Here is a 243,793-nt window from a genome sequence, read left to right as displayed (position 1 = left end):
GTATTGACCTAAAGCCTTCTATGTATTGGACCTTATCCAGCTGGATTAGTTTTACTTTCTACTCTCTCCCTTCACACACTCAGGGCCCCAGTGACATTAAGTTTTTTCCGTGCCTATTAGGTACTCTGTACATTCACTGCTCTGTGCTTCGGTTCCCTTGGATGGAGGCTGGAGTGGAGCTCAGGGAGACTGTTGTTTCTCCAAGCACATTTTCCGTAAGAGGTGACTTAACATTAACTTTACGGTATCATGTAGTCATACTACTTGTTAAGAGTATGACGACAATACTCTAGAGAAAGCATAATAAAATACATGATTAAAACACAATACTAATCCTATGAAACAGGTAAAGAATGTAATCACAGGGTTGTGCCCTTAAAAAACATATGCTTGCTCTTCTACACATCTTAATTGATGATGCCATCTTTTCACCATCCCCCATCTTCAGACAGAAGCTGTTTATGCCTTTTCTTTCTGCAGACTTTTCTTCCCTTCATCTGGGCTAATCTTAAAAGCACTACCCATCTTTCAAAATGCAGACTAAACGCTCTGCCCTCCATTGATCCGGATCTTTCCAGCTATGAGTAATTTCTCACTCTTCGGAATTCCTGTTATACTCCATCACATCATTTTAATCTTGGTATTATAGTTATTTAATTATCTTAGTTCAATAACTAGAATATCTCACTAGAGTATCTCTTAATAGACTGTCTTCCAAAGAGCACAGATCAGTGTTTTGCAAAGAGTGGGCATTACCTATTTGTTTGATTAATAAATTTAAAAAATTTGTAAAAATGAATTTCTTCAAACTGAGACTCCCTTTATCTGATGAACAAGTGTTAACTCTGTAAAAAGATCAGGGTCAAAAGCAAACCTCTGGTTTACTAAACTTTTAAAAATATCCTCAGGCACTTGTGGTCCAGTGTTGGTGAACTTAAGCTGGTATTTTTGCTAGCCAGATTTGCTACATATGAAACCCATTGGCCATTTGGGGATTGACAACTTTCCTACTGCTCCTTTCAAAGAACCTCCCAAGAAAACTGGGATAGATAATCTAGGTGCCATATGTGCTGTTAAAATAAAGTTGGATATGCACTAATCAAGCGGTTTCCATGAGAAACGCAAGGACTCCAAAATATGAAAAATCTTTTAAATTGTAGTACTTATGGTAGGCACTCCAAATAGAAAAATTACATTTCAAACTTTTTTTTATCTTAAAAAATAGTTTATACCACAGCTTAAATATCTTGGAGCAGAAACAATGTGGCTGTTTAAAATGTTATATAAACAAGTTTGGAAGAAGCAAAAAAAAAAAAAAAAGTTTCTTTTTCATGTTGCCTACAAAGTCTTTAAATATAGTGCTTAGCTTAAAAGAGAGATTTTTTTTTTTTCACTTTTTGAAAATGGTGGAGACATAGGTATGGGGAGCCCTTCTCACACAACGGATTGCAGGCAAGGGAACAAGGATAGCCAAAATTGAATTGCCTCAGCTGAATGGATGGGCTAAGAACATCTTCATTTAGGTATCATCCCCAGGATAATTGTCTTTTTTATTTGTTTGTTTCTTTTGAGGAAGGTGTCATTCTTAGCTAAAACTTGTTTTGTCTCCCTTCCGAGTTGTCTGTTTCTATCTATAGCCACTTCCATTCTTTGAACTTTGTTATTTAAAATTCTTACTTCTGTGTTCTTAGGAAAACTAAAAAGATTTGTGTTTGTCTTACAATATCCTCCAAGAAGTCGATTGGATCTTCTTATTTTTTTAAAAAAAATTCCGTTATGTAAAAATCTATTGATTTGCTTACTGTGAAGGTCACTTTTTTAGTTGAATGATTCTTTAAATTCTGTTGTGCTTTACAATTTTCAATTTTATGCTAAGTGAAATAAGTCAGACAGAGAAAGACAAACACTGTATGATATCGTTTATATGTGGAATCTAAAAAATACAACAAGCTAGTGAATAAAACAGAAAAGAAGCAGACTCACAGATATAGAGAACAAACTAGTGGCTACCATTGGGGAGAAGGAAGGTGGGAGGGGCAATATAGGGGTAGGGGATTTTAAAAAAAGGATTATTGTGGGATTATATGAAATCATGTGTGTGAAACTTTTGAAAACTGTAAAGCACTTTTGAAAACTTTTTTTTTCAAGTCTAATTTCCCTTTTTCCTTCAGAATATCTGAGTTTACCAAGGAGAAGAATAATATCAAATGAGTGCAATGGATAATTTAAAGATTCACAATTTCTTCTCTTTTTTTCCATTTATAACCTTTTATCATAATTATAAATGTCAGCAAAATGACTAATGTAAAGTTCACAGGGATTATAGAATATTAGGACTTAAAGTACTTGAAAACAGAATTTGGTCTAGCTAATCTAAATGAAAGGGATTTATTAAGAAGTATAAATAGCTCACAGAGTCATCCGGGTTGTTGAAGAAGGAGAGGGAAGCCTGGGCATTCATGAACAATTCCCCAAATACACTCCAGCACTGGGCTGGAAAGGAGCTGCTCACCCTGCTGAGATTAGGGAGGTGAACCCTGAAGCCACTGAATGAGCCTCACATGCTCCCTTCTGCACACAGCCTCTGTCATGACCTGCATGCGCTGCCTGTCTCCTCAGGGAACTTGGTTCTGACCCAAAGTCTGGCATGAGCATATATGGGTGGATTCTAAACCATGAGGAAAACCTGTAAGGGAGTTTAGGAAATGTCCATTTTTTAAACTCTTTCTAACAGGCAGAAAGACATGCTAGAGGGAGCTGGATCAGTGTTGAGTGAGCTTATTCAGTGTCCGTTATTTCAGGCAACTTTTCTCTTTTCTTTGATTCCCACCACTTCCCCAGCTGGGATGCTGATAAACGGCAAAATGACTAGAATTTGAAAACTGGCTTATGACTCAAGTTGTGTCAAGATGCATCATAGACCTACGAGAAGAATAACTATTTTCTCATTTCCTTATGTGTAACTTCCTTTTCTAGTGGTGAAAAGTGTGTTATTTATGTTTACTTAATTTATCTATCCCTCTGTATGTAACCACCTTCTCATCACCACTGTTACCCTCCCCCAATACTGATACCCTCATGCTTTAGGAGTTCTGACACTGTCACCACCTGTCACCCCCACTCAGACACTGACACTCTGTACTGGTTGCCACCCTGCCCTGGGGTGGCACTTTCTATAACCCATCTGGTCTCTGATACCCTATGCAGGTGACCCCTGATAAAAAGCCCTCCATGTGTTACATGGGTTTCAATATCCCCTGCCACGTGTTCCCCATTCTGAAACTTTCCTTGCCCTGCTTGGGTCCAGTCCCATCCCAGGCTGGTTCCCTTGTGCAAAATGTCTTTTCACACTGCTCAGGCTCTTATACCCGGCACTGTGCTGCCCCACCCTCGACTCATCCCCTTCATGCTCCAATATTCTGGACAGCTTGTCTTCCAGTGTAGACTCTCTTCTTGCTCTGTTCATGCTCTGACACCCTGCACTGGGGTGACCTCCCTACGTGGAAGTCTGTGCTCAGGCTCCAGCTACTCCACAGTGGACTTCCTCCCCTGTACAGAAGTCTTCCTCCCCTCATTTAGGCTCAGAAACCTCACACTGGGCAACACCTGCTCTACACACACACATGCACAGGTAACCTCCTCACCTGGCTGGTTCTTTGACTCTTCATGCTGGGCCACTGCCCTCCCACGTGGATATCCCCCTCACCCTTTTTTGGCGCAATATTCCATGGCAGGCTGCCCTTCCCCGCAACAGGGGAACACTCCTCACTCCGGTTGGCCTCTGACACCCTGCCCTCAACTACTATAGCTTCTCTCCACTAGAAGGCCATTTGCTTGGCATTTCAATGGCTTTTGACCTGAACTGTTCAGTAACAGAATGCAAGGGAAGAGAAAGAGGAGATAGAATCTGGCACCTGGAACATGGTGTCAGGGAAATGTGGTACAAAATGAGGCAAGTCCGAAAGGTATAATTGTGTATATGGGGGGCCCAGTGACTATCATGGTTTCTCTGGAGCATAGAGTACATTAGGGGGCTTAACTTGTTATAGGGGAAGATACAGAGCTAATTTGTAATGCTATCGTGGAGGGCCTTAAATGGTTAGGAGATGGTATCTCATTGGCGGCTATTAGTTAGGCGATGAGTATGATTGGTTTTGCACTTCAGAAAAATAAATCACAGCAAAGTGTGTAGGAGGCGTGGGACGACAGAATATTATTAGAATAATTTCACTAAGAATTGAGAAACTGACCTGGACCAGGTCTGCTCTAGAGGGCATGAGAGGAAGAGATGCCCTCACAGGACTTTATCATTCCAGGATGCCAGTCTGAGCCTGCACTGGTTTGTGAAGGTCTGAGGTTGCACGTGAGATAAGACGTTCAGCAAACAAGCTGCCAGGTGTTTGGCTTTTTGTGGATGTTCTGGTTGCTGGAATTTGACTGCTGGCAGCTCACTGCTGAGTCCCTCCTTATAATTGTCCTAAGCCAGAGGAAGCTGCCTTGCCCAACGTTATACTTTCTCTAAAGGGCAGCCCCATTTAATGACTGGTCCACGAGGAGATACAAAACTCTGGCCCCATTGCCTCATTCGATTCAGGACAACTGTGAAAGGCCATTACGGGGGTTGGCTGAGGCTTCCTTTGCAACTGTTTCATGTTTCAACTTTCTCTCTGACCATTTCTGCTTCCCTCACCCCTCACGGGTTTTCTCCTGAGAGCATGACCCGATATACCTCCTGCAGGCAAATCCCGGAGTCTCAGGTCTGTTTCTGGGAAACTGGATTTAAAATACACCCAATCTGGGCTTCCCTGTTGGAGCAGTGGTTGAGAGTCCGCCTGCCGATGCAGGGGACACGGGTTCGTGCCCCGGTCCGGGAGGATCCCGCATGCCGCGGAGTGGCTGGGCCCGTGAGCCATGGCCGCTGAGCCTGCGCGTCCGGAGCCTGTGCTCTGCAAAGGGAGAGGCCACAACAGTGAGAGGACCACATACTGCAAAAAAAAAAAAAAAAAAAAATACACCCAATCCCAAATGCAGATGTTAGTAACCATTCTCTGTCGTTGGCTACATTCCCTGTTGGTCATACATAGAGATATTAACTTAGAAGTAATTGCCCCTTCCTAGAGCATTTTGTTGACTCTCAGGAACTAGTTCAGACATTGGGGAAATCTAATTCTTTAATGACTATACTGACAGAGTTTAAAGAAGCTTTGTCATCTATAGGTAGATTTATTATCTTCCTGTGAATCACGGTAGTTATCATATAATGAATCACTCTACACATAACGTGAATATGAATCACTTCCAGTGTGGTACTGTACTTCCAGGAGAGTCATGGATGGAGAGCCATGGAGTCACTGTGGGTGTCATACAAAGTTATCTACTTGTAAATAATATAGATTATATGATTTTTTACACATAAAGAATACGTTTATTTTTATTTTCCTATGTCTATTATTGTTGCTTATTTGTCTCTTTTGTTTGTTCATTGTTGGGGTCAGGGGAGATAGAAATAAATTAATGACAGGTTATTGGAAAGATGAACCCCTGAAAACAGGGGTATAAATTTTATTCTTAGAATATTACCAGATACATAGTAGATATCAATAAATACTTGTTAAATAAAAATCAGTAAATAAATAACTAAATAAAATTTAACATGAAATCCATAGGAGCTTTGTGGGTGCAAGAGATGGGCAATGATAGAGGGCCTAGTGGACACTTTTAATCATCAGGTTAATGATGATTAATGATTAATCAATGTCAAGCTATTTTAACTGCATTAAACTGAGTTTAAAGTGTTTTTGAATTTATTAGCATATTTTATGTAGTAAGGTGATAAATTCTAATGTTGAACTAGAAGTTTGGTTTGATACAAAGAATAACTTTCAAAGAGTAGGGGCTTGCACAGATTATGAAGCAAAATACTTCAGCAGAAGTGCAGATAATTTGATAAAATACAAATATTTTAGGTTTATTTATCTAAATAATTCAGTGTAACCATCCTCTTCTGTTTAAAAATCGGCATTCCCTATCCCATCCTATCTTGATTTAAAATAGAAAGTTAAACAGTGTTCCAGCATGTCTGTAATGGTACAAAAGTCAGTTGGAAGGCTTACCTGGCCGGTGCCCAGCTGACACAATGCCCGAGTCCTCTCACCTGAGAGAGGGGAAGAGAAAGTGTTGTTGTTGTGACTGCTCCTTCTTCATGGCTTGTGGAGATTCCTAAGTCTGCCCTTGCTTTCACCTTCCCTCATTATTGCTTAGAAATAGTGTGGCCAAAAGCGTCCTTCAGGACAGGGGTCCCCAACTCCGGGGCCATGGACTGGTACCGGTCTGTGGCCTGTTAGGAACCGGGTCGGACAGCAGGAGGTGAGCGGCGGGCATATGAGGGAAGCTTCATCTGCCGCTCCCTGTCACTCTCCATCACTTGCATTACCTCCTGAACCTCTCCCCCTGTCCCCCCAACCCCATCCCGCCACCCGTGGAAAAATCGTCTTCCAGGAAACTGGTCCCTGGTGCCAAAAAAGGTTGAGGACCGCTGCTTTAGGGACCATCCCAGGGACTGCCCCAGTTTTAGCGCTGAAAGTCCCATGTCACTGGACACCCCTCAGTCTGGAACAAATTGGGACAGTTTGTTGCCCAAGTAATTAATGACCTTCCCACTAATTTATATTAGATGAAAGTGATTTGATTAATTATTGGTCCATGCTAGGTGAGGCCACATCCCTGCTTTGCTGTAGATCTTATATGAGCAAATGAGTGAAATGATAGAAGTTCCAGAACTGGGCAGAATTAATTACCCAAACAAACAAACAAAAGAAAGGTAATACACTTTGGTATGCCAATCACCTCTGCTGGCCTGGGTCAGGAAAGAAGAACTGAATAAGAGGAGTCTAGGAGGGCCTAGGGATTATGAGAAAGAACAAGTTTTAAGTCCAAAGTATTTTGTTTTAGTTTGGGCCTAGCACAAGATAGATCCTTAGACTAGTGTGTGGAGTCCCAGAAGCTGAGCAGAAAATGAGTCAGGAAGCTGGGGGAAGAGGAAGCCAACGTGAGTTTAAAATACTTCCTCCTGAGGATAGAGTACATGGTTAGCATTGTGTCTCATATTTCTTTACCTTCTATCCCCTCTTAACTTGAAACCATTTGTCATTACTCTTTGGCAGATTTTTCCCCCTAGATTTTATTCAGTCAGGTACTGATATGATATTAATTGGTAAAAGTATATGCTATCTTGGATTCTGTCTTCATTAAAACTAAAGCTGAAAATGAAGACCAGTTTTAACCAACAGTAAATAATAAAAACCTTGGAAAAAAAAACTTTAACAGCTGTTAACACAAGTTTCCTGAAAATGTCAGCCTGTTCCAGTTTTGCTGTGGGAAGTCAAAGAAATTAATGTATCTACAGTTGGCCCTAAATTTGAAATGAGAGGTGGCACCATATCCCTGGAGGCCTGATGGCTGCAGAAGAATCAGAGTTTCAGAACCTTAAGAAGATATGAGACCAAGGAGCACAGAATTAGGATGCTTATAATACAGCCATCCCTCTCATTGGACTTTATTTCTGGAGCTCAGTTACTTGAAAACAATGGAGGATTTGCATTTCTTTTTAACAAAAGTGTAAGTTATCTTCCACTCAATCAGCCACTTGCCCCATCAGAACCCTCCCTACCCCCCTATCAGGTAAAAAGTGGTGGATCCAGTAGATGATAGTGGAGTTTCCATCCCTAAGTGGCAGACATTTCCAAACTGGGGATCTACCTGTATTTATTGAAGCTCTCATCCATTCATATCTCTCAGTTCAGCCACTATAGGGGTGATGGTCCAAGGTACCATTTTATTGTGTCCTGATCCTGCAGTAGCCTCCTGACCGGTTTTCCTGCTTTCATTCTTGCTGTCTCCAAATTCAGTGTGTCATATCAGCTAGAATGATCTTTGAAAAACATAGATCATATCACTTTATCCTATTCTCCACCCCTGGAACGCCTTTAATGGGCTCCAGTCTCACAATATAAAATATCTGAATTCTTTACAACAGTTTACAAAGCACATATACTAGTCCCTGCCTAGTTCTCTTACTTCCTCTTTCACACAGAACTCTAGCCATACTGTTTTTCTTTCTGTTTCTTGAATGTTCTAAGCTAATACTTATGGAAAGTTGGAGCAGCTGGGAATGTTTCCCCCTCTAGTTCTTGGAATGGCTACCTTCTTTGTGTTAGTCATCTAGCTGGTCATTCTCTATCATATTACCATATATTAAATCTCTGCAAACTACCTTCTAATACAGACATTTACTTACGTATTTTTGTCTGTTTTTCCTCCTCAACCAGACTGCAAGTTTCATGGAAACTGGGGCTTGTCATCTTTTTTGGAGCCTTAACTCTAGGTCCTAGAACAGTGCCTAGCACATAGTAGGTACTTAATAAATCTTTGTTAAAGTGGCAGGTTTCTATCCTCAGAGAGCTTGCAAATCTGGTTGTATGTCAAAGATTATGTAAATGAAAAGTTAAATACTCAAGACAACCAATAGAATTGCTAAGACAGTATGTGATTAGGTAGTATATGAACTTTTGATCGTAAAGCCTTGATTTAATTCAAATGAAAAGGAGGAGGTGACACTTCACATTACTGTCAGTTATTGGTGTTTATACCAGTGAGCTTGGTAGCTTCTAAAAGCCAGTTTCTGTCAGGGGAAGGCAGGTGTCACAGGTGTGGTGGGGGAGGAGGGAGGGAATGCAAAATGAGTAAGCAGAGAATCCGAACGCCTGCAAACTTTTGCTCTTGCACAGTTTGGCAAGGGTGGCCTAGCTTGCTGCAAGATGCAACGCTTAGTATCTGGAGCTTGAGATAAATGACAGTGGGATGAAATATTTTGAGGTACAACTGTCCACTGCTGAAGAGTTCAGTTCCCACCCCCGACCCCACCCCCATTCCCACCACCATGCTGGTTTCTAGGCTTGGTGAGATGAAACAACCAAGTAGGTTTATAGAAAAAGAGGAAATTGCCTTTCTTAGGTAGCGGTGCAGCAAGTGTGCTTGTGGTCATAGGGGTGGGGCAGAGTGCAGGTGGGGGGGCATCGCCTCTCTTGGGATGGCTGGACTTCAGTTTCCCAAACCATGGCGAGGGCTGCTCTGCACAGCTGCTGAAATAGGCCGAGGCTGCAGGATACATGGAGATGTTTAGTTTCTAGAGGACATCTGTTTTTCTAAACTACTTATCCCCTTTCCAAAAACTGACAAGCGTTAGTCATCTTCAGCTCGGCACGAACCCACAAGCGTGCGTGTGTGTGGCTCGGCGGCCTTCGGATCAGGCCCCGCCCTCGGGCGCACACTGACACTGCGGGCACCCGGCCAGATCGCGCTTTTGGCCTGCTGTGAGTGGCTTCTCCGGAGCCACCAGTCCCGGGGCCAGTTCAGCCTCCTCCCCTAAAGGGGACCGCCCGGCTGCGCTGTGCCGGAGTGGAGTACGAGGAAGAAAGTTTGGAGTGCAGAGCGGAGTTGGGCCGCCGGAGGAAGGGAACCAGAAGAGGGGTTTCCAGTCCAAGTTTGCGCGGCGGCGGCCGCGTCCCGGGGGTGCCTGTCCCGCTTCGCGCTGCAGCAGCCGGAATCGAGCCCTCCCGGCGGACTGGAACTCTCGGTCCGGGTTCCAGACGGGCGCTAGAGGCTCGACCAGAGGCCGGGGAGGAACTTCTCTTGCAAGCTGTCGCCGAGGGCCCTTATTGTCTGCAGGAACTCTCCGGAATCGGGAGGGGGAGGACTGGATCGCTCTTCCACTGGGATTCGTCAAGAGTTCCGGCGGCAGCTGCGGCGGTTGCGGAGTCTCCCTTTGTCCTCCTAGGACCTCCCTCCTTCCCGGTCTCCCTCCTTCTGTCAGTTAGTAGGTCCTGCTGACCCAGGCGCCGGCGCCCTAGCTGCTCGCAACCCCCCACCCCAGGGTGCGTCCCTGGTAACTCCTACCACCCTAGCGTCGCCACCGAGTCGAGCAGAGGGGCCTGTGAGCAGGAGGGAGTCGCAGACCCCTGGCCGCAGGATGGTGGCGGGGCTCTCCCCGGCGCGCAGTCCCGGGAGCTGGCTGGTCCCCGGGCTGTGGCTGTTAGCTCTCAGCGGTCCTGGGGGGCTGGTGAGCGCCCAGGAGCAGCCCTCCTGCCGTGGAGCCTTTGATCTCTACTTCGTCCTGGACAAGTGAGTGCGGGAGGGAGATGCAGGGTCTTCTGGTGAGAGTGGCACTGGGTAGTGAGCTGTGGCTGGGGAGGCTGAGATGTATGTGCGACCTGGGGAGGGGTGTGGGTAACCCGGTGATGGGTGCCCTGTTGCTATCTCTGTCCGAAAAGCTAGCGCTTTCGGATCTTTGCGGGCTGCGGGGTGATAGGAGGATCCCTGAGCTGCTAGGCTCGCTGGGAGATGGGTAGTCACTGCTGGCCAGTTGTGGAGTTTCTTGGGAAATGGGAGTGCGGCCACTTGGGATAGCCTTCTGCGACCCTGTAACCCAGACAAGACTCTTTCTCGGCCCCTCTGTCCTCAGCGCCTCACGCTGGCTAGAGTTTGCCTGGTTTTATCCTGATCGCAGCGCTTTCATTGTAGCTAGGCAAAGTCTAAGGTTAACATACCCAGTGTGGTTTACGTTTCCTTCTAAGGAAAGCTGTGTTTATTTTGAAGAGCTGGGATCCTACTCCAAACAATTAGCAGGCAGGTGGTCCCTGAAGATGGGTTGACTTCCTAGATTCTCGTAGCACCTAAGTTTCAGATGCTGACGCTGTTACTTTGCTTGAAGAAGAGATCAGATTAGGCCCCAGTAAATGTGTTGCTTTTATGATCAGTTCAATTTCCTTTTTCAGGTCTGGGAGTGTGGCAAATAACTGGATTGAAATTTACAATTTTGTCCAGCAACTCACAGAGAGATTTGTGAGGTATTTCTCCCACTTTCCATTTCTAAGCAGGGGAGTTTAATGTGGAGGGAAGTTGGAAACCATTTGCAGGGAAAGCCTTTACTGAAATGTTGATTTTTAAGTGCCTCAAGGTCTTATCACACACATGCTGTTATTAGGACAGCCCTTCAGTTGTTGAGGGCTTTTTTCATCTGGATCCCAGAAACTTGGCTCAGGCTCTGGGGAAGTATCTTCAGATACAATTACAAATGTCTTTTCCTTTCTGAATTTTCATCTGTTCTGAATTTCAGTTATGCTTTCTCATAATTTACCACATTAAAAATTTTATGCTAATAGTATCCATAACATAGTTTCCTTTCCATACAATTCTTAGCATTGTTGAGGTCCTCATTAAAAAAATAATAAGTGTTGGTAAACTTCAAATGAACACGTTAATAACCCACTACCAGGAAAGACACTTGTGTGTGTTTAAAGAAACGACTTGTGTTTACGCAATATGTGGGCGTGTGGCTGGTTTAAAATTTAACTGTTCTATATATGCAATAAGCCTTACTAGGAAAGATTGGTTTCTCTCCTATAAAAAGCATAACTGCTATGAAATCCAGCTTACTCTCTTATTTAGAGGTAACCAGGAATTAGTGGCATCCCTATTTAAAAATAACCTTAGGACACTAGTCTTTTGAGGCTTTTTTTTTTCTCCTTTTTTTTTTTTTTTCAGAAGAAAAAATGCAATGAGCAAATGCAAGTTTATCAAGATAATGGAAAGGACATGAAAAGGAGCTGTATCATTAAATATTGCTTCTTTCAGTCTTGTTAGCCCAAATGTTTTCTGTAAAACAGGCTTGGATGATCAAAACATTTTGAAAGTCATGTTGCAAGTAACTTCAAACAATCTGTAGAGGCCTAGGCAATCCTTGCTTTTAGTTATTGGCAGCAGTAAGTTTATCCCTATAAAAATGTATGCTTGTCCATGTTTAATCATCAGTCTCCTGCTTAAGAAGCCAAGTATAACACTCATTTCTGGACAAGGTCTGAGGTAAACTTGTCTAGGAGAGAAAAATAAACAAGGCCCTATATCCTTAAATGTCAAAGGCAGAAGAAAGAGTTGTTTATAAATTTTCTGATTTAATCCAAGAGTGTGCAGAGTCCCATAAATTTTGATCAAAAGCAGTGGGTCATTTCAGTATATTTCCAAGAAGTGGGGCTCTTATTTGGTCTGGTTTACAAATTGGAATTCTATAATACACAGTTCTCTGGTTCAAGTTTAGTTGCTCAGTTACTAACCAACAGTGCATTGTAGAAAGTAAATAAAGGGTGACTGCTGAAGAGAATGACTTTTCAAATATGTATAACCTTTTGATACCATTCTGCTCTTCAGTTTGTAGGTCTTACTTTCACATCTTCAGTTTCAGATCTTAGTAAGAGTTGCACAGAGTGTCTTCGAAACTAGAACCATTCTGTGAGCTCAAGGCTTAAAGCTTAGAAGGTGTAGCTAACCAGGGCAGTTGTTGCCAACTGGAGTGTGATATTTGAGACTTGGAAAATTGAAAATGTGATTTGTTCTTCTGTTCCACATTGCCCATGACACTCTTTAAGTAATCTTACTTCAGGATAACTTCTGTATGAACTCCTTTTCATAGCTGTGGTAATTAAATCAAACGGATTGCTCTCCAGCCCTAAAATTGCTAATGATAATCACTCTGAAGGGATTGGCCTCCTAGAAGGAGATGAGATAGAACATCAAAGGAAGAAGCACTTTCTACCAAAAAATTTTCCATTGGCCTACAATTCATCTTTCTAGTTAGCCTCTACCTAAACAGTCCTATGGGTCAGGGAGGAGTGCTTGAGTGCTGAGAAGCACTGACTAAATCCAAAATGACCTATGCAGTAATGTTGAGCAGAGTTAAGTGTATCTGCTTAGGGAGTTCCATTTAAAAGAAGCCTGAACCATTCAGTGAGACTGATTTTAAATGAGACTCCCTAGCTATACATCTGTATTATATCAATATTTCTTTTAAAAATGTTTTAACTGCCTCTTTTCTTATTTTGCAGCCCTCAAATGAGATTATCTTTCATTGTGTTTTCTTCTCAAGCAACCATTATTTTGCCATTAACTGGAGACAGGTTAGTGCATTATCGTTTCACTGCAGGCTTTTAGTAGAGACTAATCTTAAAGGAATGATTGATATTTCCAAGTGGTGATTCAGGCCTCTCAGTGGAATCAAGCAAGTGCACAGACAATTTCGTTCTCTTCACTAATAGAGGGAAAAGGAAGTATGAATAATATAAAAGAGCAGGTAATCTGAAAATCGATATCATTCATATTGGCTGTGGAATGTACAATGAAACCCATATCTCTGCCTTAGTTGTGTATTTACTACCTCCCACTTTCCCCCTCTCTGTTCCCCTCTCTGTTCTACATCTTTCATGTTTAGATGTAATATATTAATCAACCAGGAATTGGAAGAATTTTAGAGAGGAGAAAGATATGGATCCATTTGGATAATCTACTAGATTGAGCAGACGTCCTGAATCTCCAGTCTTACTCTGAGGTCCACTGATGCTGAATATGTTTACCTTTATAAAGGAACTTGCTTTCATTTTTGTGTGTGTGTGTGTGTGTGTGTATGTATTTTTTTTTCCCAAACCAATATCATAGTATTTTATATGACCATTTCTGTGTCATTTGGACCCATCACTGTGGCAAGTTAGAAATAGTCTTTGACATATTTTAAAGAGTGGTTCTTTCCATAGTGGGAAGGGAGATTTTCTACTTCATTTTTATGTCTACTTCATTTAACACAAAGTATGCAAGATAGTTCTTGCTCAATTCTTGTTGAATAAATGAATGGGTTAGTGTTATTTTGAAATCAAATTTCTCCAAACTGTAGTTTTAGCAAGGGAGGCTGTTGTATCTTTTTTCACATATGTGGATTTCTGAAAAGTTTTGTCTTTAAAGTTTTTTTTTTTTTTTTTTTTTTCCTTTAAAAATGTCAAGAGGGCTTCCCTGGTGGTGCAGTGGTTGAGAGTCTGCCTACCGATGCAGGGGACACGGGTTCGTGACCCGGTCCGGGAAGATCCCACATGCCGCGGAGCGGCTGGGCCCGTGAGCCATGGCCGCTGAGCCTGCGCGTCCGGAGCCTGTGCTCTGCAACGGGAGAGGCCACAACAGTGAGAGGCCTGCATACCGCAAAAAAAAAGAAGTGTCGAGAAAGCATAATATTTAAAGGAACTCAGGGAGATAACATTTAAAATTCACATAATTGATTTGGAAAATCAATCAAACTTCTAATTTCTTTGTGCTTTAAGTTTTACTTTTCCTGGAGAGGAAATCTCTCTGTAGGTGGGGAGTCCATCTTATGACCTCAGTCTCCTCATTTATATTTCCTCTCATACATTTTTATGTGCATCTGGGTCTCATCAAGGGCCAGAGCAACAGTAGTCCCTAACAACCCATATACAACAGCTTTTTATACCATTGATATAACAGTCCTTGCCTTCATGAAAAGAAGTTTTCTCTATTGCCCAGCTTAATTTCCAAAGAAACAACTTTTGATTCAGCCTATCCATTAGGACAAAAAAAGAAACAAGTTAACATTTATGGAGTATGTATAGAGAAAAGGATTTAGAATAATGCCAGACACACAGTAGACTCTCAGTAATTGTCAGCTGCATACATTGTGCCAGGTTCTCTGTTAGGTGCTTTACATGTGAATCCTTCAGCACTTTGATAAAGTACAGTCACAGGTCGGCAAGATTGGTGTTGCATAAACATGCATGGAAAGGGCTTAAATCATGTTCATCTCAACTAGAGATTCTTCCCTTATCATTGGTTGAATCTGATAGGGAAGAGGTTAGAATGGGATAAAGAAGCTTCTATTTCAAAAGGCAGCGTAATGTTGCACCTAAAATTTGCTGAACCCATTTACTTGCCAAATGGTCATGGACAAGTTACTTAACCTCTTTATGCCTCAGTTTTTTCCATTTATATAATGATGATGATGGTGGTGGTGATAATAATAATACCTACTTCATAAGATTGCTGTAAGAATTAAAGTCAATGAATGTGGAGAATGTAGGACAGAGTCTGGCATATGTGTATTCAAGAGATGAGGGCTTTTATGTTGCTATTATTATTATCTGCAGCTAGGGAGTATGTAGTATTTTAATGATCAGGAGGAATTATGCTTATATTAAGGGATTATTATCCTGCTTGAAAGGATTTATAATAAAATTCCAGGAGGAATTTTAATAATGCTACTTGCACTTTTTTTTTTTCCCCAATATAGTTGGCTCCTCTGGTTCTTTTTAAATAGAAATAAGTTCAGTTTTAACAAATTGCACGATTTGGCACGTTGCATTACTTTGGGGTGGCAGGATGTACACTGAGAAGGCCTGGGTTAGAGCTCCAGTTTTGCTACTTACTGATTAGAGACTTGGGGTAAATCATCTACTCAATGTGTCAGTTTTTATGTTTATAAACTGCAGACATAATCTACCATGTTTTCTTAAGAGATTTGTGAGGATCAAAAATAAGACAATGCATAGAAAAGTTTTTTGTATACCACAGAACAGTCTGCCCTAAAGGATTATTTTCTAAACCTAGTTTTTCTTTTACTAATTTTATTTAATTAAATCAATGACTTTTCAAATTTCTATGGTCCTCTATATTTGGATATAATGTCACTTTTCGTCCATTATACAATTTTAAGTGTGTAGAAACCATTCACATATTTAGATGCAAGATCACTGAACAGATGTTTCCACAACTATTGGGGATCCTTGTTTCAAGAGCCTAGAAAGGGGAATTCTATGTATAAACTTTCTCGATGTCACACTAAGAGATCTGAGTGCATGGAAAATGCAAAGGTCAAATATAGCAGGTTTCACAATTTTGGTTCTATTACTTATAATTCGTCAGTACCTTGGTAAATATGAGAAGTACCTCTTTCATGTTTCTCAGAGTGTTGCTAAATATTTTCAGTAGAGATGAAGCAAGATTGGAAGACAGTAAGTCCTTACAGTAGGGCTGTGTCTTCTGTTAGGGTTTCAGCATGAATTCGGTACTATGTAAATGCATGAATAGAATAATACACATGGCAGGAAATGATCAGTTATGCATTTTATATACTCATGATTTAAAAATATTATTATTTTGAATAATTCAATTTGAAGCACTCTCTTTTTTTCTTTTGCCCCCATGATTTTTATCTTCCATATATCTGTTAGTCCATCCATCTACCTACCTACCTACCTGCTTTGCCTGCCCTATCTGTATATGATGTATTGAGCATTGTAGACTCTGGAGGTAACACAAGGATGAATAATCTATGTGACAGTAGGGGGCTGTTTGTGTACACAAACACATACACAAACACATATAGCTCAGGGCTGTATTATAGGATCAGGTAAGAGGAAAGTGCTGACTGTTGATTCAATATGGAAATATCCAACCTCTCAATATTAGAGAATTTGAATCAGGACTAATTTTAAAGGATATTCTTAGCTATTGTGTTGGGGGTAGTGAATTATGCTTAGTTCTGCTTAATGTAATCTTAATGATGTAAAAGTGAGTTAATCAAAAACATTTAGTGAACAATTATTATGTGCTAGATATTGTGCAAAATGCTTTCCATTAACCCTTATATCAACTCCATGTAACAGATACTGTTATCTCAACTTTATAAATGAGGAAACTGAAGCTGAGAAAGGTAATGTAACTTGTCCAAAACACACAATTAATCAGTGGTGGGCAGTATATTAGCCAGAATGGTCCCTTAAAGCGTAAAGTAGATCATGCCCCTCTTGTGCTTAAGACAATCTAACGGCTTAGAATAGAAAGCACACATTTCCCAATGGCCTAAAAGCCCTACCTGCTTGCTCACCCAAACCTTTCCTACAACATTGTATGCCATAGCTTTGTATACTGGCCCTCTTTCCATTCCCTGAACAGACCAACCTTCTCTCTGCACTAGCAGCTTTGCTCTTTGTCTGCCCCAGATCATCCCCTGACCAGCTCATGTTTGTTATTGAGGCCTCATCCCACGCATCACCTCCTTTGAGAAGCCTTGCCTCACCATCAGGTGTAAAGAAATCCTGCCTCACCTCCCTGGTAACGTCTCACAATACTCTATTTAGTTATCACTTTTTGAAATTGTTCTGTTAATCAAATTATTTTATCTCCATAACCCTAATGTAAACTGCATGAGAGCAGAGGGGTCCTCTTTGTCTTGTTTACCTTCACCCATATATCTAACACCTAGAACAGGGCTTGGCCCATAGTAGATGCTTGTAAGTATTTGTTGAATGAATGATTGAGTTGGTCTGACTCTAGAACCTGAGTTATTAACTGCTATCATATATTTTCTCTCCTTGAGGGGTGATAAATGATGACTTATATTTGCTAATTTTCTCATTTTTATTGTTATAGATCAGTTACAAACATTTCCAACTCTCTTTTTGATATAATTGTCCCCAAATTGAAAAAGTCATATAATTGTTTGACCTGAGAATAATAATCAATTACTTAGGAAAAAATATTCCTTAGGTAAACTTGTGGGAAATTAAAGAGAAGTCGTTTGATTAAATTTATATGAAAATTTAAATAATATACACATTTCTATTATTTGAAAGGATTTCTTCTAATTCCTTTAAATCTGAATTAAAAATTTACTTGTGATAAAATAGTCTTTTATAAGAGTTGGTAATTTATAAATTGGTTCATTCATTTTGCAGTGAAATTTGTCAGTATCTGTAAAAGTTTAGAAGTCTGTTATCAGCAATTCTACTTTTTAGGACTATACCCTACTGAAATACTAGCACCAGTGTGCAAAGATAGGTATGTGCAAAATTAAATACTGCAGCATTGTTCATTATAGTGAAAATTGTAGTAAATCTAAATGCTCGTCAATTGATGATACTATAATAAATTTAGACATAGAATGGGATACGATACAGTCATTCAAAGAATTGGAAAATCCATATATATCACCATGAAAATATATCTAAGATATACTAATTGAGAAAAGCAAGGTGCAGAATACTCTGTTAAAGATGATAAATCAAAACAAACCAAAAATTTACCTGTTTTTATGGTGTGTGTGTGTGTATAATAATGAATGCATGGAAAAAAGTCTGGAAGTTGAGCAACAAGTTGCTAACAACAATATTGTCTTAGCAGTGAGATTCAGGGTGGGGAGAGCCTTCATGTTTTTAATTTCCATACATCTAGGTTATTCAATTTTATTTCAATGACAATGTAATACTATTATTAAACAAATATTTAAATTAAAAATAAATGTTATTGACTTCTGTAGCCAGAGACAGCTATTTTGGAATCAAAATGGAACTCAAGGGTTGGAAAGAGTAAGCATTAGGAATAGAGCATATTCAGCTGTTAACTTGGAGGATCCTGAAGGCTCCTTGTTAAAATGAAAACACCAGCATTGGACTTTGGGTCAGAAAGACATAGGAGCTGTATACTAGCTGTGTGACTTTGGACAAGTTATTTCACCTCTTGCTGCCCAATTCGCTTGTCTGCTAAAAGGAGCTAATCATTCCTACCATATAGAAATGTTGGGGTGATAAAATGCATGCAATGCATGAGAAGGCCTAATTGATGACTGGTTGGAAAGGAGACTGAGGTTGAAATGGGATTTGGAGGTTATCATCGTACCGCACCATCACCATCATGTGCCAGGATTCTGGCAGAAGTTTGGAGAAGTCAAGTGACTTTGCTCAAAGTGACACAGCTAGGGAGTCAGAGCCAGAATTCACACCTGGGTGTGGCTCGTGAGCGTGACTACCTAACCACTGCACTGCCTCAGACTCTCTCTGTTCCCCCCTTCTCCAGTTTTCACAATTAGTCAGAATTGTCATAATTCAAAGACATATTCATCCTCTAAGTGTATTCTGTTCTCTTACAAACCAGTGACTCAGTGAGAGGAAGTGACTCTATTGTTTTTGTTTTGATTCTATTGGGGAACTAATTATTCCTGTTTAGATAAGTCAGTTTGGGCCACACGTTTGGTAATCCTGAGAGGTCTGGGCATGGCAGCATCTTGGATTCTGGTTGTGCATATGTGAACAGTTACTTTCAGTGAAGTCCCATATCTGCTTAATGAGTGTGTTCTAGAAAATTAAATACATTGTTGCTTGTGCCTGGAAGACAGACCTGGCACACTGAGGTGGTAAAATGCAGAGGTTGGTTTCTCATGGCCCAGCAAGGCATTGAATGGGGACATGGAGTGTAAGCATTCAAGATACAGCAGATGTGAACTTTAGATGTGATCTGTGTACCACACTTTGGTAAGCGTAGACTAAATTGGAGAAAAAATTTTCACGAACCCAGATTGTGTGGGGCATTTTTTAAGCAGATATTTTTGAATCTAGGACTTTACCTTGGATTCATCGGTCTGGAATCTGGACCACAGAGACCTTGGCATATATTGGCTTTAGAGTGACATGTTAAATAAAGAATAAGCAAGTTTTTATATAAAGTACAAGTTACTAAGATGTAACTTGGGATGTATTAGAAATGTTTGTGTCTGGAAAAATCATCTTTTACTCTTTTGAAAACTTTAAAAAATTTTTAAGTTGAGGAGCTAGTAGGGAATAATTTTTTTTTTTTTTGGCAATTTGTCCTTCCTACATACGTTGTATAGCAGTATATAATGACGCAGTTAAATAGATAGCTAGGATGGGTATAGTATTTGAATGAATGAACAAATTTTCCCACATGTAATTTTTCTAATTTTGTCAGACTGATTAATATTGTGGTTTATTAATGGAAGGAGACAAAAGTAGTAGATAAATTTCATTGAGCACTTACTATGTATCAGACATTTTGCTAAATGCTTTATACGTAATAGCTCAGGTAAAGTACAATGCTAAGCAGATTCTAAATCATTTCTATAGACATGAATAACATCTTGAGAACATTGTTATGTTTCATATTTTACTCAATCAACTAAGTTTTGCCTTCCAAGAGAAATTTAATTATGTTATGTAACTGACTAATTATAAAATTCTTGTGTATGCCTACATTTTGTTTGCAGTTTTGTTCATTTCAAGGACTAATATCTCTGGCTAATATTCTCTTGAGGATAAAGAACAGAATTGACCTATGATATAAATACCTATAGCATTTATGATTATGCAGTTATCTAAATTGGCATTTGATAGCGTAGCCGCATGAAGCTTTTAGCTTTTGTGATAGATTGCTCTTCTGTGACCTCCAATGAAACACAGAATACATACAACATATATGCATACATGTGTATACATGATTATATATGTAATATGTATAATATATATAATATATGTGTATGTATTTTTTATTTAAATATTTAATTTAAAAAATCTGGGTTGGGCCTATGGCTTACTAAATTTAACCAATGGAATGCAGCAGACATGAACATGAAACTGAGCCTCCAATAACAATTTGCTCACTGCTCTTCCAGTCTTTACTGTCAGTCTTCTCAAGGTCATTTATCTTTTACCTCAGTCACAATTTCTATTTTGGTTATCTATTACTGCATAATAAACTACCCTAAAATTAGTGGTATAAATACAATTTATTGTTTCTCATGATATTGTGCATTGAATGCGCAGTTCTCATGCTTCACATGTTGTCAGCTGGGAAGCTGGAATGGCTAGAAGAGTTGAAATGACCTCACCCAGGTGGCTCGCAAGTTGGTGCTGGTGCTGGCTGTTGTCTAGGAGCTCAGCTAGGACTGTGGACTGGAGTCTTCATTCTCCTCCATGTGGCTTCTGCACATGGCTAGGTTGGGTTTCCTCCTCTGCATGGTGGTCTCAGGATAGTTAAAGTTTTTATATGGCAGCTAACTACCAAGGGTACAAAAAGGAAACTCCCATGCCTTATTAAGGCTTAGGCCTGGAGTTGGCACAGTAATCATAGAAAAGCACCCCAAAACTTAGTGGCTTAAACAACAATTTTGTTATCTCTCACAATTCTGTGAGTTGATGGCTCAAATGGAAGGTTTCTCTGTCCCATATGATGTTATCTGGTGTGCTATAGTCATAGAGGGTGGTTGTTGATTCTGAAGCACACCTAGAGCTGGAATAACTTGGTTCTCCTCCATGTGACCTCTGCATGTGGCATGGACTTCTCACAGCATGATAACTGGGTTCTGAAAGAGCATTCCAAGAGCAAGTATTATAAGATGAAGGAAGCAAAGTCTCTAGTTCTCTTAAGGGTTGGACTCAGCTGTCTAAGAATATCATTGTTCTATTGCCAAGCAGTAACAGGGCTGGGCCAGATTCAAAGGGATGGAGTATAAATTCCATCTCTTGATGGGAGAGTGGGCACATATAGAATGGGAAGGAATTGATGGAGGTCATATTTGGAGATTATCTACCATAGTTTATCAGGAAAGTAATAATGAAATTCCAAAGATGAATCTCTTTCAGAAATAAACAAGCCAGCTTGGAGAAAAATAAAATAAACCTTGTGTGTAACCAAAATAACAAAGTAGATTGGTAATTTTGGCACTGGTCTTTAGATTTTGGTGTAACCCATAACCTATGTCAGCAAATTTTGACTGACAGATTTTATTTACTTTTATTATTTATTATTAGCCTCTCACTCTCATTTCTCTTATTCTTTTATATAAATTAAAACTGTTTATTAGTAACATTAATACTTTCTCTTTTGTTTTTATTATCTTAATATTAACATTATTTCCTTCTTGAGTTAGTTTAGAATAGATGGGCACATTTCCTTTTACCTTTGTGATTTTGAATAGTATTATTAAATTCAAACTCTCAAAGTCTTAAGAATTAATATGTAAAAATGTGAGAATTGAAGTTTTATTCATTAGAAATGACAATTTTCCTAAAATATTTTAAAATTATGCTATAAAAGGAATACATTTTAGGATTGTTGGTACTCAACTGTTCAAGAGCAATACTGAATACTTATGCATATGATTTGGAGTTTGTATAACTTAATATGAAGTAAAAATTCTATGTGTTTTATGAGGGACTAGTGAAGGGAAGTTCTCAAATGAGGCTCCCAACTGTGACAAGCAAAGCCGATAATTCCTACTTACATTCCCTTCTATGGGTAAGAGACAGGGGTACCGTGAATTGATATAGACAGTTGGTATTGATTATTGAACACCTAGGTGCCATTCAGTGTACCAACTATTTACATGTAATAGTCTCTTTAATTTTTATAACAACTCCACTACATAAGTACTATCAATATCCCCATTTTCAGATGGGAGAAATGCACGCCCAGAGAAGGTACTTAACTTACCAAAGTCACAAAGTTACTAAGGCTAGTAAGTGTTAGAGCTGGGAATTAAGGTGGCCAAGGCCCCATGCTTGACCTGTGGGTTGTGTTCATGGTTTGATATGTAATGAAAGAACTGAGGGTGAGCTGGCAGATGACCTTGCTCAGTCCCTGACACGTTATGTGTTAAAAGAACAATAACTAATATCTATGTGACACTCACTTTGTACCAGACACTTTATGTGCATTAACTCCTTTGATTTTCACAGTAGCCCTGTGGAGTTAGTGTTGGTGTTACCTTTGCTTAACATGAAACAACTGAAGGATGCAAAGGTTAGATAATTGGCTGGAGCTCTCTGGCTCCAGAGCCTGGAGTCTTATCTATTGTGCCATCTGTTACCTCAAATCCAGCCTGCCACCATTTATAGGTTTTCTAGAAGAGCAACATAGCAGTGCAGAGGACAAACTGTAATGAAGAGGGTTTGTTTTGGGTACTATTCACTTCCTTTCTCCTGTCTATCTCCTCTAACAGCCCTTCTGTACAGGTGCCCACTACCTTCTGAATGCTCAAAGCTGCCAAATAACATTATATTATAAACATGATAGTAGGCATCTAATAAATCTCTATGGAATGAGTGAATGAAAACTCCATTGGGACAGCCATTCTTATTTACATTTTATGGCTATGGAAAGTGAACTCCAGGAAGTTAAATAAGTGCAGATGGTTACACGGTTTGTTTGTTGCAGAACCAAAGTTTCAGTTCATCTCTGATTTACTCCAATCCCTGAGTCTTCCCATCTCATTCTGTAGCTTTCCATGTAATTCCTTTCTAAGACCTTCTCCTTATTAAAACTTCAGTATAACACTTTCTTCCCTCTTTTCTCTTTTCCTTTCCCCTCCTCCTTTCTGGATCTATATCAAATATTTTCAACCCTCAGTTTGCTGAGCTTGCTCACCTTGGAATCAAGAAGAAAGTAAACTGAGTGAACAAAATCCTACTAACAGGGGAGTGATGAATATCAACGATAACCACCATAGTAGCTGCAGCTAACTCAGTATTTATTATGTGCTGTTTAATCATCACAATGACCCCATGGCGTGGGTATTTTCATCCTTATCTTATAGATGAGGAAATGAGATTAGGCTTGGAAATAATCCATGTTCTCTTTGGCTATAAACCATATCATTCCAGAAACTGTATTTTACAGTTTAAAAGATTATCCTAGTTACCCCAAAACTCCTTTGATTGAAGAACTGACTGGAAAAATAGGTAAGGAAAAGAGCATTCCAACAAAATGGAAAGGTTTTAAAATTAGATTAGATCAGAGGTTCCTAATTCTGGCTGCACATTAGAATACTATGGGGAATTTCCAAAAAATACCCTGACCCCAGCACACACCAAGTGGATTAGAATTTCTTCCATTAGAGTCCAGAAGAGATTTTTTTTAAAAGCCCTTCAGATGATCCCAGCATCCAGCTCGAGGGAGAACGACACTACATCTGTAGAGATGGGTGTAAAGGTAGCTGTGGACTAAGCATGAGTCATTCTCATATCACCGTGTAGGATCACAGCATTCACATGTGGTAGGTGCTCAGCAAATGTGTGTAGACTGATTGACTGAAACCTGGAAAGAGCTTTAAAATCTGGAAAGTTAAGATGATGCTCACTGAAAAGTTCAGGTTAAATATACAGATATATTTATAAATGTATATCTTTAGTCACAAGTAGAAGGTACTTAAAATTATGCCTTAATTGTGCTAGTTGGGCAAGTCATTGGGCAAGTCAGAATTTTCTGCCAACCATTTTATTATGCCACTATTTATAAAATACACCTTTATTTTAGTTATGACATCATGCACACCTTCCGCAGTCCCAAGGGTTCTATGGATGGAGAAAAGCCCTTGATGTGGCACAGTGCATGGCAGTTGTGGTTTCCTTCCCTTCCCTTCTCTTGTCTACTTGTCCTGCCTCTTCCCTTTTATCTCTTCTTTTCCCTACTCAGCAGAGAAACTTGAGAGACACTAACAGAGCTGAAAGTGTTAATTTTATAGATTAAAAAAATGAGTCACTGTGTTTTTGTCTCCACCTCCCACCCCCTGCCTCATTCTCTCTTTTCAATCAACATAGTTATAAAGTCAAGAAGAGAGTTGATTAGTCCCCTGATGTTCAGCAACAACAAACAACAACTGCAAAACAGTAGTTTCATATCCTATTTTATTTGTTTAAATTCTGCCTCTTTCCAAAAAGTATTTGAAGCTACACAGAATATAATAACATTGCAGAAAATTAATAACATATAAAAAGAAAATTTAAGATCTTGGAAAAGAGGGTGTAGCAATATGATAACCATATGAACTTAGCAGAATTTTCTGAATGAGTAAGAAATTTATCATGGGGTTCCTGATAGGGCAAGAAACAGTTTACATAGCTGTAGTTAGCAGAAAGGAGGAAGTATATAGTGATCACTCAGGGGTGGCAAAGAAACTTCTGCTGTGTGACCTCATAGGGGACTTTGTGTGTCTTGAGCAGCACCCTTAACGACAGCTTCACAACAAACACCAAAGTAGTTTCGATATTGCTCTTCCTCGTAGCTGAAGACATAACCCTGAAGCCATAAGACTCAGTGAAGCTGATCTTCTAAGATGATGTTGGATTGGAGCTGATCTCCTTAACATACCCATTTTTTTTCTTCTTTTATTTTTTATCATTTTCTCCCTTGCTTTCCCTTAGAGTTTTCTTTAAGTCACAGTATAGATGGATGAGTTGTGTTTTTCACCTGCTACATAATTTTGTTTCCCCCTTAGTTTACCATTTACTAATAGAGAAATTTAGAACTTATTTTTAGTTTCTTGGGATCCTTCAAAGACCCTATCTTGTTTTGGTTTCCATTTCCCATTTGGTGACACTTGTTGATGGAGGAGAGGCTGACAGATTATGTAGTTACTCTGGAAAGTGACAGACCAGGACTCAATGTATGTTGATGTTATTGGCTATGGGCAAGGAACACTTTTCCTCTTATGACTCTGCAGCTGTAAAAGTAATGATGCAATTCAGAGCAGCTTAGAATATTATGGTGGCAGGTATGGGTACACATAGAAAAGCAAGAGGTGCTCTGCTTCCTCCGGTGAAATGAGCCAGCAGAGACCTACCTTCCCAAACACTCTGAATCCCACATTTGTCAAGTTCTTTCAGCTTAGAGTCTTCTGCTGGTGTTGTCTGGTCCTCAGAAGTAATGATGAGCTGAATCTGAACTGAATGGAGAAGGTGATTTTCACCATGCAAAATTTGTTTGCGTAAACTTGGATTTCAGTTGTCTTTTTCATTTCTCTTTTGGCAGCAAACGTTAATGCTTGAGGACATGCTGCCACTCAGTTTTGTGAAGTACCAAATATTTGGTTTTTATCTGCATTCAGACAGAATCAGTTTCAAGTTGTTTCTGTAGATATTAAAACATAAATATTTAGATAAAACAAGTTTATAAATTATGTAATTTACTCCATCATCTGTGGAATTATGAATTTTTTTCCTATGGTAGATTGAAAAATTTATTGAACACTTACTTTGTAAAAGGCATCATAATAAGTAGTTAGCGCAGAGTTAGGGGATACATTAAAAATAATAGACATGGTGATAGTCCACTGTAAACTTCCAGTCTAGTTAAGAAGTAAAAAAATTAAATTAAATTCATTAAATTATTTTTAAGTAGAATGTTTTTAAGAAACAGAATTATTCAATGTAGTAAAAGTTGAACATGAATATGTTTGCGGCACCTTAGAAAAAAGAGTACATTGAAGTTAGAGATAGGTTCAGAGTAGGTAGATTTTAAACCAAGGATTAAGAGACAATCAACATGGGTTGGTAGAGACGACTGAATTAGGAAGGAGGAAGATTAGGATTATACTTTGAAAGTTGTCTTGTGTTATCTGGAAACTTCTTGAGATGGAGAACTTGTCTGATAATAATTTTCATTACAATATTAAAATAGAATCAATAAGTTACTTTAAAAATGTGAATGTGGCTCTGGTGAATGACTCATTTATTTCAAGTATTGGAAACACAACATTGCAGATGACAGAATAATTTTTTTTTACTATTTTTGACATTTGTTTTAATAGTGTATGATGTATACATATCATACACATATGTGTATGATATACTTATGTATGTATATACACACACAAATATATATATGTATATAAAATTTTGTATGTGACCCCAGTAAGTTCCTTGATGTTCAGATAATATACTTTTTACAGTTAATTTTTTAATCTATCATCCTCAGGAGTGTGGATGCTCTTCATGTTTTATTTAAAGCATTATACTTCAGTTTACCATATCATGACTTTTTTATTTAGAAAGATATGTTTTTTGCTTCTATTTAAAGGCTAAAATTCTGAAAATAATATTTTTCAGATCTCTCCAGATCTTTTAATTTTAAAAAGAAAATTTGACTTTGTTTTGGATTGTTTTTGCAACACTTGTATTTGTGTCTTAAGATTCTTGTGATTTATTTTCAAAGGGGTGTCTGGAATCTATATTTAAAAAACCTGAAAAATGAGTCTTTTACTTATACACACAAAATAGCTGTTAATATTGTAGTCATACTTTGTTTATACATACTCCATTGAGACAGCTAATTAGTCATGATGAGAAAGATTATTCTGTGATTTTTCCTCTTTTTCATTTATATTGTCTCTGTCAAGAACCATTATCATCCATCCATTCATCCATCCAATCATTTATTCTTTCATTTGTTCATCGAATATGTATTAAGTACCTACAATATTCAAGAGAATGAGCTGGTGTCTGGATGGGTGAGAAGAAGCCACAGAAGTGACTAGATCATGAGACTTTGGGAGACAAATATAGGAAATGTTAATTTCCATAAGTAAGGGTTAAGTAACGTGCGTTAGGAATTTGCAGATAACACAAGAAGATTTCTGACTTGTAGGGGGGTGGGGTGAGTGCTGCAGAAATACTTTTTCACTTAAGTTGACCTACTCCATCCTTGTTTTTTTTGAATGCAGGAAAATGTGTACTCCTCAGCATTTAGTAAAACAAATGTGATAGAAGATATCTGTTCTCAGCTCAAAATGCCTAGAATATGCCTGGCTTTTTCAAGACATTTCCCATTGTTAGTACTTTTATTTTTTATGGTTACAATACAGATATTGTTAGATACTCATTAAAATGACAAAAAGTATGAGGAGCTATCTGCCCTCAAAGCCCATGTTCTTTCCTTTCCTTCTTACTAAAGAAACTTTAGTTGCAAAACTGCCGTGCTTTTTGAGAGGTGCTTATGATGGTCTTTCTTCATTGTTCTTTTGTTTAATTTGATATTATATTATTTTCAGAGGCAAAATCAGTGAAGGCTTGGACAATTTAAAACGTGTTAGTCCCGTAGGAGAGACATACATCCATGAAGGACTAAAGCTAGTAAGTTCTTTTACATTTATGAGTATGGGAGAGAATGTTTTCTTACTCTGTAATGAAATAAATTATAACTCTCTAGTAAAATTCAAAGACCCCATTACATGTTTATCTTAAAATTAAAAAAAAAATGCTTTTAGTTGTTCTAGGGATAAGACAGATGGAAAACATTTACCATGGTGATAAGAAAAGTTTGGTTGGCATTTTGCCTTTTATGGAATTTTCCATTTTCTCTATGGCTATATTCAGAGAACCACATTTTCTTTGTGGTTATAGTCAGCCAAGGCTAAAATCTTTATCATTTAAACCCTATACTAACTACTCTATAATGTGAATATATGTATATTTCAAATTAAAATAGTTAACACAAAATACCCTGTTTTAAAAGCCAGTTCATAATATTTTGATTTTGTCAGACTTAAAATTCAGCTTGATGGAACATGCTGGTTAAAAGTTAAGATTAACTTATGAGTTGGACAATTATTCTTCATTTTCAGGCAAATGAACAAATTGAGAAAGCAGGAGGCTTAAAAACCTCCAGTATCATAATTGCTCTGACAGATGGGAAGTTGGATGGTCTGGTGCCATCATATGCAGAGAAAGAGGTGAGTATTGAACTGAAACTGTTCTTTACACCCCAGTGTACTTTGCTGTATGTCTCTGCATGTATTAGCCTGACATTTGAATAATTCACCTCTCTGTCTTCCTCTCTCTGTCCCTCTCTCATTCTCTCAACAGGCAAAAATATCCAGGTCCCTTGGGGCTAGAGTTTATTGTGTTGGTGTCCTTGACTTTGAACAAGCTCAAGTAAGTCCAGCAGATCTGCAGCCTTTAATCTAAATCACATAACTGTCTTAAGGAGAGTTTATCAGATTTTTCTCACTGATGACTTATTATGACTCAAATCAGTCATTAAAGATTTTCTATAAAAATGGCCCCATGTCTTGAGCTCTGGGTTAATAATGTCTGAATTTGACAGGCTTCATTACCTAAGCAAGCTGAAGACAAAGCTCTAATTTTCTTGAACATTTATTCCATTTGAAGGAACTAATATTGGAAAAGCTGTCGGGTTAAAACAATATGCATACTCCTCTTCTTTAACTCAACTGACAAGATTATCATGACAAGTCTTGTTCAAATGTTTTAGTTTGAAAACTCAACTCAGGAGTTCAGGGATTTGGGAAGTCTGTGTAGGAGAAATCTTTAATAATTTTCCCTAAAGAACCAATTTTTTTTCATGAATCTTTGAGGGTTTATGCATTAAATTTATTTCCCACTCACAAAATGATTTTACATTTAAATATTTGGTTGAGTGTGACTGAGGCTCCTGTGTCTCATGACATTTACAGCTAGTAGAACTCTGAGCTGTTTGGAAATTGAAACTTGATGCCAGTGTAAAGGGGCTGTGCCTGATCTCAGTTTATTTTTTTGTGATGCATTTAGAGTAACACTAGTCCCATCACCTTCAGTTCCTGACAGTGAATTAATCCTCTGGTGTAATTTTTCAGGTGAATGTAATTGACATGTAATGAAGTGTATAAAATGTTGTATGTCTCAACCACCTCTCAATTAAAATGTCCTCCTTTTTCTAAAGCTCGAAAGAATTGCTGATTCTAAGGAACAAGTTTTCCCTGTCAAAGGTGGATTTCAAGCTCTTAAAGGAATAATTAATTCTGTGAGTATTTCTCTGGGGTCAGGAAAGGCTCGTAATTTTAGATATATTTTAAACTATAGGAAGTAATCTTGATATACAGTTCAGTGGGTCATTATCTTGAAGAAAGAAGTTAAGAAGGAAGTTTGTTGGGTATTGCAAATGCAGGGAAATTGTAAAAGATCTGGATTTTGTTTGTTAAGTGAGATTTGGTATTAATTCTTGCAAATTGAGCTCTGTGAGCCTGGGTTTGTGATTTCAAGTTTAAGATTTTCATAAGCAGTCTCAGAGCACGCTTTGAGCATGGAGTTCCTCACTGTCTTGATATCTTGAAAGTTTTATGGGCTTTATAGAAGAGTAAAATAAAAATTTGGATTGGAATGTGTGATTGCTTCCTCCTCCAAATATGGTATTTCTTAGCTATCAGTCAGGCAACTCGAACGGGTGGCAGAGTATTTGACTGCGATTGTTGTTCTTTCCATTTTAATGATTAATAGTTTCACTGGAGCTCATAATATTTCTGTTTGGAATTCAGTTGAGCTGCCTCTGGTGATCATTAGAATCCGGGCCATCCTGAACAGGGTATGGGGAAGTGGAGTGATGAAATGCAAAGCAAAACTCTTGGGCTTTCACAGCTGAGGTTTATGTTTCGTTTTACTGCCTTTTGCTAGAAGCACCAGGAGCAGTTGCTATTAAATATTTATGATATTTTGGTAAACAACATCCTAAAATAGAAGTATTAGAATTATTAGAATTAAAAACCTAGAATTAGGATATATTCTCTAAGCCAAAGCTTTTTCTTTAATCTTTGGGTATTTCTTGAAGGAAAAAAAATCTCAGGTTTTTTCTGACATTTGGTTCTGGAATTTAAAATTTGTTTTTAAAAATCATGTTTTTCAGAAACTGAGATTTATTGAATTTGCTTTTGGTAGTATGTAGGCTTTTTTCCTCTTAATAAGTGGATCTTTTCAGGAAAAATATACAATTTGATTCTAAAACATATCAGTACGACTAGTGGACAGGCCAAATATAAGTGCAGAATGGAACAGAGATTCAATTATTTTAGGAGTTTACGTATGTGTTTAGTTTCAGGAAAAAAATTCAATGTAAAAAAGTAATAAATACTTTTGTAGGTGGATTCAAGGTACATACTCTACAACTGTGATTTGTTTTACAATATAGGAAAATGTATTGACAATGCAAAAGGGAGGATAATTTGACCCTGTAAAAAACAAATCAGTGTATTGTATTTTAAATAGAATTTTATTGTACTTGGGAATTTGTAATTATTTTTATATTTATACTGGGAAGGAGAAAAGACCTCTGTAGGTTTTCCCCTTTGCAATTTTTTTTCCTCTATATAAAAGGATTAATTCAAAATTCTCCAGGTGACTAACTGGCTTTTGAAAACTCTCTTTTTGTGGGTTATGACTACAAATATCTCCTTCAAAGAATTAGTAGTTGACTACTGGAGGAGATAAAGTTGTTATTGTTTTATTATATTTATTTGTTCAATTTCACTTTTTAAATTTGTATAAGAAAAATTTAGAATGGAATTTTGAACTACAGTGTTTCTCACCTGAAGTTCTTGATGGACTTTAGCTCAAGTATGTTATGTCGAAAGATTTAGCATGAACTTAGACAAATTTGCGTTATTTTAGCTACACGTTACGAACAAAGCCTCTTGAATTTCATCTGGAGGGGGCTGATGGGTATAGCTATCATCTCATTATAGTTAAACTGCAGCTATTTTGTCACAAAAGGAGTTGTAAGTGATCCTGAGCGAAGCCAGACTCTGGGGAAACCCTAGCAGTAACTTGGGAGAGTAGGCAGGTAGACAAATGGAGCATTACAATCAAAGTTGATCTCACTAATGGTTGAGATTTCTATCAACATGATAATAGCTTGGGATTTCTGCCCACTTTGTAGAAATTTAAGGTACTAAATCAAGCACTTTATCTCTCTTCAAGGCAGAGATTGTACCACCTCTGGTAATAGACAAAAGCTGTACTTCTGCCTCAAATTTGAATTACCCTTTATATTTACAAAGTACCATCATATCTTTAAAAATTATATATGGTATTTAAACACATATAGTGTATTTCAGGGTAAGAGCTGAGAGAAGAGAATCTCTCTCTGTTCTTTATGGTTTACCAAACTAATGGGTAACATGGTACTGTGGAATGTATTTACACAAAGCTAAGCAAATGGAAGAAATCAGAAAATTTAAATCTTTCAGATGTTTGGTACTCTGAAGGCAAAATATTTGCTAAATTGATTGATAATTTATTTTTCCTGCTAGAAGTTATTTAAATACATCTGGCCTTATTGTCAGTGCATTAATTTCCCTGAAGTTAATCTTTAATTGAGAAAAAGTGATAAATGGTTTTCTTGTTTTCTTTGTCCTCCCTTCCCCTGCCCACTAAAATCCAGTGACCTAGATGGTCTGGTCCCCTTATTGTAAAAGACATCATATTTTGTTAAGGCATAGTTTGTTTAGAATCAACTTTTTAATCAGCAAGGATAAGAGTTTAATTTTGGAGCCTTTCTTCATTATAGTTTTTTGGAAAAAGAAGAAACACTATAGTAGTTCTAACTTTTATAACTTCAAAACAAGGGACTGTAAAAGGCCTTTGTTATGAACATATTAACAACTTAATACCTTTTCTAAAATTTATTTGATTCGGAAAATCATTTTAATGCTCTATTTTAATTTGGAGGGAAATGTATCATTTCAAAATTTTTAGATTTCTATCCCAGCAAACATGATACGTACATAACATTTTTTGTACTGTTGGTTTAACCTCTACTCTTAATTAGCATATATGAGGGTTTAGAATTCATTATCTCAAGGAGGTACTGGTGAAAACCTTTTCCTCTTTTTTACCCTCCTTTTCCTGTTGTATAATGTATTCTTTCATTTCCTCATTTATTGAGCTCTTACTATGTTAGGGCATGGTATTAAGCTTGGAAGAGGGGACACAAACTTATATAAGACAAATTCTTTATTCTAAAGAGGCTGGAAAATGACGATTCGAGGTTTGGAATATGGTGGCGCCCTGCGAGAATTACAAAGTGTGGGAATTTGGAAAAGGGAAATTTCAGTGAGTCACCCTATGTGATAAAAAGGAATCCTGTCATGCAGTTTGTGTTAAAATACCAATATGGCTAGAGTAACGTTGGCAGAGAGGTGGAATGAGTTTGGTTATATGAAGTCATGGGAGGCTTTTTGTGGTGGGATCTGAACTGTGCTCTGACAATTGGAGTAGATTTAATTAGAAACAAGGAACACAGAACTTCAGAAACAGCCTGGGCTGAATGGCTAAGGCACAGGAGGGTTTGGCTTGGATGGTGGAATGATGTGGGGGATAAACATTGGTAGGTAGGTTGGATCCAGATTATGGAGACCCTCAAATGTTTGAGTGGTGAAATGGCTCTTTTTGCATAAGTAGTCGAGGAACCATGGAAGATTAATTTAGAGCATGAAATTTATAACAGTGAAAGTTTAGGTGGAATATGCTTATGGTAATGTATGGGATGATTTGAAAGATGAAAAGCTGTGTTATGTCTCTTTCAATAGTGCTTGTGAAACATGGTGAAAGGAAACCTAACATAGTGAAGACGATATGAGATGGGAAAATACGAAGACCTGAGTGTGGGTTCCAACTCTGCCACTGCCTAGCCATGTGACCTTGTGTACCTCCTATAGTGTAATCTCTCTGAGTTTTACAATTCTCATCAGTCAAATGAGGATAATGATATCTATATCAGTGAATCGTTTTGTGAATTAAATTAGATAATGATTAAGAATGATCTAACTCAGAGGGGCTGACTTTAAAACATGTGGTAGGAAACTAGGAATGGCTGGAAGCTAGGACCATGTAGGATGGGATTATTGATCCTTCTGTAGGGTAGTCCACTGAGAGAGATGGCCAACATTCTACATGATCAATGACTTAGATCTAAAGAGGGGTGGTATTGATATGTGCAAGGATCAGATCTAGCAAATGGGTCGTAACAACAAGGATTTCTAGATGGTGTAGCTGCGCAAAGTCAAGTATCTGGCTGTGCCCTAGTTCCGAATTCTCAGGGCATAGGTCTAGGACCCAGCCAACAACTGGAAAAGAAGATTCAGAATTCCCATGGCAAAAGCTATGTAGAATTTCAGAATCCTCCATACAGAAAAAAGAGCCACAATTCTTGTGGGGGAACTTGTGGTGCTAATTAGTGATTCAAAGTAGAAATGTTACTTTGTTAAGGGGAAACCACAGGCCCAATGGACTATAGTTCCTTAGGGCTAATTTCAGGCACTGGGATTCTGGGTCTTTCACAATAAAACTAGGTCAAGGACTGCAAGGGAAGCAATTAATAAATTCTCTGCTCTGGTCAGAATTATGTCAGGAACAAGGTGGGGCTGAACCTCTAGGTATGAAACTGTTTGATCTTTCTGAGCCAGGCTCTGAAGCGTCTGGCAAATATTAGCTGGCAAATGCTGGTTGTTGTTGTTAAAATTGTGATGGCTGTGAAAACTGGAAATAAAAAGGTAAATGTGGGAAGCTTTAAAAAATTAATAGAACCTGGGAGCTCACTGGATATAGGATGAAAAGGACAGAGAGGGCAGTCAAGTGTAACCTGGGCCTTCCAACCCTGATAATATGAGTATCTAGAAGCATTGAAAGTGAACGCTGTTTTCACAGAGGGGTCAGAGTGTTAGAGGACAAAGTGGAATTGGGCAGGAGGGCAGGGAGAGAAGGTGAATTGGGCCTGGGAAGAAATCCCGGTGGGGGATGTCACTGAGGGAAGTGGAGATCCAGGGAAATGTTCAAATCAGAAAACTGCAGAATTGAGTCATTCTTCCTCCTCTTGTTCTTTCTCCTCTCCCTTGCCCACCAACACAAGGATATAATTCTGTTTTCCACAGATCTTAGAATTGTTAAACAATTATATTTGGTTTCTTGGAAAGGTGATTGTAGAACTTTTATTAGAAAATAAAATTGTATTCAAACTAGGATAGGTCAGACTAACCTGTGAGTACCATGTGGTTTGTAGTGCAGTGTTTCATAAGGCAGTGCTGTGTAAGAGAACATTAAAAATAAAACAAAACCACGATTAGTGAGTAACAGGGAAAGAATAAAAATCAAAGTGATGTGGAAAAGCCCCTCCTTTTTTTCTAAAAACAAGACCATGAGATGTTTTACTCTTTCCAATTATTTCCATAATTTGTTTTTGATAGCACACCTCAAAAATATTAAGCATAAGAGATAAATCAGTTGTGAAGCTGTTTTTATAAATAACCCTGATCCAAAAGAATTAAGAACACTGCATCCTAGGGGATGGCAGCAAAGTTCCTAAGTGCCTAATGGGGAAGTAAAGGAGCCTAAATAGGAAAGGAATGACTCACACGTGTAGGAAATTTAAATAAAACTGTAATAGATTGTTTACTTTTTTACTGAAAAAAGTAAAATATACATTTAAAAAAGTAACTTCATTCATAGTGCTGGAAATATAAGCTTCATTTGATCTTTGGAGCCAAGTTGTTTTTCTCAGTAATACCTATTGTCGTTATTATTATTTTTAAAAAGTATCTAAGAAAGGTGTCTATGTTTTAATGGAATGAGAAGACATTGCAAAATTATTTTCTCTACAGGAAAATCATTTTCATAGAAGAGGGTACCTAATAAACATTCTGACAAGACTTTAGCTTAAATGCTTTTAGCAGGTTCTGCTATGAATGTCGACTGCTTAGTTGTGGAAATGTCTATTTATAAAATTATGGTTTAATGGAAAACCTAAAGTCTGAGCTAACTATAAAGATATATTCACAGGAAAAAAAAAGTCAAACTGGTACAACTTACTCAAAATTGGAAATCAGTTTCTAGGACTCCTTTTAAAAAGGACTGGCTGTAGCATGAGGCTCACTGTGCATCAGATTCTTCCGGGCTTCCATTTATCCAAGGATCTTTAGTACTGAATATAGATAAGGTGTCTCCTTATAACATCTTTCACATTAATGGTTAGGAAGGTTGGGACCATATTTCCCACCTCCTCCTTTTTTTGCCTAATACAGTGTTGGGTTAGTAGTTATTGCCTAATTCATGTTTATCAATGAATGAATAAATAAAATCCATGCTTCTTGAAAATATTTTTATATTTTTAAAATATAATTATGGTGTGTTTAAGCATTAAAAAAATCAACTCCTTTTTTCTGCCAGAAAATACTTTATTTTGAATTGACTTCTGATTCCATATTATTTTGACTTTATCCTCTTATTTATATTCCACTGTATTAAGACTTCTGGTTACAAGTGACAAAAAGCAAGTTCATACTAGCTTAAGGGAAAAAAAAAAAAAAAAGAGAGAGGTATGGGCTTATCTAACTAACTGGGTGGTCCAGAGGAGGAAATTGCCTCAGGTACAGTTAGATCCAGGGAACCAATCCATGTTCTTAAGGTCTCCCTTTGTAAGTTTTGCCTGTGATTCTATTTGCCTCATTCTCTCCTTGTTCCCATGAGTGGCTGTTGAAAGTAATTGCCAAGTGTTTCAGCTTACATGGGCCTCAATTAGCAAGCCCATTGGAAAGAGAGAGCTGTTGTCTCTGGGCATCAGTATATTCGGTCCCAGTTAAGGACTCTGATTGACTCAGTTGAGTCAAGTGCTTATTCCTGTAACAATTACATAGTCAACAAACATATTTGGACCAGCCTGAGTAACATGCCCACCCCTGTTATGAAAGATTGGGAGCAAGGTGGAGAGGGCTAATGATTGACAGCCTCACCAGGACCACATGGAGTAGAGACCAGTTTTCCCAATAGAAAGGGAACACTTCATAGATGTGTAAGGATGAAAAAATGTTCTGGATAGGGAAGAAAAATCAATAGTATTACAGTCCACTGTATTAAAATACATTTAAAATATTTTTGACATATTCTAATAAGGCACTCCATTCCTTCTAAATTCCAATTAACTAAAAAATACAAATAGAAAATTTGCTTTAAAATAGTCATTTAATTTACTGAAATTTTATAATCTTGACATCCTTTGTCCAATGGTCTATTTGCATTTGCATGATAATTTTACTTAATGATAACATTATTCTTTCCTTCTTTCTTTAGTTGGGATTGTAGTATAAGGAAATCAAATCCATTCTGGAAAAATAATTACAGTTTTTTGTGATATTTTGTGAGAAAACTAAAGTGGTGGCATTAGGTTACATAGCGAAAATTAAGTGCCAAATGTTTGCTTCTTAACATTAATCTGTTGGGCTACAAAAGAAGATGACCTTTAGAGCCTCACTTGTTTTTGAAAGCAAATTCAGTTGAGCCGAAGGACATTAAAAAGGGGGATAAAATGGTTAAGATTTATGATTAAATGTACCATCAGTGTAAATTATGATGCATAAATGCGTAATTTCTCAGTTATATCTCATTTTCCCTCCTGAAATAATTATTCCTAATTTATTTGGAAGCATATTTTTGAACTTACTGTGTTCAAGACACTTTTCTGATGTTGGGTTACAGAGATGGATGTGGTACCCTTGACTTTTCTGAGCTTACAAGTTTTAGGGATATGTGTTTGTAAAGTCAATAGAACTGATAAAGCTTTTTTTTTTTTTTTTCTATGCTTGTTGCATAGGGAAATAGTTTATTTGCCACTCTGGATTTCTGAAAAATCAAATAGAACAAGTATAGATTTATCATGCTTGTCAGGTCTATTTCATGTTTTATTTAATGAAACAAGGGAGTGGGTAAAGAGGACTAATATGAAATAATATATGCATCAAAATGAAAAACATGTTGGGACTCAATTTCTTTAGATTCTGAACAAATAGTACATTTATTATTACTTTACCCCATAATTTCAGTGCACTTTTTATGGAAAGTCTATTTATCCTTTAGGAAAGCATTAAATGATTATTCTGAGTTTGTGCTGAACAAAAGAAAGGAAAAAAATCAGAGACATATAAACTTTTGTTTCATATCACAATCCACTTTGGGGCGTATTTCTATGGTATAGTGAGAAAGGAAGACCTGCTATTATGATTTGTTATGAAAACGCAACTTAAGAACTTAAGAACTTAAATGTCGTTTCGCTATTTTCTTTCACAATTTGTGATATGGGCGTAATTTCACCAACAGTATAATCAGAACTACTCATCTGTTATGTTTGGAACAGAGAGGAGTAAAAGGCAATGATTATAACTTACATTCTTCCCTAGATTTATTAGAGTAAAAGTTTGTTTAGAATTTGTCACTTGTGCTTATACTACTCACTTACTTGCAAAGGGAGAGAAAATCCATATTTAGAAATGGGTCAGTGCAGAACATGCTGTATTGAGCAACTGGCATTTTGGAGCTCCAAGCATTTAAAAAAAACAAACACAACCAAAACACATAACTACAAATTGCAATTGTTTTTCATTGACGTATTACCTCTTAGAGAAAAATATATTTGGTAGGAATGTTTCACACCTAGAGAGAAAATAAAATCATATCTGAATGTTGAAAGGTAAAAAAGCAAACAAGAAAAGATTGTGAGAAACATCTTTCCAGTTGTTTTAGCTGCTTATTTTATGCACATGTGTGGCTAATTACTAAAGCTTCATTTTAGGGAGATCTTTTTTGGGGAACTAATGCTGTGCAGTGATTTTTCCTTATGAGATTTAAACTTGGAATGCTTCATATTTGGGATGAACTCCTGTAGTGCTTAAGCTTCTCAGTGAGTCAGAAAAAAAGTAGCTTGTGTTTTTAGACCTTATTATTATTATTACTGATATTTTCTGACATGCTGTATGTCATGGAAATTAGCAGTTTCTATTTGTTAGGATACACTGAAGGTATTTGTAAATTATCTGTAACGTTCTGTTGTACATTATGTTGTATACTCAAAGTCAGTGTTAGAAAATTATTGCCAGAATGAATATTTTGAATTTTGAATAAGGTTAAAAATGTTGGAGATGTTTGGGTAGCATATTGAATTTAAGTGTGAAGAAATAATCTGTTTTTTGGGGAAAATTTTTTTTTATTTAGAATTGACCTTAAAAAAGAAGGTCACATTCATTCAATGGGACTTAATATCCTTTTGCTCTTTCACATATACTATCCAGAATCAGCCCTCTTTTTAAAAGAAGATGCATATCTTAAATTTGTTTCTTTTCAAGTTGTTTTTATTGTTTCTTTTTCTGTTTGTTAAAAAAAATTTATTTTTGCATTTGGCTCAATGCCTTATGAGCGCCGTTGATTACCAAAATTTGAACTATACAAATAAGTTTTCCTTTCATTGTGTGTGACCAAAGATGTGATTTGATTGACTCAAGTAGCCCCTCATTAAGCTCTGTAATTTTAAATATACTTAACTGTTCATTGTTACATACCCCATTTATTTGTCTTATAGCCAAAATGCTTGTGCTTTTTATTAGAAAGTTTTGCATTTACTCTTCTATTAATTCAATAAATATTAATTGAGAAGCTGCTGTTTATAACATTGTGTTATATACCTTTTATATTAGATTGGTTTTAAATATGAAGTATTATTATTCATTATAAAAGTTTTTACATAGTTTCTTCTGGAATGGGCTCTATTTTCCAAATACAGTATCTTTACCATCACCATTTAGAAATTGCAAAAAATATAGATTTTTAAAATCTGTCTTTGTTTATACTAGTTGTAGGAAGTGGGTTTTCGTTTGTTTGTTTCATTTAAACTGGATGCTTGATCTTCAAATCATAAGACCTAGATATTGCTCCCAAATTCAACATGAACTTCCAAGACACTGTAGGTCCTAAGTAATATTTTACTTCATCCCCCCCATCTTAACTAATTCCATGCTAAATTTTATCTTGGATATAGCCCAACTATAATTCTCCACTAATTAATCCCATTTTATCTTCAATGCCAGAAGAAAAAGGCCACAGCTATATTCATTGTATGCATTTTTTAGGGCCATGATATGGCTTTTACTACTCCCTACATGTTCCATATTTGTCATTATAGCATGTCCCTTATGTAAACATGTTCAGGAACTTACAAGATCTCAATATGGTTTCATATGTATCTTACAAGATACTCAAAATATCGTTGTTTCATATGTATCTTAAAATATCTAAGAAAGAAGAAATCAAGTCTGATGCTATATGGTTGTTTCTGCTATAGATGTTTCTGTGATTAACACTGTCACTTCACCTGGTTATTATTCAGTCCTTATAAAGATCTGATCCTAACCCTATAGTCAAGCAGGATAAGAAATTGCTTCGTGGCCACTGGGATTCTTGGAAGAGTTGTGTCTCTGACTTAGCAGCGGTTCTCACACGGCCACAAATCTTGCCAGATCTGGCTCCAAAGTGCATATCTGCCCCTTGTTGCTCTGTATGCAAATTGGGCCTTTAGTGAAATCCTGCAGCCTGACCACATGTACTAGACGCAGACTCAATCCAAATTAATTTGGAATATGCCTGGAATATCCAGGGTGAAACACCGTTCTGATACTCCAAGTCGAACTTCTGGAAAGGGACAGCACAATGGAATCTACTTTCATCTCCTGCCAAACATCTGTATCTCAGAGAGGCCAGCAGGCAGAGCTGACTCCTAAGGCTGCATCTAGTCTTTCCACTAACCAAAATTAACCCGGAGGGGGCCATTACCAACCTTATCTTATCCTACCCCACTCCCTTGACAAGTAGAGAAATTCATGTTTACGGAGTTCACCAAACTATTGAGAGTATTCTGATGATCTAAATTATACAGAGAACGTTTCGAAATTGTATACAAGTTAGAAACAACAGAAAATAAATAGCTATAATTTGTAAGGATGAATGCTATTGTTCCGCCTGCAGTTTTATCCCAAACAACTCAGAAGAGGGGAAATACTTGGATTTTCACTTTCTTATGACATGTATTCAAGACAAATACATTTTAAATAGGATAGAAAGTTTTGATAATGAGAAACGACAGTGACTGTTATAGGGATTAAATATATAAAACCATCTTTAGGCATTTAATTCACAGTTTGGGACAACAAGCTGGAATGTAGACATTTTACACAAAGTAACAGAATTTAGAATTCTATATATTTCAGCCCCTTTTCTATTATAGATTTTTATTGGTTTATGAACACAGGTCTTGCAGATGGTCTTGTGTATACCATCAGCTGCTCTGCCTAGACCTCTCCCTCCTGGAAGTTCACACTTTTATCTCCTACCCAACCTGTGCCCTGTGGGTGTAACTGTAGGCTGAAAACGTTTAAAGACCCTGTGGTTCACAAATACTGGAGGGAAAGAGACTAAGAAAAAGAGTAACAGAGGGACAGACATGTAGGCAGACCTTGTTTTCCAATGTTGGCATCCCATTTTAGAAAATGTTTTCCCTCATGCTGCTTGCGTTTCTTGCTTTTCTAATGTTTATGTTGCCTGCATTTCCATGTATAGGGATTTTCATGGCTTAACAAAATATCCTCCTGAGGCTATAATCCTGTGCAGGTTGTTCGAAGGGTCATGCATTCACATGTTGACATTCATATATTAGTATGAATGCGTTCATGACATGAGAACAGCTATGTTGAAGTAGAATATTTGGGGAGATAGGGCAAACGTGGATAATGATTGTGATTAGAAAAAGAGTGCCTCTGTGTGTCTAGCAACCCGGGTGAGACAATGAGAGGGGAGGGACAAAGACTCATTTAGTCTGTATCAAAAATTTGCTGTTCCACATCAAGAAAAAATAGAGAAAAACCAAACCAAACCAAACAAAATCACCAAACTTCTGCCTTCTGGCTCTGAATGTGCCTTTCTGTTTCCAGGACTCAGGCAAATTCTAGAGTTTTAGAACTATAAAACCTAAATACCACTGACATCATTACTTTTATGGAAAAAAAAAATCTGTCCTGGGCTTTCCTGGTGGCGCAGTGGTTGAGAGTCCACCTGCCGATGCAGGGGACACGGGTACGCGCCCCGGTCAGGGAGGATCCCACATGCCGCGGAGCGGCTGGGCCTGTGAGCCATGGCCGCTGAGCCTGCGCTTCCGGAGCCTGTGCTCCGCAACGGGAGAGGCCACGACAGTGAGATGACACATATAAAAAGTAATTTCAAACGGATTATACAGATTTGTATATAAGAGCTAAAATCAGAAATGTCTAAAAGAAAACTTAGGGAAAAATCTGTCCTAAGATCAAATAACAAATTAATTTTTCTAAGCACTGTTTGATTTTAGTTTCCAAGTGCTTGTTGTGTTCTTATACCAGTATTAGGACCTCTGGTATAGCTTGTTGTTCTGGTAGCCTGGCTTGTCTTTTAGCTTCTGGATGATGCTGAGAAGTAAAAAGTACAAGTGTTTTATCTGTACAAAACCAAATTTGAGAAAGAAAGCAGTAATAAAGTAAGACAATAGAGAAAAATAAATACATAAAAACAGAGAGGCCCCTAACCATTTGGGTATCCCATATATTACTAACTCATAGGATGATCTACAATTTGAATTTATTCACAGTCAGTGGTGTTGGGAACTTTAAAACAAACCTGTAAAACCCCCATAAGTAAAGGTGAAAGCTTAGTGACATAATTTTGAAGATAAGAAATAAGTCCGATTTTAGATTGTTTTTGATAGTATAAAAGGTGTCCAGGCAAAACAAGCAGGTGAATTTCACTAGTTTGTTGGATATTAGGTTTTGTAATGGGTAGACCATTTATCACAAGTCTGGAGGGTGGCAGAGGGCACTGGTTAGAGGAATGGGCTTTGGACTCAATCAAACCTGGGGAGATTTGGCTCTGCTATTTAAAAGCTAATTGTTCTAGGACAATTTTTAAAAATCTCTGTTAAGTTCCAATTTTCTCATCTGTAAAATGGGGATAAAAATAGTATGCATTCTTAAGACTTGGAAGGATTAATTGAAGAAATTTATATAAAGTGCTTAGCACAGTTCCTAGAACATAATAAGCACCCAATAAATGGTAATTATTATTATTGTTAGAAATTCTTTTGAATTTTTGACTGCTGCTAGTTGTACTGAATTTACAAAGTTTGACTTTTTTCATCCGTATTAACATTTGAGGATTTAAAAGTAGGAATTAGGTAATAATGTACATATTTTTTTCATTTATAAATATTCCTTAATACTAATATTATTTTTTAAGTGAACAGATGCTTCAGTAGTATACTTTTTTCATGGTGATCATCAAGTTCTTTGCCAATTTATATATATATATATAATATATAAATGGACTCCAAAGTCTCAAATGATGCAATTTTGCATCTAGTATGTTGATGACTTAGAGAACCCTGGTTTTATTCATAGCATTTGGTTTGCCTTTAAATTCGTTCTATGGTGCTATTAGCGCTCTTGATGTCAACTAAGGCCGAACTTTATTGGAAACTATTTTCTGTTTCTGTTGAGACTTAATGAAGGCAGATGGCAACACATATTTGAAGAAACATCCTTACAAGGTCCTCTGTTGTACAGGTGATGAAAGTGCAGAGTATGAAAAATAATGCATCAATTATCATAGATGGGACACCTGATCTAATGTTCAACCTATCAATAACAGTATTTAAGTTGGTAAAAATTAACTAGTGTTTAAAAATAGTTGTCCCATCTGTCAGTTGTCATTTAGTGATGACAATTTTAATATAATAGGTCCAGTTTGAGCTCTTGAGCATTTGAACTTGTGCAATTACTTGGCGAGACTAGATTATGAAGTGCTTTGTATTTATGGAAGTGCTTGTTTAAAAATTTAATGTAAACTATTTGCATATGAATATTAAATCACAGCAACTTCTAGTTGTTCTTTTCTTAAAATAGCAACATGGTAAACTCTAGATAGAAAAACCAAATTTAGAGCAAATTTTATTTTCTAAAATGCATACAATTTCTTCTTTCATTTCTTTCCCCACCACATTTTCTTGCTCTCTATTTATCATGTGAAGATGGTTTTCGTGAACTTAGTTTCAAATTACGGGTCTTTGGATTTCCAACCTTTACAATTTTTTGAAAGGCTAGATGATTTTCACATAAATTAACTTTATTTTGCTTTATCTTGGTCTTTTTATGATTGTTGATTTGCTTTCTAGATAGACATATTTAATATTCTCATTAATTCGTGCATTCAATCTGTATTCTCTAAGCATTTTTGTTGTTGTACTGTGTGTACAAAGCAATGTGCTAGTCTTGGAAGGTTAGCACAGTATAATATGATCCCATTTCTATGCTCAGAGTTTGTCTTCTAATAGAGGAGGTGATTCAACACTCAATAAAAAAAATCAAAATAAACTTTAGAGAAAGGTAGTAGTGTTCTGAGGGGGATTCATCTAGATTTTGTCAGATGGTGATGCCAGTTTAATGACTCATGGTCTAAACTGCTTGTCTTTCAATGAATATGTTACCTGAATCACTTTTTCATTCAATAATATCATTTCTATAGAACTCATTTTGTTAAAATGATTAAGTATGGATATTAAACTAATGTAAGTGTATTCTTATATATAAATGTATATTATACAAGTTACTGCAAGATGTAACCAACCTTTAGTTATTCTTAATCTCTGCTTAATGTAATTTAATTTAATTAATCTCAGACTTGAATAGAACATAAATTTCTAAATTATCCTGAACTTATTCTTGAAAATCAAAATACTTTACAGGGGATAAACAGGGTCTGACTTCAGAACAGTAGACCATCAATGGACCTTGAAGGTGTTTATTCTCCAGCCTTAAGGAGAGATCCATTAGAATTGATCATTTGATCTTGCTATTAGAACTACCATTTTAGAAATGTTATGATGAAATACATCAAATCGAAAGAGGAAGTCAACACAAACATTTTCTTAACAGTTTGAGATCTGATTTAATTATGGCCAATATTTTTAGGAGAAAGAAAACCAACATAATTTCAGAAATTCACACAGGTCATTCTGGGTTGCATAGTCTTTGACACAGCTTTTGGAAAATCTCTTTATAATTTCTTGATTTACCTTATTCTAAGGAATTTTTTAAAAAAATGATTTCTAATTCCAATAGATGCAATCTTTAAGCCTCTCTCATAATTTTCTTGATGTCCAAAACATTTTTCTGTAATGCTGATAGAGGTGTGCCTAAAATAACTAGTAAAAATATTGTAAGCTGTAAGATCAGTCCATTTCCTTAACAGGATTTATTTTAAAATAAATTCTTTCAAGAATTGTCACCAGATAAAATAGATTTGGGGGGCTTTATGTTTTCTTTTGACCGTCCATTTTCGAGGCTCAGTTCTCATTTTTATTTCAAATTGGTCAAAACTAAAGCAATGATACCCCAATTTTGCTAGTTAGGGTATTATTAGCTTCATATTCCTTTGGCAAAACCTTTTTAGCTTCATATTCCTTTGGCAAATCTTTTGTATTCTGTTCCTTTCAGAGTCTTGTTATCTGAATTATGTCAAAATATTTAAAGATGATAGTGATTTGAGATACTTCCCTTCCAAGAGGATACATTAACCTTTGACAATGGTCCTCAATTCTTAAATGAAAAAAGGTACTCACTCGTCAAAGGAGTGTTGATTATCGAAGATAAAATAGCAGACCACAAGGTGTTTGGGCCCTGACAGTCTTTGGGTGACTCTGGAATCTCTTTGGTTATTTATGAGTTTAAATAGACCTCACTTGGAATTTCTCAGATATAATATTTTATTCTATTTGTTTCCTAATTACTAAAGCCTCAATCACTCAGTGAAAAGTGGATTCCCTGGGAAATGACCTTAAAAAGTGCAAATGTTTCCTCTTTCAGAGAGGCATATTCAGCAACAAAAATTCCGTGATTTGACCCAGCTGTATTTTAGAGTCTGACAATTTATATTTCCATTGTTATTAAAGAAAGCACAGAAAGCATTTCTATATCCTGCTACAGTCCTTCCTTCCTGTTTTAGTTATGAACAGGAGATGCTAGAAACTACTGTACATCATCTGTCTTTAATGTCTGTCAAGAAAAAAATGTTGTTCAAAGATCATCTGGAACTTGTCTGCCTTTGCTAATGTAGTGCAGAGCAGTTCTAAAAATAAAGGCAGGATTGTTGAGTCCATTAGGAGCAGCTTATTTCATCATTGTTGTTTTTCGCTTGTAGCCTTGTGCCTTGTATGGTGGTTTCTGTTTCTCAGAACAAGCTAAGAAGAGCCATTCTGTTCCTGTGCTCTGGGAATGCTGGAGTAGAGAGTCTGTCTTTTTGAGAATAATATTTGGCTCATACAAGGGGCCTGTGTTCTGCAAGTGTAATGTTTGATGCATGTAAGGAGGATTAGCGTCCATGGGAATTGAGGCAGAGAAATTGAATAGAAATGCCAGAGTCAAATAAAGAAGTGTTTATTTATTGATATTATGTTGACCCTTTTAATAGAAAACATTAAATTAGCATAATTAAATAGGAGGTCTGATTTTGCTATCTTGTTTTTGCCTGATGGGAAATTCAGCATTGATTTTATGGCTATCAGGAAATTTTAGTTATCTTTTCATGTCTAAGGTTCCCAGACTTTGAGGCAACAACCCACTTTATCTGTGCTTATCTGTATTTATTCTAATCAAATAAGGGTTCCTACAGAATACAATCTTAGAATATATGCTGAAAGACGACACAGAAATTTCCTAAGAGCTTGGTAGCTATATACAAGATGGTTAATAAAATTTTCTCTGCCATCTATTGAAGTTAAAGGGAGGACCACAGATTATTAGTAACCTTATAATTCACTTTACATGTTATGATTTAGTGCTATACCTTGGTCTTCTTTTTTTCCTTTTTAGATACTAGCTCAGTCGTGCACTGAAATCCTGGAATTACGGCCCTCAAGCGTCTGTGTGGGGGGTAAGTGGTTAGAATTTAAAAATACCTTGTAAGAAGTTGTACTTTTTTCCTAGTTAAAATATACAATTTGAAACTCATGTTGGAAAGAGAATAGCAAAATTAATTTTTTGGCATCTTTTTCTGTAAGAATTTTTAAATAATTCCTTGAAATATTTCTATTTTAAATTCAAATTTTTAAGATTGGAGTGTTATTTTAAATAATGAACATATTGTGCGACAGGCTTTTAAAATCTTCTGTATATTTAGTTCATGTTTGAGACCTTTCCTATGACAAGTAAAATAGAAAATTTTCTCTTTTATCTGATTATACAGTCAGGTATCTGTAGACTTTGAGCTCCGTGCCTTGATGACCTGGCCAAAGTACAGTACATGCCAGCTCAGGGCCCCTAAAGAAGTGATTTATGGGTGGAGGGCAAGAAATAAGCAGGTGGCTTCATCAGCTGTTCTAAGAACAGACTAGGATTTTAGCACTTTCAAGCCATCCACCCCAAAAAGAGTGCGGTTCTCTCTGGCCTATACTATTTCTACTTCAGGTCTTACCTGGAGTTCATTTTAACCTGACTTTTCTTTCAAAAGGAAAAACATTGGGTCTGGTGGGGAAGGAAATGTGCTGTGCAATTTACTGCAGAACCTCCCAACTGCTGGACATGGGATGAAGTTCTACATCTTTTAGACTCCTCCATTAATGATTACTGAGACATTCAAGAGGAACAGTGCATTTGAACATTCCAGAGCAAGATGGCGTTCTATGCATTTAGCATTTTACCTAATCCTCATAACAACACTATTCGACAGTTTTAGAATCCCGCGTTCACGGATGGGGAAACTGAGACAGAGACATGTTCAGTACTTGCTATTAGTAAATATCCTATTAGACTCTTGTCTGTCTCACTCCTAAAGCTCATGTTCTTTTTCTGAGTCACATTTTAAGTTTCACTTGCACTTTATTTTAACTTATAAGAAAATTCCTTTCATAATACACTGAATGGAGAGTGGCATGGCAGTATTTTCTTCCACAGTTAATTACTCTGTATGTGTTAGATTATTTCAGATAGGAGGTCTCCGAGAGGATTGAAAGTTGATCACTATTAAAATAGTTGACATACCACCTTGCAACTAAGCAGCAAACATTTAGTTGCCAATCAAAACATTGATTGGCAGCTAAAGTTTTCTTCTAGCATATTATTTCACTTTCTAACATTTAGTGACTGTTCCTCTTACACAGAATATGAGTTCAATCAACCTCTTTTACCTATTGGCCATAGACTTTTATTAGTCCAAAATGCATGACCCTTGATGAGTTATAAGTTTGTATGCAACAGAAAATAAAACTGGAATTAAGGATGTGAAGAAGCTGTTAAAGAAGAACTATGTACAGTGTCATAGATTAAAGAAAATATAATGCATGACTGTTCTAAGAACCAGATAATATGAGGCATTAACTTCTTTACATTCTCATACCTCAGTTCCTAGACAAGAGGAAAACAAAATTTCTTTCCTGTGGATATTTTCTTCAGGATAGAATTTGGGCAAGTTTGTATCGTATTTGTCTGGGATGACTGTCATGCTTCAATTCTAAAATCTTGGTCACTATTGGAAAACACTTTGTTCAAAAAATAAAATAACGCATCTCTACGTGGCAGCGAAGAGTATCTTCACTGTACATACCTGTAGGGTCTAAGAAAGCAAGTAGGACTATGTCTTTGTTGTTATTACTTGGCTGAATAGTACTAAAAAATTCATTCTTTGTATCTTGATACTTTTGTTTCAAGTTACGCTTTTTGTTGTTGTTTTTTGTAAAGTAATGATTAAATTTTTTATTTTTCCTTTTACTTCTAGAGGAATTTCAAATAGTTTTGAATGGAAGAGGATTCAACTTGGGCAGTCGGGATGGCCGTGTTCTCTGTACTTACACTGTTAATGAAACATACACAAAGAGTAGGTCTCCATAATTTCAATATTGCTTTAATATCTCCATAGTATATCAGCATCAAGTGTTTTCCTCTTTTCCCCAACTGAAACCAACTATGCTATATTTTTTTTTATCAGAGGGGAAAGAAAGGAAGTCCAATGATAATACAAGTAGTAATAATAATTACTTAATAGTTATTTAATAATGGCAACATTTGTTCATAAGTTAATAAATGCTGGACCCCATCCTAAGTAGCCTCATTATACAAATGATGCCCTTGTGGCTGAAAGAGTCAAATAACTTGCCTGTGGTGACACAAGTAATAATGGGCAGAGCTGAGAGTCGAACCCAGTTTTCCTGATTGTACTCCGTACGGACTTTATCCACCGCCTGATTTAATTGCCTCTTTCTCCAGATTTGTTTCTTGTCACTCTTGCCTGAAAATCTAACTGTCTTGGACTACTCTACTACTTATTGCCTTATTTTATTGCCACTTGTTATCTTTATCTAATTTCCCAATAATTTGTCAGCCAGTATCCTGAAGATGGGCTTTTTGCCTTATAGATATATCTCCAATGCCCACCTGGCACAGTGTTTGTTGATAATTATCATATTTAGGGAATTAGGTTTTATTTTCCCTCACTTGGCTTTCAAAAAAGGAGAAGATGAGTGTAACATTTTTATCTTCATTTTGAGAAAAACTTCTGCTCTTTAAATAGATCTTAGTATGCTGAGCGTTTTGGGTCTCTATTAAGACATTTTCTCCTCATTGATGATTATATTGTCTTCTAAAATTTTATACAGTAAGACAGATGCTGCAACTCTGTGAACTCTGGTGGAACTATTTTTTGAGAGGTTCATCTACAATTTTGTTGTCTATCTGATGGTTCTAAACCCTCCAATTAGCACAGCTTTGGCTACATACACAGTCACTGCTCCATACTTTGTTGAATTAAAGTGGTGAGGATCTCAGCATGGTAAATGCCATCAGTAATTCCTCTCTTTCTTATTAAGATCATCATTTTGGTAAGGAAAGACAATAATATTAGTTAAAAACTTTCTTCCTAGTAGGTTCTACAACTGAAGAGGACAAAATAATTTTACCGTTTTTATTCAGTAGTCATCTGTATCTAAGCATTAGCTTTACCTTACTCCTTTTGATTACATATTTGAGTTGATTATAATATAAACATATTTTACACATAACTACATAGGATTGAATTTATTAAAGTAAATTTCAAATAAATTGAGTCAGATTGTATTTTCATCATTTGTATTCTAATATTATCCATCTAATTATGTAACTTTTCTGAGTATTTATAGTCTAGATCATTTTTCTCATATGCTATTAAAATTGCAAGGCAATTTAAGCATTCTATAAAATGTGTTTATATATTATAAACCCAATTATTTTGGGCTTCCCTGGTGGCGCAGTGGTTGAGAGCCCGCCTGCCGATGCAGGGGACACGGGCTCGTGCCCCGGTCCGGGAAGATCCCACATGCCGCGGAGCTGCTGCGCCCGTGAGCCATGGCCGCTAAGCCTGCGCGTCCGGAGCCTGGGCTCCGCAACGGGAGAGGCCACAACTGTGAGAAGCCCACATACCGCAAAAAAACCCCCCAAAAACCAATTACTTCATTAAACTCTTGAAAGAAATGTATTAGCCTTTGGACATTTGTCTTCTCTATCATTTTTAAATTCTGCTTTTAAAATATATATAATTTTTCCTTGAAAATCTAATATATTGGCAAAATTGAGGGAGAAAAGGTGATAATTTTATAGTATCTACAAGCTGTATGTGAACTTTATCTATATCAAAAAAACATAATTTATGATTTACCAGTACTATATGTCAATGCGGCATATAATCTCTTCCTGTTTTTCATTCTGTGTTCCTTCTCCTCTTTCTTTAGATGAGTATCTTTTTGTTTTTTTCATGCTAATGTATCTAATGTCCCACACTTGAACTCTGATTGCTGCGTCTCTTCATATTTTTAATAAAACTGTGTGAGATACATAAAACCCTTTATTGATTAAATGACATTTTATTTTATAGGTGTAATGCCAGTGAGTGTGGAAAGTAATTCTATGCTTTGTCCTGCACCTACCCTGAATGAAGTTGGACAGTAAGTACTTTATGAAAAACATTTAAAAACTTTTTAGCTACAAATTATAAGGAAATGGTCACAAAATATACATTGGTTGTTTTATTTTATCTTTTCTTGATATACAGATTAAACAGGAAATAATAAATCCTAGACAAATCACTCTGGTTAGTACTTTAACTATACATATTCTTAGTAGGTTGAAAAGGGTAAAGTCTGTTTTATTTTGTTTCTTAAATATTGATTAAAAGGCTCTATAAATATTTATCTGGATAGATTTGAGAAATATTGTTAGAGCCTTTAAATAATAAAGCCATAGCCATTATTTTGAACTTTAGAGTATTGAATTTACACACACACACATACACACAAGAGTTTCAAAGTGGGATTTTGACTAATGACTGTAGTGTTTAAATATTAAGATTGAAGAGCAAAAGGAACATGGCTCAATAAGGCACAACTTAGACTAGGAAATATTTGTGCATTAATTTGTGTCCCAGTCCTGTTAAGGAGTATATTTTCATGTTCTTTGGTGTGGCAATAAACCATGATAGCTGGATAAAATAAGGGATATTTAGTTTGGAAGAAGGGCTTTTATTTTAATCACCTATATACAGATAACTTCACCATCAACTTAATATTTCCGTGTGTGATTTTTTCCCCCTGCCCTCTCTATTATGCAGGAAATGATTGCAAATAGTTCAACTGTTCTCTTGTCCAACAGTAGTAGATGCAATATGCTTAGGATAATGGATAGGATACAGTTTTCAAGAATCACTATATACTGATCTCAAACCTTCCTCTGGATCAGAGGAAACTAAAATACATAAGGCCCCAATCCAAAGTCTGGATAAGTGTTCAGAGAGTGAAGATTATATTTTCCTTTGTGGAACCTAAGAAAATCATTTTAGTAGTTTGAAGTTCACTTGAGCACTTAACTTTTGTGGTTGCTTAAGTATTCAAGATATCTGTTGGACATCACTTCTGGTCATCCAAGTAAATTGGGGCAGTATCAGTTTTCTATTTGAAATTGATTGAAAAGAGCTGCATGATATAACTTATAAAAGCAAGACTATCAGAATCTATTTTCTTTCTATAAAAAAGTATTCATTTTCTGAGTCATATAATAATCTGGTATTGGTAACATGCTTATGGCCAAATTAGACTGGCCTTGGAATTTAAGGCCCATCCATTTTGTGTGGAGCCATCTGTACCACAAGGGCACAGTGGGACTCGATAGCTTTCTGAGTAATAGTCTTGCATTAGCAAAGACAGATCTGTTGACTTAGAAGTTTGGTCTTATTTTATTGAATCTATAAGTCCATATTGATTCTCCTGATTGTTCTCCCCAGTCTGCTTTCAGAGCTCTCTCCTCTCTCTTAGTCACTGGCAGCTCCATCCTTTTTGTTGTTCAGGTAAAAAACCTTTGACTCATTATTGATCTCTTTTATGCAGCCCATAAGCAAATCTCAGCTCTGATTTCAAAACATGTTCAGAATCCAGTCCTTCCCCACCACCTCCACTGATACCACCCTAGACCAAGCTACTGTCATTTCTTGCTTAGGTTATTAGCCTCTCAACCCATCTTTCTTCTTCTGTTCTTGGCAAAAGTGATCCTGTTAAAACAGATCAGTTTATGTCAGCCCTCCACTTAAAATCCTTGATATGTGTTCCTCATTACATTCAGAGTGCAAGTCTAATCACTGCAATGTTCTATAAGGTTCTACAAGATCTGGCCCTCACTGCATCTCCAACTTCATCCTCTTTTTGCCCCTTCTGTTATGGTCACACTGGCCTCTTTGTTGTTCTTTAACCACCTGAGCTTATTCCAGTGGCTTGAAAGGCTCCTTCCTTCTTGTCTCACTCTCTCAACTTCAAGTTTTGTTCAATATATCACCTTCTCAGTAAGCCCTTGCCAGTCACCCTATTTAATCATACAATCTTCCCCCTCCCATGAGTTTAACAGTCTCTATTCTCTTTTCACGGTTCACTTTTTCTCCAAAGCATTTAGTTGTTTGTTATTGTGTCTCCCTCCTGCTGGGATGAATTTGGTTTATTTTGTTTCTTTCTATATCTCTAGCACTGACACAATGCCTGACAGATAGTAGATTCACTAAATGTTTGTTGCATGAAAGAATGAATACATTTTTCTCAAACGTTTTGATTTACTATTTATATAAATAGCTAAAAGAGTGCATTTGATTACTGGGTATATCAGGTAGGAGAAAGATGATCAGAATTCTGTTTGGGGGATCATACCATTTAAGAGAGCAGGAAATTATCTTGACCTTTTCATAGTAATGACTAGTTAAGGAAGACAGCTTACTTTCTTCTCCAAAGTAGTTATAAAATGCAATATACCTGTTCTATCCAACACTGAATTTGTTTTCTCTAGAATTTGCCTTGGGGCACAGTCTCCTTTTTAAGAGACTGCCATAGATACTGCTGGTAATCTTTAGTGATTTGTAGATTGGCTAAATACTCAGAAGATGTGATTTCTAAAAATCGTATAAGACATAATAAATATCAAGCACGAGAAAAAATCATTTGTTTGCTTTTTGACATTAATATTTCACCTCCAAGCAAGCTGAGAATGTTTTGGAAAGCGATCTGTCTAAAATAATTACTTTTGCTTCTTTTTTGTCTATCAAGTACATGACACCACTGAGGCAAAATATGTGAAGATTTTATTTATTAATGTATCGGACATTTGGCGACATCATTATTTGTTCTACTAAGTATGTTGCAAGTAATTTGGACCTTTCCTTTGCCTTGAATTTCCTTCAGATACTTTTGTAGGCGATGAGCTCTCTTATGAGATTGGATTAAAATCAACACAACTGAAACAGTTTAGCCTGGTAAGGTGACTGTGCTTAATATGTTTGTCTAATTAGCTTTTGGCTAAGGATTCAAAACCATTAAGTAGCTAGTTAGCCTATGTTTCAAATAAACACATCTTGCCCAACAATGAATGAAAGTTTTTCCTGTGTGAGGGTGACAGATGTGGTGATGGTTCCCCCTGTCCTCTCACTTAAATAATTAACAGCATTCTGGTGAAGTAACCCTAGACAGACAGCCTCAAAGCCAGATGCACAGTCTCAGAGCTGGAGCCATGGACATGTGTCTCGTCTCATTAGTGTGCTCTATCAGTTCCTTTCTCATCTTTATGTTACTTCCTGAATTACATTTTCTTTGAGGATTATTCCTTTAAAAATCCAGGGCTCGTGAATTTTGGTTTGAAAGAGGCTTAACATGAAGATGTTTTACTTGGAGATGGGAACTAAGAATGTAGCAGAGTAGCTAGGACATAGGTTTGCATTTGGAAATTGATGTCGTGGAGTAAACAAAAGTTAAAGCTACCTGGGCAAATCTTATCCAGGTTTATCATTGCTTAGCATTGTTGGAATGGGTCTTTGGAGTCCTTTCTTTGAGAGACATCTCTATGTATTAAATTTCTTTATCTGGTATAGAATTTTAGACTAAAATGAACATATTTTTAGTTTTTAAACAGAAAGAATGTAAAGGTGAGATTGTTCTTTCTGACATTGTTCTTTCCTATTTTTTTTATTGGACACAATTTAATTTAAAAATGTCATATGGTTAAACAAATTGTCTTACCTAGAAAAATCTGTAGATTGTTTGGGAGTTAATTTCTGCCAGTGGTTCATTTGATCCAAAATGTCTTAAGTTTGAGTAGGAAGGACTCTGTGAAGCTCTGCAGATCCTACCCTTTTGAGGGCAGTGGCCTCCTGGTGTAATGTGCAGGTGTCACCCGTTCTTGCAAAATGGGCTTATTCTCTGACCCTTGTTTAGGAAGACATCAACAATAGCACAGCTGCTCTGCAATAGTTGAGATCTCAGACCTGTAATTTGGCAAGAAGAACAGAGCAAATTGGGTAAATATACATAAACACATTGTGAAGAAAGAAAAACAGAACAGAATGAACCAGAGCCTGATCCTACAGCTTGTTTGATAGATTTAAGGAGGCATATGGTATAGTTAAATGTGCTTTCAAAAACATTGGCCAGAATCTTCTGGCAAATATGAAATAAATATCTAAATCAGATGAAACTGATAGTATTAGTTCCCTTAAAAGGCAGTGTGGAAAGACAGTTGACAGAGGGTTTAAGTAAGAAGTGGTGGGACATCAGTGTATGTGGAAATTTTTAAGCATCTGATACTGAAGGATCACTGAGATGCATGTGTGGCAGACTTGGGGTTAGAGCCTGACTTGGTAATGGAATCTTATTTTCCTCAATGTTGTGATTTTTTAAAATATAATTCATCTTGCCTGGAATAAATTAATTCCATTTCCCTTTCTTGGTTTGACAAATTCTGCCTTTAGCACAGCTTCTCACATGAACAGTTAAAAGAAATATACATATATATATATATACCTATATATGTATGGTTATGTGAATTTATTTTATCAATTTGTTTTTTTTGAGAGGGAGACATGACAAAATTTTTTTTTATTAGAAAAATTCTTTAAAAAACCAGAAAACTGAGGTGATGAATTGGTCGTCAGCAGATGACTTGGTGGATGAGGCTGCTTTGGCTGCACTGATCTCCCACTTCCTCCCTTGTTCAGGGTCCATGTCAAAGCAGCGCCATAGCTGCAGGGCCCCCATCTGGGCTCATGGTTGGACTGAGGACCTGAACTGTGTGACCTTTGAGCTCAGCCACCTTGGTTCGGTACTTACAAATAACAAGCTGGTTCTGGGCAAAGCCATGGCCTGAGATGAGCTTCTTGTAGTGAGGGGACCAGAGGATGGAGCACACTTGGAAGCATCCACAGCACTCAGGCCCCATAGTAGACATTCTAGATGTGAATGTGTCAATCACTGGGTCTCCTTCTAGTTGCCAGGACCTTGGTCTGTCAGGGACACCAAGCTACAGCCTTGATAGCCCCTTGACACTGGGTGAATGTCTTCAGGGGAACCCAGCCACCCATTCCAGGAGCACTAGGCCACATGATGGCCAAATATTGTCCATCTGTACACCTACACAATCCCCAATTCCATTATCTTAGTAGCAGGTAATGCAACCATAACTTTATTCTTTCTTCTCTTCCTTATGAGGAATGAGACTGGATTGATTTATTTTTTAAATCATGGATACCAGGACGTTTGTTATATCTTTATTTTGAATATAAACATTAGAATCTTGGTGAGATTGGCTAAGGCTGAGGAGCCTCTCAGTTTTTATATTTCTCTGTACCCCTCCCCCAATGGTGGAACATTTATGTATTCATTCACACAGTGTATTGCTTTCTGATTATACCTATAAATGTGATAAGTTCACCTAATCTGCATTGCATCTCCATCCTAAATATTATATTCAGTTCTAGAAATTGTCTCTTAAGAGGAACAATAGTTAATTCGAGTACGTCTAGGGTTGCCAACAAAATCTTGCCAAGTGTGAAAATACTGAATTAAAATACTGAAAAAGACACGATTCAGGTGTGACACATCGGCTCTCCAAATGTCAGGTCTGTCATGTGAAAAGATAGATTTGACTTATTCTTTATTGCTCCAAGAACAAGAGAAAGAAAGAGTGGAAGGTAAAAGGAGGCACATTTCAGCTCAACATAAGAAAGATTTTTGTAAAAATTGGAATCATTTAGTGAGTGTTTTGGTAACTAAAGGTGTTCAAAGAGGGACAGCTATGTGATGATATGGAAGATATTCCTTAAATATGTATTTAAATCCTATTATATATCTGCTTTTAAATTTTATATTATTAAAGTTTTTACTATTACTAAAATATTTGACTTTTTTGGATGAAAGACATTAAAAATTGAGTGATCATTTTGAAGCATCTTTTTAGTATTTAAAAAGATACACAATGCAGTTAAAATGGGGTTATTTTCAGTATAATACTGAAAATATTTACAATAAAGGTGTAGGTGTGATGTCCAGTACAATTCTGATATAGCTTTTTTTTCTTCTGAAATCTAGCAATCTTCCTGACTGCAGTGCTTGTTTTAGTTATATACATATATTGAGTATCTCAAAAAGAAATTATTTTATTCAATTATTTTATCCTTTTACCCCTTTGAAGAAAATATCCTTAAACAAAACATTAATTTTTATATATATATTCATAACTAGAAGTAGAGTCTTTATTCACAAATATGAAACCTTATTTTCACCTCATAATTTATTATGCATAAAGCTAACTTTTAAAAAGCTCTGCAGAGTATTAAATAGTAGCACTTGATTTCAAAATATCTTAAGTCACCATAATTTTAATAGCTTTTTGAGTAGTTGCCAGTTTAATTTTCAGTATGTGCAAATTGGAGGTAAATTATTTATTACTTCCAGCAAATGTCTTTCACAATTTTATTTAATTTTTTCATCTTTTTAAATGGATCATAAAATGGCAGTCTTTTATTGGACATCCATAAAGTCAGCAGCAAATAAATACTTTGCAAATAGGTTGCTATGATTGAAATGTCAACCATATTTTATGCAATATGAAATTTCCTCAGATCAGAGTAGCCCTAACATATGGCAATGAGCTGTTCTCCTGTTCTGGAATTGTCTTACATCTTTAAACATTAAATTAAAGCACTGTGACCGTTAGGACTTTGAATTTTATTTACTTATATATCAGAATACTATTTAATAATTTCTCATGTGGAATGAATTTAGTACCCTTGAATTTAGTTTTATCACTATTTTTTTTTTTTTTTTTTTTTTTTGCCGTACGCGGGCCTCTCACTGTTGTGGCCTCTCCCGTTGCGGAGCAACAGGCTCTGGACGCGCAGGCTCAGCGGCCACGGCTCACGGGCCCAGCCACTCCGCGGCATGTGGGATCTTCCCGGACCGGGGCATGAACCCGTGTCCCCTGCATCGACAGGTGGACTCTCAACCACTGCGCCACCAGGGAAGCTCTAGTTTTATCACTATTAATTGAAGACCAATTGACATAAAAATGCACTTCAAGCAGTCTTTTTGTTAAGTTGTTCAGGTTTCTTCTATCCTTCTACTTTAATGGTCTGAGGATGGAGCAAAGAGCCGTTGAACATATTTGTAAGCAATTCTAAACAATGTAGAACCAACTTATAGAAAAGGAAGTTGAAGGAGTCCTCAGTTCTGAGCCTCGCCTTCCCTGACCACCCAGAATTATCTGTACTGTGGGCCGATCTTGTCTCAGAAGAAGGTCTTTCCTTGTCTTTCACGACTTCATAGTCTCACCTCCGGGACTGTTTCTTCTCCAGTGTTACCTCCGGCTCCTCTTCTTGCAGTTCCTAGTCAGTTTTCACCATGGCTGGATTCCTGACCCATAAACTCACCTTCTCTAAGCCTTCGTTTTCTTGCTATGAGTTCCAAATCTCCAGACAAGATCTTTCCCTTAGCTTGAAACCAACCAAGTGTCCACTATCCAAATGTCAGCTCATTAACTTGGATTTCCCTTAGGCAAATTAAACCTGAAGTTCCCAAATTAAACTCATGTACTTCTGTTCAAACCTGTTCCTTTCATGTTTCCTGTGCAAGATTACCCACCTTCCTGTGCAAAACACAAACTTTGAAGCCATCTTTAACTACTCTTTCTTCCTCACCTCCTACATCCTATAAATGTCCAAGTCCTTTTTTTTTTTTTTTTTAACATCTTTATTGGGGTATAATTGCTTTACAATGGTGTGTTAGTTTCTGCTTTATAACAAAGTGAATCAGTCATACATAAACATATGTTCCCATATGTCTTCCCTGTTGCGTCTCCCTCCCTCCCACCCTCCCCATCCCACCCCTCCAGGCTGTCACAAAGCACCGAGCCAATATCCCTGTGCCATGCGGCTGCTTCCCACTAGCTATCTACCTTACTGCGTTTGTTACTATGTATATGCCCATGACTCTCTCTCGCCCTGTCACAGCTCACCCTTCCCCCTCCCCATAACCTCAAGTCCGCTCTCTAAGAGGTCTGCGTCTTTATTCCTGCTTTACCCCTAGGTTCTTCATGACATTTTTTTCTTAAATTCCATATATATGTGTTAGCATACGGTATTTGTCTTTTTCTTTCTGACTTACTTCACTCTGTATGACAGACTCTAGGTCTATCCACCTCATTACAAATAGGTCAATTTCGTTTCTTTTTATGGCTGAGTAATATTCCATTGTATATATGTGCCACATCTTCTTTATCCATTCATCCGATGACGGGCACTTAGGTTGTTTCCATCTCCGGGCTATTGTAAATAGAGCTGCAATGAACATTTTGGTACATGACTCTTTTTGAATTTTGGTTTTCTCAGGGTATATGCCCAGTAGTGGGATTGCTGGGTCATATGGTAGTTCTATTTGTAGTTTTTTAAGGAACCTCCATACTGTTCTCCATAGTGGCTGAACCAATTCACATTCCCACCAGCAGTGCAAGAGTGTTCCCTTTTCTCCACACCCTCTCCAGCATTTATTGTTTCTAGATTTTTTGATGATGGCCATTCTGACTGGTGTGAGATGATATCTCATTGTAGTTTTGATTTGCATTTCTCTAATGATTAATGATGTTGAGCATTCTTTCATGTGTTTGTTGGCAGTCTGTATATCTTCTTTGGAGAAATGTCTATTTAGGTCTTCTGCCCATTTTTGGATTGGGTTGTTTGTTTTTTTGATATTGAGCTGCATGAGCTGCTTGTAAATTTTGGAGATTAATCCTTTGTCGGTTGCTTCATTTGCAAATATTTTCTCCCATTCTGAGGGTTGTCTTTTGGTCTTGTTTATGGTTTCCTTTGCTGTGCAAAAGCTTTGAAGTTTCATTAGGTCCCATTTGTTTATTTTTGTTTTTATTTCCATTACTCTAGGAGGTGGGTCAGAAAGGATCTTGCTTTGATTTATGTCATAGAGTGTTCTGCCTATGTTTTCCTCTAAGAGTTTGATAGTTTCTGGCCTTACATTTAGGTCTTTAATCCATTTTGAGCTTATTTTTGTGTATGGTGTTAGGGAGTGATCTAATCTCATACTTTTACATGTACCTGTCCAGTTTTCCCAGCACCACTTATTGAAGAGGCTGTCCTTTCTCCATTGTACATTACTGCCACCTTTATCAAAGATAAGGTGTCCATATGTGCATGGGTTTATCTCTGGGCTTTCTATCCTGTTCCATTGATCTATCTTTCTGTTTTTGTGCCAGTACCATACCGTCTTGATGACTGTAGCTTTGTAGTATAGTCTGAAGTCAGGGAGCCTGATTCCTCCAGTTCCTTCTTTCGTTCTCAAGATTGCTTTGGCTATTCGGGGTCTTTTGTGTTTCCATACAAATTGTGAAATTTTTTGTTCTAGTTCTGTGAAAAATGCCAGTGGTAGTTTGATAGGGATTGCATTGAATCTATAGATTGCTTTGGGTAGTAGAGTCATTTTCACAATGTTGATTCTTCCAATCCAAGAACATGGTATATCTCTCCATCGATTTATATCATCTTTAATTTCTTTCATCAGTGTCTTATAATTTTCTGCATACAGGTCTTTTGTCTCCTTAGGTAGGTTTATTCCTAGATATTTTATTCTTTTTGTTGCAATGGTAAATGGGAGTGTTTTCTTGATTTCACTTTCAGATTTTTCATCTTTAGTATATAGGAATGCCAGAGATTTCTGTGCATTAATTTTGTATCCTGCCACTTTACCAAATTCATTGATTAGCTCTAGTAGTTTTCTGGTAGCATCTTTAGAGTTCTCTATGTATAGGATCATGTCATCTGCAAACAGTGACAGCTTTACTTCTTCTTTTCCAATTTGGATTCCTTTTATTTCCTTTTCTTCTCTGATTGCTGTGGCTAAAACTTCCAAAACAATGTTGAATAATAGTGGTGAGAGTGGGCAACCTTGTCTTGTTCCTGATCTTAGTGGAAATGCTTTCAGTTTTTCACCATTGAGGATGATGTTTGCTGTGGGCTTGTCATATATGGCCTTTATTATGTTGAGGAAAGTTCCCTCTATGCCTACTTTCTGCAGGGTTTTTATCATAAATGGGTGTTGAATTTTGTCAAAAGCTTTCTCTGCATCTATTGAGATGATCATATGGTTTTTCTCCTTCAATTTGTTAATATGGTTTATCACATTGATAGATTTGCGTATATTGAAGAATCCTTGCATTCCTGGAATAAACCCCACTTGATCATGGTGTATGATCCTTTTAATGTGCTGTTGGATTCTGTTTGCTAGTATTTTGTTGAGGATTTTTGCATCTATGTTCATCAGTGATATTGGCCTGTAGTTTTCTTTCTTTGTGACATCCTTGTCTGGTTTTGGTATCAAGGTGATGGTGGCCTCGTAGAAGGAGTTAGGGAGTGGTCCTCCCTCTGCTATATTTTGGAAGAGTTTGAGAAGGATAGGTGTTAGCTCTTCTCTAAATGTTTGATAGAATTCGCCTGTGAAGCCATCTGGTCCTGGGCTTTTCTTTGTTGGAAGATTTTTAATCACAGTTTCAATTTCAGTGCTTGTGATTGGTCTGTTCATATTTTCTATTTCTTCCTGATTCAGTCTTGGCAGGTTGTGCATTTCTAAGAATTTGTCCATTTCTTCCAGATTGTCCATTTTATTGGCATAGAGTTGTTTGTAGTAATCTCTCATGATCTCTTTTATCTCTGCAGTGTCAGTTGTTACCTCTCCTTTTTCATTTCTAATTCTATTGATTTGAGTCTTCTCCCTTTTTTTCTTGATGAGTCTGGCTAGTGGTTTATCTATTTTGTTTATCTTCTCAAAGAACCAGCTTTTAGTTTTATTGATCTTTGCTATTGTTTCCTTCATTTCTTTTTCATTTATTTCTGATCTGATTTTTATGATTTCTTTCCTTCTGCTAGCTTTGGGGTTTTTTTGTTCTTCTTTCTCTAATTGCTTGAGGTGCAAGGTTAGGTTGTTTATTCGAGATGTTTCCTGCTTCTTAAGGTGGGCTTGTATTGCTATAAACTTCCCCCTTAGAACTGCTTTTGCTGCATCCCACAGGTTTTGGGTCGTTGTGTCTCCATTGTCATTTGTTTCTAGGTATTTTTTGATTTCCTCTTTGATTTCTTCAGTGATCTCTTCATTATTAAGTAGTGTATTGTTTAGCCTCCATGTGTTTGTATTTTTTACAGATCTTTTCCTGTAATTGATATCTAGTCTCATGGCGTTGTGGTCAGAAAAGATACTTGATACAATTTCAATTTTCTTTAATTTACCAAGGCTTGATTTGTGACCTAAGATATGATCTATCCTGGAGAATGTTCCATGAGCACTTGAGAAAAATGTGTATTCTGTTGTTTTTGGATGGAGTGTCCTATAAATATCAATTAAGTCCATCTTGTTTAATGTATCATTTAAAGCTTGTGTTTCCTTATTTATTTTCATTTTGGATGATCTGTCCATGGGTGAAAGTGGGGTGTTTAAGTCCCCTACTATGAATGTGTTACTGTCGATTTCCCCTTTTATGGCTGTTAGTATTTGCCTTATGTATTGAGGTGCTCCTATGTTGGGTGCATAAATATTTACAATTGTTATATCTTCTTCTTGGATCGATCCCTTGATCATTATGTAGTGTCCTTCTTTGTCTCTTTTAATAGTCCTTATTTTAAAGTCTATTTTGTCTGATATGAGAATTGCTACTCCAGCTTTCTTTTGGCTTCCATTTGCATGGAATATCTTTTTCCATCCCCTTACTTTCAGTCTGTATGTGTCTCTAGGTCTGAAGTGGGTCTCTTGTAGACAGCATATATAAGGGTCTTGTTTTTGTATCCATTCAGCTAATCTGTGTCTTTTGGTGGGAGCATTTAGTCCATTTACATTTAAGGTAATTATCGATATGTATGTTCCTATTCCCATTTTCTAAATTGTTTTGGGTTCGTTATTATAGGTCTTTTCCTTCTCTTGTGTTTCTTGCCTAGAGAAGATCCTTTAGCATTTGTTGTAAAGCTGGTTTGGTGGTGCTGAACTCTCTCAGCTTTTGCTTGTCTGTAAAGGTTTTAATTTCTCCATCAAATCTGAATGAGATCCTTGCTGGGTAGAGTAGTCTTGGCTGCAGGTTTTTCTCCTTCATCACTTTCAGTATGTCCTGCCACTCCCTTCTGGCTTGTAGGGTTTCTGCTGAGAGATCAGCTGTTAACCTTATGGGGATTCCCTTATGTGTTATTTGTTGTTTTTCCCTTGCTGCTTTTAATATGCTTTCTTTGTATTTAATTTTTGACAGTTTGATTAATATGTGTCTTGGCGTATTTCTCCTTGTATTTATCTTGTATGGGACTCTCTGTGCTTCCTGGACTTGATTAACTATTTCCTTTCCCATATTAGGGAAGTTTTCAACTATAATCTCTTCAAATATTTTCTCAGTCCCTTTCTTTTTCTCTTCTTCTTCTGGAACCCCTATAATTCGAATGTTGGTGCGTTTAATGTTGTCCCAGAGGTCTCTGAGACTGTCCTCAGTTCTTTTCATTCTTTTTTCTTTATTCTGCTCTGCAGTAGTTATTTCCACTATTTTATCTTCCAGGTCACTTATCCGTTCTTCTGCCTCAGTTATTCTGCTATTGATCCCATCTAGAGTACTTTTAATTTCATTTATTGTGTTGTTCATCGTTGCTTGTTTCATCTTTAGTTCTTCTAGGTCCTTGTTAACTGATTCTTGCATTTTGTCCAATCTATTGTCCATTCTATCTCCAAGATTTCGGATCAACCTTACTATCATTATTCTGAATTCTCTTTCAGGTAGACTGCCTATTTCCTCTTCATTTGTTAGGTCTGGTGGGTTTTTATCTTGCTCCTTCATCTGCTGTGTGTTTTTCTGTCTTCTCATTTTGCTTATCTTACTGTGTTTGGGGTCTCGTTTTTGCAGGCTGCAGGTTTGTAGTTCCTCCTGTTTTTGATGTCTGTGTCCAGTGGCTAAGGTTGGTTCAGTGGGTTGTGTAGGCTTCCTGGTGGAGGGGGCTAGTGCCTGTGTTGTGGTGGATGAGGCTGGATCTTGTCTCTCTAGTAGGCAGGTTCACGTCTGGTGGTGTGTTTGGGGGTGTCTGTGGCCTTATTATGATTTTAGGCAGCCTCTCTGCTAATGGGTGGGGTTGTGTTCCTGTTTTGCTAGTTGTTTGGCATAGGTTTTCCAGCACTGTGGCTTGCTGGTCGTTGAGTGAAGCTGGGTGCTGGTGTTAAGATGGAGGTCTCTGGGAGATTTTCGCCGTTTGATATTATGTGGAGCTGGGAGGTCTCTTGTTGATCAGTGTCCTGAAGTTGGCTGTCCTACCTCAGAGGCAGAGCCCTGCCTCCTGGCTGGAGCACCAAAAGCTTTTCATCCACAGGCTCAGGATAAAAGGGAGAAAAAGTAGAGGGAATTAGTAGAAGTATGAGGAAAGAAAGAAGGAAAGGAGGGTAGGAAGGAAGGAAGAAAGAAAGAAAGAAGCAAAGAAGGAAAGAAGGCAAGAAGGAAAGAAAGGAGGGAGGGAGGGAGGGAGGAAGGAAGGAAGGAGGGAAAGAAGGAAAAAAGACAGAAAGAAAGAAGATACAGTAAAAATAAAATAAAGTATAATAAAGTTATTGAATTAAAAACTTCTTATTTAGAAAAAAAAAAAAAAGGGACGGAAAGAACCTTAGGACAAATGTTGGAAGCAAAGCTATACAGACAAAATCTTACACAGAAGCATACACATACACCCTCACTAAAAGAGGTAAATGGGGAAAAATCCTAAATCTTGCTGTCAGAGACCACCTCCTCAATTTGGGATGATTCGTTGTCTAAAGGAGGGAAGGAAGGACGGAAAGAAAGAAAGAAAGAACGAAGGTAAAGTGTAATAAGGTTATTAAAATTAATTATTAAGAAAAAAAATTAAAAAAAAAAAAAAAAAAAAACATGGACGGATAGAACCCTAGGACAAATGGTGGAAGCAAGACTATACAGACAAGATCTCACACAGAAGCATACACATACACATTCACAAAAAGAGGAAAGGGGGAAAAATCATAGATCTTGCTCCTAAAGTCCACTTCCTTAATTTGGGATGATTGGTTGTCTATTCAGGTATTCCACAGATGCAGGGTACATCAAGTTGATTGTGGAGCTTTAATCCGCTGCTTCTGAGGCTGCTGGGAGAGATTTCCCTTTCTCTTCTTTGTTCTCACAGCTCCCAGGGCTAAGCTTTGGATTTGGCCCTGCCACTGCGTGTAGATAGCTGGAGGGCGTCTGTTTTTTGCTCAGACAGGATGGGGTTAAAAGAGCCGCTGATTGGGGGCTCTGGCGCACTCAGGCCGGCGGGGACGAAGGGGCACAGAGTGCGGGGCGGGCCTGCGGTGGCAAAGGCCGGCGTGACTTTGCACCAGCCTGAGGCGCGCTGTGCGCTCTCCCGGGGATGTTGTCCCTGGATCCCGGGAACCCGGCAGTGGCGGGCTGCACAGGCTCCGCGGAGGAGGGGTGTGGAGAGTGACCTGTGCTCGCACACAGGCCCCTCGGTGGCGGCAGCAGCAGCCTTAACGTCTCCCGCCCGCCTCTGGGGTCCGCGCTTTTAGCCGCGGCTTGCGCCCGTCTCTGGATTCCGCGCTTTCAGCCGCGGCTCGCGCCCGTCTCTGGATTCCGCGCTTTCAGCCGCGGCTCGCGCCTGCCTCTGGATTCCGCGCTTTCAGCCGCGGCTCGCGCCCGTCTCTGGGGTCCGCGCTTTCAGCCGCGGCTCGCGCCCGTCTCTGGGGTTCGCGCTTTTAGCCGCGGCTCGCGCCCGTCTCTGGAGTTCCTTTAAGCAGCGTTCTTAAACCCCTCTCCTCACGCCCCAGAAAACAAAGAGGGAAGGAAAAGTCTCCTGCCTCTTCTGCAGGTGCAGGCTTTTCCCCGGACTCCCTCCCGGCTAGCTGTGGTGCACTAACCCCTTCAGGCTATGTTCAAGCCGCCAACCCCAGTCCTCTCCCTGCGCTCCGGCTTCAGCTCGCAGCCCCGCCCGCCCCGGCGGGTGAGCAGACAAGCCTCTTGGGCTGGTGAGTGCCGGTCGGCACCGATCCTCTGTGCGGGAATCTCCCCGCTTTGCCCTCCGCACCCGTTGCTGTGCACTCCTCCGCAGCTTCGAAGCTCCCCCCTCCGCCTCCCGCAGTCTCCGCCCGCGAAGGGGCTTCCTAGAGTGTGGAAACTTTTCCTCCTTCACAGCTCCCTCCCACTGGTGCAGGTGCCGTCCCTATTCTTTTGTCTCTGTTTTTTCTTTTGCCCTACCCAGGTACGTGGGGAGTTTCTTGCCTTTTGGGAGGTCTGAGGTCTTCTGCCAGCCTTCAGTAGTTGTTCTGTAGGAGTTGTTCCACGTGTAGTTGTATTTCTGGTGTATCTGTGGGGAGGAAGGTGATCTCCGCGTCTTACTCTTCCGCCATCTTCCGCCTTCCCCCCTGTCCAAGTCCTTTTTAATCTAACTGCTTAATACCTCTCAATTTTCATTTCAGATTACCCTCATTGACACTATTTGGTTCAGTTCTACTTTGGTCCTTATTTGAAATTCACTGAGAAATTCTTTAAAAAAATTTTTTTTTAATTGAGGTAACATTGGTTTATAACATTATATAAGTTTCATGTATACAAATATTAAGTTTTGACTTCTGTATACACTACAGTATGCTCACCACCAAAAGTCTAGTTTCCATCTGTCAGCATACAGTTAACCCCCTTTACCCATTTTGCCCTCCGGCTCTTCCCCTCTGGTAGCCATCAATTTGTTCTCTGTATCTAGGCGCTTGTTTTTGTTTTGTTTTGCTTCTTTGTTTTTATATTCCACATATGAATGAAATCGTACATATTTGTCTTTCTCCATCTGACTTATTTCACTTAGTACCCTCAAGGTCCATCCATGTTGTCACAAATGTCAAGATTCCATTTTTTTATGGTTGAGTAGTATTCCATTGTACATAGATACTACGTCTTCTTTAGCCGTTCATCCATCAGTGGGCACTTACGTTGCTGCTTCTATATCTTGGCAATTGTAAATAATGCTGCAGTGAACATCAGGGTGCATATATCTTTTTGAATTGGTGTTTTTGTATTCTTCAGATAACTACCCAGAAGTGGAATAACTGGATCATATGGTAGTTCCATTCTTAATTTTTGGGGGAACCTCCATCCTGTTTTTCATAGTAGGTGCACCAATTTCCATTCCTACCAACAGTGAAATACACTATGACATTGTTAACTGGTCCTCTACTGTAGAAATTTACTCTTCCAATCCATGCTCTACGATGCAACAAGTGATATTTGTAAAACACAATTCTGACCATATTTCTGCCTGGCTTAAAAACTCATAAGACTAATTCTAAATATCTAAATATGGCATCCTGGATTCTTCATTATCCTTCTCCTACTCTCCTTTTCAGCCTCAAGCCATATATTCTCACTCTCACATTCTGTGTTGATGCTATATTGAATGGCTTTTATTCCTTGACTGTTCTGTGCCTTTCTTATCTTCCAGCTTGTCAAATAGTGCTCCATCTTCTTGGGTCCCTTTTTAATCTCTTTTCCTAACTAATTCTTGATCATCCTTTAGGATTCATCATAGAGGTGACTTCCTGCAGGAAATCTTTGTTGATGCCCCCGTGCAAGGCTCAGTCGGTTGTAACTCCCACATGATCCTCTAGCACCTTTGTGCTTACACCTATTTTAGTTAATATCACATTTTATTGTAATTGTTCATGTGGCTTCCTTTCAATTACATTGTAATGCTGTGTTTCATTTGTTATTGCAGCCCTATTACCAAGCACAGCCTAGGTTGGCCTATTGTAGGCAATTTATAAATATTGGAGTAATAGACTGAGTGATTGATTGAACTTACTGGCCAACATTCAGAAACCAATTTGGAGCACAGTTTTAAGTGTTAGGTTCAAGCACACAGCTCAACATAGTTGCAGTGCTGGGTTTTATCAAGATAACATTTTGTAACAGGAAGGAAATAGCTTTGAGAATTTTCTTTACATGAACTTGCGTGCCATTATATGTTATACTAGGCATTTTTGGGACAATTTAGCTCTCTCTATTTTTATATGGAAGTAAGTAGAAGAGAAATTCTTCAAAGTAAACAAAAAAGTATTAGGCAATTATTTCTTTGCTGCAATACATTCTTCTATATTATCTGTGCTGTTTTTTAACTTGGATCTAAAATGTTTATATAAAAGTACCTTGATAACTGAATAATTTTTTAGACAAATAGTCAGATGTTACAGTAATTTATAGAGTACCCACTGTGTTCCAGGCACTGTGTTGGACATTTTATGTACGTTATTTTATCGAGCTCTCCTCCCCAAAGCAACTCTGAAATAGGTACAGTTATCCCCCTTTTACACATTGAAGAATGCAAGATTGAGAGGGTAGTGACTAGGGTTCAAACCTATAACTCCTGATTCCCCAACACGTGGGCTGAATCTATAATCCCCTTTTTCAATTTTATTTTATTCTTGGGACAGATAAAGATAAACTCTTTACTCACCTCTCCTTTATGGAATTATGTGGAAACAATATGGCTTTAATACATTTTTGCCCATAATAAAGTTTCTGTAACTGAGAGTATGAGTTCTACTGTCCTAAATATACTAACCAGCAATAAAAGTTATATAGCAATCAGAATGAGAAATCCATAGATACTAGCGCAAGTTACATAAAATATGACAAAACATGATATACGTATATTGGAGTCTTGGGGCAAAGAAAGGTCAAGGTATTGAGTCTGGGTTAGAGGGTGAGATGGGTTTTATCAATCTGTTTGCCAGCAATGGAGTAGCAGAGCTTTGGACAAAAGTATCAGCTCATAGCAGTGCCAGTAGCATACCAATAATTTCAAAATTTTTTCTAAGGAAACAACAAAATTTAAAAGCAGAAATAACTTTTAAAGTGTGTTTTCATGTTTGCAACACTTCTGAAAAAATTTCCCAGCAAATATATATACATATAAAAATATACACATATGTTCACAAATAAATATCATATAGTAAATGCCATTATAACTATGAGAAATATGTGAATATAGTAAGAAATTGGAAGAGTGACACTGGAGAAGTGAGACAAAGCTCTCGCCAGTGAGTGAAATTTAGATGTAAGACCCTAAAGCACTTACTGAGGATTAAGGTGGTATGCAGTAGAAGTGAAAGCACTTTGACTACAGAGCCAGAGAAGTCCAATATTTGGGTAAGTTACCTTTTTAAGCTTCAGGTCCTTTATTTGGAAAATGGAGATAATGCTATAGCCTCCCTCAGTGGGTTGTTGTGAGAATTAAGTGAGAAGATGTGTTAATGTGTTTAGCTCATAGTAAGGAATCGGGGCTTCCCTGGTGGCACAGTGGTTGGGAATCCGCCTGCCGATGCAAGGAACACGGGTTCGTGCCCCGGTCCGGGAGGATCCCACATGCCGCGGAGCGGCTGGGCCCGTGAGCCATGGCCGCTGGGCCTGCGCGTCCGGAGCCTGTAACTCCGCTGTGGGAGAGGCCACAGCAGTGAGAGGCCCACGTACCGCAAAAAAAAAACAAAAACAAAACATAGTAAGGAATCGATAAACACTGTTATTATGAGTACTGTTGTTTCTGGTAGTGGTTTGATCGTGCTGCTACTGCTCTTAGGAAGGTGAATATTATATTGTTTCAGCTGAATCCATGTGTCAGAAGAATCATCCGGTGGCTTTCCATGTCTGTGGAGACTAACTCAGTTTGATCAGACACCAGCTACATTATACTAGACTGAGATTTTAAGAATAATGTGCAAATTGGTTTGGTTGCCTACAAGACCTCATCAGCATGCTATGGGAAACTATAGAAAAGAGTGAATTTTGTTATAAAATACATCTTCTGTTCTTATTCCATTTGGATAAGCATTAAATGTTTCCTTCATTAATTAGAGAACTGGTTCATTTCTGGTGAGTTCTACGTGCCAGATTATAAACAACTTTGGTCAATGTCTACTGATCCCTTTAAAGTTGAATCAATAAGATTACCTGCAACAATCATACATTATTATGAATCCAGTAAACTTCCCCCACAAACCAAAACCATGCTTTCTGTGTCATATGCTTTCTGGTACATGCTTTAAAGTGGAGGAATTAGGATCTAGGAAACATTATTTTTGGATTGAACTATGCTTAATCTTCCAAAAAAAACAAAGCAAAACAAGGCACTGAGTTCTGCAGAAAAAGCAAGTAGGTTTAAGTTTTCTTTCTTAAATAAGCCACTTGGCATTCTGTGTTGGAATAGTTCAGAAGTTTAGTTAATTTGATATAAGTACCCCAAGTTCTTGTTCTTTTCTGGATTTAGCTAAACTTTTTTTTTTTTAACAAAATGTTTTAAAGGGAATATTTTACAAGGAATATTTTTAATAGGAGTAATCCTGAATTTTGAAGAAGAGTTCAGCTAGAAGTTTGCTAGTCCTGTCTTTCCTGGGGGTTCTAGCCCTGTAAGAATCCAAACTAAATATCACACTGAGGGAAAAATATACATTAAGAACTTTCATTTCTTCAAGCCTGTGTGGTATGATGGAAAGAATTCAGAATTTGTGAGAATCCTAGCTTTATCACTTTGGGCAAGGTAATTAACATTTTGGGGCCTATGTACCCCAGCTGTAAAACTGTGAAACTACTTACTTTAAGAGTTCTTTTAAGAATTAGATGAGATAATATCCATAAAGTGTCCAGGATAGCATCTGGCCCATGGTAGGGACTGAATAATATTTCTCATCTCCTCTCCCTAGCATCATTACTGAAAATCTTAACCAGTGGCTTGAGATTGCTTCCGTTTTATCCTAACTCTCAATAGCTAATAGTATTTGGCACACAACTCAAGGCATAGAGAAGAAATCGTCTAAATTTAGAGTAATTAAGGCAAAGTTTCTGGCTTTTAATTCTTGGAATTTAGAATATTTTGTGAGCATTGGAGCATGGTGTTCTATAGAAGCTAGATTAACAAAATGCTGCCTACTGCTTCCACATTAATAAATGGATAGCTTTGTTTTGTTGGTATACTGATTATTCTGTGGTAATATACTTCATAAACTCTTTTGGAAAACAGCTATTTCCTCAATACTTTAAAAACTCCTTGTCATCTTTTTCTCTTTGATATCTTCTTAGAGCTATGAAAAAAAAATTACCTACTGATCCCAAATGATAAATTATTAGAATCTGAATCAATGAAATTGTAATTATTTTTAATTGTATTATTAGTTGAAATCATATTTTCAGAATGAGAGCTATATTTCTTAGCAATGGACAAAAATTATTCTCCTTTTGTTCTACCTTGTCAGGATATTTTAAAATCCTGAACATTTACAACAAATGCCTACAAATATGTAAATTGCATTCCTTTTTTTTTTTCATTTAATTTACTCTGTCTTTCATGATCACTTTCTCTATATTTTATCTTTCAATGGTTTGTTATTTCCATTTTTAAAAAAATTTTATTTTATTGAAGTATAGTTGATTTACAATATTGTGTTAGTTTCTGGTGTATAGAAAAGTGATTCAGTTATACATATATACATTATTTTCCATATTCTTTTCCATTATGGTTTATCACAGGATATTGAATATAGTTCCCTGTGCTATACATTAAGACCTTATTGTTTATCCATTTTATATATAATAGTTTGCATCTTGTAATAACTATTTTTTAATATCTTTATTGGAGTATAATTGCTTTACAATGTTGTGTTAGTTTCTGCTGTACAACAGAGTGAATCAGCTATATGTATACACATATCCCCATACCCCCTCCCTCTTGAGCCTCCCTCCCACCATCCCTATCCCACCCCTTTAGGTCATCACAAAACATTGAGATGATCTCCCTGTGTTGTGTAGCAGCTTCCCACTAACCATGCATTTTACATTTGGTAGTGTATATATGTCAATGCTACTCTCTCGCTTTGTCCGAGCTTCCCCTTCCCCTCTCTGTATCCTCAACTCCTTTCTCTACATCTGTGTTTTTATTCCTGCCCTGCCACCAGGTTCATCAGTACCGTTTTTTTTAGATTCCATATATATGTGTTAGCATACTATATTTGTTTTTCTCTTTCTGACTTACTTCACTCTGTATGACAGACCCTAGGTCCATCCACCTCACTACAAATAACTCAATTTTGTTTCTTTTTATGGCTGAGTAATATTCCATTGTACATATGTGCCACATCTTCTTTCTCCATTCATCTGTTAATGGACACTTAGGTTGCTTCCATGTCCTGGCTATTGTAAATAGAGCTGCAATGAACATTGTGGTACCTGACTCTTTTTGAGTTATGGTTTTCTCAGGGTATATGCCTAGTAGTGGGATGCTGGGTCGTATGGTAGTTCTATTTTTAGTTTTTTAAGGAACCTCCATACTGTTCTCCATAGTGGCTGTATCAATTTACATTCCCACCAACAGTGCAAGAGCTTCCCTTTTCTCCATGCCTTCTCCAGCATTCACTGTTTGTAGATTTTTTGATGATGGCCATTCTGACTGGTGTGAGGTGATACCTCATTGTGGTTTTGATTTTCATTTCTCTAATGATTAGTGATGTTGAGCATCCTTTCATATGTTTGTGGGCAATTTGTATATCTTCTTTGGAGAAATCTCTGTTTAGGTCTTCTGCCCATTTTTGGATTGGGTTGTTTGTTTTTTTGGTATTGATCTGCATGAGCTGCTTGTATATTTTGGATATTAATTCTTTGTCAGTTGCTTCATTTGCAAATATTTTCCCCCATTCTGAAAGTTGTCCTTTCATCTTGTTTATGGTTTCCTTTGCTGTGCTAAAGATTTTAAGTTTCATTATTTCCCATTTGTTTATTTTTGATTTTATTTCCATTTCTCTAAGAGGTGGATCAAAAAGGATCCTGCTTTGATTTGTCTCATAGAGTGTTCTGCCTATGTTTTCCTCTAAGAGTTTTATAGTTTCTGGCCTTACATTTAGGTCTTTAATTCCATTTTGAGCTTATTTTTGTGTATGGTGTTAGGGAGTGTTCTAATTTCATTCTTTTATATGTAGCTGTCCAGTTTTCCCAGCACCACTTATTGAAGAGGCTGTCTTTTCTCCAATGTATATTCTTGCCTCCTTTGTCAAAGATAAGGTGACCATATGTGCATGGGTTTATCTCTGGGTTTTCTATCCTGTTCCATTGATCTGTATTTCCCTTTTTGTGCCAGTACCATACTGTCTTGATTACCATAGCTTTGTAGTATAGTCTGAAGTCTGGAGCTTTGTAGTATAGTCTGAAGTCTGGGAACCTGATTCCTCCAGCTCCGTTTTTCTTTCTCAAGGTTGCTTTGGCTATTCAGGGTATCTTGTGTTTCCATACACATTGGAAAATTTTTTGCTCTAGTTCTGTGAAAAATGCCATTGGTAATTTGATAGGGATTGCACTGAATCTGTAGATTGCTTTGGGTAGTATAGTCATTTTCACAATGTTGATTCTTCTCATCCAAGAACATGGTATATCTGTCCATCTGTTTGTATCATCTTTGATTTCTTTCATCAGTGTCTTATAATTTTCTGTATACAGGTCTTTTGCCTTCTTAGGTAGATTTATTCCTAGGTATTTTATCCTTTTTGTTGCAGTGGCAAATCTGTTTCCTTAATTTGTCTTTCTGATTTTTCATCATTAGTGTATAGGAATCCAAGAGATTTCTGTGCATTAACTTTGTATTCTCCTACTTTACCAAATTCATTTATTAGTTCTAGTAGCTTTCTGGTGGCCTCTTTAGGATTCTCTATGTATAGTATCATGTCATCTGCAAACAGTGACTGTTTTAATCCTTTTCCAATTTGTATTCCTTTTATTTCTTTTTCTTCTCTGATTGCCATGGCTAAAACTTCCAAAACTATGTTGAATGATACTGGTAAGAGTGGGCACCCTTGTCTTGTTCCTGATCTTAGAGGAAATGCTTTCAGTTTTTCACCATTGAGAATGATGTTGGCTGTGGGTTTGTCATATATGCCTTTTATTATGTTGAGGTAACTTCCCTCTATGACCAGTTTCTGTCTATTTCCATTTTTATATTCTTAAACAATGATCTTGTGATCATGGTAATGTCTAGAGACAGGGAAAAGCTGAGTCGGATGGAAGTATTTTCCCCATTTTAGGTTTTTGTGAACCTGAAACAATCTCAGCATTTTTCTGGATTAAGGAATTTTTTAATTTAATTCTTTTCCTAAAAATGTATTACTTTAAACTAGAACAATGACAGCAACAGGAATTTCTTCATGTTTCTATTGACATTAATGCTTCTTTTAGGAACAATTAGATCACTTAAGGAATTTGTCTCTGGCTACTAGAACTAAGAAAGAAAAACGCTAAGATAACCGATCAAATGCTTTGACTTTTAAAGTAGACTCTCTGGCTAATTCTGAATTATTTAAGGGAAAAAAATTTTCCACAAAACTCCAGTTTTTAATTACTCTTAATTATTGTTTCTGCATTTTCTTTCAGAACTCTTGATGTTTCAGTGAGCTTTAATGGAGGAAATTCTGTCATCTCAGGCTCACTAACAGTCACAGCCACAGAATGTGTAAGTCACTGTTCACATAAAGTTACTTTTTTAAAAATAACTCTCTCCAGAAATAATTTATGGACCTTCAATATTGTTGCTTCCTACAGTAAAGAAAGTACAAATAGTAACACTGGAGACCATTACAAGAAAATGGTTGTATAGAAGTTATTGTAGGTTGTTTTGTTTTTTCCTTTAGTCTCCTTTAAAGGGATTTTAAAGAGTATACATTATATTTTGATATTTATAAAACTGAAGTCATATATAAATATTAGAATAAGGTAGGAAAATGATTTCCAAATGAAACATTTTTTCTTAAAACATTAACTATGTAAAGGAAATAATGTCTTTCTGTTAATGAAGGTTGCATTATAGTATCTAAGACATTTATCATGTTTTTTTAATTATTAGTGCATCTTAATGAGTGAGCTTATTATTTTGTCCCTTTTAATGTTGGTGCTTTCTCAAGAGTAAGGAACTTGATTCTGAGAACTTTATAATATCTTGGTTTGAAACTACACTGAAACTATAATTTAGTTAATATGGTTGATTTGCATTACCTAAGATGCAATATTTGGATATATAAATTCCATTGATAAGAGAGTTATTTTCCTTATAGTTAATTTTTTTGGTTTATCTTGACATTAGATTGTTGAACATGAAAACACAAAGCACTAAAAGGAACTGATCACATGGCTGATATTCTTATGAGTGCATTTTCTGTGTTAAAAATATATAAATCAATGCAAAAAAAAAAAAAACCTCCCCTTCAAAAGACCAAAATCCCAAACCTAAACATTTTCTCACATCTCATGATTTTTTTTAACATATTTATTGGAGTATAAAGGCTTTACAATGGTATGTTAGTTTCTGCTATATAACAAAGTGAACCAGCTATACATATACATATATCCCCATATCTCCTCCCTTTTGCATCTCCCTCCCACCTTCCATATCCCACCTCTCTAGGTGGACACAAAGTACAGAGCTGATCTCCCTGTGCTATGCAGCTGCTACCCTCTAGCTATCTATTTTACATTTGGTAGTGTATATATGACCATGCCACTCTCTCACTTCATCCCAGCTTACCCTTTCCCACCCCGTGTCCTCAAGTCCATTCTCTACCTCTGAGTCTTTATTCCTGTCCTGCCCCTAGGTTTGTCAGAACTTTTTTTTTTTTTAGATCCCATATATATGTGTTAGCATACAGTACTTATTTTTCTCTTTCTGACTTACTTCACTCTGTATGACAGTCTCTAAATCCATCCACCTCACTACAAATAACTCAAATTCGTTTCTTTTTATGGATGAGTAATATTCCATTGTATATATGTGCCATGTCTTCTTTATCCATTCATCTGTCAATGGACACTTAGGTTGCTTCCATGTCCTGGCTATTATAAATAGTGCTGCAATGAACATTGTGGTACATGACTCTTTTTGAATTATGGTTTCCTCAGGATATATGCCCAGTAGTGGGATTGCTGGATCATATGGTAGTTCTATTTTTAGTTTTTTAAGGAACCTCCATATTGTTCTCCATAATGACTGTATCAATTTACATTCCCACCAACAATGCAAGCGGGTTCCCATTTCTCCACACCCTCTCCAGCATTTATTGTTTGTATAGTTTTTGATGTTGGCCATTCTGACCAGTGTGAGGTAAAACCTCATTGTAGATTTGATTTGCATTTCTCTAATGATTAGTGATGTTGAGCACCATTTCATGGGTTTGTTGGCAATCTTTGGAGAAATGTTGATTTAGATCTTCCACCCATTGTTGGATTGGGTTGTTTGCTTTTTTGATATTGAGCTGCTTGTATATTTTGGAGATTAATCCTTTGTCAGTTGCTTCATTTGCAAATATTTTCTCCCATTCTGAAGGTTGTCTTTTCGTCTTGTTTATGGTTTCCTTTGCTGTGCTAAAGATTTTAAGTTTCATTAGTTCCCATTTGTTTATTTTTGTTTTTATTTCCGTTTCTCTAGGAGGTGGGTCATAAAGGACCTTGCTGTGATTTATCTCATAGAATGTTCTGCCTAGGTTTCCCTCTAAGAGTTTTATAGTGCCTGGCCTTACATTTAGGTCTTTAATTGGTTTGGAGTTTATTTTTGTGTATGGTGTTAGAGAGTGTTCTAATTTCATTCTTTTACATGTAGCTGTCCAGTTTTCCCAGCACCACTTATTGAAGAGGCTGTCTTCTCTCCATTGTATATTCTTGCCTCCTTTGTCAAAGATAAGGTGACCATATGTGCGTGGGTTTATCTCTGGGCTTTCTATCCTGTTCCATTGATCTATATTTCTGTTTTTGTGCCAGTACCATACTGTCTTGATGATTGTAGCTTTATAGTATAGTCTGAAGTCAGGGAGCCTGAATCCTCCAGTTCCATTTTTCGTTCTCAAGAATGCTTTGGCTATTTGGGGTCTTTTATGTTTCCATACAAATTGTGAAAATTTTTATTGTAGTCCTATGAAAAACACCAGTGGTAGTTTGATAGGGATTGCATTGAATCTGTAGATTGCTTTGGGTAGTAGAGTCATTTTCACAATGTTGATTCTTCCAATCCAAGAACATGGTATATCACTCCATCTGTTTGTATCATCTTTAATTTCTTTCATCAGTGTCTTATAGTTTTCTGCATACAGGTCGTTTGTCTTCTTAGGTAGATATATTCCTAGGTATTTTATTCTTTTTGTTGCAGTGGTAAATGGGAGTGTTTCTTTAATTTCTCTTTCAGATTTTTCATCATTAGTGTATATGAATGCAGGAGATTTCTGTGCATCAATTTTGTATCCTGCTTCTTTACCAAATTCATTGATTAGCTCTAGTAGTTTTCTGGTAGCATCTTTAGGATTCTCTATGTATAGTGTCATGTCATCTGCAAACAATGACAGTTTTACTTCTTCTTTTATGATTTGGATTCCTTTTATTTCTTTTCTTCTCTGATTGCTGTGGCTAAAGCTTCCAAAACTATGTTGAATAATAGTTGTGAGAGTGGGCAACCTTCTCTACTTCCTGGTCTTAGTGGAAAAGGTTTCAGTTTTTAACCATTGAGAATGATGTTGTCTGTGGGCTTGTCATATATGACCTTTATTATGTTGAGGTAAGTTCCCTCTATGTCTACTTTCTGGAGGGTTTTAAATCATAAATGGATGTTGAATTTTGTTGAAGGTTTTTGTGAATCTCTTGAGATGATCATATGGTTTTTATCCTTCAATTTGTTAATATGGTGTATCACATTGATTGATTTGCATATATTGAAGAATCCTTGCATTCCTGGGATAAACCCCACTTGATCATGGTGTATGATCCTTTTAATGTGCTGTTGGATTCTGTTTGCTAGTATTTTGTTGAGGAGTTTTGCATCTGTGTTCATCAGTGATACTGGTCTGTAGTTTTCTTTCTTTGTGTCAACTTTGGTTTTGGTATCAGGGTGATGGTGGCCTCATAGAATGAGTTTGGGAGTGTTCTGCTGTCTGCTATATTTTGGAAGAGTTTGAGAAGGATAGGTGTTAGCTCTTCTCTAAATGTTTAATAGAATTCGCTGTGAACTCATCTGGTCCTGAGCTTTTGTTTGTTGGAAGATTTTCAATAACAGTCTCAATTTCAGTGCTTGTGATTGGTCTGTTTATATTTTCTATTTCTTCCTGGTTCAGTCTTGGAAGGTTGTGCTTTTCTAAGAATTTGTCCATTTCTTCCAGTTTGTCCATGTTATTGGCATGTAGTTGGTTGTAGTAATCTCTTATGATCCTTTGTATTTCTGCAGTATCAGTTGTTACTTCTCCTTCATTTCTAATTCTATTGATTTGAGTCTTCTCCGTTTTTTTCTTGATGAGTCTGGCTAATGGTTTATCAATTTTGTTTATCTTCTTAAAAAAACAGCTTTTAGTTTTATTGATCTTTACTATCTTTTCTGTCATTTCATTTTCATTTATTTCTGCTCTGATCTTTATGATGTCTTTCCTTCTGCTATAGTTGGGGCTTTTTTGTTCTTCTTTCTCTAATTGCTTTAGGTGTAAGGTTAGTTTGCTTATTTGAGTTGTTTCTTGAGGTAAGATTGTATTGGTATAAACTTACCCTTTAGAACTGCTTTTGCTGCATCCCATAGGTTTTGGGTCATCTTGTTTTCATTGTCTTTTGTTTCTAGGTATTTTTTGATCCCCTCTTTGACTTCTTCAGTGATCTCTTGGATATTTGGTAGTGTATTGTTTAGGCTCCATGTGTTTGTATTTTTTATAGTTTTTTACCTGTAATTGATATCTTGTCTCATAGTGTTGTGGTCGGAAAACATACTTGATATGATTTCAACTTTCTTAAATTTACAAAGCCTTGATTTGTGACCCAAGATATGATCTATACTGGAGAATATTCCATGAGCACTTGAGAAGAAAGTGTAATTTGCTATTTTCAAATGAAATGTCATATAAATATCAATTAAATCTATCTGTTCTACTGTGTCATTTAAAGCTTGTGTTTTCGTATTAATTTTCAGTATGGATGATCTGTCCATCAGTGTAAGTGAGGTGATAAAGTCCCCCACTATTACTGTGTTACTGTTGATTTCCTCTTTTATATGTGTTAGCATTTCCCTTATGTATTGAGGTGCTCCTATGTTGGGTGCATATAGATTTATAATTGTTATATCTTCTTCTTGGATTGATCCCTTGATCATTATGTAGTGTCCTTCTTTGTCTCTTATAATACTCTTTATTTTAAAGTCTATTCTTTCTGATATGAGAATTGCTTCTCCAGCTTTCTTTTGATTTCGATTTGCATGGAATATCTTTTTCCATCCCCTCACTTTCAGTCTGTATGTGTCCCTAGGCCTGAAATGGGTCTCTTTTAAACAGCATATATACGGGTCTTGTTTTTGTATCCATTCAGCCAGTCTTTGTCTTTTGATTGTAGCAGTTAATCCATTTACATTTAAGGTAGTTATTGATATATATGTTCCTATTATCATTTTCTTAACTGTTTTGGGTTTGTTTTTGCAGGTCTTTTCCTTCTCTTGTGTTTCCTGCCTAGAGAAGTTCCTTTAGCATTTGTTGTAAAGCCGGTTTTGTGGTGCTGAATTCTCTTAGCTTTTGCTTGTCTGTAAAGCTTTTAATTTCTCCATCAAATCTGAATGAGATCCTTGCTGGGTAGAGTAATCTTGATTGTAGGTTTTCCCTTTCATCACTTTAAATATGTCCTGCCACTCCCTTCTGGCTTGAAGAGTTTCTGCTGAAAGATCAGCTGTTAACATTATGGGGATTCCCTTATATGTTATTTGTTGCTTTTCCCTTGCTGCTTTTAATATTTTTTCTTTGTATTTAATGTCTAATAGTTTTATTAATACGTGTCTTGGTGTGTTTCTCCTTGGATTTATCCTGTATGGGACTCTCTGCACTTCCTGGACTTGATTGAATATTTCCTTTCCCATCTTAGGGAAGTTTTCAACTATAATCTTCAACTATTTTCTCAGTCCCTCTTTTTTCTCTTCTTCTTCTGGGACCCCTGTAATTTGAATGCTGGTGAGTTAAATGTTGTCCCAGAGGTCTCTGAGACTGTCCTCAATTCTTTTCATTCTTTTTCTTTATTTTGCTCTACTGTAATTATTTTCACTATTTTATCTTCCAGGTCACTTATCTGTTCTTCTGCCTCAGTTATTCTGCTAATGGTTCCTTCTAGAGAATTTTAAATTTCATTTTTTGTGTTGTTCATCCTTGTTTGTTTGCTCTTTAGTTCTTCTAGTTCCTTGGGAAATGTTTCTTGTATTTTCTCCATTCTATTTCCAAGATTTTGGATCATCTTTACTATCATTGCTCTGAATTCTTTTTCAGGTAGACAGCCTATTTCCTCTTCATTTGTTTGGTCTGGTGGGTTTTTACCTGCTTCTTCATTTGCTGTGTATTTATATGTCTTCTCGTTTTGCTTAACTTACTGTGTTTGGGGTCTCCTTTTTGCAGGCTGCAGGTTCGTAGTTCCTGTTGTTTATGTTGTCTGCTTCCCGTGGCTATGGCTGGTTCAGTGGGTTGTGTAGGCTTCCTGGTGGAGGGGACTGGTGCCTGTGTTCTGGTGGATGAGGCTGGATCTTGTCTTTCTGGTGGGCAGGACCACGTCCGGTGGTGTGTTTTGGGGTGTCTGTGACCTTAGTATGATTTTAAGCAGCCTCTCTGCTAATGGGTGTGGTTGTGTTCCTGTCTTTCTAACTGTTTGTCATGCGGTGTCCAGCATTGTAGCTTGCTGGTTGTTGAGTGGAGCTGGGTCTTAGCGTGGACATGGAGATCTCTGGGAGAGCTTTCGCTGTTTGGTATTATGTGGGGCCAGGAGGTCTCTAGTGGACCAATGTTCTGAACTTGGCTCTGTCACCTCAGAGGCTCAGGCCTGTCACCTGGCCAGAGCACCAAGATCCTGTTAGCCACACGGTTCAGAAGAAAAGGTAGAAAAACAAAGAAAGAGGGCTTCCCTGGTGGCACAGTGGTTGGGAGTCCGCCTGCCGACGCAGGGGACATGGGTTTGTGCCCCGGTCCAGGAAGATCCCACATGCCGTGGAGTGGCTGGCCCCGTGAGCCATGGCCACTGAGCCTGTGCGTCCGGAGCCTGTTTTCCGCAGCGGGAGAGGTCACAGCAGTGAGAGGCCCATGTACTGCAAAAAAAAAGAAAAAAAAAGAAAAAAAAGAAAGAAAAAATATAAAATAAAGTTATTGAAATAAAAAATTATTAAAAGTAAAAATAAAAAAATAATTAAAAAAAGAAAGAAGAGAGCAACTAAACGAAAAAACAATTCCACCAATGATAACAAGCACTAAAAGCTATTCTAAAAAGTAAACAAAAAAACCCCTCAAAAAACGGACAGACAGAACCCTAAGATAAATGACAAAAGCAAATCTATACAGACAAAGAAGCATACATATACATACTCACAAAAATATAAAAAGGAAAAAATATATATAGATATTTAAAAAAAGAGAGCAATAAACAAATCTTCCAGTGATAATAATGTCTAAATAAAAAACTAAGATAAAGATAACACCAGAAACAAATTAGATGCAGAAAGCAAACCCCAAGTCTACAGTTGCTCCCAAAGTCCACCTTCTCAATTTGGGATGATTCGTTGTCTATTCAGGTATTCCACAGATGCAGGCTACATCTCGTTGATTGTGGAGATTTAATCCGCTGCTCCTGAGGCTGCTGGGAGAGATTTCCCTTTCTCTTCTTTGTTCTCACAGCTCCTGGGGTTCAGCTCGGGATTTGGACCCGCCTCTGCGTGTAGGTCACCTGAGGTCATCTGTTCTTCGCTCAGACAGGACGGGGTTAAAGTAGCAACTGATTCTGGGGCTCTGGCTCACTGAGGCTGGGGAGAGGGAGGGGTTCGGTTGCAGGGCGAGCTTTCGGTGGCAGAAGCCGGCGTGACGTTGCACCAGCCTGAGGCTCGTCGTGCGTTCTCCCGGGGAAGTTGTCCCTGGATCCCGGGACCCTGGCAGTGGCGGGCTGCACAGGCTCCTGGGAGGGGAGGTGTGGATAGTGACCTGTGCTTGCACACAGGCTTCTTGGTGGCTGCAGCAGCAGTCTTAGCGTTTCATGCCCATCTCTGGCATCCACGCTGATAGCTGTGGCTCGTGCTCTTCTCTGGAGCTCGTTTAGCTGGTGCTCTGAAGCCCCTCTCCTCGCGCACCCGAAAACAATGGTCTCTTGCCTCTTAGGCAGGCCCAGATTTTTTTCTGGACTCCGTCCTGTCTAGCTGTGGTGCACTAGCCCCCTTCAGGCAGTGTTCACGCAGCCAACCCCAGTCCTCTCCCTGCGATCTGACCTCTGAAGCCGAAGCCTCAGCTCCCAGCCCCCACCCATCCCGGCGGCTGAGCAGACAAGCCTCTCGGGCTGGTGAGTGCTGGTCAGCACCTATCCTCTGTGCAGGAATCTCTCTGCTTTGCCCTCTGCACCCCTTTTGCTGCGCTCTCCTCCGTGGCTCCGAAGCTTCCCCCTTGCCACCCCCCGTCTCTGCCAGTGAAGGGGTTTCCTAGTGTGTGGAAACGTTTCCTCCTTCACAGCTCCCTCCCAGAGTTACGGGTCCCATCCCTATTTTTTTTGTCTCTGTTTATTCTTTTTTCTTTTGCCCTACCCAGGTACATGGGGATTTTCATGCCTTTTGGGGAATCTGAGGTCTTCTGCCAGCATTCAGTAGGTGTTCTGTAGGAGTTGTTCCACATGTAGATGTATTTCTAATGTATTTGTGGGGAGGAAGGTGATCTCCGCGTCTTACTCTTCCGCCATCTTGAAGGCTCCACCTCCATCTCATGATTTTATGGTTTTATATTTTAATTTGAGAGACATCCTTCCTCCAGCAAACAAAACAAGGCAACTCAATATTATCCGTAGAGAGATAGTTTGTTTCTTGTTGTAAGAAAACATTGCAGGGAAAACACGCATCGATATGGACTCTTGGGTCACTATTGAATTCCCTGGATAACTCTTTAACAATGCCTGTTCTTATTTTGAAAATAGCTAGTTGTTTTTTCCCCCTTTTTATCTTCAATTCATGTTGCAATTTGTAGGTTTTATGGATGTTGTAATGTGTAGGTTTCCTGGTCCTTCAGGATGTGGTTGAGATTACAGACATTTGTGGTATACGGTATCTCAGTGTTTTGCTCACTGAAATAGCGTTCTTTCTCCATCCCCCTTCCTATTCTATACCTCCAGCTGTCTTTTTTCACCTCTCTTTCACAGAAGCAGAAAACAAATCTTTGTCTGCATCCTATAACCATGCACAGTTTCTGTGTGCAGGGATGCTGAAGCTTAATGACTCATTTGGAATGTACAGGTTGTTTGCTTCCTGGAAAGAGGAAGTCTTTCTAGGTCTTGCTAGTTCTAAGGGGAGCGTAACGTGACTCGAGGTGGTTTTAAGAGTAAGGTGATTTCAGAAAAAGGAACATCAGTTGTGTCAGAGATGGAGAGAAAGTTTGGCGGCACGTTGTTATATTAAATAAGGCATCTGAATATTTTCCCTTGAGAAGAGATTTAAGCAAAGCCTTGAGGAAGGTGAGGGAGTGAACCCTGAAGACCATGCAAGGGAAGAGTGTTCTTGCGGAGGGAGCAGCTCGAACAGAGCCTAAGATGGGAGTGTATGTGGCTGGTTTAAAGAGGAGCAAGGCAGCCAGTGTGCAGAGTGGAGGTAGCTGGGGGAGGAGGCCTGAGATGAGTAGGAGAGCGTGGAGGGAGGGGAGAGATCATGGAGAGTTTTGTAAGTCATTGTAAGATTCTGAGTGTTTTTCTAAGTGAAACAGGAGCCACTGAAGGTGACACGGTGTGACTGTGTTTTAAAAGGATCATTCTGACTGCTGTGCAAAAATAGACTTTGCAGGCAGGGGCCAAAGTGGAGACCTGGAGACCAATTCTGTGGCTAGTTCAGTAATCTAGGAGAGGGGATGGTGGCTCCACTGGGCAGATAGCAAGGGAGATGGTGGGAAGTGGTTAGATTTGAATATATTTTAAAGGTGGAGTCTACCGGATACCTAGACAGATTAGATACGGGTGTGAGAGAAAGACAATAAGGACAGTTCCAGGCTTTTTCACCTGAGCAACTAGAAAGATGAGTTGTCATCAGGTAGAGACCTTTTTTGAAAAAGATGAGGAGGTCTGTTTTGGAAATGTTGAGTGAAAGATGTCCATTTTTCATCTCAGTGGGAGTGTCAGAAAGGCTGTTGAATACACAAGTCTGAAGTTCTAGAAAGAGGTCTGGATTGGAGGTGCACATTTGGGAGCTGTTGTATGGAATGAAAAAGTCAACCAAATTCCACAGGATTTTTAATGAAAAAAAAAAAGGAGCTTTTAGTAGGTAGAGCAAGAAGGGAAGGAAAGCTAGAGAAATGTTTTGTATTTATGGAGGAACCGAGATAAACTGGGTCTTGAAATGAGAGCAGGTCTTAGGCAAAGAGAGAGGAGGGGGGACCATTTTACAGATAAATAGCAAACAGAAATTGAAGGGAGGAGGGACAAATTAGGGATACAGGATTAACAGATATAAACCACTGTATACTGAATAGATAAGCAACAAGTATTTACTGTATGGCACAGGGAGCTATACCCATTATCTTATAAAACCTTTAAAGGAATATAATCTGCAAAAATACTGAATCACTATAGTGTACACTTGAACAGAATATTGTAAAGCAATTATACTTTAATAAAAACTGAATTAAAAAAATTGAAAGTAGATATATTTGGTTGGGGTAAAAATAGTGGAAGGAAAGCTTAGAAAGAGAAAATTTAGATCAGATTATCCATGGCCAAAAAAAAAAGAGCTTAGAGTTCATCCTACAGGTCTGTGGTTCCTAAACTTCAGTACACAGTGTTAAAATGAATGAAGGGAAGAAAATCTTCCACTTTCATGAGAGACTGAACTCAACTCTGCTGAGACAAAGGGCTAGAGTTTTATTTTTCCTTCCAGTTTTATTGAGATATAATTGACATACAGCACTGTATAAGTTTAAGGTGTACAGTATAATTATTTGACTTACATAACAACGGGATAATTCTTTTTTTCTAATTGGATTTAGCCATTATATTGATTTAAATGCAAATATGTCTGGTGTGTGGTAGTAATATCACCGTTTTATAGAAGTAGAAAGTGAGAATGGAGCTGATGAGAAAGTACCTGCAGATGTGTGCATTACACCTCTATTCAGAATAGAAGAAGACCGTGGATAATATTATGATAAATACCGCCCTTGTATTTATGTGATACCTAGCCTTTCAGGCATATTTGGATGTGATAATTAGGAGAGATGAAGTTAGTAATCTTACTCATTCTTGGATGATACTTTTGGCTCTTCACAGGCATTCGAAAAGCCAAACAAAATGAAACACCATTATTTAGCAATTGATTAATCCTTGTGGAAATCTCACAAATAAGGAACCTCCTCTGTTCTCCAAGAGCATCCGGGCTCGTTCTTACTAAGGCACTTATGTCACTGGGTTGTCATTTCCTGTTTACTTCTCGGCCTCTCTCTGCAGTCTGTGCCTTGCTCATCGCCTCCCTCTCAGTGCCTGGTCCTTACACGAGGCAGGTGCTCCAAAATTATTTGTTAAAGGAATGAATGACAGTACCGGCATATTCAGTTTAAAAGTAGGGAAACTAAGGTTTGGACTTAAAAGATTTAAGACTAACTAGAATCTGAGGAGGGTTTAGACTTAGGCCGTCCATTCTTTTCGTCTGTCTCAGAAGATCTAAATGTGTCTCCGCTTTAAAACATTCAGTGAAAGATGTCTTTTTTCCCCCCTTGGAGCCACTGCTCTTCTGATTCTTTTAGAATAATAATACTAAGAACAAATTTTATAAGCACTAATTAAGTGCCAGACACTGTGCTAAGCCCTACACATGTGCTCAGCACTTCATGATTTCATTTAATTCTCACCACTCAAGAGGAGGCTATTACTATTACCTGAATTTTACAGATGAGAAAACTGAGGAACAGAGAGCCACCTCCAATCTTTAGTGCACATTGATGCAAACACATTAGAAGATGCTTCTGCTAGTAGGTGGATCCAACCCTCAGCATGCTACACAGCTTGATGAGCAGAATATTGGCTGATTTCAGCTTTTGCTGCCCCCGAGAAAGGGGAGACTTGGAGCCTGGAGGCCCTGGGGTTAAATTGCTTGCTCAGTTTCATAGTCGAGTAAATGCTGGAATTGGGAATTGAACCCAAGTTTGTCTTCCCCTGGCCTGAATACTTGCACAATCTTCCATTCGTTACCAGGTCCTAATTTGATTTATATAAGACAGAGGTTGGCAATTTTTTTCTGTAAAGGGTCAGATAGTAATTATTTTAGGCTTTAGGGGTTATACAGTTACACTACTCAACTCTGCCATTGTAACCCAAAGGCGGCCATAGACATATAAACAAACGGGCATGGCTGTGTTCAACATACCATATACACTAGAATTTGAATTTCATGTGTTGATAATATATTTTTCTTTAAATTTTTTTCAGCTATGTAACAATGTAAAAAATTTGTTTTAGCTTGCCAGGCATCTTATGAAACAGATGATCTGATCTGGCCTTTCGGCCATAGTTTGCTAGTTCCTGTTATGGAATATTTCAAAAGAATCTAGTAAATGAAATCATCATCTATTTTATGACTATTTTTTCTTCCCCTAGCTCTAAATTCATGGAAGCAAAATTGTGGAGGTTTAGTTCCCCATTTCTGTGTCTGTTTTATTCTAATGTGGTTGCTGTGATTAATTATTTTCTAGATAGATTGCAACAGGCTATTCACACACGTTTGAAATTTTTGAGTGATTCCTCTTTTCCCATAGTTGTTTTGCAAGTACAGTAGTGACTCTGATTTGTTTCCATACATCTGTTATTCTGTTAGCTAGAATTTCAGTTCTATTTGGCGGAGTGAAGTTTTTCGTTGTACATTATAACTTCCTTTTAATGAAGAAAAGGAAATTAGATGCAGATGAAGTTCAAAGACTGAATGTGTCCAGGATGACTAGAAAATATATTCCTTTTACCCTAAAATCAAGCTCAAGGTTCTGGTATGTCCCCAACTTAACCCTTAAAAGAGTTTTGGCTTCAAAGCCTTGGCCAACATCTGGGTACTAAATCTCCAACTGGACTCCTCAGCTAACTGTCTTTGTAGACATCTGAAAATGCTACTTGTTCAGAACTATAGCTAGGAAGAATTGATCCAACAAATGGCTGATTGGAAGGTCATCTAACAAATGGATATTAACCCAACAATTGGCCAATTCTCTCTGTTATAAAGAGGATTACTGCTTTCCAGAAATTTGTGTTTCATTGTTTTCTTCAGCTGCATCAGGTGCTACCAAGCCCTCTCAAATTCTATTTTTCAGACAAAGTTGTCTTTTCTTGTTCTTGCAATGAGCCACTCATTCGACCTCCTCTCCCTTCCTGGGCTTTCTTATACTTTCTCAGGAGGTCCTTTCAGAACCCCAGACCAGGCTAGTTCCTGCTTTGCCCTGTTTCTGTTGTACTCTCCTTCCATACTTCTCACATGTATGATTGTGTGTTCAAGGGTTGTCCCACCAACTAACCTGTGGGCTTCACGAAGACTTGTGCAACATTATAGCTTTGGCAGCTTTTTAACTGCCTAGTGTTTAAAGAGCAGCACACCTAAACAGAGGTGAGAGGCTTTTAGTTTCCACCTATGATACATAACTCTGCGTAACCAGATCTAGTTTCATCTGACTCTGCAGCATAGTATCTGCTCATAGGACTGAAATCTGTGTGTTTGACCTTTTCTTAATTTGTTTATAAAGTTATGTGAGCAATGAAATTATTTCCCTTTCATGGCTGAAGTCTTTCATGCTCTGATAACGGCTCTGGCAAATCAAAACAAAGGAACTGGGAAAGCCTAGATTTGTATGCAGTGAACTGTGCTAATGTCTGGGACCGGGGCATCCAGGGCTGTGTTTATGGCAAGTTCGGGTTGCATTAAATTCTTTGCTTACTGTGACCTGTTTTCCATCATGCTTCTCTTAAATGTGATAAAGATTAAGTCTGTAGGTCTTCAGAAAGTGTGTATTTTCATAGTCAGTTTTCTTGTAGACTAATTTTCAGAATCAGTTGAGATAATAATATTATTATACTAAATGTATGTTTGCATCTGGACGTGCATAATGTTTTGTCAGTGTTCCTAACTGGGGCATTTTTGAAAGAAAATCCAAGAATTTTGACTGCCTATCATGGCCAGCCCATCTACTTTATATTCTGTCAGTATGATTTTCCGAATTTCCTGCTCATGACACATTTGTAAAAAGAAAAAACTAACCACTAAACTTTTAGCATATTCACACCCTCCAGTTTCACGTCCTTATTTCTGAACATAGGATTTGAATTCTAAGAAAAGGGAAAAACAAATGTTCATACAACCCTTTTGGAAGTGGTGTGCACAGCCACATGGTGAGCATTTCCATGGATGTCATGGCTCGATCCTCATGTGGGAAAGGTCTGGTGGGGAAGGCTGCATTCATTCCGTACATGAATGGTCACAGGTCGGGGTTAGCTTATGTAAGACTTCATATTTGAAGGTGGAATCATGAATTTATACATTTGACAACACTTCTCCCATAGGATATCATAGTTTTCTATGTATTTCTTTGACATTCTTTTCCCATTATATTCTTGTCTAGATTTCAGAGCTTAGTATAATCAAGCCTATGGAGAATTGTATGATTTGTTCGTGAACGTTTAGAATTCTGTGTAGAAAGTTGCACTTAGAGTGTTTTCATAAGTATCCTGATGTGCGCTCTGAATTACTTTCTTTGGTTTTGAGGCCAGAGAACTTAGATATTTGCCAGGAAATTTCCTATAAAGTATTTATCTCCTCTCTCTCTCTCTCTCTCTCTCTGACACACACACACACACACATGCACACACACACACACATGCGTGCGCACACACACACACACACACACAGAACTTTCTGTGTGCAAGACACTGATTTAGATGTTTAGGTTACATCAGTGATCACATGTTGAGCTTACACTTTCATTCTACCAAATCGTACATCAAGAAGTTGCAAGATGACTGCATGTCTTCTCATTTCTTAAATTTTAAATTAATTTTTTTTTTTTTTTTGGCGGTACGTGGGCCTCTCACTGTTGTGGCCTGTCCCGTTGCGGAGCACAGGCTCCGGACACGCAGGCTCAGCAGCCATGGCTCACGGGCCCAGCCGCTCCACGGCATGTGGGATCTTCCCGGACCGGGACACGAACCTGTGTCCCCTGCATTGGCAGGCGGACTCTCAACCACTGAGCCACCAGGGAAGCCCTTAAATTAATTTTTTATGGTAAATATGTGGTAACATCTTGACGTGCCTTAAGAATGGTCTAATAGTAAATATTAGAGCTTCATGAAGATTGTATGTGTATGTGTCTGTGTGTGAAGTTTCTGTAGTTATTTTTGTTGTCTTCTGAAAAATAAATTAAATGACATACTCAAGGATTCTAGGTGATATTTTGGTGGTGTCTGTTTTGGTTCATTTGCAACCTAACATTAGTTACATAAATAGCTTGTATGGTTATTCCCTCTTGCATCCAGATGCAAAATTAGAAATCAAAGGATAGCTTTAATTGTTCATGTATACTTGATTCTTAATCTTTTTCTAAAAATAATTTCTGAAATTAATACATGTTTTATGGTCTATGCTGCTTTGAGAATTATTTTTAAAGTTATTTTTTTAATGGATTTACTAAAACGGAAGTGCTGTTAGTAATCAACATCTTTGAAAATTGATCTGTTTGGAGATAGTTTCCAAGTCAATATATGGTAATCGCTTTTTCTTTTTTTTCCATTGTGATACTAACAAATGATATAGGGAAACTGTGACACACATTTCAAGATTTTTGTGATTAGCTCTACCAAGTATATTTTGCTAGCACTCCCTAAAGTAATACTTTTGAAAAGTACCTTCTCTTCTCTTTTCAGTTATTTACAAATAACTGTTTACATAAAAATCATTATCTCTTTATGCATAGATTATTATGTATTACAATTCAAATTCCATTATAAAATGTTCTAATTAAATGCTACCACCATTGTTGCTTCAACATCTGAAAGTCTCTTAGCTTTGATCAATCCTAACATTTCCCAAAATGGATTCTAGGAAATCCGAGTTCTATAGGATATTGATAATGTTATGAGAAAAAAAAATTGACCTGTGTTGATATAAGTTGGACTGTTCTTTTTTACTACAGAGCCATTCAGGGCTTTAAAAATATGCTAATGTGTGCAGTGCTTTTATAAGAGAGATAGCCTCGTTATAGCTTTGCCACAAAGAGTTTATGCTTTGGGAACAACTGACTTTCTTATTTTGTAGATTAGAAAATGGAGTCCCTGAGAAATTAAACAACTTGCTTAAAATTAGACCTCCAGACTAATATTTTTAAGACAATGCTATTCTAAGATGGAAACTGATAGGTTCTTCCCACTCAGCCTTTCTCTCTGTCAGCTCTTGGGCTAAATGTGGCTGTTGCCTTGACTTCTGGGCTTGTACTACCTATTTGTTTGGAATGATAGGAAATGTATCCCTGAAAAGCTGCCTTATAAAGGCCCAAATTTCCAACCAGACAGTGTATTGATTTATTTACAGTTTTTTTTTTTTTCTTCCTTGAAATCTTCCCCTCCCCCCGCAAAAAAATCCCCCCACAAACCAAACATGATTACTGGGGATCCTGGAGAGCAGTGGTTTGGAAGAGACAGCTCGTTCTCTTGGAAACTTTATCTCTGCACTAAAAATTCAGCAAACACTCTTCTTTGTTTTTGTGGCTTTTTCAGTCTTATTTATTTGGAGTTCATTCTCTTAGTAAATAGTTTTAAGTGCCAGACATGGAGTACACATTATTAAGTAGGTTGGGCATAGGTGCTGCCTTCCTAGAGCTCACAGTGAATATAGAAAAGACAAATTAAATAAAAAATTGTAGTTCATCATAAATAAATAAGCAAATAAATCAGTAAATATATTGTGATAAATGCTAAGATTAAAGTACAGAGAACTATGCCTTGTACAGTAAGGAGGGGCATTTTCTAGCCAGAAGGTACAAGGAAGTCTTCCTGAGGAAGTGGCTTAAGCTAAGCCTTATAGGATGTGGAGGTATTTGGTAGAAGAAGGGGGTCAGAGGCAGAGCCCAGAGCAGGGGTGTTAGACCTGGAGGAGATCGTCATTAGAAAGTGAAAAAGCACCAGTGTGGTTCTTGTGTGGGTAGTGCTTGAGCTGCCCTGAGGCGTCTTCTGATATATGAACGCATGAGGTTGCATTCTTTTCTGATGCATACAAGAACGATTGTTGTTGGTTTGCCACCTGATTGGTGATTTTTGATAATCATCTTGTCCTACCATTTAAATATATAAAGTAAATAATTTTCCATTATCAAAAAGTCTGGGAAAATTCTGCATAAATTCTGCCTAGAGGTAATCATGCTTGTAACCAGAATAATCCTTTCCCAGAGACAAAAGGTAGGGACCATACAGACCATTCGCACAAACCCAAATTGTGATTTTTCCTTTTTTTTTTTTAAGGCATAATTTCAAACAGTTTGGAAGATGTTTATACTAATTACTGCCTATCTTAATATACATGAAATATAATATAAGGAAATTTAATACAAATAGATTATAATATACTTAATATATTATATAAATGTAATAAAGTAAAATATAATATAAATAGGGTATAAGGTAATTTATAGAATTTAAAGGAATATGAGAGAAATCTGGTTTAAGATTATGATGTTTTCTGTAACTTTTCCTGATGTTTCCTTAAAAAATATGTGTTTGGGATTTGACCCTAAACTTTGCTGACATCCTTGTTTTTGTTTTGTGCTTCCTCTAGTCTAGTGGGATTGCAGCCATCATTGCTATTTTGGTGTTACTGCTACTCTTGGGCATCGGTTTGATGTGGTGGTTTTGGCCCCTTTGCTGCAAAGTGGTGAGTGAGCATTTGAAATCCTACTCTTTTTTTTTTTAAACATCAAGGTGTAAAGTAAGGCTGAAATATGAATCAATATTCAACAACAGCAAAGTTTCAATTAGCAAATTGAATTTTAATAGTTTTTGTCATTATAATAAATTGTATTCATGCATGCCAATAAATGTTTATTATAAAACTTCATCAAAAAAAGGCTTCAAAATCAGATTTGGGGGAAGAAGGGGAAAAGAAGATAGGACAGGTTGTAGGAATAAAGGGTTTTCCATGCAAGTACAAAAGAATTTCAAGAAAATTGAATGATATGTTCTGCTGGATTCATTGAGAGAGGTTGATAATCTGTCAGTTTGTTTGGTTTTTTTTCAGTGCTTATTGAATGTTTCATTACTTCTTTGAAAGATCTACTATTTCAGGACCTTCTCTGTTTACCTCTTAGAAAAACATTTTAGAAATAAGTCATGTGCAAATGTTAGGGTATCTGTTAAACAGTCACTTTTGAAGTTACAACAGCTGATTTCAGGTTGTGTCATCTTTCATGTTTGAGTCAAACTGCTGAAAGAATATGGGTAATAAGCTTTCTAGCGCTACTGTAACAAATTGCCACACATTTGGTATCAAATTTATTATCTAAGTTATGTAATCACAGATCCAACATGGGTCTCACTGAGCTAAACTGGGTTAAAAGGTATCCGCAGTGATACATTCCTCTCTTAATGCTCTAGAACAGAATCTGTTCCCTTGCGTTTTGCAGCCTCTAGAAGTCACCTCCATTCCTTGCCTTGTGAGCCCCTTCCTCCACCTTTAGAGCCAGCCACGTTGCATCTTTGTCACCATTATTCTGTAGTCACATGTTCCTCTGACTCTGAGCCCAGCTGGGAAAGGACCTCCAGTGTTAAGGAACCATGTGATTAGGTTTGACCCACCTGGATAATCCAGGATGATCTCCTATCTCAAGGTCCTTAACCTTAATCACATCTGCAAAGTCTCTTTGGCCCTGGAAGGCAATTTATTCACAATTCCAGGGAATTAGGATGGGGACATCTTTATAGAGCCATTATTTTTCCTGCCACAGGGCGGAACGTTGAGTAAAAAACATCAGCACGTTTCAAGCAATACAACTTGGACTGTTCAGGCTTCGTAGAAAAGGTTATTCTGAAGAAGCGCTCCTTCAAAGCATGCTACTACCTATTTTGATAATATTCCTTTCCTTATCAGCACTTTATATTCTGTAGGTCAGAGTAGTGTTTTACATAATATTACTAGACTGCCTTTTTCTCCCTCCCTGCTGCTGACTGATTTCCGCTTCCTTGCAACTTCAGGCAGTGCTTTGTATTACTCCTGCGTTTATTATTCATTGTACTTCAGTCTGCTTTCATGAGACAACTTTACAATCCTTTATCTCAGAGCAGTTGGCCCATGGAGGAGGCACAGAATTAACTTAGACAACAGTAGAGACAAGAAACATCCTGTCTCTTTGCTGAACTAATCAGTTTCCTGCTATAGCAATTTATGCTCAAACGGTTTCCTGTAGTAATCTTGATTGTCTTAGATATGGTGATTTTAGGCTAGCTAGCACTCTTGAGTCTCAAATTAAAAAGCAAAAAGGTGCCTTAATGTGATGTGTGCTCCTTGTTTTTCTAATTTAAACTTCACAATGGTGGATTTCCTTATTTCATTACTTTGCAATTTCATATAATACTGACCAGAGGGCTCAAAAGTGTCAAAGTGGTATCTTATTTTATATTATTATTATTATTTTTTTTGCGGTATGCGGGCCTCTCACTGCTGTGGCCTCTCCCGTTGCGGAGCACAGGCTCCGGACGCGCAGGCTCAGCGGCCATGGCTCACGGGCCCAGCCACTCCGCGGCATGTGGGATCTTCCCGGACCAGGGCACGAACCCGTGTCCTCTGCATCGGCAGGTGGACTCTCAACCACTGTGCCATCAGGGAAGCCCCAAAGTGGTATTTTAAAAGGACGCTTGTGAAGACTGAAATGGGCTTCTTTGGGAGGTTGCTAGATGTACTCAAATGAAGTCTCCACCATCAAATGGGGTATGATAGAGAAGATTCAATCATCAGGTGGTGAGAATAGATCCATTCCATCCCTGGGTCTCTGCAGACTGGGAATCATGCAGTATATTTCTTTATGCAAGGCACAGAGGGACACCATTAAGGCATGTTTTTACAATGTCAGGAGGGCTTCCTATTCTCAGAAGCATCATGAATGCTTACTAATTTCTGCAACTTACTTAATAGAGAGAAACATCTTTATTTTACATTTAGAAATACAGACTGTAGAGCAGCTAGCCCTGAATATGAGCTTGCATTTAGACCTAGGAATAAATGAATCAGAGCATAAAACTTAAACTAGGTTTAAACTAGGTTTAAAAGCAGGGAGAGAGAGAGATTGGTTCAAGATAGTGGAGTAGAAGGACATGCGCTCACTCCCTCTTGCAAGACCACTGGGATCACAGCTAACTGCTGAACAGTCATTAACAGGAAGATACTGGAACTCACCAAAAAAGATACCCCACATCCAAAGACAAAGGAGAAGCCACAATGAGACAGTAGGAGAGGCACAATCACAATAAAATCAAATCCTATAACCGCTGGGTGGGTGACTGACAAACTGGAGAACACTTATACCACAGAAGTCCACCCACTGGAGTGAAGGTTCTGAGCCCCATGTCAGGCTTCCCAACCTGGGTGTCAGGCAATGGGAGGAGGAGTTCCTAGGGAATCAGACTTTGAAGACTAGCAAGATTTGATTGCAGGACTTCGACAGGACTGGGGGAAACAGAGACTGTACTCTTAGAGGGCACACACAAAGTAGTGTGTGCGTCAGGACCCAGGGGGAGGAGCAGTGACCCCATAGGAGACTGAACCAGACCTATCTACTAGTATTGGAGGGCTCCTGCAGAGATGGGGATGGCTGTGTCTCACAACGGGTACAAGGACACTGGCAACAGAAGTTCTGAGAAATAATTCTTGGTGTGAGCCCTCCCAGAGTCCACCATTAGCCCCACCAAAGGGCCTGTAGGCTCCACTGCTGGCTCAACTAAGGCCAAACAACCAACAGGGAGGGAACTCAGCCCCACCCATCAGCAGACAAGTGGATTGAAGTTTTACTGAGCTCTGCCCACCAGAACAACACCCAGCTCTACCCACCACCAGTCCTTCCCATCAGGAAGCTTGCACAAGCCTCTTGGATAGCCTCATCCACCAGAGGGCAGACAGCAGAAGCAAGAACTACAATCCTGCAACCTGTGGAATGAAAACCACATTCACAGAAAGATAGACAAGATGAAAAGGCAGAGGACTATGTACCAGATGAAGGAACAAGATAAAACCCCAGAAAAACAACTAAATGAAATGGAGATAGGCAACCTTCCAGAAAAAGAATTCAGAATAATGATAGTGAAGATGATCCAGGACCTCGGAAAAATAATGGAGGCAAAGATCGAGAAGATGCAAGAAATGTTTAACAAAGACCTAGAAGAATTAAAGAACAAACAAACAGAGATGAATAATACAATAACTGAAATGAAAAATACACTAGAAGGAACCAATAGCAGAATAACTGAGGCAGAAAAACGGGTAAGTGACCTGGAAGACAGAAGGGTGGAATTCACTGCTGTGGAACAGAATGAAGAAAAAATAATGAAAAGAAATGAAGACAGCCTAAAATACTTCTGGGACAACATTAAACACACCAACATTCACATTACAGGGATCCCAGAAGGAAAAGAGAGAAAGAAAGCACCCGAGAACATATTTGAATAGATTATAGTCGAAAACTTCCCTAACATGGGAAAGGAAATAGCCACCCAAGTCCAGGAAGCGCAAAGAGTCCCAGGCAGGATAAACCCAAGGAGAAACATGCTGAGACACATAGTAATCAAGTTGACAAAAATTAAAGACAAAGAAAAATTATTAAAAGCAACAAGGAAAAAACAACAAATAACATACAAGGGAACTCCCATAAGGTTAACAGCTGATTTCTCAGCAGAAACTCTACAAGCCAGAAGGGAGTGGCATGATATATTTAAAGTGATGAAAGGGAAGACTTACAACCAAGATTGCTCTACCCAGCAAGGATCTCATTCAGATTCAAAGGGGAAATCAAAAGCTTTAAAGACAAGCAAAAGCTAAGAGAATTCAGCACCACCAAACCAGCTCTACAACAAATGCTAAAGGAACATCTCTAAGTGGGAAACACAAGAGAAGAAAAGGACCTACAAAAACAAACCCAAAACAATTAAGAAAATGTTGAAAGGAACATACATATCAATAATTTCCTTAAATGTGAATGGATTAAATGTTCCAACCAAAGGACACAGGCTCACTGAATGGAAACAAGAACAAGACCCATATATATGCTGTCTACTAGAGAGCAACTTCAGACCTAGGGGCACATACAGCCTGAAAGTGAGGAGATGGAAAAAGATATTCCATGTGAATAGAAATCCAAAGAAAGCTGGAGTAGCAATACTCATATCAGAAAAAATAGACTAAAAAAAAGTAAGAGACAAGGAAGGTTAATACATAATGATCAATGGATCAATCCAAGAAGAAGATATAACAATTATAAATCTATATGCACCCAACATAGGAGCACCTCAATACATAAGGCAAATGCTAACACATATAAAAGAGGAAATCGACAGTAACACAGTAATAGTGGGGGACTTTATCACCTCACTTACACTGATGGACAGATCATACAGATTGAAAATTAATACGGAAACACAAGCTTTAAATGACACAATAGAACAGATAGATTTAATTGATATTTATAGGACATTCCATCTGAAAACAGCAAATTACACTTTCTTCTCAAGTGCTCATGGAACATTCTCCAGGATAGATCAAATCTTGAGTCACAAATCAAGCCTCAGTAAATTTAAGAAAATTAAAATCATATCAAGCATCTTTTTTGACCACAATGCTATGAGATGAGAAATCAATTACAGGAAACACAAACACATGGAGGCTAAACAATACATTACTAAGTAACCAAGAGATCACCGAAGAAATCAAAGAGGAAATCAAAAAATACCTAGAAACAAATGACAACAAAAACACAATGATCCAAAACCTATGGGATGCAGCAAAAGCAGTTCTATGAGGGAAGTTTATAGCAATACAATCCTACCTCAAGAAACAAGAAACATCTCAAAAAAAATATAACCTTCCACCAAAAGGAACTAGAGAAAGAAGAACAAACGAAACCCAAAGTTAGTAGAAGGAAAGAAATCATAAAGATCAGAGCAGAAATAAATGAAATAGAAACAAAGAAAACAATAGAAAAGATCAATAAAACTAAAAGCTGGTTCTTTGAGAAGTTAAATAAAATTGATAAACCTTTAGCCAGACTCATCAAGAAAAAGAGGGAGAGGACGCGAATCAATAAAATTAGAAAGGAAAAAGGAGAAGTTACAACAGACACCGCAGACATACAAAGCATCCTAAGAGACTACGACAAGCAACTCTATGCCAATAAAATGGACAACCTGGAAGAAATGGACAAATTCTTAGAAAGGTGTAACCTTCCAAAACTGAACCAGGAAGAAATAGAAAATATGAACAGACCAATCAAAAGTTATGAAATTGAAACTGTGATTAAAAATTTTCCAACAAACAGAAGTCCAGGACCAGATGGCTTCACAGGTGAATTCTATCAAACATTTACAGAAGAGATAATACCCATCCTTCTCAAACTCTTCCAAAAAATTGCAGAGGAAGGAACACTCCCAAACTCATTCTACAAGGCCACCATCACCCTGGTACCAAAACCAGACAAAGACACTACAAAAAAAGAAAATTACAGAACAATATCACTGATGAATATAGATGCAAAAATCCTCAACAAACTACTAGCAAACAGAATCCAACAGCACATTAAAAGGGTCATACACCATGATCAAGTGGGATTTATCCTAGGGATGCAAGGATTCTTCAATATACACAAATCAATCAATGTGATATACCATATTAACAAATTGAAGAATGAAAAACATATGATCATCTCAGTAGATGCAGAAAAAGCTTTTGACAAAATTCAGAACCGATTTATGATAAAAACTCTCCAGAAAGTGGGCATAGAGGGAACCTAGCTCAACATAATAAAGGTCATATATGACAAACCCAGAGCAAACTTCATTCTCAATGGTTTGAGAGCATTTCCTCTAAGATTACTGAAAGTGTTTCCTCTAAGATCAGGATGAAGATGAGGGTGTCCACTCTCACCACTATTATTCAACATAGTTTTGGAAGTCCTGGTGATGGCAATCAGAGAAGAAAAAGAAATAAAAGGAATACAAATTGGAAAAGAAGTAAAACTGTCACTGTTTGCAGATGACATAATACTATACATAGATAATCCTAAAAATGCCACCAGAAAGCTACTAGAGCTAATCAGTGAATTTGGTAAAGTTGCAGGAGACAAAATTAATGCACAGAAATCTCTTGCATTCCTATACATTAACAATGAAAGATCAGAAAGAGAAATTAAGGAAACAATCCCAGTCACCGTTGCAACAAAAAGAATAAAATACCTAGGAATAAACCTACCTAGGGAGACAAAAGACCTGTATGCAGAAAACTGTAAGACACTGATGAAAGAAATTAAAGATGATACAAACAGATGGAGAGATATACCATGTTCTTGGATTGGAAGAATCAATATTGTGAAAATGGCTATACTACCCAAAGCAATCTACAGATTCAATGCAATCCCTATCAAATTACCAATAGCATTTTTTTGCAGAACTAGAACAAAAAATCTTAAAATTTTTATGGAGACACAAAAGACCCCGAATAGCCAAGCAGTCTTGCGGGAAAAAAATGGAGCTGGTGGAATCTGACGCCCTGACTTCAGAATATATTACAAAGATACAGTAATCAAGACAGTATGGTACTGGCACAAAAACAGAAATATAGATCAATGGAACAGGATAGAAAGCCCAGAGATAAACCCATGCATCTATGGTCAGCTAATCTATGACAAGGGAGGTAAGGATATACATTGGAGAAAAGACAGTCTCTTCAATAAGTTGTGCTGGGAAAACTGGAAAGCCTCATGTAAAAGAATGAAATTAAAACACTCCTTATCACTGTACACAAAAATAAACTCAAAATGGATTAAAGACCTAAATGTAAGACCAGATACTATAAAACTCTTAGAGGAAAACACAGGAAGAACACTCTTTAACATAAATCACAGCAAGATCTTTTTTGACCCACCTCCTAGAGAAATGGAAATAAAATCAAAAATAAACAAATGGGGCCTAATGAAACTTAAAATCTTCAGCACAGCAAAGTAAACTATAACCAGGACGAACCCTCAGAAGGGGAGGAAATATTTGCAAATGACTCAATTTACAAAGGATTAATCTCTAAAATATACAAACAGCTCATACAGCTCAATATTAAAAAAACCAAACAAACCAATAAAAAAATGGGTAGAAGACCTAAATAGACATTTCTCCAAAGAATACATACAGATGACCAAGAGGCACATGAAAAGCTGCTGAACATCACTAATTATTAGAGAAGTGAAAATCAAAACTACAATGAGGTATCACCTCGCACCAGTTAGAATTGTCATCATCAGAAAGTCTACAAACAACAAATGCTGGAGAGGGTGTGGAGAAAAGGCAACCCTCTTGCACTGTTGGTGGGAATGTAAATTGATACAGCCACTATGGAGAACAGTATGGATGTTCCTTAAAAAACAAAAAATAGAATTACCATATGATCCAGCAGTCCCATTACTGGGCATATACCCAGAGAAAACCATAATTCAAAAAGACACATGCACCCCAATGTTCATTGCAGCACTATTTACAATAGCCAGGTCATGGAAGCAGCCTAAATGCCCATCAACAGATAAATGGATAGGAAGAAGATGTGGTACATATATACAATGGAATATTACTCCGCCATAAAAAGGAACAAAATTGGGTCATTTGTAGAGACTGTCATACAGAGTGAAGTAAGTCAGAAAGAGGAAAACAGATATTGTATATTAATGCATATGTGTGGAATCTAGAACAATAGTACAGATGAACCAGTTTGCAAGCGGAAATAGAGACACAGATGTAGAGAACAAACGTATGGACACCAAGGGTGGAAAGGTGGGGAGAGGTGCGGTGGTGGTGGTGTGATGAATTGGGAGATTGAGACTGACATATATACACTAATATTTATAAGATACATAACTAATAAGAACCTGTGGTATAAAAAATAATTAAAATAAAATTCAAAAAAAAAAAAAAGCAAGGAGAAGGTAGAGGTAAATTCTGCATTCAGCCCTTTGCAATCTAGTATGTGCCAGTACTGGCTTGGAACTGGGGTCCAGAAATGACTATCATATGATATGGAAACTCACATTTTAATATGAAACACAGAAGAGTGGGCAAAGTGTGAATGGAGGGTTATGGGCACCCCAATAGCAACATGTGTAAAGAACACAAAAGAGGAGGGATTTGCCAGAGTTGAGGGATTGTTTCACGGAAACCGGATGGAGCTACTGACTCCAAACTGAGTTTTAAATGATGAATAAGATGTTGGCAGTTGATGAGGGACTTTTCCCATGAAGTGTGTGTGGAATTACAAGTTATTTCGGCATGCTTTGGGAAGTCCTAGGCTGAGGCCAAGTGAGCCAGGGAAAGGGAGTGGTGAAAGATGGTTTAGGATCCAGGCGTGAATGCCATTAAGGAGGGCCTCCTATGTCTTTGAGGGAATTTGAACTCACCCTAGGGATGAGGAGAAGCCACTGGAAAGATTTGATCACTGTAATCCTCTGAAAGAAGCTTTGCTTCCTGTATGTGTTGCTGAGGTCTGGTCCTGGTGGGGATAAAGTCTTATCCATCTGAGTTCCATCAGCAATTGAAATGCAAAGCCCGTTACAGGTAGTGCACCTTAGATATGGCAGTGGGGAGGGGAGAGGAGCAATATAGGGGCTGGGGAGAGGCAGGTACAAACTACTGGGTGTAAGATAGGATACAAGGATGTATTATACAACACAAGGATTATAACCATTATTTTGTAATAACTTTAAATGGAGTGTAGCCTTTAAAATTTGTATGAAAAAAGAAATATGGCCTGAGCAAGTATCTCTAACAAAATGTAGAATGTTGGAGTATAAAAAGGAAGCTAAGTGAACTAGAGAAAAATGAGGAGGTGATGTGAAAAGAAGGGGAAAAGGAGACTATAACCTTGTGAAAACAAATCTCTTGAGTGTACCAGAAGGTGTTATGGTACAGTTGCAGGTTATTTATCTGATTATGTTAGAGAATATATTTCTGCAGTGTCGGTATTAGCATGTGGTTAGTTAAAAAATTTTGTTTTTAGTTGGGGTATAGTTGTTTTACAATGTTGTGTTAGTTTCTACTGTACAGCAAAGTGGAGGTCCCTGTGCTATACAGCAGGTTCTCATTAGTTATCTATTTTATACATATTAGTTAGTGTATATCTGTTAATCCCAATCTCCCAATTCATCCCACCCCACCTTTCCCACTTTGGTGTCCATATGTTTGTTCTCTATGTCTGTGTCTCTATTTATGCCTTGCAAACAGGTTCATCTGTACCATTTTTCTAGATTTCACATAAACACATTAATATATGATATTTGTTTTTCTTTTTCTGACTTACTTCACTCTGTATGACAGTCTCTAAGTCCATCCACGTCTTTACAAACAACCCAGTTTTGTTCCTTTTTATGCTTGAGTAATATTCCATTGTATATATGTACCACATCTTCTTCATCCATTCGTCTGTCTATGGACATCCAGATTGCTTCCGTGACCTGACTATTGTAAATAGTGCTGCAAAGAACATTGGGGTGCATGTGTCTTTTTGAATTATGGTTTTCTCTGGATATATGCCCAATAGTGGGATTGCTGGGTCATATGGTAATTCTATTTTTAGTTTTCTAAGGAACCTCCATACTGTTCTCCATAGCGACTGTATCAATTTACATTCCCACCAGCAGTGCAAGAGGGTTCCCTTTTCTCCACACCCGCTCCAGCATTTGTTGTTGTAGATTTTTTTTTTTTCATATCAGCCTATTCAGATCACCTACTTCTTCCTGTGTGAGTTTTGGCACATTGCATCTGTCAAAGAATTGATCCATTTAATCTGTTATCAAATTTGTAGGCATAAAATTGTTTATAATATTCTTTTATTATAATGTTAATATCTGTGGAATCTGTATTGATGTCTCCTCTTTCATTTCTTTTTTTTTTTTCTTTTTTTTGGTAGATTTTTTTATGATGGCCATACTGACCAATGTGAGGTGATACCTCATTGTAGTTTTGATTTGCATTTCTCTAACAATAGTGATGTCAAGCAGCTTTTCATGTGCCACTTGGCCATCTGTATGTCTTCTTTGGAGAAATGTCTATTTAGGTCTTCCACCCATTTTTGGATTGGGTTGTTTGCTTTTTTTAATATTGAGCTGTATGAGCTGTTTCTATATTTCGGAGATTAATCCTTTGTAAATTGAGTCATTTGCCATTATTTTCTCCCATTTTGAGGAGAAAGTGTTGAGGGTTGTCTTTCATCTTGTGTACAGTTTCCTTTGCTGTGCAGAAGCTTTTTTCATTAGGTCCCATTTGTTTATTTTTGTTTTTATTTCCATTACTCTAGGAGGTGGGTCAAAAAAGATCTTGCTGTGATTTTTGCCCAAGAGTGTTCTTCCTATGTTTTCCTCTAAGAGTTTTATAGTGTCTGGCCTTACATTTAGGTCTTTAATCCATTTTGAGTTTATTTTTGTGTATGGTGTTAGGGAGTGTTCTAATTATATTCTTTTACATGTAGCTGTCCAGTTTTCCCAGCACCACTTATTGAAGAGACTGTCTTTTCTTCATTGTATATTCTTTCCTCCTTTGTCATAGATTAGTTGACCATAGGTGCTTGGGTTTATCTCTGGGCTTTCTATCCTGTTCCATTGATCTATATTTCTGTAGCTTAACAATCTTTAAGCAGCATTAAATTATTAGGGATCATTTTGCACTTTATCATTATCAGTCATATTACTTTTTCATGGGAAATGAAATGTATTTATTTCAGCTTGGTGTTTTACAAATTTCTTTGGTTTGATTGTCTTTTAAGTACTAGGGCCAAATATTTAACCTTTCAACTAAAACATGATTAAACAGCTTATAATGTCTGTTTTCAGGTACATTTAGATTATGTCAGCAATCACCTCTTTGGGAATCATATGCTCAGGAGCTCTTATCAAGATAGAAATACTGGAAAAAAAAACCCTGAACGGAGGCACCAATATCTGTCACACATTCTTCATTCAATCATTTCATATTTTTAAAAAATATCTTATGAAATAATTTAACCATTCATTGTTCAGCGATTAAAAGTTCACAGATATTTAATTAACGACTCAGAGATGACAGTGTTACTTATAGCTTAAGCAGTGGTTCTCAGGTGTTTTTCTGTTCCTAATAACTGGAAGGCTCTCAGAGTAGTAGCTGTCAGATTTCCATTGGTAGTGCCTCTCTCTGAGGGGAAAGGGTGGTTGGGTGAGACATCTCCAGGGATCAGTATGGTTTAGGAAAGCCCCTCCATTAGGCTCAATAATGATCCCTAAATATATCCAGGTCTTAATTCCTGGAAACCGTGAATGTTATCTTACATGGCAAAAGGGACTTTGCAGTTATGATTAAATTAAGGATCTTGAAATAGGGAGATTATCTAGGATGACCTAGATGGCTCTAAATGCCATCACAAGTGCCGTTATAAGAGGGAGGCAGAGGAGATAAGACCACAGAAGGGGAACAGGCAGTGTGACCATGGAGGCAGAGATTCAAGTGATGCAGCTTCTAGGCAGGGAATGCTGAAAGTCACCAGAAGCTGGGAGGGGCAAGGAGCAGATACTCCCCTGTCTCTTGAAGAAACAATCAGCTCTTCTAACACCTGATTTTAGCTTTGTAAGACTCTGTTTGGACTCCTGGCATCCAGAACTGTAAGAAAATAAATTTCTGTTGTTTTAAACCACAAAGTTGGTGGTAATTTGTTGTAGCTGCTTTAAGAAACTAATAGATTTCCTAAATGATTCTGATAATTGCCAGAGTTGAGAATCACTGCTCAGGGCTCTTGATTTGGGGAATTCACATGTAATATGTTTCTAGTTCAACTCATTACAAAAACTGTTTATGAAGTACAAGAGGTTTTAAGATGGTAGATGTTTCCACGACAATTAAAACCAATATGCATTCTTTAAAATTAGAATTACCATTCTGTTTTGTTTTCAGTAACTGTAAAGTAAATATGCAATGCTTTACATACTGAGTAGAATTTACTCACTGTTTCAGAGTGACCAGGGATTTGTCGAAGAAACAGGTTTCTAATTTTCAGAAGTATCCAACTTATATATGTTATTAGAACCTATTGACAGCAAAGCTCCATGGTCAGCTTTCTCAGGGTGCTTGTTATTTGATGTAAGAGGCCAGAACAATCCCATTCATATTCAGATACATATCACTACTTCAAGATTATGACAGACGAAGACAAATACCATATGTTTTCACTTATATGTGCAACCTAAAAACAAAGGAACAAATATAGCAAAACAGAAACGGACACAGATACAGAGAACAAACTAGTGGTTGCCAGAGGAGAGAGCAGGGGTGATGGGTGAAATAGGAGAAGGGGATTAAGAGGTTCAAACTACAAGTTATAAAATAAATTAGTCATGGGGATGTAATATACAGCACAGATAAAATAGTCTATAATATTGTTATAAGTGTGTATGGTATAAAAATATTGAATCACTGTGCTGTACACCTGAAACTAATATACTATTTTAAGTCAATTATACTTCAAAAAATTATGATAGTTCCTAGACCTACTATTATATTTCATAATTTAATGAATTAATAAAGAAGCACATAGTATTTCTGTATCACAGATTTGGTTTCTTGCTTTTAAAAATAGATTTTTACAGTTATATTTCAATACAGTTGGATTCCTTTTAATCCTGTGTATTTTAATTTAGCTTATTTATTCTGGGAAGGGGTTCATAGGTTCACCAGATTGCCAAAGAGGGACATAGAATAAAAAAGGTTAGAGAAACCCCCCTGCAATAGAATATCTGGCCACCAACGATGCTTTTAATATGAGACTATTTTAAATTTTTCAATCTTTCAGTTCATTTTAATGAGTAATTTCAAGGATAAAGGAGAGAGATGATATCATTTTAAATGTTGCAGAATTGTGTCCTCTGTGTACCTAGGTTTTCCATGACAAATAGGATCTAAACCAGTGATATTTGGAGAACTTTATCTGATGATAATAATAATAGAACCCTTATGCAAAGCTGGAATTTTAGGTGCTACCATTAGTGAATTACAGAGTATGTTGAGTTTGCAAACTATTCCATAAGGGGGAAAGTTTTCATTTTTGTGTGAAGTTATTTCTCACCGTCTGTTTACGAGTCTGTGTCCTGCTCATTGAGTATCCTCACATCCATCCTTTAACCGCTTCTCTATAACAAACATCAGCAGCATCCTTCCTTTTCTCTTAAATTAAAAAAGGGGGTAAGAACGGTTAAAAAAATCATGTACTGAATCATGAGTGAGATATCAGAAAATACAGCTCTTTTCATCATTGTTAGCTTAAAATGTATGTTGAGTTTATGGCAGATCTGTTTTACTATCAGGATGGCAGAACTGACAGTCCTATAGTTGCATCATTTGGAGTAACCAGACATTCTCCAGAATTACAGATGTAAGGCTAATGACGTGGGAAACAAAGGCTTTCTGGAGTGTTGTCAGTTAGAGTATGTTATCCAGCTGCAAATAAATGTCTAAATATGCTGGAAATGATAAATGTTCACTTTGAGCTAGTGTCCTTGGCCAAAGTTCTCCATCTGCAAGGGAAAATTGCAAGCTCATTTTTCCTTAGTGCATTTAAGACATTACAGAAAGATCTCATAAATCTTAATTTTAAAAAAACATTTAAAAAGTTATCTTTTTAAAGCCCAATTTTCTTATAAGTAAGTTGAGCTTTCGTGATGAGGATATATCTGACTGGAGCTCTATGGAATCATTTTCTTAGCCAGCAACAGCTGTGCTGTTCCTTCCAAATAGTAATAATGCTTCTACATTGCACTTGTTTTTTATTGTTGAGGAGGGCTGTTGGTGCCTTTATTGAGTTACTTTGAGAGCAGCCTGATTTTTTTTTAGAATGCACAATAATACAGAAGTAATTTAAATTTTTAATATGCCTTCCTTACACCATTAATTAAAATGATTTATGTTTGGTTGCCTCCTTGAAATAGAGTGTGTTGTTAGTACTTATTGCTTCCATGGTGATGTTTTCCAACAGAGCATCATTTACAAAACAAGGTATCAAACCCTTGCTGGTCTTAGTTTATTTGCTTTGACAGCAGCACTTTACTTAACTCACACTGTTCTCCCTAGTCCTCATTTGACCTTTAAAATTATATTTATTGTCCAGACTTCCAAGTAGCTATTTATTTGTTCAAAGCAGACTCTTTGAACATTGATGAGTCTGTCAAGGAGGAAAGGAAAGGGAGGTGAGATAACCTCGACTATATCTTGGTCTGGATGTTGAAAGCACCTAACTTTGTGGGATTCAGAAAAGGGCTTCCCAAATATTTATGTCAGAGAATTTTGTATTCATGAGAGGAAAAGCACTACACTTGCTCTCTGATTTTATCAAAAAGAAAGGGAAGGATGAAAGGAAATCCTACATATATTTTAAACAAGTTTTTGTAAACACTAAGAATGATTTGTCTAAGTCTGTGGGCTCTTAGGCGCTTAGATGACATTGCTGATAAATTGGGCATTTGTTTCTGTCACTGGCAAGAACTGGTTCTGAAATACTACTTGATCTACAGTCGTTATACAGTATCTTTTTTTTTTTTTAATCCAAGGCAGTTCACTGTTGACAGTTCTTTTCACTCTTTTCTGAATATTGGAACATATGATTGCATCAAGCTGGCTGCAGGCTCCTGTACTGACATTTTCTAGCTCAAAGAATGCCCACATCACTCGAACATTTGAAAAGTGTTAATGAGCAGATCAAAAGGACTGTTGCCTGAAGCAGCTAACTTTTTTTTTTATTTAAGAAATCGGCTCTCCTCCAAACTGAAATCTTCATTCTAACAGCTAAGTAGATGAGATGTAATCCTCCCTGATGATGATAATAACAAACGAAAAAAAAACTTGGAGAAGAATCAAAGTCTGCATATGGTTCACAAAGTGGTGAAAGTGTTTTCCAGAATCTTCAATACCGAGCTGAAGGATGCTAAGTGGAAAAAATCCTGGCAACTAGGCAATATTATGCCTTTTAAAATCTGCAAATTCTCATAAAATATGGTGCTTATGAATACATCCTTTTCAAAGATGAATGTGTTCTTGCACTATTTAATACAAGAATGGGATTCTCATGACTGTTATTTTTAATGTATTTGGACCAACAGTCAGGTTTCCTTTTCTCCTGCACTAATTTTACTGAAATGTAGAAATATCAGTGGACACAGACTTTTGCCATTTTTGGCTTTGGGGCTGAATTGTTTCAAATTATTTTCACTCTCCTTTGTTACTTATGAAGCTGTGTGGTAGAATGGAGAGAGGGAGCATTTTGAAACATCACACACACACACAAAACTTATTTCCTTTTCCAACATTTCTAGGGCAATGATGGTGGGCATATGAATGAATATGTTATGTTCCTATAAAATGGAGATGATAACATCTATCTCACACAGTTACCATAAATATTGATCTATATCTGTCTATCTGTATCCATCTATCCATCTATCTATCTGTCTATCCATCCATCTATTTAACCATCCATCCATGCATGCATCCCAGCAAGTAATAAACTCTCAACACATCTTAAGCCTTTTCTCCTGCACCCTTTCCCTTTGCAATCCAAACCTTATTTTAAAAGGATGTCATGTGGCAGAGGAAGTTGAACCCAGAGTTTCGAGGAAGATGGACCAGTTTAAATACTAATTCTAATGTTTTCCCTCTGTGTATCCTTGGACAAGTTACTGAATTCAGGCCTCCCTCTCCTTGTATTTAAAATAAGCATAGTAACTGCATAGGATTATTATGAAAATGAGAGAAATATAGAGTGCGTGGCATATGGCAGCACTAATAAATGTCGTTATTGTTGATAGTATTAACGGCACACAGATGAGCCTTTGCTCTGCTTCAGTTTCTGAAAGTGCTATTATTTGTTGTGGTGGTGGTGGTATCTCTTAATTTACTAGGTCAAAATTTGATTTATGTAGAGTATTAAGGGTTTTGTTTTCATTGTTAACAATGTAGAAAATATACTTGCCAGGATTTCAAAATCAATTTAAATTTATAATAAGCAATGCATTTAGTCATACATAAGATTAATTACACATTATTGGAAAAACAAACCCTAAAGTTCTTTTCTGGAATAAGGTGAATACAAATGTATGTAGACATATGGCCTACTTAATTATGTAAAGGCATAGAAAAAAAGACTTGGTGGAAATATTGTGATATGTATTTTGTTTTATCATTCTATTAGAGTTTTCATTTTGGAAAGGACCTACAGTGAATCAAATTTATTTCCCAGATGAAGAAACTTAGCATGGTCTTACATTTTCCCATCTGTCTTTGAGTTCATTAGCTCTCTGACTTTACTGGTTGAAAGAGAAATTTGATACTTCATTTTCTTTGGAACTAGCAATATTTTAGTTTCATGGAAATCTTTCTCTATTGGTTATCATTTATATCTTTTTTTTCCCTCTGTATTTTTCTTATAAATTTAGAGGTTGGCTATGAGCCTTTGCGAACATTCTCAGCTAGTTTCTTCAGCTCACTTTCAATCATATTTTTAGTATCTGTTGTTTGCAGAGCACTTTATTAGGTGCTGTGATATTTTCAAAGAGGGAGAAATGATATTGCCCCTAAGAAATCTACAGTTTTGAGGGGTAATTGAAAAATTCCAAAATAAACATACAAACCCAAACTGATGAAGCATGAATTGTTCAACTGTGCAGCATGTGTCTTGTTTGAAGTTTTAAAGCTTCTAGATAAAGCGATAGAAAGTTGATAGACTACTCTGTAACGGCTGGATGGGACTTAATATGGAAATGGTCATTTTTTTGGGGGTAGCAAAGGGATCTTCACTCAGCCTGGAGTTAGAGGTACACATGCAGGGATGTTTGTACATAGGGTGTTAGGGTCGAACTATACCGTGCTGAGGCATTTGACCAATGACAATTCAAGAGGTGGCTCATGTAGATGTACTGAAAAAGGAGTTTGCATTTTCCAGGTTGTGGCTTATGATAACAGATAAAGAGTCTCTGATAAAGAAGGCAAAGATGCCTCTCATTATCCTGCTGTGAGTTTGTCACCAGTGGTCATATGAGGATTTTAAATTGAGACTCAGTTTACCCATATTAATGCTAAAAATTGATGCTGTGCAGGATAATCAGCATGATAAATATGACATGAAAAAGGAAGTGTTATGGAGGGGGATTTCTGTAATTCTTAGGAGATATAACATAGAACAGGGTTAGGAATACTATTTAAGTCCTCAGAAATTTATATATCAGTACAAGATGTACACGTAATAAGTAGAGTAAATTTGAAATCCTCACAAGGAAATCAAAATGAGTTCGAGTACATTATACTCAGACTTAGTGGAATGAAGGATGTACCTTGGGCTTTTTCTAGTGAGAGAACTCTGGAGAGCACTTTATGTTAGTTTGTAAAACTGAGTGGTAAGCTTCTTCCCAAAATTCAGTAATTCCTCAAGTTCAGTTGTGGCCACTGGAACCTTTGATCCATTTTGACTAGAGAAACCATCAATTGAGCTTCTATTAGAAAAATAGTGACCTGGCTACATAGGTTAGAATGAAGGATGAGTTAGAGATAGAGGAACAAGCTAGAGGTCTAATTTAGCTACAAATAAAGCATGTAGACATTGATGTCAAAATAAAGCTATGGCAATTATAGACTATCAATCAATGTTATCAATATGTTATTAGTTAAAATGCATAGAATCAAAGTGAGGATTGCTCGGGTGCATCTGTTTTGCCTGAGCACCATGCATTTAATTATAATGGATCGGCCACACTTAAAATGTTATTTATCGGTTCTGGAAACCACATTTTGAGATATTGTTCAAGTGAATATATACTAAAGAAACTGACCAAAATGACCCAATAACTCAGACCGTTACGCAAAAAACGGTTGTGATGTTTCGCTTCCAGATGTGTAAGTTCAATAGATATATGGTTATTATCCAAGTATTCAAAAATAGGAACTGCTCTTTTCTGGAATTAAAAATAGTTGTGTGTATGCATGTGTTTCCACACTCTAGGATCAGGACTAAAGTGTGGAAACTACGGAGAAGGAGACTTTGGCTTCTTTGGGGGGAAAATTTTTCAAAAGATGTGAGTTCCTTGCCAATGGAATAAATTGCTTTGTGAAGTTGTGAATTTCTCTTTATTGCAGGAATTCAAACATAGTTGGACTACAGCTAGGTGGGAATTTTTCAGAAAAATGAAGTTTTGGTTGGATGTGTATTGGAGAAGTTGAAAAATATTGTACTAGATATTTTTAAGGTCCAGAGATCTTGAGTTCATGATTTTAGGTAGTGATAGTAGGAATGGAATGCAAAGAATCCTTCCTTCTTCCCGTGATCTTCCTTCCTTCCTCCTCCTTTCCCTTTAACCGTTCCTCTACCTTTTTTTTCTCTTTTCCACTTTCTTCCCTTTTCTCTCTTCCTAACTTCCTTTCTTTGCTTCCTTTGTGCTAGACACTCTACTAAGTACTGGGAATACAGTGAGGAACAAAGCAGACATAAAATCCACCCTCTTAGAAGTTACAGTGTTTTGGAGTTAGAGAAAATTATCAATTGTGACCAGTGCTAGGGGAGAACAAATAGGCATCTGTACATATTAAGGTAACCTGATCTGCTTTGGGAGGATTGGGGGAATTCGTGGTGGGGAGGAAGAAAAGAGGAAAAGATAGAACAGGAAGAGGGAGAGAGAGAGAAGAATATTTCAAAGAATCTTTTGAACATGGTAAATGATTTGGTGAAGTCATTTAGAAGTGAGAATAAATTATAGATTATGAGAAAATTTTAAGGCTGCAACTTTAAGGAAAGAGTGATTTACTTGAAAGAAACAAGGAAGATAGGAAGAAGAGTTGGCTCTTAAATGAAGCTTATTAGGTTGGTTTTGACCCTGTTGACTGTGAAATATTGATAGATCTGGTTTTCATTGATTGATATTGGACGTGCAGGTTGATAATATGAGTGCTTCCTTTTTATAAAGGAAATGCACCTGTAGCTTGATAACCTTTATTTTATTTTCCCACAGTATTATTTTAAATCTTTATCCTCTCCTGGCATTTGTTTCTGGGCTAAATGTAAAACTTCACAGATTTCTATCCTTCAATATTAGTAAAAAGAACTGGGATTTTATGTTTATTGATAAGACAAAATTGAATTAAACAGAAGGGTTAAATAGAAATAACAGCATTTCTTGTAGCATTCAAAAGTTTGAATGCTACAATGAGCTAGTTCAAGATTCATTCAGATTAAATTACTGTCCAGTTATATCTATGTAATTGTAGTTACTGTTTGCATTTTTTCCTGAGATTTAGATCTAAACTAAAATTTGAGGATGAAAGTAATATATATGAAGAAAATTATGAGTCAATTCACTAAACATTATCAGTAACAACAACAAAAAACTTTCATTATGAAAAATTTCAAACATATAAAAAAAGAAAGAGTGAAATAATGAATCTCCCATGTCTACTTAGTTTCAATGATTCTCAATTTATGGCTAAATTTATTTCATATATAACCTCTTTACTTCCCCACCCCAAATTATTTTGATGAAAATATCAGAATTATATCATTTAATCTGGAAATGTTTCAGTATATATCTTTAAAATATATGCAGTCTTTAAAAAACATGTTCATGATAATAGGAATATACCTGAACAGTAGTAATAATTCTTTGATGATATTCATTTTCAGAGCTACTATTGTTTTAAAATTTTAAAACTTTAATGAGATAATTGAAACATTTGACTTTAGATGAAGTGAGGCAGTTATATTTTCAAACAGTTTTTCTTCTTAGTATAGAGACTTGGATGTGTACTCGAATTATCAGACACTACTGGCCCTTGGTCAGTAATTTTCTATCATGATGGTATGAAAGTCCAGATACCCCAGTACCAGTAAAGGTCATTTAAATTTGATCTCAGTCTGTATTCCTCTCACATAAAGAATTAACCACATCAAATTTCATGAAATAATATATTGAGTAACGATTCACAGGAAAGGACTCTTGGCTAAGAGGTTGATTTGTTTCTAGGTTAAAAGGTGGGGAAAGAGAGTATGTTAATTTCTCTAGTATCTCATCCAAAGCAAGCTAACTTTGTATTGTCAATTTGTGAAAAAGTCAGTGAATCATAGCAGGAAGACTGTAAATTCCTACTCCATTTGAGTGGACATACTGTAATCTAGTGAAAAATGTTTGCATTAGAAGAGCCACTTAGTGCAAGGTATTTGACAATTTTTGCTCTTGTTATTTACCTGAAAACTGAAGCTATATCTGTATCATAAAGATAAAATGAATGAATGTGCTAGTTAGCTAGCTAGTTAGTCAAAGAAAACCTAGTAGTTGCTAGTTAGTCCAAAGCTAGTTACAAACAAGCCCAGGTTCAAAAGGGAGGCATATGTTTTGGGAGGCTAGCTTCATCTGGGACATCTTTGGTGCCACCACAGTATTTTACTAATCTAATTATTTTTATACATCCTTTCTGTCTCCTCCTTGTGCCACTGAAGTTTCTGCATTTGATTGTTTTTTTTGGTTTTATTTTTTTTGGTACAGGTTATCAAGGATCCTCCTCCACCACCACCCTCTGCACCAAAAGAGGTAAATGAGTGCCTAATAAGTGATGTGGGTGTATTTAGATATTATCCCTAATTTGATCAATTACATTGTTATTAGATAACTGTGATACCTATGTATTGACTTTTGAAATTATGAAAATCAATTATATTTTGTCTTCTCATGATTTCTTTCATGTGCTAGAGGAACGGGGCTTTCACACATTGATAAACGTAGACTAGCCATCAGGATAAATAGTACATAGAGATTTAATTTACTTTTTATAGCAATATATCAATAGTTCTGCTGTCACTTGTCTTATTTACAAAAAGTTGGAAGATCCAAGCTGGCAGCTTAAAGATAGTATTACTTATTACTTTTACATTACTCTGTTAGCCAAAATTGTGTTAGCAACAGAAAATATAGTGTGCATTTTCAAAGCTTCTTAACTACCTATCTTTTCAGTACAAATTTCGCAGAGTTTAAATTTACACATACATTGAGGCTTTAAATTATCATTGAAATGCGGTCCTAATTTTAATGTTTTATCTTCTTAACTATGAAGTGATGAATAAATCTGGAAAAACCAAATGATGCTCATAGTTAAGGAGCAACTTCTGGTAGCCTAGTGAAATAAGGTAGATTCCTCAAATTGTGGAATGGAAGGAGTCCTCATATTCTGTAGAGCCTCACTTGAAATTTATGCACATAAGCATAAGTACATCCACATGTGCTATATGTAATTTTTACTATATTTTGTCCATATCAGTGTCATTATTCAGAAAAATATTTAAATGTGAGTTGGTTCTGACTAAGCAATATTTTAAGAAATTAATTAAACTCAGTTTTAAAAACTTGTATCCACATAGGAGGAAGAAGAACCTCTGCCTACCAAGAAATGGCCAACCGTGGATGCTTCTTATTATGGTGGTCGAGGGGTTGGAGGAATTAAAAGAATGGAGGTTGGTATCTTGAAAAAAAATTAGAAGCTGCTAATGTGGAATATGTAGTTTTAGAACTATCAAGCTGTGGAAACTGTACTTTTCACAACTCAGTATCCTAATATCATCCATTTTTACTTAACACTAGGTCTTTTTTGGACAAATTTTTTTTCTATGGAATAATCCTAGCCATTTCAAAACTATTCAAGAAGAACTGACTTCATTAGTCAAAGAACTACATTGATAAGATTTCTGAATTCTAAAGGGCAAAACAAAATTAGGGTTTTTTTTTTTTACTATTTTGGAAAAAATTCCTACGGAGAACATGAACTTTGAAGAAGCCAGATACTTAAAGTTGCAACAATGCTTGTCTTTGAAAAGATCCAATAGTTAAGTACTATTTGAGGAGAAAAATATTAAAATATTCAATATCATGGATAAGACCCTATCACAAATGCAGAGGAAGTACATTTAAGGCTTTTTTTTTTTACAGGTTTTAGTTACCACTTATGAATAATCATAATTAATATTAAATATCATTTATAGACTATTAAATTTTTAGACTGGCAAAACATGTGGACTAAAATTGAACTTAAATATTATATCTTGAAGATGAAATGAGGTCTTCTTATCACCACAGAAGTATTTTTCAAAGTGATGGATTAATTAATAACAAGCAGGCACTGTCAGCACTGAGCCCTTAACAACAGTATAGATAGGCCAACATCCCACCCGAAGGAGAAATTGGAAGAATTTTCTCATTGATATGGTGACATTATTATTAAACACAGATCCTGGCATTTCTTTCTTATTAGTTATTCTTTAATTTTATTTCTCAATAAGAAAGAATTTTTAAGTGTTTTGCAATCATTGCATGTCTCCTACTGTCATATCTGCTTTGTCCCATTACTGCCAGCAAAAATCAATAAGCTAATTAACAACCTCACAACTGTTGCAATTTTCTTTTCTTTCTTTTTTTTTTTTTAATTTTTTTGTTGTGCCACGTGGCATGCAGGATCTTAGTTCCCCGGCCAGGGATCAAACCCGTGCCCCCTGCAGTGGAAGCGTGGAGTCTTAACCTCTGGACCACCAGGGAAGTCCCACAATTTTCTCTTTTTATACATTTAAATAAAATTCAGATTCCCAAGGAGAATTTCCCATTTTCAACATAAATTACAGTACTCTTCAAAAGAAGCCCAGACTTACTTAAATGACTGTCATTACTAAAGTGGTTATCTGATAGTGATTCTCATTTTCTTGACCACATTAGATCTTAAAATAATGCACATTTTCCTAAGAGCTTGCCACTTTATTGCTGATATCTTCTGAGACAGGTACCTCATTGCCAATGAGCCATGAAAAAGGCAGGTGCTAGAACTTACTACATTTGTCTTTTGGAGAAAATATTGCTTCTGTGTTTGCAGGTGGGTAATTGGGAATATCAAGCAGTACAAGAGAACATGGTGAGGCTAGCTCTTGACATGGAAGGAAGGTCATTTTCCTTTCCTTTGCCTTTGTTGTGTCATTCTAGGATTGGAGAGGTTGGGGAGAGTGTGGACTGGATGTCCCTACGTATTAAAAAATACAATTGTAAATAAAATCATTACATATGAATATCCAAATATGATCTGTCATAGCTTATTTTTAGTTTATTTAGTCTCGTTCCAAAATGTGTGTATAAAAAGATGTATGCAGGGGGAAAAGGGTTTGACAGGAAACAGCACAACATGTTAGTAGCTTTCTCTGAATGGAGTGATTTTCAATTTGTGTTATATATTTCCCTGTTTGTTCCCAACTTATTTGACAGTGAGCATGTACTAATTTATATTCAGAATAATAAACTTAATTCCATTTTGAAATCCACACATATAAAATACCACATGACAATGAGATTCAGATATATTAGTTCTTGCTAAAAACACGAGGAATTGTGGCAGGTTTTTGTTACTCCAATATTCCATGTTCCAAAGATTAAGATCTCTTTCTACAGAAAAGAAAAGTTTATGCATGAGCTACTGAATGGGTTCTGAGTTGAAAGGCATATTATTGGAATATGGTCAAGAAAGCCAAGGGCCCATGGACATTCTTGAGTAACTCACATTTCATGTTTTAAGAGTTATTGACTCTTTTACTTAAAATGTAAAATTTAATTTAATTTAATTCAAATTTAATTGAAATTTATTTATTTGTGTTTTACTTATTGACTGTTAATTAATGTGAAGTTATATTGCCCTAGCTTTTTAGCTGAAGAAAATTTATGAGAAGGACTCACTCACTTTTAATAAATCAGAGTTCATTTTAGCCATGGATAATTTTGGCTATGTTTTATGTAGTACTCCATCAACGAAATGGAAATGAGAATGAAGAAAAAAATGAGGAAGTAAATGTGGGCTTCACAAAGGGGAAACACAGTGTGTAAACATACACAATAAAAAATAAACTGAGGGACTTCCCTGGCAGTACAGTGATTAAGACTTCATGTTTCCACCACAAGGGGCACAGGTTCAATCCCTGGTTGGGGAACTAGGATCCCATATGCCACACAGTGAGGCCAAAAACAACAAAGAAAAAATAAACTAAGAATTTAGTGCCTTTAGACTTTTTCAAACATCAACTAATTTAAACTTGGAAAGGAAAAATAGAAAACATAACTTGTTTTAAAACAATGCCTATTCAAACCTGAAAAGTATTTTCCTTAAAAAAATTCCCCAGTTTAAACTGGGGAAAATGAGAGGAATTATAGAAATTATGAGCACATCTGAATTAAAGAATAAATCTTCATAACTCAATGTTATTTTAAGCCAGTATAGGGATTTTACCTAGAAATTTTTTCTTCCTCCTAAATATTTAAACACTATTATAATCGCAGTTTGCAGAAAGCTGGAACTGAGCTGATGTTAATAACAGCTGTTAGCACAACTGATCCACAATACCTAATGGCTTCAAATGTGTGTTTCTGCCAGTTCCGCGTGAAACTGTTTTTGTTTCTTTTCTCAATTCTGAAATTGCTCCTTTATGATACAACCTCCAAATATGCTGTGGAAATTATGGAATTTCATTGTTTATCATGAAAGCCAAGTAGAATAGGAAGAATTTAGCTATCAAGCTTGCACTTTTTTTTAAATAGTAAAAAGTCAGATATATTAATTCTGTTAAGGCTGCCTTTAGCAATCTATTCTTGTTATTCTTTTATCCTTTTTGACTATCTCAATGTGGTCAAACTAAAATATTAAAATTTATACATATAAGTGTATATATATATTTATTTGCTTTTAAGAGTTTTAGGAAAACTCTATATAAAGTGTTTCCTAGTTTGAGTGAGATTGAGTGAGAATTGATTGTTGTATTATCTGTGGTGATGGTGATAATAATGATAAAACAGCTACTTCATGAACTAACACAATGGATTTATTTAATGCATTTCCTTTATACCTCAGCAACTATGTATCATATGTTTAGAAATGCAATGTTGGGTCAGAACTCTAGTTCAACTGTCTTCGTGTTCTTTATCTGAGAATGGTACAATGATACTTGGAGGAAGAATATGAGTACCATTACCTCTAGAATATCAACTGTGAAGGCTGGGTTAGTTAAAATCTAAGTTAAAAATCCATCATTTCTGAATGGATCTAAATTTTACCTACTTATGTTTCTACTCTGAATTACTTCTCTCTGTTACGATACTCATATGTTTATTTGACTATGTATCTTCATTTGTTTTTTATTTTTTCCCTTAAAATTGAGACTTTACAACTGCAGGAGATGTGTCCTGGTTTTAGAGTTTCTTAGTTCAATTTAGATATATCTAAAGATTTTTAAAGTTTTACCTTATCTAGGTGAAGACACTGTGACTTGAAAGAGAAGGTCATTTCTCTGGAAAAAAAGCCAACTATCTAGTTCTAAAGGTTTAATGATATTTAAAACAATTTTAACGACCTCATAAATAACATTCTAGTACCACTGATAACACTGAAATATACAGATACATTTTAATGACTCAACAGAGTCCACTTGAAATTGAAAACCTACTCTAAAATTGTAGTAAAAAAAAAGGTAAAAACATCTAAGTAAGCCTTATCAAAAAGCTATGAATAGATCTTTCTATGAACAGTAATCATCTGTATTCCTACCCACTAATTCAGGTCATTAAAATGCTTTTAAAAAGCATTTAATCATTTTTTCTTTGTAGAAATTATTCAACTCTGGTGAGCCACTGTGTGCCCTGGACAGGCCTTCCTGATTCTTTTTAGAGCTTCACTTATCTTTGTCTTCTTTGGTAACATTCTTGGTTTTTAGACTTCTCTACTGTTCCTCGTTGGACAAAGCCTTTCTCCAGGGGCCACAACTTCTTCACATGCCCACACATGAAAAAATTTGGCTAAAATGTAGCCAATTTTCATTGAAAAGTAAAGAAAACATCATTTGACCTTTTTGTTTTCAATGTCTAGGTTTTTCAGAGAAAGGAATCCTCCCAAATTTGTGGAACTCCCTGGTGTCCCTGAATTTTTCTCTTCAAAGCAGAGTCTTTTCAGATTTGTCTTCCTCAATGAAAAACTGATATGTCAAATAACCATACCCATATGAATAGAAGAAATAAAGACTGAGAGCTACTTTACAAGAAGTTGAGAAAAATATATATAATTATTTTATTTCCAAAGGCTAAAATTTAAATCATACTTTTTGCCTTAGTCAAACTTGATGGAAAGTTTGGAAGGAAAAATTAACTCCTTTGTATAAAATATATTTGTAAAATTCAAACCTATTTGAAACTTACTGCACCCTTCAGACTACATATGTTCAAATCCCTGTCCTGCTGCTTACTAGCTGTGTGGCTTTGGGCTCATCACTTAACCTCTCTGTGTCTCGGTTTCCTCATCTGGAAGCAAAAACATAGTATCTATCTCATTGCATTTTTGTATGGATTAAATGCAGCTTGGCACATAATAATCATTCAATAAATGCTAATTATCATCATCATTATCATCTATTTCACCCAGTGCCATCAGTATATACAGGTATGTCTTTAGCTAGAAGGAGAACATACCTAATTAGAGAATAGAATTACACACTGTCATGCATTTCGTATGTAAAACACAAATTAACTCCTTATTTGAAACAATGGAGAAATGGCTGCATCAAATTTAATAGATGCCAGATTTTTATAAAGGATCTTTATTTCTAGAATCTTAATATTAAATACATGAGAAACCTATTAAATCTCAGAAGAGTAGGAATTTGGAGCTAGGATACCTACTCATCTTTGGACTCTGAGGTGGTGAATCAAAGAACCAACTAAACAAGAGCCTGTGCCTCTAGGCCACTATATGTCTGATATCAGTATTTCTCTTTGTTTTAAAGGTTCGTTGGGGCGATAAAGGATCTACGGAGGAAGGTGCAAGGCTAGAGAAAGCCAAAAATGCTGTGGTGACCATTCCTGAAGAACCAGAGGAGCCCCTTAGGCCCAGACCACCTCGACCCAAACCTACACTCCAGCCTCCTCAGACAAAGTGGTACACACCAATTAAGGTGACTGTTCAAACTTTGTGGGATTTAACGGCAACTTCCTAGAGAAAGTGTAACCCTTTTAGTCTCCCTGCCTGCCCCCGCAACCATCTGCAGGAGGACCAAGGTATATCAAATAACAGACATTCAATTTACCTTATAACAACTGAATATTTCTCAGTAACAAGAAACTCCATTTTTGTTATTTATTTATTCGTTAAATTTATGAAAGAAATGAGAGGAGAAAATAAGGCTTTACCTTCTTCATTTTAGCTCATTTATTTAACAAGCAGAGGCCGAGTACATTCCCCAGGTATTTACAGATCACGTTTCCCTTTAGGGTCGGCTGGATGCGCTCTGGGCTTTGTTGCGGAGGCAGTATGACCGGGTGTCCTTGATGCGACCTCAGGAAGGAGATGAGGTTTGTATGTGGGGATGTGTTAGGAAAATAGTGACCGCTCAGGTGTGTATAAGGAAGGGAGGGAAATAATAATCAAAAAGAACCTAAAGTCCTCATTACAGCTGAAGAAGGAATTATTATTGTCTCATGCAAATTCCTATTACGTAGGGTGCTTAATAAATGATTATCTATTGTTAGAATATGTCTTCAAGCCACAGTTTAACACGAGGCCCTTTTCAAGTAACATAAAAATTAAGGTCCACTGTACACATACTTTAATAAGCACACTCAATGCTTCAGCCTTTGACTTGGACGGCGTCGCATTCTGTTCTGAGGTTTTTTACCCAGCGGGGAGGACAGAGTGGGGATTAGTAAGTCTTGCTAACATTTACTAGCATTGAGGCCTGGGGTACATGCCTCAGATCCTCTGTCGCTTTAGGTATAAATAAGTATTTTCCTGCCTTCAAAGTTGATTTAATCTAATTTCTTGAAAATGTGAAAGTGCTTTGAAAGTTATAAAGCGTTATGGACATCTGCAATGGTGAGATACACACACACACTTATGTATAAAAATACATACATAAATACATACACACATATATGTGTATGCATTTTCCCTATCAAGGAAGCCTTTTTTAAAAAAATATTTAGTTAGTTAGTTGTGCCAGGTCTTAGGTGCGGCTCGCAGGCTCCTTAGTTGAGGCACATGAGCTCCTTAGTTGTGGCATGTGAACTCATAGTTGCAGCATGCATGTGGGATCTAGTTCCCTGACCAGGATTGAACCTGGGACACCTGTACTGAGAGCACAGAGTCTTAACCACTATGCTACCAAGGAAGTCCCAAGGAAGCCTTTTTGAGGCTTTTTTATTATTGGAAATGTGGCTAGAATTACTCCAGCTTTATAATTTCTTTAATATATAAGCACTATTTCCTGTTGTATCGATATAAGAAAAATAGTTTAAAACCTTTTCATATGCAACAATGAGCAGGTTTGGTTCAGAGACACAATACTGTTAGTAATAATAACAGAATCTTTTCATTGTGTGTCAACGTGATCATCATTCTGTTTTAACAAGTGCATGAACTTCATTGATTTCAGCTTCAGAGGACATTAGGTTATTCAGGTCTGATGGGCTTTTTTTTTTTAAGGATGAAATAACTGATGAGATTAATATTTATTTTTCAGTGCCAAGCTATATTTAGTGTTATATGATTCTAGCTAGGTGTTTAAAATACCAAAACATCTAAATTTTTAGATCTCACTTCTATGAGATGGAGGTAGTTTTATAAACATCTGAGTTCAGCCATTTGGAGAAGCAATTTAAGAAAATATTCCTGGAATATTCCCAACAGATCATTTACCCTTTGCTTGGACCATAAGTAGAGAGAACCAGGTGGTTTATGAAGCAGCCTCTTTCATTACCAAACCACTGTGGTTAATAGAAAGTTCTTATATGTAATGAAATTTGTGCCTCTGTTTAAATTAATGCATGATCTGGAGTTCTGCTTCTGGAACAACATATAACAATACTATTCTTCAATATTCTAGACTTCTACTTTGCAGGTTTTTAAATTGTTTTCATGTATTATCTTAGTTTTCTGTCCCCCAAGTTAGACATTAGTTCATTTGTTCAATAATTTTCATCTTTTTGAGTGTTGGGTATAGTGCTAGCACTAAAGATGTATTAGCAAAAACAGAGAGTGGTTCCAGCACTCTTGTCAGTACTTTCTGTATTCTTTTAACTCTCATGATTAAAATTTAGTTTTTTGGCCTTTTTTCACTTGTACTAATTTTGACTTAATTCAATAATTTCTGAATTATAAATATGCACAAGTAATGGCATTAGGTGATACTGGGGAGCGGGTACAAACTATAACCTTTGCCCTTAAGAAACTAAAATTTGTTTGGGAAACAAGATACATACAAAAATAAAATTTATTCCAGAATGTGCTCTGGGCCATTTATAGGTAGGTGTCAAGTACTCTTGAGTGTATAGAGGAAGAGAGATTAACTCTTCCTGGAGGAATTTGGGAATGCTTCTTCAAAAATACAGGCCTTCTATCTTTGAAAATGAGTAGGGATTCATCAGGTGAAGTTAGGTGGAATGAGTATTTCCACAGATGAAGCATCATGAATAAAATCTCTGAGGCAGCCAAGAACAGTGGTTTGTGGATAGTCTGGGGCAAATATGACCTTCAAAGTCCAGGGGAAGAGAAATTTTTGACAATACTCTGTGATAAGTGTCTTTTGGTGTCCATTTGATCAATCTTGATGTTGTGGTTTATACTTTGTGTCCTATTTAATTAATCTTTCCCTACTCTGATGTCATAAAGATGTTCTTTTGTATTGTCTTCAGAAAGTTTTAAAAAATTTTACCTTTAGTCCATCTGGAATTTATGTTTGTAAATAAGGTAAAGCAAGGAACTAATTTTATTATTTTCTTGTGTGTGTTAATAGTAAGCTGTCCCAGGACGATTTATTATTTTTATTTATTTATTTTTCCATGTGTTTGTGTTTTTTACGTTTTTGTTTTCCCTGTAATTGATTTCTAATCTCATAGTATTGTGGTCAGAAAAGATTCTTGATATGATTTCAATTTTCTTAAATTTACTGAGGCTTGATTTGTGACCCAAGATGTGATCTATCCTGAAGAATGTCCCATGAACACTTGAGAAGAAAGTGTAATCCGCTGTTTTTGGATGGAATGTCCTATAAATATCAATTAAATCGATCTGGTCTATTGTGTATTGTCTCTATTTAAAGCTGTGTTTCCTTATTAATTTTCTGTTTGGATGATCTGTCCATTGGTGTAAGTGAGGTGTTAAAGTCCCCCACTATTATTGTGTTACTGTCAATTTCCTCTTTTAGAGCTGTTACCAGTTGCCTTCTGTATTGAGGTGCTCCTACGTTGGATGCATATATATTTATAATTGTTATATCTTCTTCTTGGATTGATCCCTTTATCATTACGTAGTGTCCTTCCTTGTCTCTTGTAACACTCTTTACTTTAAAGTCTATTTTATCTGATATGAATATTGCTACTCCAGCTTTCTTTTGATTTCCATTTGCATGGAATATCTTTTTCCATCCCCTCACTTTCAGTCTGTATGTGTCCCTAGGTCTGAAGTGGGTCTCTTGTAGACAGCATATATGTGGGTCTTGTTTTTGATCCATTCAGCAAGCCTGTGCCTTTTGATTGGAGCATTTAATCCATTCATATTGGAGTTTGTTTTTGTAGGTCCTTTTGTCTCTTGTGTTTCCCACTTAGAGATGTTCCTTTAGCATTTGTTGTAGAGCTGGTTTGGTGGTGCTGAATTCTCTTAGCTTTTGCTTGTCTGTAAAGCTTTTGATTTCTCCTTCGAATCTGAATGAGATCCTTGCTGGGTAGAGTAATCTTGGTTGTAGGTTCTTCCCTTTCATCACTTGAAATATATCATGCCACTCCCTTCTGGCTTGTAGAGTTTCTGCTGAGAAATCAGCTGTTAACCTTATGGGAGTTCCTTTGTATGTTATTTGTCATTTTTCCCTTGCTGCTTTCAATAATTTTTCTTTGTCTTTAATTTTTGCCAATTTGATTACTGTGTGTCTCAGTGTATTTCTCCTTGGGTTTATCCTGCCTGGAACTCTCTGCACTTCCTGGACTTGGGTGGCTATTTCCTTTCCCATGTTAGGGAAGTTTTTGACTATAATCTGTTCAAATATTTTCTCGGGTCCTTTCTCTCTCTCTTCTCCTTCTGGGACCCCTATAATGTGAATATTGTTGCATTTAATGTTGTCCCAGAGGGCTCTTAGACTGTCTTCATTTCTTTTCATTCTTTTTTCTTTATTGTGTTCTGCAGCAGTGAATTCCACCATTCTGTCTTCCAGGTCACTTATCCGTTCTTCTGCCTCAGTTATTCTGCTATTGATTCCTTCTAGTGTATTTTTCATTTCAGTTATTGTATTGTTCATCTCTGTTTGTTTGTTCTTTAATTCTTCCAGATCTTTGTTAAACATTTCTTGCATCTTCTCGATCTTTGCCTCCATTATTTTTCCGAGGTCCTGGATCATCTTCACTATCATTATTCTGAATTCTTTTTCTGGAAGGTTGCCTATCTCCATTTCATTTAGTTGTTTTTCTGGGGTTTTATCTTTTTCCTTCATCTGACACATAGCCCTCTGCCTTTTCATCTTGTCTATCTCTCTGTGAATGTGGTTTTTGTTCCACAGGCTGCAGGATTGTAGTTCTTCTTGCTTCTGCTGTCTGCCCTCTGGTGGATGAGGCTATCTCCCAGGACCATTTATTAAAGGTTCTTTTTAAAGAAAAAAAAAAAAAAAAAGATAGTCTGGAAGTTGGGGATTAAAACCAGAATGGAAGGTTGGGAATAGATGATAAGAAGTCTTTGAGTTTGGATAAATTGATATATTTGTGCTTTTGAATGATGCATTGTACTCATTCTTTCATTCATTCAACAAATATTTATCTAGTGTCGAACGTGTACCAAGCACTTTGTTAGATACCAAGTAAATCTAACATTCTTCTTAGATTATAGTGCTAGAATATTTTACATGTTGCCCCAGCAGGTTAAGTCATCATTCATTTTTCCATAATTGAAGAATGTTGCTTCCTTTATTTTGACCAAAGTTTCCTTTGTTTTTTAGTAATTTGGTCACACTTCTGTCTTATATAATCCTAAAACCTTTTATTCTAACTCTTGGGGTTAAATTGTTTCAAAATTCAGAATTTTTCAGATTTTAGGAATCTGATACAGTCCATATATCATATTTCATGTAAAGCATCATCTCCTCAGCTCATTACTGAGACATTCTGCTACAGAAATATTAATTGTTACAAGTGAATAAATAAAGACCATAAATACTCTCAAGTTAGTTCAGGTCAGGTTTTGGTGACAAACTTAACATAAAACTTTCAGTTTTCAAAGATTTTGTATTTCAAAAATATAGACAAAAGATAGTAAACTTTTATTGTGTTATTAACTAAAATTCCAATATTTTCACTCTTCACCTATAGACATGATTTATGGTTTTTTAATTTCTTTTTATTTAAATGCAGGACTTTAAGCTTAGTAAATATCAATTGTTAGTGCAATCAGTTGATTTGCTTTTCCATCAAATATATGATTCTATATGTGCCTGACACAGTCTGACTTAATCATTTTTCATAGTACCTATTCTTGATGGCTTTGCTGCTTCCAGAATTTTTGTCACTTAGTTCAAGCCACTGTTCAGACCTCAGTGGGGTACTCCATGAGAGCCTTGGTTGTCTAGGTTGACACTCTACACAGTTAATTGACATGAATACGGTAAAGCTAGGAGCCCACCAATACTATAAACTCAGTTTACCATCTTACTCCAAGCATATTTAATAAATTTTGTTAAATAGTTTGCTGAATTTAATTTGTTTAATAGTTTGCTGAACGTATATTTATGTATTCCCCCATCCAACCAAACCAGTGATCCAAAATTATTTGATCATGGAAATTAGGTAAGTGTGACATGATTAGCTCTTTTGCTTCTGATTCTTGCTATGATCCTTTATAATATTTATTATTTTTTTAAACTGGGGTTTGATGTCAACTCTATAGTTACCAGCATATAACTTTTTTCCTTTAGACAACCTGAGAGATCTTTGCCATCCCCTTTTTTTTTCTCATCTCCCCATTTTTCATGTTTCACAAAGATTATTAAGAATATCTGAGTTTCTTTCAACTCCACATCATCTGTCAAATCCTCTTTATTTGATGGAATTAATGCCAATGTAAAATTCCCGTCCCCCATACATACATGACTATAACCTGTATTTTTTCAGAGACTAAATTATAGAATTACACAGCAAGAATCATTCTAATACTGTGGCAGAATTAGTTGTTCTGTATGTTATTAGTACAACTGAAGAGTCCCTGCATTTGTTATATATTTACATTATGTTTTAGGAAGTCAGCATAATGTTTCGGTTGTATGATCTCTAGAATGCTTTCCTTCCCCCACTCCTTCCTTCCTTCCTCCCTCCCTCCTTACCTCCCACCCTCCCTCCCTCCCTGCTTTCCCTCCCTCCCTCCCTCCCTTCCTTCCTTTCATTCATCCATCTAATCTGTTTCTTCTCAAACACATTTATCTTCACTATGCTTTCACTTAACACAGTTGCTAATTTCTTATACCAGTTTATGCATTTCTTATACACTGTGCTGATTTTCTTTTTGGCTTCTTCTTCTGAATGAAGTATTTCAATTGCTCTATTCTTTTCCTTATGAACACAGTAAGTATTGTTATTGGTAAGGCCAACCCATGTGACTCTGTGTACTTGTGCCCCAAAGAATCTGAACCAATCATAGGACACTTACTCATAGTAAATATTTGGTGGATTTTATTTAAAAGACTTTATAATAACTGGAATAATCAAATATTATTATCCAAAAAGTAATATTTAATTATTTGTCTAAATAAAATCATGTTTGCATGGTGCATGGCATAATCTGTATTATAGTAGACACTCCAGCATCCCACAAATTTTATTTTAAAAAAAGGACATATAATATTTTTAAAATTCCAGTACTTTTTTTGCTTTAAAGTAGCTTTCATTTGAGAAACTTTATTTACCTAGTAAGAAATTGAGGACCCAGAGGCAGAAAGAGAATAAGGGATTTAGAGGATATTTGGCCCAGCTAATTTTGATGTATGATATAAAGCTGGGGTGATTTGCTTTATCTATGTATGAGAAAAAGACCATGGCTCACTGTTACCTTCTGTTGGTGGTAGAAGTCACCGTGGCTAGTTAGTTAAGCTCTCAAAAATTAAACTGCCTGAACTCTATGGTTTTTATCAATTTAGTTTATATAGACATGGTTTGTCTCATAGGATTACATGGGGTAGAGAAAAATTTAAATTTAGGTGACTAAGATATCCAAGTAGCAGTGTCCTCTAGTTTTCTGGCCATTCTTTGCTTTGGATTTTCTGGGCAAGCCAGGGCATAATCGTTGAATGAGAAAGTGTCTTGGAGTTTTTTCTGATAGCTTTAGATAACTAGACTTACCTATGATTAGGTTCCATCAACATAAGGAAGGGTAAAATTCTGTCTTCAAAGTTACTCCCCTGAAACCAATCAGTACTTGATTAAACTAAGTTAAAATATTGATCTCAAATTACTCAGACTACTCATGAAAGATTTCATAAATACTATATATACGGTATGTGTACTATATATACGGTATAAGTAGGTATATATATGTATTGATATTGATTCCACTAAAAAGGTTTGTCTCTGCATATCAAATAGTTCATTGGAACAAATGTTATTAGCTATTCAAGTCCAGTTCTTTTTAAGAGAAACTTTCTTATCAACATATCAATTGGTGAAAAAATTTTGCAAATAATTTTGTTATTTTCCTGTGCTTGTAAAGGCTTGTGTATGTTTACTTTTGATTATGCTTCTTATGAAATGTGTGTATGGTATAGGAGGGGTGTGGTGTGTGTGTGTGTGTGTGTTTAAAGCAATTTGTACATTGTAGAGATTAGGAGGACTTTTGGAAACATTTTCATATCATTAGACATGGATGCATTTTGCTTCATATATCAAGAAACAAATGAGAATGCTTTCTCATTTCTGAATTTTAAAGATATAGTCACGCTTTTCTTGAAAAAAAAAAAAGACACAACAAACTACACTGCTGGAAAGACAGTAAAACACAATTGTTTTCAGGTTGTGGCTGATGGTTCCAAAATAACACAACCTCTGCCTAGTCAACGGCGTGTTTTCTACCTTGGAAACCAATCTTGTCATTTATTTATAAATTGTTTACTGCAGATTCTGCCTCTTGAGAGTTTAGTTTAATAAACAAATCAGCGTCCGTAGGACTAAACCGGGAGTTACGCACACTTACTGTGCAAGTCCCGTCACGCTGAATTTCAAGCCAAATACTCTCCTTTTATGGCTCAGAGGCCGCACCGGGCTCATTTGCAAGATTCACCGCTGAATTGAAGTCCTTGATCAAGTAATTGAAGTTCAGGCATCAAGAATCCAAGTGGCGCGAGAGATCTTTCGCTCTGCCCCTCACTCCCGCTACCTATGGACGCCGCCAGCCCCTGCCGAGGTGGCGGGGTCCGGCAGCCGGGCCTGGGCTTTGATCGTGGCTGCAATTCCTCGCAGTCATGAATGTTGCAGCGCGCCGCGCGCTTCCAGGTGTGAGCGAGCAGGTTGTCACCGACATCTGTTTGCAGCGGCGGCAGCGGCCGCCCCGGCCCGCAGCGAGCGGCCGGATTGTCAGCGGAGGTAGTTGAGAGCGGCAGGAACGTTTTGGTCTCACGCTCGCTGCCTGGAGGCTTGAAACACCAAAGGTAGGAGCGGGGGTGGACACAGCTGCGCTCCCTAACTTGCCTTAGGCACAAATAAAGAGATCTAATGCAGTTTGACTCCGTGGCGGCGGGGAGACGAGGACAGAAAGCCACTTCAGAGACAACTTAACGCTGCAACATCTGCCGCCAAGTTTCCAGGGAGTGACGGGGGACAGCAGGTACAGATCGAAGTCTCCACATAACCTCCATTAAGCCGTGGACTCTTTTGAAGGGCCTCCATCAAACATGCTGGAGTCCGCAGCAGGAGTTTTGTTTGGTTTTCAAAGCGGTGTTTTGTTTTTGCAATAACAAGGTAATTTATAAATGATGCATTACCATGCGTTCTCCTTTTTTATCTGAAAAGAGAGAGCCAGAGAAGCAGCAAAGCGAAGAAAGAAGAAAGCGCAGCACTAGTTTGGGAGTTGTTCCACAAACCAATTAAATCTCCAAGGAGCTTCCTGTCTGTAATCGAGGTTATGTTAACCTTCAGACCGCAGTCCCTCGTTCACCAGTAAGCAGACAAATTTAAATACGGCAATAAAAGAATCCTAGTGATAGTAACATCTGTGAAGTACGCCCACTATGTCTGTTTTTAAACTTAGGGCTTTTTATTACATGGAGATGAAATAGAATTAGATTTTTTCCAATGTATTTCATTTTTTAGTAAGACAGAATTTAGAAAATTGCATTGACTTTTTCCCCATTTATAAAGGTTTCGTACTGATAGTTGCATATTAAAACTCAAAAGTAAGAATCACACGTTAACAGAAGCATTTTTCTCTTTTGAGGAAGTTCCCCCTCTACCACCTAGATCCAGCTGGAAAAAAATTTAAGGATTTGTATAATTTTTGCTGGGAATATTGCAAAAACTCATAATTGTGCACACACACATCTATGGCATAACAGATTTGGTTAAAATATTAGTCTGGCAAGTAAAGCTCCAGGGTATGGTAAGGTAATAAAGATTCCATGGTCATGTAAACTTTTATCATTAATAATATTTAGGCTGCCTCACCTGAGGAAATAGCTGTGCCACCACTGAGATAAAGGAAAGGTGCTGACTTGAAGGTAGCCTTTGGAGTGGGTGCAGCTGGGGAGCCATGGCCTGGGGAGAAACGCGGGCATGTGGCAAAGTTTTCATCAGTCAGTGGTGAAATAAGCAACATAAATGCATAGTGAGTTTCCAGTTAACCTAAATTTATTACGTGGAGAGGACTTATGTTAATTGTGCAGATATTTTCATTTTTTTAAATGGTTGATGGTAGCTGCTTTTATAAAGAAAAATGTTCATTATAACAGAACTCAATGCCAGTCCTCTGATTTTTAAACAATCTGCAGGAAAAAAAAAAAAAAAAAAAAAAAAAAAACCCACAAAAACCCAACCTGAGACCATAGGTAGCACAGGTTCATTTAAAAGGCACCACAGAAGCCTGATAACCGCAGTGGCAGATGATTCAGGCTGGACCTCTGGCTTACCTTTCCAGTTCTAGATTTATGTTCACTCCTCTGTCAGTCCTGCTTCTGAATTCTCATGCTCAAAACAAATGGCCTCACCCTCTTCAATGGCGGCTTCGTCAAGGATTCTTACCCTCCCAAGGATCACTCTGAACTCTGTCATGCTTACAAATCACCCAGTGCTCTGTGCTATCAAACCACTTCATCTTCAGATTGAAGAAGCATCTGGAAGGCAGAGATTTTGTGCCACACTGCCTTTAAGTTCCCCATCACATTTGCAAAACGTAAACCAGTTGTGTGTGTTTCTGAGCAGTTTGAAACCTTCACTCAGATGATTTGATATGTCAGATGTTTTCAGTGCTTGGAATTATGATGCTAATGACTGCATTCTTTTTTTTAAAATTTTTATTCGAGTATAGTTGCTTTACAATGTTGTGTTAGTTTCTACTGTACAGCAAAGTGAATCAGCTATGCGTATACATATATCCCTTCTTTTTTGGATTTCCTTCCCGTTTAGGCAACACAGAGCATTGAGTAGAGTTCCCAGTAGGTTCTCATAGTTGTCTTTTTTTTTTTTTTTTTTTTTCACGGTATGCAGGCCTCTCACTGTTGTGGCCTCTCCTGTTGCAGGGCGCGCAGGTTCAGCGGCCATAGTTCATGGGCCCAGCCGCTCTGCGGCATGTAGGATCTTCCCGGACCAGGGCACGAACCCATGTCCCCTGCATCGGCAGGCGGACTCTCAACCACTGCGCCACCAGGGAAGCCCCGTAGTTGTCTATTTTATACATCGTATCAATAATGACTGAATTCTTAAACTTAGTTTTTCGATTCTATGAAAATATTTTGTGTCCTATAGCCAAACTTTGTAATAGATTTTAGGCGCTGTAAGATAGCCCTTTATTTTAGCCTTATTGACTCCGTCCTATTGAACACAAAATGCCACAGTGCTTTCATACTTTTCCTTTTTTATACTTAAATGAAAGAAAAATATCAAAAATTTAAAAAATTGTAAAGTGATTGCTTACATTTTATTTCTATAAGTTCTGAAATTTTGTATGGTCCTGTAGGCCAATTACGTCGCAACATCACTGGGAAAAAGTACCACTAGAATTTTCTATCCCTTATGTTACTACCAGTATCTTTCATTCTTATTATCTCTTGTCATTATATTTCAGGGCATCCTTAAAATACCTTAACTATCCCGTTTAAATTAGTAGAAGGAATTAACTTTAGTTTATACATATTTGAAAGGCAAATTTTTACTAGAATAACTCACGTCATGAACACGCCATTGTTACAATTCCACTGTCTGATTTATGAGTGTGTGTGTATGTGTGTATATTTGTATGTGTGTGTAAAATGTTTAATATAAATATATGTGTATATATATTCCTATAGAACATATTTTCTCAGTGTGTATGTCATCAACTAATGTCTGTTTCGGTGGAAAATAACAAATTCATGAAATAGAGTGCTTTTTGATGCCATTTCATAATTTAACCAAAATCATCTCTTAATTATGCATATAAGCTGGCAAAAGTGTTGACTCAGTTTGGTTCCCTAAAGTGAAATACAGAATATGCAAATTTTAATCATTTAAATTACCAAAAAAGCTTTATTTTTTTCAGAGAAAGTATAAATAGAACTTAGATATTTAATTGGCTTTTTACCCCTCTGATCCAAAATAGCTTGTATTTAGTGGCATCATATACATGTTATGTATTAACTTATAAGTTTAGGTAGAGATATTTCTTGGTTATTATTGATCAACAACACTTTGATAATTGAGACAAAAATTATTAAATTAGTTTAAATATCCTCAAATTAATGCACTGAGTTTAGAAATAAACCTTTTTTGTCAACAGTGAGCACACTAAAAGAATACTTTGAAAATATCAAGAGTTAGCATTGGTTGTCCAGGGCTAAGTATATTATTTTCTTAGGGTCAATATACAGCTTTGATGTTGAGCCCCTTGAGGACATCAGTTAAATCATCCAGTTGGGAGCAGAAATGTCAGCAAAGATAGAATTTTTTTTTTTTTTTTTTGCGGTAAGCAGGCCTCTCACTGTGTGGCCTCTCCCGTCGCGGAGCACAGGCTCCGGACACGCAGGCTCAGCGGCCAATGGCTCAAGGGCCCAGCCACTCCACGGCATGTGGGATCTTCCCGGACCGGGGCACGAACCCGCGTCCCCTGCATTGGCAGGCGGACTCTCAACCACTGCGCCACCAGGGAAGCCCAAGATAGAATTTTTAACCTTTCTTTTCCTGTGACTGAGTACTTTTTGTGTAGCCTTTATTTAATTTTAATTACAGAAGATTAGATTTGTAATTATTTAAATAAATCATTTTAAAATTTCTAAGAATTTACAAAAATCTATATTATTTTGTATATTTTAAATATTCAGTTTTAAATTTAGAGCTCAAAGGATATAGTCCAAGGAGGGGAAAAAGTACATTATTTTGTAGACAGTTTATTACTTTAACAGAGTGAATAATGATGGTGTCTTTATGTCTACCAGACCCCCATTTATAAGTTTAGTTTAAGGCAACCTGCATAATGCAGTTAAGAAAATCGGCCTGAGTAGAAAGCTTTTATTGCCCCCTTTTAAAAATGAATTTATATTAATACATTACATAAATATATACTTTTAAGGAGAAATAAATGACATTTTGGCTAAATAGCTTTCATTTCCTTTTCTTTTTCCAAATAAAATACTATAATTTTTATAATATACACTTAAAATCTAAGTAAATCATCTTTAAAATTGCTTCACATAAACATATATTCTCCACTAATTCTGCTCTAAATCAAATCACAGCCTCTAACATTTGAGAAATTTGAAACTGTTGTAAACTTTGAGGTATAAAAAAATGATTTACTGTTCAAACTTTGCAACAAATTATGTTTGAGTGCAGTGGACATTCACTTGTTTACCATTTTATTTATCTGACTTTGGATTAAAAATTAACTGTTTTTTTATTTCAAAGGGTTATAAGAAATTTCTTTTTTTTTCTCCTAATGCTTTTTTTTTTTTCAGTTAATGAAATTGGGATAGTTTGACAAACTCCCATTTCAAAATAATTTTATTCACTGATTATACCTCATATCACTCACTCTAGAGAGCTCTTTTCACTTAGAAAATATGTGAAAAAAAGATGGTTCTAATTTCCTAAACTTCAGAGTCCCATGATTCTTCTTCAAAAGCAGGTTAGTGTACTGAAAATAATACATATTATATATTGAATATTTTTTCATAATCCTGTCCAGTATCAAGCACATTTTGGTTTGCAATCACACACATATCATATTATATCATATCCTATCTTAACTGACAGAGTCAGTAAATCTGTAAAACATACTTCAATAAAAAATTAAAATAGCACATTTATATACATAGCATACAGATAAGAGGTCGAGAATAAAGAGCAATTACTCTCCAATTATCTTTAACACTTTCATTTCTCTCCTTTCTTCTATCTTCTAACATCAGTTGATTCCTACAGTTTAACCCTTGACCTTATGTTTTCTCTCATCCTACTTTCTCTAGAGACCATATAGAGTTTCACTGCTTTGCTATCATCACTATACACACCATTTTTAGACAATTCTATCCTCCCTCCTCCATTCTACTTGCATGTCTTTGAAAGCTTATATGAATTTTCATCTTGGATGTCTTATTGTCACCATATTCTCTGTGTTTAACTGGATTACTGTATTCCTTATGTATGGCTTTCACATTTTAACTTTACTGCCAGTTATTCTAATTACCCTTCACCTCATGCATCTAAGCTGAGGCCTGCAGACCCCATGGTTTCCACAATGCAGTGAGCAGCGTTAAGACCTTAACCTTCTAAATCTGGGTATGATGTCCTATGCCAAAAATTCTCAGTATTTCCCTATAATGTGCACAAGATGTTGATTCAGTGAACAGAATTGTGTGTACTAATGTCCCTTTTAGTTTTATTATAATTGATTAAAAGTAAAAATGAGCTATGAATGAATTTATGCGTAAACTCTACTGATTCTTAAGCGATACATCATTTTGACTTTGTAGAACATAAATGTTTTTTATTATCAGGACTTATTATTGTATCTTCATGACTCCACCCTGAAACTAAGCTAAGACATCAGAGCAATTCTTAAATTAGACAAACTTAAATTATCTCTTATAAAGATATGGCTGAGGATGCTGATACATAAAAATGCAATTTCTGTGGAGCTAAGATTTATCACTTTGGGATGATGATTAATTTTTAATTTATAATTAAATCTATTGAACATTTTCTGAGTTATAAGAGCATGACACAATTATTTTCTCTTAGGTTGAATTCTGAATAGATGAAGGCTTATAATTTTTATTAATTCTCTTTATCAGGATATGTTATTATTTTCTTGCTTGCAGTTGCCTTTTTCTCATTTTTTTAAAAACAGATTTAATCTTTGTTTCATATTTGGTCCAAGAGAAGTTTTCAGTGATTGAAATTCTTGTAAGATATATATTTATCCAGGTGAAACCGTACATTGCAATGTCAGTCTCTCGCATTATCATCTTCTGTCCAGGCCTACATGTGGCTTATGCCAGCTCTGAGCGTCTCATTAGTCCAGTTTATAGAAACACTGGCTTCTCAACAGTGACAAGAAGGCTGGTGACTGAACTCAGTCCCTACTCTCCAGAAGAAGTGTGATGGCTTTATTTGTCCTCTGAATCCAGATTTATGAACTAGTCCTATGCTCTTAACTAGATTAGTTTCTTTTCCATTAACTGCTTAAAGTAGGGCAGCTGAGTTGTTGTGTGTAAATTTGCTAATGTCTACTTCATTAATCTCAGATACGATAGGCAGCAGATAACAGGATCAAAGTTTCAGGACCTCAGGTTTTCATGCTGAAATAAGCATGGAAGGGTCAGTGGAGTGGGGAATTGAAGAGATGGGAGGAAGTGTTACATTGGGGAAAAGGGGCTGACTTCTGTCATTAATCTTAATTAATTGCCATGAGTTTTAAATCTGAGTTATTAATACTGAAGTTAAGCCCTTAATACACTGTTCATGCTTTGGCATCAGATGCTCTTTTATAAGATGAGAGGTTTAGGAGAGAGAGAGGTGTGTGTGTGTGTGTGTGTGTGTGTGTGTGTGTGTGTGTGTGTGTGTATCTTACATAAATATTTTCATTTACATCTTTCAAAGATTTCCCTGGGTTAATATTCAGGCCTTCACCTTTTGACAGTTACTATAGGGCAGTTAGGAATTATAGACAAGTAACAATAAATCCAAATAAAATTCCTAGGCATAGCAACAGCCGTAAATGTGAATAATGTTACTTTCATGTTTACCAGCATACAAAATACTTCACTGAAGAGGAAATGTCAGATTATGAAATAGAAGAAGGGAAGATTAGGAGCAGAAAGGGGAAAAGAAGCAAATAAAAAAGGAAAAAGGAATGAAGAATGGGGAAGAGGGCTTCCCTGGTGGCTCAGTGGTTGAGAATCCGCCTGGCGATGCAGGGGACATGGGTTCGTGCCCCGGTCCAGGAAGATCCCACATGCTGGGGAGCGGCCGGGTCCGTGAGCCATGGTCGCTGAGCCTGCATGTCCAGAGCCTGTGCTCCGCAATGGGAGAGGCCACAACAGTGAGAGGCCCGTGTACCAAAAAAAAAAAAAAAAAAAAAAAAAAGAATGGGGAAGACATTATTCTTCTGAAAAACTTGCAGGCAATAGGAGAATTAAATGTTTATTTAAGTAATAAACTACAAATTGTATGTTTGTATGGTTCCATATTCCACTGTTGCAAACCTAATCATTGGGAATTAAACAGATTGAACCTTGAAATGACTAAGCAGCCTTTCCTTAAAATTCTTATTTTCTCCCCACTGTGGCTATTCCACTCATGTTTGTCAGGTTTATCTCCCTTTACTATTAAATCTATGTTATTATTCCGTGATACTTTTCAGTGTGAAACTACAACTAACTGTATTAATTGTGAGTATTTTGGCTAGGGAGGCTATGAAAAAATGGCTTGCAGTTCTTCCAGGGGAAATCTTCCAAAAGCAGATAAGGCCTAAACTTCAGAATTATGATTTCGGAATTATATTTCAAATTCTCCATGTATTTGGGCAAAATGAAAATATCTGTAATGAAAATATACAACACACTAAATTAATTTTTACAAGTATATCTTACTTCTGATGACTGTGAACTAAATTTCAGTAGCAAGTTATAGCCAGTGACTTAAATATTATTGTCTACAAATTTAAAATCACAAATTTGGTTTTGAGATATATTATGTTTACTCTTTTTTTTTTTTTTTTTTTACAAAAGTTTATTCTTAAATGTACAATAGGTTCCAAGACAACACTTCATTCTAGCTATAGGTGGCAACAGATGTTATGGCAGGGAATCCAGATGTTTAATCCAGATGTTTAAACAGGAATGGAACTAAGGATTATCATTGCCTCAGGCACAAGGAACAGCTCGAGTTTCTTTTGCTCCTCCTTCTGTTTCTGCTTGAATGCCTTATCTCGTCCATCTCCTTGGCTTGCTTCTTGGGCTGCTTCAGGGGCTTCTTCTTGCCACCTCCGCGACTATGTTTACTCTTTACAGCAGTGCTTTCTTCCTTTTATGATTAGCTTTAAATATAAATAAGATAAAACATGAAAATGAAATAGCATTTCTTTATCCACCTATTTATTTTTGCACACTGGAATTATTGGAGAGACAATGCAAAAATCTGCATGTATCAAGAGTTTAAATTTTCATTTATAGGCAGTGGAGAACCAGTAAAGTTTTGGAGCTGGGTAGTAACATGACCAAATGAAATTTGGGATAGGAATGGAGATAATATGTGTTTTTCTGTACAATTTTACCTGGTATCAATGCTTTTATATTTATATCTAGTCTTTCATCATGAGTTGCAAAAAGAATCATATGAAAATGATGATATAGTAAGCCTGATGGATTGTCAAGTGGTTAAGTCGTTTCTTGGATAAAATAACACATTTTGCTATTAGAAATCCCATTTTTTTTGAACACCAACTTAGGTTTATTAGCTAAAAAAAATAGAGATTCATGGCTTCATGTTTTTTTCCTGATTTGTCAGGGGCCTAAGGATCTTCCTTGCTTCTTAGGAACATTTAGATAGGTAACTGAAGCTCAGACTGGCAGTACAGAGGTACGTGAATGCATGTATTTATTCACATGTGCATGCATGTGTCAGGGTTGTTTATGTGTCTGATGGGGTGAAAGCACGGCATTGTGCTTGTTGAGAGCACTCATAATTTCAGGAAAGAGGGGACAATTTCTCCTCATGGGAAAGACTTAGGACTCAAATCCAGCTAACAGTCATTGAGCACCTACTATGTCTTAGGTATGTTCAGTTAGGTGTGGTCAACTCTTAGTGCTAAGAGTTAGGTGTCATTTTATTCCCATTTTATAGGTGAAGAATACGAGACTCAGAGAAATTTAGTGCATTTGCCAAGGTTACACTGCTGAAAACTAACAGAGCCTAGATTCAAACCCAGGTTTTATTTATTTCCAGTCCAGTGAGTGCCCCATCGTGCCATGTCATCATTGTCCAGTGCGGCACTTTATTCTTCTCCCTGTTCAGTCAGTAACTGAGTGCATTAGGGCTTTTATACAAGTAGAGAAGTGCTTTCTAAATTTCCAGCTTTGAATCTGATTCTCTTGGGGCCCAAATGATCAATTTTTATCTCTGTCTGTATCCATAAATTGTTTTAGCATGTACAGTTGAAATTCATTCCACAGCTGGTTGAATCTGCAGATATAGAAATCGTGGGTAGGGAGGACCAACTGCTTTGCCATTTCATATAAAGGACTTGAACATCAGTGGATTGTGGTGTCCTCATGGATCTTGGAACCAATCCCCTGTGGATACTGAGGGCAGAGGGACAACTGTATTCAGAATGCATGCATATTACCCTATTATTTATATATATATATATATATATATATATACATACTTTTAAAAATAATTTAACTTCGTATGCATCTATAAATAAAAGATAATATTTAGAAGTGGCAGTAAATTCCACAGAAAATTCATGAGCTGTGTGGAATAAGGAACTTCTGCATCATAAAGGACCTCAGAAGTTATGTAATGTAATGCCTTCTTATACTGCAACTTACACCGCCACCTCAATTCTGGGCTCCGAATGGAAGAGCATGGTCAAAGGCACAAGATGGATGAAATAGTTTGTATGTTCCATGAATTGCAAGTAGTTTTCTAGGAGGTAAGTTATGGGATGAAGGCAGAATTACAGCAGTTCCTAAAGCCCTTGGTGGCATATTAGAAAGATCACTACATTAAGAGTCAGATGTGTGATCTCTATACTGTCATTGATTAGCTTGAAACCTGGCACAAATTTCCTCATCTCTCTGGTCCTCAGTTTTTTCATTTGTATTTAGAGAAATAAGTGATCACAAAGATACCTTTGAATTCTTGTCTTTTTATGTAATTCCAATCAAGGCAGCTCCATGAAGATGGGACTTTTCCTGTCATGCTCACTAGGATAACCCCAGGACCTTGTGCACTGGCTCTCAGACAGTAGGCTATAATAATCTTTGAGGAATGAAACAATTTTATGTAGGTTGAATGTTTTGGTCCATTGTTTACAAATCTGTTTAAATTAATTCATACTTTTTTAGTAATTAGACATTTCATGAGGCCATCAATAATTAATAAATACATATAAACATTTTACAAGTTACTGTAAGAATTAAAAATGGCATATATCCCTCAATATTCTGAAATACGCTTGAATAACTATAACAACACTATGATTCTAGATCCATAATGGATATTTTACTACTATTATGCTTTAAATAAATTGAAAATAACTGCATATGGAAGAAAGTAAAGGGGATACGTATTTAAGAGAGTAGCATAATTAAATTTTATGCCAGTTTTCTGTCTATATATAAGACTTGTCTATTTCTTGCTGCTTCTTTCAGAAAAGAGAAGATATTAATATGTGATTTTGGATTAGCTCCATTGTCATTTTGATATGTTGCCTTGTTTGATATGCTGCCTTGTGTCACAACTGCAAAATAATTTAAACACAAAGTTTCTTTTATTTAATACTATTATAAGCATTGAAGTACTAATGTGTTCTTGTCATTAAATATATATAGCTACATGGAACTGCTCTCCCCGTGGGTCATTCGGAAATTGATTTTCTAACTTGGGCTAACGATAGTGGACAAATGTTAAATGAAAATCAATCACTTTGATTTAAATCAACTAAATATACTCCTTTTATTAAGTGATCTTTTTCCCTACAGCTAACTAGATGACAAATTACATTTGTGGTAACCTCTAGCCTTTGAATGCTTTTAACTTAAACCTCTAAGGACAATGGTTTGATTGTATATAGTTTTATTCTTTTTTAAAAATAAATTTATTTTTATTTATTTATTTTTGGCTGCGTTGGATTTTCGCTGCTGCATGCAGGCTTTCTCTAGTTGCGGTGAGCAGGGGCTACTCTTGTGGTATGCAGGCTTCTCATTGCTGTGGTTTCTCTTGTTGCGGAGCACGGGCTCTAGGCGTGCGGGCTTCAGTAGTTGTGGCATGTGGGCTCAGTAGTTGTGGGTCTCGGGCTCTAGAGCACAGGCTCAATAGTTGTGGCACACGGGCTTAGTTGCTCCACGGCATGTGGGATCCTCCCGGACCAGGGCTTGAACCTATGTCCCCTGCATTGGCCAGCGGACTCTCAACCACTGCACCAGGGAAGCCCCATAGTTTTATTCTTATATTAGAATTATCTTACTCTTGATTAGTTAGATAAAAGTATTTTTAGATATTATTTATAAATAGAAAAATTCTGTATTAATATTATTTAAACAATAAATTGTTAGACCTTTAATATTTCAAATCTATATCAGAAATATTTCATTACGAATACAATGTAGATAGAAATAGCAATATGTTATTGGGAAATACAAGAATCTAGCAAGACATGGAAACACAGTTATCTTTAACTTCATTTTTACAACTAGAAAAGATAAAAATCAGGAAAGACCCCAGTGTAACATATACCTTAGATAACTGCATTCATGTGACAGTGTCAGGATCCAGAACTGTGATGACCAGTGTAGAAAGTCAAAACTTGAAGAATATACTTAACTTAAAAATTAAAAATATAGTTCCATGGAAGTCAGTGTACACTGTCGTCATTGATAATATCATCATCAGTAATGAAAAACCAGCATAATCACTAAAGCAGCAGCTATGTGCCAGGCACTGTACTAATGACCTTACATGTGTTACTGTAATTCTCAAAACAACTCACTTTCCTTATCTCCATTTTATAGATAAGGAAACTGAGGATCAGAAAGGACAAGTAAGTTGCCAGCATCACACAGAGAGGTGGTGAGTGAGTGTTATTAACTTTGAACTTTAAATAGGTTATAGGAAAATTAGTGCACTATTTAATTATGCTTTATGTCTTAAAACTAATTTGCCAATTATACAGATAATGCACCGCAGTTCAGAATTGTGCTTTAGTTGTAGTTTATAGACCCTTGCACTGAACTGAGAAAGTTATAAGAATGAAATTAAATTGCAAAGTCAAACATAGAAATAGGAATTAATAGTCAACTATTTAAATAACATAGGAATCATTAGTGACTATTTAAATACAAAATATCCAGAACATAAATGTTAAGTATTTTACTCACGTTTTTGTAAATATTGGGGTCAGAAAATTATCTGCAGATTTATTTGGGGGCACCTACAGACATTATGCAGGGGCCAAGGTTTAGGAACAATTATAAAACATATAGTTTCTTTTAAAAAAAGGAATAAAATATAATTAGTGGTAGAAAATATATTGACAGGTTATTCTTAATATAAAACTTTAAAAATTTGATTTTTATTTCTAATCTATAAAATCAAACTAAAAAGAAAAGTTCCATCCAGAGGCTAAGATTATGACACAATTCCAAGTTATGTTTTCCAAACGTGCTTCATATCAAAACTCATATTCACTATAGAAAGGTCATAATTTTTAGATTAGGATACTGTTGGCACAGTCAAATAATTTATTGTTTAGAATCCCTCTTAATATCTAGTTTTCAGACTATTTCATCATCATTTGCGACTTCAATTAAATTTATATTGAATTTACTGTTTATTTCCTCGATCATTCTCTCTTGCTCAAGCTCTCGTTTTGATCTACGAAGCAACTGATTCCACTTGTCAAATTTATCCCTTGATCTAGCTGCAAATAGCGTGCCCCAAATCATCCCAAAAAAGCCCACTGAAATGGTTTTTAAAGTGTCTTCTCAGGTACATTAGTGAAAATTGAAGCAAACAGGCTTCCAGCCGTTACTTTTAAGACAAATCACTAGCGTGTAAGTAGAGGGAACTGAAGGTTGAACTTCTGTAGGTTGATGGCCCACAGTGTAAGTGGTCCTTATGTTCCTTTCACTTCACATGGGGAGGCCAGGGTTTCCTTATCATAAAGCTGCTTTGATCAGGCATCCTGAAAGACTTTCATTGTCATGACATGCTGACATTGTCATTATTACTGTTGCTGTTGTTATTTTGCCGAGAAAATACCTTTTTACCAAATTGCAAGAAATAATATTTCTCTTATTTCCAAGGTATCATTCTCTGTACTCCCTCTCATATAAAAATACTAATATCAAAATTAATAGTAATGATAAGACAAATTTATGTAACTGAAGGCATAAGAATAATATCCACATAAACTATGTTTCAAAGCTTAAGTTACTATATTTTTAGTAAACAGTTCTTCTAATTCTTTACAAACATTTACTGATTTGTTTTTGAAATCTTTTTAGGAATAAGAAATGGGGAAAACACTGGAATAATGAATGGCATTAATGAAATTGTAATATATGGCCTATAAGATTGCAGGTGAATATCTCTTTGAATTTAAAAATTATTAATGCTAGAATTTTTCTTTTTGGTGTGTTGGAAAACATGCATTTAAACACATTTCTGACTTTTGTCTTTTCTGAATTTTTGGTTGAAATGTTTTTTAGTAAAATTAGACTGAAAGGAAAATGAAATATAATCTTGTCAATAGTCTCTTTTTATCTGAATTAAGAGAAACATTTTTAAAAATTTAATGATGATTAGATAGTCCCTAACCTTCTAGAAATTTATGATCTATTTGGGGCAGAGTATAAAGTAAAGCTTCAAACATTATAATTCAAAGCAGAGCAAGCAAATTTCAGTTAAAAAGAAAAAGTAAAGCCAATTGTACAATCTGGATGGATTCTAATTTCTAATCCAATTCCCTACCATTGTAAGGCCTTGAAATCTAAGGTAGTGCTGCTTTTGATAAATACCGTATTTGAAGAATGAATATTTTTGCTTTATGTTAATTCTTAGTAATGCATACACAAAGGTATTACAGATAATGTATACTATATATGAATACAGCAAAGAATGGTATAAATATATATAATTGCACATGTACATATATATATATATCCACAATTATAATTCCACTTCAAACAAATGGTAGTTTGAAAAAATTAGGTGAGGCATAAAAATAAAATTAATATTTTTTTCTTGAGAACCCTGTATTTTTAAGCAGTCTTTGAGACCCCAAAATAGTTAGTACATAGTCTTCCATAAATTTTTAATCTATTCAAAGGACCCAGAATACATATGTAGAAAATAAAATAATGAAATATTTAAGTATCAACTCAAGGCAGTAACAAGAGATGGAGCAAATGTGTTGCCTAATTAATTTCCAAATGAACAGTCTAGACATTAATTGCTATTTGAGTTATCAGGGAAGAGCACTTCAGACAAGGGGGTAAGATGACAGTTTACAGAGGAAGAAAGATTTGAATTAACCTTGAAGGATTTGTATAGGTAGAGAAGGCAGAAAAGTTCACATTTGTTCCAGGACAGTGGCTCAACTATTTGTTTTAATCACTTCCAAGCTACAAGTGGGAAAATAATGGGGAATAAATCTACATCATATCCATTTCTGAGGGATCTAGTATATTGGACTCACATTTAGCAATCAATATCCAGCAAATATTTCACTGTACTGTTTCTCAAGCTTTTAGGCTTTTGCCCCACCAGACAAATCATTTTATTGAATTTTGTTTTCTAGTCCTGTATTAGGACCTCATGAAAACATTTTTTTAAAGAGTATTAGCTTCATGACAGGCAGTATACACGGATAGATTGAAGGAAAGAACAGAAGGCTGAGCTAATGCAGGAACCACTGAGTGAGGGCACCAACCAGGGCAAGGAACAATGAGTTTCCATCGGAATGGGAAATAGTTGAAAAAGGGCCTCTAACCGGACTTGATTACTAAGGGGAGCTAGATGTGTGGCAGGGAGAATAAGTAGAAGAGAGAGCACCTGGGGATGGTGCCCTGGAATTGAGCTTGAAGAAAAAGTTGGAAATGCTCAGGAGAAAGTAAGAAATATTGGGTTTTGGGGAAAAAAAAAAAATCACACCTGGACATGAAGACTGGAGAGGCTCCTTAGATAATTGAAACTGTGTTTAAGAGACTGAGGATAAGTTTTCTCCTACTTTAGTACTGGGTATTTTTTCTTGTGGATCAAAATTAACATCTAATTTTAAAATTAGAATTAGCATCCCAACCTCTCATTGACATATATTCTTATTTTCCAATTCTTTGCCATTTTTGATAATATGAAATATGCAGAAACTGAAGGACTGTTGGAATAATCTACGATGGAGGGTGGGTCAGCAGAGGGAATGAGAAAAAATGGAGAAGAAGAAATATTAGCTTTGGTTTGTAAAATTCTGAAGCTATTAACTTGCTCCAGCTATTTTCATCAGCTTAATTCTCTCAAGAGATGTAGTTTTTTTTTTCTCCTAAGGTAGTAGGATTTTCACAAGTCGACAGGGAATAACTGAGAGATGAGGGTCTGTGGTCTCTTGTGAACCATTGTATCTGGAAATAAAGTGTTAAAGAATAATGTGAATGATGATATTGGATGTTTTGAAAGGAATGGTTCAAATAGTAACTACTTAAGTCTTAAATAGACTAGGGAAAGAGTATAAGTAAAGATATGATACAGGAATTTTTGGCTATTTTCTACAGCTGTTACTAAGATTGATGATCCAACAGAGTCTTAGGATGACTGTTTAGTTTAGAAGAATGTGAACAGGTACTGAATAAAATAATGAATATTGAGTAATTTTTTTAAGAGTAGAAGTTTTCTAGTAGTTGGAATCATGCATATTCAAAGAGGACAGCGGTGGTATGATAGCTGTTCTAGTCCTTTCCTAATCCTAAAATTTTGAATATAGTCATCAGTTATGTGCCTTATTTTTTAAATATCAGACCATAATTCATAAATTTTACTATTTGTAAATTGATGTATTTTCAGCAAATCTTTGTAGGAATGATACACATTCACTAACAGAAAGCATTTAGATTCGACCAACTCGTTCAGTGGCTTAGGAAATAACCAAAACTTATCCCGTACCTTCAATGTATCAGCTATGTTGCATTCATTTTTCACTATAGTCCTCATAAAAAGTAAATTCTCCATTATGCACATAGGATGTTAAAAAAGGTTAAACAGCTGGCAAGCAGTAAAGTTTAAACTCAGTTTGATGATACCAAAGTTTTCATTTACATTACACTGGAGTTAGTGACTTGTAAAGATATAATCTACCAAGAAGTAAATTCTTGGGGCATTGAGGGCACTGAGAGTTTATGTGCATGTTTTTGTGTGTATATTATTTATATATTTTAACCTGCAGTATTGGCTTGTGCTTTCCCAGGAAGGACCTCCTTAGAGATAGGGATTATGGCAGGATGGTCACCCACCTGGGACGGTGACAGCTGCTGCAGCTGAATCCAGCCCTTGTCATCATTAATGACCTGCATTTGACACTTTATCCCAGCCATCCTTGTTTAGTGTACAATGTATTGCATTAGAATAATTACTACCTGTCATCCTCTATTTCACAGGCAGCTCTTAGTCATCTCAGACATGTAAGTGTCATGTGATAATATACCAAACCCTTCTTAGCTCCTGTGTTCTCATCCTGTTTCTGGATACCTGTGTCCTCTGTCTTTCCTTTTTCTCATGATATTCAAAAATATTTTATATCTAAATTGAAACATTTTCATTCTGTCACTCATATGGAAAGGATTCATCTCCTTAGTTTTTAAATACTAGCCAGACATTTATTAAGGGATAATATCTTCTGAACATAAAGCATGGCCAACAGATTTAGAGTCTCTATTCGTCCTGCTAAAAATACCAAAGAGGTAGAATAGAAATCAGAGAAAAGGATAGTAGTGCTGACTCAAAGAAAGGGATGACCAAATCCAAAGGGTATAAATCATATACAGAAGGTATTATAATGCCTTTATTAAAAACATTTTTTAATTTAAAGATCTGAGTTACTTCCAAGGACAATTTCCTCTCTTCCTTCCTTCCTCCCTCCCTCTCTCCCTCTCTCCTTCCTTTCGTTTTTACATTTAAGTTTAAGAGAGACACAGGGGATTCACTAAATTACTGAAATGGAAAGGACCTCCATCATGATTTTAAGTCATCATAATATTATTACATATTTATTTGAATGGGTTTAGAAATTCCTTTGTTACAGAGATTGAAGACTGTGACTTTCTTTTTAAAACTTGTATTATCTTTGTTTTGCTTAAAACTCATAGGCATCTGTTTTGGTTTATCTTACTTAGGAGAGTTAATCTAAAATGTGCTTCTGAATTTTTTTGTGTATCTTAATTTGACACTTCAAGAAAACAAAATGTCATGCCTGAAATTTGGAATAACACATGCCTTGTATTCATTATGTAATTTACCCCAGCTTTATTGTCAAAAGACCAGGTTCACTTATCAGCTTTTGAATTTACTGATTGGCCTCAAGCAAATTGTATAACCTCTCTGAATCTTTTTTTTAAACAGGATTTTTCAGCTGAGGCTTTTTATCTGAACCAGAGAACAGGAAAGGTAATTTAAGGAATTATTTTCTCATTCTCCCAAGGATGCTACACAACTAGCATGAAGCTTGGGTGAGAAGTTAGCTTATCATATACAATGGATGCCTCCAAAGGTCTTAAGGCACTCATAGAACCCCTGTTGAGAAAGGCTAATGAGGATTAATAAAATTCCACTATACATATTTTTGCCACTATTTTTCTCATTAACTGAGAAAAAGCTTTGGTTTTGTAAGCTAGAGGTGAATGCCATCAACTAGCAATTTATTTTCTTTAGTTCCCAGATTATCTCTCAATGAAGAGGAGATTTCTCTGAAGCTAAAATTAATTTATCAATTATGTACCTTCTGGATAAATTATAACTTTATAGCAATAATGAACAGAGAGGACACGACAGAAACCTGTTTTTAGATGGGCTTATTCACATATATACTTGTGATATTAAGTTTATGTATACATTATATTAAGTTTGGAAAGCAAACTTTTTTAGAGTTTTGTAATGTTGACTGACAAGATACTTAACAGTAGATAGTAATTATTGTGCGTGCCTATACATATTTGCCATAAGTTGTATCATCACTCAAAAGTGACCTTGTTAGGTGAAGGGGAGAGCAAGAGACATACAGTGCCTCTTGAGAGCAAGTGGAGTGATGCGTATCAGGAGAAGACACTAAAGATTTATTGTCGGTGGCAAAGGAAACACAGATCTCTGCTTGTGCAATAAGTATTTTTGACATCGCCCACAGTAAAAGGTGATTGGAAGCTGTAGGTTAGAAAATGTTCTGCTGGAGCAAAATAATAAACATTTTTATGTTGTTGTTTGTATTTTGAGCTTGTCTTGCTATTTAGTCCCTGTAGCACTTAAAACATGAATGATGGTCATGCCAAACAAATCCCTGTTGTAAATAGGACCTTGCTACCCACATAATCAGATTTACCTAATTGAACCAATATGCAAGAGCAGATTTGGTTATGAGAAGAGGTAGCAATGCAGAGCAACATAATTATTATTTCTTCTTCCAATTTCATATTTTGCTTATGAGCACTCTCTTCCCTATTTACATATGCTAGTTTAAAATAAGACAAATGTGGACAGCCACATGTAAAAGAAGGAAATTAGAAGATTCTCTAACGCCATGTGCAAGAAAATAAACTCAAACTGGATTAAAGACCTAAATGTAAGACCAGAAATTATGGAACTCCTAGAGGAAAACATAGAACACTCTTTGACATAAACCATAGCAATATATTTTTGGATCTGTCTCCTAAAGAAAAGTAAATAAAAGCAAAGTAAACAAATGGGCCTAATTATATTTAAAAGTTTTTGCACAGCAAAGGGAACCATCGACAAAATGAAAAAGCCTAGTGAATGGGAGAAAATATTTGCAAATGATATGACAAATAAGGGGTTAATATCCAACATATATAAGCAACTCATACAACTCAACATCAAAAAAAAACCCCAGACATTCCAATTTAAAAATGGGCAGAAGAACTGAATAGACATTTTTCCAAAGAGGAAATGCAGATGGCCAACAGGCACATGAAAAGATACTCAACATTGCTAATCATCAGGGAAATGCAAATCAAAACCACAATGAGATATCACTTCACACCTGTCAGAATGGCTATCATCAAAAAGTACACAAATAACAAATGTTGGTGAGAATGTAGAGAAAAGGGAACCCTTGTACACTGTTGGTGGGATGTAAATTAGTGCAGCCACTGTGAAGAACAGTATGGATGTTTCTCAAAAAACTGAAAATGGAACTACCATGTGACCCAGCAATTCCACTCCTGGGTATATATCTGAAAAAAACCAAAAACTAATTCAAAAAAGATACATGCACCCCTGCGTTCATAAAAGCATTGTTTACAATTGCCAAGGTGTGGAAGCAACCTAAGTGTCCATCAACAGATGAATGAATAAAGAAGATGTGGTATATATATACAATGGAATACTACACAGCCATAAAAAAGAATGAAATTTTGCCCTTTGCAGCAACATGGATGGACTTGGAGGGGTATTATGCTAAGTGAAATAAGTCAGACAGAGAAAGACATATCCTGTATGATATCACCTATATGTGGAATCTAAAAAATACAGCAAATTAGCTAATATAACAAAAAAGAAGCAGACTCACAGATATAAAGAACAAACTAGTGATTACAGTGGGGAGATGGAAGGGGCAATATAGGGGTAGGGGCTTAAGAGGTACAAACTACTATGTATAAAATAAATAAGGTACAAGGATATATTGTACAACATGGGGAATATAGCCAACATTTTATAATAACTGTAAAGGGAGTATAACCTTTAAAAACTGTGAATCACTGTATTGTGCACACCTGTAACTTATATAATATTATACGTGGACTATACTTCAATAAAATTTTTAAAATAAAATTAAGAAAAATAAGACAAATGCGAATAATCCACTTAGCCTGAAATTTGGAGAGAGGAGAACAATTCTAATTGGAAGAACTGCTTAACCCTAGGGTAGCTGTTCTTAGTGGTCTTAAGACAGCCCCATCGGGCTGAGAAGTAGGGATTACAATTCAGTTGTTATAGTTGGTTCCCATTTGTTTCTGGCAGAAGAAGTAGGCATCTTACATATAGAAGAGGCTCATAGCAATTTGGAATATTATCTATGTGAGTATATAAATTTTCACTTTACTGAGAAAAGAGGTAAAGCATTGTGCCCTTTTTATTGTATATGATATCTAAATCCTAAGGTGTTAGGATAGGACTTTAGTTGATAGGACATAAACTATCTGGTATAGATCTTCAGGTAGCATTAATCATCCTAAAAAAGTACATGCCTTCAATTAATTAAAAAACAAAAACAGGGAGGGTTTTGTGCTTACTACCTATTGTCATTCTTCTTTTTTAAATTTTGGACAGTTCGTGAGAACTGTAGGAAAGCTGTATTTCCTCTGAAGTTTCCATGGGAACAGAATAGGGCAACCCACATTCGATGACTGACTGAATGTGGGCTTGACAACTTGAAGCTCCAGAAATCCCCATGGAGTTGGTTGAGGCCTCTGTTGAAACTGCAACACAAAACAAATTCACACTTTGCCCAGTCCTACTCTCTTCACAGAAATAGGGGTTGTTTCTGAAAGCACTCCTCAATAAACATTTTGCACACAAATATTCATCTTAGTCTGTTCACAGGGGCACATGACCTAACTGACTTATGATACCTGGGTTCCATTCCTGATTGTACTCTTTACTCTGTGCCCTTAAGCACATTCTTAGGCTCTCTAAAACTCATTTTCCTTTTTTTTTTTCTTTTGCGGTACGCGGACCTCTCACTGTTGTGGCCTCTCCCGTTGCGGAGCACAGGCTTCGGACGCGCAGGCTCAGCGGCCATGGCTCACGGGCCCAGCCGCTCCGCGGCATGTGGGATCTTCCAGGACCGGGGCACGAACCCGTGTCCCCTGCATCGGCAGGCAGACTCTCAACCACTTCGCCACCAGTGAAACCCCCATTTTTTAATATTAAAAAAGAAAATTATTTTATAATACCACTTACCACACAGTGTAACTGAAGATTAAATGAAATAGTAAAGCACATAGCCCAGTAATTGAAACCCAGAAAGTTTTTAATAAATATTTGCTATCATATACTTATTATATTTCCAAAGTTAGCAATCTTTTCTTCTCAGTTTCCTCCTCACTCTACATTTTACCACTTTATATATTCTGCTCTAGGAGAGAATAAATTTAAATTAGGCTCTAGTTTGTGTAATTCAGATCTTTTATGACTGCATGGGGCTCCTTCATCCATTCTCCTTCTATCAGAAATATGATGGCTAAACCTTTTGGAGAAGTGCCAAGTGAGCACCACAAAGCCCATCTGAATGGCCATAATGCAAATGGATCTAATGAAAACTGAATATGTTGGTTTCAACTCGTATTGAGGATCTCAAATTGGTGGAGGGTAGGTTTATTAAGACAAAACATAAAATTGCCTCTGTAGCATTATTTTATGTCATATAAATACCCTGCTTCATTTTTGTGAAGATTGTATGAGTTAATACATGAGCAAATGCTCGATAAATGTTAACAAATATTTGAGCCATTAATAACAGTACATGGGAAATCAGTGCATTAATTCCAAAGAAATGATGTAAGATGGATGATGATTGATTTAAAAATCTGGAAGCTGGAATTGTAATGGAAATTTTGAGGAATATGATTATTCCATCTTGAGGTTAACTACTACTATATAAAGAAACTTTGGGGTATATTCCTAAAAAAGGAATTTCCAGATTGGACTTTTGTACATATTACTTAACGTACTAAGTTGTCTTCTCAATCTCCACCTATTTGCCTTCTCACCTTTACCTTCCGTGGGTGATTCTCTGTAGGAGAAATGTGGCGGAGGGTTGAGGGAACCTCACACGCATCATTGAAGTAGCCCTAGTGTGGACGAGTCTGTCTCCACCAAAGCCACTTGAAACTAAGCCCAGATTCATGAGTTAAATAATTCGGGTAATGTTTGAAAAAACAACAATGATCTGTTTGAAAAGCACTTATGCTTGATTTTACCAAGTTTAAGAATAGAAAATAGTGGTGTTACTAGGCAATTACAAAACAACTCTGTAATTTTAACTAAACTTCTTTACCTTCCTATTGGCAGGAATCACTCTACTGCAACCTCAAGCCCTAGGGAGAAAACACTCGGCTAAGAAGGAAGGAGAATCAAAGGGGCAGGAGACTCTGGCAGCAGGGGTGGACATGCTTAATGTATTTAAAAGATTAATAGACTATTGAAATTAAAATTGCCAACACAAAGCATGTTGTACTAAACTCAGGAATATATGTGTAACAACCGTGCAGGCTACAGCTTAGGCCAATGGCTAGCTTTTATATTGTGACAGACATAGCGTAGGGCTTTTTTAAAATTCTGAAGTCTGAAAGAAATACCTTTTATTTGTCACACAAATTAGAAATATACACTTAAGTACAAGAACTCATATTCATGTTTTATTTTCTCCTAAGTAGTACAGTACATCATTTTTTTGGCGTGGTGCCAGAATACAATACTGTAAAAATCTGAACCTTTTTTTCCTACTGCAGCAGTTTAAAATGGTCGTGTGATTTAGTGGTTTTAATGAGTATAAGAGTAGTAATGATTCCTATATATAATACAATATATTAACCACCATGGATAACAAAGTAGCAATACTTAAGGTAATGTACTTCTTTTTCAGCATTATTCAAATTTTTCTATAGGGACTGAATTGCGTATAGAGAGCTTGGCATGAAACTGCAGAAGCATTTTGGATACACTTAATGGGCTTGAATCGTAGAGCTCTCTTCTCTTTCCTGCTTTTACGTTGCTGTTTTGCAGCTCACAAAGATATCCTCCGGAGTAAAATATTCTGTAATTTGTATGAGTAGCACTACTGGTGAGGTTAGGCTTTCCCAGCCTCTAGCAGGTTTTAATTAACTTGATTCAAACTCAGAAGTGAATGACACTCTGCCTTCAGACTTAGCAAGAGGACTTGCCATTTCGTTCAGTATTCTTTCCTTCTGACCATCTCTGTCTAAATGGGCGGTAGTAATGTTTATAACCAACCTCATGAAAGCTTTGCAAAGAGTTGAAATAGCAAATTCCTAAAAAAAGAAGGAATGGATAAGGTAGTCATTTATTAGTAAAAACTAGAATAAAATAGTAACCAGATGTCAAAATATCATTTCTTGTTTTCATTGAAAAGCAATGAAGTATTCAAAAATATTAGGGTGCTTCAGGGCTTCCCTGGTGGTGCAGTGGTTGAGAGTCCGCCTGCCGATGCAGGGGACGCGGGTTCGTGCCCCTGTCTGGGAAGATCCCATATGCTGTAGAGCGGCTGGGCCCTCAGCAGCGACAGGCTGCTGAGCCTGCGCGTCCAGAGCCTGTGCTCCGCCATGGGAGAGGCCACAACAGTGAGAGGCCCGCGTACCGCAAAAACAAAAACAAAAACAAAAATATTAGGGTGCTTTAAAGACACCAGCACAGTGCTAGGTAGCATGGTTGATGTTCAGTACAAATATTTGGCTCCATATTAATTGCTTAATTGCTCCACTTAATTGCTCAAGTTGTACTTTGTCAGTGACACAGCATTTGATGATCTCTTTATTTGTGGTTTAGATAATGAAACAGAAATCTGTTGTTTGAGAATGGCACAATCCAGGCAGTATCTCTATCAGGGTAGATATTAGTTGCAAATTAGAGTTGCAAAACAGTGGCCCAAGTGAGTGGCAGAAAAGTCACTTGCAGATAGACAATTTTCTGCAAATATACTATAGTAAGAATTTCAATAAACATACATCCAAAGGCATATAATCAGAAACTGGCTGCCCTAGCCTAAACTTTTATGGATATTGCAAACAATCTTCCAGAGAATTTCTTCTTCTGCCTTGTTTTTTTTTTTTTTTTTTTTGCGGTACGCGGGCCTCTCACTGTTGTGGCCCCTCCCGTTGTGGAGCACAGGCTCCGGACGCGCAGGCTCAGCGACCATGGCTCACAGGCCCCGCGGCTCCGCAGTATGTGGGATCCTCCCAGACCGGGGCACGAACCCGTGTCCCCTGCATCGGCAGGCGGACTCTCAACCACTGCGCCACCGGGGAGGCCCTTCTGCCTTGTTTTGTGCTATTTTAGATGGTTATATGAGATTGGTTTTCAAGGAATTTTTGAGCCAAATCTGAATCTTTTGAGGTTTTCCTGTTACTGGTGATTGCCTCATTAAGAAACTGAAATGGGCACTTAGTTTTCTTAATGCTACTGTTGAGGCTATAGTGAGTGATTCCCATTCTTTATAACTGAATTAAAAGATTAATTAAATGTATGGGTGTTTTTAAGCTGTATAAAATTAGGGCTCATTCATTTATTAATCTCTTAAGAATAAAGCAAAAATAATTATCACTAATACATTTTTCCTTCTTTCTAACAAAGATTAAAATGAGAAATGCCTCCAAGTGACTGAATGAATGCAAAGTGAAATTATTCCTTACTTGCTGACTTTGTGTCTAGAGTTGTGCAAGAAATAGAAAAATAGAAAATATAAAAATAGTTCTTATTCTTGTGTAGTACTAGGTAGGAATGATTATAAGTGCAAAAGTCATTATAATCCAGAGTGTAATAAATGGCCGGAGCTTAAAGTGAATTATTTTAAATATTGTGCAATAATTTTTAAATTAATTGCTTTCTGATTGTTTCATGTGTTAGTTTTTTTCTCCTTCAATATCTTTTAGGTTTAATAAGAGATTTTTATTTCTTTTGCATCATTCCCCAATCCCTGAGACCAACTTGAATACTGTTGAAATATTTCACTATTTCCTTCCATCAGCAATTATGCCTGAACTTTTATGAGGAAATAAATTATCTTAAAAGGAAAAGAAACTTTGATAGAATTAAAAAAATGTGAGAACATTTTGGCTGTTCGTTTAGGTTTTAGATGTGTGATTAAGGGGAAAACTTCTTGTGTGGGAATCCTCTAAGCAGGATTTTAAAGTACATTTATCCCTTGGTATCTGTTATCCACAGAGGACTGGTTCCAGAACACACCCGCACCCTGCCTGCAGATACCAAAATCTGCAGATGCTCAAGTCCCTTATGTAAAATGGTAGTAGTATTTGCATATAGCCTACACACATCTTCCTGCATATTTTAAATCATCTTTAGATTCCTTATTATACCTAATACAATGTAAATGTGCTTTCTGGAACTTCCTGGAATTTTTTCCGAGTATTTTCAATCTGAGGTTGGTTGAATTTGCCAATGCAGAACCCACAGATACGGAATTGTGGATAGGGAGGGTTGAATGCAATGCTTCCAATTACAGTGCTGATTTAGGAAAGAGAATGGTAAGAGTTTTGAAAGAGAATAGCCAAGGTTTGATGACAGAAGATCTGAAAATAGCAGTTAAATAGCATTGTGTCATTTAAAAATGTATCTGAATAGAGATTGATTAAAAATCCAGTGAAAAAGAATGCACCTACGACTAAATAACTAGGTCATTTGTAGTACTTTTTTTTTTTTTTTTTTTTTGCGGTACGCGGGCCTCTCACTGTTGTGGCCTCTCCCGTTGCGGAGCACAGGCTCCGGACGCGCAGGCTCAGCGACCATGGCTCACGGGCCCAGCCGCTCCGCGGCATATGGGATCTTTCCGTACCAGGGCACAAACCCGTGTCCCCTGCATTGGCAGGCGGACTCTCAACCACTGCGCCACCAGGGAAGCCCTGTAGTACTTTTTTAAGAGCTATGATTGAAACAACTGAACTCCTGGGACTTCCCTGGCGGTCCAGTGGTTAAGACTCCATGCTCCCAATGCAGGGGGCACGGGTTCGATCCTTGGTTGGGGAACTAAGATCCCGCATGTAGCAGGACTCAGCCAAAAAAAGAAAGAAAGAAAGAAAAAAAGAAAAAAAGGAAGGAAGGAAGGAAGGAAGGAAAGAAGAAAGAAAGAAAGAAAGAAAGAAAGAAAGAAAGAAAGAAAGACAACTGAACTCCTTTAAACAGAAGCATCATAGTGATACTGGCAATGATGTGGTCACTCCCTACATTTAGGACTATGAATAGCATCTTAATATTAGAATGTGTGACCTGTAATCAGGTTGTACATATGTCAAGTCCTGATAAATCCTGTTTTCTTACAACTTTAGAATGGGATCAGAGTTTTTGGTGCTTATTTCTCAGAACAGGAATTTATCATTTAAGAAGATAGATCCTACTGGAAGCTAAGTCATCTCCTGAGAGTACATTAACTCAAATGTCACTCTTCAACATGGCTCTACAATAGCTAGACAGCAACAGAAATGCACTACATATTAATGCAGTGAACGTGAAATAGTAAATGCTCCTTCCAAAAACAAGTAGCCAGTGTACACACAGTTGGGCACAGCATTCTCATTCTAAGTCACCTTAGATTCCTGTCCTTTGATTGAATTGTAAACATCTTAAACTTTCTTCACATCACATTACATTTTGCAGCCAGGAGAAATAAGACTTTCTTCCCACTTGATGTCACATACCTTAGGCACCTAAGCATACATGTCAATGTGCTGTCTTGCTCTTTGGTTTCTACTTTGCTTCCTCGTATTCGTGTTTGACCCAGCTTTCACCCAAGTTGCTGCTCCTTCTGGCATTTCCCCCAGTTTTAGGTTCCCTTTTTTCCAGTCCAGCTGGCCTTTGAGCTTCTCCTTTCGTGTTCAGTATTTCTCCCTAGACAATGTGCCCCCCAACTCCTTGTCACTACTTCATTTTTACATTTGTGGTCCGTGATGTGCCACCACAGGTTATGTATAATTTCAGGACTGCTGTTCCTAGTTGAGTAAATTATGTTCTGCATAAAGGTGGAAACCGAGGGACTAATGGGGGCAGTCCCTGAAATCCAGCCCACTTTGTGCTGCCAAGCTGAGTCTTGAGGAAAGGGTGCTTGTTTTGATTGACAAATGCAGGGCCTTTTTTTTTTTTTAAAAAAAAAAAAGGACATACAGTTTTTAATCTCTCCACGTTGGTGGAGGGCATGCATTTTAATTTTAGGAGCATGTTACAAACCTGTCATTCTTAGCAATGGCCAGCACTATTTCGTTGTTTTCTAAATAGAATGTCCGGGGTCAATCCTCTGAAAGCACACAAGATCTCACTCTGATGACTATGTCTCTTTCATGAAAGAACCACTGAATAGATAGATATTTCTTTGGTTTGGAACTTGACTAATGGAGGCTTTTTTTTTTTTTTTGGCTCCAATATCTGCTCTGAAGTTTTATTTAAAACAATCCTATACACCAGACTATTTGCCAGTTCATGTGTGTTAGACAGAAACAGTGGTAGGAACACATGGCACTTATTAGTGTCCATGATGTGTGAGGCATTGGACTTCCTGGGCATGTTCATGGTCCTCCCACTGACTCCGTGAAGCTGTGACGTTGTCCACAATTTATAAATGGGAAAATAAAGTGGAAAAGATACATTGCTCCAAGTCAAATGACTCAAATGGTAGATTTGGTTTTCAAAGTTGGAAAGAGACTACATGCTCCTTTCATCTTATTCAAAAGCATTGACAGTCATTTACTGATACTATTTGTCACAGAAATTCTGTTTTACTGTTTTTTCATAACACACTTTTCATGTGCCACAGTTCATATCTGAGAGAAAACTCAATATTAACAGCTATTTAGTTTCTTTAGGTAATTTGATTCAATGGTAAGATTACAATTTAGAAAAAGTTAACTTTAATTTGTGGATGTGTGTGTGTGTGTGTGTGTGTGTGTGTGTGTGTGTGGAATACGGTGGGATAAAATATGTAAATAACTAAGGCGGTAAAGTTTTCTTTTAACTCTTTGTTATAAAACAAACATACTTATTAAACAAAAATTGTAAAAGTTTCAGGACAGAGAAGAAAAAAGTATCTTCTTATATGTATCACACAAACCAAAGCTATTGAAGAAAGTATTGGGTTGGCCAAAAAGTTCATCTGGGTTTTCACAAGATAGTGTGGAAAAAACCCAAACGAACTTTATGGCCAACCCAATATTACCTCAAATTTTTCTGAACTTGTTTTTTTAAATATAGATGAACTCACACTATATAAATACTAATTTCTGCCCTGCTTTAAAATTGTATCATTATTGTTTTTTATATTGTTACATAGTTTATATGCTAACATTCACATAACATTTTACTAAACATTTTACTAAGCATTTTACTGTGGTCAGTGTAGGAATCCCTGTGTTTGGATATTTAATAATTTTTCATGGTGGGAAGGGTAGCATTATAACTAATGCAGCAATGATTACTTTTATTCCAAGCTGGGTATTTTTGAGGAGAAAATAAATAGGTTTATAATGAAGAACTAGGAAGGAATATCTTTTGCCAAGGAAAATGCACCACTCTTTTATTAAGAATTGTTGTGAGCCATTAAATAATTATACGAAGAAATTCTTTCTGCACTGCTGTTGCGACCCTCCTGGAATGCCTCCTTCACTAATCTTCCTGCTTCCTCTAGGCTGAAGACCTTCTTCTCTTCTTGGTGGCACTTTTCATGAAACAAACTTAACTCTAGGGGCTTCCCTGGTGGCGCAGTGGTTGAGAGTCCGCCTGCCGATGCAGGGGACACGGACTCGTGCCCCGGTCCGGGAAGATCCCACATGCTGCGGAACGGCTGGGCCCGTGAGCCATGGCCGCCGAGCCTGCGCGTCTGGAGCCTGTGCTCCGCCACGGGAGAGGCCACAACAGTGAGAGGCCCGCGTACCGCAAAAACAAAAACAAAAAAATCACTTAACTCTAGGGTAAGGCATAGGTGTGATTACTAAACACAGTTAATTTTATTAATGTTTTGCTCATATTTAAAATTTACCCAAGTATGAATATTGAAGGCCTTAGTTAATTACCAAATAATGGATATTTTGTGAGCATTTTAAATTTACAGTATGGTGATATGATTTGGTCTTAAAAAAAAAAAAGAGAGATAAACTATGGTCAAAGTAATATTATACCAGCAGTTTACAAAAAGTTTGAATGGATATCGGAATACTGTTATTTAATGTGTAACCACACGTTACACATGAGTGCCTTTATTCACTCCTTTCTTCTTTGATATTCATTCGGTCAACAGTTTACTACTTTGCACTGAGACAAGTGAACGAGATAGGTCAAGTCTCTCTTCTGGTGGAGTTTAGCTCAGGAGACAGAAAACAAATATTTAAAATAACTATGAAATGTGAAGTTCTTTGAAGAGTGGTATGAATGAGAGTAAATAGGGGAGGCATATTTTTGTATGTTAATAGGCACACGATAATTTCAGGTAGCAAGAGCTATAAAGAAGACAAAATGATGTAAGGAAATAGAGAATGGCTGGAAAGAGGCTACAGATACTCAGATGCACGTGAATTGTGAATGCATTCAGACAGTTGCAGGAATTAGATTATCCTCATTTAGTGTTATTTCTAAAGATATATCACTTATCTAAATACCATCTAAATTAATACATTTGTGGCAAATAAAACAAATTAAATATGCTCGTTTGTTCAAGAATATCTAATGTTGATCTGGGAACAAATAGTAAGCTCTTACAGTTGCAGCTTTAACCTTGCCAATCACAGACTTCCTGTAAGTGCACTGCAGTTATTTGGAACCTTTTCTGGGTTGGCGTTGGCATTCTTTTGCTAGATTACATTTATGCATTAGTACCATCTGCGCCTGCTGTACCTTCTGTGAGTGAGCCCTGGCCAAATGACTGGCATTTATCTGAAAGTGGAGAGAGAGAGAGAGAGAGAGAGAGCGAGTAAAAGTGAAAGAAAGAGAGGGAGAATGAGAGAGATCCTAGAGGATTTATTCTACTCACTGTTGGCACAAGTGCAATTTAGGAAAGGATAAAATATTCGCAGCTGGTGTCCCTGACTTCAACCCTTATAAAGTTAAGTCTACTCATTTGCTTTCTCTTAAAAATATATATATATATATATATATATATATATAAAAGCTATTTACTTTCAGCCTGTGATATGCAAACAAGGTTAAAACCAAGTATTTAAATAAGAAAATACAAAAAAGCACATTTGCAAAATTTTCAAGTTGAGAAAAATTATGTACAATTTGAATATATGAGCACTTCTTCTATGACAGAGAATATACATAATGTAAGTTTGGTTTTGTTGATTAGATTTGGTAGACTGCTTGAATTGAACTCTATTTTGGTAAATGTGTTGAAATCGAGACTTAAGAATATTACAGTGATATGTAGGAAAAGTATGGAACATATAATCAGTGTACTGAATTTATTCTGTAGAATCTTTCTGAGAGTATATCATTTTAAACTATATGGTACTGCAAAATAGATCAGCAACTTTCATGCCTAAAACACACTTTAGAGCTGTAAATGGAAATAAATAGATAAAAATAATTCTCTGATTAGTAAAAATAGATGTGGAAGAGTCCCAGCTCATTTACACTATTATCTGTTTTTACCTTATACCTACTTTCAGTGGACTTGGTTATCTGGTTTCCATACTTGTGGCAAATTAGAAGCAGTACAGTAGAATTGGGGGCAGGGGCTGTGAAAGGTGGATATATCACAGTAATGAGAGGAAGGAGTTGCAAGGAAGAGAATGAGAAAACTGATGGACACAAGACACAAACACTGCAATCGGAGTTGTTTAATGTAAGAAAAAGCAGCTTCACATTCCCCAAAATGCCCTAAGGACATTGCTGGACTACATTCTGGTATAATCATCGATATTCATCATTACGAAGCTTTGTCTTGGATATGAGAACATGGGCAGATAACTCAGTGTAGGAAGATAGAAATGTGAGTATGTTATTGAAAAGAGTTCCATCCTAAACGGAAAGTAGGTAAAGCTTTAGGATTTAATGTAGTTGATCCACACCTATCCTTACATACTAGTTTGTATTGTGCAGGTGCTAAAGATCTGAGTTCATTTTCTATGGTCATAAATATGTAAGGTCTCTCTCATATAAGTTCCTTTTGAAAATTTTATAATTCTTTTCATAACGTTCTTCAGATTTAATTTATAAGGTATTTAATTTCTGAATTCTCACTGGATTTAAGTTTCATAAATGTAGGCATTTTCCCTATATTCCCATCCAGTAATATTTCATCATCTCTAATGTAATTTTAAAAGATCTATACATATATACAAAATACAGAATTTTATTAGTGCTTTAGTGGTGATGATTATGGGTGTTAGAGGTTGACTCTCCTGGGTCTGGAGCTGCTGTTTACTTGCAATGAACTTTAAAGTAAAGGATTTGCCTTCTCCAAGCATCAGTTTCCTCATCTATAAATTCAGGATATTAATACCTGCCGCATCGGAGAGATGATTAAATAACCCCAGTGCTTACAAAGTCCTTAGAAAAGCACTTGGTAAATAAGGACTAAATTGTATAATGGTTAGTCATAATTCTCATTGCTGTTGTTGTCAGAAAACTATTGGTTATATTCATGTGGAATATAGTTGGTTATGGTTCAAATTATACTTTTAAAAGTGACTGTAACTGGTTTCTCTGCTTTACTATTTTATGTATATTGAACCATGTATCAGTTTGGAAAGGTCTTCAGAATCACAGTGGTATTGCAAAGTTAGCACTAGGAGAAAGAAATGCCATAGTAGTTGCTCCGGTCCTAGGCACTGGGTCCTGTTTCATTTGGAGAAACTAGTGGTGGCAGCAACGTGAAGGACAACTAACGAAAACTTTTATTCTTTCATTAACAGTTAGAATCTTTACATTTTTGTCTTTGATGGCTGAGTCTGTGAGCCCAATGGTTGTCACCTATGTCCACCAGATGGTAGGCAAATAGGGGAGAAGGGCCAGCTTGAATGGCTGAGGGAACAGAACAGAGGCTGGGGGAAAACCAGCAGCACCTTTTTCTCCCAGTCTCAGTTACCAGGATAATTGTTCCACTCTGAATTACTTATTCCCAACTATTGCATATAGTCAAGACTTTGTTAGCACTCTACAGGGATTCAGATAGTAATATATATAAAATTCAATTTGAGTTAGCTTTTTTTTTTTTTTTTTGTGGTACGCGGGCCTCTCACTGTTGTGGCCTCTCCCGTTGCGGAGCGCAGGCTCTGGACGCGCAGGCTCAGCGGCATGGCTCCGCGGCATGTGGGATCTTCCTGGACCGGGACACGAACCAGTGCCCCCTGCATTGGCAGGCGGACTCTCAACCGCTGCGCCACCAGGGAAGCCCTGAGTTAACTTTTGAAATGTCAGCTATTTTCTTGGCTATATGTCTTGCAAAAATACTAAGCAATAATTATTTTTTTCATGCTATCATTAAAATGAATTGACTATCATGACAGATAAAATAATTATGATAAATATATACATAGATAACCACATATTAGTAATGTATAATAAAAGTCTGTTATATCTTAAAGTAAATTAATAAATATTTTTATTTAAACATATCTTCCATAATATTCCTAACAATTATTACTGGTCTATGAGAACTTTTTGATTTTTTTTATATCTTGAATTCATCTATCACTATAATCTATAAATTATGGTAATAATTCAGTTGATTTTTAAATCTTGTAAATAATAATTATTTATTGTGGTAAATATGTATAACATAAGATTTACAGTTTTAACCATTTTTAGGTGTAAAATTCAGTACCATGAAGTACATTGACACTGTTGTGTAGCCATCACCACTTTTCATCTCCAGAACTTATTCAACACTCCAAACTGAAACTGTGTACCTATTAAACAATAATTCCCCATTCTCCCTTCCCTCTAGCCTCTGGTAACCATTACTTCTTCTTCTGTCTCTATGAATTTGACTATTTTAGGTACCACATAAAAGTGGAATCATACAATACTTGTCCTTTTTTGTCAGTCTTATTTCACTTAGCAAAGTGTTTTTAAGGTTCATGCATATTGTAGCTTGTATCAAAATATCATTCTTTTTCAGCCTGAGTAATATTCCACTGTATGTATATACCATATTTGTTTATTCATTTGTCTGTGGATGGACATTTGGGTTGTTTCTACCTTTTGGCTATTGTGAATAGTGCTGCTGTCAACATGGGTGTACAAATATCTCTTTGACTCTCTACCATCAATTCTTTTGGGTATATATGCAGTGGATCCATATGATAATTCTATCTTTAATTTTTAAAGGAACTGCCATACTATCTTCCACAGTGCACCATTTTACATATCCCTCAGCAATGCATGAGGATTCCAATTTCTCTACCTCCTTGCCAACACTTGCTATTTTCTGTTTGTTTGATAATAGCTATCCTAAGAGGTGTGAAGTGGGATAATGACAGTTTTGTTTTTTAGCTTCTACTTTTCCACTTATTTTTTTCCTGTTTGTAAACAGGTGGTATGTACTTCCAACTCAGGCATTTTGCTTAGCATAAGAATACAAAGACAAAAGACTTATAAGTTATGGTAACCTCATAGCAGCTTTTCCATATAAGAAACACAGTTGGACTTCTTAGTTCATTTAAAAATATCTACAGACATGTTATGTTTAGCTGTCTCCACATTTGCTGAAATTGAAATATTTTAAAAATAAAATTGTTACTTTCACATGCAAGTCTTTACAGATCTTTAAAAATTCTCATTTTCCTTTCTAAGCTTAAAATCAAATCTCTTTTTGCTTTAGTATGGCAACAGTCTCACTCATCTTTGCAGCCACATAAGCTAAAACTTCTAGATGGAAGTTGACATGTGGTTTGTAAAATGGTAAGGTTGTAACTACAACCTTCGGACATCAAGTTAGACACACTCCTAGCTCATTGATGACATGGTTTAATAAACTTTTTTTTAATAGACATGATTGGGATTGCTATGTTTTGGTAACAAATATTCTGGTTAACTAAATCCCCTCAAAAACGTGCACAAGAAAATATGAATGATAAATAGTTATTAATTCTTAAATAAATTGTATCCAAATTCTCACTTCAAAATATTGGTTGATTTATTCAACACATATCAATCATTGTTAATTCAGCAGACCTTTGTCCATCTTGAAAGTTTTCCAAAACCATAATTTTGAATCAATTTTAAGTCTGCAGTTCTCCCAAGGTAAAGAACATAGGACATTGAAGTGATTGTTTAAGAACACACTGATTGGTGGTAAATTGTAAGATCATTTTGTTAGGTAAAATTTGTCTTTTTCTCATAAAAGTGAAAAGCAACCAAAGAAAAATGCTTTAAAATTTCTTGTCTAGATAACAGCTAAAGGATGTTAAATTTTTCTTTGCTCAGTACTGACTTGTTCATGGACATCACCTCCGTAATAATGCAGTTAAGTGGATAGATGGAAGTTGTTAACACTGGTAGTACTCACTGGTTGCTGCTAATTAATTTATTCAGTGGCTGATTTGTAAAGATGTTATTTTTAATATTGCTCAATAAGAAAATGACCCCAAGTCACACAAAGGGAAGGATTCTCTTGATCTAATCCTTTTAAAATCTGGGATGAATTTTGTAGAACCTGAACAATGAGCTATCAACTGTGGAAATTCTAAGTCTTGAAGGTTAGTATGATTATAGCAGAGAGATTATATTTTTGTTGATTCTGAGTCTCAATAACTGGTATGATTTGAAATTACTATAAAGTAAAATTTGTGCCTGGATTTCGGATTTGCTTTTTTCTTATTTCCATATGCTCTGTCTTAAACATATGTTAAGTTGTATATTTAAAGCTAGAAGTACCAAAAACCCACATAAAAATATGTTTTCTTCATTATCAAAGGCTTCAATGCCATCATCATTTAGAAAAAAAGAGAAACAGTGAATATAATTTAAGTCTGTAAAACAGACTTTTAATAGCACCATATAGGAGGAACATCTGGCTTTCTTTTTGCAAGGTACATTGATGTTGTCAGTAGAGACTGAATAAAAATGCTGATATGATTGTCCAGGTTTGGGGTTTGCCAATACAAGCATATTTCATTCAGTCCGTCTTCTCTAAGTTCTAAAGATAGGTGTTGACTTGGAAGAAAAAATACAATGATATATATTTAGAATGACCCATCTTCCTCATTTAAATCTAAAAATGTGCTGCTGCAGTTGGATTTTTCTCAGGGATGCCATTCAAACCACACATTACATTGTCATCTCACATAGGCTTTCTATCTGTGACGGTGGGATGGTAGGTTAGAGTATGACAGCTCAGCACAGCTTTCATTGTGCTGTTGTAAGGATGCATGACTACCAGCACCTCTCTTTTGTTTCAGTTAAAGAGACATTTTCCAGTGGCAAGGTTTTGGCATTGAATTTTCATTGTCATATTTTAAAAGTGTGACAGAGACTGAACTTAAAGAAAGCAAGCTTTATGAACACTAGATTTTTTGCAGTTGCAAAAGGCAGTTTCTTGCCTTTTCCTTTGAAAAGTTTCTTGCCTTTTCCTTTCACGTTCCTGACTCTGAAGAATGTTCTGTTTACCCGTCCTGCCATAGAATGAATACTTTTCTAATAATCTCTTACCAACAGAAGAACAACTCCAATAATGCATTGTAGATTAAAGACTTTCTCATTAATTTTAAATAAGTAGTAACTGAAATTGATTTATCAAGTCATATTTTATTCTTTTAAAGAATGTTTTCATTCTTTTCAAGCCCAAATCTCTACTTGTTGATAAAGAGTTCAGTATCCACTAAATATTAATCTTTCACATTTGTCAGCAAGTGTCATCAATTTTAAGAGGGTTTTAAAAATATGTGTTTTGGGAAATCTGCATGAATTGTGCTGTATTGTTTTCAAATCTAATAATGTTAGTAATCAGAAAATATAGAATAATTCCTCCTGATACATAACTTGGTCTCTGGAATTTTTATTGACATACGTAGAGATAGTAAGTGGTATGCCACTTGTGTGAAGAAACACCATGTTTCTTCAAATACTGATTTCTTTGACAGGGAATAACAGAGTCATAAAAGAAAATAAACACCCACAAAATCAATTAATTAATTGGGCACGATTTAATATTTCAGTACTTCATGACATGTTTACGTGTGGTTAGGTTACTCGTAATGACCACTTCTTGCTTGTCAAACGTGTTGTATTTAGATCTAAGAATAATAATGGACTCAGAATACATACTTTTATCTTCTCTGCCTGTTGGAGGTTTCAAGCCTGAAGCAGACCTCACTTCCTACCATCTGCTCTCTATTTAAAATTGATATCACGTTCAGTTCCTCCCTGATGCCTACTTGTTTTCCAGCTTAGAACACTTCTATCCTCCAGTTCAGCCATTTCCCTATTATGCCTAGCATTGGGCTGACATATAGGAAAGGAGACCTCTAGGACTGCTAGAATATCCATGTCACAAAATAAGCCAGGAAGACTTTTGCCCTGGAACAATTGCCACTATTGCTTAATTACAAGTCAGTTAGCAAAAACTGAAGTGTGGTTTTATAGTTTTGTGTTTATATGTGTAGGCAAGTGAACCACTGTCTTTTATTTTATAGCTTACTAATCATCGTGTAGTTAGATTGAACTATCTCAATATTCATATGAATATCTATTATCAATATCAATTACATGTTTTAGAGAGATGTTAGCTGCATAGATCAAATTTAGTATTTCAAACCCGGTAGTTATCATTAATTCAGAAAATATGTTTAAACACAAACTGTAGGGTGAACACTGTCCTAAGCATTTACAAAATGGTAATTAAAAAAACGATCATGGAACTAATAGTCTGGGAAAGAAGATAGAGTTTAAACAAATACTTAAGATTTTTTTTTGTTAAAAAAATTAAAAGATTTGTTATACTGCTGAACAAATTTTGCTATCATCTGAATCTAATTATATTTTGTAGTAGGATATAAGGCTAATTATATTTTTAATTTAGAAAATCATTTTGTCTTTGAATATCAAAATTTGTTTTTCTGAGCTAACTGAAAATTTATTTCTATATTTACATCTGTCTATCTATATATCTTCCTATCTATTTATCTATTTGTCTATCAATATCTGTCTACCTATCTACATACCCATCCAACCGTAAATCATCTATTTGCCCTAACACAAGACCCAGTACCTGACTTGTAGATAGACCTAAACTCCAGTTTCTGGATCTGGGATTTATGTTGAATAATTACATGTAGACAATCAAATGGAAATTAAATAATCAAATCCAATCATTTTTAATTGTTTGACTCTTAAATGTACATGTCTTCAGCATTTTTGAGTTCTATGGCCAAAGAAGCAAACTGTCATTTGTATATAGAGGTAACTTATTACACATGAATAAGTAATTAGTATTCTGAAACACTATCACAATCATGTTTGTCTACTTATTTGAATGTATCTATATGTTTATCTGTGTATAAATGTTTAAACTTTGAAAGCTTATTCTTTCCATTTGAGGGAGATTATTTCTCTAGAGATGGTTTAATATTACCTCAATTATTTTAAGAGTCAGTCTTGTTAGTTGAGATGTTATTTAGGCTAGGAATGTCTGTATTGGTCAAGGGACAAAATTCATGTTTAGTTTCTTTTCAGAGTGTGAAAAGCAAGGGATTCCCGTTAAGTGCCATCGTATACTCATTGATAAGTGAAGTGACATCTGGGTCACAGTGGCATCTATCTTTGCAATATAAATCCCTGTGGCTATATGTGAAAGGCACGTTCAGACTTGCATGTGCACATAAAAGCAGGGATAGTCTTCATGCTGTTATTGGCCTAATTTTAGTATAAACGATTTAAGGTGCTACTTGAAGTTTTGTTCTCCTTGGTATAAATTTAGCAGTAAATGTAATCATTTGCCTGCTGCTCTAGCAGTTTAGAATGTAGAAGTGTAATGTGAAGAATTTTAATCCACATTACTTATGTGTTATAGAAAAGCATATATCATCTGATATCATACATCTAAATATTAGTCTGTAATAAATACTCAAAATGAAATCCTGACTTTGGGGATTTGTATGTCATTATTAAATATAAAAATGAGTTCAGCAATTGTTTAAAATTGGTTTTACCAAATGCAATAAAAATACCTAAAGCATAAATTTGTTGTGCAAAAGTTGAATACATACATACGTCTTCCATTAGGACTGAATGCCTGGAATGAGTTCACTAAATACTTGCTGTGCTGAAAGAAAACAGCATCACAGTAACTAATTTTCCAGATAAAGCATTAGGTAGATTTTTAATAAAATTTTTTCATTTATAATCTAGAAAGTTATCTATAATTATCCTTCAAAATGAAGCTTTAAAAACTGTACATTTCTTTAAGGTATTTTTAATTGGTATTATCCATCCAGTATTAATTTTAAAACTTAAAGTGAAGTTTTTAATATTTGTTTTTCTTTGAAAGAGGCTGTTAAATGATTGGACTTAGTCTCAAATTAGCTGGGAATTTAGCTCTCTGACAAATGACCCAAAGAGCTGTGAATACTTTTAAGTAGAGATAGCTAATGAAATCATGTGCAGGCTGAATTCATCAACATGTTTTTAGGTATTAATTATTTTTTTAACTGGGACAACAAACACTGTTTTAGAGTCCCAAAAGTGAGGATTTAATTCTTAGAAACTAAACTTAGCTATAGAGAAATCATTGCATTCCTAGGATCGTATACATTAGCAAAATGTCTCAATAAATGTTTTTCAGTGATAGTGATGTATAAGCATTCAGGGTTTCTCTTTAAATGTGCCTAAAGCAGTTTGATAAGACAAATAAATATCTCAATGCCTAATTTCCTAGGAAAAAGACAAATGAATTGCATGTAAAAGTTTTGCTCTCTGATGTTAACAACTGAGGTTAAAATTTTAAGTCTAGAAATACTCAAGTGAAAATTAATATTTTCATGCATCATTCTTCCACACTGAGTCAATTAATTTATTCTATGTATGTCCCACCTGATTGAACAGTAGTGATATAATAAACCTTTCATTTGGATTTGTCTCACATTCATCTAAATACATAATTAAAATGTGGATTAATTAATAACTAAATAATTAATATGGATTAATTATTATCTAAGTCAGCCATTATTTGACATAATATTTGGAGTTTGGGTTTTTATTCTGATTGTCTGTTGAGTGTGTGGGGGAGAGATAGCTTGAGAGAAAGTGTGTGTGTGTGTGTGTGTGTGTGTGTGTGTGTGTGTGTTGGCCTTAAGAACTTCGAAGAGTAAATCACTTAACATCTTATCTCAGTCTTCTGTGAAAGAGATGAGAAGGGATCCAGATGTTTACTTTTAGTAACTTGGCTTTTAAAAAAGAATTTATAACAGCTACTGCTACAAGGCTTTGCATCATAGGCTCTCTGCTTCCTGTCTGACTTTATCTTCCACTTTCTTCATTGCTCAGTCTGCTCCTGCCACACTATCTGGATTACTTGTCTACAGATATGCCAAAGACGCTTTCACCCCAGGGCCTTTGCACTTGTTGATTTCTCTACCAGAATTATTCTTCCCCAGATAGTCATAGTTTCATTGACCTCCTTATAATCTCTGCTCTATGTCACCTGAACATCTTTATAAAATTACAGCACCTCCAGCACTGGTCTGCCACACACATGATCATATATACTGACATCATATATACTGACTCTACCCCCTTGCTATGATTCAGAATCACCTTTTTCTTTTGGAATGGATTATTCATAAGTGGTGCTGTGCACTGGGTAACACATCACACCAATTGTTCTACTATTTGTGATGCCAAGTTTGATCAGAGAAACCATATTGTAAAAGCCTGATTCATCATATTGATTATTATATATTTTTGACATGGTGCACATTAGTCTTTGATAAATTTCTTTAGTTTTGGCATAATATGTCTGAGACTCATCTTTTACATTTTCTGTTTCAAAAGTAGAATAAACCATTCAACTCCAAGGAGCATTAGATATTTTTAGTAGATAATGGCATTTAGAGAACACATTTGGATACTAGGGTTGCTAATTGTTATTGGGTTTTCATTGCTTCTAAGCATTTTCAGCAGGTAGAACTAGGAAATTCAATACTTTTGAAAAAATCATGAGTTTATGGTATACTTTTATTTTTTTTATTTTTATTTTTTTTGCGGTACGCGGGCCTCGCACTGTTGTGGCCTCTCCCCTTGCGGAGCACAGGCTCTGGACGTGCAGGCTCAGCGGCCATGGCTTATGGGCCTTGCCGCTCCGCGACATGTGGGATCTTCCCGGACAGGGGCAAGAACCCATGTCCTCTGCATCGGCAGGCAGACTCTCAACCACTGCGCCACCAGGGAAGCCCTATGGTATACTTTTAATTCTGATTTAGCATTAAAGGATCTTAATGCTGAATGTTTTTGAATTTATACTTGTACCCCTTTTCTCTTACATGAAAAATCTTGTCCTTACCAATATTAAAATACTTATTTGCTCTATCCTATAATATATATAGGTACAAATTAATAATAAAACAGTCTTAGTAAAATTAAGACTAATGAATGAAATAAAACATTTTTTGCTGGTCTATTTATCCTTAAATTATATTCTGTAGTTAGTATACAAACACAATACTGTGTTAAGTCACTTGAAGTAGTTCTTTTGTCAATGTGGTTATGTATCCAGTTCATTTGTTTCAATTTATTTCCAGTTCTTTTGTCTACTGTATTTTATTTCTATCTGTCCTACCCATTCTTTGTTCTTCTGTTTCTCCTTTTCTGCTCTCTTTTGGATTAATATAGTATTTTTTTTTGTAATCTATTCCATCCTCTCTATTATCTTTTTAAGCTATACCTCTGTGCTGTTTTTCAGTGGTTGCTCTAGAGATAACAATATGCTTCTTTAACTTTTCACAGTCTACAATAGTATACTAGTTTAAAATAATATATAAATATTACCATGGCCTAACTTCCATTTACCCCTCTATTTCTATGTGCTCTTATTATCATATGTTGTAGTCTACATAAGATATAAATTCAATAATATATTTTCCAAATTTTGATATTATTGGTTTTGTAATCAATAGTTTCATAAGGAAATTTTCTTTTATATATTTGTATTTCATGTTTATGCACATATTTACTTCTGTTTCTCTGTATTTCTTCCTGCACATCTAGGCTTCCATCTATTGTCTTTTCCTTCAGTTTCAAGATCTTCATTTAGCACTTGTGGTTGTTGAAGCCTGTTGTAGATAAATTATGTCAGGTTTTGCTTGTCTTAAAATGTCTTTATTTTGCTTACCTTCTTGAGTGGTATTTTCTCTGGATATGGAAGTTTAGGTTGACTTTTTCCCTCCCCATTTAGCATTTGAGAGAGTTCCACTGTCTTGTGTTTTCCACTGTTTCTGATAAAAAGTTGGCTGTCATGCTTACTGTTGTCTTCTCTGTACAGAATATCTTCAGCTGGGGGATGATGAGGGACAGAGAGGTATACTCTTAGGATTTTCTTTGGCTTTCATAAGTTTTATTATATGTTCCCTGATAAGGTTTTCTGTGTATTTATTCTGCTTAAGGTCATTACGTTTCTTTGATCTGTATGTTTATGCCTTTCATCAATTCTAGGAAATTCTTAGCCATTATTTTTTTCAAAATTTTTTTCCCTATTCTTTCTTCTCTCTTCTGGGACACCAATTACTCATGTGACAGACCATTAGATATTATCCCACTGGTCTCAGATTCTCTTTAGTTATTTGTTGTTTTTCAATTTGAACAATTTCTATTCTCCTACCTTCAAGTTCAGTGAGTTTTTCTTCTGCTATGTTCAGTATATTTTTACATGAATCAAAAACATTCTTTATATCTGGTATTGCATTTTTGTCTCTAGTTTTTCCATTTTGTTCTTATTCAAAGTTTCCATATTTCTGTGGAAATTCACTATATTTTTATGCATGCTGTCCACCTTTCTCATTAGAACTTTTAACATTTTTATCATAGTTATTTTAAAGTCCTTGTTTATTAATTGTAGATTTGCCTATATTAACTGTATTTTCCATTGATTATGGATCATATTCTCCTGCTTCTTTGTGTATACCATAATTTGTGATTTTATGCTGGACACTGTCATAAAAAATAGAGACTAATCTAGATAATATTTACTTCTAGAAAGACGTATACCCTTCCTCTGTCATGTTGTTAATCTGTGGTTGACCTGGGTCTTGGTTTGTTGCCATCTTAGTTATTTTTAGTTCACTACTGGTTTCCAAAATTTTGAGAGTAAGATCAGGGATTTTCCTTTAGCAGAGCTCTCTTTCTTTTCCTTTTCCTGTCTCTGTCTCTGTCTCTCTCTCCTTTACAACCCACCTATGAGCTTCTTGGTTGCAGGGGAGTTCTCTTTGCTATTCAGCTATGAGGACCATACCTTCCCTATGCCCACCAACCACCACTTTCTGTACTTTGAGAGACCTGTTTCCATATTGATTTCCTGCCTATAGTCTTTGACTGGCCCTGTTCCTTGCACTCTCAGAAGGCCCCATGAGTCTTGGAGAGCTCTTTCTCAGTTCTCTTCCTCCCAGGTTTCAACAGGCTACTGACATGTGGTTCAAGAAGGCCCTGTGTCTCTCAGGGCTATTTTTCTCATTCCTCTTGCCATTCCCCAAATCTTCAATAAGCTGCTTCCTTTCCCTTAGGGAAGGCCCATGTGTCTTTGAAAAGGTAATTATTTCACTGCCCTCCTGCTTTTCTCCCTAGCCTTCAGTTGACTACTTCTTCTATGTAGGGGTCTCTCTTAGCTTTCCTGCTATGTCTCCAACTTTTGGGAGGGTTCTACCTTGCACTTAGTGAAGGCAATTTTAGCCTTCATATCTTACTATTATGAAGTATGAGTTAGATGTTTCATTAAATGCCAACTATATGCCTGAATCTCAAAAAAATAAAGGTACATGACTATTTGCAAAATAAATATTAACAGTATGTATATAGTCACTAACATTTTGCAGATGCCATAAGAGAATGAAGAGGAAAAAAAATTTGAAGGTGAATTTATCAGGCAAACTCAGTACTTCCCTTCATGACATTAACTGAATATCCATATGGTGTGTTGTCTCCACTGTAAGGTGGAACATTTATAGGTTGAGCTTCTGTTAGAAAAAAGTATATGGAACTTATATTTCAGCTCAAAATATTTCAGTTTTTTTTAAAAGCAGAGGATAACACAGATTCTTTTATATATTATATATGTGTATATATATATGTATATATATCTTTCTCTTTGTGTGTGTATATGTATGTATATATGTATATGTTTGTATATATATTGCTGATAGTTGCACATAGTCCTATTATACTGTTAGTATTAAATACGTAAGGACTACTAACTTGTCCTTTTACTTAAAAAAAATGAGGTAAACCTTTCAAGAATTTCTGACATTCAGAGAGAGAGAGAGAATAGTAGGTGCCTTCTCTTCACTCTGTACCTCCAGTTGCTGCAGGAAATCTTCACTCAAAGAGCCTATTGTGTTAAGTCAACATTCTTTCCTGATATTTGTGATTTCCTGGACCTCTTGAATTGTCTTGTGTTTGTTTCCTTGTGTATCTGTGCTTTGTATACAATTTTAAATTTGAATCACTGTTCACTGTTGCACAAAGCATGAAGATTTAGTAAACTCTTTTTTAAAGTGGAGATATAAATAAATCAGCTATCTGTGTTTGAAAAGTCTAAACCAAAGTGTAGTTGTATGCTTTAGCTTGTCAATGGATATTTATGAGGTGAGCATAATACTGTTACAGTTATAGCAGTGAAATATATCCTGTGCAGATAGCTAGTAAAGGAGCTTGCAAATGTTAATGCCTGCAGAATTTTAATGCTCAAGAGATGGGAAATGTGGCACTTGCTCTGGCTAATACTACTCTGGTCACAGTGAAAATGAATTGGCAAAATCAGTTTTCAAATATTGCAACAGAGTTGGCGTCTATATACTTAACCAACAGCAAATATATTGGTTCCTACTGTTGTCTAGTTTTTATCTCTTGGTTTAGTTAACTGAAGAACAGTAACAGCATTGGACATTTTTATTTTGGGCACCAACTTTCCGCTCCTACTTATTATGAGACCTAAGAGAAGGTATTTCCAACAATGAAACGTCAATTAACTTCTTACTCTAATAGATACTTGGTGTTGCCTGAAAATCACTTAAGTGGAGTTAAAACTGACAGGTTCTAATTGTGAGTTTAGCCTTTGTTATGACCAGAGTTCTGTTTGTGATGTATCCTTGGTATATTCTGTTCCTTCTTATACTGATGGAAGGTGAGTAATGGAGTAAAGCCTCTGCACAGACCACTGCTCTAAGAGATGGATTGGGATAACAATAAATTTATAGTTTATAAAGAATCATATTGTGCTTATTTTTCCTAGCAGTCAAAGAAAATGAGATTAAGCTCTCAGTCTTTAGACCTAGGGGTTTTATTCTTGCAGAATAATTTTTGGGATTTTATGGAATAGTATAGTTTCAGCCTGCTTTCATGTATAAGCTTCAAATTCATATTAATTATCTGTGTTAACTTAGTTAAGATTAAATTCAAATTAATTATCATTTGACATCAGCTATCTGAACAGTACCTCAGTAAGTCCTACCAGAATAAGAAAAGACAACAAAGAAGGGAATTAGACATATGATCTTTTGTATAAGGTAGAAGTTGAGGTAAAACATTTGTTGGAGGGTTTTAAAGGTTTAGATGAGTGTGGAGTCTTTGTGATTAAGAAAGTTGAGAATTAAGAAATATATATTAGTTTCCATTTACTTATACCTAATCTACCTGTAGAGAAATATTGAGAAAAAAATACAATAAAACTTAAGGATAAAAATAGAGAAATAATCATGGGCCAAAGTTAAGATAGCTATACCAGAAAATGTACACTAAGAGTAGCAATGCTTTTAGAACATGATGTAAGTCTGAGTTTTTTGAAAGTTAAGGCACAAAGAGAAAGGCTGAGTTACATAATTGGCATTATATAATAAAAGGGAAGCACATGAGCTTACCAGAAGTGACATGCTTTTTCCTAGCTAGCTCTGAACTCTCAGAATTGATCCCTTAATATCAACATCCTCAATAGCAATTTTCCAAAATACAAAATTCTCTGTATGTAACCAAAATTCATGTGAGTTCTAGATATGACCAAAAGTTGAAGGGATAATGCTGTAATGTTGTCATAGATTTATTTAGGAAGGTATTTCTAAAGGAAAGTAAAGAAACCAAGTCCAGTTATATTGACAGTTTACTGGTGATCTGGCTTCACATAAGTATGAATAGCTTGAATAATAGGTATCAAACCACATTTTTAGGGTCAACAAAAACAAAATATTATACTGAACTGCAATTTTAAAGGGTAGATGAGAGTGCATCTTCTTGGTTTGGATTAGGGGAGGCTTGCATGTGCCTGCTTGCTCCATTCTTGTGCACCATTCCAGCCATAGTGGTCCCCGATGCACCTTGTAGAACCCCCAGGACTTCATGGACTATAATATGAAAAACAAAAAAAACACTGACCTAGAGAAATCGATGGCTAGCATTTCACTTAGAACCTCACTTTCAAAGATAGTTTTGCCAACTGATCTGGAGAGAAAGGGTTCAAAAATTATTATTGATAAGTGCCTGAGGTATAAATATTCTATGTTGTTGATTGAGTGCAGATATATGTGTGTGTGTGTGTGTGTGTGTGTATATATATATATATATATATATATACCCTAGATACTGTGCATGTCATTAGAAAGTTTGATGTTGTATGAAAATTAAAGATTTACCTTATATTTTTATTTAAATATAGTCAACTCCAGTATGCACAGGGCTTGAGGTAGGCCATGTGTGCACATGTACACACACATGCGTGCATGCATGCACACACACATACACTTTTTAAAATAAGATTGCTGATTGCAGCCTGGACAAATGCTTGAACAGGCATTTTATTGAAAACTCTTAGAATTGTGTACCATAAAAATGAAAATGCTGACTGTGGATTATAAAATTTATTAATCAGTGGCTTCTGCCATACTCACACACTCTTGAGTAGAACTGCATACACGTGGGTTCATCAGGATATTAACTGTAAAAGACAACCTAGAGACAAGTAAATGAGTTTACCTATGGGAACAATGAATGCTGAAGAACTTTGGTATAGTTGGTAGATGGTGGTGATTCCTGAGAGTAGTCAATTGGTTCCTGTAATGACTTTTAAAAACATAAATATAGATGTTTAGAAAAGGCTGCATTTTTGCTGATTGAATTTGGTCTTTGGAAACTTATTTTTAAGCTATCAAATATATAAATATACAGAAAAGATATAAGTAGAATGTAAGAAATAATATGCAATTCCACTACTCATAGCATGTTTGGTGTAGTCTCTTAGTCTTGTCTTTTACTCTTTCAATATACATTGCATAATTATAATTACGTATACATACAAGTTGGCATTTTTTCACTTATTTCCCTACATCTTTAAAATTTTTTTAATTTCTATTTTAATGGCTACATAACCATTAGATTAATCATAATTTAATTTCTCTGATTGTGAGACAGAAATAAATATAAATGTACTGATTATATTTTTCACATTATAAAAATCACATGGTAAACATTTTGAAATCTTTGTCTAGATACTTTACTTTACAGATACTTTGCTGAATTCCCAACATGAAATTACTGAGTCAAAGAATATAAGCTTTTAAAGACTATTATTACATACGTTGCTTATATATAGTTTTTGCCAATTTATATTTTCCCTAGCAATGCATGAGAATTCTTTTCTTGCCACAGAAGCTCACTAATTAGGTAATGTTGCTCAATATAAGGTTGCATAAGATGGTTTACATTCAATGGGAGGCAGTTTTATTCCTTTTAAACCATAATTTTTATTAGGCAAATAAAATGTCATATCCAGATTACAATACAATGATGTCAATTATTAATATATAAATAATTCTAATATTCTACAACTTATTTAAGTAAGTAAATATGCCAAGAGTAATCTTGTAATAGTAATAGTAATAGTAATTTGCCTGGTTGTTTAATATGTTGAGAAGGTAAATTATAACCTGGTCAGTCATTATCTGAATTATCACAATTTTTAAATTAATGTACTTTAAATGTACTTGGCTATAATCTAAAGTCAGTACTTAAATTCTATTTGTTCTACCTAGCTTTTTTAATATTTAAGGAATTTTACTCCTAATCTCTATGTCATACAAAATGAATAAATTTTACAATTATTTCATTGCATCCAAGGAATTCTATATTCCCAAGGCAAAAGAATGGAATACATACATAGTTCATTTTTAAACTAATGCAGTCCTAAGGACACTCATTTAATTCAATTTTACATTGACTATATGTTCTTATTGTTGGAATTTATGACCTAGTGACTTATGCGGCATGATACCAAATTCAAGTTGGTTGAAGTGATTGCCTAATTGAATAAATAATATGGGCATTACCTAAAGCATCACGACAACAGTATACTTTGATTTTACCCATAATTTAGATGCATGATTAGAGCATGATTTTAAGTCAAGAAAATTATTTTTTAAAATATTTAATTAAAAATTCGAAAATATAGAGAAAATTAATGTTATTTCTCCACATTAATAATTATGCTTTATATTACATGCTTTATTATTCCTTAAACACTTATGCCACCTGAATTCAAGTTTTTTGAATTATTTTGTAAAATATAAAGCAAACATAATGTTACACATTTGTTTTAACTCTTGCTAGCAGAAATCTTGTATTCATTTGTTTTAGCATATTACAAGTTTAGTGGTTTATTTTAGAGACTATATAGTCCTGTTACCTGATACCAGTATTAACCTCTATATAGGGAATAAAGTATTAAAATTATGTCTCTATGTATATTTCTGTATATTTAGGTTGCATTGAATGGTTTATTATTAACCTACTCAATTAATTTTTAAAAATGTTCAGAGCTTGTATTATTTGTAATTCAAGTGAAATAGTCTCAGAAAAATAAACACTATTACTACTAATATTTTCCATTCTGTACCAGCCAATGATGAGTTGTATGCTCAAGTTATTTTACATTGCTTTACTTGTTACCTTGATAACATACCTTTATTGTATAGGCATTGTAAGCACGAGGATATAGCAGACCTGTAAACCCTGTCATATCCCATTTCCTGTGAATAAAAATTGTTCTGCTGTGTTCTGGCCTAGACTGCTTGCCATGATATCAATGGCAGCCTAACATTCTTGACCTTAAACATAATTGGCATTATATTGATGGGTTTTGTAAGATAGTATTGAGCAGTATTCAAAGGGCCACAGACTCCTAATCACAGCCACTTGCAACCAGGGTATGGTGCCTTGATTTTAGAATATTCTGGTAAGTGGATGGTAGCAGCTAGCATGAAATAATCCCCTGGGAGTAAGGTACCTGATGGAATACTAAATAAAAATTTCCTTTGGCCAATAGTTTCTTTTTTTCTTGATTATTCTTTATCTATCTTTTCTCTTTAGAACTACTCTTTTCTATTTTCTCCATATTATCTTCTCTCCTTTTCCACCGTTGTATTTTTCTCCTTTGTAATCTCTTTTTTCCTCTCTCAAATTCATACTTTTTCTATCTTCCCATTTTTAAGGTCTGGCTCCTCCCCCAGCAGAGGTCTAGTCATCACATATTCATTCTTTTATACATCATCCATCCATCCACTTGTTTCTAAGTGAGGATTTATAACAAGTCTGCTCTATGTTAGACACTGTGCAATGACATCGTAGAGGGAAGATGGATAATAACTATTTGCTTTTTAAATGCAAGTTTACTATGTGGCAGGTACTGTTCTAAGTGCTTTATAAATCTATATTAACAGACTTAATAACAGTCCTAAGAATAGGTCCAATTTTTTTAAATTGTGATTAGTCACTTATTTCTTATTTGTTTGTTTGTTTGTTTGTTTGTTTTGGGTTGCATTGGGTTTTCATTGCTGCACGTGGGCTTTCTCTAGTTGTGGCGAGCAGGGGCTACTCTTTGTTGTGGTGCACGGGTTTCTCATTGCGGTGGCTTCTCTTGCTGCAGAGCATGGGCTCTAGGCATGCGGGCTTCAGTAGTTGTGGCACGTGGGCTCAGTAGTTGTGGCACACAGGCTCTAGAGAGCAGGCTCAGTAGTTGTGGTGCAACTACAACTTGGGCTTAGTTGCTCTGCGGCATGTAGGATCTTCCTGGACCAGGGCTCCAACCTATGTCCCCTGAAGTGGCAGGCAGATTCCTAACCACTGCGCCACCTGGGAAGTCATGAATAGGTCCAGTTCTTAATCCCCATTTTATTGATGAAGAAACCATAAGTTGTTCATGGTCACACAGTTAATAGATAACAGAGCTGGGATACATATTCAGGCTTTGGAGCTCTCAGATTTAACTACTGTTACTTTTCCTTTTGATCTTGAAGCCAGCAATTATGGTGTAATGTAGTTTGGCTGTGGTAGAGATGCAATTTAGGGGAAGGAGCCCCATGACTGGGAGGGCTGGGAAAGGCTTAACAGAGGAAGTAACTTTTGAATAGAACTCCTCTAAGTTACCAACTTCTAAATTCCTGTAAAATAAAACATTATCAGGTCTTGATAAAAATGAAAAACACTGAGTCCATGATTGAGGATGAGGAGATATTTGGTTGTTTTTGTCAATGTGTGTGCTAAAACACGGGGGTGTATATTGCATGTACCAGGGTTTTTGGGTACTTGAATCAACAGACATGCGGCAGCTGATGATTAATACTTAATCCCAAGCTTTGGAAGAGCTGAAGTAAGGACCTCAGGGTCAAAATCAATAGGGCTTTCTTCATTTGAGTTGCTAGATCTTTAATTAAACTACACCAAATGAAATAGAAAATAATTTAAGTCTGGAATAATTTAGGTGTTGAAGTGATTTTGAGAATTCAGGTGAACTATGGATTTCACTTTTTAAACCCTCCAATTGCATAAAATAAATGAATCAGAGTCACCAGATTAATCTGGTGTGTGGAACAGAAATGGTCCGAAAAAGAGCCTTATATCTAAATCTAGTTAATTAGTGATAAAATGCAAATAAAAGTAGAAATTCATGGTAACTTCTTTTCAAAATTATGCAGAAGAGAAAAAACTTTTACTTTTTTGGTCCATAATAAATACACAAGAAAAGATGTCATTAATGCATATCTTTGTTGTCAAAATGTCACTCCTCATATATTTGTTTGATTCTGGAAAATTGCCAGGAGATAATATTTTTAATATTCATCACTGTTTTAATATTCATAGTTAAAATCTATTTCTCATTGTATGTATAGTTATACTATCACACTGTCATGGCTTAGAAGGACTGATTTGCCCAAATATTTATTAATTATGTCATTTTCCTCCCCTCTGAAAAAAATGTTTAGAAAAGGGATATATCATGAGAATAACATTTTTTAATGTTTCCTTGGCACATGATGCCAAATGTAGCTAATCTGGGGAAAAGCATCTTTTCACTTAATATTCATTCTAAAAATCTTCTTTGAAGGTTCTAGGTAATACAAAAATACAGTCTGAGTACATAACCTATGACCATTGCATTACCAAGGAATTTTTAGCTCATTCTAAGGTAGTCTTCTCCATGCTTTTCTCCCACTTCCTTTTGCACAGATATTATTTGTAGACATTAGGCACAAAGTAAGTAATAAATTTGACAATTATAGTAATAATGTTACCTCCAAAATTATTAGAAGACAGATAATTTGATGAATATTTGCCTTTTAGGCAAGAGTAAATGTAAACTAGTTTGCTTTTATGCTTTTCTGTTTTTTCATTAATTTCTGAAATTTCCAAATTGGTTGAACAGTTGCTTTTGAGAGGAAAATAGACCAAAATCTTGTTTTTACATTCCAGGCTTTCTTCTCCAACAATATTTGTTGTTCCTTTTGAATGTACCATGTACACTGGGTGTACCAGATATTTGAAACAAATGTATTGTTCACATTTAGAGGGAAATAAAGAGAAGTTCTAAAATATGAAGTTAGAGAGCAGATATTATGAGAAATAGGAAAATCTCAATAGGGTGATGATCTGGACCCTAAATTAGAAAGCAATATGCTACCTTTTGGCTTATTAAGGAATCTAGACATGACTTATATAGTACAAGACATCAGCAATGTCACACCAAGGAGAGGGAAGAAGGGGATCTTTTATTACTAATTGGAAACTTTATTTTCAACTAATTCTTAGATTATTTATAATTACATATGAAACAATGTGTTTCCACACGCTTCATTGAACTGCTAAGGAATTGGAATGGCAAACTCTCTTTGGAAATGTGGAATGCAAATAAAGTCACCATATATAGAGACCACATAATGGTGGTGTGCTGTTGTGAGAAATGATCAACAGTGGACAAGATTGCTAGTAAATCTCTTGCAAAATCCTATTATAAAATGGAATCACAAAGAGATGGCATCTCTTCCCTTTCTCCCTGACTTCTTATCCTCAATCTCTTCCGACTTCTTAAATACACTTCTCATGCATACATTTTAGAAGCACCAGTTTTATATCAGTTTTAAAAGCACCAGATTGTATAAATGGGACACTTCCATTTTAATACATTGTAGAAACATACAGGGTTGTGGCTTTGATATTTTTATTGCTCGGATAGTAATGCTATTCTTTAAATAGCAATAACAAAGTTCTGTTTTCCGTAGTGTTTTTTTCACTCTAATTTTACCATACCATCGTGTAGGTGAACTTGCTGTGGAAAAGATCTGAATGAACCATCATGCTTTGACCCAAAGAAAAAAATTATGACTTCATGTTTCATCCTAACATTGACCTTACCTTGGGTAATCGTTTGTTATATCATAGTAGAAAAACTAGGTGTTCTCATGCTTTTTTAAAATAATTACCTCTGTATTTCAATAAGGATTTGTTTCTTTCCTAGGGTCGGTGCATAAACTTCTCTCGAGTTCCCTCTCAGTAAAAGGAAAGCAGGAAGACCAAGAGGTATGAAGATGGTACATCTTCACGATGCAGATTTCCAACCAAAAGAAAACAAAGTGCATTTCAGAAGTTTTTGGAAGAGCAGCTTTATTCCTCTCAGTCAGGAAATGTTTTCTCTGCCTTCTGCTTTGCTTGCATCAAACATTTTCAAACCCTTGTTCTGCCATCTACATGGGAATTGATGAAACTCAATGGTAACACATGATTCAGGACATTAAAAATAAAAAGGATCTTTAATGTACATGCTGTGGTTTATACAAGAAAGTTGTTTTGAATGTGTAAAAGAGGAAGAAACAAAAGCATGAAGATGATATCAAAATAGGGAGCACAAAACAATTGGCCCTGGTGAATCTTTAATGGAGAAAGGAGCATTTTACATGGAAACATGGCACTTGTGTGTTTACATGGCAAGATTCTTAGCCAAAGGCAGAGTATGAAATCTCCCACCAGGCTAAGCAAATAAAGGAGTCTATTGCCTTATAGCTGTGTCAGATCACAAAATCCTTCCAAGTCCACTACCACGATGTGCCTTCCGGGAAGCTTCTGACTGGAAAATCTTGTCATTCTAACACTGAAAAGTGCACACGTATGACAAAATGTAGACAGGATGCCTCAAGGTATCAGTAGCAAGCAAGATTTTGCCCTTTAGTTTTTGAAGGCACCTTTCTTTCATTATGCACTTGGGAAAAGAAGAAAATTAGTAGAGCATTATTCCACAGGAAGACGGCCTCTAACTAGAGATCTTCAGTGGAGCTTAATGGACTCATGATTTGAGAACTTGTCCCTGGGATTGGTAGATTTACCCCTCTTTCTATGTTTAGGGCTTAGTAGTACATAAAGCAGTAATATCTGTAAACATACCTAGGAGTTTGTTTTGCTTTTAATTTAAAGGAAGCAGTAACCACAAAGCTTCCGCTCAGGGTATTTTCTTCCTCCAAGTCTCCAAGGGCTCTTCAGCGTCACAAGCCAGCAACTCTCTTTGCATAAAAATTTCAAAATTTAATTAATATAATTAAAGGCAACAGCAAGCAGCAGCCTGTGAAGATTTTGCTCATCCTTTTTATGCCTTTTGACATTGAATGACCTATTACTGTATGCGCATTACTTGGATTTTGAGGGGCACTCTACCTTGGTTGTGATTCAGTAGAGAGAAAAAAAAGGCCTCCTCTCATCAAGTTATAAATTAAATTTCAGGAGGGTCTACCACCACAAAACATCGAAAATGTATGTATTATAATTTTTTTAGAAAAACCACGGTGTCACGTCAACGATGCCAAATTATGTTAGCGTGAGTGGAAGCACTGTGGGGGAGGAAGAAGGCAGCAGCTGATGAAAAAAGCTCAAATGATCTAGTCACTTTCGATACTGTACTTCAGATGCGAAATGGATATTCGACTGGAAACCTGACAAAGCGCGCCTGCTTTGATGTGAACTGGTATAGACAATGACCAGTGGCTGGGTCAGTGGGATGTCTCTCTGCGAGCACAAAGGCTTATCAAATGACACTAAAAATAAGTTCAACAACCATCACATTGGAAGGGAGAAGGCGAACATTTCATGTTTGGCGGGCATGTGAGTGCACAAGATGGAAACAGTGATTCGGAGCATCCCAGTATAATTACCCCCATTGCGCGCTTAATGGAAATTTCAAAGGATGGGAGTGATTCTGATGGTTGGTGTCCAGATTTGTTGCACTGCTCCAATAAGCCTTGCTCACACACACAAATTTTTATACATAGATATGTGTATACATATATATCCTCTAGCTTGAATCTTTTGCTCAAGTTTATTTATGTCACTGGCTGGCTGGATCCAAAGTCATGTGTCTACATATTCATAAATAAAATTTTACCCGTGCCTCAGCTACCATTTTTCTTTAAGCCCACATGAACTCAAGCCTTGTTTGGTTGAATATTTAATGGTCTTGATTAGTTTCAGGGACAGAATTGTATCCAGTTCCAAAATGTCCATTATGTTCACAAATGGTAGTGTTGGTACTAATTATCCACGTTTGCAAGTGTGACTTGGAAACCAGATATATACCCATTGAGTTCTTGTAGGCCATTGTTCTACATTTGCATCTGGGGCAGGGCCTACTGCGATTTTCTTAAATTGGCACTTCATTTCTAACCAGTGCACACCCCGAATTTAAGAGCCTCAAGGGTACTACAGAAGCTAAGGCTGCTTCTTTGGTAGTTCCTTTGAATTTGTCTAGTATCATGGCAATTGTATGATACTTTTATTTTGTACATGAGCAGTGTAAGTAGACCTTTGCCCTTAAATGGCAAAATAGCTTTCAGTAGATTGTAATGAAAATGGATTTCCAGTTCTAATACCACTATGAAGAACTCTCAGTGAAGAGGGACAGGCAATGGTCTATGTAGAGACTAAAAACTATCATTCATAAAGTTCAAAGACAGATGGAATTTTATTGCACTTAAATATATGAACAAGATCTAGGTTATGATTTTCTCTGATTATGCTAACTAGCAAATTGAGAAGAATTTGTTTTAAAGAGTACTGTATTCTCACCAAAGGACTAAATTGAACACCCCTACACTTTTCAACCAGGAAAATGAAAGGTTAAAATAAAGCCATTTCTATAAGTTTAGTAACATTTTATATTTTATATAGAGAAACAGTTCCTGTTTAATTTTTTGGACATAATGTCAGTCAAGATCTACTTTCTGTGAGTAAATTAGTTAAGTCTTTATCCATAATCCATTTGTGTTGCATAAGGTTGCAAAAACAATTAAGTGGGAAATGACTCCTAACTTATGTGTCTACTCTGCCTGGAAAGAAAGTTTTGAAGGCATCTATATATATTTCATAACAATGTCTGTTCTTTATGGATTTGATCCATAAATATTTATCTATCTGAAAACTTTGATACTTGGAATGTTTTCCTTAAAGCATTTGGTGCTCCAAGAAAAAACATTTGGTGCTAAGAGTTGCAGCACTGATGCCTTTCCCCAAGTTAATTCTATTTTAAATTTTTATATTTCCTTCCCAATGAGATGCAGAGTAAAATTTGAGACCCTCCATTAAGTAGGGAACAGCATCTGTCATCCATGGATAATTACTCTTTTGGCAAAAATATATAAGGTTTAAACCTCCTACATTTTAAATTGTTAGAAAAAAATGATTTGCTTATATTTTTCCTGAATTTTATTCTAACCACTTTAAATCATAAGTTATTCAGTATTTGTTTTTCTAATAAATCCTTACTGGATACAAGATCTGGGTGTCTCTGTGAACTTAACTTTATTATATAAATATCACTGACCATTGTTTACTGCTCAGAGGCAATTTATTAGGTTATTTTAAAAATTAAAACAGCCTATATTATGACCAAGAAGGTGTCTAAAATATTTTTTTGATTGATCTGCTTACATATATTGTTTTTCAATCTTAAGAGGGCAAAATATAAACGGGTAACATTTATGAATATTGTAAACATTGTAACTTCCTCTTCTATCACAAAGCCTTGTGGTTACTAGATTTTGTACAGTATCACACTTTAGGAAGTTCATTAGTATTTTATTGCTACTGGAAAATTTCAGTGGGTATATGTGCACAGGAGAGAAATATATACATTATTTTAATATGAAAGGAAATATATATTCTAGAAGCAGAAAATAACTCTGGTACATCTGTTGTATGTTTAAGGGAAGAAACAAGCAGGTGAGGCTGAAGAATGTTGTCTATCTGCAGGTGATGAAGTGGGTGCAGCCATGTACTCTAGTCTCAGAGTTAAATTAATATTTCACTTAGTGAATTTCTATGGCTTATTTCTGAGAACACTTCAATTTGGGTATATTTCTACACTTATTTGTATCTAATTCAGTCAATTTGATAAAAGAAAGAAAAACTTGTTTTCTTTCTCATAATGTAGCAATCCCTGTGCTGGATCTTTTATGCACTTTAATTTTGGGCTCTTCTGCCAAAAGAAAATGCTGATAAGTACACCATGCAAATTTATATTAAAATGTGCTTGTTCAGATTGCTTTGCAGGAACTATATTAAGGTAAAGTGTGTGTGTGTGTGTGTGTGTGTGTGTGTGTGTGTGTGTGTGTATGTGTGTGTGTGTGTGTGAGAGTGTGAGAAAGAGAAAGAGAGAGACATGGAGAGATTGAGATAGACATGGAGATTGACTCAGAGTAATGTGCTACCAATTCTCTTGGCTGAAGAATCAGATGATGGAGGGACTAGACCTAGACCTAGCCACAGCTAGCTTGATTATTAAAAGAAACACCAGGAAATTAAAAGTAGCTTGTACTCTATTTGCTTAGGTACTTGAGTAACTGGAAAAATAAACTGCCTTTCTACTCCTACTCTTTGTAGTGAACTACAGAGCATGACAGCCTTTGTCTAAGAATGTAACTCGACCAGGAAGGGTCTTGCAAGTCATACATTCAAAGCTTCAGCTGAGTTCCTCCAGGGAAGTGAATCTCAGATCTGAGTTTTGCCATAGAGGCTGGACAAAACTGAATTTCTCTGCATAAAACAAATCTTGGAGGGATTCTCCACTCACCCCACCCACCCGAAATTGAAGGCAAATAAAATGGAGAAAAAAGACCAGAGAGAGGAGGGCTGAGCAACATTATAGGAGGTAAGAGCATCAATTTAGAAAATGACAGAGGAAGTTCTGTGTCTTTAAGAATGGAGATGCCTGCTATTCCATTTTAAATGGCATTGCATTCCTGCAATGTACACCCTTCCATCTCACAACTTCAGTTGCCTGCTAACTCACATTTTCTGTGAGTTAAGGAAGTTGGCTGAATTCAAAAAGAGCAAGATGATCCCTCAAATTAATATAAAAAATAACCCTCTGAAAATTTGCAGATATTGAAGATTGGTTGTTCCAAAACTGATGAATGGATTCGAGGTAATAGTATATAGATCTTAAAGAGCAAGCTTTCCTCATCTGTTCACTGTTTTTTTCACAGAATAAAAAATATTTTGAAAGAAAAGAGAGTGATTTTAACATCAATAAAACTAACATCTAGGGCTTCCCTGGGGGCGCAGTGGTTGAGAGTCTGCCTGCCGATGCAGGGCACATGGGTTCGTGCCCCGGTCCGGGAAGATCCCACATGCCGCGGAGCGGCTGGGCCCGCGAGCCATGGCCACTGAGCCTGCACATCCAGAGCCTGTGCTCCTCAACGGGAGAGGCCACAACAGTGAGAGGCCTGCGTACTGAAAAAAAACAAAAACAAACGAAAAACAAAAACAAAAAAAAAAACTAACATCTACTTCAAATATTGTTCAAGTAGTAACCTTGAACGAGACATCAATAAAACAGATAAACTCTAAAATGTTAGAAATAAAAGGGATCAGATTCTCTAGCTAGATTTCCCCTCAAATACAACATCATGTACCAATAGGTCTTGAGTTTTTAGGAAAAATTATGAAATTCTATACATTATCTAGGAATTGTGTTCATGTTGCTCATATTTTTTGTTACTTTATGTATCTATGTCCATACACGCACACACACACAATCCTTTCTAGGGAAAAATGCTAAAAGTGACTCACAATATGGACTTTTATGTGCTTCACAATCCTAAAGATATCCTTGATTATTCATGTGACACAATATGACATCTGAAAATGATTTCTCAGCATGTTTATAGATAACCAGGCAAATTACCTGAAAATATTAATAACTTGCACTTATATATCATTTTATAATTTTCCAAAGTACTTCAACACGTGTTATTCATTGTTTTTATTTAATAAACAGATACTGGCTGCATGCTATATATTCAGCTCTAATTTGGCCAAAACCTAGGCAAATTTAAGTGTGAAATTGAGGTGTAAGGGAATGGATGGAAGACAGAAGAGATGGCCTTCTCAGGATGCTCAGTAAAAAAAAAGTCTTACAGCATGAATCCTGAGTGGCCCATTGGAAAATAAACCCTGATCACATAAAATGAGATTTAATGCTAAATGAGGCCTGTTTCATATGGGCAACCCTAGATAAACTCTGTACCACCGAGAGTATCTCATTTTGCTACCACACTATTTCCCGTGTATGTTTAACGGCCTTCTTGAGGGAACAGAATACTTTTAAATCATTCTATTTGTTGCAAAACACTACTTTAGTCTAATCACAGATAAGTTAAGCCACATAAAAATGTAATATCCTCTAAGTGTAAACAAAACAAAACAAAATAACAAAAATGATGAGGTTAAGATTGAGATGTTTCCTAGGAAAAAAAAAGGAGGTTTCTGTAGGAAATTGTTTTCAGGGCCAGCTGAAGGACATTATGATAGAGATCATTGCTTTAACATAATTTCAGAGGCAGTTAATGTTAAACAAGAAAGGAAAGAAAACCCAAGATAGTGAAAGGATAATTAATTCAGTCTTAGTTTTAATTTCCAAGGATAAAGTGACCCTTAACAGTGGACAACTGAACGACTAGGTTTATATTTTGCTTTTCTACTTTGTGATAATGAAACTGTTCCAGGTGTTTATTCTATTTTGACATCTGTGTTTCCTCCCCATTTTACCCACTGACCTACACAAAGCAGGTGAAGAACGGTACTGTTTAGGGTAAAGGCAGGCCCCGCAAACCTTCAACCACACCCAGTACCCAGATTTTCTGAAAGCCCCTGGAGGACAGCAGAAATGACATGTCTGGGGTGGAGTCCTGGGGGTGGAGGAAGTTAGTTGTGCTCAGTAGTCAGAAATGTAAAGACTTCCCCCTCCCAAACCCTTGCCAGATGAGTGCAAACCATGCCTAAGCTTAGAGAGTTCGTTCTGTTGCCAAGAGAAAGGAGCCAAGAACCGACCAAGAAAGTCAGAACTCCTGCAGCAGTTGTACCAGGGATGAAAAACAATGGTAAGAACAAAGCCAGAGAAAGGAAATTGCACATTCATTAGCTTAATTAATGAAGATTGGCAGGTGCCTACCTTGTGCCGTTCTCTGTACTGGGCAATAGGATACTGCAGCAGGAAGGACAAGTTGGTCTCAGCAATCTTACTGGCAAGTGGAGCCAGACCCTGAACAAGAAGATGCGAGACGAGGAGTCGCGTAAAGGAGAAACACAAAGTGCTATAAGAGCTTGTAATGGGAAGGGACTAACCTAGGCTGAATCATTAGGGAAAGCAGTGAAGTTTTTGCTGAGACTGGGAGGATGAGTAGTGTTTCCTCCCTCCCTCCCTCCCTTCCTTCCTTCCTTCCTTCCTTCCTTCCTTCCTTCCTTCCTTCCTTCCTTCCTCCTTCAGTCCTAATCACTTAGCAACATAAGTAGAACATAAAATGGCAGAGTTTCTGGCACATAATAGGCCCTCAGTGATTATTTGTTAATGAGTTAAAAAAATGATTATTCGGACTTCTAGCTCCTCCAAGACTGAGTAATCCCATTTCTCCCATGTCCTCCTTATTACAACTAAAAATCCCTGTACCTAACAAATGGCAAAAAACATAGGAAGTCTCTGCAAAGTGGAAAGGAGAAGGCAGACTGCTTAGAACTTGAGGAAAAACCTGCAGGTGAGTCTCCTGGCTGCCTGTATTGCCTTGCCCCAAAGAGGGTACTTCAGGGAGAGACCCACCGGTCATGGGGGACTGACACCCCAATTGAGGTTGATCTTTCTCTCTCTCTTCTCTAAGAGTTGTTCCATCCAGTGCTTGACTGCATTGTGTTTTCCTTGGCATCTCCAATACCAAAATGCAATGGGCAGAAAGAAGTGTTTAGAGTCCTCCTGTGGGACTGGTAACAGGTACTCTGCTCCACAGCTATTTTCAACTTTTTTATTGTGGTAAAATACACGTAAGATAAAATTTACCACCTTAAGCATTTTTAAGTGTATTATTCACTGGTGTTAAATACATTCATAGTGTTGTGCTGCCATCACCACCATCCATCTCCTAAATCACACAATTAAGCATTTTTGGACTTGCTGCAATATTCAAGCGGTTTGGCTACTTTCATCATTTTTACAAATTGACTGATGTGCCATTTCCTTCTTTTTTTCTGATTGTAGCATAAGCTTTAAGCTTTCCTCTGCAAAAAAGTATAATTAACATATTTGGGTGTGTGTGCGTGAGCATTCTTTTGAACTACTTCAACTTGTTCATTCAGGTTCAACATTAAAAGTCCTCAAGGCCACAGTTACAATGAGATTCCCATTTTGGAGGCTACATTAGTATAGTAATGCATTTCATGCTGTTGTTCCATAATTTGCCTAATCAAATAAAATGAGATCAAGCATTACATTGGAAGGGTCCGAACTCCCCATTCATACAGTTATATTTAGCTAGTTACATAAGAAATTACTTTTTTCCTAAGGTTTTGTTTGCATTTTTTAAGCTAGTTAGAAGTCAGAATTTAATCAGTATACTTTATTCCTCTCCTAAAATCTAGTGAGACGATTTCCCCTACTGAGTAATGCCAAAATATATGAGAACAAGGTATGCGGCTTAATTAATTAATGTATAGATATTTACTGATTACTGGCTACACACCAGGCACTTTGTTGGCCACTTATTCACAGCAGTGAAAAAGGCAGAGACATGATCCTCACCTTTCATGAAGCTTCTTATCTCCAATTTTAATAGTTTTCTATTGCTGCTGTAACAAATTATCATAACTCTCTTGTCTTAAAGCAACACAAATTTATTCTCTTAATGTTTTGGGGAGTCAGAGGTCTGACTGCATTCTTTATGGAGGCTAGAGAATCTGTTTCTTTGAGGTTATAGGACTGAAGTGTCTGTTTATTGCTGGCTGTCAGCTGACTGGCATTCCCAGTTACTACCGGCGCCCATCCTTGGCTCGTGGCTCCTTTCCTCCATCCTCAAAGCTAGCAACGGCAAGTCAGATTTTTCTCACTTTGCATCTCTTAACCTACTTTTTGCCTTTCTCTTCCACTTTTTTAAAAAATTTATTTATTATTTATTTTTGTCTGCGTTGGGGCTTCGTTACTGCGCACGTGTTTTCTCTAGTTGCGGAGGGCGGGGAGCTACTCCCCGTTTCCGTGCGCGGGCTTCTCATTGCTGTGGCTTCTCTTGCTGCGAAACACGGGCTCTAGGTGCATGGGCTTCACTAGTTGTGGCACGTGGGATCAGTAGTTGTGGCACAGGGGCTTAGTTGCTCCGTGGCATGTAGGATGTTCCCAGACCAGGGATCAAACCCGTGTCCCCTGCATTGGCAGGCGGATTCATAACCACTGCGCCACGAGGGAAGCCCCTCTCTTCCACTTTCAATGAATGATTAGGCTGGGCCACCTAGATAATCCAAAATAATCTCATTTCAAGGGCCTAAACCTTAAATAATATCTGCAAAAAATTTTTGACAAGGCACCATATTCACAGGTCCCAGATATCTGTGGGTGAGGAGAGCATTATTCTGCCTCCCTCAGTAATGTGGAGAATGAATTTAAGAATTAGGCCTGTGAAAATATCTTCTTGAAATAATTTTATTTCGACTAACAGTTTAAATTCATATCATATGCTTTGAGAATGGAACTAAATTAAAAATTACACTAATTCTCATAATGCCATTTAAAAATTTCTGTTAGTTTTAATTTCAGACAAATCCAATTTATTGAAATCCATGTGGAAAAATTCTGTTTTTCCTCATCCCAACTGAGATCTCTTTTCTAACAATTTTGAATATTTATTTATTTTGGCTGCGCTGGGTCTTAATTGTGGCATGTGGGACCTTAGTTGCAGCATGTTTAGTTGGGGCATGCAGGATCTTTAGCTGCAGCATGTGGACTCTTAGTTATGGCATGCGGGCTTCTTAGTTGTGGCATGCATGTGGGATCTAGTTCCCCCACCAAGGATCAAACCTGGGCCCCCTGCATTGGGAGTGTGGAGTCTTACCCACTGAACCACCAGGGAAGTCCCATCTTTTCTAAAAATTTTGAAAAGCTCAACATTCTCAGATTCTTTGTCTATAGTCAACTGGCCACACCTACCATACTAATTCCTAGTTCTAAATTATAGCTTTCAATTTTCCCATTGCAAGTCTAAAGGACACTGATGGAGGATATATATATATATATATATATATATATATATATATATATGCACATATCTATGCACAAGTTTCCAGTATCATATATAGCTCTACTGCAATTGAGAATAAATGACTCTTCAAGAAGGCAATTTTGATATCTGACATAAAATCCTTAACATGAGCACTCTCTAGACTCAAATAGGTTTGCTTTATGTTTCCTAAAAAAAAAAAAACCAGTCAGAGGTATGAACAAATATATAGCCATATGATTGAATACCATAGAACTACCAATAATAATAAAATATTGGAACCTGACTAAATAACAATAATAGGGTATTGGTAAAATAAATTCTGGTACATATGATATATTGAAGAATACTTGATCAAATGGGAAATGTACATGCCAACAAATATATATATATATATATATATATATATATATATATATACTTGTTGAAAAACACTAGGTTATAAAATGTAGGTACACTATGATTTTCATCATAAAAACAATTAAAATCACAAAATAGAAATAAATGCAGATAAAAACTTAGAAATATAAAATTTAGACATTGAAATAGATGTACACAAAAAGGTTGAGTTCAACATGCAAATTCTTGGGTCCCGCTCCTGACCTGAAACAGAAATAGAAATTCTGAAGGTGGGACCCAGCAATCTGTATTTTAACAAGCCCTCCCAGAGATTTTGGATATATGCAGAATTTGAGAATCAGTACCTTGTTTTGGGTGGTAGTTACACAGGTGCAATAAATTATCAATAAAACTAATGTTTAGAAACTTTTATTTTATTAACTTATACTCATTTTTTTTAAAAAAAGCCAAAAGATTCACTGTCACTCCCCCCAAATACAATTACTTAAATTTGGGCATGAAAATAAAAATAACAAAAATAAAACCCACCAATCAATATAAATGCCACAAGAACATAAAAATTACCAAAGAATATATAAAGTTTTGCAAGGAAATCACAAGTCATAACAGAAGAGTAGATTTCCAGGAAGCACCTGAAGTTAAAATAATGTGATGCACTATGACTGGTTTAAATACTCAAACTTGAAGAAAAGTTAAATGGTTAAATATTTTGGAAATATTTATTGGTTAGTCTGTGATATGAGGTTAATATATAAAAGAAAAAATGCAAGTCAGTTCTAATTAATTGGACAGAATTCTGTATAATATTTAATGCTCTTGAGAGAATGAGATATCAAAGACCTCTTAAAACAGAGGTTTCTTCAATATCCTGCTCAAGGTTTTAGCTTTAAAGCCAGGATTAGTTGTATGGAACAGGGAACATCTTTATATTCAGATAATCTAACTAGTCAATTACTGGACAAGTGCTAACAGCTGTACTGCATTATAGACAAAATATGAACTCTAATGTAATCCATCATACTTAATATATATTTGTACAAGTCCCTGAATGCCTATTTGCAGGATAAAGTGCAGTAGTCCTGAATGTATTGAAACATTTAAGGAACAGTGTTGTTAAAGTGGAGGTCAGTGTCATACCATTCTAGGAGGAAATTTTAAAATCCTTTGAAGCCTTTATGGGCAATGTTTTGTTTTTTTTTTTGCGGTGCGCGGGCCTCTCACTGCTGTGGCCTCTCCCGCCATGGAGCAGAGGCTCCGGACGCGCAGGCTCAGTAGCCATGGCTCACGGGCCTAGCCGCTGTGCGGCATGTGGGCTTTCCCCAGACCGGGGCACGAACCCGTGCTGAATCGGCAGGCGGACTCTCAACCACTGCGCCACCAGGGAAGCCCTATGGGCAATGTTTTAAAAATTCAAATCCTTGGTAAATTTTTATACATCTCCCTGTATCACTATCATTCTGATTTTTTTCTTAATGGTAAATTTAATCCACAGGTGGGAAAAACTCACTTTTGAACGGGGTAAAAAAAAATCAATGGAAACCAATGGATTTTCACAAAACTCATTTATTCTAAATATAGGGTAGCATAAAGAAAATAAGAATCCAACATTATTTGGAGTGGTTCTCTAAACTAAATAGTTGTAGAAACAGGGAAATTTATGGAGACATATCTCCTGGTATAAAAGCAAGGTATGGAACAGAGTTTTTGATATTAACTGTGGGCAGTGACTTAGGAAATATCCACTAGGATGTACCACTGTCATCTCACAGTCAGCAACAACAAAAACAATTAATAATCTCTCATCTTGACGCCTACATAGCTTGGCATTTCCTACATCCATCAATTCATCAATCAATCATGACATCTAGAAATCATAATCAATTTCCTCCTCTCCTTATTCTCCTATTTCTTACTAGTACTAGTTTTTCCTTTCTCGTCTTTGCTACTCCTAGTCCTGCCAATTAAATCTTAGGCAGTACTGTTCAACAGAACTCTCTGTGATAATGAAAAATGTCTATGAATCTGCACTGTCCAATGTGGTAGCCACTAGCCACGCGTGGCTATTGAGCACTTGAAAGATAGCTAGAAAGAGTGAGAAAATAAATTTTCAATTTTATTTATTTTAATTTAATGTAAATCTAATTTATCTACATGCTATGACTAGTGTCTACTGTATTGGATAAAACAGATTGAAGGCTTCATAAACTCACCTCATCCATACACACATTTAGTCATTTAAAAATACCTTTTAGGGAAAACCTCCTGTGTACCCAGGCATAGTGAAAATTCAAATTCCCAAAGGGTCTAATGGCAAAGAAAAGAAAATGATAGAGGTATGTGCACCGGGTGCTGTGAGAGAATGGACAAATGCCAACTAGTTGCTGAGAAAAGGCTTCTTGAGGAAGGTGGTGCTTGAAATGAGATTTAATGCGTAACGAATACAGAGGAAAGAAGAGCAGATAGAGAGGCATGTAAAATGTTAATGAGGTAAAAGAGAGTATGGTCCATTTGGGGGGAAATTATAGAAGTTCAGAGTCGATGAAACCTGAAGTAAGGAAAATGTCATGAGATGAGATTAGAAAGTTAATCAAAGGCCCAAATGTCATGTCGAACCTTTTTTTTTTTCTATTTTAAGGTTCTTAGAACATATTTATTATGTAATGGACTAATTGAGGTTATTTTGCTTTTTATTTGTTTATTTTTAAGCAAAAGAGAGATATAATTAGATATGCATGTTAAAAAGGTTATAAAATGCAAGACGGAGAATGGATTGGAGGGTGCAAAATTTGTAGGGATGTCAGCTGGGAGATTGTTGCCATGATCTTAGCCTGTAATGGCAGTAGACAGAGAAAGTAAAATGTACTGGAAAAAATATATTGCAGATTTAGAATCAACAAAATTTGGTGATTGATTACCTGTATGATGCGAAGATAGGGAATCAAGACATCCTATACTCTGACTCTGGCAAAGTTGGCTCACAAGAGACTGGTGATGTCATTCATTAATGTAGGAAGCTTTGACCTGGGCTAAAAGTCATTTCTAAGATAACTCACATTGTTGGCAGAAGACCTCAGTTCTTTGACAGAGGAACCTCTTGTTAGAGCTCCTTGAGTGTCTCCGTGGCATAGAAGGTTTTTCTTTTTTTTTTAACATCTTTATTGGAGTATAATTGCTTTACAATGGTGTGTTAGTTTCTGCTTTATAACAAAGTGAGTTATACATATACATATGTTCCCATATCTCTTCCCTCTTGCGTCTCCCTCCCTCCCACCCTCCCTAGCAATGAGAGAGAGAGAGAGAGAGAGAGAATGCTTTCTATGACCCAGTCTTGGAAGTGGTACACTATCACTTCCACCATATCCTACTTGTTAGAAGGGAGCCACTAAGTCCAGCTCATGCTCAATATGAGGGTATTTGGCTGCACCTTTAGAAGGAAGGATGTCAAAGAATTTGTGGACATATTTTAAAACTACCTACACTACTATAAGGGGAAATATGAGCTTATCTATTATAATAGTTAACTTTGCTCTAAATAGGGAAACAATGAGTTTAGTTCTGGTCTCACAAGTTTACCTTTGTGAAATATATACATGACAATTTTCAGTAGAGTTTCAGATGTATGGTTTTATATCTGAGGAGAGAGATTGATTGAAGCCATGGGAATGGATGAAAATAACTCAAAGAAAGTTTGGAGAGTATAAACAGAAGAGGGCCAAAGACAGAACCTCTTCTAGAGAATCTTTTGTAGGGAATACCTACAGTAGGAAGATACTGATGGAAGTGGAGCCCAAAAATGATTCTAAAAACTAATAGTCAAACTGTGTGAGGAGAATGAAGAAAGAGTGATAGTATTTTGAAAAGGAAGGATTGGCTATGATGCACATCACTTTAGGTTATATGCTACTCTGGGAGACGAAGATTCAGGGAAAGGATGGTGATTTTTAGTTATCTCTTATATTTTATTTATTTTTTCAATAAGACAGAGTTCAAGAAAACATGGCAAAATGTCTACATCTGTTTAATTTGAATGGTAAGCAATGAATGTCTCATATTGTTATATGTACTTTTACAATTGAAACACTTGTATATTTGAAATACTTATATTAATAAAATTCAAAAGAACCGATTAACTTTGCCAAATCCTGCAGAAGGTCAAGAAGGGCAAGCACTGGAAAATGCCCATTGGATTTAGTAATAAAGTGGTTAATAGGATTTAGTAATAATGTAGTAAATAGGGTCCTTGATAAAAATAATTTCAGTGAACTAGTGGTGGTAGAAGCCAGATTCCAGTGGGATAAGAAGTTAATATAGAGAGGTTGGCTCAAAAGGTCAGAAATACATCTTTGCAGGATCAAAATTATAGAAGTTATTATACTTTTGTTACTGCTCCCTTTTAAAGCAAGGTAACAAATTTATGTAGAGACTAAGGGGAAAAAGCAAAGAGGGAAGACTTGTAACACCAGACCAAAACCCCTAAAGAGCAGAACAAGATCCAGAATGCAGACAGGAGCCTTGTCATAAAAGGACGTGGGTCTTTCTCTTTTTTGTGTGTGGTGGGGAAAAGAAAAGTGAGTGGGTAAAAATAGTGGTTCCTGTCACAGTAGGAAAGTGAGGGAGCCACTGAGACAGAGACAGATGAGAATGGATAGCTTGATGAGAGTGATGAAAGTCTGGTAACTGTTTCAGGAATCAGAAACTGACTTGTCACCAAACTGTTCCTAGTGCCTGGGAGTAACTGCGTGAGTTACACAGGCTGGTTTCTCAGAAGCAGATGGTGAGATGGAGCTTGGGATGTGAATGTTTATTGAGGATCACTACCTATGAAGGACTGGAAATCATCGAATGATTTTTTTGCAGGCCACTGGGTGAATAAGCTGTAGATCATTCATATAGTTAAAATAAGTGTATCGATATAAATCAATTGCAAGAATTTAACATTGAGTGAAAGAAAAAAGCAGCCAAATTTATCTACGATACGATAAAATTTTTCAATTTAAAAAACAGAACAATAATGTATTTTATGTTGTGGATAAATATAGAGAGTAAAAGTATGAGAACATTCCTGGGAATTATGCAAATTAACTTGGTTACCTCTGGTAGCTGATGAAATGTGAAGGAATGGGAGGCTCTGTGAGGCAAATAAGTTAAGCCTTGTGCTTGACACATAGTAAACACTATAGGTGCTAGCTAATATCATAATAAAACATGTTAACATATGTTTATTCTTACTGGTGTACATGCAGGCGTCTGTTATATTGCCTCTTTGTTTGTTGTATGTTTGAAAACTGCCATACTAAATGATGAAAAAACCCCAGCACCATCAGGGACCCTTTCCTAATTATACAAGGCCAATAATACTAATTTCCAACATAACACGTGACTTCAATCTCAACTATCTGAGGGTCAAACCTCTTTGAATTGGTGAACGAGTGAAAAAGTCAAGTCAGACATATTCTTTGGCTGGACACGCACACGCATATTCACACACACGAGCATCCTCTTGGTGTAACATAAACACCAATAACCTCATTTAAAGGCTAAGGCCAAGTGCATTTGTCTTTTCTCTTTACCTGATGAATTCTTCAAGGGCAGGACAGTGTCCCTTGATGCTCAGCCAGCCCTCCCTGGCGTATTGTGAGTACTCAATAACTAATAATTAATTCAGTAATAATTAATCCATTAATAAATAAGCATGCATTTACTCAATAAATAATAATTAATGACAGAATGACTGAAAAGAATGGCAAAACTTGAATAAAATGTTATAAATGAACTAAAACTGTTTAAATCTAACTAAATGTAATTTTTGCGGAAGATGTACTTAGAACTTGAGTCCTATGAATTTGATATAGATATTTATGTCTTAGATTTTACAACACTCTTGTTCTTTTAGTTCATAGTGCCATCAATGTCTCAGCTGTATTCACATCATTTATACAAACCCATATTATGCATGTGTGCATATATATATATGTATATATATACATATCCCTACATATATACACATATATTTATATATTTGTACATGCATAAACACATTTTTTTCCATCTCAGTCTATATACAACAGACCCTTGGCAAATCTGTGAAGCATTGCATTTAATCTTTGTGGGTGTGTATACAGGAATAAGCCACTCCATCTTGTAACCCTGCTGACCCTGTGATGGCCTCCTTGTGCCCCAGATCTTCTATGCCCTATGTCCTCAACTATCATAGGTGTTAGCTAATATTATTACTGTCAGATTACTATTTAGTTAATCTCATAAACTAATTTGTCATGAGGCATTAGTAGCTCAATGTATTACTTTCTTTCCTTAATAAGGACTGTTGATACTTTCCTCTGAAAAAGTGGTTGCATGAATTCCAGAAATACCTCTGTTGGAATTACAATTAAACAGGGATTCTTTTGATGCTACTCAAATTATGGCATATTTACATACTCTTGCTACTGAGTTCAGATGGCAAGTGAAATATAAATTCACCATGTCATCTGTTTTCAGACATCTAGCTTTTTCATCGAATAGATAAAACTATTGGAAATATTGATTTTGCATTATTTTACGTTACTTTTAGGTTGTACAGACACAGTCTTATTAAAAGTTAAAACAAATTTCAAGAGACCATTTGGTAAACAGAGCAGCACTTGAAAAATCATGGGATATGTTTGTAAATCAAGCTAAGTTGATATGACCACAATCATCTACCAGATTTCCAGTTTGTTTGTTTTTTTTTTTTTTTTGCGGTACGCGGGCCTCTCACTGTTGTGGCCTCTCCCGTTGTGGAGCACAGGCTCCGGACGTGCAGGCTCAGCGGCCATGGCTCACGGGCCCAGCCGCTCCGCGGCATGTGGGATCTTCCCAAACTGGGGCACGAACCCGTGTCCCCTGCATCGGCAGGCGGACTCTCAACCACTGCGCCACCAGGGATGGATATTTTATCTAAGACTCATTCATTTACTCCTTTCCCCTCAATAACTGCAATTGAAATGAATACTGTTCATCTCATTCAGGATCCACTATGTGCCTCTTAGAAAAACAAATAAATGTCTGTCCTTTCTGAGTTCATTCCATAAAGTAACTACCAAGAGTGAGTACCACATTCGAAGAAACATGTAATTCAGACAAGGCTTTTACTGATGAGAACAATTATGCTAAAGCCTGAAACCTTTTTTAAAAGAGGATAAAGTAAGAATTAGATGTAATAAAAGGAATGAGACCTTTAGATGACAATGGGGTGATAATATGAACTTGATGCTGTGCTTATGAGTTATTATGTTATTTTAGTCTAATGGCCCCAAAGGTCCTTTAAAAATCATCTAGGTGAATGGATATATATCATGCGGAGACAATAGCGTACATGGTTGTTTCCATTTGGCTTTAAAATAAACTTCAAAGTCAGAGAACTTTCTGTATTATGTTGGGCTGTCAAATTATGTACTTTTGAAAGGCATGGTTTTCATATGCATATTTCATATGCAAAATATCTTCCCAACATGTGCCTATTTTAAAAGAATTCTTTTACTTGAAATGTAAAAACACAAAAATAAATACCTTAATTTAACCAGGGAAATTGGTTGAGTCCTCTAAGGGAGTAACGAGTCAATTCTGCCCCTTTAAAACTCACCTTTGTCTCTAATGCCTGAGCCAACACTGAAGATTAAAGACAGGATTCAAAGAGGGCTATTCTTCATATTTTACCTGCTCATTAAACGCCAAGATAGTTTTTTACTCAATTATACATCTGCCAATGAAAATAGTGAGCAAAGACAACCTCAAGGCCATGTTTTCATTTCGATCATTGTTCCCTAGTGAATTACAAGGTTGCGAGCTCTCCTAAGACAATTTATATTGATCCAGGCTTCATAAATCTGGTACAGTAGACTGAGTTGCTGAGCTGTATGTTGTGATCACGTCTTTATACCAACAACATTAATCACTTGCTCAAGAGGAAGTAGCAGTTCAAGAGTGTTCTGTCTCACGGTTTCATCAGAAAGGACATCTTAACAGAAGCCTTTAATGTTGCCCTTTCTCCCCAGCGGTTTCAGTACTCACTCCTCTCTATAGGTTTCCAAGCTCTAATCTATCTTGTCCTGCTTCTTAGGCAATGTAAAATGAGCAAAATATTTACAAAGACTTATATACCCATGAGAAAAATATTTCTTTTGTAAGCTACAATTTCTAAAGATGGAGATACAATTAAAAGGATACTAGATGCACTTGCCTATGGAAAAATTTAATCCTCCATGTCTACAGTCAGTCAAAGTTGAAAATGCATCTGAGAAAAAATGATTTTTATTTAATTTTCTCCTTCAGGAAATATTAAACTTAACCGGAAACCAGCCAACGCATCTGTCTCTGAAATGTTCCAGGGCAGAGATACAAACAATGGTTCCAATAGATTATGCATCTGGCCACCAATATTTTAAGTGGAGAAGAGGAGGGCTGTGACTAATACACAGGAAATTATGTTATTTGACACGATATTATATTAGAGAACAAAAACCCCCCAAAATTCGGCTAGTATGAATGAGATGAAATAAATGAGATTGTTTTAGGTATCACATACTGTAATCATACCATTTCTTCCCATTGTTTTAGTGGATAAACAGAAGGAAGTGTCACTTTATGTTTTTTACTAAAGAATCAATAAAACTAAATGCATTACATGCCCTTTTACAAACTGATTTTTCATTTGCCCTCTTGTAACTGTTATTAGGTAACTCTTATGGGAGACTGAATTTCTTTTATTTGTAAAGTAATTTATAATCACGTAGTCAATTATTTTAAAAAGTAAGATACATTTTGTTGAACACTATTCTCCCTGACACTACTGGCTAGTCCATAGAACATTTCTTTCTTTCCTTTACAGTAGTCTCTTAAAAAAGGAAAAAAAAATCTTCCATGAAGTACAAAGTATGTAGGGAACACTTAGTTTTAATTCTTAAGGCAAATATGATGGCATTTTATTGGGGAGAAACAGAAGAGTTCTCAACATTTTTTTTTCTTACCAGTGTGGAACACGTGTCACACTTTAAGAAAATGTTGCTCCTGTCCTTTGTTCCATCATTTGTGATAATTTTAGAAAACCACTTAAATAAGAGTTTAATTGTATACAATTTATCAGACTGATTTCTTTCATATTGCTGGCAGTTTTAATTACTGTTGATAATATTGATTTGCCAATTATACTGAGTCTGGAAATAGGAAGGTCAATTGAATTGACTTTTTAAAAAATATAAAATGGTAATAATTTTCCCCAGCTTTTTGTACAAAAGACTAAAGTTTTAATCTCATTTCTGCCACTAACTGGCAGCTTTTAAAGCCATGGATTCTCTCAGCTTTATCTGTATGATAAAGACCATTTTTAATGCTACAATCTAATATAGAACCAGATTGCTGAAAGATTTGTTCACTGCTTATTAAGTTCTTTTTAAACCATCTGTACCTGAGCTGCATTTTGCTTACAATAAAATTAAAATGAGTCTGTAGGTAATAAAGACATTTAGAAGAATGTTGGATAATACAATTCAAAGCACTAAAAACAATACCAGCACTGATATTATTTTGTACAAATACAATGCAATATATAGCAAAACCATTGTAGCAATAAAATTTTTATGCTGTAGAATAAGTTTACAAACAGTCTAATAACTACCAGGAGATTCTGACCTAAAGAAGAAGGTAGATTGAGATTTATGATGAGATATGAATCCTCCCATTAGTAGAATCCATCAGCTTTGTCAGATCCTGAGTTTGAACTCTGCTGGAAGGCTGGAGAATCTTCCATTCTGGAGCTTGTTTCTGTTGTTTTTCTGTTGCAGCCTGAAGGATGCTAACTTCCAGGGCACAGGGCAAGCCTCATCTGTTTAGCCTCATTATTAAGGGAAGGGCGTTTCAGCTTTAGTCTCTCTGGGAAGGGTGGGGATGTAAATGGTTTATGCTCTTACTTGTTAATTTTAAGTACATGCAGAAAGCCAGTGGTTGAATACTAGCTTTAAGACCAAAATCAAAATGAGACAAGTGAAAATTAACAAGTTCAAGACATCAGACTAAAAGATTTATGGTTTTTCTAGAGAGATGCAGGAAAATAAAGATTAACTGCACAGACCTGGCACTTTCTTCTTGATACCCATTTACATTCCTTTTAAAGGCCCTTTTACGTCTTCCAGTTTCCCTGACATCTTTCCGCTTCACCTACCACCTCTGGAAATACACTTGCTGTATTTCTCCTGCTAAAAGCTCAATTTATTTAGCCCCAATACTAGCATATTACCTCTATGATAACATTAAATCTATATAATAACTTATGATGTATGTACTATTAATAGTCCTTATTTACAGATGAAAAGACAAAGACACAGAGAAGGTAAGTGCCTTGCCCCAAATTACACAGCCTCTAAGAGTCAAGATTTTAACTCAGACAACCTGATAGAGAAGGGATGCTTAACCATCCAGCTAAGCTATTGTCATCTCTTCCTTGCTCTTTGCTCCCTCTTCCTCAAGTATAACTTTGTGCCTTTACATATCTAATATCTACTATCTAATTTAATCTTTGCAAATGACTTTGAAAGGTAGGACTTAAAATCTTCACAGATTAAAAAAACAAAAAAAACCCAAAACATTAAAGTTCAAAAGGTTGATTAACTTGCCCAAGTTTGCAGGGCTAGAAGGTGTTGCTGACACCTGAATTTGAACCCGTATCTAGCTACCTCCAGACTTGTGAGTCTTTCTACCTTAGAGACAAAATTTTAAAAACAATTTCTTCCCAGGCCTATTTGTGTTTAGATAAATTGCTAGTCCACAAACTGTGACGATTCAGGCATCTGAGGAAGTTATTTGGGAAGACGGCGTAGGATGAAGGCTCCTTAAGTGACACTTCCTAGAGGTCACTTGTTCCCCTTCTTGTAAGGCTGGTGCTGAGCTGCGGTGTGGAGCATATGCAATGGAGACTTGTGGGCCACTTCTGTCTTCACCCACGTGCACTGCCAGGTAGTCAAGGTCTGCTTGGCATACAGGGATTGCTATCTAAACTTGTCATTTGACATTTGTTTGGCCACTGGATAACATTACCACTCCATCCGTTTGGAATCTTCTAAATTTGGCTCTTCTTTCCATCTAACCTGGACAGTTCAAACAAGGTGGCTCGTTGTGATCAGGCTTCAGCAAGTGCTGTAGAGAAGGGATTTTTAATGGATCTTTGGAATCCATTTCCGTATATGATTTACCTAATTAGGTTTTACTTAAGCTAATTTTAAAATAGTTTGCATTCTTTGGGAAAATATATATGAAAGGAACCCAGAAGTGAGTTGGAGGTCAAGAGAGAACCAGGCAGTATGAATGTAATCGAAATAGTGTGGCATCCACACAATTTGTATATGTACTTTTCAGAATCTTGAAACCTCGGTACTGTTCTAGTCAACTGATATGTTAAATTTCCCTAGGTCTTATTTTCCTTATCTTTAAAGGCAAGACATTGAACCTGTAGCGTTTTAAGATCTTTTCCTAAAAAACATTTATCTTTTCTATACTATAATTAGCTGTACTCATATATTTTTACTTTTTAAAATATATATGTTATCATTTCATGTATTCATCACTATTTCATGTATTCATCACTATTTATATATTCATCTTTTTGTCATCTCCCCAAATTTATTGAGAGCCTACTAAGTGCCAGGCACTGTGTTGACTGGGGTGCAATACAGATAAATAAGACATAGCCCCTGCCCTCAAAGAGATCTCTGCAAAGAATAGGATAAAACTATACAGACGGCTAATGAAATTCTCACGAGTGACAAACTTGCCAGAGATGACAGAAGACAACTGCTTTTCTTTTCATCACAAAAACATACAAAAGGTCCATTTACTTCATAAGCCAGCAGGCACAAGCCATTCTAGCCACAGTCCTACCTTCTGTGCAACTTCCTCAGAACCAGAAGTTTTTTCTTTTTTGCTTTTTTTTGGTACATAAATGAATAATACAAGAGACAACTAATAGCCAGTTTATACTCCCTGCTGTCCTTCCAAAGCTTCATAGCCCAAAATAAAGGTGCTGCGGAGGTGGAGAACCCAATTTCCATTCTAAGTTTCACACAGTGGGTTTCAGTCAATTAAAATTTCTGTTCCTAAGATACAGTTGCTTATGGAGGCAAGCAGCACCCACATTTTTTTGGAAACAATGGTCTTGGTCTGGAGGAACTATCTTCCCCCAGTCCTTGCTGAGACCCCAGTCAAGGGAGTCTAGTCAGTTGCTGTGAGGATGTCATAAAGCCAATTTCATTTCCTTTCCCAGGTGTCAACTTCTTATTACCTCGGGTTTTGACTCCTCTCAGTGACATGATGAACATCTTGGGAGTGGGGGAACAACGTGTTTGTCGTTCTTTTTATCCTCACTAATGCATTGGAACTAGGCCATCTGGCTGCCTTTTGGGTAAATCCATTTTATAACAAGATTTGTGTGTGTGTGATTCAGTAATTAAGCCCCTTTGGATAGAGTTCAAGACGGACCTGCCTTATGCTGAATTTTGCTTTATAGCAAACTGTTAGCCACAGGTGCCAGTGATTTATAAATCAGGATGAGAAATCTCTTACAGATTTCAGAAAATTAGTCATCGCTCCAAGCTTCCTTTGACCTTAGTTTCACTCTTCTTCAGAGGTGAGCGAAGTAAGAACATGCTTAGAGTTACCCCTGGTCTAGCATTGCTAAGATTGTTATCTGCCAACTTTATCCTAAATCTAACCAACTAGTGCTAAAATGTTGAGATTAAGACAGGAGACTCTTGATGTTGTTACTCATTGCTAATGTATTAACATCATAATAGACTTAACTATTCACTCATTCATTTAAAAATCATTGCTAGACACTAGGCTGAAGATTCAGAAATAACTAGAGAAACTCATGAGTTCAGCTTCATTATAACATGATTCATTAGACACCAAATGGCCCTTTCTTGTCATCGTTACATGGGGGCTTCAAACATCAAAATGTGACATGACATGATATCATCTTTGTAATATTTTCTGAGAATAATTTATTTTGAGCAAATTACCTTGCCATGTCTTAAACTCAAAAAGTGTAAATATTACAAAAATGTGGTTAAAAGTCAAGTGATCAGTCATGGTTATTTCTGATATCTTGTGGGGAAAATTTCAACTTGGCTAGTTGTGTTCCCAGTTTCTTTGGCCATGGGTAGTGGAAAGTTATAGTCAGTTTGAGAATTTTCTTCTGGTCACTGATTCATATGAAAATCCCTTTGCAAAACATGATTAATTTGATTGGACTCTACTTCTTTGGTTTTCTTTTTGCTGTCTCCTTTTACCCACTTTCTGGTTGATGAGATGAGCCATCTCTCAACAGGTCTGCGTGTTTTCTTAGCTACGATGTGGTTATAATGTCATTCATATCAGCAACACTGAGAGCTTCTTTGACAAGGAAAGCAACCCTTTGTGACAGTTAATTGGGTAACAATTCACTTTTTTTTTTCAATTCACTTTTATATCGAGCTAAATTGTTGGAATCTTTTAAAAAGATAATGAACTTGGAACCTCTTCTCAGGCATAAGAAAAGCTTGCCTTGGGAGAAGTAGGCTATTTGAGTTCTGGCATTTTCCCCGCTTGGACATAGATTTTCTTTCCTTTTTAAGACCCTATGAATGGTTACTGTGGTCTAGCCTCCTTGAGTAGAGACAGAATGATCCTGGAAATTCACCAGATGGTAACAGACTTCAGAAAACAAGGTGACTTTTACCTCCTTGTACTTCTGTGTTGGCCGACATAAACCATACCCTCACGAATGGTTAGCTGATGTTTGTAATTAGAGAAGAATGTGCTATATGGCTTATGTGTTGACTCTGCAAGGACTAATAGGGTTACTTAATGAGTTTGGGGTCCTAGACCCATTACTGGAATTACATTTGGGGTCACATTTGGAAAGGTTTTCATCTTGCTTTCACTGAGGTTCTTAAAAGCTGCTTATACAGTTGTAATTCACTTTGAAACTTCCTGAAAACAAACTTCGTCGAGAGATTTTTTAGGGCATATTTAGTTCTAGTTGGGTCTCAACTAAAATTATCTAAATTATCTAAGTAGATGCCAAGACACACTGCCATCTAGACATGTTCACAAAAAGGCAAATTACTGCAGGTGCAAAACCCTCTCAAGAGCTCACTGAGTTAGATAAAATTAAACACAGTTCATTGCAATATTGTGAAATGTATTTTTGTCACACTTTCTTGTGAGTACTATGGCATGATCATTTCAAAGGATTATCAAACTGATCTTGTAATCACAGTATTTTTGTGTGGTAGTGGTTTTTGACTTGTGGGCTTTATTCTTCTTGACCACAGTTGAATGCTGTGGGGATAATGATAACTGGATGACTATTGGAAGGGATTAAAAAGTATACTGATGAATTTTACAGCTTGTTAGCTGGAAGCCCTCCTTATTAGTGAGGGGATAAACTCCAAAGATTCTCCTGATGAGAGTAAATTCCTACAGACCTGTGCTTCCTCTGGCCAGTGTAAGGCAGTGTTTGCAGACTACAGCACCTAGTGTTAAAAACCTGGGCTTAATTCAGTGACTCTGAGCTAACGAAGCCTCAAGTGAACAGGGGTAGGAGGCAGAGTGAATATTTGGAACTGCAAACAGAAAATGTACATCAAGAGGACTGCCTGTGCTGGTCAAATTAGTGACCAAGGCAATGGAGTGTGTCACTGTATAAACAAATGACTTGTTTTTATTTTTTTTAGGAGTCAAACCTGAGATTAAGAACCAGCAGGAGGTGGGTCAAAAAGGATCGTGCTGTGATTTATGTCATAGAGAGTTCTGCCTATGTTTTCCTCTAAGAGTTTTATAGTGTCTGGCCTTACATTTAGGTCTTTAATCCATTTTGAGTTTATTTTTGTGTATGGTGTTAGGGAGTGTTCTAATTTCATTCTTTTACATGTAGCTGTCCAGTTTTCCCAGCACCACTTATTGAAGAGGCTGTCTTTGCTCCATTGTATATTCCTGCCTCCTTTATCAAAAATAAGGTGACCATATGTGCATGGGTTTATCTCTGGGCTTTCTATCCTGCTCCATTGATCTATATTTCTGGTTTTGCTCCAGTACCATACTGTCTTCATTACTGTAGCTTTGTAGTATAGTCTGAAGCTTGACCACCCCCCCCCCTTCTAGAGAAATGGAAATAAAAGCAAAAATAAACAAATGGGACCTAATGAAACTTAAAACCTTTTGCACAGCAAAGGAAAAAATAAATAATACGAAAAGACAACCCTCAGAATGGGAGAAAATATTTGCAAATGAAGCAATTGACAAAGGGTTAACCTCCAAAATTTACAAGCAGCTCATGAAGCTCAATATCAAAAAAAAACCAAACAACCCAATCCAAAAATGGGCAGAAGACCTAAATAGACATCTCTCCAAAGAAGATATACAGATTTCCAACAAACACATAAAAGGATGCTCAATATCACTAATCATTAGAGAAATGCAAATCAAAACTACAATGAGGTATCACTTCACACCAGTCAGAATGGCCATCATCAAAAAATCTACCAACAATAAATGCTGGAGAGGGTGTGGAGTAAAGGGAACCCTCTTGCCCTGTTGGTGGGAATGTAAATTGATACAGCCAGTGTGGAAGTTCCTTAAAAAACTACACATAGAACTACCATATGACCCAGCAATCCCACTACTGGGCATATACCCTAAGAAAACCATAATGAAAAAAGAGTCATGTACCACAATATTCATTGGAGCTCTATTTACAATAGCCAGGACATGGAAGCAACCTAAGTGTCCATCAACAGATAAATGGATAAAGAAGATGTGGCATGCATATACAATGGAATATTAGCCATAAAATGAAGCAAAATTGAGTTATTGGTAGTGAGGTGGATGGACCTAGAGTCTGTCAGACAGAGTGAAGTAAGTCAGAAAGAGAAAAACAATTACCATATGCTAACACATATATATGGAATCTAAAAAAAAAAAAAAAGGTTCTGAAGAACCTAGGGGCAGGATAGGAATAAAGACACAGACATAGAGAATGGACTTGAGGGCATGGGGAGGGGGAAGGGTAAGCTGTGACAAAGTGAGAGAGTGGCATGGACATATATATGCCACCAAATGTAAAATAGATATCTAGTTATCAAATGTTCTATCCAATGTTCTATCAAATCTCTTTCTTTGATGCTTGTTCAGACCATTCTTAGTAACTGACCATTTCATACTTTCCAATTGGGGTGACACAGCTAAATCAGGAAGCTTTTCTTTTTCCCATTTGAATCATAGATCCCTACTAAATTTCTCTTTTACTGTTTTGCTTTTAAACAAAATTTAATATAGTTTATTTCACAAACAGGCTAAGAAAAAGAGAAATTATTCCTCATTCTTTGAGTGTAAAAGAAGAGTAATAATCTGATACTGAATGTCTTTACAATAGTGTCTAGCTTTAAAGTATTTCAGAAACACAAGTGTTAGAAGAGAGAGAAACATATGTCTCAGCAAGCAGGTGGCTGTACAAAAAAAGGATCTCTATAATGACTTGTCTGCATTTCTGGAACCTTGAAATACTGTACAAGCACAGCCTTAATATAACCATAACAGACAGCATAGTGTGACTTAATGATCAAATAATAAATAGCAAAGAAAAAAAATTAATCTACAGGTGTTACATGGTGAAGCATGAAATGGAAACCCTGAACCATGGGGCAGAACTCAACCAAGTAATTTTAGCACTTCTGCAGGATTTAAAGATCTCTGGATTGAACTAAAATCCTTTTAAGAAAATAAATATTATGTCTTTATAAAAAATGTTTTATTCATATGTACTCTGTCTATTATGGTAGAAATTATTTCTAATTGGCTGATACTCATTCATTCAGTCATTTACTTAACAAACCTTAACTGAGTGCCTATTCTGTGCCAGACCTCATGTGAGGCACAATAGAGGCAAAGACATCTCACAGTTCATAGTCTAGCAGTAGAGATGAATAGCAACTGTACAATTACACTACAGGATGATGAGTTCTGCGATGAAGGAAGCAAAGGATGCTGTGTAAGGAGGGCCACCTAACCCTGCCTAGAAGACTCTCAGAGGGAGCTGATATTGAGCCAAGTGAGACTAACGTAGAAGAATGGTTAGGAGGGTCCTTCTAGGGAGAGGAAGAAGCAGGTACAGAAGCATGAGAGACTTGGGTCAAATCAGTCATTTGGAATTGAGTACACTGGTATACAGGGTGCAAGGACTGGGCAGGTAAACTTAGATAAGTGCCATTGTAGGATTTAGAAAGATCAAACTGGTGGCAGTGTGGCTTGTAGGTTAAAGGGATTACAAGTGAAGGTGGAAAGACAAAAGGCTATTATAGTAAACAGAGTGAGAACTAATAAGGTTCTAAACCAAGGTAACGGCAGTTGATATATGCAGATGTCAAGATCTAAGGAATAATTTAAAAAGTAGAATCACCTGAAAATCATGAGAAATTTGATATGAGATAAAGGAATAAAAGAAGGTGTTGGGTCAAAGATGATGTTCAGGTCTCTGATCTGAACCATGGGTATGGGTCTGACCATTCACCTAGATAGGGTAGTCTGGGAAAAGAAGCTGATATGGAGGGAAACTGATGGGTTCAGTTTGGGTTGTGTTCTGTTTACAGTGTCTTTTTAGGCAACCAAGTGGAAATTCCCATAGGTGGTTGTTTATGAAAGCCTAGAGTTCAGGAAGGAGATATGGGCTTAAAGATGTATATTGGGAGTTATTGTATAATAAGAATGGTTGATGCCATTATTATGAATATATTATCCAGGAGGATTGGCCAAGGGGTAAACCTAGAGAAATACTGATTCTTAAGGAGCAGATAGAGAAAGAGGAGATTATAAAAGAGACTGAAAAGCAATAACTGATGAAGTCCAAGTGTAACCATGTGAGAGTTGTCTCCTGGAGTCAAAGGGCTTCAAAGAAAAACCCTGGGTTCCAGAGGCAACTACTTCAGCACAATCACGTGAGTTAGGGTTACAAAGTGGAAAGAGTGATGGTATAAATTATCATTCAATATAGAATATAATTGAGAATTAAAGGGATTGTGATGGTTGATTATATGACTGGTGCCCAGTGTTTTGGTTAAACATCCTGGATATGTCCATGAGGGTATTTCTAGATGAAATTAGCATTTGACTCAGTAAACTGAGTAAGGGAGATTGCTCTCACCAGTGGGAGTGGACATCATCCAGTCAGCTGAAGGCCTGAATACAACAAAAATGCAGAGGAAGGGAGAATTTGCTCTTTCTCTGCCTGACTACTTGAGCTGCAACATTGGTTTCTCTGGCTCTCAGACTGGGATTTATACACCATTGGCATTCCTGGGTCTCAGGCCTTCAGACTTGGATTGAAATTTACACTGTCAGTTCTCCTGGTTCTCAGGCCTTTGGACTTGGACTGAAACTACACCACCAGTTTCCCTGGGTTTTCAACTTACAGAGTTCTTCTCAGCCTCTATAATCATAAGAGCAAAATCCTTATAATAAATCTCTTTCTATATCTCTAATTATATCATCTATCTCTCTACCTCTCTCTCTCTATCTATCATCTATCTAAATAATCTGTTGGTTCTGTTCTTTTGGGAAAACCTGACTAATACAAAGATTGTTATTAACAATTATGACAGGACAACAAGTGTAAAATAGATGTTTTGCAGGACAGCCAGGATGCATGGTCATCCTACATTTGGAAGAATTATTTCAATGATGTGGTAAAAGTGAAGCCTGTGGATGGCGAGAGTTAAGGAGTGAGGTGAATGATAAGAATTAAAGTACTTGTGTACAGACTTTAGCTTGTATTTAAAGGGGAGAGACTAGATGGGAGTTAGTAGGAGATACAGGGTTAAAGGAGAGTGTTTTGCATGGTAGAGGCTTGAGCAATTTTGTATGCAAGAGAGAAAATGTCAATGGAGAGAGAGAAGTCAGAGGACTTACGATAAAAGAGAATAAATGACTGAACAACTTCTGTATGGAAGCTGGAGGGGATGGCAGGATTAGCTTCAGAAAAGAGGATAGAATATTTTGTCTAGAGAAACAGGAGAAAAAAATAGAGAACAAATGTAACATATGTGAAGGTGGGTGAATATGAAGTTGGATAAGTTTTCACCTGATTGTGTTTTCTCTGTAAAATTGGAGAGGAGGTCTTGTGCTGAGAGTTAAGGATGAAATTATGGGATAGGGAGCTTGTGAAAAGTAGGTAAGCTTGGAATGGTTATCCTGGATAGCGAGAGACCAGCTGATTAGAAACATACTACAGAATTTTCAGGCAATATTAAGGGCCAACTGGACACCATTAACTTACAGTGACACAGAGCTACACAGTTTTATGGTTTATTCCCACATCCCAATCCATTTTAAGTAGTGGGGATTGTGGCCTTGACCAGATTGAGGTTATGGCAGGCAGATGCAGCAGAAGGGAGCAAAGAATCGAGACACAAAGAAGTGCCTCAAATGCTGGATTATGGCCCACATGGGAAATGGGGACAGGAGGAGGCTGATAGATGGGCAAGAATGGAACAGTCAATAAATTTCAAGTCTAGTTAAGGATTAGAAACGAAGATGTTAATAGTACAAATAAGAAAGCTAGAAGAATAGGAAACTGTGCTTCAAGAGTGGACATAGAACTTCAAGATTTCAGAGGTGCATCAGCTCTGGTGGGGTCTGGTGCTTATGGTGAGTGTCTGCAGCAAAGAGGAGGTGCTGTCTGATTGGTGTTTCCACATGCATGTGCGAATCCCTAATTATTATGATAAAACTTAGAGCAAAGAGGAGAACTTTAAACCAAATACAAAATTAGATAACCGAAGTGGACAAAAATATGGAGAAGATGGGAGTGATATAGCCAGACATATTTTTACAAGTATTTAGAGAAACAAAGATTTGGTGTCGCCAAGTGGAGTTGAAGCTACAAATGCTGCCTTTCAGCCTAACTCCCAAGAAGGCTTCAAGAGGTATGATATCATCAGAGTCACACTTTCACAAAGACATTGAAATCAAGGGACCATTCTGTGATGAGGAGAGTGGAAGGGTTGACAAGGGTAAGAGGACTGGTTAAGAGAAAAGAAAAGAAGACCAGCTTGGACTAAGCATATGGAAGAAAAAAGTGTAACTGAGAGGTCTGTCTGCATTTTGGGAGGTGGGCAGAGATGATGAGGAGTTTGTCTAACTTTCTACCATGTTCTCTTCTTCATTCCTGGTGAACTTAATAGCACCTGATATATATGTGCAGAACGTGAGACCTAAGCTCCAAGAAAGCAGGAACTTGTAGTATTCTGTTTGCTGCTGTATCCAAAGCACTCCATAGCACACGGTCAGTGTGCCACAAGTATTTGTGGGAGAGAGGAATAAATGATTCCTGGGAGGTGGACAATATAAAAGAATAATTAAGACCCTGAGCTCTCAAATCAGAGAGCCCTGAGTTAGGATCCCAGCTGGGCCATCTTGGGTAAGTTGTTTATTTTCTTTAGGTTTCAACTTCCTCATCTATAAATTATAAGTTATATTAGTAACTATGCTTCAGAGTTTCCAGAAGCACCTGGCACCTAGTTAGTACTCAATAAATGGCAACTATTGCCACCACTATTGCTTTTAACTGCTTTATTTGGTGGGAAGAAATATAGTGTGACAATAGTTTGAAGCTAGCGCTCTGATTAAAAATTAGGTTTCTAAGCAGAATATTGGTAAGAAATCCTAGAAGGGGTGTGCCAGGTTCAAGATTAGTTAAACTGTTAGAAAGAGAGAATGCCTTCCTTGTGCTTTAATAACCACTACAAAATTTCTACTCAGTTACTCTGAACAAGTGCTTTTGGGGATACCAACTTCCTGGGTAAAACTTGGATCCTCTGGGCAGAATGACAAGGATGCTTTTTTAATTCAGTGAATAGTGCAGTTATTTCTCCTGTTTCAAATCTACACTTACCTTTGAAGGAGGGTGTGACTGTGGTTTCTAGTTAGTCTGTGCCTTTCCTGGATTTTCTTTGATTTTGTAAACTCTTGTGTTCCAGTGATAATCACTGTCTAAAGTATTCATTTTTCCCAGAAATCCTGAGTCATGAATAAGAAATCTTCACACAAAATAATTTAAGTCATTTAATTCATAGGAATATTATACTGTATCAAATGGGCATGTGGAGAATTTGGCTGTGATCTCTATCAGCAAACCCATTTATCTTAAGCAAGCATGACATTTTATTCTTTTCCTGGGTTCGCCTTGAGATCTTGTACCTTAGTTGCATCTTGGCCTTCTTGACTCTATACTTGGCTCTAATTCATTCTCTATCAGCCCTGGAAACATCTTTGCTGGGGATAAGTAACTCCTTCCTTCTCCAAAACTCACTCTAATAACCTTAGAATGCACATGACTCATGGGGAAGCTATGAAGATCACTTCCAACCCTTTTACACTGATTCTGGTGCAGCCTACCGTTTCTTCATGCTGGGATCCTTTTGCTTTCTTGCTTTAAAAATCCACAGACTGCAAAATAGCCCTTACCCATCTAAGCAACTTTCCATGCAAGTCATCAAAATTCACCCTGATTTTCCCAAATAGTGGAGGTAATTTGATTCCTCTAAATGTTGAAACCACTTTGGTGTCACTAGATCTCTCATTCCCCCTCCAATCCATCAGTGAACTTAGGAGCCTTCTCAAGATTTTGATCCAATGCTAAGGATGGAGTCCAACCTTCCTGTGACACTTCCTTGATTTACGGTTGTGGTGTTTTTCAAATAATGTAAGTATTGGACATGAATATTTTAAAATGAAACTTGAGATTTTGTTTTTCAACAGAGCCAAAGCCATGAATCGCTCATGTCTGCTCTTCTATCTAGTTTGTGCTGCTGGCTACAAAGCCCTCCTAAGAGCCCTGACAGTTCAGGGGTCTTGAAATGATGAGGTGACTCTGTTGCTATGGTGATTCTGTAGCTGGCTAAGGGGTCACAGGTTGGTTTACCCAGCAGGAGTTTTTGCAAAAATAACTTTGATGAGAGTAAAATAAAACTCCTGTTTTTGTCTCCCTTGGAGGCTATAGTAAAGATGAATCAATAAATATATTTTCCTTAATTAACCCTGAAGAGAAAATGGGAGAGAAGTTCAGAAGGCCTTTGGTAAAAGAAGTTGCTGGAACTCTACTGAAGCAAGTGCTGATATTGTTTTTAAGGTCAAAGTCTAGAAGACTGGAGTTTAACTTGACTTGTTTCTCCTGTGATACGTGCTGAGAACAGAGGTTCAGGGAAGTTGAACCCCCTTTATACAGAGATTGAATTATGTGGTCATGAATTTCTGTAGGACTAATTAGCTTTAATCCAATGAGAAATAACTTGATAGAATAAGCATATAATGCCCAGAACAACCAGAGGACCTGACAATTTTTTCATGCTATGCTGTGGCTCTAAAGAGCATTACAATATTAAGCGGAATGAGACAAACATTTTACTTATTTTCTTTCTGCTGCTCAATTTGTTACTTAGCATCCTGACAGTTGTAAGTGCAAAATAATCTGTGAGGGAATTAGAATCTAAATCAGGCTTATATAACTGTGTTTGTAACTGCTAAACTTATTTGGAGATAGATGCAATCTAGCCTGAAGGATTCTTAAAAAATGTGTTTTACTGATTAAAAGATAAACTCATACACACACATACATATGTTCATAAATTGATCATTAGATAAGTATTAGTATGTAGTTATTAGGTTGTTGTGTATGAGCAAATAAATGGAGAAATTTGTGGCACTGAAGTAGGCTCAATGGAAGCATAATATCTTATGTATATTACCTCTTCAAAACTGTCTGATGAATGAAGGAAAAGGTGAATGAAAAAGCATACTCCTCTTAGGGTATTGGGGCACCGTTTTACCTGAAAACCTCATGTGAATTTGTATTTTACTATGTATTCATATCTGTCTTAGAATTATAAGTGTAACATCTCGTAATAACTTTTAAAGAGGAACAAAAATAGTGAAATCTTTGAGTAAGATGGATTTTTCAGAAAGATGTGTTCAGTCTTTATCCTACACTTTTGTGTACCACTGGGCACCTTGTAGTGTTGCCCAATTCAATGCTTGTTGCTCTAATTCAATTGTTGTAGAAACACTAGGGTACCTTTTTGAAAATGCCATTGCCTGGGCCTCACTGAAGTCTAGTTAAATCTGAATCTCTGGGAAAGATTTTTCTACTCTCCCCAGATGAATCTAGTGTGTACCCAGGGACAAGAGCCACCTCTCTACCTAAAGACTTAGCCAGTTTGCAAAACATGGATAAGGTTATATTAGACACCATCTACCTGTCTCCACGTCACACCTCTCTTTGAAATTGTTTCCTTCATCCCTGGAACCTTAGGACAGCTGTAACTACAATGGGGAACTGATTGTAGGGAAGTGGAAACCTGGTCCTCATGGAAACCCAGGCCTTGTGTGTAGCCCCCTTTAGATCCTGACGAACAGTATCCAAGCTACTGATTCAACAGCAAATAAACAGAGCTACTACTTCTTAACGCTTGGGTCACTGATTTTTCTTTTTTGAAGTAACTTCCTATATCTTAAGAAAATTTTAATTTGACAAAATCCAAATTGTTGATTCCTGGAAATCTTTAATAATTATAATTTTATCAGTTTTAAAACCCCACAAAACTCTCCTACAATATTTTCAGTATTTGCTGAAGGATAACATCCCCCTTGCCTTAATCATGTGCCAGATTACTCGTAAACCTGGACCATATGCCACTGCAATTTGCTGATGGGCCCAAGCTGCTTTGGTAGATAAAAAAATCCAAGGGGATTAGAATGGCTCAGTCCTCACTGTGAATAGAGCAACGACAGTAGGCCAGATCCATGCTCTCCTGTCTTTCCTTCTCTGTCCATTACCTATAGTCTCTGCCCTTAGGTCATTAGTAACTCAAAACCCAAGGGTCACATCAGTGCCTGCAAAAATGTATTTCACCCTAATAAGGTCTTTCTTTAGACACTTAGACAGAAACCAAGTTTCAGATAAACACAGAGCATGCAAGGGATGAAATAGAGATCGTTATGTGCAAAAGTACGAAATATTTCCCCAATTTTGGCTTTAGGATGATCCTGGGGGGAAAAACACTCTAAAATTGATGAGGGACATAAATTGCATCTTTCTCCTTTACTTGGCTCCTGTGTCCTGTCTAGCACAGTTAATGATGTTATTCTCTGCCATCAACGTTTGAATGACTACAAGTTTTTCTATTTGTAATAAAATGGACCTCTATGACTCTTGACTTGAAATCAGAATCAGGTAGTTGATTAAGTTATTAAAATTTAAAATGACCTTTGGGAAAATTTAATTTTCTGAAAGACACTTTCCCACACTTCCATTTTTCTTTTCTATTGCAAGTGAAATTTGCTTCAAATAAGGAGGTCATTGTGATTTATCTCTTGTATTTTGAGATCTGTTTTCTTGATAGCAGCCACTTGTTTTAAACATCTGACATGGTGTCTCTAAAGATAAAGCAATAAAGTATATTGATTTGAAGTATACTAGTTATTCATACAACTAAGAGTGCTTTATACAAATATAAAACAGTAGGAAAATGCTAGTTATTCAGATATCTGTGTTACTATTAAATAATTTGCATACTGAACAGTCATGTGTGGATTTTAGAGGGTAGGATACTTAAAGTTTAGAGTTGGAAGCACTGTAGAACTCATCCAAACCAACGCAGGAATGATCTGCATTTTGTTCTACTCAATTCAAGAGTCTTCTCTAAATATCCCTGAAAAATATTATTTGAACACTCCTAATGATGAAGAATGCAAGAGAATCATTCTTTTTATTGAATTTGAATCTTACACCCTATAGCTATTATTTATAGTTCTGCCTTTTAGAGCTCAGCAGAACAACTTTAATTTTGTTTTTCTCCATGACCACCCTTCACATACTTGTCTGAGAGACACAACTCTATCCTCAGGAATGTGACAGTCACAATGGCAAACTTTGTAAAAGCATTTGCCTTTCACTAGCAATCCCACTTCCTATATACAGGGAACAATGTTCCAACAGCATTATCCAATATTACAATCAGCCAATACCAATATATGTGTTCAAAATGAATCACACACCTATTGACTGAGTGTCTTTTCTTGGCAGTCAGAAAGGGATCATGCTGTCCTGGGAATCCTCCTTACTTTCTTTTTTTGTGTAACATTTAAGTACAGCTTAATTAGAAGATCATGAATCATACTAAAAAGCAATCAGATCCCTTTCTTATTCCCTGTGGTGGGGAGTTCTTTCTTAATCACATGTAAATTTATTAATAAATTAATTCATGAACTTCTTACATTGTCTCTTAATCGAGTTTCTTTTAGTTGACAGTGATACAAACATAACTCCAACTCCCATTAGAAGCAAAGGGATTATTACTAAACATTATTGTTATTATTGCACAAGCAAGATTCAGGTAAAAGATTGCAATGTAACCAAGACTTCCTTTCTCTTGATCTCTTGACATGTGGGGGAAAATGCACTGTTTTTCTTTACTCTCACGTGACCCTCACACTAAAAACATTTCTGACACCACATGTGTAGGTTTATTTCCTCAATGATCACTTCTCCAACACCAGCTGGGTGTCTTACAATTCAGCTCAGTTCTGACACTACTTACCTGGAATTAGCATCAGATCACACAAGTTAAGGGTTCAGTGCCATAAGACTGTCCCCACTTCAGGTGCCAATCACAAGCCCCAGGTTGTCTGACTAACCAGCTATCAAACAGCCTTTCCACAACCATCTCCTTGGGTTGGATAATTTGCTACAAAGCTCACAGAACTCAAGAAGTCATTTATTTACAGTTACAGGCTTACTATATAATAAAGGATATGATCGAAAGGATAAAGATGAACAGCCAGATGAAGAGATACAGAGGGTGAGGGCCAGAAGGGCCCCAAGCACAGAAACTTCTATCCCCACGGAGCTGGGATGCACTGCCCTCCTGGAACGTGGATGTGTTCACCAATCATACTTTAGAAAATTCTACAGCGGCTTTACCATGTACACATGATTAATTATTAACTGATTTTCCAGCCCCCTCCTTCTCTGGAGAATGGGGGGATGGGGCTGAAATTTCCAAACTTCTAATTATGGCTTGGTCTTTCTGGTGACCATCCTGCAACCAGAAGCCCACCAAGAGTCACCTCATTAAAACAAGAGATGCTCTTATGACTCAGGAAATTACAGGGGTTTTAGGAGTTCTGTGCGAGGAACCAAGGTCAAAGACCATATATTAGCAGGAACAAGAGGCAGAGACCAAAATATGTATCTTCACACAGAGGGAGAGCGTGAAGATGGCACCTGCCTTCCAAAGTCTCTGTACAGTGAGCATTTAGATGTGTGTTTAATCAGAAGCCTGCCCCTTGGGCTGCAGCTGTGAAGATAAGCAAACAGACCTCTTTCACAGGAAGACTGGGTGTTTCAGTCGGCTTCTTCTGCACTTGGCTCGGGGGTGTAGCTGTGGTGAGTCCTCACTAGCCATTTAAGAACTGGTTCTCAGTTCACTATAGCCTTGTGGGTCTTGTGGACACAAGCCCCATGGACTTTCAAAGCTAGATGTTTTGGGTGTCATCTCTCAGGTGCCTGGTCTTAAAAGTGTAGCTGCCATATTTGAGGTTGAAACCATTCGCTCCTCAGGAGAAGTTTGGGGTTGTAAGTTACTACCTGATTGTGTGGGTTGCTGTGCTGGGGGTGAGGTTTATGATGAGATAATGTCTCAGCCTCTCCTACCTATTTTGATGTGGGTTTTTCTTGTTCATCCAATGTGTGGGAGTTGCTTAGCTAGTTTTGGGGTTTCTCTCTTAGGTGGCTGTAGAGTTGGTATGTCCATGGAAGGAGATGAGTTCAGGATCCTTATACATTGCCCTCTTGAACCTGATCCTCTCTGGTTGTCACATATCTATGTGCAGGTTGGTCCCTGGATCCCCAGCATGTCCAACTTGGGCTGTAATTCAGTTTGTATGGGTTGGAGGGAATTCAGGTTTCTCACTCTTCCAGATTATCACTTGATCTGTTATTGTCCCATTTTCTCCAGCTATAGCACAGGCTATAGTATAGAGAGGGAAGCAAAGTGTCTAGAAGAGAACTATAGATTCCCCTTGTTTTCCACTTGTTTTTGTAGGTCTCATTCTGTCCTACTCTAGATAGGTGTTCTCCATATGGCAGGTCACATGTTTACATAGCCTTGAATTCATAACATCCCAATTCAGTGGGCCTTATAGGAATGAAAAAGTTCTTGTAAGCCTCTGCATCAAAAATTCTAGGGTTGCTGGGGCAACATATATACAGCTGAACTGGTGACCATGACCACTGGATTGACATCATGATTGGTCAGGCCAGAGTCACATGCCCCACTTTATACCCAGGTTCCAGTACCTGCATTCTTACCTGGTCTCTCCATCTCCTTTCTATATTGATATGGAAGGCAAGGTGGTGTGGTTTAATGTGAACACCATGAACTTAGGACTTGAAATTCCTAGTGATTTTTGGTATTTTGAAAGCTGAAAAATATTTTTTTTAATTACTATGATTTTACTCTGCTGAACTCCATCCGTGAAATAGCCTAAAAAAGTGAATACAGGGCTTCCCTGGTGGCGCAGTGGTTGAGAGTCCACCTGCCGATGTAGGGGACACGGGTTCGTGCCCCAGTCCGGGAAGATCCCAGATGCCGCGGAGCGGCTGGGCCCGTGAGCCATGGCCGCTGAGCCTGCACATCCGGAGCCTGTGCTCCGCAACGGGAGAGGCCACAACAGTGAGAGGCCTGCGAAACGCGGGAAAAAAAAAAAAAAAAGTGAATACATTTCTGAAAATAGTTTTGTTTTTGTTCTAAGATTAATTATATCATCAAACACACACAAAACATCTGCCATGAAGAAAAGATATAAGGTGGATTTCTTTACAGTGATTAGAAAACAAAACAACAGAATTTATAATTAGGGCTCTGAGTTATGAGAAATGTCTTTAAGTTATTAACTTAAAAGGATTTCAAAGTCCCATTTTGTCCAATGAAAGCTTAGCAATACCAAACTGTATAAAGAGGTATTTATTTAGTTTTGATAGTTAAATAACCATTAAAAACTCTTAAAATCTTCAAACATCTTAAGCAATTCTTATAAACAGAGTACAAGATGTGGGAAGTGTGAAATCAAAAATGTTTTCACTCATTAGAGATGACCTTATATAGTTTCACCACTGATGAGTTATCAGGACATCTGTAACTTGTGAAAATGATTTTCCTGTCTTATTCCCAAATATTATATATTTTCCTTTATTTTTGAAAACATGTATATATGCAAACACACATATTGAGGGATATATTTTTCACATTTACTTAGTTATACCAAGTTGTCAAAATAGGAGTTAAAAAATCCATTTGTTAAGACATCCCAACAAAGACATAACTAAATATACCACCAAAATTATGCATGGCCTGGCTCCTTCACAGCAAAGGTCACCTTTACCAAGGCATAACAAACTGGTGCATTGGAAGTTAGAGAAACATCAGTAAAGGCAAGTACATTTTTCACATGTGTACTGAACGTACAGGAAAGTGAGCATAAATTTTAAAAAGTTTTAAAAAGAGAAAAATGGGGAATGGAAGATCAATGAGCTGGACGAAAGCGTTAAGCAGATAAAGAAATGGAAATCTGTTTCAAATCTGTTTCCACACAATCACTTCAAGAAGAAGAGAGAGGCAGTGTTTTAAACAGACAGATTGGAAAATTCAGGCTGACTTTTGGGTATAATTATGCCATTTGGCATCTGTATTGGGTGCATCACATGCACTGCCTCACACCTTCTTGGGCCACTTTTTACTCCAGCCATTGCTGCAGCAAACAGTGGTGTGCAGCCCTAACAGGACAGGACTTGGCCTCAGCTTCACAGCCATATCTGCGTCTCCATGGAGTAGGATGAGGCAGAAATGATGCCCACTGGTGCCACCTGCTATGGGGAAAAGTAGAACACGATAGCAGAAAAGGGTGTCAGCATATGGCACGGGGCGGGTTGCAATTTTTAGTAAGGTGGTCAGTGAAGGCCTCACTGGGAAGGTAATATCACAACAAAGACCTGAAGGGAGTGAGAGAGTGAGACACTCTGGGACAAGGGCCCTGTGGACACAGGAAACAGAGTGCAGCAGCTCTGAGGCTGCAGCATGGCTGGAAGGTTCACAAGGAACCCAGGAAACCAGTATTCCTGGAACAGAGTGAGCCATAGAGGCAGAGAAGCAGGATCTGAGGGAGGAGGTGATGGTGCCAGGATATCAAGAGCCTCATAGGCCTCTCTAAAGATGACGTCTTGGACTCTGATGGGATGGGAACTCAATGGACGGTTTTGAGAGAGGAACGAACATGTCATGACTGGTGTTGAGATTAGACTGGAGAGCATGGGTCCAAGTGTGGAAGCAGAGACATCTGTTAGGAAACTATTGCAATCATTTGGTAGAGAGATCATAGCAGCGTTGCAAAAGTTGGGGCAATAAATGCAGGAAGGTGAGGTGAGATTCTGGATTATTTAGAAGGTAGAACTTGTAGAATTTGATAACAGGAAGATGTGAAACCTGAGGAGAGGAGTGAAAAATAATTTCAAGGTTTTAATTGAGATACAGGAGGAAGAAATTGCTATTAACTGAAACTGGGAAGACTTTGACTTGGTTGTTGTGTTTGGGATTAAGTTTTGGATACAATAAGATTGAGATACCAATTAGACATCAGAATGGAAATATAAATTAAGCAGTATGCTTAATTTGTTATGTGTATGTGTCTGGAATTCAGAAGAGTGCCTGGAATGAGTTGTAAACTGGGGAGTCATCATCATCTAGATGGTATTTAGAGTCACAAAACTGGATGAATCGCTGAGGTAGTGTGTGCAGGGAGAAAAGAGGTATGTGGACTGAGCTGTGGGTCACTCCAATGTGTAGAGGTTGGTGAGCTAAGGAGAAGCCTGCAAAGGACCAGAGAAGGAGTGGACATTGAGGTAGAGGTAGCAAACAACTTCTAAAGGGAAGACCAGAATGAAATTATGGCTGAAGGGGATCTGTGAGGGCAAGAGAAGGATTCTTTGGTTAATTTTGGAGAGATAATAGCACGCGTAGAAGCTATTGGTAGACAGGGAAAATTTGTGATGCAAAAGAAAAGAAACAATTGTGGAGCTATGACCTTGAGTAAGCAAGAGGCCATGTGACTTCATATACAAAGGACCTTTAATAGGAGCACAGGTTGTACAAAATGACAGGATAACAGGAAGCAAGCTAGGAAGGATACGTGGGCACAGATGCTGAGAGGAGGTTAGATGTGGTGATTCAAGCTTTCAAGCTTTTGAGAGTTGTTTTTTCATGGTTGCTATTTCCCTGTTAAACAGGAAGCAAGGTCAACGGATGAAGTGATGATTGGGAGGAGGTGTTGGGTGCATGAGGACAGAGGAGGTCTGAAATGGTCCTCTGGAAGTGTGGGAGAGCTAATGGATTAGGGAAACATACATTGTCGCTGAGCTACATTAGGGACCTGTTTGACAGTGGGGCACATGCATTTAAAGTTGTGTGCTTTTCTCAGCCATGTTCAGCTGCGGGGAGGAGCAGAGTCATCAGAGTCGAATTTAACCAAGATTGGGGTTTTGCCAGTTTAATACGGTAAAATGAGAGAGAGCAGGGGACTGAGCGTGTACACAAGGAAGGAATTTCACAATAGCAATGGTTATATACTGCATCTTCATGTTTTCTTTCGAGTAAATTCCCTCATCTGACTTTAGCCTTTCTACTAAGGGTATCACCTCTTATTCATCCAACTTTGGAATCCCAGAATCATTGTTGTGTCTTCTTTCCTCTCACTCTCCAAATATACCTAATCAACAAGCAGCAGCTGTCACATCATTCCCACCCTCACCAGGGTCACTGTCACAGAAGGCAAGTGTAGGAGCTGCTGATGCATGGAACAGAGAGAACAGGGTGAGGGGGACACAGCAGTCTAGTGTCAGAAAATGGAGGGTCTAGAAATCTGAGTTAAAGGATACTACGCTTAATTAAATTCTCCATCCCAGGAGAACCAGGAAGAAGTTGCACGGTTCTTTCTGACCTAACCTTAGAAATCTGAATTAAAGAGTAATCTGTTTTCGTAAATGACTTTCATTGGAACGCAGCCACATCCATTTCTTTACATGTTGTCTATGGCTGTTTTGGCACTTCAACAGCAGTGTTGAATGATTGCAGCAGAAACTGCATGGCCTGCAAAGCCTAAAATAGTTACTATCTGGCCCTTCATGAGGAAAAGTTTGCTAACCTCTAATCTGAAACACAAAGGAGTGTCCTAAGTGGAAGCTTTCAAACTGAGCAGCCTTGACCTTTGTTGTATACTGACCCTCATAACATGTAATGGAAACCTACAGTACTTATAGAGCAGTATCTACCCAAAGATCAAATTCCTCAGTGATATTAAAGGGCCATCACTACCCCTCATTTCCTATCTCCAGAGATGTTCCCTAAGACAAGACAAAACACACATACTGCACCCAGATTTAAACATTAATTTTGGGATGTTTGCCAGACCAGATGTTTAGAAAAGCTAAATACCATTGATTTATTTCTTACCCTTTATGAGGCAACATTAGAGACAATGGACCTTATCAGAACAAATGAGAATAAACAACAGAATGCAGATCAGAGGAGAATTAGGAAGAAATTCTATTGGACTTTATGATGCTATAATTAATTTTGTATGTAGAAAATCACTAATTATTAGCAAATTGTAACCTGCACCAACCGAATTTTATCTCATGGCAGCTGTGCAAGGATGGACTTTTCTGTTTCATGACTGTCACTCTTCCTTGTACAGTACTGTGAGCATAATTTCCAGTACCCTGAGAATGCTCTCCTGCAAAGGCAATTAATCACCCATCAAATGCCTTTTGAGCACTTAGTACACAGTAGAGGCTGGGAAAACAGAGATTAATAAGCCCTGATTGCCACCAACAATATTGCAGTACAGTGGCGATTTGCACCCAGAACTGCAACTATTGTTCTTAAGTTGTTTTGGATCATAGACCCTTACGAGATTGTGATCAAACATACAAATCCTATTTTTAGAAAAAAAAAAATATGCCAAGGCACATATAAACATAATTTTACATACAATTTCAACAGATGTTTTATTTACTGAAGGTAATTTATGAAAGCCCATATGGGAGTTTACCCCGTTTTTAGAGTCCTTGAGGTATGTAGCATGGGCACAAATGAAGAAGTGAGCTGGGGTGTGTGTGTGTGTTTGTGTGCATGTGCAAGTGCCTTATTTTCTTCAGGAGATTAAGATGGGAAAATATAATATTTTCTAGGTGGGAGGAATGGTTTATGCAAAAGTAATGAGACATGATACAGAAGGGGAATCCAGAAAGTCAAGGCAGTTTGGTCTGACACATTCCTAGGTTTTGTATATTGTATGGGTAGACTTGTCACTTTTCCTGAAGAACTGTATGTCCCTCAGGGGGACACACACTATGAGACATACTGTTTATCACATAACACTTAAGGACACATATTTGTTTGCCTTTGGCTGGTCGTTTATTGCTGATTTTCTTGATTTTTTTTTGCTTGCTTTCTTTTTTAAAAAAATTAAAGTATCAATTTATGCTACAAAACAAGGATCTTTATACATACTATAACATAGAATTTAATCAAACTTCATAGCAATCTCGCTAGGTAAATTTTATATCACCTCTAAGAAAACTGAGATCCAGAGAGGTAACAAATGTGATCAAGCCCACACAGCTAAACATGGCAGAGCTGGTAACAGGACACCCTTTTTTTCTGACCCTAGGTTCTATTCTCTTTCCTCCGGGCTTAAGACACTGCTCCAAGTAAATTTTGTATTGCAGGATAACTGATCATTTCTGGCTAATGTAGAATACTCCCTAGAGTAAGTCAGGATATTAATGAAAACCATACTTTTAATTTAGTATTTTACATAGCAATTTAGTTTGGGCCAAGAATTTTGGAGGGAATAGGACTTATTTCTAGTTTTCTGTGATCTTTCACTCTTACCTACCCTGACTCTGGTTTTTATTTTGGTAAAGAGGAAGCTGGAGGAAGGCTTATAGCTGGGATTGAACTGAACAAGTAGGACAGACTGGTGAAGGCTTGGAAGGGCTAACACCTGGATTACAAAGCCCTGGGAATTCCTCCAAAACACAAATGCCAAGCAGTAGACAAAATGACTCAACATCATAAAGAGAATTACACGTTAAGAAGTTTCTAATACATGTTTTTAGCCTTCTTCAGGGGTAGCGAAAACTTATAATGACATAACCACAAAGCAGAGAGGGCAATGATGGCCAAAGGCCAGGAGAAAGTCCACATATTCATTCACACAGAGAGTCCTCTCTCATGACCAAATGTGGCTTGAATCCTGTTAGCTTTGTTTTTTGACATAATAGATTATTTCTACAAGGTCTTTACAAAATTTAAACACAGTTAACAAATGAACTCATATTGACATTTACATGCCAGTTAAAGACTACAGGTTCTGAGGTGATAGAATAAGAAGGAAGTGACAGCACCCAAGTCCATCTTGGCTGTGATAAGATTCAGGGAGACCAGACTTAAGAGTGGTACTCTGACATCATATGAGGGCAGTTTTGGGATGTCTAAAATCCAACAGAAAAAGAAAAGTGATTGAAGATGTCCAAGGGAGGAGGCTTCAGTAGATTCATCTGTCTTGCTTCATAAGTTATGCTGAGGGCCTGCTCTGAATGCAGTACGAGAAGATCCATCGCTTAGTGAAATAATTTATAATGAGACATTGGATCATAGTCATAAGAAAGGGAAAGAAAATGTCAAAGGCACCTCCCAGTGTTGCATAAGTGACAGGGAAGCAGATCTGGAACAGAAAGTGTTGAGCACTGTTTGTCTGTCCCCAGTTGAAGAACAACCTCTAACCCCATTAACCCAGAGCCAGTCAGGTCACAGCTCTGTTTATGTGAAAGTTTCTGTGACCTTTCCGGCAGCATTTCCCCTCAGCTGGATCCCAAGCACAGTCCCGTTTCACAGCCTTGCATCATCTCCTTGGAACCAGGCCAGGTGGAGAGGGAACAGCTGGGAAAGGATGATTGTAAAAAGCCCCTACGATTCTACAGAGGGTCCAGAAATCCCCTTCACTAAGCGAACTTAAGGAGCCCGAGGGCACTTTCATCAAACACAATGGCAGTGTGAGGAGAGACACAAAATGCAAGTTGATTGGTGTGACCACAGTGCAGGGCAAAAGACATTTGTAATGAAGCTAAAAGTTTTATATATTTCTTAGCATTTGGTAATATGACCACAGACATGTTCACTAAAGCCTAGGAACAGATGCTCTTGATTCAACAGTAGGGCATAAAGTCCCACAGCAAATACAAAAAGTCCCACTGTATTTTCATAATTGAAATATACAGTTTAAAGACACTTTCAATTGTTCAATGTCACTGCACACATTATGACTCATTTAAAAAAGAATCTCAGTTTCTAAAGTGACTTTTTAGTGGGTTTTCAGTAGATCCATAACATGAACTGAAATTATTTTGAGTATCAGTTGGTATCATTTAATCTTATCTCATTGCTCTAAATTGAAAGCCACTGTTACTCAAGCATATCTTGGAGAGATATGATGCCATTTTCCCCCTCTAATTTGGTTATTTGAATACATTTCATTGCTGTTTCATGATTTACAAGCTGGGTATTACGGTGGAACTTTTAATTCTCTCTGAGCCTGTGTAATTGCAGCTACAAGATGGAGATGCCATCAGAATCTACCTGATACAGTTGTTTGAGAATTAAGTGGGATAATATATGTAGTGCTTAGCAAAATGTTGGGACATAGAAAGTGCTCCGTAAGGGCTGGCAATAATAATCTTTATCATCACCATCATTATTCATCTAAATTCAGGTTAGTCAGAGGATACATTAATTTTAAAATGATAAATTTTACATTTGAAGATAGCTTATAACTTCTGATTATTAACTTAATGCAATTAACAATACTGTCTAATTTGAAAATGTACACAAATTTCAGCAGCCTCCAAATTTGCTTGGTAAGGGAGTCATATGTACAGAGGGAGAGGTGCTTTTTTTAATTATTTAAAATTTTTTAAATATCCAGGTTTAATTTTCAGACATGATAATGTTTCATATTTGGGACCAATCTAAAAATCTCAATGATTAAAATTTGTTGATAATCATATTTGCATTAAACATTTAATCTAATCTTTAAATCTAATATACCAACATAGAGTCTTTGATGTTTTAAAATTTGTTTATTCAGAGAAAACATGGAAACATTTGTATACCAAAGTGGAATGCTTTAAAAAATGTGCCACTCAGAGGAAGTTGGGAACAATGTTTGACCTCAAACCCATCTTGTTGGCTCTATTTTAGGGCAGCAGATTCTCAAGCCTTATTGAGAAATGTTCAGAGATGAGTAGAAAGTGTTTTGAAATCAGAAAAAGAAGATGTGTGTCAGTGCTTATCTGCCACAGCAAGGAGACCTCCTTTGTTTAAAGGCCAGCCAAGTATTGTCTTTGGATCTTCATGTACGCATCCCAGTGACATAAATGGGAGTGTCAGGTTGAAATCCTTCCAGACTTGGAGACCTCATATTCTGGATTTTTTAGACCTTGATGTGAGAATAGTTTCCAGGCTTAGAATCAGATGTAATGAGAATGAAATAGTTTTCTAAAAGCTTCAAATCTAATTTAATCAGGGTAAGTCCTGACATAAACTTTCCTAGGCCCCTGTGTAGAAATATAATGCCTCAAAGTGGTTCACACTTTCATGTTTCAGAAACTTTTCATTCTGGCTTACCATGGCCTTGGCTTCCCTAATAGTAATGTTTCTTAGACATTCTCTGAAGGCAGATTCTAAGACAAAGGTTTCTGTATAGGTAGTTAATTCATGTATGGATGTAAAATGAGAAGCAAGTGATTGCAGAAAGCAAGAAGAAATGGTGGAGGGTTGAACAGGAAGAAGGAAAAGCCAATGCAGGGACTGAGTTGGCCACACTCAGTTCTGTGGTTCCTTCTGAAGAGCTTTCTCGTATGTGTTTCAGAATTGATCAACTGGGTATCAAAAGGAATATCTATCCTTAGCTTCTGCCCCTCATTTGTCAAGGGAAACTTCACTGATCCTCCCTTGCAGTTTTGAAAGATGTATAAGTATTTAAAGACTTCCCATGCAGGTGCATCAAACCCAAAACCAAACATAAAGCAAAAAACCCAGACAGGAATTGAGAGATATTAACACAGGCCTGAGTCAAGTGCTGTCAGGTTGCACCTGTGGGAAGCTGGTTGAAGCCTTCGAAGAACTGGTCACCACCGTAGTTCTGGAGTAAGATGTAGAGAGGATTTGAGGTAGAGCCCAAGAGGTATCTGCTACTCTTCATCCCTTCCACCCTTCGGTTTCTTTCATTCCCTTTACAGTGTCCCTTTCAAGGTAGTGGCCAAACTTGCAAGGACTTAAGAAAAGAGGGTTAGTTGAATGAGCTGTAGCCCTCACTGCTGTAACTAATCCTAAAGCCATAATCAGTATCTCCTGTTCTCCACGGTCCATTCTGAATTTCCCTTAAATGTGGCAAGACAGTCTAGTTGTGTGCCCGGTGGAGTGACCCTAGATCCTTATCCTCAGGGTTCAGAATAAAAAACATATTTTGGAGGTCTACGTGCCATCCTCACAAGATGCCGTATCTGACTGGTGCCTTTGCCAGGCAGTCCTATTCTATTCTATCGTTATCTATTCTACTCAGGCAAAGTGCTTCTGAGTGATGAGGTGCATTCTGTGAATAGGTACCCATTCTTATGTCTCTTTTGCTGTAAAACTGGTCTGTAAAGAATTCTTCTTTTCAAGATGAAGCAGACAGAAGAGGGCAAGTATATGATAAATGCACGTGCAGCTTTCTTTGTAATCTAAATAATGATTTTGGGAGGGATGAAACCCACAAGGGTAACAAGATTCCTTTTGCAAATCATTCTGTAAATTCAAACTGCTATGCAAATGTTATGACGGTTAATAGTTATCACAGGATAGGGATTTTTGGTAAGAGAGCCATCCACACTGGTGAGGAGCTATTTTTTTGGTTACAGAAAGAGCTAGACTGATGCCCCGAAGTATGTGGAAATCCCTTGATGTTTGCTACCGATTCCTCCCCTTTCTTCTTCCTGTAGAACAGCTGTTCTTAGCTTCCTTAGTTGTTCTTAGCTGTTCCTTAGCTTCAGGAACCTCAAGTAGTCTAGGTAATTTAGAAAAAGAAAATGCAGTTTGAAATTCTGCATTTGCAAAGTCCAAGAATAATTTATAGTCATGGGTTCAAAAACCAAATTTTTATTGCCTTCTCACCAGCTTCAAAGTGTTTTGTACCAGAAAAAAATTGCAATAGTGCAGTATGGTACATTTTTCAACTTTGAATAAAGACTGCTTGAATTTAGACAGAGCACAAGACACAGAGAGAGAGAGAGGCCTCGGGGCAGGCACCTCACAGCAAGTCTAGGAGGCAAATGAAGTGGGTCTGTGCTGCCGCTGGAGCTCAGACAGTGAGCACTGTAGTTACTCACCAAGAATCCAAAGCACCAACTGGGCTACAAGGGCCATGAAGTAGCTGGAATAAAGTGAGAACCTGTGTTTAAAGACAGTAGCTTCAGGAGGCTGAAAGCAGGTGTATTAGCTCGCCCTTTCTGTCCGATCCTCGTGGAGTTTATTGTAAGGGTGTCTTGGATTTTGAGCAGTTCTCCATGGTGAAAAGAGTCTCCCTGGACCCTACAGATGACACTTTCTACACTCAATTTATTACAGGGTGTGGACACATTCCCCTGCAGAATGAGATGATGAAATCTGAATGTTTCAATGACATCACTGAAAGTGAAAATGAGGAAAATATGGCATTAGGGCTAGAAGAGAAAACATGCCACCCAGCTCCCGGACCAAAGAGAATTTTCTTCTGGAGACTCCTCAGAAGACGGGGTTACCTCATCAGTGGCCCTAGGGAGGAGGAAGGACCGCTCCCAGCGCTGCACCCGCTCTCTTCTCAGAACCAGATCTCGATGCCAAGGGGCACATGCTCAGTGTTTTGTCCTATCTGAGTTGTAATAGGGCACATCTTAAAATGTAAAAAACAAGAACCAGTCTGTTAGCGTGAGGCAATGCTGTATGTGATACCATGTCGATAAGCAGGCATTAGGTAAATCCTCTAACAGTCATGCTGGAGGAGACTCTGTAGCTATAAAAGGAAAACCCAGGTGTCAAGTCTGGTAAAGACTGTACAAGGTGGAAGAGGCCCAAAGTAAGGACGTTGGCATCAGATGGTTGGCTAGTCTCCTCAGGGGTGGTTGCTTCTGGTGGAGGGCACTCCGTAGTGACAGTAGCTAGACCATTCTTGATGAAAGAAAACTCATGCTAGGTAGTCCGTGTATAGCCTCTGTCCCTAACACGATGGCCACATCATTCACAACTCACTGCATCAACCACACTGGGCTGAGTAAATAAGGTGATTGACACCAGTAGGATGGATCATCTTGTCCAGTTGGTTGCTGAGTGCATCTTTTGTGATGAATGCATGTCAGGGGGCATTCATGCGAGACATAAGTATTTGCATACTCTATGGCCACTTCCAGAGTTCCGTCTACCTGCTTCTTCGCCAGACTTCCTTGCTTCTGATCATTGATCATTTTTCCTTCAGGCACAGGCGTCAGTGTGTATTCATAACTCAAACCACTATCCCCACCACACATGGTAAACACTAAACTGTACTGCTCACAATTTTGAACACAGACAATCTCATTCACCTCAGTCTTTTGAGGACACCTCTGTGGAAGGCTGCAGTGTGGCAGCAGTACATTTCCTGCTAGTCCTGATGTATTACATCTTCCCATCCATGGACCAGACCTGAGTTTTTCCTCCTCTGTCAGTTGATCATAATTGTTTCAGGTTGGGTCTCCCAGGATGCACACTCTGTTAAAGGCATTTAACATGCAGGGGGGTTATTAGAGTGTGCTCTTGAGGACAGTATCTGTGGAAGGAGAAGGGGTGAGGCACAACTGGGCAGAGAAGGGAGCTGTGATGCAGTATCTCTGGAGTGCCTCTGCCAGCCCTGCAGAGAAGACTGAAGACCAGGAGACTCCTGAGAGCTGTCCTGAGCTGGGACAAGAGAACCAGATATTTATATGCCTCTGCCAGTGGTCACTGAATGTCGGCTGCTGAAGGAGGGGAGTGATCTTAGGAAAGGAAGCTTTGTCCAGCTAAGGCAATCCCCAAAAGGGCTGACAGCTGAGAGCTGGACATTACAGTGTGTGGGATAATGAGTCCTTTGTTCCTGAAGGGAGATCTGGGTGGTGAATCTCAGCATACGCCAGAGCAGTCAACATCTAGAAGGTATGATCTGAGTGAAAGGCATTGGTACAGCAGAGATGGTTTTCAGGGGAGTCTCTTCACGTAATTTGCTTGTTCTTTCTGAACCTGCTCAAGTCTGAAACCAAATAAAACTTTGTTCCCTTTCATACACAGGATTGTTGCTGTGCCCACTGGACTTTATGGCCTGGCTGATTTTATAATACCCAGCTCACGATGGGCAGCTCTGGCCCCATAGTCATCTGGTATCGCAGGTAAGGCTCCAGATCTGAATACTCATATTTTGAATTTATGGGAGACAAGCAAGCTAGATTACCATCTAGAAATTTATCACATTCGTGAAGGAAACATGTAGCTCCGCTTTCAATCTCTGTGGTTTATTGATGACTCTAGCAATTCCATGGAGAATTAGGGTGTTAGAACACTAGGGTACAAATCAAGTTGAAAATTAACATACGGTGGAACAAAAAAGAACATACATGATATAAGGTAGGAATCCTTACAAGGTATCTTCAGCTTGCTCTTTTGGAAAGCAATATCTGAAAGTCACAGTTGAAGTTTCTTTTTTTATAATGTTTTCTTCTCAGAATGTAGTTTCATAGAACGCTTAGATTACTACAGATCTTAGCATCTTAACATCCAGAGATCTTAACATCTTCTAGTTAGTGCCTTTGTCTATAATTAAACGCCTATGTTTAAAAAATCAATCCTCTGGAAGATATACCAATCTTTTAATAATCTATTTTAATACTTGATACCTGTAAGTGAATACTTCTAATATCTATACCTGACCAATAGATGTAGATATTAGGAGAATTTATGTATAAATTATTTATAAAGGTATATAATAAGTAAAGTATATAAATACATACATATATACCTCCAATATATTATATACTCCTGGTATATAAATAGGAAAACTTGAGAGAAAATTAACCTAAATTTCATGGCCTATGCATATCTCAGATCTGCAGTATTATATGGTGATTTTAAGAGCAATTATTTGAACTTTGCCCCATCAAGATTTGGAGTCTAAAGTTCCCTCCCTTTGAACCTGGGCCAGCTTTAGTGACTCTCTTATAATTAACAGAGTTTAGTAGATGTGAGCTCTCTAACTTCAGGGCCAGTCAGAAAAGACCATGAAGCTGGCTACCTGGCTCTCTTGGAAAGCTCACTCTGAGAGAAGTCAGAAACCATGTAGTAAGTCTGATTATACTGATACCACAGTGCTACAAAAGTAGACACTCTGGTCAACAGCTAAGCCTCCAGCCTGTAATCAACTCCAAGTGTAGCATTTGAGAGCCGTCTTTGACAGTCTACCCATTCAGACTTTCGTCTGACTGTGTCCCAACCAACATCTGAGTGCAGCCTTATCAGAGACCCTTAGGGCGAATGGCCCAGCCAAGCATTCCTCAAATTTAAATCTGTAACATGAGAAGCAAAGTGAAATGTTTGTTTCTATAGTTTTGAAATGTTTGTTTCTATAGTTTATGCAGTGTTAAGTGTTATTTCATTTTAGAGATGAGGTGATGAAAGTGGTCATCGAGAAGATGTGACTGCCGGTTGACCCCCGAGCTGCACCTGGGCAATCAGACATTCCCCAACCCCTCCCCTGTCCTCAGAATGTATGTTCTGCCCATCATTCCCACAGCAGGAGCCAGTTTCAAGGATGGACCCTTGAGAGATCAATGTGTTGTTAAGACCATCTGGACAGTATGTGACTGAACCCTATTAAGACCTCTATATGTTTTTAAGATTCTAGCAGGTGGGTGTGGAAATTTACTCTTCTTGTGGCCGTGCAAGACAAGTCTTCATGTAAGTTCCCTTTCTTCTTAAACCTACCACCTACCAATATAGAGTGGTCTGCCTCTTTCTTCAGTCTCTCCTTGCCCTCCATGGATGGGGGCCAGTTTCAAATTTCATCTGGGAAACTCCGGGGGTCACAAACCAAGATGATGAAAGTGAGTTTCAAAGAGGTTAACACTCTCCTAATGGCATGCAGCTAAAAAGAGGCAGAGTTGAAACTCAAACCCAAGTCTTGCTAACTATAACCTGAAAAATAGGATCTAAAGAATCTTATATTTGTAGAGTAAGGTCCACTCCTTAAGCAGGCAACATATCTGATATTGATTGAATTAGAAGTAACCATATTTAAATAAAATAATTAAAACACTTTCTAGAGTTCAGCATGTGCAGGCTGGAAATGAAAACTTTGGATGAGAGGGCCCTAGTGAAAAACAAATTTAACTATTACCATATGAACACTGTTGCCTGAATAGTGATGATGCCAAATGGCTGAGCAAAAGGTATTGGAAATAATCTGTAACAATTTTTGTAAAGATGTTTTGGCATAAAAATGAAGAGCAATTTTATTTTGAAATACTGAGAAGCATGAGTGAAAATATAATTAGTACCTGTAAAAAGTGAATAATTCCAGCGCTTTCCTTTAAATGACTTTTGATTAAATTCTAGTTCTTCCATATGCCATTACCCACTTAACCTAACATAAAAAAGGAGAAATCAGTTGTGTTTTTTTGCCTTTCATCTCCTTTATACATCTACTGTCAAAACAGAAATATCAAACTTAAACTACCGTATCATATGCCAAGACTGATTGAGGGACTATAATTATCCTTGTTCACACATTAAATGTATTTTTTATTTGTTCTGATTATGTATGTGGTTTGTAGTGTATTTATACCAAATAAAAGCTCTTTTCCATTTCTATATTCTACTTCACTTATGTAGTCTTTTACATATTAACTCTGAACACTGGCAAAGAAACTTTTTATCAGTAATTACCCCTTTACCTCTCTGATTGCTCTTTTATCTCCTTCTGAGGCTTTTTACGTTATCCCTGTATGATATTTAACATTTGGGGAATAGGTTGGAAGTTTAGGGTACATTTATTAGGATTTGGTTTGTTTGCTCCATGGTTCTTGAGTATTCATACGTGTAAGAATCACCTGGGGAGTGCATGATTAAAACTGTAGATTCCTGGGCCATATTGCCAGAGATTCTGATCTGAAGGGTGCAGGGTGGGGCTTAGAGATTTATATTTGTAAGGAGGATTTTAGGACTTTCTCTTGCAGATTGTCTGAGTATCATATTTGGATAAACTGTCTAACTATAATGCCAGTAATTTCAGTAACTGCTATCAGATTGCATGATGCCATTTACTATAAGTTGCTAAGCGTGTAGACCTCATCCATATAAAGGTATAAAGTTTCTTAAAAATAAAAATCTTTAAAAAAACCTTTCATACTTTAAAAACATTCCTCAGAATAAATAAACGCTGAAAGTAAAACCAAATATATTTATTATAGTTATTTGAATTATTAATTAAAATACAATTTTAGCAAAATTTACAGTATGCAATAACCTTAGCACAGAATGTGTGCTTTATAATACTGATCATAATTATATATTATTATATGTTTTATTACATAAAATAGATAATAGATAATATATATATTATATGTCATAATTATCTAGAAAACATAACAGTTATAATTATACATTAATTAAAATAATCATTGTTTAATGATTATTGTTTTATTGTTTAATTCATGACAGTTTGCAAATAATAAAAGGTAGTCAAGGTTTAAGCAGTTACGTAGTGCTCGCAAGCTTGTTGCTTATTTATTCACGTGCTTACTATTGTTTTGAAATATCAGAGGTTGCTATAAAACCTATGAATGCTCTTAATGACTTAATTGCTCTTAGAATTGGGCTCCGGACGCGCAGGCTCAGCGGCATGGCTCACGGGCGCAGCCGCTCCGTGGCATGTGGGATCTTCCCGGACCAGGGCACGAACCCGTTTCCCCTGCATCGGCAGGCGGACTCTCAACCACTGCACCACCAGGGAAGCCCTAGAATTGATTTTTTACCTGTATACTCTTGTCTTTCAGATTATTTACCTCCAGTGTTTCTACCTAAAATTTCTCCTCATAATCTACAAACTTGTCATATCTTATCTTAAAATGATCATCAAGTGAAATTAAAAATGGAAAGGGCAAAGCCAGTAAAATTTCCCTCACCACAATTCATTTTTGTATTAATTCAGCAACAAACCTATTAAGTAATCTCTATTACCAGATAGTCCCTCAGTACTCAGAATATAAAATAACACAAAGCAACTGCTCACTAAGATGTTTAATATAATAGGTCTCTGTACTTCAAAATCTGTTTTCCTGAAGTAATCATTTCTCTTCTATATCCCTTCTTTGCTATTAAATTAGTTAATGTAATATATTAAGAGAAGGAGCTTTGAAGTCTGCATTTGTAAGGACTCGATTCAAATCCTCTCTCATCAATGAACTGTGATGTGGAATAAGAATAATTTCTTTATCTATAAAATAAGGACAATAATATTTAATTCACAGAGGTTTTATTTTCAAAGTATTTCAAAGTTTTCAAAAATAAAATAAGGCAATGTGGAGGGCTCTACCTCCAGTATGACAGTGTGGAGAGCTCCGCGAACCTGCTTCCCAGCGAAACCAATAAAAAATGTTAAAAAAAAAAAAAAAAAACCAGCCATTTAAAGCCTCTGGAAATGGATCTAAGGGGATACAGTAAATGCAAAAGTATTCATTCAAGAAAATCTACTAAAACTTGGCAAGAGCAGCAAGAGTCAATGGTATCTGAACCAAGATCCACTCCCTTCTTTTCTCTCGAATCTTAGCAAGATAGAAATTCCACTCCAGACTTATATAACCAAGAACGCAAGACTCCCTCTCATTCTAGCTCCAAGTCAGAGGGTTATTTTCCTAGAAGGGGCAGAACAACAGCATTTCCCACCCTGCTCCTGGTTGTCTCTTGCTGAACCTAAGTTCTGAGCAAGTGTGACTGACAGGTGGGAGCTCCTTTCTTCTACTCAGCCCCCACTCATGGGACAGAGACTACCTCGGGTACAGCACCACTGAGAATACAGAAGCCTGTCCTTTTCCTTGCATGTAAGGTGGAGGTTCCACGATGAGAGAGGCAAGCTGAGAAAACCTGAGGCTACAGTTTGCACTCAGCACTGTGCTCCAAAGCTGTATGTCTTACCATTGTCCTCACACCTAGCACCAGAACCCTGGCTAATATATTTTGCCTGAAAGGAGAATCAGGCTCTATGTTAGAAAGCTCTGAATCTTTTCCCAAAAGAATGACTTCATTTGCAACAGAGTGTGGAAAAATTTGAACCTTGGGGAGTGCTCAAAACCAGCAGGGGTTGTGGGAACAAACATTTGATAAGAGATTGGTAGATTCATTGGGAATATACGCAGAAGTGTTGGCTAGCTCTTTGCCAGGGAGAGCTAGCTCTTTGCCAGGGAAAGAGACAGTTAGGAAGAGTACTCCTTGGGTCAGAGCAAATCTCAAACACTGATCTTAGGAGCTGCCCCTTCAAAGCAGCCTAAATTTCACTGGATTGGTCTGTTAAACAATTCATGCCCAGGACATTGTTGAAAACAATAAAGCAATTAGCTGGAAATTATTGCAGTTTAACAGGTAGGTGTAGGCAGGGAAAGAGACAAAGAATGTCCTGCCAGATCACTGTCATCTGAGGGTGATGTGGGCTATCCAAGGCTGTGTGTTTTGATGAACAGCATCAGAGACTTCATGGAGTTGTGGGTGGCAGTGAGATGGGTGATATACTTCACAAAAATAGTACAGTCAATAACAATAACAAGCCCTGGAGGGGAGGGAACAGTACTAGAATTGCTTCAATGTATTATCTATAATGTCATTTCCAGCAAAAAAATTATGCAAAGCAGCAAGAACATAGGATCCATACATTGGGAAAAAAACAGACTGTAAGTGACCAGATGTCAGATTTAATAGATAAATACTTCAAAGTAGCATTATAAATATGTTTAAGAAACTAAAAGGAAACTATGATTAAAGACATAGTGGAAGGTATAATGACAATGTTGCAACAAGTGGAGAGAATCAATAAGGAGCTATAAATGATAAAAGGAACTAAGTGGAAATTCTGGAGTTGAAAGTTTCAATAACTGAAATGAAAAATTCATTGGAGGGGATCAGCAGTAGACTTGAACAAGCAGAAAAAATAATTAGCAAAATTTAAAATAGATTGATAGAGATTGTACAATCTGAAGAGCAGAGAGAAAAAAAGAATGAAGAAAAATAAACAAACACTCAGAGAAATATGAGACAGTATAAGTACACCAACACACACGCAATATGAATACCAAGAAAGGAGACAGAGACAAGAGCAAAAAAATGTGTTTGAAGAAATAACTTGCCAAATATATTGGAAGACATTACACATCAAGGAAGCTCAACAAACTCATAGGATAAATGCAAAGAGATCCACAAATAGACAAGTCATAGTAAAAATGGTGAAAGCCAAAGGCATGGAGTAAATCTTGAAAGCAGAAAGAGGAAAATGACTCATTGCTTATAGGGAATCCCAAGAAAATAAACAGTAAATTCTCATCAGAAATAATGGAGGTCAGACAGCAGTGGGATAACATTTCCAATGTGCTCAAAAGTCAAAACTGTCAACCAAGAATCCTACATGCAGCAAAGCTATTGTCCAAAAATGAAAGTAGAAAAAAGACATTAAAAGGTAAACCAAAAGTGAAAGAAGGTATTATTCACAGACCCATCTTTGAAAAATACTGCAGGTAGTTTTTCAGGCTAAAAGCAAATGATCTCATTTTTTCAAATCCACACAAGAAAACAAAGAACACTGTAAAGGAAATTATGTAATTGTGAAAGAGAAGATAAATGTATATTTCTTATCTTTTCTTCTCTTAACTAATTTAAAAATCAATTATATAAGACAAAACAATATGTATATAGTGGATTGCTGAGCCTATGACTCATAGAAAAGTAATATACTTTCCATTAACAGCACAAAGGAGGTAGGTGGGAACACAGCTTAGCTGGGCTAAGGAAACGAATCCAGATGCTAACTTGAATCCACAGAAACAAATCAATACATCCAGAAATGGTAAATGATGAATATTCTTGGCGTTTCCCATAATTCCTCTTTGCTGAATGTGATACTGACTTTACATGCTCTGTTTCTTACCCTTTCCTGAAATCTCAAGTAGTTGCTGCACTGGTGTGCTTTTGCGATGCAAGAGGGAAAGGAAAGAGAGACAAGATCAAGAGGCAGGAGCCAAGGATCAACAAGGGGCCCCTCGCCGCATTTCTCAGGGGAGCTGAAGATGGGGAGTTAGGAGAAGTATGTGAGGAAAGAGGACTTAAAGAAGGATAGTTGTGGAATCCCATCAGGATGTTCAATCAATTTGTGTAAAAAAAAGGGAACCTATTTTGAAATTAACTTTTATTTGCTCATCTGCTCTTTTGATAGAAAGCTCTCCAAACTACACTAGGTCTTAGGAAAATAGTACCCACTACATTCTCTACTAGCTTCTGCTTCAAGTGTTTCATTAGTGATTTTTTTCATCTTATATCTTAGACATTTTGCCACTTGGCTTGAGTGATAGTTTGTATTTTTTACATCAATAATGTTAATTAATAATCATTTCATTATTTTATAAATAATATTAATCATTAACATTAATTATTAACATTTCCTAGACAAATAAGAAGCAGTTTGGGTAGTATAGTCATTTTCACAATGTTGATTCTTCCAATCCAAGAACATGGTATATCTCTCCATCTGTTTGTATCATCTTTAATTTCTTTCATCAGTGTCTTAAGTTTTCTGGACACAGGTCTTTTGTCTTCTTAGGTAGGTTTATACCTAGATATTTTATTCTTTTTGTTGCAGTGGTAAATGGGAGTGTTTCCTTAATTTCTCTTTCAGATTTTTCATCATAAGTGTATAGGAATGCAAGAGATTCCTGTGCATTAATTTTGTATCCTGCTACTTTACCAAATTCATTGATTAGCTCTAGTAGTTTTCTGGTAGCATCTTTAGGATCCTCTGCATATAGTACCACGTCACCTGCAAACAGTGACAGTTTTACTTCTTTTCCAATTTGGATTCCTTTTATTTCTTTTTTGTCTCTGATAGCTGTGGCTAAAACTTCCAAAACTATGTTGAATAATAGTAGTGAGAGTGCTATACTACCCAAAGTAATCTAAAGATTCAATGCAATCCCTATCAAACTGCCAATGGAATTTTTCACAGAATTAGAACAAAAAATTTCACAATTTGTATGGAAACACAAAAGACCCCAAATAACCAAAGCAAACTTGAGAAAGAAAAATGGAGCTGGAGGAATCAGGCTCCCTGACTTCAGACTATCCTACAAAGCTACAATAATCAAGACAGTATGGTACTGGCACAAAAACAGAAATATAGATCAATGGAACAGGATAGAAAGCCCAGAGATAAACCCAGGCACATATGGTCACCTTATCTTTGACAAAGGAGACAAGAATATACAATGGAGAAAAGACAGCCTCTTCAATAAGTGGTGCTGGGAAAACTGGACAGCTACATGTAAAAGAATGAAATTAGAACACTTCCTAATACCATACACAAAAATAAACTCAAAATGGATTAAAGACCTAAATGTAAGACCAGACACTATAACTCTTAGAGGAAAACATAGGAAGAACACTCTTTGACATAAATCACAGCAAGACCCTTTTTGACCCACCTCCTAGAGAAATGGAAATAAAAACAAAAATAAACAAATGGGACCTAATGAAACTTAAAACCTTTTGCACAGCAACAGAAAACATTAATAAGACGAAAAGACAACTCTCAGAATGGGAGAAAATATTTGCAAACAAAGCAATGGACAAAGGATTAATCTCCAAAATATACAAGCAGGTCAATATCAAAAAAACAAACAACCCAATCCAAAAATTGGCAGAAGATCTAAATAGACATTTCTCCAAAGCAGACATACAGATTGCCAACAAACACATGAGAGGATGCTCAACATCACTAATCATTAGAGAAATGCAAATCAAAACTACAATGAGGTATCACCTCACACCAGTCAGAATGGCCATCATCAAAAAATCTACCAACAATAAATGCTGGAGAGGGTGTGGAGAAAAGGGAACCTTCTTGCACTGTTGGTGGGAATGTAAGTTGATACAGCCACTACGGAGAACAATATGGAGGTTCCTTAAAAAACTAAAAATAGAGCTACCATACGACCCAGAAATCCCACTACTGGGCATATATCCTGAGAAAACCATAATTCAAAAAGAGACATGTACCACAATGTTCATTGCAACACTATTTCCAATAGCCAGGACCATTGCAACACTATTTCCAATAGCCAGGACATGGAAGCAACCTAAGTGTCTATTGACAGATGAATGGATAAAGAAGATGTGGCACATATATGCAATGGAATATTTCTCAGCCATAAAACGAAACGAAATTGAATTATTTGTAGTGAGGTGGATGGACCTAGAGTCTGTCATACACAGTGAAGTAAGTCAGAAAGAGAAAAATAAATACCGTATGCTAACACATATGTATGGAATCTAAAAAAAAAAAAAACGGTTCTTATGAACCTAAGGGTAGGACAAGAATTAAGACACAGACTTAGAGAATGGACTCGAGGACACAGGGTGGGGGAAGTGTAAGCTGGGACGAAGTAAGAGGGTAGCATTGACATATATACACTACCAAATGTAAAATAGATAGCTAGTGGGAAGCAGCTGAATGGCACAGGGAGATCAGCTCGGTGCTTTGTGACCACCTAGAGGGGTGGGATAGGGTGGGTGGGAGGGAGACGCAAGAGGGAGGGGATATGGGGATACATGTATACATATAGCTGATTCACTTTGTTATACAGTAGAAACTAACACACCATTGTAAAGCACTTATACACCAATAAAGATGTTAAAAAAAAAAGACAATGACAAACTTGATTCAGGATTTAAGAAGAAGTCAAAGTTGATAAATTTAAGATGGAGGCCAGAATAATAGTGATGTCGTTAATAAAGAAAGAGATGTTGGGAAAAGAATCAAATTTAGAGGGAGACAATCAGTTTTGATCACATAATCTTAAAGATGATGTCCATTAGAAAAGCGATGCACCTAATTCTCCTGATGTGAGAGAATCATTTATAAATAATTAATAAAGAGAATTGCAGTGTGGGGATGGTCAGGGTATGTTCATAGAAATTTGGAGTTTTGTAGTACCATGCTTTTAAGACCATGACAGGCAGAGTATAAAATGGGATTGTTCTGATCCAACATGATAATTCATAGACATTTTTAAAATTTTATAGCCACTGAAGTCTGAGAACTGTGTTATATATCTTAGATTCTCAGAGATTGTTCCTGGAACACAGTAGGTACTCATACTGTCTGATGATGATTAGATTATTAGAATTATGCAGATCTCTGAAGAGGCAAAGATACGTTTCAGGGTCATTTGAACGCTGATTCTGCTTTCTTCCTCTGGGTGGTATGTAGCCTTGCAGATGCTGGATTTGATACAAAAACAAGGAAAAGTCTAATTTATGTCAGCATTCACTTAAGTGGAAATGTATTGATTTTTTTTAGAAAACCCTCTATAGCTGCCACGGCTAGCACTCTACCCACATCTCCTCGGCTCTCTACCATTTCATATACACAAGGCTGCAGTCAGCTTTTATTTCTAACAGCCAGCACCTGTGTCTCTTGGTAGACGGATGCTCTCAGGCCTTCAGATTCCCCTTTCTTACCTGCACAGAGATCTCCAATGCCTGGGCGCTACTCCTCTTGCCTCACCACCATGGGCAATGTGTAAGCAATGTCTGGTCAGAGAGGAACTAATAACTCAGTCCTGTTGCCATCTGATCTAGGATGATGTTGAGAAATGACCCACACTGTCTCCAGAGCTCCCTTGTAGAATTGAGCCAAAGTCTTTCCTGGGACTTAGCTTGCTATGGTTTCCTTGCGTGGCCTCCTTTCCTTCCTGATTCCTCTTTCCTACTCCCGGAAACAATTTTTCCTGGGAACACTTCCTAATAAAACATTTTACATAAGTCCTCATTTCGGAGTCTAAAACCAACTTAACTGAGGTGTATTCGTTTTCCATTTGCTGCTGTAATAAATGACCACAAATTTGGTGACTTACGATAACACGAATTTATTATCCTATGGTTCTGTAGGTTAGAGGTCCAACAGGAGTTAAAGCCAAGTCACTGTTAAAACTAATGCCTGGACTAAAACCAAAGTGTTGCAGGGCTGCATTCCTTTTTCAAGGTTTAAGGGGGGAATGTGTTCCCTTGCCTTTTCCAGGTTTGAAAGGCCACCTATATTCTTTGGCTGATGACCCCCTCTCTCCATCTTTAAAGCCAGCAAAGGCTAATCGATTTCTTCTCACGTCACTCCAACTTCCTCTTCTGCTCCCTCTTCTGCTTTAAAGGACACTTGGGATTATGCTGGGCTCACTTGGATGACCCACCATAATCTCATGTTAACTTCAGCTGATTAGCTAACTTAATTACATTTGTGATCTTCATTCCCATTTTTCCAGGAAACTTAGCACAGTCTCAGGTTCTGGATGTGGGGGGCTTCATTATTCCACCTATACAGTTGTTAAACCCCGAGTATAAAAAAGGCTTGTGGTGAGAAAAATCAGACTGTTTTCTCAGATCAGGCATTATTCTACTCTGTTCAAAGTGTTATCAGTTTCTGCCTTTTTTGGGGGAACTGGAGGCCCAGGAAAAGTCACATCAAGATAAATTACGTCTGTTTCTAACTTGTTTGGTCCATCTTGCTTCTGTTAGTTATTTGTGTCCTTGGATAATTAAGTATGGAGTTTAATCTGTGTGTATCTGGGGAGGGTAGGGGCGTCTATTCTTGCTAATCCGCAACTAACACAAAAGACTGTAAGTTCAGCAATGATGATTGTAATGCAGTATTTTTTTCAGCTTGGACATAAAGAATAAAAAGTGTGAGCAATACTCCTTTGCAAGCAAATTCTCTTTCTATCTCAGTGTTCTAAAAGAGATTGAGTAGCAACTGCTGGAGGATAATGTAATAAGAATTCAAAGTTTGACACTTCAAACTAATATAATATTGTATGTTAATTATAACAATGAAAAAGAATTCAAAGTACGATGGGGGTTACATAAGATTGTGTCTGAGATATCTTCTATCATATGTTTTATTATTGTAATGATAGCAACACAATGAAGTTAATAATGATTTGGGAGCTGTCTTTACTTTACAGGATAACTCAAGTTGCCATCAGCAAAGCAGAAAGGAGACCGTATCTGCAGCCAAAATTGCCCACATTCTGACCAATGAAGTCATGGAAAACAAACTGGGAAAGGACAGAATTCTGCATCATGTTACCAAGGAAGCTTTTAGGTTTCCAGGGAAGTTTGGAAAACTCTCCTTGGGATACTCTTTTAAGGGACACCGAGCCATGAATTAGGTGCTCATGTGAAAGAGGACTTTTTGAAGCCAGAAGAAGATAGATGTTTAAATATGCTTATGATATTTTATTTGAAGCCAAGGAAGGAGACACTAGGAGCGTTTGTCATATATTAACTGTTGCTGAGAAACTAAGAAAGGTATTTCCAAAGTAAGATGACAGCTAACTCTGGAAACCCCTGGAGCTGCTTGCCACTGCAAACCCCATTTGTCACAGAGCCTGTGTAGAACAGAGCTGCTTCTAAATTTATCGTTTCCATTCGTTTTTGTCATAGAATTATAAACAACGTGAGGTTAGACACATGAAATTGCTATATGTGTTGCTTCTTTTAGCTCTGTCAGAAGCAGCTTTGTTTAATATCAACTGCACTGCTAAAGTCTATGAGGACTCAAATCCCACTAGATCCTAAAGTTTTAAAAGAATTAGGTATGGTTATCTTGTTCCTTTCTGTATGCTCTAAATTGCCCCAATGAATGAATGAAAGAAGAGAATGAATGAATTGTTGACTAAAAATCAGTGTAGAGGTGCTTCTTCAATGTTTTGTGAAATGTGATGTTGAGCAGATATGGTAAATAGAACCATGTGAAATTGTCTATATATTATTATTACTGATCAACACAAGTGGTGATTTCTTATGGTATCTGAGTAGATGACTAGTTAGCAGTTCACTTGTCTTTCCTCTCCCCAAAATATCTTATTCAGAATAAATCAGTTTATTAGGCCACTATTAAGGTCCAGATATTCAGATAAATGTTTTTCCATGTTACCTTATTTAACCCTTAAAACAACCCAAGTAGGCAGAATTCTAAAACAGCCTCTGAGATCCCTACCCCGGTGTACATTTTTGTACATTATCTCTGGGACTGTGAATCTTGTAGATTTTACTTACATAATTACATTAACTACATGTTAAGTAGCACCACTGACTTTAAGAAAGAGAGATTATCTGGGTGAGCCAGACCTAATCACATGAACCCCTTAAATAGCATGAGTCTAGAGATCAGACACAGAGGATTTGAAGCAAGAGAGGGATTTGATGTGAGGGAGATTCTTCTGTTGCTGGCTTTGCAGATGAAGGGAACATGTGGCAGGGAATGTGGCAGCTTCTAGGTATTAAGTGTGGTCCTACACCTACAGTAATAGGAAAACAAAAGACTCAGTTCAACAACAGCAAGGACATAAATTCTGCCAACAGCCCATGTGCTTTGAAGAGGAGCCTGAACCACAGATGAAAACCCATAGATATAGCTGACACCTGGGTTTTACTGGGTGAGACCCTGAATGGAGAACCCAGTCATGTGTGAGCTATAGAAAGGAAGAGATATTAACTTTATGTTGTGTTTAAGTTCCTAAGTTTGTAGTAGGTAACTGGTTACACAGCAGTAGAAAACGAATACAGATCCTTTAAGCCCTTTCATTTCATTTTATAAAAGAGGAATGGAGACCTAGTAGTAATGCCTAATTTTCTCAGAGACAAACAGAAAATATTTTAACACAAAGATTTTTGACTATGTGGTTAATATTTGTTTTTCTAATATGCCCTTTGTAAAGAAAAGAGGTTTGGAAGAAGTGAGAAGTAAAGTTCTGTCAAGTCAATGGTAAATTCTCTGTAGATGAGAGGTCACAAAAAAGTCATAGGGGGACTTCCCTGTGGCGCAGTGGTTAAGAATCCGCCTGCCAATGCAGGTGACACGGGTTCAAGTCCTAGTTCTGGAAGATCCCACATGCCGCAGAACAACTAAGTCCATGCGCCACAATTACTGAACCTGCTCTCTAGAGCCCATGAGCCACAACTACTGAGCCCATGTGCCACAACTTCTGAAGCCCTCACACCTAAAGCCCACGCTCCTCAACAAGAGAAGCCACCGCAATGGGAAGCACACGCACCACAGCGAAGAGTAGCCCCTGCTCGCTGCAACTAGAGAAAGCCCACACAAAGACCCAAAGCAGCCAAATAAATAAATAAATTTATTTATTTTTTTAAAAAAGTCATAGGGAAGATCCCTTACTTGTGGCTCCACTAGACCTTTTACATTTCTGTGTGTTTTAATCAGGACCACAAAGAGCCTCTGTGAACTCAATTTGAGTATGATCAAAAGTGTTTGGCAAGAAAGAATCACATGGTGTCAGATGAGCTTAAATATCTTTCTAAAGTGAGAGATGAATTTGCGGTTTGTGGCAACTTCCCAGAGTTCATGTGATTTCTCCTTATTTCTTCCTTTCTTGCTGAGAAAACAGCACACCAAACCCAACATGTGATGAACTATTTTCCTTATAAATCACATTATACTATTTCATCACATGTTGTTGTGTTTCCTGTGGATCTCCAGGACTAAGAAAAGCAGCATATAGCAAGATCGCCAAGAAAAATCCATATCTTATTACATTAAATGTTTTGCGTGTGTGTGTGTGTGTTTGTGTGTCTGTGTGTGTGTGTGAGAGAGAGAGAGAGGGAGAGATAGAGGGTGTGTGTGTGTGAGTGTGTGATATCATTCTGACTTCTAAAACTATGGCATGTGATGGTCATATTTTATATAAATCATGTAACTAAGAAAAATCCTAAGAAGATTATTTTTCAAGTTACTCATAATCTCAATACATAGAAATTTACTGGTTTTTAAAAATTAGCTTTATTCTAGACATAGAATATTTATTTGCAGATAAAATGATAGAACAAAAATTAATATACTATAATAACATTTTGAAATAAACAAAATAGAATTTTACTTGGAAGAAAAGAAATTAAAGCTATGCTGAACTTTAGATAATTAACTTCCTTACCCCATGACATGTTAGTTCTAGAAGAACCTCTGAAGCAGAAGTGGGAAAACTTTTTCTGTAGAGAGCCAGATAGTAAATATTTTAGGCTGTGGGCCACACACGTTCTCTCTCACGTATCCTTGTGTGTGTTTAGGGGAAGGGACATGTATTTTACAACACTTTACAAATTTAAAAACCACTCTTAGATCCAGGGCTGAACAAAAACAGGCCATAAGCCAGAACTGGCCCAAGTAAGAATAAAATATTA

The 243,793-nt window shown here is 36.9% G+C and overlaps 1 protein-coding gene across 4 annotated transcripts; it reads left to right on the top strand.

Moving 5' to 3' along the window:
• Positions 1-9,381: 9,381 nt before the first annotated feature.
• ANTXR2 (ANTXR cell adhesion molecule 2) lies at positions 9,382-181,928 on the top strand. Of its 4 annotated transcripts, XM_073805381.1 has the most exons (18): positions 9,382-10,179; positions 10,833-10,904; positions 12,936-13,007; positions 27,497-27,578; positions 28,070-28,177; positions 28,311-28,379; positions 29,167-29,247; positions 45,974-46,034; positions 47,874-47,972; positions 50,001-50,070; positions 73,388-73,466; positions 90,783-90,878; positions 111,766-111,810; positions 112,635-112,727; positions 118,065-118,232; positions 118,549-118,629; positions 138,717-138,774; positions 178,631-181,928. In XM_073805381.1, exons 1-17 carry the CDS (start codon positions 10,028-10,030, stop codon positions 138,747-138,749), a joined length of 1,461 nt encoding a protein of 486 aa, XP_073661482.1. In that variant the 5' UTR covers positions 9,382-10,027; the 3' UTR covers positions 138,750-138,774; positions 178,631-181,928. The 4 variants fall into 4 exon arrangements, with proteins under 4 accessions (XP_073661482.1, XP_033713066.1, XP_019788348.1 ...); XM_033857175.2 differs by lacking the exons at positions 138,717-138,774; positions 178,631-181,928 and adding an exon at positions 148,993-149,037; XM_019932789.3 differs by lacking the exon at positions 138,717-138,774 and having other exon boundaries at positions 9,385-10,179.
• The last annotated feature ends 61,865 nt before the right edge of the window (positions 181,929-243,793 follow it).

The sequence above is a fragment of the Tursiops truncatus genome, chromosome 5 (assembly GCF_011762595.2).
Source record: "Tursiops truncatus isolate mTurTru1 chromosome 5, mTurTru1.mat.Y, whole genome shotgun sequence".
Taxonomy (NCBI): domain Eukaryota; kingdom Metazoa; phylum Chordata; class Mammalia; order Artiodactyla; family Delphinidae; genus Tursiops; species Tursiops truncatus.
Note: the sequence above shows the minus strand (reverse complement) of the source record. Positions and strands in the feature narration are given on the sequence as shown.

Bases quoted from the DNA above. Each gene is read 5' to 3' on its own strand.
- ANTXR2 (XM_019932789.3), top strand. From the start codon at position 10,028: ATGGTGGCGGGGCTCTCCCCGGCGCGCAGTCCCGGGAGCTGGCTGGTC. The intron at 28,380-29,166 runs GTAAGTCCAGCA...CTTTTTCTAAAG, and splicing joins TTGACTTTGAACAAGCTCAA to CTCGAAAGAATTGCTGATTC. The intron at 29,248-45,973 runs GTGAGTATTTCT...TTTCCTTTTTAG, and splicing joins TTAAAGGAATAATTAATTCT to ATACTAGCTCAGTCGTGCAC.